The sequence below is a fragment of the Malaya genurostris genome, chromosome 2 (genome assembly GCF_030247185.1).
Source record: "Malaya genurostris strain Urasoe2022 chromosome 2, Malgen_1.1, whole genome shotgun sequence".
In the NCBI taxonomy this organism is placed as follows: Eukaryota; Metazoa; Arthropoda; class Insecta; order Diptera; family Culicidae; genus Malaya; species Malaya genurostris.
Window position 1 is genome coordinate 302,397,561 of NC_080571.1, and position 259,670 is coordinate 302,657,230.

A 259,670-nucleotide genomic window follows, 5' to 3' on the forward strand; every position below is an offset into this window, starting at 1 on the left:
AACAAAGAACAACAAGCATGCAACAGAACACAGCACGATTTAATGACAACTGTGATGTCCGCAAAATGACCAGAATTCGATGTGCTCCCGTACCACTTGGAATTTTTCCGTATGCATCAATTTCAATCCAGGTCAATGCAACTGCTATAAACTTCTAGACCAAGTCACTAACAACCGATGCAAATGCTTGTCTATTTGAATAAGTCCAGTAAATAAGTAACTGCCATCAGCAAGGACTACGAGGACGAGTCTCATTCCGTTTGATGATGGGTCAACAACGTGTGTCTTCGTTACTACAAGCTAACCATCGTGCATTGGTTACGAATTACTGTGGAACAAATTTACTGCAGTAGACGTCATTTGTGTACTATTCCGTGACAAGATGTATTTTGGTAACAAAGTTTCTCTGGAAATGTCTACCGCTAAACACTGTATTTTTGAATCCGTTTTGGTTGGCTCCGGTTAATATAAAAATGCATAAAAAAGCAGAATGGATAAGAAAAATAATATCATTTGATAATAAGCGGAGTTAGACATGAAAAACTTTCGTTTGCCCACTCATTCTGATTTTGTGTGAAATAATTAGTTTTGCTGGCACTTTTCACCGCATTGTCTGCAAAAAAAAAACTGTGGTTAAGAAACTGTTGGTTAATGTTCCTACAGATAAAGAACAATACTCTTTCTATGGAAGTTCTTCGCATAGCAAGCTCGGAATAATTTATATCCGTTGAAAATAATACGGTGGAAGTTTCATCTAGATGTGTGCAAAAGTTCTTTTCGGCCACTGCGAAGTTTTCGGATATTATTTTACGCTCCATACATGAGCTTGCATACTTAGGGGTAAAAACAATGCAGATCCTTGTTTGTGCTGGAAATAAAGCACATACATTTAATAAACCCCGAAAAGCGTTTCGTTTGCATAGAGTTTGTGAGACGTTCCCGAGTGATTATTCTATCTTTCTTCGCACTGAATTACTATCAGAACCCGTCATCCGGTGGGAATGCATTTGTGAGTTATTACCATAAAACCAGGGTGAGTTGTAAGAATGATATGGGTACGGTACCCGAGATATCATCTTTTCATTTGAACTGTTTCACAGCGCAAAAGAAAGGCAGCAGTTAGTTACGCTACAAGGGGAGAAATTGAGAAGAATAAAAACCCGCAATCCCAGGGTGAACTGAATCTTAACCGCAATAGTGTAATAACTAGATAGTAAGCAATGTGTGTTCGATCCGAAAACAGTTTAGTTCATAACAAAAAGTGCACAATCCCACAAAACCACAGCACTTACTGCCTAGCTTTAATTGTAAAATACTTGGGAAGTTCATTCTTCACCTGGAAACTTCGTAACCTTCTTCATCATTCATTATTTGAATAGAGTATTTTATTTTTGCAATAAATGGTATGCCATTTACTAACTAAATCGACAAGAAATGACTAGAGCATTGTGGGACTATTAAAGTGGTTAGACCTAGATTATATTTCTTACTATTTACTGACGAGCAGCCAAATATGACTGCAATCATTTAAATAGTCCAGGATCAATAAATATAAAAAAAACATTTTTACTACGACCTTCTTTCTAGAAGGAGCAGAAGTATACTCATTACTATTCAGCGGGGATCAGGGTGCAGTTGGTTGACGAATCTGCTATTTTGCTGTTGCTGTTTTCGATGTTCTTGGTTGTGTCGTTTTGAGACTTTTTTTTTGTTTCTGTGGTACACAAAAAAAAATATTTTGTGAATTTACATTTATTTTCATGCACATATTTGGAGCAGGTAATTGAATGGAAAGTTACATTACAAAACTAAGCGATTTGTAAATATACAGTCTTGTTCAATGAAAAAGTAAATGCATTTCAATGTAATTTTACATCAATCATGGTTTTAAATCAGATTTTCGTTTCAACTGATATCTGTTTAGTAGTACTATTGGTTTACATGTCGTGTAAGTTTCATCTTTTCGTTCTGTGTACTTTTTGGAATATGGAAATCAGTGGTGATTGTGGCGGGATTGTCTTGTTTTATAACGGTTCCAGTTGATACTTTACTTGATGAATAATGTTAATGTGCAGTGGTTACATTGTTACTAGTTATTATTATATGGCTTGATATTCAATGAAAACAAAGAAAACGGTTGCGATTGTGAACAGTCATTTACTTTAAAAAAAATCGTTTATTTTCTCTCATTTAAAAGCGCGTGGAGTATCGTCGTTGCCGAACTTATACAGAGGGGTCTCGTATAACGCGGTTTTGCCAACGAAAATTGATTCTATTATATCTTTACAATTTGTTGAGATGAGAGTTCGTGTTTTCGGAAAGAACGTTCCGGAGTTAAAAACAGATCAAGTAGTGTAAACAGTAGTTATAATTTCTCTAATTGGTAACCCTAGTATGCAATTCAGGGTTGGAAGTTACTGCAGCTTAAGATCATGTTGCCTTATAAAAATGATTTCTTCAAGAAGGTGTTTTAGGGTTTGATAACCATTAAATGAATGAGTTTTTATTATATCTATTCTGTAACTAAAAACCAGAATTGTTTACGAGAGTGATGTTATCAATAAGTTTTTCAAAAAATTGGTGAAGGATTGACAAATTCAAAACTGTTTTACAGGAGTATTAGGATGAATATCGACACCTGAAATCTAATGAAACTCATACATCCTATTGAAGTTTTGACTATTTCCGTAATTAGATATAATGTTAAGTACAGAAATCGTGACATGTAATGCTTATTTAATTTAATTTTATTTATATTTTTATTGAACTAGGAAAAGCCCAATGAAGCGAAAAATTTCATAGTCTCGCTCATCATCAGGCAACAAATCTTTTCATCTTTCATGTCAACGAATTATAATTTATTATGATAGCTCCTATAACTGAGCCTACCACTTAAAAAATAGGAAGGCAGTTAAAAAATAATTGGGAACAATGAATACGATACATTAAAAAAAACCGCAATCAGATAATGCTGATTGAATTTTCAAAAATGGATGATATTGAATATAACAAGAGTGATTGTCTTAAAAAATCAGGATAATCAGCTCGAGATTGCAACAAAATCGTCTACGCGAACGGCCTAGGAGACATTTAGGCGAACGGATAAAAATTGCAAAACAATAAATTTATAACGCTTCTGACTGCTGGAAAAATTGTAGGTATCCCACCAAAAGAGACTACAAAGAGTGAACCGGAGAAGTTTATTCTGAATGACTTCGACGCGTTGGACGTCGAGTTAAAAATATGGAACCCAAACTTCTCGAAAAATCATCTGAATGACTCAACATGAAATTAACCTTGAATTGCACACTAGCGCCACCAATTGGAGAATTCTCAGATATTGTTTACACTATTTGATCTGTTTTGAGCCCCGGAACATTATTTTCGAAAACACCAACCTTCTATATCATCAGGGTTTAGAGATATTACATAATAGATATTCCATCTTCAAATTGTGAATCAACTAGCGCCATTCGGTGAACAAGTTCTCAGCCATGGTTTTCATAATGTATACCCTGACATTCCTAACAACTTTCCAACAAACAAAACCGCTCTTTTTTTCGTTTTTTTGATATGAGCATAATTATGATAATTAAAATGTGTATTCAAGCACACTAATTACATCTGATGGAGTGATTCCGAGTTAAAACATTTGCTTTTTGACAAACATTGAATTCCGCGGCGTAGCAGTTCTCAACTTCTTGTCTGTCTAACTACACTAAATTGTTGGTCTAAGTATCTACAAAAAGTTTGCCGAAGATTAAGTGGCTGTATCTGTCGACCGAAGCGAGATAACCGTTCACAGCCCCAATCAGTCGAAATCCCATATGCTCTGGGTCCCGTTTATTGCAGTTATCGCGAATCCGGCAACAACGAATACCGGCAAAATCGAATCCGCGTTGTACGAGACCCCACTATAGTTAGATAGCTTAGAAACGGAAAGGCCGCTTGGAAAAATGAGATCCCGGCCAACCTTCTTAAAGTTGAAAACGAACGACCGTACTACGCTCTTCACCAAGTGATCGAAATAATCTAAGAAGGAGAGGAAATACCTTCGGATTGGCTGGGTGGTCTCATATGCCCTATGTAAAAAAGGGTCACCGACTTGATTGTAAAAACTATCGAGGCATAACACTCCTCAATATCGCCTACGAGGTACAATCTGTTCAGCAGACTGCGTCCGTTGGCAGAATCTTTTGTCGAAGAATACCAATGCGGTTTTCGAGAAGGACGTTCAACGACGGACCAGATTGCCACAAATTCTCGATAAGTTTCGAAAGTACCACTTGTGGACTCATCATCTGTTTGTAGTTTTCAAAGAATTGTGATAGATCATGTTAGAATATGGATTTCCGACAAAGCTGATTAGACTAATTCGAGCGACGCTCGATGGATCAAAATCGTAACATCACGAAGGCATCGGGTATCATACCAGCTATCTTGACGATAGATAGGATTGAAGCAGGGCGATACGCTCTCCAGTTTGTTATTCAATGCAGTATGCTTCAGAAAATGTTGAGGCTCTGACTAATAATACCTTACCGCTCAAGTCACTCAACCAAGTTTTACAAAATTTTGCTTCAGGTGTCAGTTATTGTTTACAAACAGATTGATATATTTGATTTTTTGAAAAATGTACGACAAGGATGACATCATTAGATTACTTCATGCCCAGAAGTCAGTTTCAGATATCATGGCTCTTGTAAAATGCTCAAGGGCGTGTCAAGGCGTCAGTTGGACTCCCAACAGTTCCAAGAAAACAGAGTTGATACAATCCATTAAGATGAAAGTAACTCGTAATCCCGTTCGGAGCATGAGAAAAATGGCAAATTCACTTTTCAGACCAAGCACCCAGCAGGAGTGATGGTGTTTGGATTCGTTGCTTTCCAAACTGAGAAATGGACCCCGTTTTTTATCAAAGAAGACCTGGAAGTGCACACAGATGTGTGATGTCATGTTTTGCATTGGATTACATCTACTTACGGGAAGAATGCAAATATTGTGTTCCAGCAAGACGGGGCCTCTGCCAATACGTCGAAGAAAACACAAATTTTGTTGAGGGACAACATGCCTCAATTCTGGCGCAAGGAGATGTGGCCACCTAGCTCATCTGATTTAAATCCTTTGGATTTCAGTGTATGGGCGAATATTGAGGCACATGTATGTGAACATCCTCACTCGAATTTGAACTCTCTACGGCCGTCCATAACAATTCATTGGAGAGAAATATCATCAGATTATATTGCCAAGGTCTGCAAAAGCTTCAGGCGTCGTCTAGAAGCGGTCATAAATGCAAATGCCGAACATATTGAGTGAAAAGAAAGCTTAATCATCTACGAACATTTTATGTTAACACAGGTTATGTTTAAAGGTAATAATAAAGATACTAAGTCCCAATAAAATTAAAAATGTTTAAGTCTCATTATTTTCTGACGCATACTGTATAGCGCTTGAATGTGCGATACGAAGATCCGACGTGCAGATAAACGGAACCCTCATGAATAAGTCTCTCATGCTCCTTGGTTATGCGGACCACATTGATGTTATTGGAGTGGATCGGTGAGCTGTGATAGAGGCTTTTGTGCCCTTCAAATAAGAAGCAATGAAACGTACAGAACAGAAGCTGCGAACGCACAAAACTTGCTTTATACAAGTCGTATATACTTCCTGTTACCCTATACAGCCACAAAGCACGGTCGTTGAAGGAAACAGATGGTCGAGCACTCGGCGTCTATGGGAGAAAAATTCTGTACTAAATACTCACCGCCGAGAATGGAGAAGGTAGAGAAGGCTTATAAAACATGACTACTACAGTGTGCTGAACATGTCGCAAGAATGCTGGAAGAGAGAATTGCCTAATGATTCTCAGCAGAGTATCAGGGAGAGGTCTTCGACAGCTGGGCAGACCTCGAACACTCTGAGTGATGCGGGCACAGCGGGAGTATAAAGCAACTGGAGAACGGTGGCTTAAGGTGAGTATCTTGGAAATCTACAATTAGTTCGGTCATGTTCCGGAGACGTACCATTAAAGTAATGTAAAGTAAAGTAAAGTAAAGTAAAGTAAAGTAAAGTAAAGTAAAGTAAAGTAAAGTAAAGTAAAGTAAAGTAAAGTAAAGTAAAGTAAAGTAAAGTAAAGTAAAGTAAAGTAAAGTAAAGTAAAGTAAAGTAAAGTAAAGTAAAGTAAAGTAAAGTAAAGTAAAGTAAAGTAAAGTAAAGTAAAGTAAAGTAAAGTAAAGTAAAGTAAAGTAAAGTAAAGTAAAGTAAAGTAAAGTAAAGTAAAGTAAAGTAAAGTAAAGTAAAGTAAAGTAAAGTAAAGTAAAGTAAAGTAAAGTAAAGTAAAGTAAAGTAAAGTAAAGTAAAGTAAAGTAAAGTAAAGTAAAGTAAAGTAAAGTAAAGTAAAGTAAAGTAAAGTAAAGTAAAGTAAAGTAAAGTAAAGTAAAGTAAAGTAAAGTAAAGTAAAGTAAAGTAAAGTAAAGTAAAGTAAAGTAAAGTAAAGTAAAGTAAAGTAAAGTAAAGTAAAGTAAAGTAAAGTAAAGTAAAGTAAAGTAAAGTAAAGTAAAGTAAAGTAAAGTAAAGTAAAGTAAAGTAAAGTAAAGTAAAGTAAAGTAAAGTAAAGTAAAGTAAAGTAAAGTAAAGTAAAGTAAAGTAAAGTAAAGTAAAGTAAAGTAAAGTAAAGTAAAGTAAAGTAAAGTAAAGTAAAGTAAAGTAAAGTAAAGTAAAGTAAAGTAAAGTAAAGTAAAGTAAAGTAAAGTAAAGTAAAGTAAAGTAAAGTAAAGTAAAGTAAAGTAAAGTAAAGTAAAGTAAAGTAAAGTAAAGTAAAGTAAAGTAAAGTAAAGTAAAGTAAAGTAAAGTAAAGTAAAGTAAAGTAAAGTAAAGTAAAGTAAAGTAAAGTAAAGTAAAGTAAAGTAAAGTAAAGTAAAGTAAAGTAAAGTAAAGTAAAGTAAAGTAAAGTAAAGTAAAGTAAAGTAAAGTAAAGTAAAGTAAAGTAAAGTAAAGTAAAGTAAAGTAAAGTAAAGTAAAGTAAAGTAAAGTAAAGTAAAGTAAAGTAAAGTAAAGTAAAGTAAAGTAAAGTAAAGTAAAGTAAAGTAAAGTAAAGTAAAGTAAAGTAAAGTAAAGTAAAGTAAAGTAAAGTAAAGTAAAGTAAAGTAAAGTAAAGTAAAGTAAAGTAAAGTAAAGTAAAGTAAAGTAAAGTAAAGTAAAGTAAAGTAAAGTAAAGTAAAGTAAAGTAAAGTAAAGTAAAGTAAAGTAAAGTAAAGTAAAGTAAAGTAAAGTAAAGTAAAGTAAAGTAAAGTAAAGTAAAGTAAAGTAAAGTAAAGTAAAGTAAAGTAAAGTAAAGTAAAGTAAAGTAAAGTAAAGTAAAGTAAAGTAAAGTAAAGTAAAGTAAAGTAAAGTAAAGTAAAGTAAAGTAAAGTAAAGTAAAGTAAAGTAAAGTAAAGTAAAGTAAAGTAAAGTAAAGTAAAGTAAAGTAAAGTAAGTAAACACTCACGATTGGTTGAAGGTTGTTGGTTAATCTTTGACTTAATAGAAATAACACACTATCTTAGAAACATACAAAATATTTTTTTTTTCAAAACAGTAGCTTTGTTCAAATGAAAGCATTTATGCAAAAGAATTCCTATTGTGCGCGAGCTAAAATTTTTAAAAAATCGAAGAGATTCGTTTTGATGACATGCTGAACGTTAGAAAATGAAAATAACGTAAATTAAACATAACAAAAAGATTGCGAAAAAGTTTAGGAAAAACTCTACTTTGTACTTTTAAGAAAACAATGATGAGTTTGCCAGAAAGATAATTCTTGTTAACCTCAACACAATCAGTCAACGTTAACTAGTAACCAAGGTGGTATACCGTTTTACAACCTAAAGACTTCTGAAAAGCGAGAAATTATTTGAAAACGCCTGGGCGGAATAGCATATATATGACGATTTTTAAAAAAAGGATTTTTCCGTATAAAGCCACATCCTACTACTATATGGACCACTGAAGTTTCTTTTCTAGACATTATACAGTGCTTGGCACAAAGGCTTAGTAGCAAGAATGTTCGAATTCCAATTTCCTAATGATTCAAAATAATTTAGCTGCAGTTACGGTTTGAGTATATGAAACTACTACTGGAGCCCTACAAGCGATATGATAAACCATCTCAGTTTAGACTTTAGAATCTTGAGCCGTGTCAAAACATTTATAAATAGAAAATATGGGATCAGTTTGAATGATGCGATGCAAATCAATGCAATTAAACATCACTTTAATCCGGTAGCTTTAGAAATTTCAAGTGATCTATTGAAACAATTTGAAAAATGAGTCATGAATCCTGTTTCGCAACTAGGCCAAAGTTTTGTCCCACTTGTAAGACGATTAAAAAACAATATATTCTTTTGAGCTGGTATCGATGTACTATCCGTAATGTGTGTTTGTGAGTCTGTGTGTATACAACCTATTCATGTGATTCAATTACACATGCAAATTACTTTAATCCCTAGCTCGGGATAACACCGATGACACATTTCGTCTACAGAGCAAATATTGTTCCTAGATTATCATTCCATGGATCCAAACATTACAACAAGACTTTCGCTCTTTTGCAGATGGCAAACTATCGACATGTAGCTAGTTTCATATTGAAATTAAAACGAGAATAACATTATTAAACACCACATTGTTTCAAATTTCGTTGTTACTTAAAAATCAATAAAAAAGTAGAGTTTCAGTTTTGAAAAGTTTCTATAAATTCAATACTTTGGTAAGTTATACGCAATAAATCAAATAATGAATATTATGTTGTTTTATTTCAACTCAGTTTCAACCCATTTGGTCATTGTTCTGGAGGAATAAAGCTAGTCATGTCTTTTACAAACATGGAAACAAATATTCCAACATGTAAACAGATCAACATCGTGATTCAATAAGCATTTACCTGATATTAGCAATTTTCAAAGTAACCTTTATCCTTTTTCTCTTTCAGCGATAAGTCTGCCTCTGAAAAGCCAATGTGGCTTTTTTGCACTAGTAGTATGGAAACTTTGGAATAAACATCAATATCACAACCCGAAATTGGTTTGGATCAATCCACGTCCGTGTATCAGGGATGTACTCTCCTTTGGTTCAGTTTCACCCAAAATGTAGAGAGGTATCCAAAAAGTTATAAGCTTCATCCTGTTTGAGAAGGCTATACATGAACGAGATGAAACTTTGAAGTATACAGTAGTGACTTTCCAGGAAGTTGGAACTTGTGGCAATATTAGATTAAACTGGTTGAGAGTATGACCATTTCAGAGTTTCAATAATCCCGTTTTCGAGAATCAGTGTTCCTTGCCTTGTTTCTCAAGTTTATCGAATCATTTTTGGAAAACCAATAAATTAACCGTCCATGAATTTTATTAAATCGGCAAACCAATTCAGTAAATAATCATCTCATTGAATTAAGAATTTTTCGAGCATATACTGAATTGGAACGGAAAACCGTTCTCCACGAAACTGCTGAAACTGTGATAACATCACGGGACGGAGCGCTATTATGTGATTCGAAATTTGCTCAATTCAATTTGCGCAGCTAATAAAATCATTCGACTGAGGTATTCGCCTAGCGGTTGCCCGCGGTACCTCGGTCGCATGATGTTGGGAAGGATGCACTTGCACGAAAGGTACAGTTACCCACTTTTCGATGCAGTTAACTGAAATTGGATTCACTCTTTGCTGAGGAGATTACTGCCGCACGCTCGATTGATTCTTGGGGGAAATGGTGCGAAGAAAATGGTCAGATATCGATTTTCTCCCCATATGGAGGTCACTTGTGGATTGTCAGATACGTTCCGATACGACGCGATGTGATTGCATTTCTGCAGTTTAATTTGAAGTTATCTAGGACTGATCATATTGTAGATAGAAGGTGTAACCTACTACAAGATGCCAGATATGCCACTTTCGGTATACAGAAAATGTGCTAATAGCCTTTCACAATAGTGGAATTTTATGTGGAACAAATTGTTTTCTCCTGTATAGAAATGCAATTTGAAAATTCGAAAAAGAAAGAATCGCGAACTGACATAACTTACAAATTGAATTAGTTAGAGCCCAATTTTGAAATTTTATTCTATAGGGTTTGGCATCGTCGCTCGAAATATCGGTTTGACGGTCCCCATATTGTTCCGGAACCAGATATCACCATCTCAGAAGAAAGGGAATACACTTACACATACAGATATTTTACATTATTTACGAATTGATTCGAATGGTATATGACTCTTGGCTTCCCGAGACTTGATTCAAAAGTTGGTTTTCACAGTGATTGATGAACTATTCTATATGAGAAATGCAAAAAAATCACAGGTTTTCATTGCTTAATGCAATTTTTATGCAAATGAGTGTTTAAGTTTCAGAACATGAAGAATAAGTGTATGAAAAAAAAACATGTACTGAAAAAAGTCTTGTGAGGTATTCCAGCAAACCTCGCAAAACTTTTCCAATGTAAGCCAAGTGTTATTTGTACCCAAACTATTAAAGATAACGCTTCATCTTAGAGGCGTACAGTATTATTTTTATTCACGTCCTAAGATTGATGTCTTCACACATCAGAACAAGTGCAAGTTCTAGTCGTTGCGGTCCTGCTAATTATTTTCCTGGTGGTTAACACTGACATAACAACAGTTTGTCCCTGGTTACTGCCGCCGTACCAAACCTTCAAGGATAAAGAAACTCTAAAATGATTTCTGATGGAACGTTTGGACGTGTCGGTGCATGCAAAACAACAGACTGCAGAGATGCATATTAGGGTTGTTGTCTAATGTAGAAACATTCAAAATGCATAGACATATACTTTTTTTTCTTTTGAAGCGATCTTTTCATCATGCATTTCATTTATAAATATGTTTATGTGTATAATTATTTATTCATTTGTCTATCTTTACCACACCATAATGCATATAAATTGTTTAGCAATAATCTCTTCTTTAAAGAACTGTTTTAATCCACCTAGTGATGTGATCATGCTGTCAATAGCGCCAAGTAAATCAGCGAGTCCCTCGTCATATAAACAACGTTAGCTCGATCCTTTCGGATGATTGGCAATAACAGTGAATAAGATAGCTATTGTTAGAATCATTTATTTATCTACGTGAAACTTATCTAAACCACAGAAAACAGATATACAGGCTCGCATAAGAACTGTGTGTAAAATTTGCTCAAGCACGTGGCGAACACTTGCAGATGTCACCACGATTAACACAAGGTGCAACCACGATTTGGGTGCCGCTTTCACATGAGCCACAGTTTTTTGGTGCAACATTCACTCACGTTAGATTTTTGTTTTGCTGTTGGTTAAAATGACAAGTTTATTTTTGTTTTATTTCGATCGAATTCTCGTGTGATTTATGCGCTATGGAAATTGGTTGTCTTTAACACTTAGGAAAATCGTGTGGTAAGTGTAAAAATGGTTGTAGTTGGAATATTTCTATAACAGCCAGGAGGATTTTGTTATCGTTCCGGAACGTAGTGGAACGTTTTGAAAGATCGCGGCGAACAGTCGAGTAGGTGGCAGTAGTGTTTCCAACATATAGCAAATTTGAAATTTACACAGGAATTTGAAAAGCCTGTATATCTGTTATCTGTTTCTAAACTAATTCATTGCATTGAAATTCGGCAAAGGTGAGCCTAGAACTAATTTGCAATTTAAAGTATAACCTTACATTATATAGATACGGATAAACAAGTGCGCATTAAAAGTACAAATTGAATTTATTTTATATCGAGGGTGAGTAGTAACTTGCTTCTACCTATAAAAAATATGTAAGCTAAAACATACTCAATACTATGGTCCGACTGATTTGCCCATACTTGCATATCAGTTCCATATGGAAAATCGGCATATCGAGAAAAAGACGATCAAAATTTTATTTCCAATTTTTTTGATTTATTGTGCTACCTAATGCTAAATCATGGTATTATTACATGTAATATCGGTAATACACTTTTGCTATTCCAATATTGCAACAAATGAAATTATTGGAATTTGCACTGAATGGGACTGACATGCGGGTACTTTGCATATGGGACAGACATGAGTTGATATTTTTTTACTTTTACTGAACAAACTCTCAACTTTTATTGCAATTTCTGAGAGTATATTGAGGATAGATTTCATTCCTCAAGCTAACCCCAAAATGGCGAAAATCGATATGGGACTGATATGCGAGTATGGGTAGTGAACAGTTCCCGAGCAAAGTCAAACATCAAAACGAGAGCAAATCGAAATCTTATTATGATAGCAACATCACATTGAAATCTTAATTTGATCTCAGCTCATCAATTTTTCAATTGATATCACATTATGTTATTATTTTGCTGTTACTTTTAGAAAAAAAACTTGGGAGGCAAATATTTTGGGAAACTCCAAAAATGATTATTCAAAAGCAACAACTTAATAACAGCATCAAAATAGGACTAATTCCATTAGGCGATACAAAAATGCAAAAATTAATTTTAATGGAACAATTATTCCTTTGATTCTATGTTGCATTTTTCAAAAATGCTTCGTGTGGCAGTTGTCCGGAACCTAACCATGATCAAGGAAAAGATTTTTCTCAACACTTTTGCAGCTTTTACACCAATAATCCTCTATATTTTTACTTGCGAGATTATTGTTTTAGCACCACATATCTGGAGGATATTGGTTAGGTTGACGATCATTGGTGCCACGTCTATCTGAAGCTAGTTCATTTCCTTTAGCGATCTCCTGGCATACTGGGCCTTCACCAGATCCGGCCAAAAGCCTTCATTCTTTTTCGAGAACGAATAGCGGCTTGGGCATTCTCATCTCGCTGATCGTCAGCCACAGAAAGACCTTCGTCAGGAACTTGATATGAAAAATACATTTGACGTCAACGATTTCCTTCTGGTGGGGTACGTTAAATATCAGATTCTCTAACAGTTTTCGCGTTTAGTTAATAAAAAAAGATGTTAAATGTTCTGACTATTATTTTCGGTTGATGTTTTGACCGTTATTGTCTGTGGTTCAGAACTCGAGTATCGGTATTGCCAAAGTGATTGTTTTTTCGTGCATCAACTAACAAGTTTTTTGAATAATACGCTCTTCTTTATATCATACTAGCTGAATTACCCGGCGTTGCTCGGAAATGTTTCGTAAATACAAGGCCGCAAAAACAATTTTAGGAATTGTTCTGACCATTGAAATACTCAGAGCGTAGTGAAACACAACCTATTTCCACGTAATCACATAGTTACTAGAAATATGCAGTACTAGTCAAGAAGTATAATTTTTTCATAAAATACGATCAATTCACTTTATACTTCCCATGTTTGGGGCACTTGCTACACTCCTTCCTTGAAATAACCCTTTAATCTATTTTGATGTGAAGGTAGTATCTGTATTAAACAAGAAGTATCGTTTCTCGTCCAATGAATTTTACATTAAACTCCTCTTTTGTTAGTGAACTTGCAACAGCTCTCTGCCCTCTGAGTAGTGTAAAAAGTATCTGTGCTCGTCAAAAAAAGAGAGGGGGGGGGGATGAAAATTGATTTTCCAGACTCTTTTCGCCTAGTCTATATCTTCCGGCTTCCCTCGTTTGTCGTCAAATAAGATAAATTTAACAATAAACCTCTTTTTAGAGGCACTTGCTACAAACTCCAACCTTTTATTCACCTGTGCAATGAATATCTGATCTCGACAAGAAAAAATAATTTTATTACCACCTCTGAATTGCAAAAAGTACCTCTGCCAAGTTTGGTGATAATTTACTGAGTTGTTATGGAATTATTCCGATATTTACAAACAATTGAACTGAGAGCTTCTTCAATACACACTTGTTATCTTTTCACGCGTATAAATATTCTTACGATCATCTCTTAGTTGTAATAAATATCTGTGTCTGTCGAGAAATTTCGTTTTCGTAAAACTCGAAACATTTTGACTCAAACTCCCTGTTAGCAAACACTTACTGCAACCACCACCTCTCCCACCCCCTTCCTCATTAAAATATCTCCTATAAGAACCTATGAAGAGCAAGAATTACATGTGCCAAGAAAGTTAATAATCTATTGAGTTGTTTTGGAGTTATGTTCGATCATATATACAATTTATCCTTTGCATGTTTGAGTTTAATCTCCTGTTAAAGACCCTAGCTAGGCCTCCTTCCCCATAAAAATACACTTATGACCATCTCTGAAGAGCAAGAAGTATCTGTGCTAAATTTGATAGCAATCCGTTCAGTAGTTTCGGAGTTATAACATTAAAAACATTACACCCCCCTTTTCGAAGGCACTTGCTGCATTCACCCCTCGTCAATTCTAAGGTATGCAAAATGTTTCTATGATCTTCAAAACGTGTCGATTCTCGTCAAGTTATGTGATTTTTTTCATAACCACACAAACCCCCCCATCCCTTCTTTTTGACTCAACCCTTCAAAAACATTTCTAAACAGTTTGAATATTTGATTGCATTTTAGCGCCACCAAATCAAAGAATTTTATTAACTCCAATCAACGACGTTATAAACCATCATGTTTCAGAGATATAGCGTAATATGTCTTCTATCAGAAACTTTCGAGCGCTGTAGGAGCGCTTGGCGAATAAATTCCTAACTAACATATTTTTCATAATGTAGACCTTGACATCCCGCACAACTTTCCTCAGAAAAAAAAGCTTTGAAGATTCCAGGTTCTGAGCTAGATCATATTTTAGCACACTAGCTCCATATAGTACAGCGATTTTGCATTAATATTTGAAAAACTTAGAAAACTAGTTTGAAAACCCTATTCTCTGAATAATTCGCTTAATGATCCCGAATTTAAGTCTACACAAGAATTAAAAATTTGCTAAATCAGTGTGATGCTGTCTGTGAGCAGAAGTGAGATACTCGTTAATTGTCCCAATTAGTTGAAATAAGTAAGATATTTTTTTGGAATCGAAATAACATATGATCTGAGATTGCTTATTGTCATATTCCTAATTCACGTTTCCAGTAAGCCTTTGCTGTAAAAGACTTCACTCTAAAGCGCTCGCTCTCCTGAGCCTAGAAATTCGTATTTCAAAGTAATTACATACTCGAGTAGAGTGAGATCAAATAAATAACTCAATTTGTTATTATGATGTTCACATGCTACAGTTTCTGGATACGAGAAAGACAAAGAGCACATTTTCATACCTATCAAATAGCCGCACTTCCATTCTCAACGGTTGCGGGACGGATGCGACGAAACGTGTGTGCGTCGGCTAAAACTACCTGTATACAGCTTTGTGAATCAACACTGCTTGTCATATGATCGAAAATTCTCCATCTACTCACAGCTTAACGTCACAGTCCATAGCATTCGCAGAGAGTTCGGAATCCAAAACACCTAGGTTCGAACCCAAGTTTTCTCTCTGTGGGGAGGTGTTGGTGCTTTTGACGCTTTTTTTATTGTTGCAAGTAATATCGCCTAAAGGTATACTATCCCGGGTCTTTTGCCCAATCTATTTTTAGCTTATGCTCGCGACTTGTTTGTTTTCAGTCCATCCTTCACTCCAATTATTTGCGATAATAATAACTAATAATAATAATAATAATCATTTTTGAATCTGCGCTAAAGAAATAACCGAAAAAAGCAGGAATGTTTCGCAATAATCGAAGGAGAAAGTAAACAAAGAGAATATCTCATTGTTACATTCGTCGTTTTGAACATTTTATACAGAAATGGTTATTATGTTTTACAAATGAATTCATAAACATTTACTCGCAGGTATTTTATAATCGTTCTCTCGTCCTCACGAAATAAAGGAGATTCATATAATTACATTTTTCCTTAGCTGTCACGCGACAAATGCCTCTCTCATATTACTCATATTTTATGAATATTATTGAAAGGATTGTTCAGAATCTTTTTTTTTTATCTTGAACTTATATAGCCAAGATAGATTCATTTGGCCAGCAATTAAAACAAACTGCAATTTGAACTAGTTTGAACAAGTCAGATTTGAAATATTTATTGCATCGTCGCTCTGAATGATAATATGAAATTCAAACACACTTCGCTCTGTAATTCTGGATCCGAATGGTATTGAACCGCAGTTTATGAGACAGTAAGACAGTAAGAATTGTGTGAACAAATGACCTAAGTTTTAGGAATCTCAGAGAAAATGAAGTGAGTTCGGTTCAAAAGTTTTTGACCACTATTTCTTATACTTCTGGAACCAGGAACTGAGAACGGGTTGTATCGGAAATCAATTTTGTTGGTCATGAACTCACAACACTCGCTGATATAAGAATTTTAATGTTTAGCTCGAAGGAGTTTTCTCGTTTTTACGTCGCCATTTACATTAAAATACTCGTGAAAATGAAATTACTTTATTGAATTTGTATCACCCTGTAATTGCGGAAACGGAAGTCGTATCAAGATAAATTCCAATAGCGTTTGTTGGAAGTGTAAGTCCTTTCGTTTGAATCTAAATTTATTAAAATCGATTCAGCCATCTCTGAGGTTGATTTCATATTTTTACACAAATCACCCAGTATTACCAAAAGTTAGATACGGATAAAATCCAACAGCGTCCTACCTTTCAAATGAATCTAATGGCGTTTTCGTTTTTAAATTGCTCTACACCGGTGCAGTGCTACACTGAGGCATGAATAAACGAACAAAAATGACGAAAACATAAACAGTAACCATTGACTACAATACATGATTCCATTGCACAGAGCTACACCAAACTTTTGATAAGTGCTACACCAGTGGTATCGGTGCAGAAAAAGTGTAGCACTGGCGTAGTGCAATTGGTAAAAACGAACGGTTTCAGTGCAGCTTTCGCTACACCAGTGTAGTGCAATTTAAAAACGAAAACGACATAAATTTGTACAAAATCGGTTCAATCGTTTCTGAGAGAATTAAATGTATATTTTTTACACACACACATGCACACATATTAAGGAGTGTATCGAAAATAGGCTATCCACATACATTCGTGTTGTACGCATTAATTTGTGATGTTTTTTATGCTCAGATCACAGCATGCTGTGCGTTTGGCTGTCAGCTTTCGTTTGTTTACTTGATTGTGCGGTTGAAAATTGGCATTTTCAAAATGTCACGTATTGAAAAGGAAGTGGAAATTAAGGTTCTGGACACATGGCTAAGTGAGAAAGGTATTACTATGCGAAAATTGGCGAAGCGGTTTGGAATTCATCATACTAGTGTTAAAACCATCATTAATAAATTTGGGGAACACTATTCTTTGGATGAGCTACCAGGAAGAGACAGAAAACCCGGTTCTTCCAACCCGAAACTTCACCAGAAAGTGATTTCTCTAATCATGAAGAACAAACCTCTTTTGCAGTGTCCAGATGCATGCGTTTTGATGGACGATGAGACTCATGAAAAGGAGCACTCAAAAACCCTTCCAGGTCCACAATACTTTACTGTAGTCGTTGGGGAGGATGTGAGCGATGCGGAAAGGTCGATTCAAGTGGAGAAATTCGATCGAAAGGTACTGATATGGCAAGCAATATGTACCTGTGGTTTGAAGTCAACCATTTTTTACACTACCGGAACTATAAATGAAGAAATCTATCGATCTGAGATCAGAATCAGAAGAGATTGCTGCCTTTATATAAGAAGCATAGTATACCTCCACTGTTTTGGCCGTATTTAGCGTCGGCTCACTATCCCAAAACCACTCTCAATTGGTTTACGGAAAAGGGTATAAATTTCGTTGAGAAAAATATCAATCAACCAAATTGCCCTCAGCTTCGACCCATCGAAAGTTACTGGGCAATCGTGAAGAGGGTCTTCAAGAAGACTGGTAAGGCAGCTGGGAACATGCAGGAGTTCAAAAAAATTTGGGCTCTAGCGTCCAAAAAATGCGATGCAACACTTGTCCGGAACTTGATGAAGAGCGTTCGATCAAAAGCTAGAAAACTCGTGAAGAAATAACTAAAATTTCATCCGGTTTTCATTATGCTCAAGTTTAAACTCGTACCATAAAGCATCAATTTTTAGTTTGAATAAAATATCGTTTTTTATCACAATTTGAAAGAAAAATTTGTGGATAGCTTATTTTCGATACACTCCTTAGTACCCAACCTTTCAATATTGCATTGGCTAAAAATGCTAATCGCATTGATACCAATTATAGGTTTTAAGCTTACATTTACCATTAAAAAGTTTTATTTAAGATACCATTTGATTTTATTTAATGTTCACGGATAGTTTTCTTACTCTCACAAAAAGTATCCAACTTTAGTTTCAGTGCAAATGATCAATCGATTTCCTAAGCCTACTTTCTCGACACCATTTTTGTACAACTTACAGTTTTCGCATTACAACGATTTGAAAAAAACGGTCACATAAAAATATATCCGCCTTTTTATAAATCGGCTGTGGATCGAATTGGTTTTTCTATTTACGCAAAACAAATGGTTTTTAATGCCTTTAAGACTTGCGCAAAGTTTCATCTGACTTGAAATAAGTGAAACCTGATGACTTGCTATCCTGGTACTTCTGGAATTGATATTTAGGTACACCATCTTCTCTTCTACTTACTCTTGGATGACAAGTATTTGAAATTAGATATTTTGTGCGACCTTTTCATGCAAATTTTGAAATTTATGTGATGTTTTTGCCAGTTTTCGATGTTATGTGTTTTTTCCTTTCTCATACAGAAAGGTTATGCAATCACTGTGAAAACCGACTTTTGAACCGAGTGTCATATACCATTCGATTAAGTTTGTCGAGTACGCAAAATGTCTGTGTGTGTGTATGTGTGTGTATGTGCGTATGTGCGTATGTGTGTATGTAACGTTTTTTTGCACTAGCTTTTCACGGAGACGGCTGAGCCGATTTTCACAAACTTAAATTCACATGAAAGGTCTTGTGGTTCCATACAAAATTCCTGAATATTATTTGGATCCGACTTCCGGTTCGGGAGTTATGGGGTAAAATGTGCAAAAAAAAAGAAAATATGTGTTCTAACTTTTCTCATAGATGGCGCCGATTTTCACAAACTTAGGTTCAAATGACAGGTCCTGTGGTCCCATACGGTATTCCTGAATTTCATGCGGATTCGACTTCCGGATCCGGAAATATAGGGTAAATTGGGTTAAAAATTGTATACCATCACTGAAAATGGGGCAAAACCTAAAAAAGTTTTCTAAATCGACCTCAAATCTTTTCAAATTGATTGTTTTTATCAGTAGACGGTCAAACAAACCGATTTCGGTTATTCTTTTAAGAATCAAAGAAAATTATTTTGAAGAATAAAACAGTATTATATATGATAGTATGACTGATGTGAGAAAGGCATCATTACACCACTAGGTGGATTAAAACAGGTTTTTCCTTTCTCATACAGAAAGGTTATGCAATCACTGTGAAATCAAATTTTTGATCCAAAGCACGGAGGGCCGAGTGTCATATACCATTCGACTCAGTTCGTTGAGTACGCAAAATATCTGTATATGTGTGTATGTATATAACATTTTTTTGCCTACACTTTTCTAGGACACGGCTGAACAGATTTTAATGAACTTAGATTTAAATGAAAAATTATGTAGTCCTATTCAAAGTTCCTGAATTTTATTCAAAACCGTTTTCTAGTTCCGGAATTACAGAAGAATATATGAAAAAAATTAAAATAAGTGCACTCTTATCTTATCTTTGTGACGGCTAAATCAATTTTGTACACACTTAGATTTCAATGAAAGGTATAATTGTTTCATAAAAAGCTTCCGATTTTTTTCTGGATCCGACTTTCGGTTCCAGAATTACAGGATGATTAGAGTAAAAATTCTAATTTCAATTCTTGGTTCCGGAGTTACAGGATGAAGAGTTTTGAAAATTTCAAACAGTTTTGCAGAACGGAGATGCAACTGGGCTCAAATCAATTCCAGTCGTTGGGTCCTATCAGTTGACGGCCAGGCGACTCGACCAGTTCCCGGCTTCCGGTAATATTCTTCACAAACTCTTAAATCGAACTCAACGATTTCTTGAATTAGATTCAATTTAAAGGTCTCATGATTCAGTACGAAATTCCCTAATTTTATCCTGATCCGACTTCCGGATTCGAAATTACAGGGTTATGAATTTGAAAAATTTAAATCCTTCATTTGAAGCGCTCCGTACTGACATGCCCTGGTACGGAAAAAGAAAACACAACACCGCCTATACGAACAAAGCACACAGCATGCTGTGTTCGACTTCGTACACGCGGTAAAGAAAACGATAAAAGACACCGAAACTCTGGGTTGAAAATACAAGCGAGAAACTGAGATTGAGACAAAACATAGCCACTTTACAGGAAGTTTGGCTGATGAGCAGCAGATTTTCGGATGCCCCATAATGGAGTAAAGTTTATTTTAAAAGCCATGTGTCGGGCTTCCATACTTCGTTAAATATAGGAAATTTTTGCAGTCGGTATAATTATAATAATAATAGTAATAATGAAAATCCAATCACAAAGTATTTTTTATGTTGCTCAAAATTATTACCCTATATAGTATGAATTTCATATGCAAAAGTAACATGAGTTTTTCGATCGTTTGATTTGTTTAAGAGAAATAGTGCATGAGATGTGAATCAATCAGACTTGAATTAAAACAAATTCGTTGTCTCTATAATCTGTCTTCAGAATGGAATATGTTTGCTTTTTTATAGAGAACAGCTATGTAATCACTTTGAAAATTCAACTAGAAAAATTGTCCCGCAGGGCCAAGTATCATATACCATTCGAATCTGTTTATCGAACTAAGCAATGTGTGTGTGTCAAATAATCTCACTACGTTTTCTCGGAGACGGTTGAACCGATTTCGGTAAACTTAGATTCATGTGAAAGGTTTTGTGGGAACATATGGAATTGCTGAACTTAGAAAGGTAAATTCACTTATTATTTTTAAAGTCCATATTTGAAATAAGAATATCAAATGCTTTCAGTATTCATCAATTTATTTAATCAACAGAATATCTTAAAAAGCATCAAAATGTCATCGAAAAGAATGAAGCAAGCTCATCGGCATTAAGTTTCATTTTTTCTATGCACAATATAAGCTCCAAAAACAATTAGCAAACCCAAAACTGAACTGCAATTAAAGTAATAATAACCTAATCATCGAATTTCGCAACACTATCGATAATAAATTAATCGAAGTTATTAATCAATATTCAATGCTAATCTTGAAATTTCTCAATCCTGGTTCGAACGTTCGCACGAAAATGTGTAAATCCACAAAATCATCAACAGCCGAAAGCAACATTTGGTCCCACCCTAAGGCATCTGCATAACACGTTTTCACTAATTGACGCGCTCGAAACACGTCTTGATACCAGCGTCAGCAAGGACGCCGCGTAAAATTAATTGAAAATTGCATTTTCAACAATTATTCTCGGAAATGATTTAATGGAACGAGCTCGTTGATGCGTTCACATTGCATCTTAATGGATGCTTTCGGGTGATTTAAGGGCCGAAAGAACGGTTTTATTATGATGGGTATTATAATTCTCGATGAGGACCATAAGCGGTACCGCGGTTTATTTCCGTGGCGACGCAGCGAATTTTGATGACCGTTTCTTAAGACTTGCCAAATTGAAAGGCGGAATACTTTCTCAAATGGATTGGTAGGAAATGAAAGTCTTACTTGTTGAAATGAGGAAAGGAAGCGAGGAAAACGTTTATTTTTTTTTGTTTACCAATATTTATTGCTTGTACATCCAAAGTTTGTAAGTCTTATCGGGAGCTTATTGTGTCGAAATCGGCTTAGGCGAAAAACCTTGTTCAACATAAATATTAACTTGTATTTTGTTGGACCACCCACTTACTGGCAGGTGTTTTAGACGTGTTATCGTTTTTTATTTCTTTTATATAGTTTGATACTTGTTACGGAGCGCACTTCTCGTCGTCACCACATGCTGCTTTATGTGTTGTTTTTTCAAGGGAAGAACATGCTTTCATCAAACTATACTAAATTATCAAGGGAAATATATTGCGGTAGTAATGTTCAAAAAGTCGTAAAATTATATCGATTCCATTCGCAGCAGTCCCTCAATGTGTTTAGAGCAGTAACTACTATAAGATAAGACTGATTTCATTTTTTTGCCATTAGAACATGCTTGGTATTGAGATATCTACAGAAAGCATTTTCACTGCTGCGGGTGCATGAAAAGAACGAAGAAATATTGATCTCCATATTTCATTAAAATATCAAATCTATTGAGAAGTACAATTATATAGCATCTTAGAAAATTACCAATTCCACACAGTATGAGTTTAAGTTTCCGACAAATACGTATAACGAATAGACTTTCTGTTCCCAGTAAACAAGTCTGGCAGTGGTACGTGACACCAACGGGATCGACCGCCTCCACCGGGAAAACAAATTAGCCGAGAGCAAATATTGAGCGCAACATATACGGATCGGTATTCCTGTGGGTGATTGGTGTCGGCGTGCGCTGTCTGGCGAACTGGCTCCATAAATAATATCGGTAATTATGGTATTTTTCCGCAGACAAAGCCCATACGGTGCGGGGAAAAAGTTTGACAGCTAAAGGTAATGTAATGCATACGTTACGACCGAATGCGATTCCGAGGGAGTAAGAAACGGTTTGCTCGAATATTTCAATCATAAAGAGCTGCGTTCAAATGTAGTTACTGTTATATTCTGACGGTGTCATTCGATTCATGGGCTAATTAGTTGGCCAGATTTATTAGCAGTAATCAAACATTTCGTTCAGTTAAAGCAAAACTTAAGATATAACCACAATAACTAATGATTCCATTATATGTGCAGGCATATAAACTTGTTTCTGTTTGTGTAGTAAACCACTTTCAACCGACATACAAACATTCTTGTTTGAACAATTTTGGATCTTTTTGATTTTGGAGCGGATGCACAATGCTCAAGTCTGAAAGGAGACATAATTTCAAGAAAAGTTATCAATTACATTAAATTTGATGCTTATTTACATTGACTTTACGTCATTGGATTTCGAGCAATCGAATCCTAAAACTTTGAGATTATTGAGAAAATGGTCAGTATTACACTTACATTGACCTCGGTTTCGAGTGCACCTTTTTTTTCGTGAATACGACTTACTTTACTATGGGGTGCCTTTTCAAAATTTACCCTCTGAGAGAGTGATAAGTTTTTGATCGTGAATATCTCTTGTTGTATCTAACGAATCAACATAATTTTTGCTATATGCCATCGGAAATATGATCACAATTTTATGATAAAATATTCAGTTGATTGACATAATCTCAAATAATTCAAAAGTAAACTTTTTTGAAATGTTTGGTATAAACGAGTATCAAAGAGGACTTCATAAGGCGCGTTTGCCATTCTCGTATTTTTAAAGTTCATAGCTCAGTGATCTGCGAAAGGATTTATATAACCTAACTACCAATAGAATTGAAATTTTTCAACTTAAACGTGTATAGAAAAAGCATTGAAGTATTTCAACAGTACACTATTGAAAAACCTATCTCATTTGACCCATGTCAACGCCAGCCAATCAGAACGCGTTCTGAGGAAGAGAACAAAATATCTGCTACTGTACAACAAATCGTTCGAGAAAATGTTCCGAACAGTGTTTATTATCGTAGTGAGTTCCACAATTTGTTCCTTCTGAAAGGCAGGAATGAATCCCGTACAGCATCCGGATAGTTTCTTTCAATGAAATGTAAATCCGAAATGAAATATCGAAATTAAAATTATATATGCTGCTATTTCTATAGCCATTAGGACCGCCCATTAGTGAAAAAGCTACAAACTAAATCAGGTAAAAACAAACCTCTCAGCAAAAATAGGATCAGTTTGGATTCTATCGCCACTGCGAGCAGATGTATTTCGTGTCGTTTTCAAAGCTAGTTTCGCTTCCGACAAGAGCGATTACGTTACAGATGCCAGTCATTTGCATTGGTGAAAAAGCAACGGTGGAGAGCATTACACAAAATCACTCGTTCTAATGACTCTAAAAGTTTTCTAAAGAACTAATAGGATATCTTGCTCGGAAATCGAAGGGAAATATCCTCAGCTTAGTGCAAATCTAGAACTGTTTGATTTGATTTTTGCACGTTTCGCTGTGTGAAATTTACAGTAATCTAGATCAAGTGAAGCCTTATTTTTTTTTTGCGAAAAAATGTGGAAAAGGGGAATGCTTGCATAATTCATACAATTGATCAACTAATTGATATTCGGAAGTGCTACGGAACATGTCAGTTGTTTTCGAATTCACGACATCCAGTTATGTCTCTGACATAACCCACCCGCCTTTTTTATTTGACTTGGGTTGACACTCTAAAGCTAACAGGAGCCAGCTCACCTTTTGCAAATTGTATAAGAGAAATCAAGGCACTATCCGGCAGATTAAGGAGAGAGTTGGTTAACTATTCCCGCCCTAGTTCATTGATTCGTTGTCGCATGTTGTTGTTGGAGTCAACAGATGTGCTTGGCTGTACACTGGATGTGGATGGTTCGTGCTCGTCGATGTGAATGTATTTTTTTGTTATTGTTAAGCTCTGTTTCGGAGATACTGGGATTGCTAGGGGTCGATGTAGAAGAAGTCCCGTTATTTTTGGGTGTGGATGATTTCGTTGTCCATTTCTCCCAAGAATTATTGTTATGAACAGGTATTTGACAATGTTGATGGACGTATGCGACAAACGAATAACATGGAGTTCTTGTGCCCTGGACAGAAATCACACAAGAAGGTCCTGTATTTTTCTACTGAATTATGTGCAAATTATCAAGTTAGTTTATATTACTGTTCTAGTAACTGTTTTGTTATGGAAATAGCACAATTTTGTTGTGTTGTGCAACATATCTTTAAGTGTTTCCATTAGTACGAATATTTATTCACAGCGATTGTGCTACTGATACAAAAACTCATGCGTTGTCCGTAATAAAATCAATGAAAAAACAATTGTGCAACTCGTGAAAACTACTACGTAATGTAAACAAGAAATGGAAAGACGTTTACACAAACATAACAAACTTAATGTTAATAAGTTTCTCATTTGATTCTCAATACAACTGCTCTTAACACAAACATGGATCTTGTAAAATAATCTGCACATGAAAAACGATAACGCTACATATTGTAGAATTGATCTTTTGTGTTTTTGTAAATGACAAATCGGCAACGAATTGCATTTTTATGATGAAACATGTACTCGTACACCCGAAATTTTCAAGCGGCTTTGATTTAACGTGTTTTGATGATTATACACCAATTTCTGTGATAATAACAGTTTATTATTTTTAATGAGAATCATCGGAATGGTGTTTGAAATACGTATATTGAAACATTCTTGAAATTTTCGGACGATTTTAATCAAACTAATGTTATATTGGACCTGAAAAATTTCGAAATAATTTTTTTCGTGAATATTTTCCAATATGACATCGATGGTAACAGTGAGTTGAATAGAAAATGGTTCACGCAACGTAATGACTTCTTTTAACTAAATAACTGAAAACTTTCAGATGTTAATATTTCGGAAAGACATGTTTCACGTTTTGTTTTTTTTTCAGTTTAAATCTTCTTTTTTCAGTTTAAATTGTGATACGCAAAGCAAAGCCTTGGTATTATATTCCTGTAAAGCTTGCTTCAGATAGAATTGTAATAAAGACAATTCCCTGTATTTCAGTTATTTATTATTGAATTCAAGATCTTTTTTATACAAATGTAGCGTTTTCTTCATACTTTTAAGAAAAAATACGTATAAAATTATTCGTCACGGTTTCGAAGGAATTCTCGAATTTTTCCTGTAACACGGCTCATTAGGTGGCGCACGCCTTCTTCGTCCATCGTTTTAGCTATCTTATTCCACCACGTCGTCATCTGATTGATGTCTTTGACAACCTTTCCCTTGAGTCTCCTCTTCACGATTGACCAGTATTTCTCAATAGGGCGGAACTGAGGGCAGTTGGGTGGGGTTTTCGAAAAAAAAAACTGGACCCCACACTGGACTGCATACCATTCTTGAACGACTTTGCTGTAATGACAGCTTGCCAAATCTAGCCAAAACATTAAGGGATGGTCGTGGGATCGAATGAACGGCAAAATTCGTTTTTGGAGACACTCTTTTTGGTATAGTTTCGATGTCATTGTCTTATTTGTAACGAAAACTTTCGTTTTTTTGCCATAGTTGCAAATGCTCTACCAAATCATAAATTTTCTTGCAAATTTGTCGGCAAAACAAATTTAAATTTGGCTGGAACATCCCCCCGAGCCGTTGTTAAGTAAAATTTTTGACCTGGGATTTGCCCGAAGTCAGCCTTGACATAGGTTTCATCGTCCATCAGAAGAAACCAGTCTAACTTGGTCAGCACTCGGTCATATAGTTTCCGAGTAAGAATTTTGACCTCATTATTCTGTTTCATAGCCTGTTCGCACTATACCGTTACGACCGGGACGAGACCATCCAGGACTAACCGGGACGTTTTTTTTTCTCATCGGCGATGACTGAGCTGCCGGCATGTGTATGTATTGGAATCCCAGATCCGGGATAAAATCCATTTGGTTGCCACCGATATTCCTCGTCATCGCCGATGAAGAAAAAAAAACGTCCCGGATAGTCCCGGATAGTCCCGGATGGTCCCGTCCCGGTATAATGCGAACAGGCTATTATGATTCGATTTGGCTGTTTGCTAGCTCGATACGACTTGATTCCTTCCCGGAGTCGAGTTCTCCTCGCGGTACTATGGGCAGCACCGAATTTTCTAGTCAAATCACGGTCCGACAGATTAGGATACCTCTTAATTGTCTTCAAAATCTTACCACGCAGTTTCCGGTCGACAGTTCCACTCCGACGATTGGCTTGAGGCTTCCGAATCGTCGTCAATGTTTCCTTATACCGTTTGATAACGCGCCATACGGTATTTCTGGGTAATTTCAGCTGTTTAGCTAGCCTAGATGCAGACCACAATGGATTTTCCAAATAACTGTGCACAATTTTTTCCCTTCTTTCGGCTTCCACGTTGATTGTTTACAAAGTACAGTCGATTTGCGGAATGTCAAAAATCATACGTGAAGCTGACAAAATTCACGAACTTCCAAATCCGTCCATCAGGAGCGCCACAATATGAGCAAAAGTTTGTTCCAATTCTAAATGAAGCAAGCTTCAGTGGAACTTGTCCTTCTGTTTCAACAGACTTCGCAGCCGATTCAAAGTGTACAGAACCATTGCATGGATGGTGCTACGATCCTACTGACATTACGAATCCTTCCAGGTTGGGGCTCGAACATACGACAACTGGTTTGTAAGACCAGTGCCCTATGCATTGAACCGCCAACCCGGGACCACTGTGATACGCACTGTAGGTATTATTTCGGTAAGCCCATGTGCTGTAGTTGCAAAAACATCTTCCTCAAGCGGTAATATAACATATAACTATGAGAGTAATTATGATTAACTTAACTTTTCGTTCAATATCTTTAAGAGGTGATGTCAGGTCTGCTCATTTTTTTTTTCAGGAGATGAAAACCGAATACAAATTATCTGATTGATTTTTGTTTTCATTGCGTATGTAATGCTGTATTTCTGCAAATTTTATGATAATATTCTCATGTCTGCAAGTTTTATGTTCATTAAACTGAAGAAAACTGCACACACTGACACAAAAAATCATGAGGCAGCCAAAATTAAGCGGACTCAGCAAAAAATATTTTTTACAGCAAGGTTCTCAATTCGGCTTATCATTTTTTGCCTTGCGGAGAGCATCATTTCGCTAATTTTTCTTCCACAAAAGATTTATAGCAATTTCGACGTATTCTGTCCGATACAATTGTGACAGCCGTTGGAAAATTTTTGATAAGTTGCACAATTGTTATAGGTACTCACGTTTTACATAACATATTGGAAATTTTTGCAGAACTTCTAAAACTGCTAGTGAAATATGAACAAGTTAGATGTACTTAAAGTTGTCCTACAGCGATTTTTTCGGTAGTATTGGAAAACTTAACAGTGATAAGTTGCAAGTTAAATTTGATTGGTTGATTTCGAACTTTTTAAAAAAACACAAACTCGTGTTACTTCGACAAGACCTCAGAACTTAATGACTGTCGTTCGTTTTATTTCGCATAATTGAACCTAACTTCTAGAATCTAACTGCTGACCAAGCTACTCGTGACCGGGTGTCGCTGATGTTGTAGTCGTCCGGTGTTGCTGATCGGGTTATTATCGACTGCGTTCAAAACCGCTTGCAAGGCAGATTCCGAATTGTACATGCATTTAGGTTGTGTTGAATTCCGTTCGGTTAACTTGCACAACGAATTTTAATATATTAAAAAATCTTTCTGAACATATCTAACATAAAAAACAATTCTAAAACAACATCTTGAAATTTCAATAAGCTACATTTGCTACTTGGGTAGCTTACCAAGCAACTAACATATAATGCTGGGGTGTCCTTTACTGTATCAAGCATACGTCTTGATTTAATATCTCAATGATCAAATATCGAACAATCGTAAGATCATGCACCCACACTTCAAAAACACTGTCCTCTACATGCACTGGTTTCTGTTGTTTGGATGAATGTAAGTAACACTATTGGTTATATTCAGTTGTAGTAAATGTACCTGCTCCGGATAGTGATAAATTTCTTCCTTAAATTTCTATTTTTCAAAAAATGTTTACTGTGGAACTGCACAACCCAATAGCTTCACCAATACAAAAACAGATAAACTACACTACGCTCATTATTTTTACGTTTCGTCTTTGACTCATCAGTGCAGAGCAGTTCAAATTGAACTGCATAGTGCTAAACTCGGCAGTTCAATTTGAACCGCTAAGCAGACGTAAAGTTTCTGCTACTTACAGAACACTTTTTGTTTTGCAACGAAGTGCAATGTCTTTTCTGACGTGCCGAACGAAAACGTGTTTTCGACTATTTCTGGCCGATGCAGGTATGGTCATTTAGGGGTTAGCCAAATTTTGTGCTAGGGCACATAACCGTTTTCATTATTTTTACGTTTCGTCTTTGACTCACACTACGCTACTTCTTTGAGTGTTAGATCTGCTGTTTGTTTTTCAAAATTCAATTGTATTTTGATCCTTGAACTTTGACCTACTAACGACTAGAAATGGCATTGCAAAAGTATGTTATATATTGATTTCTATTTTTTGATCAAATTATGCACTAATACTTATATCTTGTGAACAAACATTAACAGAGGCTCTCTCTCTATGAAAAAATCCGAAATAATGTGTAAAATAGTATAAAATTTGATGCTAACATTTGTGTGTATGATATAGCATACGGTGGAATAATTTCGTTTAGAAAAGATTTCTAACAGTGGTTTTGCGTTTCCCATAATCTTCAACACATAATATGATGGAACTGATGATATCAGTTCATTTGATTCAAATTTTAAAACCCCCGGATTATAATGGGTTAAGTTAGGTTTCGATTCAGTGTACTGAAGTTCGAAAACGAGCCCATTTGAAGTTCACATGGACGGTACTTTTTCGTGTTGGCAGAGGTTCTATCTGATCGTTAAATTTCGACCAGTTCTTCTATAGTCAAGCAATCCTAGAAATATTATTTATTAAATAACATTTAAGTTTACTTTATGGGAATGTCAAATGAATTTTGTAATGAATCGTATAATATGATCAGTATCTAACGGGGAAACAGATTGGAAAACCGACATGTGAACACAATGATGTAATGAAAACCGCGAAAATGTTACCGCAGAGACGGGACTCGAACCCGTAGCTAACTCCTAACCGGCAGATGGGTAGAGATAGACTCGTGATCATTGTATGTGTTTCTGTTGAATTTGTTTCCGTCGATACGGGACTGTAAGTGAATACCGTAGTGGCTAAGTAGAGCGAAGCATGCTTAGTTTCGTCCAATCAATTGGACTTTCTCTTCATGTGTTTTCATATGCAGGGTAGTTTAATTGGTAAAACAATTTCCCCGGTTAGGAGTTAGCTACGGGTTCGAGTCCCGTCTCTGCGGTAACATTTTCGCGGTTTTCATTACATCATTGTGTTCACATGTCGGTTTTCAAATCTGTTTCCCCGTTAGATACTGATCATATTAAAACTAGCTCAAGGCGGCTTTACGTCTTAACAAAGCCTAAAACAAAATCGTTGAATGAATCGTATGCTTAACAAATATTCGGATATTGGTAGTTAGCACAAACTGCAAAGAAATCACAGGAAAAAGTCCTTGACCAGCATAAATGCCATGTTTGAATGCTCGCAAAAATCGTTTGAATTTATTTAATCAAGCTCCATCTAATATACCAGGAACAGAGAGGTATCCATTATCTATCTATCTAACTAAACTATCCTGCTCCTCGAAAAATCAGTTTACAACAGAAAAATCGTGAACATTCCAATAGACTTTTTTCTCTTACTTCAATTCCAATTAATTTGTTAATTCTAATGTGTAGCAAAGTGGAAAAAAGTACTTGACTTCGTAGCATTCCAATAGCAGCGTGTATTAATGCTGCCTTTGATTGATATGATTTCCTTCCTACCGTAGGCTGCTGTGCTGCAAAACAGATATGATGTGAAAATGAACCGGGTGGTGTGTTATATCGCTTCTGCAAAACACATTGAACACAAAACGGTGTACCGGAAAACGACAGTGCAACGATACGAATTTATAACTGTAGTCAATGCTATGAACCACAGGATTGATTAACGATTCAATACCGGATTGAGTTACTGATTTTTAATTAACGTGTCGTGCGCCCCAGTTGGCCTCTCAGGTGTCGTTGTAGAGTTGTCCTCTGAGACCAGAAGGTGTACAGTACAAATAAAGACTGCCACCGTTACTAATTGTCTAACCCAACTGTTGGTGAGTTGGCATGGGTCTAAAGATGGGAAATTAACTACCGTTGAGAGTACTTCAATTTTTACGTCCATCACTTGGGAAATTATAATTATTTGCGTTGGTTTTTGGAGCGTTGTTTAATAGGAGAATGTCACTTCTTGTGTGGGATTTGGTTTCGATTACATGACATGTAGTATCTGTGTTTACGCGAGAAACGTCATGTTTGCGATTCAGCATGTCTCAATGAATAATTTAATTGGATGTTGTTATGGAAAAATGAGGTTCCCATGATGCTGCATGTGACTGTATCATGCGAAAGAGTACATTTGCTGAGTACAGGCATGAAAATTTTGTCGGTTAGATTAGATTCAGTTTAGCTGTAACAGAATCGACTTCCTTATGACAACGTAGTTTTACTATTATCAATATATCAGCTTTGTCACGCCGCACACATATACGGAAATTGCCAATGGTCGAGACTTATCCCGTTCCAGAATAATGGGTTATTTAAATTTGAAGACGGTGACGAAGAAATTATGTTAGATATGTTGAAATTATCCTCTTCAGTAGGTGACAAATCCGTGAGTTTTCAAAACACTTTTTGAAAGGTTGAAAGTCCTATTAAAACAGCAGTGTTCCTAGGTATTCAATATATCTGATATGATTCTCGAACAGAAAATTTTTGGGAAATGAAACCTACTGAGATTATTTGACACACACACACACACTTACACACACACACACTTACACACACACAAACACTAACACACACACTTACACACACTTACACACTTAAACACACACACACACACACACACACACACACACACACACACACACACACACACACACACACACACACACACACACACACACACACACACACACACACACACACACACACACACACACACACACAATTTAGAATAAAATGGAAGGATTAATTGTTCCAGAAATCAATTTTGAATTTTAACATAATCAAACTTCCGGTTCCGGTGTTATAACGTGACGAGGGCTAAACATGTCAAACTTTCATATAATAAGATAATAATAAGATCATGTAAAAAACATAAAAATTCACTAAACACTTCGGTGCCAATTGAAAAAGTGTTTTGCAAATAGCATTAACTTTACGTCTGCTTAGCGGTTCAAATTGAACTGTTTAAGTTTTCACTAAGCAGTTCAATTTGAGCTGCTCTGTACTGACGAGTCTAAGACGAAACGTAAAGAAAAGTAAAAACGGTTATGTGTCCAAAGCACAAACTTAGGATAACCCCTAAATGATACAAATTCTTCAAAATCTGTTCCATTTCACTTGTTTTGGGTTGCTGTTCTGAAAATCTTGTTAGTAGTAGTCAAAAATTGTAAAATCTCAATTGCTTCAATTAAAGAAAGGTACCATCAAATTTATTACAAAAATCGTGTGTGAATTTTATTAGAAGTTTAAACAAATTTGATTCATTTTATCATTTTGGAAATTGACTTTGATAGGTTACTAATTTTTTTTTCGATTACACGTTATTAAACACAGCTTGTGACTACCAGCCATACACACTCAGTAAAAATCGTGTAAACTCACATTTTCAAAGTTAAAATGACACATTTTTATCGCTGATTTTGCACATGTTTTATGTATTCTGTGATATTTTCATATGCTGAAAAATGAAATTATATGCGCTTTCGTGAAAGCCTGGATATGCTTGAGACATATTTAAGTCAATCTTGTGAAACATTGATTTCATATTCATTTAGCAAATATCGTTCAGCTCTAACTGTTGCAAAAAAATACCCTATTTTCGCAAATTCTTTTTAGAACTATCGTTCAACAAAATAAACTCAAATGTTTTGCATAATACAAAGCATCGTTCGAACAACTTTTCGTGATTGGTTCATGGAAAAATATTGAGAAATAAGTCGGTGCGAAGTATTGTTGAGAACGCTTCGTATCAATGTGATGTTTTGCCACATTGGCTTCTTATGTCGCTTGAGAAAACTGAAACTAACCCAGGGTAGTTTCATCAAACAAACACTTTTAACTTTTTTTCGCACTTAGCAACGGGGGCTTGAGCAAACCTGATATAAAAACCAGGTTCGAAACTGATTCGATTTTCAGTTCCACAACGTCAAAACTAAGTTCGAAACTGGCTTCAAACAAACGGTTTGACAGCAGTTGGAGTGGAAACTGGGTTAAGTTTGGCATCAAGTGAAAACGGCATAAGAAATCATGTTTTGCAGTGTCCACTGTATCTCAGCGCAAACTGATCAGAAGTCAACAAATCAAAGCAACACAGTTATAGTAGATGTTTCTCTAAACTCCAACTTTTTTGTTAAGTTTTTTAAATTTTTGGTGTCAAAACTACGATTTTTCACGAAAAAAAGGAATCAGGATGCCAACTAATTTACTCGTTACCGCCTCGAGTAACACCGGCTCACCACAAAGAAAGATTACGTTTTGCTGAAACGTGGTAAGTGGCTTCATTTTTGCAATGCGTTTCACTCTGTTTTTTTTTTCACAGTTTACAACATCTGTGTCAGCACAAAAAGGTTTCATTGGAAAATATTTGCTTTTACGCCGATGGGGTTGAACAGTTTTTTAATGGAGCCAAACATGCTGGAAAACTTTTGATCAAGCATGAAAAGAACAAGCAGTGCATCTTTTTGTTTCACTTTGAAGTGTTTACTCTATGGCTGCTCACTTCCAAACCAAACTATAGTACTATACTCTGTCCACTAGAAAGGCAAGCAGCCCGAGGACGAAATTGTGCTGGCTCCACTTGGCTATAGCACGGATCGTTTGCATTATAGGCACTGGTCTTAGTACACGGACAAACAGATTTTTTTTTGTCAGAATAGTTAAACTCTGAAACAAAAACAAAAAGCTTTTTACATTCATTGCTTTGAAAATTTTGCCAGATTGATGGCATTCTGAATGTATGAAACATAATTTCAATTCTTTCAGTCCTTTTATAACTCGATCATTTCTTAGTGTGAATGTTTAAATTTACAGCTGAATTTGGAAATGAAAATTGAATGAATAATTGCACTCTCCAGTTCTAACGAACAAAAAGATTTTTGTAACAATAACCCAATTACGCAATTTGAGGTTTCTGACGGCTGATTTTCTGGAGGCTGATTGGGTTGGGATAAGGGGTTTGCTTCTCTAATCCTTTAAAAGGACTTCTAAAATTCAGAGATTGGCTTTCTGTGTCATTGATTTTTTCTCAAACAGGTTGTTTGTTAATAACTGTCTTTTTGTCCGTACCTTTCAAGTCAGCGTCCAATTTAGGTCACAGATAGTATCCACTTCCAGGAAGAAAATGGTCAAGTTTGTGATTGTTTTTTTTCATCCAAAGGTTAAGAATTGCGTTTTAATCCTCTAACAGGATGAATAGGACAGCCAAATACTGTATAATTGGATCCTGTGCAGCGATCCATTTTCATACAGGTTTGCTTTTCCACTTCTTGATTGGTGTCACTTAAGGTGGCTTGGTTATTCTGTGACCTTCTGCTAAAAGGACAAATTCTATTTCCTTGTTAGAAAAAAAAAGCTCCTCGGTATTACTTCGTTGGTCTAGTGAACGTTCAATACATCGTCAGACGATTCGGGATTTAAATTCGCCGTCTATACCAAACTTTGGGGACCTACGCTACCCATTTTGAGACAAACAGATTTGATCCATTCAACGAATTCGAGAGACTGAACCTCCTTTGGACTACTTTTAAGGAAGGATTTAAAAGATTTCTATGTTTTTAAGTACATCCTGAATCATTGTGAGCTAATGAGCTTTCCGATACTTCTAATAGTTGAAATTTATAGATACACACAAATAACTGGAACACGACCAACACCAATGTCGTTATAAGTTTTTACTAAGGGGATATATTTGGGTAACGGACAACTCATTAAGTAATGTTAAGTTATTTTTTCAAAATTTTTCAAAGCAAAATGCATAAAATCTCTCTGCATTCTGATTCGAATTATACTCTTAGCATACATTCCCATGAGATGACTACACTGACTCAGCCACATTTGTTACTCTCCACATCACGTGACAAGCTCTCCACACACAAATTAAACCTCCGGTACCATGCTATATGGACCGCATGTCGGGAAAGCTCGGCCAGAGAAAAATCAGCAAACACCACAGAAGCTACTTAGACCGATTACGGGTTACAAAGAAGCGTAATATGAGTTTGATGCTATTTTTCACTGATAAAAGCACAGCTGTAAGCAGCTGTTGAAGAGAACATTTCTTTTTTTATGCTACCTCTATAATGGCATACTTTCTCGATTTTTCCAGCAACCGAAAAGCATGGGTACGTTATGTGTTCTTAGAAGCAGTTGTTCATATATGAGTAAGAAAGCAGTCTGGTAGAGTGAGTGAATAAAGGAGCCATGTGTTTCTTAGAAAGGAACAATCTGGGTCGACCTTCTTTAAGAAGCAACTCTTCTGGTTTAATCGGTTTCAAGATCTACGGGTTGTGGTTGCGAAATATTTCAATGACTCTCAAAAAGTAAATCCATTTTTTAATACGCATGAATACATTAACTAATGATAAACTCTATGACGTGAAGGATGCGTCCTAAGGTAGTCTTGGTCAGGCCTATGGCGTGTCCCAAAACGTAAAAAAAATGTGTCCTACCTCTGAGCGTATTCTTTCCAACATATCACCTTTCCTGTGAGCTTTTCATTCATTTGACTTTTTCAATATGTGTTTCCACTTAGTTATTGCAAAACTGAGTTTAAGTTTACTAGTCTAGTGCTTGCGAAGTACATCACGAACCGGAAGAACTAGGCTACATTGACCACTTGAACACAGGAACCGTGTCCAATATTAAATTACTGATCTTATACTATATTTTCTATACAACTAAATTTTATAACGTATATCTTTGCTAGTCAAATAATTTCTTTAGGTCTTAGTTACAGGAACTGTCATGGAAATTTTAAGGAAAGGTACTTCTGGATTTCTTTAATCATCAGTTTTCGAAAAAAATGGTTTAATCGTAAAACACCTCTCGAAATTTTTTCATCGGCAGTACTATCAAAGCTATTTGTTTAACAACTTCCAAATATATTGTTTTGCCTTTCCCGTATAGAAAGCTGTGTGTGTATGTGTTAAAAAATCTCACTAGACTGACTCGAAGATGGCTGAATCGATTTTGACCAACTTTGGTTCATAAAAAGGTCTTGTTCATATCTTATTCGGAATTCCTGCGTTTCATCCGGATTCGACTTTCGGGTCCGAAATAAAAAATTGCTAGAAAAAATTATACCGTTACTTACCCGCTTAACGATCAAAGAGTGTCTAAAACAAGGTTCAGAGTGGCGAAATGATAGCGCGTATGCACAGAATGCATAAGAACGTAGGTTCGAGTCCTGTCTCTGAGCGTATGTTTTTCCAATAAATCATTTTTTCTGTGAATTTTCTTTCATTTGCCTTCTCCAATATATGTTTCCGCTCAGTCATTGCAAAAATTGAACTTAGTTATGGCGGCTTTACGTCAAACCAACTAAAATTAATAAATCGATCATAAGGACGAAATATGTCAGTACAACACAATATTTTAGCTATTTTAGGTATAAAGTAAGATAATATCACCAGAAAAACATAGCAGGATGCATAAGTTTGCTATAATTTCATGGGAAATATATTTCCCTATGATCCTCAGAAATAAATAAACGAAGAGTTGGCTTTATTATACCGTAATTTAATTTATTCTTTAATTATCAGAATAGTAAAATAAATAGTTAGTTATTTTTTTTATTTAAAAGATATTTTTATTCAGGCCTATTTGCGTACAAGCTTTACGTGGCCGAATTAGCCGAATTTTCAAATAAAGAATTTTTTGAAGTGGATCTCGTTGTCACTCTTTTTATAGGAGGAGAAGAGCTTCCATTGCTCTCCTTCGAGGGTTGAGGGGCACTTTGTTCGTGGCTCGTCTCGTCCTCCATTGCCGCATCGGTGGTTTTGTTGTTGATTTCCGTCTTCTTTTCGTTTTCCTTGTTGTTCGCAGTCTTGAGCTCGTAGCTAGTTGCTGTAGAAGCGCCTTGTTGTACATTGGTTGGAGTTGTTGGTTGGTTTGATGGTAAAATAGGAGTACTACGCTCACTAGTTTTCGTTGTTGAACGGTTGACCTTGTCTTTGGTTGTAGATGTTCTATTCGCAGTTTCAGTGCAAGGTTTACCGTAGTGTGCAGGTTGTTAACAAAACTGACATGTAACCAGCTGATTTTCATAGGTAATCAGCGTTTTACGCGGATGTGTCCCACCTTGACCACAAATGATGTAATATGGAATTGCCTTACGTTGTTGCATACGTACCATTCGCACGCCATTCCGGATGCCGGGGAAAAAATTCCGTCATACTTCTCTTTCGATGGAGAGAACTTCACCGTACTGCGACATGATCTCCCGAACGGACTGATCGGTGGCCTGCGGCGGAAGGTCATGCACGCGTACTTGTATGGCATTGTCCACCATGTGCACAGGGATTTTGTATTTAATGTTGTCACACTCAACGCTGTGCACATCGTTGTTAACCGAAGCGAATGCAAGTGCATCGCTTTCACGTTTAAACATAATGTACACACAGTTAGACGCCTTGTTGAATTGAATCTCACTTACATTATTAGCGCCTAGATGCATTCGTTTTTTAAGTAAGATTTCAATTTCATTTGCTGCTGGTCTAACTTTGCAACGCTTAAAATCTATACAAATTGAATTCGGTCTTGCAGGCCAAGTTTCAGGCTTTGTTAAATCGTATTTGATCATTCCGTATACTCTATTGTTCACTGCACTGTATTGTCTTTGTTTCTTTTGCCTCGATCGCAAACGAATTTCGACTGTTTTGGGTGAGATGCGAGCACGAACTGAAATAGTTAGTTATGGTATTCTACGAAACGATTTCGTGTACTTGTTTAGCACAAGTGGTCGTTGCACATAACACATTTATTATGTGTTCTATTTTCTATACGTCGTTTTTCACTAACTTTTTTGGTGCAATAAAGATTGATAGTTCTATTTTTTATTCGTTAAGAAAGCCTTGGAAATAAGTTTTATTTCAATAATAATAAAAGAATCGATAACGATTTCTATAGAAGGGAAAAATATTTCCCCGTGAGCGTTAAGGGGTTAAAGCGTTTTTTGTATCGCCGTGAAAAAATTCTAACCTGGCCTCAAAACTACTTCAATTTATAGTCATTGTCAGTAGATGGCCAAACGAACCGGAGATTGTAGTCATATACTCAAAAACGGATCTCATTTACTTTTCTCAAAGATGGCAGAACCGTCATTCCCAATCTTTGGTTCAAATGAAAGCAGACCCGTACCCAGGATTTAATTTCGGGAGGGGCCCAAAAAATAATGTTACTGAAGATTGCTTATGTACCTAATTCTCGGTGTGCCTTTTACAGCTGTTTTTAACATACACATTAAACCTTTCAACTGGAACTGATATTGTATTACATTTCATTACGTTTACTCGCTTGTTATTTCTGTAACACATGCCTGAGACATTCTAAATAATTATATGTTTTTGATTTCGGGAGGGGCCAGGACTCCTCGCCCCCCCTCCTTCCTCTGGGTACGTGACTGAATGGAAGCTCTTAAGGTTCTATTAACAATAATTTACACTGTCATTTGAAGTACGATGCCAAAATTGTTCAAAATCTTCTGAGTTTGAATAAAAACTAATAAAGTTTGTACGTCATGTTAGTTGATGACCATACGAATCGACTACGATAATATCGATTCCCGGGTTCCAGTCCCGGAAGTACCTGCATTAGTGGAATACAATTCGTTTTTTCATGGATGTCCCAACCGATCTAAGAATCGCTTAAGTTAATTTACTCGAAAACTGCTTTGAATTTTTCAACTCTTTCGGAATCTTCTTGTGATTAAATGTGTAACAAAACAATCTTCTGGAGATATTTGTCATTGTAAAGTAAGTGTCCATTAATTGTCGCTTCTGTGGATTTTTCTTCCACAAGGCTGCCCAAATATTTAGCTTGAGAACGAATTAGTGTTTGCAAGACTATCTTGGAGTATATCTCTAACACATATCAAGATGAAAAAATGATGTTACGAAATTTACATGAGTTCTACATTTGATTAATTAACTGTTCTACCTTTGATCTAGGGTTAGTTGTTTTATGGTACCCTGTTATTTATACTTTTAATTACATTTCGTCTTCGACTCGTCAGTACATAACTTTGACTTAGACTTTTTGTATTTCTCATATAGAAAGGCTGAAATTTCACAAAAATGTAAATAGGGGAAAGTATGTTAGGGAATCTTGAACCATAAGTCTTATCTGTCATTATCCGACATCGTTCTATACAAAACATCTGTCAACGTATTATGTTAGCTTCTTCTCCTTTTACATTAGCCTTCGAGTCGTTTAGATGTATTTTGTGGTCTCTAAGATATTCAAGTGGTTTTTGAAAGTGTTTTTTTTTGTTTTTAAAACTACATTCCTTAAAATCAGTGTATGTTACATATTAGTTACACTTTGGAAAAATTGTTTTCGTGATGTTTGATTCTCTGACTCACAGGCGGATACTTTGTACAATATCGCTTGTGGAGAATGTCAAACCACTACGTACTGTTATGTTCTTCAAGGTAGTTATTAAAATTCCAAAATCATTTTCCATGCTCAATAATAATAAATGAACTTAACTTTCTTATATGTTTTGCTTAGTAATTTATAGCCAATATGCTGAGTTACGGAGCAAACCATGGTCATTTAGAAACTGCGGGGCGACTTTTTTCTAATTAAAATCTCATGTTTACCATTACGTGGTCATAAATGAACGTTTGAAATAAATGAGAATTTTTTAATTTCAAAGCAAAGTCTTGGCATTACATTCCTTTTATGAAATTTGGCTTTTCTGTTTCAATAGACTGCGCAGCCTATTCATAGCGTACAGAATCGTTGCATGGCTGGTACTACGATCCTACTGACACTAAGAATCCTTCCAGGTCGGAGCTGAACATACGACAACTGGTTTGTGAGGCCAGCACCGTATGCATTAAACCACCAACCCGGGCCGGTATTATTTAATTCCGAAAATCCTAAAACGTGGCATTTTACTTCTAGTTTAAACTTTATTTCTTCAATTTTGAAAAATTACGTATACCGGATGAGTTATTAATCTAAATCAAAATCGGAAATCCCCATTCTTTCCTACCATAAATGGTTACTCTAATTGAGTTGGTAAGTTCGGAAATGTTTCAGATCAATTTGTTTTATTTTTAGTCCAGTTGTTAGTCTAGGTAACGGGTTTTATAGAAGCTTTAAAAATTTTTAAAAAGAAACATTTAATATAGTTGTCATAAAACAGGTAGTAATTGAAAAATCAATTACAAAACTCCTATAAATTATATTCAAAACCATAAGGCATTCGAATTGTTACTTGGATTTTCTCGTACATACGACATAAAATATTTCTGAATCATCGCTATTTAAACAAACTTGTTTTAATCCACCTAGTGGTGTAATGATGCCTTTCTCATGTACATATAATATTGTGGTATTCTATTCAAAAATTCAAGAGATTGTTTGTGCATAACATTATATGCACTTCCGGCACCAGAACCCGAGAGCCGGTATAATCAATGTCGGTTCGTACGGCCACCAACTAACATGACATACAAACTCAACTAGTACGCACTTTAAATTACGATTAAAATGTTTGTTGCATTCGAAAATATGCATTTTCGAATGCAACAAATTTCTTGGTTTTTGTTTCTATGGTTTTTGTTCCGCCAGTTTAAGTGATGGTGTACAATATTGAACACACTTTACGCTATAACTCCGGAACCGGAAGTTGGATCCTTATCAAATTCAGGAATTCCGTATGGGACCGTGAGACCTTTCATTTCCGGAATCTAAGTTTGTGAAAATCGGTTCAGCCATCTCCGAGAAAAGTGAGTGCATATTTTTGTTACAACACACACACACACACACACACACACACACACACACACACACACACACACACACACACACACACACACACACACACTCACACACAGAGAGAGAGAGACATTTTCTCAGTTCGTCGAGCGGAGTCGAATGGTATATGACATTCGGCCCTCCGGGCCTCGGTTAAAAAGTCGGTTTTCACATTGATTGCATAACCTTTCAATATGAGAAAGGCAAAGAAGAGACAAAGAACGCGGACGAAGTGCGCTCACCACCACTATGACTTTCTGGCAGGCGCGTACCCAGAAAAAAATTCGGGATTGGTTTTCACAATATAGGGGAGACCGGGGCTAAATCGGACACCTTTAGAAATTGAAAAAAACATCCATTAAAATTGAGTTTTTATCCAAGTCATAATAATTTCTTGAGTTTCGGGGAGGGTTTGAACCCCTACACTACCTCCATGTGACATTTTGACCTAATCCAAGATTTAAAATTCGTAAAGTTGATGCATTTATTTCATCGGAAAATATGCGAGCATTTGTCATTTATGTAAAGAAGCAATCCCAGACAGTATTTTGCTTGAAGATAATACCTGAAACCGAAACACGGTCCTAGTGATGACAGGTTTATCACAAAAACAGATTTTGCAGCTCTGGTATTGTAACCCTTATAAAACTGCTCTATAATCTAGAAAATCGATCAGCAAGAGACACAGCTTTACTCAATGGCAAGCGGACGAAGTGAAGTTGACTTTATAAAGTCTGAACGGTGAATCATGTTCAGCGCTCCGAAGAGTGCACGAAACTTGCCGCGATGTCCACTGCCCAAGATACAATATTTTGCAACCTACAGAGGCTAACATTTTCTCTCTAAAATCAACGAATTGTGCTCATCCGAGCAGAAAAATGAAATAATCAAATTTCCCCAAATTCACTGTCCAAAATAAAAAAGGTACGTAAATAGAATATAGAACACTTGATCAACTTCCACTTTGTGCTCGATATTATTAGATTTGATACTAAATGGTACAAAACCATTTTTTCGTCGGTTGCTACACGAACTATAAAAGCTGAAATGAAAAGTTTTCAACAACAATGAAAGAAACTTTCAGACATCTTTTCAAATTGTCTTATTTCCATTTCATGAATGATACGTTTAATCCTTTCGATGGTAAGATCTCTGAGCGATTTTTTTTTCTATCACTAAGAAATGTAGACAGAAAAAGCAATCCCAGATTTATCAAGGATAAATTTTATGACCTCCTCCGCGCATCGGGAAGGAATGCGACATTTCGTCAGTGATACCGTATGTGTAACGATAGTATCGATAAAGTTTTCAAAGATAAAGCGTGTCTGTGTGTGCTCAAATGGAATGTTGATGACACTTTTGGCTTTGTTGCCACTGCCATAAGAGCCATTGCATTGTGGACGAACTTTCACAGTACTTACTTCCCTCGCAATAGAAGGAGAAGAGGAAAGGTGACAACCGTTTCCTCTATGGTGTTGCTAAGAGCAAGGAAAATTTGTCTCACTCCTGGCACCGTAAGAAGATTGACAGTTAAATGAAATGTTCGTTGAGTTGCAAGACGAGTTATCAAAGAGAAAGTTCACTGACTGACAGCGTGGAATATTTTTTTGGAATTATATTGAAGATATTTTGAGCATTTTCAATTGTTTGTCTGTCCGCTTCGTATTTGATCTAATTATAATAAATAATAAGATTATTTCATCTTGATAAACCCATTTCAATTTGACATTTCATAACATACTCAATTTTTTAAAAACATTTGCAAATCATGAGTTTCTGAAGTTACTTTAGCGGAAACACATTTCAAGAAAAAACGAAATTTATATTACAAGAAGCACAACAAATCAACCACAATTACTCCAAATTAAACAAATACTTGACGTTCCTTATCGCAGCAAGTAAAGCTTTCCCATCATCCCATCCCATGAAAATCAGCGAAGAATGTAAGCAGCGAATTTCTGCAAAACCAATCTCATTGGAAGTATAGCAATAAAGTCAGTCTTATCCAGCTCTCTTTTTCTACTCAATCTTCAACAGCTGTTGTAAAAGTATACTGCAAACAAGCGGAAAACCTTCATTAATTCGAAATATATTACGTGTTCTCTTTCCATTAAATCATTTTCGCAAATTATTGTTGAAAATAAAATATTCAATTATTTCCACATTAAATGTTTAGTACCGGACTCGGTAACAGTGGAACCACAGCCGGTTCAGTAAGTGTACTGTTTCATGCGCGAAACTGTGCAACAATTTAGTGAAACATTATGTGCATACCCCGAGGTTAAATAAATTAGTTGTTGTGCTTGGTATATCAATTCGCTCCATTCCACCATCGACACTTCCTTCCCGACCACGGCCACTAATCGTCGCAAGACGGAGCGGGATGTGTGGCCCACCTAGCTGTGCCGTTGCAGTTGGTGCGCATATGCAACGACCACGCTTGCACAGTCAATCAGTCTTGGATGCACCGGTCCCTCAAAAACTTCACTATTCTCCTCACTCGGCTGAGCGGACGCATCAACCGATCACCGACCGCAGGGACGGGTTTGTCTTCCTGTAGTACTTTTTCTTGCCATTCCTTCGTCGGTGCTGGTTTTATCACCACGAGATGCTGGCCGTCTGACAGAGTAACGTGAGCTCGCTTGCAGCTATTGATGAACCCTTGCTTTGATTAGATATTAATTTAATAATACCCCCGCGAGGCTGCTGGGGTCTAGAGTGTCACACATAAAACATGTTTCGAAAGATTTTCCTGTTGCCAGTTATTCCACTACTGTTCGATATCAATTTGGTAAAGTTTGGCAGGCTAAAGAGATACACAAAATATTTCACGTTGTGTCTTTGTGTAATTATTTGTCCAATTTGACCTGCACTTCACTAGACCATTGCTAGGCTTGACAAAAAGTAGTTCACATTTTTCTAAGCACTCTTAACCTCACAGTAAATCTAACGTTTTGCAGATAATAAAAATCATCCTTGAGTACGAAGCAAAGTCATGGTATTACATTTGTTTTGATGAAATTCAACTTTATTTTTCAATAGACTTCGCTGCCAATTTTTCGTTTTTTAGATGTCTTTTTTCACAATTGTGTACTTTTTTTTTAATAATACAATTTTTGTGGCACCGCTAAAGCTCTAAGATGTCGAGAGCATTTTCTAATTTCAATTCACTAATTACTTAAATCTAGGATCATTTCATAGACCTGGGGTAACGGTCATCTACTCCGGAAGATCATACCCCCAGGAGGTGGGCGGCAATGCAATGAATACCTGATCATCAAGCCCTAATAAGTTACTGTTTCAATAGCAAATGCTGATATAAGTCTGGTCTCGTTAGTAGGTAAAATATCAAAATTTTCTAGGATATATTGGCATCATATAGTAACTAGTGTAAGTGCTTATTGCTTCCCACGTCTTTCATCGTTTCCTTCCAAACGGCATATGAATGACAAAGGGGCTATTTTAGAACTATGAGCAAGATTTCTTTTGGTACTGAAGAAAAGTTGTAAATGAACGGAAATGACTACATTCAGTGAAACAAATTTCTTACTACCTTACAGAATCTGAGGAAGTCTATTAATGAATGATAGTTTTTCAGTTATTTTTCTTTTTTGTACCAAGAGGGCCGACTTTTGAATAACATTCGAATCAGTTCGCTCGTTCAGTTGAAGTAGTGAATTGTCTGTACGTGTACGTATGTCGATTGGCGGACATATTTAATTGAAATGTGCACTTAATTTTCTCGTAGATGGCTGAATCGAAATCCTTAAATTTAGATTAGAATAAAAATTTGCTGGAAAGAAGTGTATAAAATATCGATTCGATTAGCAAGTTTTTATGATTGATGATCAATCAATCGCCTATTAGTCACATTAGTTTGCGATATCCGCTGCCAGAAGCCCCGCAAGTAATGTTCAAACACCATCGAATTTGAACTTTTATTTCGGTTTGATTGTTTGATATCTACCTAGATTGGCTCACAGAAAAATGATTCGGGTCGGTTGCTTTAAACTCCACATTGCAAATTTCGAATCCCAACTCATGGTTCCGGATACGAAGTAATCAAAATACTACGAAATGAGACTATCATATATTTATCTGATATGGATAGATTGAACTTTTCAAATCGAAGTTGCGATAAATCGTTTTTTTCTGATTCATGAATGTAAAAATGCAATGATATAGATGACAACGGGAAAAATGCGATATCTGCAATTCGCAGATCTTATTAATTGATGACCTAAACAACTTATTTCAATGTTAATGGTTTTGAATCCAAAAATTGTGAAAGTGATTCGATATTACTTTAGTTTGCTTTAGGCCATGATATCACCACCAGTGAACATTTTGAACTCATGGAATTTTCCAATGCATTGGAGCTATGAACTGAGTTGATGTGTACATTAGAGATGGTCGGGTATAGAAATTCTTATACCCGAACCCGACCCGTACCCGAGTGATCAGCAAAAAAAATTACCCGTACCCGACCCGTACCCGATTAAAAATTTTTAATATTACCCGTACCCGACCCGTACCCGATCAATAATAAAAAAAATTACCCGTACCCGACCCGTACCCGATAAAAAATAAAAAATTTTACCCGTACCCGACCCGTACCCGATTAAAAATTACCTGTACCCGTACCCGACCCGAATGAGTAGTAAAAAATTTTACCGAAATTTAGGATGGAAAAAATAAAGTGTTTTAGATAGCGAGCCGTATCAGGCTCTAGTTTGTAAGTAAAATACATTAAAATGCTTGTTTACATTTAAACATATAAATACACTGTGAAGCATGAATAGATTTCCAATGTCTTTGGTACTTTATACTCATTTACAAATGTCAACAAAAGAGAGTAATATCTACTCAAGTTTTTCGAGAAGCATATTTATCCAAAATGTCGTAATACCCGTTGTATTCAATTTTGGGTAGGTATGGTTTTTACGAAACAGTGCGACTTTTGATTTTCTTGACACACAAATAAAAATCACATTAGAATCACTTGAAAAATCACGAACATCCCCTAAAATGAATAGAGTATCATCGGTTCGTTTACGTGAATTGACCAAACATTAAATAATGTACGTGTATTCCCGGTGTGAAAAATTCAATTTTGAAAATGGTGAACTGTGAGTCCTTCAAGTGTAAGTAGTTTGAACATTAGTGAGAAATTTTTTTTGGTTACATTTTTTTTTACTACAAAGCGAAATGAATTATGATTTTGATTTAAATTAATCTGTCAAATATGCCCGTTTTGTAAGCCTCACAAACCCACACCAACGATGTTAACGGGAGCTGGTGGTTTTTACAGCCATTAAACTTCTTTTCCACCTCCCTTGGAACCCTCAACGAGTGAACACGGTTAAAATTTGAGCATTTCGCGTGAAAAGATTTTCACTCGTACTTTTGCGACTGTCACGCATCGAGATTTTCAGTGAAAAGGAACGTAAAATACATCGACGTCAACATTTCAAAATTAGGCCCTTTTGAAATGTTGACGTCGAGTTAATTTACAATTGACAGATTTTCTTTGTTTACTTTCTTTTTCGACTATATCTGCGTTATTATACAAACGTTCGTTACATATTTGGTAATGTTGGAAACATGGGGATATTGTCTTTAATTCTACACGAATACTTTGTAGGTACACGTGAAATTTAAGGAGATATTCACAAAAGAGAAAGTAAACAAAGAGAAACTCTCATTGGTTTATGTGCCCTTATGAAATGTTGACATCGAACTGGCAATATAGTTCAACTTGCTGTGCCATCAATCGGTGTCATTTCAAGTGAGGTGACACCACCCAGAAGTGAAGAATAAGAAGAACTTCTATGCAGATTTTCTGAAATAAATGTTCATGTTTTTATGGTTAGAATAATAATGATTTATATGTCAATTTTGAAAATCTCCAACCAATATTTAAAATAACAGTTTTCTGGTATCTGAATGTGATATGAGTACTACACTACATTTTATATATTAATCAAATAATTTTAACTGGATTGTGCATTAAACAGCTTTAAAATGGCAGTCCATTAAACCTATGTGAAAAGTAGGGTCTGACCGCAACATCTTAGAGCTAAGGCAGTGTGTCTTATTAAATATGTTATAAAAAAGTAGGGTGTAAAATATTCACTTAACTTTTCACGTAACTATGATTGATCGTTTTTTTTAAATGATGCCAGTTTTCAGGTCTGGTCCTAGGCGCGAATGTCAAAACCCCTCGAATCAAATTGTTTATTTTTCGGAACAACTGTTTTGCAATAAAAAATTCTCGTCAACGTGTAAACATATTTATGTGAAGTACAAATGGTCGGGTAATCGATCAGAAAAAAAAATTTACCCGTACCCGACCCGTACCCGAGTAAGCAGTAAATTTTTTTACCCGACCCGACCCGTACCCGAGTAAGCAGTAAATTTTTTTTACCCGTACCCGACCCGTACCCGTTTGAAAATAAAAATTTTTACCCGTACCCGACCAAAAACCCGTCGGGTACGGGTACGGGTCGGGTTTCGGGTAAAATACCCGATACCCGACCATCTCTAGTGTACATGATACTTTTTATACGTGCTTGATCTACACAGTTCGAATAATTCTTGTGATTTTACATCTTATCTGATGCACATAAATGGATCGTCATATTTCACACACATTTATATTCAAGAACACGAAAAAAATTGTGTGATTTGAAAATTACATGGCTTTAAAACGAAAGGAATAAAAATCAAAAGATCGATATCAACAACGCGACTTGAACCGAAAAACATTAGATCACAAGCACACCAGCTAATCGACTGAGCCACAGAAGCACATATCTGCTTGGCTGGTAAATCGTGCATATAAATTCATACAGTCTTACTTGCTAGCCGACTGCAAATTACACTCGGAGCCATTAAATTTCTGTACAAATGGAATATTGTTTCATTTGAGAAGTTCAGTAGTTATGAATTGTATCGTTTGTACACACTTAAAAATTTTTACATCATATTAGATGCACATAAATGAAGCGTCGCAGCTAACGCAAATTCACGTGGAAGAACATTTAATATTGTGTCTAAAACTCCATACATGAAATTCATTGAAATAAAAAAAAATACTGAGAGCAACCGTCGCGACTTGAACCGAGAAACATTGGATCGCAAGTACGTCTGTTAATCGACCGAGCCACAGAAGCATGCATCTGCTTGGCTGGTAAAATGTGCATTTAAATTTATACAGTCGCACCTGCTAGCAGAACGCAAGTTACAGTCGAAACCAGTAAAATTCAAGCTCATCTAACATTAAGTCATTACAAATGAGATTTTCCGTCATTTGACAAATTAGGTCTTTAGGAATTACATCGTATGAGGGATTAGGTCACTTGTAAAATTAAAATTTTTTTGGTGTGTAGAATTATATCACCTGTAAAATTCATTTCTTTCTGTGTATGCTTAACACGCATAGAATAAATCGGGTGAATTTACATCTTCCAGTTTTTACAGTTTATTCAACACGTATTTTATTAGTTCTGACACATGTTTATATACTAAAACATATAAACCTCCTTCAAAGGCGGGGCATGTTTTATGCATATTAAAATCATTCTTGTAAAATTCCACCATTTTACGAATTACGTTCACATGAATTGTATCATATGTGGAATTGGGTCAACTGTAAATTGCATGGTATTCGTTGTGTAGTTGGTTCAGAGTGTGAGGCACTAAGGCAATAAGTTTCTTTCCATAGTCGTGCAATTTTCCAGTATACTGATGTCGCGATGGTCAAGATGCGCATCAGAACGAAAAAAATTGGAAAATTTTATTCCAATTATTTTTACTGTATTCAAAGCACTATTTTAGAGTTATAAATAAACAGCTGAAAGCTACAATAAAATATAATATTGCCGACAACCATCGAAGCTGCGTTTGCCAGGAATCTATCATTTGCCCATAGTTTCTAGTAGCGTAAGTGAGTAGGTTTGAACTTGTTGGTTATCTCAACTGCAGCATCAGGCTTATTTTCATGGCGATATTTTAAATACACTGCGCTTTTTTTTTACTCACATTGCAAACTAGCAACTCTGTTTAGTGTAATCAATTTTTGTTCCTTTCTTCGGCACTCGAAATCCTACCACCACAACACTGGCGCGCCGTAAGCCACACGAAATACGAACACAAAAATGTTATGAAAGTTTGTCGCCATAAGATTGAATAACAGCATTTTTGTAATGCATCTGTGGTACTTAACGCACTATAGCTTGGAGCTCATGTTATGCTGAGGTAAGTTTTGTTGCGCCTTATGTCGATCATTGGACGTCGTTCACAAATAGCAGGAAAATTTATGTAAATGAGATGGCGTTCTCTATTCGAACGCAGTCGATAGTGAACCTTAGTCCATAATTCAATAGATCAGTTTCAAAGTGTTGTTTCACCTTTCACGACTTGATCAACGGTTTGAATTAATACACTTCGCTCCAGACTTCGAGACCTTTTTTCATCCATGCTGTACATGATTTAATAGAAAATTACCGCTTATACGCATTGTTAATGAGAGATTGATGTTGTTTAATACACATCAATCAGACTTCCCAGCTTCGAGACATGCATCGTGTGTAGTTGATGGACGGGCGACCCGACTACCGTACGTAGGCCGTAGGCTGACTTCTGCTTAATAAATTGCCTAGTTGGATCCTATCAGCCTAGCCGAAGTTGTATACATGCAGGCATCTATCTTCCCATACGATCGGCACCGAGACTATCCGGCATCACCCCGGACCTGTTATCAGCCTCATTATGCTGCCTACAGCCGCACTGATGTTTGACTGTTTTGAAAGCAGAGCCCTGTGATATTAGCGTCACGTTATGTTCTGAGGCGCTTCGTATTTACGATCGACGCAATTGAATCGGATGGAAATGGTGCAATGAATTATGATGTTGGCAACTGGAGAGAAATGGAGAAAAACTAGTCGGACTTCGCCGGCACCCCGTTGATTGGCAGCACTATGGTGAATAGAGTGACAAGCCAACAACGGGATTGCGATGATTGGTTTTGGTACTTGAACTGCGAGTACCTTTTATGGTTGAGATGTTAACGCGGCTGGGTAATAGATTTGCTGAATGTACACGAATAACGGACTACAAATGAGTGTCATTTTTTGCCAGACAGCTCGATAAGATAGTTGATTGTTGTAGGTAAAACTTGATTGCTTCCTTTAATTATTTACTTATTTAAGAGCAAAACGAAGGGCAGTTGGAACTGAAATCTACGACATCTCTTTCCAGAAGACATATGTAATCCTTCTCATCTTGTCTATCAACAGATTACAATAATCCAACTGATACAGATCAACAGTTATCGTATGCTTAATACTAAGTATAAAATCAAGCTCTTTAGCTGAACCTAGCATTTAAGAACTGCTTTAAATTGAAGTTAGAAACAAATTTATAACAGGTAAAAATCGAATTCGTGGAAACATCGTCTGAATGGACGACACATACTGGAAAAAGGTTCATTATAGCTGTAATTAAAGTTAGCGTATTGTTTTGAATGCTGTCAAATTCCGGCAAAACAAAAATCGCAACCATTTATTTAGTTCAAACCACCTCGGTGGCAAGGATAGGGCGCTCCAGCAAGTGCTATCGTAGCGAACATTTGGGGCGTTTGGTGGGCAATCAGAGCGCTTAAAGTATGGTCAATAAACATTCAAGCATTTCAATTCGAGTAAAATCTTAGTTTCCGTATCGTAATGATGACATTCTGATCGATAATTTGTGGGGAAGTGCGGTAAAGGGTACTGAATAAACAAGTAGTTTGTAATATCAAATTTTTTGTTAGCCATTCTTCTTCATTGTTTTGGTTTTTGCAGAATGATGCTGGTCACAGTTTCATGACGTCATAGCAGGAGGCTGGTTTAAACAAAGATAAACTCAAGATGGAGTAGTGAGCGATTTCTTATGTACCATTTAAATAGGACCCCTCTATGAGCTCGGTTCACTGTCAGCTTCAGTCTTTTGAAGCAAAACAACAAGCGTCTGATCGCTAGATGCGTCGTAACTATGACAACGATTGTTTATGTTTGAAAAAAAATATCAAGAGTCAGTATGAACGATATTAATTAATTTATTTATTTATTAACTTGTCTTCGAGTTAAAAAATAATTTCGCACAGACTTAGACTTATACTAATTTAATCCTAATCTTATTCTTTGTTTGAAAGTCTCTTTTCTAATATTAAAATCAAATAAATTAAAAACGCTATTGAATTGTTGACAGCAAACGTGCAGTGGATTTTTTTGGCCGTACTGCGTTCTATGAACTGATGATCGGAAGAAATCCATTCGGCGTAGCAATCTGCTTGGAACGTTGATATCCAATTTAGCTAAAAGAGCATCACAGTCAATGTTGTTTGAGAGCAAGTCGAAAACGAATAGTTGCTGTAGGAAGATTCGCCTATCACGTAAAGTAGGCAAACTGATGAGAACGCAGCGATGTTCATAAGAAGGTAGTTGGAAACGATTTTGCCAAGGCAGTCGTCTAATAGCAAATCTCATAAAGCTCCTTTGAACACGTTCGATACGATCGATATGAATGGTACTACGGGGACCACACAATAACTCCGTACTCAAGGATGCTCCGAACCAGGGAAAAGTAAAGTGTCTTTAGACTATAAACGTCTGTGAAGTCTCGAGTTACACGTTTGATTAGTCCCAGTACTGCAAATGCCTTAGCAGTAACCGTTGAGTAGTGTTCCGTAAAACGAAGCTTGCAATCGAGAATGATACCTAGATCCTTAACAGATGATACTCGTACAACTGGGATGGTGTTCATAGCGTACTCAAACACAATAGGCGAGCGTATACGGACGAGCTTGAAAACGAAAAATCAAGTCGAACAGATGCACTACGATTTGTAAGGTATGAAAAAATCCAAGAGGTTAACCAGTTTGGGAAGCCATTTCGTTTCAATTTCTCAACAGCAAGTAGATGTGGTACGCAGTCAAAAGCTTTCGAAAAGTCATCATATATCGCGTCGATCTGTTGTCGTTTTTCCATTTTGCTAACAAGCGTCGACACATAACTCATCAGATTCGTTGTGGCCGATCGTTTTTTGATAAAACCGTGTTGGGCCGATGAGATTACGTTTTTAACTGCCGGATACAGAATTCCTAGTAGCATACTTTCAAAAACTTTGGGAACGCGGCTCAGGATTGAAATTCCTCTGTAGTCAGTGACATTATGAGATTTTGTGTAATGGTAAAATCAAAGCCTTCTTCCACTGCGTCGGAAAAGTATTCTCAGCAAGCGATCGATTGAAAAGTACGGACACAGGACGATGAACATTGTTTGACGCCGTCGAATCCATCCGGACCGGCTCCCTTTGTACTATCAAGAGTACAAAGATGTTCGTACACTTCACGTTCGGTGAAAGATATCCTAGGTATATTCATGTTGTATGTCGGCAAACTACTCAGGTACTGTTTCGACAAAGGTGGTGAGTTATTACTTAGCACACTTTGAAAGAAAGACGCGAATAGATTTGCTGACTCCTCGGCTGACGATGAGTATTGTCCCTGATAGTTGACACATTCCGGCAATTTTGCTTCATATCCTGTGATTCTTACTATGTTACTACTACTTATAACCATTGCCTAGAATTTATTTAGTTTGTTATTTCTTCATCCCATGATTAAAGTCAGTTGAGGCAAGAAATCATATGTTTGCTTCTTTCCTAACTTTAATGGTATTTTTTTTTGTTTCAATTATAGAGGCTTTAACATCTTAGGTCATTCGCCTCTTCGGACCAGAAAATCTTTCTGACCCTATGTGCGGGGTTGGGAATCGAACCCAGGCGTTAAAGCCGGGGTAAAATAAATGATATAAAAAAAATCTTTCCTAACTTGTACTATTTCCATGGCGTTTTGTCGAAACTAGTCGACGCTTATTAACTGAGGGTCAATAAAATTACTTTATTACTGAACCAACTGGTTATTACTGAACCAACTGGTTATTTATTACTGAACCAACTGGTTATTACATTACTGACCAAACATTTTTCAATTAATCGTATGAGATATTGTAATCTTGAGTTTATCTTTGGTTTAAATCTATTTGCGTTGCCTAAAAATGTCAATGAAAATGACATCGATAGTAATAGCGTTTATAAAAATTGTGTACAAAATTCAAGAATTCTATAACAAGTGTTCATCGATAAGCAATTTAGTGGTAAACTCAACTTTGCATAAGATGAAAAAGATTTGGTGCTAAATAAGCAAATGTTTACTGTTTTGGTGTTACGAAATTAAACAATGCATACAAATTAGTACTCCGCAATGAGATTCAAAAATTAATGAGATTGCAAATAACAAAAAGTGCTCAAAGAAATTACATGCCTTAAAAATTCAGATATAAGGTATATTTCATTATTCTCTTCAAATCCATGTCAATTATAAATCAGCATCTAATCTTCAAGGTATTTTATCTTCAGAGTGATTGGTTCAATGTTAAAAGATAATTGTCCATCTTAATTCGTAATTTGTCCAAATTATTAGTTGTTTTTTCTCGAAAAAAGAAAATCAATGCATCTACTCAATGCATTTAATCTATTAAGTGATGCTGTGACTCGGCCCCTGAGAAGACTAAATGTACAACTGCACTTTTTTGCTGCTCAGAATATTTCCTTTATTCCCTAATTTTGTTATTGACAAGGATATGACGAAAAGTATTTATTCACACTATCTATACGGTGCAATGATTGAGTGAAGATTTCTTAGCAACTTCACATCGAAAAACCTGTTTTAATCCACCTAGTGGTGTAATGATGCCTTTCTCATATCTCACATATTCTCATATATAAATGTGTAGTATTCTTCAAAATATTTCTTTCTGATTCTTAAAAAAACAAAAAGGTTTGTCCATAAACTAGTATAACCTATAGAGTGAAACAGTACTCAGGTCGATTAGGCCATCTCTGAAGAAACGAAAAAAGGTACTTCCGAAACCGGAATCTGGGAACCGGTATAATCAAAGTTGGTTTGAGAAAAGTGACTGAGATTTTGAGTCTATGGCTACAATCTTCGGTCGTTCATCAAAAACCCAAGAACAAGGAAAGCCAAATAAATGATTGGCCGTCTACTGACGATGACTACCAATTGGAAGAGTTTTAGGGCAAATTTAGAAATGAGTTAAGGCAAGTTAAAAAATATTTGGTGTTTTGTTTCGCCATTTCAAGTGACGGTATCCAATTTTAGACACACTTCACCATATAATTCCGGAACTGCAAGTCGGATCCGGATGAGATTTGCAAGTTTTGTATGGGACCATGATTTCTTTCATTTGAATCCAAGTTTGTGGAAATCGGTCACGCCACATCCTAGAAAAGTGAGGAAGTAATTAGAATTAAGAATTTTTTCACTAATCGCCCTGTAACTCAGGAACCGGAAGTCAGATTAAAATAAAATTCAGGAGCATTGTATAGGACAATTGTAGTTTGTGAGAATCGGTTAAGCCATCTCTGAGAAAAGTAAGTGCACTTATTTTCATTTTTTTGCACATATCACCCTGTAATTCCGGAACCAAAAGTCGGATTCGATTTAAATTCAAGAACTTTGTGTGGGGTTATAAGACCTTCCATTTAAATCTACTTTCATGGAAATCGGCTCAGCTATCGGAGTGCTGAAATTTTACATTTCTATATAAGAAACGATTTTCGATAGTTATAACATCGCTTGAACAACAACAACGCCGGAAGTTTCAACTTAAAAATATTTGTTGAAATGTAACAGATCGGCCACGAAAATTGCTCTGAAGATCTCGACGAATGCACAACAGATTGAGATCGGTAAGTTTACAGCGCTCGTGATAGCTTGTAATGTTGTGAAAATCAAGGAAGACTACGAAGGGAGAAGCTTCGATGCGTTGAAAGTCGAATTCATAAAAGAGAACCCCAACGACAAAATCATATTCAAGAATAGAATAAAGCGGTGCGCGATAACGTTCCTTTAGTCAATATATGTTTTGAAAGTCATCTGAAATGCGAAAAATAAAACCAAGTATCTTAGAAGCTTTTGAGATTTTGTAATCCTAAAAAATAAGTTTTGAATACAACATGTCACATCAATATGAGAGATATATTCAGCCGTTTTTTTTTAGAATTTGGAATCTTCTAGATCTTCCATGTGGAATTTTCTAGCGAATCCAAGTCTGTCTAGTTTGTCAATACTTATTTTGATTTCTTCCATGACTCATACCAGAATGCACGGAGACCCTGGATGATATCATCAGCGGTGCAGTAAATTTCAGACCCAGCACTTGAGGATTTTTTCAGTTTTGCAAATGTAGTTTTCACCATATCCATGGTTATAATAGGATGGGGGCCAACAGGGAGGTGTACAGAGACATTGTTGGCAACTTCGAAAATGTGATGACTTATTAGACTCGCTGCTGAAGTGTTTTTGTCGAATAGATCACTGATACCACGCGTGGTCGATGCTTACAGACTCTTGAAGGTTCTTCTTGTCTGTGGTTATTTTATTGTCACATCATTTATTTCTATTTTGGGATTTTTACAAAAAACGTTCTCAAAGATCGTATTAAAACTTTCAGAAATTTTCTCCGATTAGGACTCATAGCTGAAATGGTACTAAATAACGTTCTTGTTCTTTTTTTTTTTTTTTTATTCAAGAATATAATGTTTAAGGCACACTGCTTAAGCTCTAAGATGCCAAGGGCTTTTACTAATTTAAAATTTACGACTAACTTAAAACTAGGGTTGTATCATTAAGTAATGTCATATTTGGGTCGCAGTGGTTGACTTTGGCAGATCCAGCCTTCATGTGGTGATCGGCCGGTGATCTGAATATTTCATGAGAGTCTTCCATATGGCGTTGGTGAATATTCATGTTGGCCGCATTCTTCGGTCCGTGTGGGTCCGCGGGAAACACCCCCAGGTTACGAATACCCGGCGGGTGGCCCGCATGCTGTTGATAAGTTTCCGTGGGCGATGATGGTGTTGTTACAGAAGAAAATGAAAAAAACGTTCTTGTTCTTGTTTCTTGTCTAAATTTTTCGATAACGATTACTTCGAAAAATTACTTTTTCGAAAAATTCTAAAGAATCGAATAATTTCAAGTCCAAAATAGCTGGACATGTCCTTATTGAAGATCATGAACTTACGATGAATGACATAAAAATTATAAAACAAATTTCTAACCAATGTAAACTGGACGATCTGAAAGTTTAGAATACCGAATAATTCAAACTCTTTATTAAACCACGGCCAAGGAAATAAATTCTCTTGGCTTTTTAAGTTGCTTCTTAAATATACTGAAGTCTTTTTTATGCGATTTTACGTACCGCATAAAAAAACCGCACAAAAAAAGCATAACTCTGCAACTTCGCATAAAAAACCGCATAACTCTGAAAATTCGCATAAAAAAACGCATAGCTCTGAAATTTCGCATAAAAAAACGAATAACTCTGAAAATTCGCATAAAAAAAGTCGCGTAAAAAAACCGCATAAAAAAGATTGCATAAAAAAAGACCTCAGTGTATACCATTAAAGAAGGTGAAAAGCGATTATAAATACATTCTCCTACTCAGTGCTTGAGCGAAAAATAGGTATAAAGCGAGAAGACTAGTGTTTGATGGACAGGGAAGATGTTTGGATGTATGGTATCGGTCGGGTAACGACCAGTATGTAGACCGTGTTTGATGTACGTTCTATCATGTCTGACTGCGTTTTAGAGTATCTATAACAAGGTTCAGAGTGGCGAAATGGTAGCGCGTATGTACGGAATGCAAAAACTGAACTTAGTTATGGCGGCTTTACGTCAAACCAACTAAAACTAATAAATGGTTAAAATCAAATAAGAGTTATATATTTCTAGGAGACCCCACCAGATTACCCATAACTGCTTCTTGGGCACAATTTTGATAACATTCAAAGTTTTTGAGTTACAAAATTATGAAAGGTATGCGTTCATAAAACATACGATCATTCAAACAATCAGTCCTGAGTCGAATAAGTTTCATCGTATTAAACGTATTAAAAGTTTCATTCGAATCGAAATAATCGAAATCTAATGGCTTGTTCTTTATTTCTGGAATGCTTAATATGACGAAAACCTATTTCAATCAAAATTGTTAAATTTTCACCGTCAAGCATCGTCAAAACTAACCACAAAAATATCAGTTGTCGATTCTAAGTAACTCAGATTGCAAGGACGAAACCTGATTTGCTGGTTCCTAAAACTATATTTTGATGTATGTATTTTTGTATAAAACTATTTCGTGGCATTATAACTTGTGTATACGTTCTGAAAATGAATCATTACAGCACATCATTTTTATTCGTTTTTGCATTTCGAAGTATATTTGATGTCAATAAATGCTACGGTATAGGACATCATAATGGCGGCCATGAAATTTTCTTTAATGCAAATTACGCTTAACCCAAGCAAAGTCTTGGCATTATATTCCTTTTGTGGAATTTGGCCTTTCTGTTTCAACAGACTTCGCAGCCGATTCTTAGTGTACAGAATCATTGCATGGCTAGTACTATGGATCCTACTGACACTAAGAATCCTTCCAGGTCGGGGCTCGAACATACGACAACTGGCTTGTAAGACCAGCGTCCAATGCATTGAACCGCCAACCCGCTTAACCCAAGAAGCAATAAATCACACAGCCCACAACAAATGTGTCATAAATGTACTTTAGAACCCTCAAATTTGCTCTGAGTGAAACTGTCATCCAATGAACATGCACACACAAAAAACTATATTTATGAAAGAATTTAACTGACAATAATGTTTTAAAGAAAATGTTTGAAAGCAATATTAAGATTGTTTGTATGGTTTTATTCTAGTACAGATTGTTTTATTTTTAGTCCAGTTGTTAGTCTGGGTAAAAAGTGTTATAGAAGCATTAAAAACTATGATATTATTTGTCAAAAGAGACATTTATTATAGTCGTCATAAAACAGGTAGTGATTGAAAAATCAATTACAAAACTCCTATAAATTACAATCAAAACCATTAGGCATTCGAATTGTTACTTGGGTGTGCCGGACCAAACACCTTCTTGTCTGAATTCCACAAACTACAAACAACACAACGCTTCTACGGTATCAACAACAGTCCCATCAAATTGATAAAAAGGCAAACTGTTCGTTTGTCATCGAAAATGCGAAACATTTTATCATGATTACCACATGGAAGATTACCCTTCTAGACTGAGTTTATATGGTGCTGAAGGATGGCTACTTTTCAAAGCAAACACTTGATCGGCTTTCCATCTACTGAATCCGAAGCCGTCGGCAATTCAAGATTGACCGCAATTCAGTGTGGATTTATTTGATTCGCTCGAGATGGGACGAATGATATAGCCGGACTTCGAGGGAGGGATTTGTGATTCTGATAGGATAAGACATGTAATTTATAAGACGAATCGAACAACGAGACTGTCGATAATTTACGATTTTTAGAGAAAGCAGTGTCATACCCTTGTTGTATAGTATCAATTGCATCATGTGCAAATATCAATATTATCACCTATCGTCAAACGCATGTAACGATTAAGAACAATCCAAACATACTGGTTTGTATTGTCACTCTTACACGTACTCTATTTGAAGCATTTCAGGGAGTACCTCATGATATAAAAATGTCCTGTAATATTAAATGGAATTTAACAAAAGTTTCGAGATTTTCTTTGTTATGAATTACGCCGATTCATCATGCTACATACTGTTCTTGGATGTATGGCTTTGATTTTTTATGTGAAGAAACATAGCCTGTTGTTTAAATGACTATTTTTCATAAGAAACTTAAAGTTGGAAACATTCTAAAAATCATTGCAGCTATAACTTCTTGACAGTTAACAATTATCAGTTTCCGAGCTACAGTGATACGAAAAAAGTGCATACAAAAATCATTCACCCTTTTAAAAAAGTCACAGTTTTGAGTCGGATTGGTTTCTCCATTGATGAAAAATAAAAGGTTACTCCAAGTATATGAAGACTGATAACATTTCTGGAATTGCTTTTTAGAAACTGACACATGCTGAGGAGCCTAATTCAAAACTTTCAACTTGTGGTAATTAAACAAAGTCTAAAGTGCCATTTATTGAAGCTTCTTTACCACATAACGAAACTAAAATTAAATACCGAACACGAATGGCCATACTGAATACTGTTTGCCAAACAAATTCGCTCACCTTCTCGTTGAAAATACACTCTAATCTCGGTGCTTCATCATTTGCGGCACAACTCAAACAGTGCACCATGAATCAATCAACCATGCATGGGTCAACCATGACAATCGATTACTGATTGCTAAGTTCCTCGAATGATTTCAATCCCAAATTATATGATTCTAGCACTCGATTAACGGAAAATGATTTGACTTCTAAACAAGAGTGTAAATACAAATAGAATTGAATTTCGAAAGTGCACTGAAACGGTAATAATATAAAGCGGCGATTGTGCTGTGCATGTCCCGGTCACTGAATAGCGGTATTGTTATTTAGATATTGCATCAACACATTTCATGATCCACTAGCCAATACACCAACTACCGTCGACATACAATGTACAGGTTGAACTTTTCAATTATTGTGTTTTCAATAATGGGCTAGCTTACGAATGTATTGAAAATTGTAATAATTAAATCATAATTCAAATTGACAAATAATGATAATTATGCATCTGAAAATCAACATGATCGATGAATGATATATTCGAAACTGCGAGTCTGGAATTTGTAAGGAGAAAAGTTGAAAATAAGTTTGCTGAAATAATATGCAATACTTTTGACACTAGGAAAGCATTTTGAAACGAAAAATTACATTGCCATCCAACTTTGAATTTCAGCTGCAATATGAATCAACTTTACTGGATGATGTCACAAATGTGTCTGATTTGTAATAACTTCTCCCCGATTTGAAGGTGAAATGATGACAGAAACCTGGTGTATTCAAATGATTAGTGGATTATAATGTATGATAAAGCCAGGTTCGGTTGTAAAAATTATCAACATTTATGGGATTGGTGTCCTTTTAAAAGTACGGGTGTGTAATGTCAGAGACATAACTGGATGTCGTGAATACGAATATGACACGCTTTATTTATACTTCCGAATTCGAATTGGTAGTTGATCGATTGTTTGAATTGTGCAACTTCCCCCTCTTTCATTACTAGAATTTTAAACGATGCGCCTAGATTAGATTACAGATTAGTTACATTAATCATTCTGAAACGAAATTAAATATTATGAAATAAGCAGTATAGTTCTTTATAATAAAATAATCGATACGTTGACAACGACAGCCAAATTAGAAATGAATGGCTTCCGAGTCGGTGCTATGCATTTTATATAGCAAATCAAAAGGAAGTTCTACAAACTGCAACTAATTTAAAAATGGACTGTATAGAGTACAGAAAAGTAAAATTTCGCTTAATTCTTTGGGAGTATTATTATGGTTCTAAAAAGAACCGATTTGAAGAATTCTGAAATTAATAACTGGAACTGAGTTCAAGAATTAAATTTAGAACATAGAACAGACTCAGAACTCAATTGGATTTTAGTTCTAGAACTACAATCATTTTCCAGAATCCAATTCAGCACGCAGACTCTGAATTCTAAACTCATATTCCGGAACTAAGCTCTGAAATTTGAAGACGATTTTTCGCCATGAATAAAAAATGGGTTGTATAGAGGTACAGTAAAGTAAATTCCGCATAATCCTTTAGGAGTATTATTATGGTTTTAAGAAGAACCGAATAGAAGTCTGGAATAGAGAACTGGACCCTGAGTTCAAGACCTAAATTTAGATCCAATAACAGACTTAGAATCCAGTTTCAGTCGCTGCTGGTTCTCGCCTTGGTGGCCAGCAAGCGAATAAGAGATGCGACCTGAGCGTTTGAGGTTTTTACTAACCACGCAGAAGGTGCATTCTCCGTCGCTGCTGGTTAACTCTCGCTGCTGCTGCTGGTTAAGGTCCTCTCGTTTCGATGGCCAGCAAGCGAATGAGAGATGCGACCTGAGCGTTTGAGGTTTTTATTAACCACGCAGAAGGTGCATTCTCCGTCGCTGCTGGTTAACTCTCGCTGCTGCTGCTGGTTAAGGTCCTCTCGCCTCGATGGCCAGCAAGCGAATGAGAGATGCGACCTGAGCGTTTGAGGTTTTTATTAACCACGCAGAAGGTGCATTCTCTCTCGCTGCTGGTGGAAAGTTTAACTCCCGCTGCTGCTGCTGGCTGGTCCTCTCGCCTCGATGGCCAGCAAGCGAATGAGAGATGCGACCTGAGCGTTTGAGGTTTTTATTAACCACGCAGAAGGTGCATTCTCTCTCGCTGCTGGTGGAAAGTTTAACTCCCGCTGCTGCTGCTGGCTGGTCCTCTCGCCTCGATGGCCAGCAAGCGAATGAGAGATGCGACCTGAGCGTTTGAGGTTTTTATTAACCACGCAGAAGGTGCATTCTCTCTCGCTGCTGGTGGAAAGTTTAACTCCCGCTGCTGCTGCTGGCTGGTCCTCTCGCCTCGATGGCCAGCAAGCGAATGAGAGATGCGACCTGAGCGTTTGAGGTTTTTATTAACCACGCAGAAGGTGCATTCTCTCTCGCTGCTGGTGGAAAGTTTAACTCCCGCTGTTGCTGCTGGCTGGTCCTCTCGCCTCGATGGCCAGCAAGCGAATGAGAGATGCGACCTGAGCGTTTGAGGTTTTTATTAACCACGCAGAAGGTGCATTCTCTCTCGCTGCTGGTGGAAAGTTTAACTCCCGCTGCTGCTGCTGGCTGGTCCTCTCGCCTCGATGGCCAGCAAGCGAATGAGAGATGCGACCTGAGCGTTTGAGGTTTTTATTAACCACGCAGAAGGTGCATTCTCCGTCGCTGCTGGTTAACTCTCGCTGCTGCTGCTGGTTAAGGTCCTCTCGCCTCGATGGCCAGCAAGCGAATGAGAGATGCGACCTGAGCGTTTGAGGTTTTTATTAACCACGCAGAAGGTGCATTCTCTCTCGCTGCTGGTGGAAAGTTTAACTCCCGCTGCTGCTGCTGGCTGGTCCTCTCGCCTCGATGGCCAGCAAGCGAATGAGAGATGCGACCTGAGCGTTTGAGGTTTTTATTAACCACGCAGAAGGTGCATTCTCTCTCGCTGCTGGTGGAAAGTTTAACTCCCGCTGCTGCTGCTGGCTGGTCCTCTCGCCTCGATGGCCAGCAAGCGAATGAGAGATGCGACCTGAGCGTTTGAGGTTTTTATTAACCACGCAGAAGGTGCATTCTCTCTCGCTGCTGGTGGAAAGTTTAACTCCCGCTGTTGCTGCTGGCTGGTCCTCTCGCCTCGATGGCCAGCAAGCGAATGAGAGATGCGACCTGAGCGTTTGAGGTTTTTATTAACCACGCAGAAGGTGCATTCTCCGTCGCTGCTGGTTAACTCTCGCTGCTGCTGCTGGTTAAGGTCCTCTCGCCTCGATGGCCAGCAAGCGAATGAGAGATGCGACCTGAGCGTTTGAGGTTTTTATTAACCACGCAGAAGGTGCATTCTCTCTCGCTGCTGGTGGAAAGTTTAACTCCCGCTGCTGCTGCTGGCTGGTCCTCTCGCCTCGATGGCCAGCAAGCGAATGAGAGATGCGACCTGAGCGTTTGAGGTTTTTATTAACCACGCAGAAGGTGCATTCTCTCTCGCTGCTGGTGGAAAGTTTAACTCCCGCTGCTGCTGCTGGCTGGTCCTCTCGCCTCGATGGCCAGCAAGCGAATGAGAGATGCGACCTGAGCGTTTGAGGTTTTTATTAACCACGCAGAAGGTGCATTCTCTCTCGCTGCTGGTGGAAAGTTTAACTCCCGCTGCTGCTGCTGGCTGGTCCTCTCGCCTCGATGGCCAGCAAGCGAATGAGAGATGCGACCTGAGCGTTTGAGGTTTTTATTAACCACGCAGAAGGTGCATTCTCTCTCGCTGCTGGTGGAAAGTTTAACTCCCGCTGTTGCTGCTGGCTGGTCCTCTCGCCTCGATGGCCAGCAAGCGAATGAGAGATGCGACCTGAGCGTTTGAGGTTTTTATTAACCACGCAGAAGGTGCATTCTCTCTCGCTGCTGGTGGAAAGTTTAACTCCCGCTGCTGCTGCTGGCTGGTCCTCTCGCCTCGATGGCCAGCAAGCGAATGAGAGATGCGACCTGAGCGTTTGAGGTTTTTATTAACCACGCAGAAGGTGCATTCTCCGTCGCTGCTGGTTAACTCTCGCTGCTGCTGCTGGTTAAGGTCCTCTCGCCTCGATGGCCAGCAAGCGAATGAGAGATGCGACCTGAGCGTTTGAGGTTTTTATTAACCACGCAGAAGGTGCATTCTCTCTCGCTGCTGGTGGAAAGTTTAACTCCCGCTGCTGCTGCTGGCTGGTCCTCTCGCCTCGATGGCCAGCAAGCGAATGAGAGATGCGACCTGAGCGTTTGAGGTTTTTATTAACCACGCAGAAGGTGCATTCTCTCTCGCTGCTGGTGGAAAGTTTAACTCCCGCTGCTGCTGCTGGCTGGTCCTCTCGCCTCGATGGCCAGCAAGCGAATGAGAGATGCGACCTGAGCGTTTGAGGTTTTTATTAACCACGCAGAAGGTGCATTCTCTCTCGCTGCTGGTGGAAAGTTTAACTCCCGCTGTTGCTGCTGGCTGGTCCTCTCGCCTCGATGGCCAGCAAGCGAATGAGAGATGCGACCTGAGCGTTTGAGGTTTTTATTAACCACGCAGAAGGTGCATTCTCTCTCGCTGCTGGTGGAAAGTTTAACTCCCGCTGCTGCTGCTGGCTGGTCCTCTCGCCTCGATGGCCAGCAAGCGAATGAGAGATGCGACCTGAGCGTTTGAGGTTTTTATTAACCACGCAGAAGGTGCATTCTCCGTCGCTGCTGGTTAACTCTCGCTGCTGCTGCTGGTTAAGGTCCTCTCGCCTCGATGGCCAGCAAGCGAATGAGAGATGCGACCTGAGCGTTTGAGGTTTTTATTAACCACGCAGAAGGTGCATTCTCTCTCGCTGCTGGTGGAAAGTTTAACTCCCGCTGCTGCTGCTGGCTGGTCCTCTCGCCTCGATGGCCAGCAAGCGAATGAGAGATGCGACCTGAGCGTTTGAGGTTTTTATTAACCACGCAGAAGGTGCATTCTCTCTCGCTGCTGGTGGAAAGTTTAACTCCCGCTGCTGCTGCTGGCTGGTCCTCTCGCCTCGATGGCCAGCAAGCGAATGAGAGATGCGACCTGAGCGTTTGAGGTTTTTATTAACCACGCAGAAGGTGCATTCTCTCTCGCTGCTGGTGGAAAGTTTAACTCCCGCTGTTGCTGCTGGCTGGTCCTCTCGCCTCGATGGCCAGCAAGCGAATGAGAGATGCGACCTGAGCGTTTGAGGTTTTTATTAACCACGCAGAAGGTGCATTCTCTCTCGCTGCTGGTGGAAAGTTTAACTCCCGCTGCTGCTGCTGGCTGGTCCTCTCGCCTCGATGGCCAGCAAGCGAATGAGAGATGCGACCTGAGCGTTTGAGGTTTTTATTAACCACGCAGAAGGTGCATTCTCCGTCGCTGCTGGTTAACTCTCGCTGCTGCTGCTGGTTAAGGTCCTCTCGCCTCGATGGCCAGCAAGCGAATGAGAGATGCGACCTGAGCGTTTGAGGTTTTTATTAACCACGCAGAAGGTGCATTCTCTCTCGCTGCTGGTGGAAAGTTTAACTCCCGCTGCTGCTGCTGGCTGGTCCTCTCGCCTCGATGGCCAGCAAGCGAATGAGAGATGCGACCTGAGCGTTTGAGGTTTTTATTAACCACGCAGAAGGTGCATTCTCTCTCGCTGCTGGTGGAAAGTTTAACTCCCGCTGCTGCTGCTGGCTGGTCCTCTCGCCTCGATGGCCAGCAAGCGAATGAGAGATGCGACCTGAGCGTTTGAGGTTTTTATTAACCACGCAGAAGGTGCATTCTCTCTCGCTGCTGGTGGAAAGTTTAACTCCCGCTGCTGCTGCTGGCTGGTCCTCTCGTCTCGATGGCCAGCAAGCGAATGAGAGATGCGACCTGAGCGTTTGAGGTTTTTATTAACCACGCAGAAGGTGCATTCTCCGTCGCTGCTGGTTAACTCTCGCTGCTGCTGCTGGTTAAGGTCCTCTCGCCTCGATGGCCAGCAAGCGAATGAGAGATGCGACCTGAGCGTTTGAGGTTTTTATTAACCACGCAGAAGGTGCATTCTCTCTCGCTGCTGGTGGAAAGTTTAACTCCCGCTGTTGCTGCTGGCTGGTCCTCTCGCCTCGATGGCCAGCAAGCGAATGAGAGATGCGACCTGAGCGTTTGAGGTTTTTATTAACCACGCAGAAGGTGCATTCTCTCTCGCTGCTGGTGGAAAGTTTAACTCCCGCTGCTGCTGCTGGCTGGTCCTCTCGCCTCGATGGCCAGCAAGCGAATGAGAGATGCGACCTGAGCGTTTGAGGTTTTTATTAACCACGCAGAAGGTGCATTCTCCGTCGCTGCTGGTTAACTCTCGCTGCTGCTGCTGGTTAAGGTCCTCTCGCCTCGATGGCCAGCAAGCGAATGAGAGATGCGACCTGAGCGTTTGAGGTTTTTATTAACCACGCAGAAGGTGCATTCTCTCTCGCTGCTGGTGGAAAGTTTAACTCCCGCTGCTGCTGCTGGCTGGTCCTCTCGCCTCGATGGCCAGCAAGCGAATGAGAGATGCGACCTGAGCGTTTGAGGTTTTTATTAACCACGCAGAAGGTGCATTCTCCGTCGCTGCTGGTTAACTCTCGCTGCTGCTGCTGGTTAAGGTCCTCTCGCCTCGATGGCCAGCAAGCGAATGAGAGATGCGACCTGAGCGTTTGAGGTTTTTATTAACCACGCAGAAGGTGCATTCTCTCTCGCTGCTGGTGGAAAGTTTAACTCCCGCTGTTGCTGCTGGCTGGTCCTCTCGCCTCGATGGCCAGCAAGCGAATGAGAGATGCGACCTGAGCGTTTGAGGTTTTTATTAACCACGCAGAAGGTGCATTCTCTCTCGCTGCTGGTGGAAAGTTTAACTCCCGCTGCTGCTGCTGGCTGGTCCTCTCGCCTCGATGGCCAGCAAGCGAATGAGAGATGCGACCTGAGCGTTTGAGGTTTTTATTAACCACGCAGAAGGTGCATTCTCCGTCGCTGCTGGTTAACTCTCGCTGCTGCTGCTGGTTAAGGTCCTCTCGTCTCGATGGCCAGCAAGCGAATGAGAGATGCGACCTGAGCGTTTGAGGTTTTTATTAACCACGCAGAAGGTGCATTCTCCGTCGCTGCTGGTTAACTCTCGCTGCTGCTGCTGGTTAAGGTCCTCTCGCCTCGATGGCCAGCAAGCGAATGAGAGATGCGACCTGAGCGTTTGAGGTTTTTATTAACCACGCAGAAGGTGCATTCTCTCTCGCTGCTGGTGGAAAGTTTAACTCCCGCTGTTGCTGCTGGCTGGTCCTCTCGCCTCGATGGCCAGCAAGCGAATGAGAGATGCGACCTGAGCGTTTGAGGTTTTTATTAACCACGCAGAAGGTGCATTCTCTCTCGCTGCTGGTGGAAAGTTTAACTCCCGCTGCTGCTGCTGGCTGGTCCTCTCGCCTCGATGGCCAGCAAGCGAATGAGAGATGCGACCTGAGCGTTTGAGGTTTTTATTAACCACGCAGAAGGTGCATTCTCCGTCGCTGCTGGTTAACTCTCGCTGCTGCTGCTGGTTAAGGTCCTCTCGCCTCGATGGCCAGCAAGCGAATGAGAGATGCGACCTGAGCGTTTGAGGTTTTTATTAACCACGCAGAAGGTGCATTCTCTCTCGCTGCTGGTGGAAAGTTTAACTCCCGCTGCTGCTGCTGGCTGGTCCTCTCGCCTCGATGGCCAGCAAGCGAATGAGAGATGCGACCTGAGCGTTTGAGGTTTTTATTAACCACGCAGAAGGTGCATTCTCTCTCGCTGCTGGTGGAAAGTTTAACTCCCGCTGCTGCTGCTGGCTGGTCCTCTCGCCTCGATGGCCAGCAAGCGAATGAGAGATGCGACCTGAGCGTTTGAGGTTTTTATTAACCACGCAGAAGGTGCATTCTCCGTCGCTGCTGGTTAACTCTCGCTGCTGCTGGTTAAGGTCCTCTCGTCTCGATGGCCAGCAAGCGAATGAGAGATGCGACCTGAGCGTTTGAGGTTTTTATTAACCACGCAGAAGGTGCATTCTCCGTCGCTGCTGGTTAACTCTCGCTGCTGCTGCTGGTTAAGGTCCTCTCGCCTCGATGGCCAGCAAGCGAATGAGAGATGCGACCTGAGCGTTTGAGGTTTTTATTAACCACGCAGAAGGTGCATTCTCTCTCGCTGCTGGTGGAAAGTTTAACTCCCGCTGCTGCTGCTGGCTGGTCCTCTCGCCTCGATGGCCAGCAAGCGAATGAGAGATGCGACCTGAGCGTTTGAGGTTTTTATTAACCACGCAGAAGGTGCATTCTCTCTCGCTGCTGGTGGAAAGTTTAACTCCCGCTGCTGCTGCTGGCTGGTCCTCTCGCCTCGATGGCCAGCAAGCGAATGAGAGATGCGACCTGAGCGTTTGAGGTTTTTATTAACCACGCAGAAGGTGCATTCTCTCTCGCTGCTGGTGGAAAGTTTAACTCCCGCTGCTGCTGCTGGCTGGTCCTCTCGCCTCGATGGCCAGCAAGCGAATGAGAGATGCGACCTGAGCGTTTGAGGTTTTTATTAACCACGCAGAAGGTGCATTCTCCGTCGCTGCTGGTTAACTCTCGCTGCTGCTGCTGGTTAAGGTCCTCTCGCCTCGATGGCCAGCAAGCGAATGAGAGATGCGACCTGAGCGTTTGAGGTTTTTATTAACCACGCAGAAGGTGCATTCTCTCTCGCTGCTGGTGGAAAGTTTAACTCCCGCTGCTGCTGCTGGCTGGTCCTCTCGCCTCGATGGCCAGCAAGCGAATGAGAGATGCGACCTGAGCGTTTGAGGTTTTTATTAACCACGCAGAAGGTGCATTCTCTCTCGCTGCTGGTGGAAAGTTTAACTCCCGCTGCTGCTGCTGGCTGGTCCTCTCGCCTCGATGGCCAGCAAGCGAATGAGAGATGCGACCTGAGCGTTTGAGGTTTTTATTAACCACGCAGAAGGTGCATTCTCTCTCGCTGCTGGTGGAAAGTTTAACTCCCGCTGCTGCTGCTGGCTGGTCCTCTCGCCTCGATGGCCAGCAAGCGAATGAGAGATGCGACCTGAGCGTTTGAGGTTTTTATTAACCACGCAGAAGGTGCATTCTCCGTCGCTGCTGGTTAACTCTCGCTGCTGCTGCTGGTTAAGGTCCTCTCGCCTCGATGGCCAGCAAGCGAATGAGAGATGCGACCTGAGCGTTTGAGGTTTTTATTAACCACGCAGAAGGTGCATTCTCTCTCGCTGCTGGTGGAAAGTTTAACTCCCGCTGCTGCTGCTGGCTGGTCCTCTCGCCTCGATGGCCAGCAAGCGAATGAGAGATGCGACCTGAGCGTTTGAGGTTTTTATTAACCACGCAGAAGGTGCATTCTCTCTCGCTGCTGGTGGAAAGTTTAACTCCCGCTGCTGCTGCTGGCTGGTCCTCTCGCCTCGATGGCCAGCAAGCGAATGAGAGATGCGACCTGAGCGTTTGAGGTTTTTATTAACCACGCAGAAGGTGCATTCTCTCTCGCTGCTGGTGGAAAGTTTAACTCCCGCTGCTGCTGCTGGCTGGTCCTCTCGCCTCGATGGCCAGCAAGCGAATGAGAGATGCGACCTGAGCGTTTGAGGTTTTTATTAACCACGCAGAAGGTGCATTCTCCGTCGCTGCTGGTTAACTCTCGCTGCTGCTGCTGGTTAAGGTCCTCTCGCCTCGATGGCCAGCAAGCGAATGAGAGATGCGACCTGAGCGTTTGAGGTTTTTATTAACCACGCAGAAGGTGCATTCTCTGTCGCTGCTGGTTGATGATTCCACTCCCACGACGTCTGCTTCCATCGAACGCACGAAAAGAAATGATCGATTCTCGACCACGGTTCCCCTTTTATACGCATTCAGTTGAAGATATGTGCCTGACTACCTCAAAATCGTCGTCCTTGCGCGAAAAACCCAAGCGAAAGTAAGAAGTTTTCCGCGTTGTTTTCAAATTTTAAGAAAACTTAATTTTTGAGTTGTTTGTGGTTATCGCACACTGTTCAAAATATTATCCTGAATTCCTGATCATATTTTTGATGAAATGGTGAAAGAATTATGTTGCTACCATTAATACAAGTCGAGATATTCGCGATTAAGTTCTGCCCCTTCTTCCATATGGCTAATTTTGAAAAGGCGCCCCATAGTAAAGTAAGTCGTATTCACGACAAAAATGAACATAAAACTTTTGATAGAAAATTGATAACATTAGAATATGTTTTTCATTACGTGTACGGGTAGCAATTCAGATTTACAATTCTGATAGCTAACCTGAAGAGTACGATCAGATAAATAATTTTGAATCATTTTGATCAAATAAATAGGAAACTGTAATTAAGACATTTTTGCTATTAAACCTTTGTGCCAAACACTGTCGAATGCTTTTTCTATGTCTAGAAGAGCAACTCCAGTGGATAACCCAGAAGATTTATTTGATTTTATCATGTTCGTTACTCTTACAAGTTGATGAGTAGTTGAATGTTCATGACGAAATCCAAACTGCTCTGGTAGAAAAATTGAATTCTCATTTATATGAGACATCATTCTCAACAAGATATTTTTTTTCAAAAAGTTTACTGACAGAAGAAAGTGAGCTAATTGGTCGATAACTTGATGTTTCTGCTGGGTTATTATCAGGTTTGAGGATAGGAATTACTTTAGCGGTTTTCCAACTTTTTGTTAAGTAAGCTAATGAAAAACACTTGTTGAAAATTTTAACCAAGAGTCTCAAGGCAACATCGAGAAGATTTTTAATAAGAATATTAAAGATTCCATCATTACCAGATGCCTTCATGTTTTTAAGTTTTCTAATAATTGACTTAATTTCATCAAAATTCGTCTCAATAATGTCATTTTGTAATAACACTTGAGTTAAAATATGATCATATTTCAGTGAGACTTCTTTTTCAATAGGACTCACAACGTTCAAATCAAAATTGTGGACACTCTCAAGCAGCTGAGCAAGTTTTTGAGCTTTTTCGCCCTTTGTAAGAAGTATTTGATTTCCTTCCTTGAGAGCAGGAATTGGTTTCTGAGGATTCTTAAGAACCTTAGAAAGTTTCCAGAAAGGTTTAGAATATGTTTTTATTTTTTCAAGAAAAAAATTCCTAGAAAGCTATACGCGTACGGTGCGAACGACTGTTCAACGCCGACTGATGAGCAGAAACATGATTTCGGTTTATACTGGCCGATGAAAGTTTGGTCGTTTAGGAATTAGAATAATAGCCATAAACACCAAATCTAAATGCCCCCTATCTTGCGGGGCAAGGAGCTATATTTACATTGCATTGTTAGATCTGATCAGTTTAGTATTGAAGTACTGTTGCTCTTCTAGCTGATTTTCAATTTAATTTTCACTAGTTGGATGATGATAGAGCTTGTATTCAAACGTGATTGACATGTCTAAAATGTCTTATAGGTCTCAACGTGCCTTCCAGCTATGATAATATCGCACGTAATACAGAAACGAAATTATTCATCAAACAAGCATCCATAAAACTCTGAACCTCGAAGTTCACAAAGCGAAACTTAATGATGAATTTTCTCCCAAAGAAATATCGCTACGAGATAATCGAAAGAGAAAAGAGTCTCCGATGATACTTCGATGCTAAATTTCCACTACACTTCAGTCCGACACCAAAGTGATCCGTGCAAGATTAAATTATTATATTTTCATAAATGAAAAAATCTCTACTGAATAAATTTGCAACTGAACCGTAACTGAGAAATAATGACTGCAATATTTTCGGTGCACTTAGGGTGTTTAATATGAACAAACATCTTTTTGCCACATTCCTAATAGTGATCATAGCGACGAAAGACTGTTTGAATTCCAGCTGGCTAATTACACTGTATTATTAAGATGCTATTTAGCATGAAATTGATTCATAGATGTAAACGAAGTGCAGCATTGTCAGCAAGTCACGAACACACAGTGGACGCAGTGTTTAAATGGCGCGTTTGAATTGGCATAGCGGTAGCCTGTGCTCCTGTTACTTCTGCGTACGTTATTCAAACTAAATGGCATGGCTAATATTTTTGATTCAGCTGCATAACATGTTTTGTGATTGTTTTTATAAATATTTTCTTTATCATTACAACACAGCACTTGCTGCTTTCATTAATGATGTAGTGTCGAATAAATTTCAAATACATCACCACTATTGATCCATTAATCAACCACCCTACGCATACTGAACATTTTTAAAAAAGTTCAGTTTTTGTTCATCGGAGAATTTATTCATCGTGTATTCTGCAAAAGGCTTGAAATACAACGGCTATGAAAATTCATTTCCCAAAAATCTTCTGTTCGAGAATCATGTCAGATATATTGAATATGCGAACTTTTTTCTCGAATATCATAGAGCAGAATGTTCGCTAGTGAACTTTTCACAACTGTTTTTTTGCCATGCGAAATCATTTCCAGTGAGAACCGCGTTGACAAAAAATCAGTACTAAACTTTTTTGCAGCGAGTTTTCTGATCGATGATTTTTTTTGTTTGTATGTATTTTTTTAACAAAGCAAAGTTTTATTTGGTTTCATCGCACTATTCTGTTTTACACGCGTTTTCAAGTATTTTTATACGCGACTTTTTTGTACGGTTTTAGAGGAAGACCGCTAATCAGATCTCAAAAAGTTATAAAAGTTGTTTCGATCAAATCTGTGTTAATAAAATCCGTGGTTTTCGAGAATTTTATAACAACGCGGATTGAATGAAATTCGACTTTAGCCTGGAACAAGATCTGCAGCTGAATAAATCTGCTAATGCAATATACATACCTTCCGAAACGAGAAGCACAGTTAGCCAAATTCGCAAAGAAAAATAACAAATTTGTTGAGCCAAGTTCAACAGTAGCCAAGTAGAGTAAAAAACAAATACCAATGCCAAGTTTAACAAACCCACGTGTGTAGAAGACAATGCCATTGATGTGAACGACCTTCCCCAGATCGTTGAAGATAATTTTATTTGAAGGCACATAAACAGTACGATTTCATCTAGAGAGAAATGTGGATTTTTTTTTTCCTGGGCATACGTACTGGAATTCCAATATACGTATACGTTTGGGGAGGCCTATTCGTTCTTACTTGGATTTTGGAGAATGAAAAATCTCATCCAAATTGCTGATCACATAAGAAAATCTATGATCCACATGCCAATACAGCGAAAAACCTATTCACTTTAGTGAGCCAGGCGAGAAATCGGACAAAATAGCAGCTACACCCATGGACATTGATAATTTTTCTAAACAACAAAATACTTCATCAAATGCATTTTCTACGGCTAACAACGACACCGACAAACCCAAAAATAAAAAAGGCGAAACTTTACTATAAAAATTGAAACAATACAGCGACGACAAATCAATGGACAATGGCGCGATTGGTGAGCCAATAGCTCACAAGTCTCGCTATATGCTATAGAGACTACATATAGTTTAAGGAAAAGGGCATCGAAGAGACCCAGCACAATAAAAATATAGCAGCGAATTTATTTACACACTAACTTTAAAGGATGTAGATTCTGATTCACATGAATATGAATAATAAAATATCGTTTCGTGAGATTTCACTTTTCAGTCACGATTCAAGACTAGTTTCTTTCGAGAAATACAGCTTGCTAATTCCATTTAAGCTAACCGAAAAACAATTCCATAGAGAAAAGTGCAACTGTCAGCATTAAAAAGTAAGCAGCTGAAATCCAGAATTAAATCATCATGTAATAATAAAACTTAAAAAAAAGTAAAAACGCTTCACAAGTCTCAGTGCCGAACAAACGTGTTGAAGAGGAAAATCTGCCACCCATGAGTTCACACGACAAATCTTTCATCTCCAATTACAACCCGAACGAGCACGCAGCAGTGCAAACTCCCCTCCCGACTGCACACATTTCCGGTTCACTTCACTGCCCTGGATCTCGATTTCAGTTTAAACCAAGTCAGGATAATTAAATTAATTACGCTCGTATCGTACTCTTGGCGAGCGGTTTTCTCATCCATCTTTTACGACACGCGCATTCTTCAGTCAGTCCTGCCGGCACTGCGATTTGCTTCCACTGGCTGACGTTCGAGAGTGCCGCAGCGAATGTGGCAGAATACCGAGTTCTTTTGCTTGTCTACGACTGGCCAATGCGTTCATTTTTCTTGCCTCTTTCTGCCAGTGCAGCTGTGAAATGAACCGTGTCTTGTTGGCCGGGCCGAAGCCGGAGCAAAATGCGCAAAATAAACAAAATACTTCTAACGACCTGATTTTCATGCCGCTCCATCGTTCCATCGTATCACGTTCTAGCCGCGAGGAAAAAGTTTTACAGCTTTTTTCCTCTCAACAAATGGCACCGGTTGAAAATATCCTGTATAGCACAAACCGCGGAGCAAATGCCATCAACCGGTGACATGTAGCGGAAGAATTTCGTTTGGTGGGTTGTATCCAACACTAACAAAAAAAAAAAAACAAGCAACACGGCAAATCATTTTCAAGGTGATGATGGAAAACACCTGTTCCATGATGGATCGGTATCAAGCAGAAAAAAAGCGTGAATTGGGTGACAAATGGGGACAAGTGGATTCGGTCAACGAATAGAAAAAATGTTTCGATGGAATGTTTTGTTTTTGTTTTTAAACTCATAAACGCGTTCGGCCCAGTGTATGAGTTGTTATTCAAGCAAGTCCATGCTCTAATTTGAATCAGAGTTTCATGCGACTTCGAAATTCAATCATGACAATCAAATATCAGTCATTCAGAAAAACTTGCAAATGAATACATAAGGAAATACAATACAGCAGTCAGTAATCATCAGCAGTTCAATAATAAGGTGATTCATGTTAAACCGAGAGTTTATAAATTGGCATTCAGCAAAAACACTTTTGCTCAACATTCCACCTCTTTGCATTCAGCATAAGGAATTTTACCGACCTCTGCTCTATCTGATTGAATAAAAAGCTTAAAAACGAAACTGCATTGATACACAAAAAATAAAAAATTCTTTTGACTCAACGAACCGTGATGATGGGATATAGGAACCACTACGATGGGCTTGAACGCTATCGAAATTCCTTCCTGTTTCGTCGGTTTGCGCCAAGCCGCACCTATCGTTCGAGTTGAAAGAATTGCTAAGGAAAACAGCAACAACAATACAAAAAAATCTTCGAGATAAGCAGCACAGGCCCTGTTGGCATGGCATAACCACAGAATACTGAACTGAGAAGCCACGATTAACTGAAACGTTTCATCTCGGCGTTATTTTCTCCGGCACATCAAGCAATTGCAGCATTGTGGTATTTTCCCGCGCGGTTTCGTTCGGCGGGAAACGATGAAACGAGCGGGCGCGGATGGCATCATTATCTAACATTAAACAAGAAGTGCGATTTACATTCATGTTGGCCGATGTAATGAAAACAGAACCAGTTTGTGAGATGATTACCAGAGTTAATTATGATCTGCGAGATAAGACATGATAATAGCACTGGCTGGGGTGCGCCTTCGGTGGATTTAGATTGGCGGTGGTTTGATGGACGGGAAAAGATTTTCCACTGAGATTTGCAGTAAATGAGATCGGTGGGACGAACCGCCACGGCAGTATTAGGCTGTCTGCTGTTTTGAGTCATTTCGCTGCGGTAGGAACTCTTCAGTTTTGCTTAGGACAACGCACAGCAAAATTTATTACCGCTGATGCTGATTATATTTATGTTGTCGTCAAACGACGAGAGAGCGATGGTCAACAAACTCTCATTTCATGTTTCGGAAGCTAACTTGGAATGGAAATCCTCTTCCCGGCTACAGCAACTAAATGAAGCGGCTTGAATTTGCATAATGGAATAAGGTTAACTTTCAGTTGCAAATCATAACATTCATAGTTGCATGTTTGAAGGAAACAATCTGTATCTGTTTCACACTACCAAAGGGCAGTTTTACCGCTTATTAAACAAGTAGAACAGCAATTTTGAATTAGTATGGATTATTCAAACGGTTTTCATAACAAGATTTTCTTATCCGAAAACCATAAATGCCGCTCCCATAAATTATTCGCCTACTTTCGGATGATCTTTCTTGGATAGCAACGACTGCAAATAAACTAAATGGTTAAACATGTTTGAATAAAATATTAACGAATGTAGAGCGAAAGGTTCAACAATTTATAACTTCGCTGAATGAAGAAATAAACAACATTTTAAAACCATAGCTTCCATCGAAGCGTGCATAAATTTTAACAATCTATTCGCGAAAAACACGAGTTGTAAATTCTACTTCAATAGACCGTGTTCGATGATGACCTTGCACATATCCGTCATCAACACTCCTTAAAATTTCCCCCGAACAGATGGTTTTGTTTAGCAAAATTAATTTGCCCTATCTCCTTCAAATTAAGGAAGTTATATAAAAAACGACATTTTTTATGCGTGAAAATCAATTTCATGGCTCGATATTTATTAGAATCGTACCAAGCTTTTACAAAGAGACATAGCCAGTACCCTCCCAAGTAGCAAACATTCTTATTGTATTGTATTTCTTAATTATTCCCGCAACGATTGTGTGATTGGAAAGCGCACTTTGCTTGTATGATGTGCAACAAGTTTCTTGTTTGGTAAGTTTCACAGCAGTAATGTGTGTTAAGAGAGACTGGATATGAAATTGTGCAAATGAACATATTGTACAATCAGTTAATGAAACAGATCTGGTGTTCGAGTTAGTTTCACAAGCAGTAATATGAATGAATTCAACATTTGTTGCAAAAACACGTGAAATCACTTGTCTAACATATCCAACAAAAATAACCGTTCTTAAATTGTTAATTGTTAAACATGTAAATTTTAACAAGTTCTTATTGCTACTTGGGCTTTCGTGTCTCTACATTCGGTCGTAGTGCAGCTGCTCTCAGTTCTCCACTAGCAAGCCTTCAACTTTAACTTTTTTACTCTACGAAAAGAGTTCCCTTCACGATATTTTTTTTCCTTTGTGTATTCCCAGTTTCCAAAAAGGTAATAAACGTAATATTTCGTGTGCTTGCATTTCGAAATTGCATTGAACAATATTCTGTTAGTCAATTGAATTCTCCTCTTTGAGTTCCACTACACTTGTTTCACTTCTCGAAAGCAAGAAAAGAATAACTTGTCGCAGTATTCGTTTAACAGAAAGAAATTTTCGCACACAACAGATAGCCATCATCAGTGAGCTTATCTGTTGAAGGCAATCCGTCACTAAAATCTTTTAAGTTCAGCATATTCCCCAGCTATAATTTGAATTATGACAAACATGGGTTTTATCGGAAACGTTTGGTACCATCAAAGGAATACTCCGCTCAAAAGAGTAGTGGTTTTGTGAACCGTTTCGTTTCGGTTAAAATAGATTCTTCTATCTCGAAAGTGTTTTCAAATAACTTTCGAGATCCACAAGGCAGCAATCTTAATCCGTTGCTGTTTTAAACTTTCATTAACGTCGTTTCTTTGATATTACCCCAGAAATTCCAATTTTTGTGCAGAAAACAGTTATATTTTTTGAAACTATTAGGCGGTCTATATTAAGCTTTGATGTTTAGCAATTTTTTTTTGTACATTACAAAAATATTAAATCAAAGAATGGTTCTCTAATGGGCAAAACGACTATGAAACGTAGGCCTTTAATGCAAATGCTTTGACGAGAAACCAGTTGACCAAAACAGCCATCTTTGACCTAAAACAACATAAATTATTAAAGTAAGGTGATTGCGTTAACTAGTCACATCTCAGTTAGAACTATAACATCATAATCCACATTTGAAGCAGCATTAATCAGTTCGCCAGTTCGAATACGTAACCCTCTCACGTTCTGGTAGTACAATAGAATGTGAATTAGGGGCTGAAAGCAAAGAAGCATTTAATGTTTGAATGCACAAAGTGTTAATATACTTGCCGCCGGCCGCTAGCTGGAAGACCTCTTCGCCGCACTCGCACATTGGACCGGTACGACCAACGAACGCTGGCGGCAATGGAACGACTGTGGTGGAAGGATCAGAGGTTTCCATGATACCAGCTCCATTTCGACCCAGTGACCGATGGATTGTTGATATCGAACTGGAAACAGAAAACGATTCAGCACTTAAGAAACGGATGAATACTTGCCCAGGAGAGTAGTTCGAAAATTCCTTCCTCCACACCTACCCAGAGGACCGAAACGGTTGAAGAACGCTGGCGACTGGGGCAGGTGGATGGGAAGGAGGAGGGCGAGAAGTATAAAGGCACAGAGCATTCCAGTGCAATACTGGAATCGATCACTACTGAAATACTACTTCTTTCCTCATATCATTCATCAGAAACAGACATCAAAAAATGTCTGGGTTGCTTTTCATTTAGATTTAGCGAAAATATATTCCTTGAAGAATCCTAATCGATAGCTTGCAGTACAGGGTCAAAGCAAGCTCTGAAACACGCTGCTATCATCAGAACATTTAGCAACCAAATTAACTATTTCTAGGTTTAACTATTATCAGCTTTCAACTGAAAAACATATTTGGTTCAAGTGCTGTACCTGTGATAATTTTCATCTGGAGCTTCCGATTTCCATCTGGAGCTGAAAACCGGGTGGTGGTATCAATGAGATGAATTTATTCAGTCATCAGTTGAGAAGATTTGCAGCACAAAAGAAATTGTTCAACAAATTTTAAGGAACACGCTTTCCTTCACATGGACACTAATAAAAAACTTTCTTGAAGCTGAAACTTTCAATTTAATCGCCCTGTGAATCCGGAACAGAAAACCAATTCTGAAGAAATTTCAAAATTTTCCATCAGATCATAAGACTATTCACAATCCCACATTCATTCGAAAGGTCTTGTATCCAAAATAAATTTCATGAAATTTAAGTGAGTCTGACGATACAAAGTACTTAAAAACTCTTCTAAACTGACAAAAAACTATTTCAATATGTAGGTTAGATAAAGGCTAAATTAACCGGTTTTAGTCCGGTTTCCGGTTCCAAAAATATCGCAGGTAGTGACCGAAAACTTCAAAACGTCCAAAAGCTCACTTCGATTTCTTCCGAACAGCGAAACTTTAAGATGTTAAAGTTTTAATCCTTCATTGTAAATGACAATTTTGGGAATACAGGAAACTGTGATAATGATGTTTTGGTACACGCATGGGTACCGATTTGTGTTAAATGCACATTTTTATGTATTTTCTTATCGATTTATGACGCACCGTTAGATGGCGTTAGTAGTTCAACATAAACTGCAAATGCACTGATCAGTCGAAGACGAAACATAAAATTAAAAGTATTCAAACGTTTCTTCTACCATCTCGGATCAAGATTTTCATTTGGTATCTGATATTTGATTTTCAACTCCAGTCACAAAAAAATTCTCAAATTTCCAAAAAGACGATTTTGTGAAAAAAAAAATCTAAAACAGTAAATGCTAAAAGATTTAGCAACTCAAAAAAAGTCTTCACGCAAAATTTAAGTTCATTCGGGCATTGCTAAATGGTTTCTTCCAGTGGTCAAAGTTGGAAGAACCATTTCCCAGTAAAAATAAATTTCTATTTCGGAAATTTCATGTGGTGGTAATTCATAAAAATCATTTTTCAAACTATGAACAACAGGTGAAATCACTTACCAATATGCGATGTAGCTGCACAGGGATTTCTTTTGATTTGCAAAATCATTTTTGCTTAATTACTAATTAGAGATGACCATGTTTCTGGCACCCTAATGCTCATTCTCGCCACTGAACTATCGTTTTTAACCGTCTATAAAGTTAACCAATCGGTACCAGAAATGGGATTAGCTTTTGCATATCATTTGAGTGTGTAGTGTTGTACAACAACGAATTTCTCTAAGATGAATTAGAACAAATTTAGAAAAAAATAATGGATTTTTTTAAATCTCTTTAGTAAAAGTATCACTGTTCTAATCCACCTAGTGGTGTAACGATGCCTTTCTCATTTTCATTTTCTCCTGTATATTAAGCAGAAATTCACCGAAATACTACAATTTAAAAAGTTTAGAAAATAGTTTTGAAGACTTCTGTTGCATTGATATACTACATATGAGTTAAAGTTAGTTAAAATCTATAGAAGCTCCATTTTATCTCATTTGATTATTATTGGCGATACTACCGGAACCGAAAGCTGGATATCGGTATAGTGACATTCGGTTCATTCAACCATACACTAATATAACCTACAAATTTATTTACAATTCTCTATGAAGATATTATTTTGGAAAAAAAATTGGATAAAATTCTGTAGATAGATCATGGGATGGGTCTATGGTTTTGTTGGTTACAGACTCTCACAATCTGCAAGCTAGAGAAATTAACTAGCCAATATAAAGGGGAAGGTTATGAAAAAAATTCTTGAAACTAACATTCTTACACAAAGCACCCTACCTCTGGAAGCAGGCTTTAAACTGAATAAAAATTGGGATATTCTTCTGGTATCTTGAGAGGTTTCATTTGAATCTAAGTTTGTGAAAAACGGTTCAGACATTTCCGAGAAAAGTGAGTGACATTATTTTCACATATTTGCTGCATATCACCCTGTAATTCCGGAACCGGAGGTCGGATTCAAATGAAATTCAGGAACTTTGTATGGGACCATAGGGCCTTTCACTTGAATCTAGTTTTGAGAAAATCGGTTCCGCCATTTCCGAGAAAAGTGAATGACATTATTTTCACATTTCGGGTTCCTATCACCCTGTGATTCCGGAACCGATGGTTATTTGAATTTAAGTTTTTGAAAATCGGCTCAGTCATCTCCGAGAAAAGTGAGTGACACACAACTGATACTAAATCTCATGCATCGATCCCACTACAAATGCAGCAATTAAATAAGCGAAAAAACAATTGTGAAACTCATGGGAACTAATACGTAATGTAAACAAGAATTGAATTGATGTTTACAAAATTTCTAATGAATAAGTTTCACATTTGATTTTCTATACAACTGCCCATAACACAAACATGAACCTTTAAAAATAATCTGCACACAAATAAATGGTAATACTACATATTGTAAAATTGATCTTTTATGTTTTAGTAAATAGAAAATCGGCAACGAACTGCATTTTTATGGTGAAACATGTCTTCGTACGCCTGAAATTTTCGTGTTTTGATCATTGCACATCAATTTCTATGAAAATAACAATCTATTCTTTTCAATGAATATGATCGGGAGAGTGTTTTAAATATTTATAAGAAAGTTATCAAACATTCTTACACCTTTTCAGACGATTTTAATCATATTGATGTTTCAATTAATCTGCAAAATCTTGAAATGAATGTTTCTTCAATATTTTCCAATATGGTATCGAGGGTAACAGTGTGTTGAAAAGAAAATGGTTCATCCAACGTAATGATTTACTACTTTCCGACTTACCAGAGACTTGGGTGATTCGCATTGTTCAGATGCCTAAGCCCAACTCCTCTGGTAGAAGGTAAAAGTTAAGTTACTAGAAGATTTCTGCTTGCTTAAATGACCCTCTGTCACGTCTCACTTTTCCGTTCTATATTTTCACATCCTTGCTCTCCCTTGAGTACTATCATTCTATAATTTTCATTGTCTGTTTCTACAAAAAAAATGATCTCTGGTTAGAAGAATATCGCAAAAAGAAAAAAGAAATATTGACTACTAAACTTAGTCGTTAAAAAAGAAAAAGAGTAGTAATGATTTATTTTACCTAAATAAAAGGAAGTATAAACATGTTGATATTGGAAAGAGAAATTTTTGTTTTATTTTTATCAAAATAGTTGTTTTTATTTTTATCAAACTAGTTTACATAAACAACAATATAGTTTAGTCATTCATCTTACTGAACCCGACATTTGTGATACGCACTGTAGATATTATTTTGGTTTTGGTGCTTTAGTTGCAAGAACATGTTACTCAAGCGGTAATATATAACTATGAGTAATATATATTGAGTGCGATACAATTATGACAGCCATTTGGAAATTTTTTGATAAGTTGAACAATTGTTTTAGTTACTTCGTTTTTACATGACGATATGAAAATTTTGGCAGAACTTCTATAACTACTAGTGCAACGTGGGCAAGTTGGTGATTTGCTGCACAATTGGTTTAGATATACTTAAAATTGCTCTATAGTGATTTTTTTTCGGTATTGTCCTAAAACTTAACAGGTATAAGTTGCACAACCGATTTTAATATATTTAAAAAAAAATTTTGAACTTATCTAACATAAAAAACAATTCTAAGACAATTGTAGAGCCTCTAGAAATTTCAATAAGTTACATTTGCTACTTGGGTATAACCTTTCTACCTGAGAAAAGCAAAAACAACTACTATTTTTAGCGAGTTATTTTCTTTTGTAAAGTTAAGTGGAAGTATAAGCACCACAACATTGCCCAAGACGGAACATTTCCAAATCTATCTGCTTCCAGTAGAAAGTTGCACACGTCGTTAGAATCTTTTTTGGAAATTGAAAAAAACACCCATTACAACCCGGTTCTAACCCAAGTTATCTATACCGTTATGCAGCCTCCAGCTACAATTCCCAATATATGATTTGGAAAAAATATGCATTTGTGATCAACCAAAAATCCAAAATTTCAGAAACCGCGGAACCAAATTAAACACTTTGTTCGGTTGAAAAGTGACATACAAAAATACAAGTAAGAATACAATAGGACGCTGAATCTGTGGCACTCATGTGGATTACCGGATTTTTTTTTGCCGAAAAACCGCGTTGCAGATATTTCGACTGATAGCCTAACAGATCGGCTGAAAATTTCGTATCGTTTCTATGAGAGGGCGCCACTAGAATTAAATCCATACCATTTTCAGTTAGTACAAACCTTCAAAAGATACGTGTATCAATTTGACAGCTGTCTGATTATTAGTTTGTGAGATATTGCATTTTGAGTGAAGCTACTTTTGTTATTGTGAAAAAAATGGAAAAAAGGAATTTCGTGTGTTGATGAAACACTACATTTTGATGAAAAAAGTGCCGCCGATACCAAAAAATGGCTTGATGAGTGTTATCCAGACTCTGCACCGGGCGAAGCAACAATTCGTAAGTGGTTTGCAAAATTTCGTACTGGTCATATGAGCACCGAAGACGATGAACGCAGTGGACGTTCAAAAGAGGCTGTTACCGATGAAAACGTGAAAAAAATCCACAAAATGATTTTCAATGACCGTAAAGTGAAATTGATCGAGATAGCTGACACCCTCAAGATATCAAAGGAACGTGTTGTACATATTATTCACGAATATTGGGATATGAGAAGGCTTTGTGCAAAATGGGTGCCGCGTGAGCTCACAATCGATCGAAAACAACAACGAATTGATGATTCTGAGCAGTGTTTGGAGCTGTTATATCGAAATAAAACCGATTTTGTTCGTCGATATATAACAATGGACGAAACATGGCTCCATCACTTCACTCCGGAGTCCAATCGACAGCTGAGCGGACTGCACGCGATGAACCGAACCCAAAGCGTGGAAAGACTCAACAATCGGCCGGTAAGGTTATGGCGTCTGTATTTTGGGATTCGCATGGTATAATTTTCATCGACTACCTTGAAAAGGGAAAAACCATCAACAGTGACTATTATATAGCGTTATTAGAGCGTTTGAAGGACGAAATTTCAAAAAAACGGCCTCATTTGAAGAAGAAAAAAGTTTTGTTTCATCAAGACAATGCACCGTGTCACAAGTCGATGAAAACCATGCTGACATTGAACGAATTGGGCTTCGAATTGCTCCCTCATCCACCGTATTCTTCAGATTTGGCCCCCAGTGAATTTTTCCTGTTCTCAGACCTCAAGAGAATGCTCGCTGGTAAAAAATTTAGAAGCAATGAAGAGGTAATCGCTGAAACTGAGGCCTATTTTGAGGCAAAGGACAAATCGTACTACAAAAATGGTATCGAAAAGTTGGAAGATCGTTATAATCGCTGTGTCGCCTCTGATGGCAATTATGTTGAATAATAAAACGAACTTGGCAAAAAAAATGTGTGTTTCTATTAAACGATAGGAACTTTTCAGCCGAATTGTTACACAGGCTGAACGATTATCTCGTTTCAGTCAACAGATAGCACCATACAGTCTACAGCAAACTTGTAATAGTTACTTACATCCACAATTTAATAAACAAAAACGACACTAAATCAGTGAAATTCAAGACATAAATAAGAAACAAACCAAGTACTGAAACAAAGATGAAACATGTAACAATGGAACCACTTAAAATGTAAATTATACAGAGATGTAAAGAGTAAAGAAATTAAAGATGAATTTAACTGAACCCACAATTTAAAGCCATTTGAAATGCAATTTGTTGAAAACTGCTCTACCAGGAGCGCTTTGAAAAGAGCAAAGCATAATTTATATGATTACAATTGATGAAATAGCATTCGTACGAATGTGGACTTCAAACAAGTTTTTAAGTAACTCGAAGTTTGTCAAACGATGATTCACTCCATGAAATGGAATTTCCTATATGCTGCAAAATGAATGGTTCTCTATACCGAGAGCAAAGTTCAATTCACTCATCTAACTACACATTTCTGTAATAACTTCTCCCAATACTAAATTCTGACGAACAAACTGAGTCGAATAGAAGACCCGAAAAGATCCGGCACTATTCTGATTAATGAAAGGAGCTGTGGATGGCAATGTATTTTTTTAATTCTCACTTATAAATTCAGTATTCTTTCGATATATCAATAAAAGATTAGTACATAAAAAATGCACAAGGGCTTTTATGATGGCATAAAAAGCTACTTAATGGTCAATTTCTGGTGCCAATTAGATCGCTTTTCAATGGTGCAGTTTTTCCCCGAAAACATAATTCCACAGTTCTACAAATTAACTTTTGAGGCAATAGTAAATTGCTTTTATGTTCCTAATTCTATTAACCACCGCCGTAGCAGTTCACTCGATTGAAAACTCCCATAAGTTTTCCTTGCGCTGTTCGAGAGATAACACGAACCATTCCTCTCACCTCACTTGGTTACATTTCAAGCCTACACTTGCCACCATTCAAAAAGGGCTCTAGCGACAGACAAAAGGGGCATAACTAATGCCGGCAGTTATCATCAAAACGAGATTAAATTTACGGCGTAGTATCTGTAGAAGTGCTTAATTAAAGTGAGCCGGGATGTCAGACTGAATGGAAACTGCCAACAACACAGGAATATACATTCAACCTCTTGAATTGCGCTATGTTGGTATAGTACATACCGGGTCGTACCTGCCGGCATCAGGACAACCATGTGAAGGTGATTCTAGCTTGTTCTAACTATATCGGAGTATTTTTGCTGGCTTCCAGGGCTTTGGCAAGAGTGCTCCACTAACAACCATCTCACTTTGTAGAAACATTTCCGACAAGTCTCGTCCCGTAGGCTTTTAGATGATTGAAGAGCTACATAATGAAAACGAAAGCTTTCCATCAGTTGGCTCACCGTTTCGTCCCATTCGTTCTTCGTTAGGCACAAAGGTTATTCTAAGATGATTCAAGTTTCTAGATATTTTTGGATTCCTTGGCTTCATTAGTTGAATTAATCGTATAGGATTCCAGAATTGACTGAGGATTTTGCAGTATCAAACTGTGCCGTATAGGATATTTTTTCTACAAACTCGTAATACATTACAATTGCAACCAAAAATGCTACTGTTCAAGTTACCGAAAACGTACTAGAAAAAGTACTTCAATCAACACAAAATTGGCTGCACAAAAAGTTCGACCAAATCATCTTAACCTCCTTGCCGTGAAGAGCAACATGCACGGATCAAGCGGAAATGGTTGAATCACATACTGTGTAGTTTGTTTGCCGCATCATTCATCGGACTCAACAATCACTACCCATCAGGTACATATTTATATTCGTGCATGTTGTACTTGACGAATGATGCAACTCGGAACAAGCTTGATTATCCTTGCGTATGTGCATAAAAAGAGCAGAACTATTCTTCATATAAAGCAGACTGTAGTTGGTACTCGCATCACAGACATACATACGGTTTGGTTTTCGTGTTGCACTCAAAAACAGTATGCATTTGATAATTGGATTTGGGAACTGAAATCTGATTCAAGCAGAACGATATCGGTTTCTGATTGGTGAACTCCACATTTGAAGGATCTATTTCAATTAGGTTAATACTTATAGATGATGTAGCTGTCAAACCGAAACGCTCAATTACCATCCTTTTTTTTTCTTCTTAAAACCCCATTCTTTAAGCAGCATAAGTATTATTCATCGCTCATTTGTCGAACGGTTTGGTCTCTTTATCCCATCAGCCGAACCCTACTTATGAAGTTACTTCGACCTCAATAGAATCGATAGCTTCACTAGTTCTCGAAGACTACCCGGTAAAATCTGTGTCAAGAAGCATCGAGGGCACTGCACTGCACTTACTTTCTCTTGTGAGTCTCGGTTCTTTTTTTATATTTCTGCAACCAAAGTATTACAATTCGCCAACCGGAAAGTGTGTAATGTACATCTATCTATACATTAATCTGCATGTCTATTACCATATTCATAATTTGAAGCACACTCACCACCCCCGGCCGGTCCCAACTGAGAATAATGCGAAATATGCTAACGAATCTCCGACCACGCCACGAGTTGTAGCCGATGTACCCACATAAACCAGCTACTTCGCTCTGTTAGCTTGAAAGTCACACTCAGAAGAACTTCCCGCCACCTACAGTCCTACCTTCTATCCAAAATATTCACGCAAACCGGCATCTTAACGATGGAAATTTTTTATACTGTTATTAAATCGCTGTACCTTTTGTTCCTATGCACTCGAAGACGATTTGCGAGAAAAAGAAAAGAAAAAAAGAACAAGTCGAAATAACTGCTAAAATACTCTCCGATATTGATTCCATCGCGACTCGCCACCAAACCTTAAAACACAATCGACGTTTATGGCCCCCTCCGTATAAAAAGGACTTAATCCGAGAATCACGTTTTGCCGCTCAATCCGATAGATACACGCGGCAGTTTGCAACAGAGACGACCAAAATATGAACCCTGAGCAGATGAGCCGCAACATCGTGTGGGAATACAACCAGGCCACCAGCAGCTCGGAGAAACTGAAGCCGGTGAAATAAAATCTGCAACTAGAAATTTACTTCGCTGGCGCAGGATCGCAGTACGGCACGGAACAGTGTGCAGCAATGCAGTACGCGGTGGCAGCATGCTGTTGGAACCACTTATTGGATTATTTCTGCAGTAACAGCAAAAGCAGCACCATCACCAAGACTCGGACGGAAACCAGTTGCATTCAAATTAGGAAGCCAATCTTATTCGGAAGCAGAGCTACGCTTGCTCCGTGGACGTTAATAGCTGGATTGAATCAGATAACACGTTCTGGTAGCTTCTGTCCCTCGGTAGCCCACGGCACGGATAACGTACTCGACGGATCCGGACATTGTTTTAGCGAAGAGCCAAAACATGGTGCTGCAACGTTCTCTGAATGTTGGTTAGATGAAGTGAGGTAGATTACCAGCGGGAAATTTGTTCCGAATATTGACTAGATAGTAAATGATGTGGCTGGTGTTGTAAAATTTTATGCAGTTCCAATCAAGCTGCGTTTGCATATTTTTTTTGGCGAGCACATGAATAGCATTTTTTGAATCTGAAATGATAAGATTTGACAGTAAATAAAATTCGACATTGTCGGCTAAACATAAAAATGGTCAAGTTCAGTGAAACAGATCCTAGAATCATTTGCTTCAATAAAACTTTTGGTACTTCGCATGAGTTTTTGTGAATCATGTTTTTGAGCTGGTCTGAATCATGACTAGGACAAAAAATCGCAATTCCACTTAAGAGTTTTGCAGTCCAACGGCACACGAAAAAACAGATTGGAAAAAGACTGACGAATACGATGCTGAAATGAGATCTCGTTAGATACTGATAAGAACCTAAAACATCCTCCTAACGTCTCTACGTCTTGACAAAACTAAAACAAATCATTAAAACACACGAAAGTCAAAATAACAAAGTAATGAATTTTACTGGTGACGCAAATTCACATATGGAACAATTCTTATTAAAGAAATTCGTAAAATTCTGATGATTTATATTTTATCAAACATAGCCAACGTTCAACCCAACAGCATATGTTCCAACACTTAAATACTTGTGTTTGATCAACTGTAAAAATGATTTCAGTTTTTGCAATGACTGAGCGGAAACATATAACAGAACGCAGGTTCGAGTCCTGTTCTGAGCGTCTCTCGTATGTTTCTGCTCAGTCATTGCAAAAACTGAAATTAGTTATGGCGGCTTTACGTCAAACCAACTAAATAATTAATTATTCGTGTAAAAATTAGTCATTGTTGATGCTTAGAAGGCGTAAATTGACACGATTTTTTCTAGTTGTGAGGACAACATTTTCGTCTGCATTGGCAATACCACAGACACACAGGAGATTTCCTTCCACTTACTTTGGTACCACGCAGTACCCAAGCAACCAAAAGTTCTACAATTACTGAAAACATGTACTTTATTGCTGCCTTAAAGTACGCGCGGAGCTGTTGACAGTTTGAAAGTACAGAACATGTTCCGCTTAAATTTTCTCGTTGCATAGAAGCAGAACAATGTATTCTAGAAGCTGCTTAGAAGTTCTTTCGGTTGCATATCCATTGCCTTTCACGTGTTAAATTTAAGGTGCCTAATTTTCGGGATTACTTATAGAAGGTACACGATTCCATTACCGGTACCATGATAAAAATCATGAAATCATGAATCATGTCTATCATGAATAATAAGACATGATTTCATGAGCAAAATTATTGGTATCATGCACAGTAACACATCTTTCATGAAAATGGTCATGATATCAATCATTTTGCTTATGAAATTTCATGAGAAGGCATGGTTTACGATTTCATGATTAATAAATCATGGTACCGGTAATAGATTTTTATCCGTGTACGTAAATATTTATTTCGCAATAATTTGTTTTTACGCACACATTGTTGACATTACTCATATGCTTTCAAGGCGTCTTGCACCTCAAGACATGAGTACAGTGGGCCGTGGCCCTCGATTCCCTTTACATTTGTGTGTTTGGCAATCTTGTGGGGTTCTTCAGTCAGCAAAAAATACAATTCGAGCTAAAAAATCATTCTGATAATTTCACTGCACGGAACGACCGAAATTAGCTCTGCGCCTAATTCGTATTACTGTTTTTGAATTAGTTGATTTTAACAACAAAATTTCCAAAATAACTATGAAATTAGTTAAAATTCAGAATTTACTTTGCTAAAAAACTCTTATTTTTAGCGAATGTGTTTAGTTGGCGAATATCCTGGACAAAAAACCAGCAATATTTCAATCCAACACGAAATTTTCCTTGACAACTAAGAAAACAAACTAAGAAAATAACAAAGAAAACAAAAATGAAATTGTATTTTTAACAAGTTTATTAGCCAAAAACTCATGAGAAGTGTCAAAGCAAAACAATCCATTAAAAAGGTAAAAAGGACAGTCTTGTTGAAATGCTTACAAATTGTTTTGATGTTTTTCGCATGTGTTACGATATATCCATATATAAGTTTCTATACCGATATGTAAATTTGTGAATTTGTGCGCATTTGAAGCGATTGTGCGTAATAATGTTTCTACGCGGAACAGTGAAGTGAGTTTCGAATGTTGCACTCTAACATAATTGTACATGTCGAATGATGTTTATTGTATCTTCCAACCTTCCGGGCTACGCTGTTGGGTGTATTATTTGTATTCGGTTTTTGTGTGAGTGAGAGAGTCGATTTCGCGAAGTCGAGTGAAGAAAACAGCGTTTTAGAAGAAAAATTTGTAAAAAGAAGTTTATGTTTCGTTTATGTCTTTTTCCCCAATACAACATCGTATTCATACCTGCCAATATAGAAAAAACAACCGTGACTGAATAATTCTTTTCGTTAGTAGTGTGCCATCTAGTGGCTAGTAGTCATTACGGTGTGAACTTTTTTTCGGTGACAGTGTGCCATATAGCTGCAAAATGCAGGAGCCAATTCAACCATTCATGTTGGTTGAAAACAACGTTTTATTTCTCTAATTTAACTAAAAAATTAGTTGAATGGAAATGAAGTGTGCCTTAGCTAAGAAATAACAGCACGTTGAATTGGTAAATTCAACTAAAAAATAGCCATTTCAATTTATAATTGTTAACGATCAATTTATAATTGTTGCCATTCATTTATAACTGTTAAACGAATTAGAATTAAAAATCTAAATTAGCAAAAGTGAGATTTTTTTAGTTGTCTCAAAAAAAACTAAAATCAAGAAATCAACTATTCTCTTCGCCAAAATGATGACTTCGGTCTTTCCATGTGATTATTCCTAACTAAATTCAAAGACACCAGGTGGATTTTTCGATGATCATAACCGTTTCATAGAAAATTTGATTTGAATTGGGAAAATAATCTAAAAAAAGCTGCGTATTAAACATACTGTCCTCATCCCTCAAGAAAAATCGCGTAAACAGTGCTTCTTATCACCATTGAAAAACGGAAGGTAGGTTTGTTCTATCCATTAAAGCATCGACTTTAAATCGTGGTTATGCATTTATGTAGCTTGTATCGTTCGGAGATAACGGCAAGTCTTTTTTCGATAGTAAATTTCGCACTTTTATGGTTTTCCAGAGAGTAAAAAACAAGAAGGCAAATGAAGAAATTCAATAAAAGGCGAAACAGAAAGTAGAAACTCTAAAACAAAATAAAAACAGGACAGAAACGAAGGAAGTAGCAAGATCAACTATAAATGTACAATTATTCTACAACTGCTGTGTTTCTGAAGAATTAATGTATTGTACAAATGTATTCATTATGTAGCTTGATTCATTTAGGGAATGTCGGGATGTCAGAATAGACATTTCAAATTGTGTCACTCGGAAAGAGGTGTGCTTCACATCTGCCTACCGGTTCAAGTTGAACTGATAAGAAGCACTATCAGTTAAATTCGAAATACTTTACACTGACCAGTCGAAGACGGAACGTAACGATAAAATTGCAAATTACAAACATAAACTTAATTTGAAGTTCTCTAGATCCTGTCATTTTAATATTTTTATTGAATGTGTGTGTTGTGTGTGGTTTTGAATGCAATCAGTAAGAAAATCTTAGATTTTTATTACGATTTTTAGGCTTTTTCTGAATGTAAAAACTTCATGCGCTTTTATTTTTATCGTGAATGTAAAAATGGAAATAAGAATTATATTAACTAATCCTTGAAATGAATACGGTTTTTGCAAAAGTCTCCATGATTTATAAAAATTAGTTTTTGAGTCAATATCTTTGCGTTTCACCTTCGGCTCGTCAATGCTCAAAACAGTTCAAATGAAACTGTTTTTAACTCAGACGAGCCGAATGCGAAACGCGAAGAAATTGAAACAAAACATGTACTTTTTACACAAACCCCTAAATGTTAATTTTTGTGATTTATCTTAATATTTGTATAAGTTTGTTTCGTTGCGTCAAAACTTGAGCACACGTTCTGAAAATGAATCGTTAAAGTCCATCGTATTTTCTCGTTTTCGTATTCCGAAGTTTATTCGATGATAATAAATGCTACAGTATAGACCATAAAAACGGCTGTTTTCCTCCATGCAAATTACACTTGACCTAAGAAGTAATAAATGAAGAAGTTCTGAACACATGTGTCATAAATGTGCTTCAGAATCATCAAATTCGCTCTAAGTGAAACTACAATTCAATGAATAGATGTATGAAAGAATTGAACTGATAATAATGTTTTAGAGAAAATGTTTATAAGCAATATCTGAAGGCAATTTAAATTTTCTCACGATGTATGCAAAAATCAACTTTTTTAGCTCATTTCTAGGTGGCTGAATGACGGTTTTGTTTATATCTAAAGATGAGGACATTTACAAACAAAAATTGATGCGTATGATGCACAAATCTTGCTTCTGCTAGTTTCTAACTAAAGTAAATGTACCTTACTAAGGTGAATGTACTTAGCTGAGGTAAATGCATCTAATTTTTAGTAAAGCTTGATTCATTTAGAATTGGAACAAAATTTTGCTCATATTGTGGCGCTCCTGGTGGACGGATTTGGAAGTTCTTGGCGCCCACGTGTCGGGAATTTTGTCAGCTTCACGTATGATTTTTGACATTCCGCAAATCGACTGTACTTTGTAAACAATCAACATGAAAGCCGAAAGAAGGGAAAATATTGTGCACAGTTATTTGGAAAATCCAATACCGTATGGCGCGTTATCAAACGGTATAAGGAAACATTGACGACGATTCGGAAGCCTCAAGCCAATCGTCGGAGTGGAATTGCCGACCGGAAACTGCGTGGTAAGATTTTGAAGACGATTAAGAGGAATCCTAATCTGTCGGAACGTGATTTGGCCAGAAAATTCGGTGCTGCCCATAGTACCGCGAGGAGAACTCGACTCTGGGAAGGAATCAAGTCGTATCGAGCTAGCAAACAGTTAAATCGGACCATAAAACAGAATAATGTGGTCAAAATTCGTGGTCGGAAACTATATGACCAGGTGCTGACCAAGTTAGACGGGTGTCTTCTGATGGACGATGAAACCTATGTCAAGGCTGACTTCGGGCAAATCCCAGGTCAAAAGTTTTACTTGGCAACGGCCCGGGGGGATGTTCCAGCCAAATTTAAATTTGTTTTTCCCGTTTTGCAAGAAAATTTATGATTTGGCAGGGCATTTGCCGCTGTGGCAAAAAAAAACGAAAGTTTTCGTTACAAATAAGACAATGACATCGGAACTATACCAAAAAGAGTGTATCCAAAAACGAATTTTGCCGTTCATTCGATCCTACGACCATCCCGTAATGTTTTGGACAGATTTGACATGCTCTCATTACAGCAAAGTCGTTCAAGAATGGTATGCTGAGAAAGGGGTCCAGTTTGTTCCGAAAAACCTTAACCCATCCAACTGCCTCAACTCCGCCCTATTGAGAGATACTGGGAAATCATGAAGAGGAGACTCAAGGCAAAGGGAAAGGTTGTCAAAGACATCAATCAGATGACGACCTGGTGGAATAAGATAGCTAAAACGATGGACGAAGAAGGTGTGCGCCGCCCAATGAGCCGTGTTACAGGAAAAATTCTAGAATTCCTTCGAAACCGTGACTAATAATTTTTTCCGTATTTTTTCTTAAAAGTATGAAGAAAACTCTACATTTGTATAAAAAAGATTTTGAGTTCAATAGTACATAACTGAAATACAGGCAATTGTCTTTGTTCCAATTCTCTCTGAAGCAAGCTTTATACCCGACAAACAAAGCCTCTCGCAAGCAAATCTGTAATCCACCCGTTTCCCGTTGTACTCAAAGCTAGTAGCTTTGGCTTAGTTAAGTTGGAATCCCCGTTCGGTGCATTTATCTTACAAACATTTGACTCAGTTTGGTACATTCACCCTAATAAGGTACATTTGCATTAAATAGAACCCAGTGGAAGCAGCACACGTATCAAAGCAAACTGTGTAAGGTATATTTTTTCCTGCGTCCGGATAACGGAAAAGTATCGAAATATCTTTGTCATGTGATCAAGGCACACTTTCGGAAAAAATGAAAAATGCAACTTTGCGTCTGTTTTGATGTTAAATTTAGATATATAAGCTGTGAAATTAATGACAGGATACGTTATTGTATAGGATACGGCTGTAAATCTAAGTGAACTATCCTTTTATGTGCGTCTATAACATAAACCCAATCAGATTAACATAACAAAATCATAACATAAGTGTATCAACAGTTGATATGTATAACAATTTCTGTTATTTTGAGATATACAAATGAAAACAGTTGAAAGCTAAAACTTATGATAACAATTTAATAACAAAATCAGTTATGATGTATTATTTTCGTTGCAAGACTTACGATAACGTTCATTAATTGGAAAAATGAGTTCTTCTGTTGCTGTTGCTTTATATAATGATCAGAATTTCAAAAAACTAAAGCAAGAAACCAGATTACTAAATAAATTATTCATTCAATAAAAAAAATCATCAAAAATCATCATCGTTTTCGTTCCCGTTATTGTTATTTTGTTATTTTAACGGCTTACCAGCCAAAAATATTTCAAAATTTGTTACAAAAATATTTCTAAAATATATTACTCCAGTTGTTATAATTCTGTTATTACCATCTGATCGGGAATTTACAAGATATGTTCGTACCATGAGCACTATTGAAAAAACTTTCGTGCAACGTGGAGCGATAACAGAAAAACCTCCTAGCTTCTTGTGTAATGTGAACTGATTCAACAAAAATATATCACTTTCCTAGTTTATGTTAGCATAGTCTGGTCAGTTTTGACTGCATGAATCCACAAGTACTGCATGAACTCTAAGACCTACGCTCTTCGTAAGTTCAACGAGGGAAAAAGGAATTGACTGCCATGTAGTTAAAGCCTCTCGGAACGAACACCATTTCCAGGATCGGAAATCGATTTCCGACCGTTTCCATCCACAAGTGAGTGTAACTGGGTGGCACTGACAGGGCCACGTGTCATTCTGTAGGCATTCACATACAACACAAAGCTCCGTCACGGTTCGCTAGTAGGCTTCCAGGTAAGCTCCGATCTGGGAGCTGCCGGAATTATGTAGTGGACCCCAACCATCGTGTACCATTTTGATGTGGGTCCATTCGGATGAATGGGAACATAAATATGAGGCTGATTCAAGTGGGTAGAACGGCCGTGTCGAGGTGAGGTTGTGTAGATAAGCAGAAAGGTTCAATGAGTCTTCAATTATCATCATACTGAAATGAAAATAAAATTCAAACACGAAACCACAACAAAGTTAACGTTTTGTTTACTTACCTGCTACAGCGGCATTTAACAATGGGTTGGTGAAAATTCTCTCATGAATAGACATGTCTGGATAGCATTTACATTTGTTACTTAGCACATCAACTTGAACGAATAGAAAGCTTTACATGAGGGAAGTGGCCTACTCGTCAAGGGGGTTATGGTCCCCAAAATTCGTCAGACACAAAAGGCAATCCTGCCATGGGTTGCCTTTGATTAACGGCCAGGAAAATAATTTAAAGAGAAACTTTTAGGATAGAGATATATCTCTGCGATGATATAAATTGCGCTCAGCCATTTTCAGTTTGGCATAACAAAGAGGGCGAAAAACTTCATCAGAGTTCAGCTGTTTCTGCAGTCCAAAATTCTTCGCTGTTGAGTCTTGCGAGGAAAGAGAACTACAAAAACTTAGCACAGCCACAATTTATTCCGGCTTTAGAGTAGTAGAGGGTCCATGTTTACCTTTCATTGATTACTTCTGGACTATTAAAAACTTATTCCGCTCGACTACCGGTTTTCCACTACTCTGCTTACAGTAAGCCGTAAGGCAAATTACATCTCTGCACTCAAGATACGCCATAATATGTCTGATGTTGGTTGAGCCGAAAAATTTAATATGCAGTGGAGAAGCTCGTTCTCTCTGAAGATTCGTTTACTCTGGGACGGTCTGGCGACGAAACGATCAACTTACTGTGGATGTTGTTTGGAAAGGGTAGAAAGTAGACGCACAAACACTTTATGAAATAATTGTTGGAATTCTTCTAGATTGGCAAGCTTTTAGTGAAGCAAAATGTCTAACATTACAGCAAACGTACAAATAATCCTTATTATTAAGGAGAATCGTCAAGTATGACGAACGTTTTTTAAGCTGTTTTGGAAATTGTTTTGTTTTTGAAAATACGTTAGAACAAAATAATTCAACAAAACAATTTTGTATCATTTTAACACAATAATTTTTTTTCTTCAGATCGTTTATTTGATATGGCACATAGCTTTAGCTTAGAGGTGCCAAAGTCTCTATTGTTTTTTTTTTTTAATAATTATTTATTGGAATATGAGTTAAAATTAAATTATTAAGATTCAAATTGGGTGTTCAGCCACAAGTGGCGACTTTTCAGCCCTATTATATATATGATTTGGTTATTACCATGAGGACATTATTTGCTTCCGCAATTCTGAGATTTTTGTGTAGGGAAAATTCTAAACCTACTTGTATTGTGTAATGGGGAAAAGGAACTTATATACTAACTTACTAACTAATACAGAGAGCGAATCGATTCAATTGAAGATTGCATCGATTTTTGTCGGAATTTGCTTATAATATTATGTGACATTACATCTAATGGTTCTATATTTGTGAGTCTGTGTAACTCATTTGTACTAAACCAGGGAGGACGCTTCAAAATCATTTTCAGAATTTTATTCTGAATCCTTTGAAGCGTTTTCTTCCTGGTGGAACAACAGCTTGACCAAATTGGTACCGCATAAAGCATGGCTGGTCTGAAAATTTGTTTATAAATTAACAATTTGTTTTTTAGACAGAGCTTAGAATTTCTGTTTATAAGAGGATATAAACATTTAATATATTTATTACACTTTGCCTGGATTCCTTCAATGTGATCCTTGAAAGTGAGTTTTTTGTCATACGTTAAACCTAAGTATTTAGCTTGATCAGACCATGTCAATTGCAAGCCATTCAATTTTAGAATGTGATTATTGTTTGGTTTGAGAAATAAAGCTCTTGGCTTATGAGGAAAGATAATTAATTGCGTTTTTGCTGCATTTGGTTTAATTTTCCATTTTAACAGATAATCACTGAAAATATTTAAACTTCTTTGTAGGCGACTGCAGATCACTCTTAGATTTCTACCTGTGGCTAACAGACTTGTATCGTCACAGAATAGCGATTTCTGACAACCAACGGGTAGATTTGGAAGATCAGAAGTGAAAATATTATACAAGATTGGAGCTACACTCGAACCCTGCGGAACACCGGCTCGTACGGGTAGCAATTCAGATTTACAATTCTGATAGCTAACCTGAAGAGTACGATCAGTTAAATAATTTTGAATCATTTTGATCAAATAAATAGGAAACTGGAAATCAGACATTTTTGCTATTAAACCTTTGTGCCAAACACTGTCGAATGCTTTTTCTATGTCTAGAAGAGCAACTCCAGTGGATAATCCAGAAGATTTATTTGATTTTATCATGTTCGTTACTCTGACAAGTTGATGAGTAGTTGAATGTTCATGACGAAATCCAAACTGCTCTGGTAAAAAAATTGAATTCTCATTTATATGAGTCATCATTCTCAACAAGATAATTTTTTCAAAAAGTTTACTGATTGAAGAAAGTAAGCTAATTGGTCGATAACTTGATGTTTCTGCTGGGTTTTTATCAGGTTTCAGGATAGGAATTACTTTAGCGTTTTTCCATCTTTTTGGGAAGTAAGCTAATGAAAAACACTTGTTGAAAATTTTAACCAGGAGTCTCAAGGCAACATCGGGAAGATTTTTAATAAGAATATTAAAAATTCCATCATTACCAGGAGCCTTCATGTTTTTGAGTTTCCTAATAATTGATTTAATTTCATCAAAATTCGTCTCAATAATGTCATCGTGTGATAACACTTGGGTTGAAATATGATCATATTTCAGTGAGACTTCATTTTCAATAGGACTCATAACGTTCAAATTAAAATTGTGGACACTCTCGAACTGCTGAGCAAGTTTTTGAGCTTTTTCGCCATTTGTAAGAAGTATTTGATTTCCTTCCTTGAGAGCAGGAATTGGTTTCTGAGGTTTCTTAAGAACCTTAGAAAGTTTCCAGAAAGGTTTAGAATATGGTTTAATTTGTTCAACTTCTTTAGCGAAATTTTCATTTCGCAAAAGAGTAAATCTATGTTTAATTTCTTTTTGTAAATCCTTAACTATGTTTTTCATAGCAGGATCACGAGAACGTTGATATTGTCGGCGACGAACATTCTTCAACCGAATGAGCAGTTGAAGATTGTCATCGATGATAGGAGAATTTAATTTAGTTTGAGCTTTGGGAACTGAAAGATTTCTAGCTTCGATAATATAATGATTCAAATTATCAATTGCTGTGTCGATGTCCGCAGAATTTTCTAAAATAGTTGCATGATCCACATGATTTTCAATGTGAGATCTGTAATCCAACCAATTAGCTCTATGATAGTTGAAAATAGAACTAATTGGATTAATTATAGCTTCGTTGGAAAGTCTGAATGTAACTGGAAGATGATCTGAGTCAAAGTCAGCATGTGTAATCGGTTCACTACAAATGTGACTTTGATCTGTTAGAACCAGATCAATTGTAGACGGGTTTTTCACTGAAGAGAAACAAGTCGGATTACTGGGATGAAGAACTGTGAAGTAACCAGCTGAGAGTTGATTATGAAGTATTTTACCATTACTGTTATTTTGCCTACAATTCCACTGGACATGCTTAGCATTTAAGTCCCCTATTACGAAAAATTTCGATCGATATCTTGTAAGTTTTTGCAAATCGCCTTTAAAGAAATTTAATTGTTCGCCGGTGCATTGGAATGGCAAATATGCTCCAGCGATGAAATAAATTCCATGAATGGTTTCAACTTCGATTCCCAAGCTTTCAATAACTTTAGTATTGAAAGAAGGTAAAATTCGATGTTTAATTTGCCGTTGGACAAAAATGGCAACTCCACCACCCATTCCAGTAAACCTGTCAAATCGATGAACCACATAATGTGGATTACTTTTCAATTTGACATTTGGTTTAAGAAAAGTTTCTGTCACAATGGCAATATGGATTTTGTGAACTTCGAGAAAATTATAAAATTCATCTTCACTCGATTTCAAAGATCGAGCATTCCAATTTAAAATATTCAAATATTTATTTAACATCACTGTTAAATTTTAATTTCATTATAATATTATTTGCAAATTGCCATCCGATTTGAAATGCTTCAAAAAGAGATGAAGTCGAATTCATTTGGATGATCATTTGAAAAAGTTGATCTTGTAGGTAGATCATTTTATTTTCAGTTATATCGCCTAAATCGACTTCATTTAAAGAAGCGAATGGAATTGAAGGAATATTGGTAGGTAGACTGCCATTAGAAGAAGGTGATTTGGCCGGTCTACCTATTAATAAATTGTTTTCGTTAGAATTATTTACATTAGAAGAAATAGGTGGTAGTTTTCTACCTAATATATCAGCATAACTGACATTAGAAGAAGATGATGACGAGGTCGATCTACCTGTCAATAAATTGTTTTCGTTAGAAGACGAATTGGCAGGCGTACCTGTTTTTTGTTTTAAATTCGAAGAAATAGGTGCCTTAGAAAAATTAGGCGTGGCATTTGTAACGGCCTTTTGATTTTCAGGCATGTTCTGTAAATTTAAGGTCGTTGATTTGACTTGTTGTCTAAGCGAACGAGCGTTTAAAATTTTTTCCCTGACAGGACATTTCAAATAATTGGATTTATGATTTCCATTGCAATTAAGTCTGTATTGTATTTTTTCGTACAATATAATTACAATTATTATTTAACATATATACATACACATACAAGGTTGGTGGGAGAGTTAAAGAGTGGGGAATACAATTATGTTTAAACTATAGAAAATTTAAGGTTAGTGTTAAAAAAGGGAGCCGAATTACTGGCAGTTACTCCAGGTTAGTATGGAAAAAACAAATAGTTACATACACAAACAATATACAATAACACAAAACAGATAATAACAATGTAATAACTTCAAAGTCTTCGTGTAATCTTCGTTTCATTTTGGCATTGTGGTTACCAAAAACCAATCAGTACGTCACCATATGGCATTTTTGGGAAAGGTGAACTGTAAAGGATGTAAATAAAGAGAAGCAGTAACTAGATTGATAAACCAATAGTTTTCAGAAAAATGTAAATCGAGTACATATAAGTGCAGTCGCGACTTGCTAGTACATCTCGCACCAGCACATTTGGTGGCCTACCTCGGGCCCAAAGGGAGTCTCTTAACTGTAATCTTGCGAAACGATCTCGCACCGGCACATTTGGTGGCCTACCTCGGGCCCAAAGGGAGTCTCTTAACTGTAATCTTGCGAAACGATTCAGGGCACATGACCACACAATATGCTCGATGTCGCGCAGATACCATTCTCAGCGAGGCCAATTCGCTAGAGATGCGTACCCAACTCGGAGTGATTAGACATAAGTCGGGACATCACACGAATGAAATCGCGACCCACTTGCATCCCCTCAAACCAAGGTTTCGTCGATACTTTTGGTATAATAGAGTATAGCCAACGTCCTAGGTCTCCATTCTTCCATGAAGCTTGCCAACTTTCGAGTGTCTTCTGACGAGAAATGCTGAAAAATTCGTTGAAGCAGATTGGTCTTTCGTAAATATCACCTTCTAATGCGCCCACTTTAGCCAATGAGTCTGCTTTTTCATTGCCCAGAATAGAGCAATGCGAAGGGACCCAGACTAACGATATTGAATAAGACCGCTCAGATAAAGCTCTCAAATGTTCCCGTATTTTCCCCAGGTAATATGGGGGATACTTTCCTGGTTTCATCGCCCGGAGAGCTTCTATTGAGCTTAGACTGTCCGTGACGATGAAGTAATGGTCTTTGGGCAAGGTTTCAATGATCTCAAGGGTGTACTGAATAGCAGCTAATTCTGCGACGTAAACTGAAGCCGGATCACTGAGTTTGTAAGAAGCGGTGATGTTCTGATTGAAGATTCCAAAGCCAGTGGATCCATTGAGAAATGATCCGTCAGTGTAAAACATTTTTTCACAGTTGGCTGCTCTAAATTTATTGTGAAAAATATTGGGGATCACCTGAGGACGTATGTGATCCGGAATTCCACGAATCTCTTTCTTCATGGATTTGTCGAAAAACACAGTAGAATTAGAAGTATCCCAGAAATGAGCACGATTGGGAATATATGAAGAAGGATTGATATTTTGAGCCATGAAATCAAAGTACAAGGACATGAAACGGGCCTGAGAATTGAGCTCGATAAGCCTTTCGAAGTTTTCAATCACCATCGGATTCAAGATGTCGCATCGGATTAGCAATCGATATGAGAGATCCCAGAATCGATTTTTCAACGGCAAGACGCCCGCGAGCACTTCGAGACTCATCGTATGAGTCGACTGCATGCAACCTAAGGCAATACGCGAACAACGATACTGAATTCTTTCCAGTTTAATGAAATGGGTGTTCGCGGCAGATCGGAAGCAGAAGCATCCATATTCCATTACAGACAATATCGTTGTTTGGTACAACCTTTTTATACCTTATTATCACATTAATACCAGCTTTGGAAAATGGCTTCACTAGACAGAATATTTTGAAGGTACACCGAACAGCGGGAACAGATGTAAGGAAGGTACTGCTGCAACAATTCGGGCTATTCCGATACACTGGAACCTCTATAATCCTACTACGTCCGATGCTTTAGCGCCTGAGAACCCTCTGAGTATGTTCTGAGACTATAGAAATTCCTGTTCCAATATCCAGAAACTACTAGGAGTATTATCCTTAGGAACTACACAGTGTCACTGCGAGAAATATAGCGACTAATGGCCCTTATTACCATTCTCACTTCCACTTTCACATTCACTTCACTTAAATGTCACTTCACTTGATTTTACCTATTACCAGTATCACGCATAGTGAAGTGATCACTGTGGTGGAAAAAACTAATTTTTCAACAAAATTTTGGTGGCGTGGTGTTCATAATGACATTAACTTCATCCAAGTAATTACTTTTGTCTCTGAAGCGACTTCCGTAATAAGGACATACATTCACTTCTTTTGATTTCCACCGTGAAGTGATACCCATAATAAGGGTCACAGTCACTTCACTTGGTTTTCACCGTGTAGTGACACCGGTAATAAGGGCCAATGCCTTTTTTGTTTGTGGTTCATACTTTCAGAGCTAAACATTGCTTACTTGTCTATTTATAGCTGTTCCAAGAAGATTCCTAGTCATCTAAGAACTTCGGTGAAAACAGGTCTTAAGATCTACTCGAGCATTCAGCAGTAGTTGTATATATTGTGCATAGGACACAAAATCGATTTTTATACTTTATGTTTCGTCTTCGACTCGCCAGTACAAAACAGTTCATGTTGGATAACCCCTAAATGACCATTACCTGAATCGACAAGTTTAATTTGAAACTCGTTTACGTTTGGCACGATAGTAAAGACGTTGCACTTCGGTGCAAATAAAAAAGGTGTTCTGTAAGTACCAGAAACTTCAAGTCCGCCTAGCAGTTTATGTTGAACTGCCAGGCTACATAACAGTTGAAGTTCAAGTTTATTTCCAGCAAGAATCGTATTGTACAGCTTTTGAACCCTCGGCCTGATCGATGCTTCTTGTTTCGGATTACGTTTTGGTTGTTTCTGTATCTTATAGGTTCGAAGATTAAAACGTTCTTTAGCACAAAGAACGTTTGACTTCGAAGTGCCCACTTTTTTGGCCACATCCCGAACTGAAACCTCCTTTCTCCTTTCGCTCGAACGCCTTCAGTATACGTTTATCCAACTGTGGGTTAGCAGGACCTTTTTTCGACCCGTTTTCGATTTATCCTCAAAGGTGTTTGTGGTGAATAGGACGATACAAAAATGAATAAATAATAATCTAAAAAAAAACTGAACTGTTGAAATATTAAAATATTTTATAAATGTTTTGCAACAACTAAAGTGACTGTTTATGTTGATGAAACTGGTAACACTGATAATCAAACGGAGCGTAACCGTGGAAACTGATAAACAATTGCGCTTCGTTGATATGGTTACTAACATGTTGAGGATTTGTTGATACGATAAAAATAATAATTCTATTCATTCTACGAACGAAGCTTACTTCGAACAGACGTGTCTTCTCTGGATATTTAGGTTGGGTTACGACATGGCGCAGCTGTTAGGTAAGAATAAAATTGTAATCATCTTGTGACATGTAGCAGTGTAAGCTTGAAAAAAAAACATTGAAAGGATATCAAGAATATAACCTAAGTATTAAAGAAAAAACGATGTAGAGCGAGTAGGACTCTGCATAATACAATTAAAGAGGTTGTTGAGCGAGTAGGTATCTTCAACCTGCTGAAATATAGAGCGAGTAGGACTCTATACGACAAAAGATGTAGAGCGAGTAGGTCTCTACGTTTCACGTACATATATGATATACACATGAAGAAAATAGTTGCAAGACACAACGAAAGGATTGTGATTTTCAGCCAAACAGGAATACAGTAAGCGAGAAATATAAGAGAAGTTGCAACAAAATAGTTGAACCAAATAATATGGACAATTTTCCGCGGTTATCTACAAACGCTTCTCTAGATGACGTAGCCACTGTGTTGAAAGACAGTACGATCTTATTTGAGTAACTAATGCTTCAGGGAACACCGAATATTGATTATCCAATACTCCTGCAATCACTTTTATTCCCGATGACGAGTCTCGTATGCTCCGACAGCGAAAGATGATAAACGTCGTTGATAAAACGACCTCCAAAATGAAATGAAGGATTACTTTGATTTTTTCTTGTCGAGAGTTGTGACTTGTTTTATCGTTTATTGTGACGATTTTATCGTTTGTTCAATAATACCTAGATCAGCAAAATCAAAAAAAATGAACTCGAAAAAAATTGTGAGTAGTGATTAGTACTACTTGTTCTTGTGAACTACGATTAAACGAGGAAAATTATCGGAAACATTTATAACTGGGTTAGGTTGGTACTAATCGGCTAACATTTTTAAGTAGCAACCATTTTGATGTCCAAATATCGAGTAGTAGAATACATAACAAGTACAATATTTTGTTGATACAGTGCTCTTCTGTGGAACTTAGCATGCGACGGAATCGACGCAGAACAAATTTTTATTTAAGCTTGCATTATTAAGTATATAATGTCCGGGTTGGCGGTTCAATGCATAGGACGCTGGTCTTACAAGCCAACTGTCGTATGTTCGAGCCCCGACCTTGAAGGATTTTTAGTGTCAGTAGGATCCATAATACTAGACATGCAATGATCTGTACGCTAAGAATCGGCTGCGAAGTCTGTTGAAACAGAAAGGCAAAATTCTACGAAAGGAATGTAATGCAAAGACTTTGTTTTTAATAAGTATATAAACTACAAACTCTGTCTTTGGAACATTATTATGTAATTATGATGGAATTTAGTACAGTATATTCCTAGCCGTGCGAAATTGGAATATTTTGGCTTCGGTATGATGCTCGAATTCTTTAACCGATTCCCTTTGTTGTATTTGTTTCTATCAATCAATTTATCATGTAGAGAACCATGAAATATTAAACAAATCTGGTTTCCGTAAAAATATACGTTTGTTTTACCATGAATTCATTATTTTTAGCTATGTTTACAGTGATTCTATTCACAAATTTGCTTATAGTCAGTAATAAGTACAATAGTAGTTTACGACAAAACAAATTAAACTGACGAAACTGTCGAAAACATAAACAGTAGAGAAGAGGAAGGATGTGGTGAATAGGACGATACAAAAATGAATAAATAATAATCTAAAAAAAACTGAACTGTTGAAATATTAAAATATTTTATAAATGTTTTGCAACAACTAAAGTGACTGTTTATGTTGATGAAACTGGTAACACTGATAATCAAACGGAGCGTAACCGTGGAAACTGATAAACAATTGCGCTTCGTTGATATGGTTACTAATATGTTGAGGATTTGTTGATACGATGAAAATAATAATTCTATTCATTCTACGAACGAAGCTTACTTCGAACAGACGTGTCTTCTCTGGATATTTAGGTTGGGTTACGACAGTGTTATCCTCACCAAACTTCCTGATTGCATTTCGCACGGCTTTTCCACTTACTCCTTCCATTTTTGCTATCTTGCTCAGACGTTGTTCTGCTGAAAGTCCACGCTTTTCGAAACAAACTAATGAAAACGAATAAACAACTGCATAAGTGGTTAGAGAAGAGTGTAAACAACAGGATGCAGCCATAAAAATTGACAGATTCTGAACCATTGCGAAATGGCAGCGGTTTTTGGTTGCGTCCATACTTTCTGGGACAGTATTTATATACAATTTTTGCTTTCTAGATAATTTTTGGATGCCCACGATCTTATTCAGAATCTTTGAAACTAAACGATTCATTAATGTACATTTCACAATATTCAATTCCCTGAAACATGTTACAATTGTTCTTTATATGTATGGGGCATTCCACGCAAAATCTTTCATCAATTTTGTTTTTATCGAACTATTTTTTTTTCGGTAAAGAACTCGAAAATATTCGTCGCATTTTTTACCTTTCTCTATAGAAAGGTATTAAAATTGCTGGAAAACCCGACTCTTGAACGGAGCCTCGGAGGCCCATAGTGTTATATACCATTCGACTCAGTTCGAAGAGATCTGAAAATTTCTGTGTGTGTGTGTTTCAATTTTCTCAGAGATGGCTGAACCGATTTTAACAAACTTATGCTCGTTTGAAAGCTACTGTCGGGCCATTGATCAAGTTCGAAGATCAAATGGCTGTGACTTTTGGTTCCGGAGATATGATTGTATAAGTGACGTAACCGACAAAACACGTTGTTTTTCACCGCTCTAATTTATATAAGGGTGCCAATATTTTGGTATCACCTCTAATTTCGTAAAGCGCTATTGTTCAAAAGTTTAAGCACCTCAAAAAAAGTCCTCATGCAAAATTGGAGCTAAGTCGGACATGGGTAAGGGATGCTGCCCAGCGGTTAAAGTTTGAAAATTTTCGATCTTGAAAAAGCACCATAGGGGAGAGTACATGAAACGTCGAGATTTAGTGTTATCTAAAAAATATTCCAGAAAGTCTTTTCCTTAGCTTTCAAATAAGCAATTCCATAAAATCGCCGATATAGTTTATTTAATGACAAAAAGTTGAAAATTATTAAACAAATACAAAAATTTCAAACTTGGGCTTATTTTTTCGTCTTTTTTTAGTTTAAAAGAAAAGCCTTAGGGGTTTAACTCAATCTTGGCAAAGTTTCAGAGTGGAAAGATTAATACTTTCGAGGCAGTGAATTTTTCAATTACGACCCGCAACGCAACTCGCTCGGACACGGGCTTAGGTTGATGTCAGAGTGAGCGCAGAACGCGTAGTGAAGCGAAGCGATTCAATGCGATGTACTGTTTTCGCACCGCATTCACTCTGACAGGTTTGCTTTGATCGAATATAACTAGTTCGGACGCGCGTCCAGACGCTTCGCGTGACGCTTTCACTCTGACAGCAACCTTAGCCAGGGATACCAGGTTCACAAATTAATCTGTGTTTCACAGATTTTCAATTTTCTGCACAGATTTTCACAGATTTCTGATATCGATCACATATTCCTGAAATCGCACACAGATGAGCAACAACAAATTTCCATTTTGCTAAGGATAACTGATAACTATATTAATTATATTATATCCACGTATCATACTGAAATAAAAAAATGCGTGTCGAATATTTTCGAGTTCTTTACCAAAAAAAATAGTTAGATCAGAAAAATTTTTTGGGTGGCTGATTTTGCGTGGAATGCCCCATATATAAAACTCGTCTTGATCCACCGAGTGATGTGATAATGTCTTTGTCTTGTCATTCATACAATCTCGTTATTACATTCTTTTTTTATTTCTGACACTAATTTGGGCTGATTCTTGACGCAAGTTCACTCAGATTGAATCGGGTAGTTCACACAAGCAAAGCGTGCGGCAGCACTCACGTCACATATTCAGCCGTGTTCCAGAAATTTCACATTTTTACTTGAAAGTTGGATTGATCACTGAAACTCGACCCACATCCGTCGGTTTCGGGTATTTGACCATCTCTACCATGCAGGCCATAGTAAGAAGGGTAGGAATGTTACTTCAACATTTGTGCTACTGGTGAACGAGGAATTCTCTGTATCACCATTAGAGTCTCAGTAAAGGGATGCACTATAGGTAAAAGTCAAAATTCATCAATTTTGATAATATGAAAATCGCGCGCGCTGTTCGTTAGTTGGACATTCATGTGTAACCGAGCACAGCGAATAAATAAATATGTTGTGATCAGAATAGAGACTGTTTCAGAAAGTATGGATGCAGTCGAAATTCGCTACAATTTTGTAATAATTTATAATCTTTCAACTTTATAACAACTTCCTGTTGTTTGCATCTTTCTCTTACTACTTTTAACTTTTAACTCTAGTGCGGAGTTTGAATTTCTGTTTCGACCAACTTTACAACCGATTTTTAATGTATAGATCAAATGAATTCAAAGCTGGAGTTTGACCATTTTACGACTAACTCGTAATACCAGAATTTAGTACCCTGGGGCATCGATCTACGGCGTAATATGTATAAAGCAATTAATAATTGGTTCGTTCCCTAATTGAGGCAAAATATTCGCCTTCAAATAAAACAAAACTTTCGCAATCACAATGTAATGTTGTATTGCATTCGTCCTCAAAAACGTTTATCTTATTCCACAAAAAAGAACGCTTCCGAAAGTGTTACATGATCTAAATCGCCACATCCATTTCACCCACACCGACCAAGCTTCCGTGATACTGCAACGATTTGTAACTCGAAACAGCCGAACTGGAAACTAAGAGACCTTCAACATCACCGCTGCTATGTCTTTACACACTTTGATCCATTCATTTATTCATTCATTCATTCATTCACTAATTCATTCATCCATCCATTCAAGTGTTTTCGCAGAACGTAGATTTGGTACGTACGACGGTACACGTGACAGACTGAACCGATCTCTTAGGGAGTCTCGTCAGTGGAGCTCACTCTCTGTTTACATGTTGGCTTCGAAGTGTGTCGTCATCGTTTGGGGTGGTGGGAGACTACCGGTGAACTTTCTTCCAGCCACCGAGTGCTCTCGGTCGGTGAAAGCAGAGAAAGAGAGCACACTCATCGACCAGCAAGCATCGACAGCCCTGCGAGGAGAGTTTTGTTGCCTGCTGTGTTGTGTAGCATGCCAACAGTATTATTTCCACAGATCAGCAGACACGGTATACGGCCCCGGAAGGATTCATCTCGGATTCAGTTCTTTCGGAACCGTCGGTGAGATTGGATTGTCGGTATTGCCCGAGGTGCAAAGTGTGTAATATTCATATTATTTATCGTCCCAGAGAGAAGTGAGCTCGTTAATGCAGAGTTTTGCCCTTTTTGTTTGCCTGGTCGAGCAGAAATACTCATCAACTAAACCACCCACCGCGTGATAGTACACAATGGAAACTCATGCTTGGCGCCATTGAGCATCGGACATCTCTTGTTGGGGTTGGAAAACACCAAAGCGCCAGTTAGTGCCAGGACAGCGGCAGTGTCCTTGTGAGACGCGCTTTGAATTGTTCACATTTGTTCGGCTGAATAGTGCCAAGGAAGAGAAGAGTGCGCGTCCTAGGCCCAGTTTGGGCATATTTTGGTGGGTAATAAAATTCCGTTTGTGTGTCAGTCGGATGTTGACCAAGATCAGGTCGGTGCCGAAACGGTTTGTCTTGAGTTGATGGAAGTTGATTTAGTGGAAAAACGGACTGGAAACTTAATAGAATAATTGAATCACTTTGACAATCTCACTGATTGAAATTTAAGAAGTTCCATTCGTTCTACTTAATGACTGTTTGTTGTATCAACATTAGAAATTAATGGCCTATTATGAGAATCAAACAAGAAGGTTATTCAAATTGACTGCTGTAAACGTTTCAAGTTTCTAGTTATAGGTTATGACATGTGCTCTGGAAAATAAATGAAAACTAAATGTTTGAACAGTGTTTTCAAATCCAATCTTCGACACCTACGAGTGAGATGTTTGTGCACTTATCGAAGTCAAAGTAAAAAAACAATTTTCCGCCACACAGTCTTTGGTGCTACTGTTTACAAGCGTTTTCTGTTTGCGATTCATGAGTTGATTCGAACGTATTAATGCCGTGATTCGTATTCCTGTGGTTTGTCTTTTGAGTTTGGATACGCGTGTCTTACTCGAGAAATAGGAAAGTTGCCAAAAGCAAAACCACATAAGACCGAACCAGCGAGCGATGCTATAGAATATCGATGACGAAGAACACGGATGCAGATGCCGATGCCGCATGTACGAGGCCCGAAAATGTGCTGTAGTGATGTGCCTGTCGAACCGTCGACGCCTGAAGTTTCAATTTAAAATCTTGGGCTCCGAAGTCATTTGCACGCGATGGATCAAAGTGTTTTCATGCTAGTGAGGTTGGATAAATTGGTTAACCCAGTTTGGGTTTCGCTTGGCATGGAGTTGATGTGGCCTGGGGCTCGGAAACGAGGCATATGAAAATTGTGCGGTTTTCTTTGCTGAAACGGATGAATTGAAAATGCTTGAATTCGTGTATTGGTGGTGATTGTGTGATTTATGGTACAATTTCATTGCATTGACAGTGACGAGCTTTAAAACGTGACGTGTGCCGTCTCTTGATAGTGTGTTGAACATTGGAGCTGATGAGAGATGAAAATAACCGGAAACCTAAAAGTGAAATTTGAAAGGTTTGTGTCGTTTTGATATGTGTACTTTTAAACAGCAACTAAAACTAATAGGGAAATGAAGAGAAATCCTAGCTATGGAGAATTTCAAATCATTGATCATATCTCTCATTATCTGGCATCGATTTATACGAAACTTCAGCAATCGCATTATTTTGCCTTCACCTCATTTTTTAATTGGCAGTTGAACTGAGCTGACCTAATTACCAATTTCAATAATCAACTAATTTAAGAGACACTAAAAGCGTTTGTGTTTCAAAAATGAAATCTTTTTCGTAAAACAAAGCAAGTTAATATCCTTCAAATAGTTGTGTGTACACTTTCAGCAAATTTTTGCATTTGTGTTTTCATACTGCTTCACATATTTCTTACGCTACTGAATAATTTTTCATGCGAAATAACAATAAGTAGTTTACTTTCAATTTTTATTTACTACAAAAATATATGCAAGGGTTTTAAAACTTTTTTTTTGTTTGCTGATTTATCGCCTATGCAGCGTTAAGTTCAACCTGAACATGACTTGATCGATCGGAAACTATGCCAAAAATGGCATCGGTTTTGGATCTATATTTTTCATTAAAATATTATGATTTTTCGTTGAGAAGTTTAAAATGATTATATGAATAAATATTTGTTCGAATAGTTTCAATTTGCAAAGTGGTTAAAAATTTCCAACGATTTTCAAAATTTTCAAATCAAACCAAATAAATTTTTATAATTCTTGTAACTTTCAAATAAATTGGAATTTTTTAATTTTGAAACTCAAAAAACGTGGCACTCTGTTCCTAGATTAACCTTCGTTTCTCCAAATTTGGAAAATTACGATGTGTGGTTATATTCTTTTCTGGATTACTTTCGGAATTCCTATTCTTTTCTTTTTTTACTTTCGGAGTTCCATTCTCGTTCTTATGCACTTTAAAATATTCGGATTAATTTCTATATCCATACCAGTTGAGAAATAGATTGAAAAGTGTAGATGAATTATTTAACATAAAACTCGAGCATCCATGTTATCCAATCCATGGAACTGCTTTTCAATTGAGCCACTCTGGAAATTTGTATTTACCACATCGTTTCTTTGCTTCACATAGTGAGTAAATCTTGTATAAGTTTACAAATCTAATTGTTATAAAAATCTAAGAAAACATCAATTTATTCAAGATTCATTGATTCTACCGAATTCTGATTTTTTTTTGTTCATAAATACGTTTGTTTCTTAGAGCAAATTAAATAAGTTTTTTTCGCCATAGCGTCACTTTTACATAGAATTCTTATCCCAATATAGTCACAATGATTTGAATTTAATCAAAATATAAAAATAAAATATTGTTATTTTCCAAATATCACATTATTTGAACCAACCGATTAACTGCTATAAATTATAAAAGAAGCTGAATTTTGCATACGTTTTGTTGATAATTTCATTAACTATTTCAAGTTTGTTTGTATCAGCACATCATTTCTATTCAAATTTAGCTATTGGATGGACTTAATGCACGCAGTAGGAGTCAGAATTAAGTCTCAAAGTGGTCAATTATTAAATTGAAACTCCAATTGTCTTTATGAAATGATAAAGAAGTTTCATGTATGGAAGGTCACGACAAGCAAGATAATTCTAAGTCTTAGTATAACAAAAAAATTGTAGATTGTTTTGAAAATTCTGCGTTCATGCTCCATGCAAACAACCGAAACGATACTTCGGCTGCTATGAAAAAAAAATTTATAAAATTAAAGTTAAAAAAAATCCAAACAATCCACCTAGCAGTTCGATGATATATTTCACTTTGCAAATGATTTTTATTTCTTCTAATCTACACGCATTGATGTTGATCTTTTAAAATCTATAACTTCCGCTTCTAGACTCACAGGATAAAATGTGCCTTGTTCTAAATTTTATCAAAAACCTGATTTTGTTTTCACTTAGATTCAAATGAAAGGTTTTATGCTCTCGCAGTCTGCAAATGAGTCGTATCCTGTTCCGAATCCCAGTTCAGGTAATGCTTTCCGTTTGTCATTCAAACAGTTTCTTAAACGTTTTATTCGTTTAATCAGAAATCTAATTTTCCAGCAATTCTATATCCTTTTAATCTTTGTTGTAAAAAAATCTAGTGTATATATCTTCATGATAAAAATATTTTGGTGATTTTAATTTTTTTATGCACAAATTTAGAACACTAAGGTTCATGATTTTTTTTTTATTTTTCAATTCATGTTTTTATATAAAAAAATTATCGTTTAATTAATGAAAAATACTGAACTCATTTCAGTTGGATTTCCCATCGATGGTGTTAATAGAGTTAATGAAATAATAAAGAAGTTTCATATAAAAAAGGTCACGACAAGCAAGAATGACGCGAACTTGGACATTGGATAGTCCACCTTGAGTACGCAAGGAATTTATTAGTTGAGATCTGACATCACGATACTCGACGCATGTCCAAACGACATGATCAATATCACGATAACCTTCGCCACAAGCACAATGATTAGTCTCGGAAAGTTCAATTCGAAGGAGATGTGCATCTAACGTGTAGTGATTGGACGTGAGCCTGGACATCACACGAAAGAAGTCCCTACTCACATCCAGTCCCCTGAACCATGCCTTTGTCGATATTTTAGGAATAATTGAGTGCATCCACCGACCCAGATCATCTCTATCCCAAGAAGCTTGCCAGCTGGCAAGTGTTCTTTGGCGAGACGCGCTATAGAATTCGTTGAAAGCATTCGGTCTCTCACGAATTTCATCCTCAATAGCACCACGTTTGGCTAAAATATCGGCTCTTTCATTGCCTGGAATGGAGCATTGAGCCGGGACCCAAACTATTGTGATTTGATAATTATTATTCAAAATGACGTTTAGGTTTTTTATTTGCTCAAGAAAAACGGTTCGTTTTTGCCAGAAGCGTTTGATCGAATGGCTTCAATTGCACTCAGGCTATCTGTGAAGAGAAAATAATGGTTTGGAGATAATGTGACGATTACACTCAAACTATAATGAACAGCTGCTAACTCTGCTATGTGAACAGATGCAAGTTCTTGAAGCCTTAATGAAGCCGAAACATTATTGTTGAATATACCAAACCCAGTAGCCTCTTCAATTCGTGATCCGTCCGTGTAAATTTACATGTCTTGTAAATGTCAGTATTTTTAGCGTTCTTAATTAATGGTTAAACAAACTCACATCCCCAACGCAGATTCCTGCTGGGAAGCCCCTTTCAGTAGTGGTCAGGAAACTTCGAAATGAAAATGTTTCGTCCGAGACGTCAGTTTAGATATTACACTCAGGTGAAATAGCAAAAGTGTTTGGCAAATAGCATTAACTTTACGTCTGGCAAGCAGTTTATGTTGAGCCGTCAGGTCACGCTAGCAGTACGATATGAACTGCTATGCACTGATGAGTCAAAGATGAAACGTAACATCAAGTTCGAAATTAATCTCACGATCGACTCATCGATTTCTTAAAGATGACTTGATAAACTTTATTAAATCAAAATAAAATGTATTACTGTAACTGCGATTTTACTTCATCCGAAGCCGACTTCCGGCTTTAATTTAACACGTCGGTCAAAAAATCTCCGATCTGATATAGAAACAATACGATTTTTCATCAATGTAGTCTCCTTAATGAGCAATAAAAATTTTCCAGCATTCTTATACCACTTTTAAACAGCGATTTCTCCTTAGTATAATTCTAGTAAGCTTTTTTTTTAATCTGAGAACAAAAAATACTCGCCTAGGACTTAATCTGGCTAATATGGTGGATGCGAAAGCAATTCGAATATCAAATAATTGATTTTAGTCATCGTAATCATTACAGGCATTCTTTTTCAACTTCGAGAGCAACTTCCTGCAAAATTGTGAATACACTTTCTTTTGATACATTTACGATATAAACTTACACAATTGTTTCTAATTTTCCCAATGTAGCGTAACTGGAAGCACAAAAACTAACACACGATTTTTTTGTATTTTCAAACCGTCATGAAGGTGACTAAGTAAAAACAGAGTGATATTTACAAATGAAATTAAAATTCAAGATCTACACATCTTCTACGATTTATAAAAAATACAAAGGGTGACTTTTTGCTGGTATCTTTTTGGCAACACTGTTTTTGACAGATCACGTGTGAATCATGTCTTGTGTCATTGTCAAACTTGTTCAGTTTGGTGTATAATTTAATCATGAATCGTCGTTTGGTCCATGATTTAATCATTAATACGCGCTGACAAAGTTGAAGGAAGATGTACTTTTTTATCGAAAAATTGCGACGAAGCTCATTTCTGGTTGAATGGATACGTCACCAAGCAAAATTGCCGCATCTGGACTGCAGACCTGCCAGAAGCGTTGCAAGAGCTACCAATGCATCCCAAAAAAGTCACTGTGTGGTGTGGGCCGATGGCAGTATTTGTGAAATATCGGCCGACATGTTGAAGAGAGTGTGTCAAAATTGGACCTTGCGCATGGGCCATCTAAAGCAGACTCGCGGCAAACTTTTGCATGAAATAATCTTCAAACATTGAATAATATTGATCGTTCTATCGATTCCAATTATTATTATTATAAAAGTCTCATAAATTTTCTAGGTTTTTTTAAATCAAATACTATACATCTTAAAAAATCACCCTTTATAATTGCTATTGAATTTCATTCAAATCTGATTTCAAAATTACAAGGTAATAAATGTTAATAATTTTAAATCCTTCATATAAGTAAGAACACAAAAGTTTTGCGAAATTTTACCTAAAATATCTCGATCTTTAAATTTTAAAATGAACAATTTTGAATAATCCCAGAGCAATACATGAGTAGCTGAATAGGTTCAGAAAACCCATGTATATATTTTTTTGATTGTGAGTACAGTATTTTGCAATATTTTGCATAGCCAAAATCTTTTAAAAATATATCCATTGCAAGAACCACAAAAAGCCTTGAATGCGAAAACCGAATAAATATTTTTCAGGTTCTCGGCAACCAAGGTTTTCAATCGATTTTCGCATTGAAATGTTTTCGGACAACTGTAGCAGACAAGCAAACCTTGCTTTGTTCGCCACGACAGTCGGCCTAAAAACTCTGGATGCAAAAATTTTTCTTTCGAAACTATCTATCCCAGTTTTCTTCTGCTGCGGCGATATCATGAGAACTTTTTCCACCGACGAACAATCGAGCTTGATAAGCCCTTCCCGGGTTTTTTACTTATTTAAACTTGCTTGCTAATACAAACCAGTAAATTAATTGAAAATTCGCAAATTTATACAATACCACGAGCAATTCCTGAGATTTGTGACATTATAATATTTTGAGGTAAGGATTAATTCCCAACCGTCACCGAAGATAAAAATAAAATTGAAGTACAACCAAATAAATGCGAAATTTTCTTCCGAGTAGCGTACTAAACCATAACACAACACCTTAGGAAGGTCTTTAATCGATTCCAACAGGTACAGGAATCAGGCATCATTAAATTGCCTACTCGTTGGCGATGCTGGACTTCAAAGCAAAACCGCTAAGCCGGAAAGTAATAGCCTCGATCATTTGTATGATGATTTACTGGAAAATGGTACCAATCTAAATCGAAGTAAAGTAAAGTCAAAGTACTACATTCCGAAGCGAAACTTAGTCAGCTGTTTCTCCCTGAGATTCAAAATTGGATGGCTTCGTGTTACGGTTCAAATGACATTAAGAATTCTTCCGGGATCGGACTTGAGCACACGCCAAATGGTTTGCAGGGGTTTAAGTAATCTGTATCGAACATTGTAAGACGAGACTGAAGTTTTCGTGAAAGCTGGAAGCAACAAATTTCCTGGTAAAGTGGCTCACACGCACAATTCTTGTTTATTGTGTCTGCTTAATTGGTTTCAATTACAAACTACCATCGACCAGTTGATACACGTGGCATAAAACTGTAACAGAAAATACTTTAATCAGATCGTAATCACGCAAATTACACGTTCTTCAGCTTTTGGAAATTTGTGCTCTGCATGGGTAGGCTCAGTAGATGTACAATGACAAGCAATACTTGAAATTTGTCCTGGGAAGCTATTGAATAGAGCAAACATAAAAAAACCTTGAGCAAAAAGCGAATCAATTTTAAGATTGAAATGCAATGACTTTTAATAGTTGAAGTGGCGGGTGGGGTGTAACACTTTTAAAAATCATTTATTTTTTCTCTAAATTTTCTTATAGTACAATATTTTAAGAATATTTTGTCCAACTTTCAAGTCTATCAGAACAAAACTCTGGACGTTACGGACGTTTATCTTTTCTTGTCTCATATTGAGAAAAGGCAAGAGCTCGGCGTACAGGCCTTGAAGTTCTGCTTCTATTGACATGAAAATTTGACTAAACATTCTTGAAATGTTTTATTATAACATCATATATGTTAGACCCTACGCGCCCCCTTTTATCGAAAGCACGTTGAAAAGTCCGTGTTCATCGTCATTTAAAAGCTACCTCACAAATTATTTTGAAATTTTTCACATTTTCTAGCATAGCATAGCATTAGCATTAGCATTAGAGACCGCCCGTGTGTTGCTACTCCGTTATTGATCTGGACCAATTGAGATTGCAAAATGATTTTTTGAAGTAACATGTTTGGGAATAACACATTGTTTCACACTGTGCAAACTGTATTCAACCATGCATGCTGATCAATACCGACGCCGGCCACGTCCGAATGCAGATCTACTTGGGAGGGAAAGGATTGTTAGTTCGATGCATGTTGCTACTAAGAACCGAGGAATCCTCTGCATTCCCACATGCATCACAGGAGAGGATACTTTGTTAGTAAATGTGTTAATAATGTTATCATGTGTTTATTGCTCTGGGTAGCCGGCTACCAAGAATGTTTTAAAGTATTATCGTTTTATGTGTTACTTTGTGCTGGCAATATAATGCACGAAACAGTCAATCTCCGAAATTGACAAAACTCCGGACAGCTGGCTGTCGAGTATGCAGTCACTCGTTTATGCATCTACCTTTCGCGTTTTTTTTTTAGTCATGCAAAAAAAAACACATTCGGATTGATAAAAAAAAGGTATCATCTCACTGCTATGTGGATTAAGCACGTTTTTATAAATGAAACTACGTGATACAAAATAAACGAGCGAATAGGATTTAGACAAAAAAGTTGATTCATTGCAATATTCTAAACAGTTATTATAAAATCATTTTAAATCACCAAAAAAAGGTCAACAGATTTCACACGCGTCTTGATTTTTTATTATTTCCGCTTTATTATTTTAATTATTTATTAAAATTATTAATTGGTTATATTAGTTGATCTGGGCAGCCGGCTACCGAGAAAAATATTAATTTACTGTTTGAAATATTAATATCAAGTGTTTTTTACTATGTATTCAATATACCGATACATTTTTTTTTTTATATTCAATATTATAGTATAATTTTAAGGCACACTGCTTAAGCTCTAAGATGCCAAGGGTATTTACTAATCTTAATTACGACTAACTTAAAACTAGAAAAGTATCATTATGTAATGTAGCGGTAGCGGATTCTCGAGAAGCTATCGGTAGTGGCCGGTGAATTGAATATCGCATGAGGGTCTTCTATATGCCGTTGGCGAAGATCCATGTTGGCCGCATCCTTCGGTCCGCGTGGGTCCGCGGGAAACACCCCCAGGCTACGAAGGCCCGGCGGGTGGCCCGCATGCTGGTTTTCGACTGGGGCGGCCTTCCGTGGACGATGATGGTGATGTTACGGAAGAGAATGAAAAAAAAAGTAAATATTGTGGAAACGGGGTAAAAAGGGGATGTGGGAACAAAATGTTTGAAAACGATAAAGATCTAATTAGTTGCCATCGAGATGGTGAAGAGATAGGGAAGGGGTAACGAAAAAGTTAGTGACAAAAAAAGATCTTGTTAGTTCCAATGAAGATGGTGGACAGGGACGGGGATCGAGAGAATCGGGCGGATGTTAGTGTCGAACCTGTAGGTGGAGTTTATACTTTCTGAGCGAGGGATAACACATTACACTTGTATATCAATGTGTTTAAGGTACTGGTATATGAGAAGCATATATGAACTATCCCGACTCGCCAACACATCCCGAACCGGAACCTCAGGCGGTCTACCTCGGGCCCTAAGGGATTCCAGTAGCTTCGACCTGGCGTCACGATACTCTACGCACGACCACACGACATGCTCGATGTCCTGATAACCGTCGCCACAGGTGCAGAGACCGCTCTCCGCAAGCCCAACACGCCGGAGATGTGCGTTGAAGGTGTAGTGATTTGACATGAGCCGCGACATAACACGAATGAAATCGCGACTCACGTTCATCCCCCTGAACCAAGGTTTCGTCGATACCCTAGGGATAATGGAATGTAGCCATCGTCCCAGTTCGCCATTGCTCCATGAAGTTTGCCAACTTTCGAGAGTTTTCTGACGAGAGATACTGAAAAATTCATTGAAGCAGATTGGTCTTTCATAAATATCACCTTCTAATGCGCCCACCTTAGCCAATGAGTCTGCCTTTTCATTGCCTGGAATGGAACAATGCGAAGGGACCCAGACTAACGATATTAAATAAGACCGTTCAGATAAAGTTCGCAAGTGTTCCCGTATTTTCCCCAGGAAATATGGGGGATACTTTCCTGGCTTCATTGCCCGGAGAGCTTCTATTGAGCTTAGACTGTCCGTCACAATGAAGTAATGGTCTTTGGGCAAGGTTTCAATGATCTCAAGGGTGTACTGAATAGCAGCTAATTCTGCGACGTAGACTGAAGCCGGATCACTGAGTTTGTACGAAGCGGTGATGTTTTGATTGAAGATGCCGAAGCCTGTGGTCCTGTTGATGTTTGAACCGTCAGTGTAAAACACCTTTTCACAGTTGACTGTTCTAAATTTATTATAAAAAATATTTGGGGCCACTTGAGGGCGCACATGATCCGGGATTCCACGAATTTCTTCTCTCATGGATGTGTCGAAAAACACAGTAGAATCAGAAGTATCCAAGAAATGAGCACGATTGGAAACAAACGAAGAAGGATTAATATTCTGAGCCATGTAATCAAAATACAAGGACATAAAACGGGTTTGAGAATTGAGCTCGACAAGCCTTTCGAAATTTTCAATCACCATCGGATTCAGGATGTCGCATCGAATTAGCAATCGATATGAGAGATCCCAGAATCGATTTTTCAACGGTAAGACGCCCGCCAGTACTTCAAGACTCATCGTATGAGTCGACTGCATGCAACCTAAGGCAATACGCAAACAACGATACTGAATTCTTTCCAGCTTGATGAAATGAGTGTTCGCCGCGGATCGGAAGCAAAAGCATCCGTATTCCATCACGGACAATATCGTTGTTTGGTATAACCTGATCAGGTCTCCTGGGTGGGCACCCCACCATGATCCGGTTATTGTACGAAGAAAATTGATTCTCTGTTGGCATTTTTGTTTCAGATACCTAATGTGACATCCCCAGGTGCCTTTGGAGTCGAACCAGACCCCGAGATATTTAAATGTGAAGACCTGAGCTATGGTTTCACCCCCTAGTTGAAGCTGTAATTGTGCTGGTTCTCGCTTCCTTGAAAATACAACCAGCTCAGTTTTCTCCGTAGAGAACTCGATACCCATTTGAAGAGCCCATGTCGACAAGTTGTCGAGGGTATCTTGCAATGGTCCTTGGAGATCGGCAGCTTTGGGTCCTATAATAGACACAACGCTGTCGTCGGCAAGTTGTCTTAGCGTGCAAGATGTGTTGATACATTCATCAATGTTGTTCACGTAAAAGTTGTATAAAAGGGGGCTTAAGCATGAGCCCTGAGGAAGACCCATGTAACTGAATCGTATTGTCGACAAATCACCATGCGCGAAATACATGTATTTCTCGGACAACAGATTATACAAAAAGTTATTCAAAATTGGTGAAAGACCATGCTGATGCAACTTCTCAGATAGGATGTTTATGGAAACTGAATCAAAAGCCCCCTTGATGTCTAGGAAAACTGACGCCATTTGTTCTTTACGAGCAAATGCCATTTGAATTTCGGTTGAGAGCAACGCAAGACAATCGTTCGTTCCTTTACCCCTGCGGAAACCAAATTGTGTATCTGAAAGTAAGCCATTAGTCTCGACCCAATTGTCTAGACGAAACAGAATCATTTTTTCGAACAATTTCCGGATACAGGAAAGCATAGCAATCGGCCGATACGAATTGTGATCGGAGGCAGGTTTCCCTGGTTTTTGAATGGCGATAACTCTTACTTGTCTCCAGTCATGTGGGACAATATTATCCTCAAGAAGCCTATTGAATAAATTCAATAAGCGCCTTTTGGCAGAGTCAGGCAAATTTTTCAACAAGTTGAATTTGATTTTGTCTAACCCCGGAGATTTATTGTTACACGATAAAAGCGCAAGTGAGAACTCGACCATCGAAAAAGGTGTTTCGTTTCTGTTTGATGAAGCGACGCGCATGATTGTCTGTTCCGGAACAGAGTCAGGACATACTTTTTTAGCGAAATCGAATATCCAGCGGTTAGAATATTCCTCGCTTTCGTTTGTGGTGTTTTTGTTGCGCATTCGTCGGGCTGTGTTCCAAAGAGTGCTCATTGATGTTTCTCTCGATAATCCGTCTACGAATCGACGCCAATAACCGCTTTTCTTCGCTTTAATCAAGCTTTTCATTTTAGCGTCTAATGCCGCGTAGTTTCTGAAATTATCAGGTGTTCCGTTTTTCCTAAACTCGACAAATGATGCAGTTCTCTCCGCGTTTAATTCTGAGCACTCTTTGTCCCACCACGGGTTGGGGGGACGGATGTTAGTTTTCGCGCCGGGTACACGTTTCGTCTGAGCTTGAGTCGCGGTGTCGAGAATCAAGCCAGCCAAAAACGTGTACTCTTCCTCCGGAGGAAGTTCTTGTGTTGTTTCTAGATTCTCAGATATCAAATTTGCGTAGCATTTCCAATCAATGTTTCGTGTGAGGTCATACGAAACATTGATTGTTTCCGATGGTCTTAATCCGGTGGCGATTGAAATTACGATAGGCAGATGATCGCTACCGTGGGGATCAGGGATTACCTTCCACGTGCAACCCAACCGTAGCGATGTCGAGCAAAGGGATAAGTCTAGCGCACTTGGTCTTGCTGGTGGTGCAGGAATTCGTGTCATTTCTCCCGTATTCAAGATTGTCATATTGAAGTTGTCGCAGATATCATGGATCATAGTTGATCTGTTATCGTCGTGAAGACAGCCCCATCCCGTACCGTGTGAGTTAAAGTCTCCTAAAACCAACGTCGGTGCGGGAAGAAGCTCTATGATATCATTGAGCCGCCGGTGCCCAACCGAGGCTCTTGGAGGAATGTAGATGGAAGCAATGCAAAGGTCCTTGCCTTTGATTGTAACATGACATGCGACAACTTCAATACCTGATATCGAGGGGAGGTTAATGCGATAGAAAGAATAGCACTTTTTGATCCCCAAAAGTACTCCTCCATAGGAATCATCTCGATCCAGACGAATAATGTTAAAATCGTGGAAGTTTAAGGGTATTTCAGAACTTAGCCAAGTTTCGCACAATGCAAATGCGTCACATTTCAGATTATTTACTAGAAATTTGAAAGGATCTATTTTTGGGATGATACTTCTACAATTCCACTGTATAACAGTGATTGTATCCGTGACCTCGGTGGGTGTCTTAGCCATCGAAGGATACGATCGCTGAAAGAAGGGGCCATTTTGCAGTCAACTGCTTCAAGAATGTTTTAACTGTAGGAATAAAAGCCATTATCAGGCTTTTAAGAGGTTCAGAAATATTGAAAGTAGACATGATCCAGTCCACAATATCAGAGAATTTAACAAACCCAGTATTTGGTAAATTTTCTGACTGATCTTTAGGGACTTTCGGGGGTTTTGAAGTCCCAGGAAGTGATGGAAACTCTTGCTCGGAATTTAATTTTCCAAGGCCTGGAGCTTTTTTCTCTGGTTTTTTGCCATCACTACCAGTTGTTGTAATTTTTCGGAACCCATCAGAGGACATCTTCGAACCCTTACTAGGGAGCTTTTGAGAAGATTTATTTCTCCTCTTTCTAATTGATGAGCTATGAGAGACAGCCGAAGATGTACCTTCGAGGGGGTCATCATATTCGCTCTCGTCAGTTGACAAGTAAGCGTAAGGATTTTCGGTAGGTGGCGTAGCACATTTCAACATTTCTGCAAAAGAGCGTTTGGAATGTTGCTTAAGTGAACGCTTCATTTTATCCTTACGCAATTTGTACACGGGACAATCAGAGAGGTCATGCGGCCCCTCCTTACAGTAGAGACACTTTTCATTGTCTCCACTGCAGGAGTTATTCGCATGACTCCCTCCACACTTTATACACCGGGATTTATTGCAACAATGGGATGCTGTATGTCCCAATTGTTTGCAATTGGTGCAGTTCATGACCCGCGGCACAAAAAGACGAACAGGTAAACGGACTCGGTCCAGGAGGACGTAATTAGGCAAAGCCGAGCCAGCGAAAGTCACCCGATACGAGTCTGATGGGATATAGGACTTAGTCCCATCCTCAGCGGTCGATACTGAACGCAATTGCTTGCAGTCCAGTATCTTAACGTTCTTGAGTAGGGGGTTTTTAAAACCGCCTGCCCCATGCTTAAGAACGTCCTCGCAAGTCAGACTCGGATCGGTGATCACGCCGTCTATCTCGACTTCGCGAGCTGGTACGTATACGCGATACTCCCGCGTGAAATGCTCACTTCGAACGATCTCATTAGCCTGTTTTGCACTGGCTAACAAGACCCTAAGCTTGTCCGGGCGTACTTTCTCAATTTTTTGTACAGTATTGTATCGCGAGGACAGGTCATTAGAAAGTTTTAGAAGGTTCAATTTTTTACCATTCGCTTTGGTCCGGATGTAAACCGCATACGGTCCGGCCGAGAGTGCAAGCCCATCGGGATAGCTTCTAATGCGAGATTTATTGCCATCAGAAGCATCCATTTGATCATCGAGGGGAAGGTCAGGCAATTCTGTGCCTTTTGTCATGGCACGGAAATGTGTCCGTGCGGGTAAATATTAGGGGGCAATAAAAATCTAATGGTACTGAACAACAGGGAAAAAGAAAAAAAATACTTAGCTTTAGCTCTCGAAGGGTGATCGGCCGACAAGGCCCGGTCCTAGGCGACCGGTGAATACTCCAGTTCAATAAAGTGCAAAAAACCTCTTTGAGGAAAAAGCACTTTGTTTTTAGTCTCTCACTACACTGTCCAATGAAACCAATCTTTTTATCACTATATATATTTATCACTGTTTCTAATGTACAACGATATATACGCAGCGCCCAGCGCTGGCGCTGGCTAACGGTACCACACGCAGTGCTGCTTTACACAAGCTCACAGTCGGCCTTGAGAACGGATTAATTAGAACTATCACTCGACCGCACTGATGCACACAATAGAATACGGAATGACCTTGATAACGGAATAAAACAATTCACCACGCGATTGGAGAAAGCAGAATTTACGTCCGATCGATCCGATAGTCACGGCACGAATGAATATACCGATACATGTCATCTCTGTTATTAACTTTGTAATATAAACGGATTTGCGCAATGGTTGATTTTTATCATTCATTTTATAATCCTGAAAGACAATCAATAACATGGAAGAAGAAATCATTCCTAATAAAACTTTTCTACGAAGCTAGACGGAAATTGATAGGTTGAATAAAGAGATGATTTCGTAAAATAGAGTAATCAGAAGTAAAACATTGAAAATATCTGATAACTGAAAGGAAAAAGAAACTCCTGCAATTGTCGCCTTTTACGACATGGAAGCAGGAACCCAGTGGATCTATTCTTGGTTCATTTTTTTCCGCCGGATTCCACACGGCATCTAGGCTGGTACAGTCCGGAGAGAGCTAATAGGTACTATCAATCTCCTAGTGGACCCCAGCCCCTTTTGAAATTTTTCACATTTTCTACATATAAAATAAAATTATTTTTTTAACGATAGCTATAAAAAGTTCTCGAAAATTGAATTTTTTTAATTGATTATTGTTTGAACTACTGGATCAATTATATTTAATGAAATTGAGCAACGAAATAAGATATAGTAATTAATATTTATGCTAAACAGATATTATACTATCTCTTGATTGCTTCATATAAGCACAAAAACAAGACAAGATATGATGATAAAATTTGTTATTATTTTAATCTTTGTTTACTATTTACATCCATTCGGGTTACAATTAAAGAGGAAAACACATGACGCGCGTTTACGAAAGTGACGACATCTGACCCGCTGCTTCACTGGACGGCTGTAAAAGTTGAAGACTGCTTCGTAGTTCGAACGTTATGGTTAATTCGAAAGACATAAGAGAGCTTTAATATTTTGTCGCAATGCTGCTAATCCTAAAATGAATATACAACGAGCACCAAATGTGTGGTTATTAATGAATGATTTACCATTATATATTTTTAAAGAGGTTCAGAACATATGGTCATTCGCCTCTCCGGGACAGAATTTATTTTCAACCCGAATACAGGTAGAAATCAAATGCTATGTTGGCTCCAATTATTAGAATTGAGAAAAACTTTTTCAGTGAGTCTCAAGAAAAATCACACTTTCAACCTATTTTGGGCTATTCTGAAATTTTATTTCCAAAATTTCGCAATTTGAAGGAAACTGTTCTGATGATTAATAACCTTTAATTCTAGCTTTTCAATGTAGGGTTACAATCGAAATGCTTTTGCTTAAGCTCCTTATTTATGCGATGATAGTAATGAACTCTTTTTGCATTTTTCTTCTTGGATTCTTCCTTGTCAGTTTTATTCATGTAGATCCCTTCGTTATCTTTTTTTGAACTCAAGGGATGTACAACAACAGGAACCAAGTAAATTTTGAACAGCTAAGCAAAACTTAAGCGATCACTTCATTCATGATTCCCACAAAACTATATTCAATGACAAATAAATGCTGTAATGGAGATATACGATAGATATGTGCTCACTGGTTAGAATCTATTAGAATAATCGGGCTTCTGTAGAAAATAATTTGATTTCATAAATACAAAATAATCCCCGCATGGCGGTGCCATTTAATTCAACCGGTTGGAATTCCTTTGAAACTTATAACTTATTCACCCAACTAATTTCTATTTTAATACCATAACGAACTTTTCAAACAACCTGAAGTATGTTTAACAAATACTCAAGCTTACAAGAAGGAAAGAGTACAGAAGTCAAAAAGTGCAGTACTCTGTAGAGCTTATGAGCGTTGCACCCAGCGTTACACTAGAGTAGTAGTGAGTGCACTAGGAAACTCTTCTCGTGTTTAAACATCTGACATCTACTACTTGCATAGGCAGCAGTAAACATAACAGCCAGAAGGTTTAAAAAAAATTAAGCGCCAACAATGTAATGGAAAACGCTGTAATCTTCAATTGCGCTAACTATTTAAAAGAAGCCTGCCGGAGCAAAATGTCATAATTTCTTAAAGGGATTTTAATAGCTGAAATTTTTTTTTCTCTGATACCTCTTTTCCGGCTCTGATTTGTGTTGGCAATTTTTTCTAGCGCAGACACAGCCAGAGCTAAGGAAGAAATAAAACAGTTGCCGGTACTCTACAGCTGATCCGATATTCCGGTCATAACGATTCTGCGTACGCAATACTCTTCTAATCAACTACCGTGAGGCAACGGCGACGCAATAAAAGTGCTGTAAATTATCTCGAAAATTGCCATAACTGTCGGGAAAATCCATAAAATAACTTCATCGTCCGGGAGTCAGACGGATTTGTTTTTATTGTATTTTTAGAATCATGGCGAGCGCTTTATTTTTTAGTGGTTCACTCTCTCCTAGGACGCCTGAGCCCGCAAATAAAAATATCATTTATCTCAATCGCGGTTGATTTTCTATGCGGGTGCACATATTCACAACAAGCAGTTAATCGCATATCTGCTTTACTCTTTGGTCGATTGATAATTTTTCGCCTTCCAAGAAATCATGGTAAATTGCTGAAAACATGAAACAGAATACGATTTTGTTCTATTTTCAATAGTCGTAAAATTACAAATCATATAAGAATAATTCCAACAACATGATCAAACATATTCAAATTTTTTTCAGTAACACGATGCTGTATTTAAAGCTAAACAAAGCAGAAATTAACAATTTCGAATAAATTCAAAAATAGAAACGCAAACAGTGCAAATTTTTATCGTGCAAAATTTTCCCCGCAAGCTTCCAAAAATCATTACTGACATTGTTAGACATTTCTGGTCTTTTACAAAATCAAAGTCATGGGCAAGCTCCAAATGAGATAGATTCTCTACCTGTAAGACACTGTGCTGAATATGTGCTATCTCTTATCACTTCATTTCGATGGAACGTTTCACATAGATACAAATGATAATTGTTTCTTAAATATTCGAAACAAAAATGCAGTAATTTTGAATATAGTTATATAGTCGAACGTCAACAGCTTGAACAACCCAGTTAAAATCTTCATAGGATAACTATAATTAGAAGGTTTCAACGATCAACAATGAACAGAAGTCCTACTGGATCCTTGTTTCCTCGATGCACGATTCAGAAAACCCAGCAGCAGGAAAAAAGAACGCAAATGCATTAAAAACTATTTTTCAGAAATGAAAAACCCTATTTCATTAAACACTATTCTTTAATGAAAGCTTCATTTAGCAAATTGTTATTCAAATGGATTAATTTGTCCTAAAGTATCTTAAGATCCAACGAGACGAAAAAATGTTATCTGAATAAAGTCTGTTCTGGAGAGTTCTATATGGTCAAGCATTTTCCAGCATGTCGCGAACTTTTGATTTGTGCAATGGGGCATTGTTGTGCAACAAAACCATTTTTTTCTGACTGACTCTTTCTCATGGTCAGCTCGTGGACGTTACCATAATGCCTCCGGAACCAGAAGTAACAACCATTTGATTTTTGAATCTGATCCACATCCTAAAAGTAGCTTTCAAATGAACCTAAGTTTGTTGAAATCGGTTCAGCCATCTCTAAGAAAACGCATTTGAGAGAACAACTGTTCCACATATTCCATTATATCTCCGGAACAGAAAGTTGATCTTTAAACATGATTCTCCAATTGAAAGTGGTTTTTCAACGATTACGAGTTTGTTGCAATCGGTTAAGTAAATGATGAGAAATTTTAGAAGAAAAATACATGCGTTTTGTGGATTACGTCACTTCTGCCATTATATCACCGGAATTGAAAGTGAAAGTCAATTGATCTTCGAACTTGATTTACAACTCAAAAGAATTTCTCGAACAAGTGCGATCTTGATACCATCGGTTCAACCATCTCCGAGAAAACTGAACGAAGAGATAAGTAATCATTTTAACGATTATGTCACTTATATAATTGTATTGCCGGAATCAGAAGTAACAATCAATCGAATTTCGAATTCCATTCACAACCCAACAATAGTTTTCAAACGAACCTAAGTTTGTTAAAATCGTTGTTCAGCCATCTCCACGAAAAGGTGCACACGCACATACACATTTTTCGATTTCGTCGAGCTGTGTCAAATGGTATATAACACTAGCGGTCTCCGGAGTTCCGATTAAAAGTCGGGTTTCCAGCAATTCGATTTTACCTTCTGGTAGAGAAAGCAAAAATTAATTAAATATGATCAGTATCTTAGTGGGGAAACCAAATTGGAAAATTGACTTGCGAACGGAATCATGTAATGAAAACCGGGATAATGTTACCGCAGAGACGGGACTCGAACCCGTAGTTAACTCCTAACTGGGGAAATTGTTTGACCAACTAAACTACCCTGCATATGAAAACACATGAAGAGATAGCCCAATTGATTAGAAGAACAAAGCATGCTTCGCTGTATTTGATCACCGCTGTATTTGATTCAATTGCAGTCCTAATTCAACAGAACACAAACTGATCACAAGTCCATTTTTTCCCTTTCTACTTTGCCACCAACACTGATTCGAGATTTTGTTTTTGTCTATTTCGCTACCTATCGGAGTCCACATCAGCGTCATACATCTAACAATGACGATCTCAGCCAATATGTGATAGCAGTATAAACGATTGCAATCTCGAACTCAATATATTAAAGATGATCAAACCTTCGATTGACTTTCAACGATTTGTGTGTTTTAAGCTTTGTTAAGTATGCGACGGAGAATCTAATCAGTATCTAACGGAGAAAACTGGGAGGACTACAAGCGAAGCATGTTTGGTTCTTCTAATTAATTGAGCTATCTATTCATGTGTTTTCATAATCAGTAATTAGTTAGGAATTGGTAAAACAATTCCCCCGGTTAGGAGTTAGCTACGAGTTCGAATCCCGTCTCTGTACTGAGATTTTCGCGGTTTTACCTTTTTTTTATATATATGAAAAATAGGTATAGAATTCGCTCGAACTTTCGAAAATTTTTCCGAGGCCCGGAGGGCCGAATGACATATACCAATCGATTCAGCTCGACGAACTGAGCAAATGTCCGTGTGTGTGTGTGTGTATGTGTGTGTGTCTGTATGTGTGTTGTCAACTAAGAGGTCGAGAGCTCAGAGATGGCTGGACCGATTTTGATCAAACTAGTCGCAAATGAAACGTCTTCCCGTCACCCAAAACGCTATTAAATGGTTTTGAGATCGGATGTTTACTTTTTGAGTTATATGAAGTTTTATGTCAAAATTTTCAGTTTTTTGACAGTATCTGTCACAATTGACCTTGAAAACAGAATATGTTTTCAGACTTAGATTCCGCACGGTAATAGCTATCCAACAAGCCATAGATTGTTGAAATCCGTCCATTTTTAACGGAGATATCGAAATTTTGGTGTAAACTACTTTTCCCCCATATTCCAGCATTAGGAGTTTTTAAACGCTGTATGACAAAGAAATGCTTGGGAGCAACGGAAAACACGATTTTTTATATTGTTACATACAATTGTTTCTAAGTACCAAAAAGACTGTGTACAGCATCCTTTTTCATGACATTTAGCCTCGGACCGATTTTAGCACGGCTCGTTTTTGGCAACATAATTGTTCGAATATGCCATATGTAAACCAGATGATGGCAGAATTTTTTTTAAATTATATTGTTTTAAACTACTTACAGCAATAAATGCTGGAAGAACATAACATCCATATACCATTCGAATTAGTTCGTCGAGATCAGCAAATGCGTGTGTGACAAATAATTTCACTCAATTTTCTCGGAAAACTTCTTTTCTACAAATTAAGATTCATACGAAAAGTCGTATGCTCCCAAATAAAGTTCCTGAATTATGTTTGGTTCCAACCTCTGGTTCCGGAATATGATAAGTGAAACGAAATCAAAACTGTGTAACTCATTCTTCTCGTAGATGACTGAACCGATCTAAGATTCAAATGAAATATAAGAATCATCTAAGATTCAAATGAAAAGTTCCAAGATTCTATAAAACACCTTGCTCTTCAGTCAGATCCAACTTCCGGTTTCTGGGATACAGGGTTATTGGTATAAAAATGTCCATTCCACATAAATTAATCAGGTTTATCGGGTTAGCAAATTTGGATAGTCGATAAAAAAATTAACTTTTTTCAGTTTTAGTGATATTCAGTTGTCGATTCAGAAGGCACCTAAAAATTTAATTCGTGCTATGATTTCTCAAAGATGTGTTCACTGATTTTCAAATATTTTGAAACAAATGTTAACTATACAGCTACTCAGGTGAATTTATCTGACTTCGGCCATACCGATTTTTGAATTCCGGCTCCAGTATAAAATCGTTTCTCAAATCGTTTTCTCAAAAAAGCCTAATCAAATTTCAGAAACAAAAATTTAAATTAAAATAAACTTATATACAAAATAATTAATTTTATACATACATACAAAAATTAATTAATTTTATCCAATCATGACTTCCGGTTCTCGAATTACATGATGATGAACTTTTAAAATTCAAACCGATATAGAAGATGACAATCCCGAAAAGCTTCAAAGTTGGACTCAAAACTGTTGTAATTTATTCGTCATATGGCCATACGAATCGGTTTGGGTTATGCTGGTTCCTGAATACCGGCTCTGGAAGTACCTTAAATTACCCTAAACTCTAAAGTGGAAATTACTTCGACATATCATGGAATATTTAATCGATTGTTACACTTTTAGATTCAAATTAGATCCGATTTGCAGTTTCGAAATTACAGAGTAATGAGTGATTAAAATCTCAAATTGCCACTTAAAACGACGGACATTAGAATAATGTCATGAAAACTGAAACACCGAAGAATATTCATGCAAAAAAACACAAGGTATCATCTTACTGCTAGGTGGATTAAACACGTTTTCATTACATAATTGAATTCGCATGCCAGTTTTCCATTTTGTTTTCCCCGTTAGATACTGATCATATTTAAAACTAATTCAAGACGGCTCTACGTCTCAGCATAGACTAAAACACAAATCGAAGAATAAATTAGTTTCATATTTTACATTATCATTGCGATTCTGATATAGATGTGGAGTGGAACTTTTTCGCCACATGTCGCAATCAAAGTTCATCGGGTCCTAAGAAAGAAGTCTTGAAATAGATTGCTGCAATTCAAAATTCACAGTGTCATCGAATTGGAACTGCCAACGACCCAATTGTATTCATTTTGTATTTTTAATTTAATTTTTTAAGCACTTTTCATTACTAAAAAGAACAGTTTGCCTCATAAGTACACATTTTCTTAAGCTTTTTCAAAACCGCATATCTCAATAGCAATTAGCCAGTTTCATTTATTGACTTCAGCAATGTTATTAGTGATTATTATTACGACGGAAAAGTTCACCCTGTTAAAAAAAACTGTTGTGTTTTTATTGTATTTCGCAAACAAAATGATTATGTTTTGTCTCGCAATTTATATTGAACAGCTGGTTGGTATAACAGTTCAAAAAAGAAGTTCAGAGAAAAATAAAATAAATTTGGGTTTGTGCTCTAGCGCAAAAACAAGAGGAATTTTTAGTTTTCTGCATTATCGTTCACGATAGAAAAGAAACAAAATGTATTGGCCTTTTGAAAATATACAGATTCTTGGAAATTGTTTTCATTCATTTTCTAATGTAAAACGGTACAACATGATTCGTGTGGCCATCGAATTTATTTGTAAACTTATTTTTAGGTCTTTCTTTTAATCAACCGCAATCAGCCTCCTATCGAAACACGAAATAAAGTTCACCCAGAGATACAACTCATGACATAAATTTGAGTAAAGAAGGTTAAACGGGCTAGTACTGTCATTCTATTATGTGTACTTGGATCACTGAAGTTTTATACGTAATATGGACCAAAATTGATAGGTCATATTGGATCTGCTTGTAAATCTGATTTCAACATTATATTTCAGGGAAAATTGGGGTAAAACGATGCAGCACGAAGCATGCGATCATGGAAATTATCTGTTAACTATTTATTATTGCGGAAATTATTGCGAAATCTTGTTTAACCATAAATGGTCCAAACACCAATCAGTAGAACTTTTTTTTCTGTAAATTCATAGAAGAAGATGATTAAGGGTAAAACAGAATACAGTTATTTGCAGTCATTTTAAATAAAACCAATCCATTTATCGAACTTATGAACATGTCAAGAGTAGCTTCCGATTAATCAAATTCATTTTTTCAGAGTTTCACAGTAAGTCTTCGAAGTAGAGTAAAAAAAAAAGAGAAATTGGAGCAAAACGGGCATGATAGTGAATTTTACGGATCTTTCAGCTATAACCTTTTTATTCTACAGTAATTTTTGCATAAGAAATACTAGCTTTGAAAATATTCGCTTAGTTATTTATGAAATTATTAAGTAAAGTCGGGGTTTTTGATCGTTTTTCCCCACTGTGCGATGGAGCGAAAATGATTACTTTTTGCTGGAGCAAAAACGGTCACCAGACTTGGTCTTAATAGTGAATTTATTGTTGTTTTTTACAAAAATTTGTTGGATTTATAATCAACAGAATTTTCAACGAAATAGTCCAAAAATCCCCAAATCTCGGACATAATCGATAATCGCAAATACGATACTACCGACGACGTGTGAACGTTTCTAAAGCACATTCGGCATTGGCAGCACAAAAGTTTGCATTGAAGGCTCCCACGGAGCTAACTCGGATTATGTGCTCAAGCGTTAGCATTTTCACTTGCCCGAATTGCTTTCTTGAGCCAGATAGTGAATCAGATTATGAGTGCAATTCAAAAACAATTGCATTTTATTTCACATCAGCCGCCCCTAAGACGTTCCCCCTCTGTAAAAGCGGCCCTGCTTCACATATTTTTTCTCATCATTTTTCATTGACATTTTGAAGCGACGCAAACAGATTTCAACTAAAAAAGTTGTTGATTTTGCATTGCGATTATTGTTTTGCTTTCAACTGTCTCCGGCATTTGACAGCATTCAAAACAACATATTTTTCAACTACTTGAATATATGCAAATCAAAAACCATATTGATTGAATCAAAACGAAATTAGTTAAATCAACTATCGCAAAAATCAAAAACTGCGATATCGCAATTTTATGATCGAAGGTTTCTCCGTGAGGATCAGCCCCATGGGGTTGTTCGAGCCATTGATGTGAAACAAGGCAACCAAAATTTCTTATGATCTACAATCAAACGTCACACCTTTGAATCCGCAATTGCACGAGAATCTGCTTAGATTGATCTTGATTACTAACCAACATCGAATATTGTTTGTTTTATAACCGACGAAATTACACCAATATCCCAAATGTATGCAATTATATCTTTATATATATCTGCGATACGGATTTCAATATTTAAGCTTCTCTTCACCAAGCTTGTGTTCAAGTTTTATATGTAAGCAGTTATTTTTATAGCGTTAAGTTGCGCCACGATTCTGCGATTTCGGTTGAAGCGATAAACTTTTTCTCATTATCAATCGAGTTCATCTTATATAAATTAGAAATAAATCTTAAGCACTCAAAATATACCCTGAAGTAGTTGTCAATTTCTTAGACGAAACGACATAACATGGAATTTCATCCGAGTTTGCAGGACACAAGATCAGCGCATACCAATTAAAGCTTCAAACCGTTTCATAGCACTTTTTGTCTTGCTGTCTAGCAACAACCTACCTCTAGCATGCTACGCGTAGGACTGAAACGTTAGCTATAATTTCGCTTCTATTCGCGTGTTTCCAACAGCTTCGCTTTTGCATCGTCTATGGCAGGGAAATCCGGTATGCCGGAGATTTTCAGCAGACAAAATAGGATACTGCTAGCTACTAATCAAAATTTCAATCATATATAATTAGAAATACGTGGCTTGATACATTCAAATCGAAACTTAGAAATATTTCCAATCAATTGATGAAAAAATATCAATAATTGATACAAAATAGAATGAGCTGTAAGTGTTTAAAACCTGACCACAATACTACGTGTATTTTTCCTTTAGTTTCTGATTTGCACCCGTATATAGAAAATAAAGATGTGTTCCACATCAAAAACAGGTACATTTACTTCGAGTTCTCTCATCGCTTTAACAGTAATATTTCACAATTGTCGAAGTACTGCTGCAGCATTACTTCTTGGAAACGAAGAGAAAATATTGCATCCGGTTTCATCACAATTCGTTGATTGAAATTAGAGTAATCCGCAAAATAACGTAGCGAGGTCACTATTGGTACAACAACCCTACAGTCAGGTATTTTAAATGGTATGTATTTAAAACTAAAGCTATTTTATGATAAATTAATGGGACTACCCAAACATGGAAATGGGTACTCTAGTAACAAAATTAAAATATACGGTCATATTAATCTTATAAATCAGTTCTTTATGTATCTATAAACACATATACCGAGTAACCAAAATCACGGAAATACGCCAAAAGATTTATGGAAAAATCATTCCCGGGCGCAAAATGTCCGTACCAAACTCGACATGAGGAAACAAATCACCCCAAAACCATTTGCAATTGCGTTAATATTCATTTACCGCTCTGAAAGAGAAGGAAAATAAATTAAAGTGCGTTAAATTCAAAACATCTCCGCGATTACTCATAAAGCTTATTCGTGGCACTCGCTCGCGGTGTTAAATTTATTACCCCGACTGAGTAGTAGCAGTTTTTATGACGGGATAAATTTAGAGGTTTTCATCCGAACTCTAGCAGAGTGATGATCATCAAGGAGAATGTTATGCTTACATGAACCGACAGTCTAGTTTCATTTGATTCTTAATTCATCATTTCTCATACAGAAAATATCGAGCTAATTAGTCTAAAACATGACTGCTTAAATTGCCTCCGAATGTTTTATGTTTAAAGTGTAATTTTGGACAAGAAGAAAACACGTTGATAAACAGTGTGAACAATTTACCCACCACTGCACTACGCAAGGCATTCCAAATTGCATTCTCACTCACGACCGCCCGTAGTCGCCACCACCAACCGAATAAATATTGCATTCGCATGTGACACTGCCTGTCAGAGGTGCCTGATAGCCATGGATCGCCTCAATGATGATGCGGTAGGACTGCGCTTCTCCAACGGCGGATTTGTACTTTGATTGTCAACAGTTGACCGGAGCGATTCCAGCACGATTTGCATAAATTTTTCCGATTGACATCTGTACATTTCATTCGTCCTCAGTCAGGGCCCAATCGGGCACTCTTCGGACGTCGGAACGTTTGGAATTTGTTTGTTGTATTTCGCACATTCGGCGACACTCCCGCGCACGCCGTTTGGCCGCGACAAACTGAGTGTAAGAGAGAACCCAGCTTTGTATATATCTGCATATTCTAACCGTTTCCGAGCGTATCTCTGAAGCTGAACATTACACAAGAGGATTCGCTTCATCAATTATTGAAATATATTTTATGGCGATCGATAACTTTGATTGAAGCTCCTTTGCCGTTCGGTTGTACCTTTGCCTCTGGCTTGGTCACATCTGTCAGTCCGTGTGCAAACTGGGACCAATCGTTCGTTGTCTCGTTCAATATGATCTGATGGGCTCAATCTACCCGAAACGGCAGTATATTTCACCGCATGTCGTGCATTAAAATGTAAGATTTTATGGTCGGATTACAGGATATTTAAGGCACAAACCAATCGAAGTGACAGGGAATTAGTTTAATTAAGCTCTTGTGAAATTTGTCAGATTGGATTGTGTGGAAGTGGCACACGAATTACCGAATCGGAAACGCAAACGAGTAAATGCAGTTTGCCTTGTGATTTTTTATGTTGCGATTCGCTTGACTTCAGCATGCAGGCTGTTGAAAATAATTAAAAAAATGTATCGCTAGAAACACACTGATTCAAAGTTATCGAATTAAATTTCCATATTCTAATTCCCTTATAATAAGGTAGTAGTGCGGTATGCGATTATCAAAATTTCGAAAACATTCAGTTTCAGTTACGTGCTGAATACGTTATGTTGTGAGGTGTTGTCGCCGTCCAATTAACATAATCTCTCGACGCTAATCGTAATCTGGATCTTAATTGTTTTATCTCGAATTTTATTCGACAAGCGTTGAAATGTTTGCAGTATTTTTTTTCTGTCTGGTGAAACCGTAAATCGGTTTCTCATGAGTTGAGACCAGAAAAAGCTTTCGCTTTTCCCATGCTACTTTAAAAGATTGGATCGCGAATGAGTTTTTACGGAGAGGAAATAAAGTCAACAGCCACTTAATATTCTCAAAATGCGGAGAATGTTACCTGGAACCTTTGAAACCACAAAGCCTTTTACTTTTTTTTGCTTCAAAAGCTTTATAATTCGTTTAAATGGTTCGGAACCTCCAGCCTGGACTCTGATTCTTACAAAACAGCAAATATTTTTTAATTGTTCCACCTGCAGAGACAAATTTGATGTAGTGAAATTTCACTGCACTGAACGGTTTACTTCGGCCATTGAACGATCAATTCCTGTATTGATTCAGCATGACTGACGCTAAACAATGTTCGGAGGAAGTTCGCCGGTATGTGCCACATATTGACTTTTGCTTCGTTTTCGGAATAGCGTCAGCAGGTTTCGAGTATGTGACCGGTAATTTTTTTCGCTTTGCTTTTCCCTAGTAGCATGATTGGTTGAATATTTATAGTTGCTGTGGATGTTTACATAACTTCACTTCACCAAATTAATTGATTGAAATTATTCCGATAACACTCATTTCAGCAAATGCCATTATAACTTTGAACTGTGCAATTTTGTATTGTTTTAATAGACGTTTACTAGCTGACCCGATTCTAGTCATGGGTAAATGGTTCAGTAGGAAAAGGACTGGTATTTTCGTAAATAGAACCTTACTCTAAACATGCAATGTTGAAGTAGAAGGAGCAGTTCCGCTTTGGAGTATACTAGCAAAGTCTTGCATTGGGACAATTACAGAAATAGATGATAAGTGTGCGTATGTAAGTAATCAAAATATACACTCACTTTTCTCGGAGATGGTCGAACCGATTTTCACAAACTTCAAATGAAACGTCTCATGGTCCCATAGCTTGCTATGGAATTTCATTCCGATCCAATCTTCCGGTTCCGGAGATATAGGGCGATATGTACCAAAAAAATTAACAAAATATGCACACACTTTTATCAGAGATGGCTTAGCCGATTTTCACAAACTTAGAATTCAAAGGTATTATGATCTTATAGCCTGCTATTGAATTTCATTGGCATCCGACTTCCGGTTCTGGAGTTACAGAATAGTATGTGAAAATTAAAGAAAAAACTACGAGGATCAGCCCCATGAGATTGTTCGAGTCATTGCTGTGGAACAAGGCAACCAAAATTTCTAATGATCTACAATCAAACAGTTCAATCAATCGTCACACTTTTGAATCCGCAATTGCACGAGAGTCTGCTTAGATTGATCTTGATTAGAAACCAGCACCGAACATTGTTTGTTTTATAACCGACGAAATTACACCAACATTCCAAATGTATGCAATTACATCTTTGTACATACTTGCGATACGATTTTGATATTTAAGCTTCTCTTCGCCAAGCTTGTGTTCAAGTTTTGTATGCAAGCAGTTATTTTTATAGCGTTAATTTTCTCTACCATTCTGCGATTTCGGTTGAAGCGATAAACTTTTTCTCATTATTAATCGAGTTCATCTTATATAAATTAGAAATTAATCTTAAGCACTCAAAATTTACCCTGGGGTGGTTGACAATTTCTCAGGCGAAACGACATAACATGGAAATTGATCCGAAATTGCATGACACAAGATCAGAGCATACCAATTAAAGCTTCAAATCGTTTTATGGCACTTTTTGTCTTGCTGTCTAGCAACAACTTTCCTCTAGCATGCTACGCGTAGGGCTGAAACGTTAGCTATAATTTCGCTTCTATTTATACAGGGTCCGGCACTCGAAGTGTAACCAACTTCAGACCGCTCGCGCAGCTGACGCACGGGCATCAGCTCTCTAGAAATTTGCTAAATGGCAGTTCGGAGTTGTATTGTTTACAAGCGCAAGAAAGCATTTTGCCAAAAGTAAACGCGAAAAAAAAATCTTGACTTGAGGAGTTGCTTCGTTTGGCCGAAAGCGGTCAATTTCCGAACATTGTATTTTCTGACGAGAAAATTTTTCCAATTGAGCAATTCGTAAACTCTCAAAACGATAGGGTTTACTTGACCGACCGTTCATACGAGAATTTAAGTCATCGATTGGCCACCAGGAGGCAGCACCCGCAACAGATAATGGTTTGGGCCGCTGTAACCGCAGATGGGCGCTCTCCAATCGTTTTCATCGAGCCTGGCGTCAAGGTAAATGCGACATATTATCGGGAAAGTATTCTGGAGGTTGCTTTGAAGCCGTGGGCAGACAAACATTTCGGTGGCAGACCATGGACGTTTCAGCAGGACTCGGCACCGTCTCACAAAGCTCGAATGAACCAAGAATGGCTGAAAAACAACGTTCCGAACTTCATCACGTCCACACAATGGCTCTCGAATTCACCAGATGCGAATCCAATGGATTATTCTCTTTGGGCCATTTTGGAGAGCAAAGTCCGAACTAAAAGATACACCAGTCTCGAGGCGCTGAAAAAAGTTATTGTTCGCGAGTGGGCCTAAATACCTGCAAGTCACATTCGGCAACTTGCGATTCGTTTTTTGACCGTCTCAAGGCCATAGTCAAGGCAAAAGGTGGTCATATCGAGCAAAAGTGAATTGATTCTGAATTTTGTATTATTTTTACACATTTTGTACTTTGAATTAAGTAAAAGTAATTTTCCAAACTGAATTTATGGCCTTTTTAATTGGTTACACTTCGAGTGCCGGACCCTGTAGATTCGCGTGCTTCAACAGCTTCGCTTTTTCATCGATTGACCAATCAGAGCGATGCTTTCCCTTTGATATATCGTTTACCCCTTCAAAACCGTCGTCTATGGCAGGGAAATCCGGTATGCCGGAAATAATATTAATAATTAATACAAAATAGACTGAGATGTAAATGTTTAAAACCTGACCACATTTCTATGTGTATTTTTCCTTGAGTTTCTGATTTGCACCGTTATATAGAAAAAAAAGATGTGTTCCACATCAAAATGTGTACTCAGTTTTCTTGGAAACAACGTGCAAAAATACGTTCGTGGAAAAATACTAATGACTTATTATGCTTTGGTTCCAGAACCGAAAATCGGATCCAGATAAAATGTTTTAAAATTTTTTAGGAAACTATAAGACCTTTCATTTAAATCTTAGTTTGCCAAAATCGGTTGATCTGTTTCAGAGATAATTAAGTGCAAACTTTTTCTCAAGTTTTCACATATTACCATGAACTCCGAAACCGGAAGTCAGATCCAAATGAAATTCAATAACAGAATAGAAGACCTTTTATTTGAATCTTAGTTTGTGAAAACCGGTTGAGCCATTTCTGAGAAAAGTGAGTGCATATTTTTGTTACATACATACACACATACACACACAGACATTTGCTCAGTTCGTCGAGCTGAGTCGAATGGTATATGAATGGTATATGGGTCTAAAAAGTCGGGTTTCACAGTGATTGCATAGCCTTTCTATATGAGAAAGGCAAAAAGAAAGCAAACTGAAAATCTGTCATTTGCACATAAAACCTAATCTAACGTTAATCGAGAAATAATATAAATCCATCTTTAAATCACATAGAAGAATATAAAATAAACTGTAATTCTGAGCCTACTATGTAACTACAGCGTTTTCTGCAACTAGCTGCAAGTAGCAAGTAGTAGCTAAGGGCTTACACTGAGGGATAGTTCATTGTGTTTAACCACGTTTAATGAAAAAGAAATATCCATTTTTATCTTCATAATACAACTTTTACCTGAATTCATTTGCAAGCCACCGTTTCGCTCGTAAATTGAGATTCAGAAATCAATTCGTTTTAAAGTGTACAATATTGAAGTAATGCTTACGGATCAAGTTAAATGTGGCAAATTCAGTAACAAATCACCGAGATAGGAGCGTTTCAAATTAGGTCCGAAAAATCTATCGCCGATACTACCAAATTGATCTACTCGTTATCGAAGAGGGAAGAGCTGATTGGTATTCAATATACTCAAGCAAACACGGAGTGCAGCAGACGGAAAATGGCATCCACACACAGTACAAAAGCGAGTATCCCGCAAGTGAATGGATGTAACTCATTTTTGTCATCTACTCACTAGACAAGCTACCTGTTGCATTGGCTGGCTGTCACCTACTTAAGTTAAAATTGTAAAATGGCAGATATTTATAGACTCCTTTTTACACGTTGCAGAAAGAAGCGATATTTTTGCTTGCATGACGTAAATCCTCCCTATATCTATCGAATCAAAATTGCCACTAAACAAAAGGCGAGGTGTAAAGCCGTGCGAGAAAATCAAACGGATAACATCATGATGGCATGCTGTGTTTGTCTCGTAAAAACATAGGTCGATTCAAACCAATTTTTCAGTAGTATGCTATTGAAATACTTCAAAGACGGGAAAGGGATTTCCGAATTGATTGGTTGTTAAATCATATCAATTGGTCAACAAACAGTTCGTTTTCACATCTCATCCAAGTCAGTCGATAAAACAAAACCGCTTACGTTCGGGACAGAAGAAACCAAGTACAGTATTGTGTAGTGAACAATAGAAGGACCTCGAAATGAGTGAACCAAACGAACAAAAGCTACCTGCCGACACGAAAGAATACAATTGTTGTTGACTTCAAGCAGTGCAAAATTCGACCTTCGATACGAGAACTTGAAGGTTTGCTTAAGGAGCAAATGCATCTTGACATTAAACGTGTGCATTTACTTCAATGCAATAAGACAAATAATATTATTTACATCCAGTTTTATAAAGAGTTGGATGCAATTCAATTCGCAAAAGACAATAACAATGTGCACTTTGTGGAGCACGAGAACATTAAGTACAACATTCCAGTATATATGGAAGATAGTGCTATAGGAGTGCGTGTGCATGATCTTCCCTCAAGCGTCACCGATTCTTATATTCGCAAAACTATGTCCAAATACGGAGAGATTCTCTCTATCGAAAAAGAAGTGGAAGAAGTTTTTCCCCGGTATTCTAAATGGCGTACGTTTGTTACGCATGCGCTTGAAAAGGCCTATACCTTCTTATGTAACTTTCGGTCAGGATACAAGAATCCCGTGCAAATCACTTGTTACCTATGACAATCAGATGGTCACATGTCAATATTGCCAAAAAGCTGTTCACTACGGTAAGCCATGTGATAAACTGGACAAGGAGACAACTACGCCAAAGGACAACGGTGCTTTCTTCACACCAACACCAAGCAACCCCAGTACACCTGTGAGAGCCACCAACAACAATGAAGCATCTCCTTCAACGAATCCAGCATCATCCCCTATATAACAAAGTACACCAGCTGCAGTTAACAACTTACCCTCCAACCAACCAGCAATTGCAACCAATGTATAACAAGGTGTATTAACAGCAACTAGCAACGAAAAGAAGACGGATATCGACAACAATACCATCGATGCGGCAATGGATGACGAGACGAACCACGAACGAAGTGCCCCTCAATCCTCGCAGGAGGGAAATGGAAGCTCCTCTCCCCCTAGAAAAAGGGTGACAACTAGATCCAACTAAAAAAAAAATTATTTAAAAAATCGGCTCAATCGGCCACGTAAAGCTTGTACGCAAATAGGCCTGAATAAAAATATCTTTTTAAATTAAAAAAAAATTGGTCAACAAACGACTAAATTATTACCGTTCAAATGCACTGATGAGCCGAAGGCGAAACGCGAAGAATACACTACTTTTATACTTGTACTTATAACGAACGACCGTCTTTTATAGACAAAAACTGTGTTTAAATCTCCTACTCGAAAACATTTCTCATACTTCTCAATAGTGGATCATACAAGGTTTGGTTTCCAACTGAAGACGAAATCCGCATCCGACGTCGGTATCTGACGAAACACGTAGAAACGATTTTTCATGCTCACTCTCCGTTGCCAAGCTTATCAAATGAAACATTAAGCTACTTCACTATTCTGCAGCAGTGTTTATAACTTTTGCTGAGCATCTCAATGGTGCTTTCAACGGGCTCCCAATTCACCATTACGTGAAGTGACGTAGTCCGAAGGGAGGATTCTCGCTTTCCACTATTGCATTGTTCTATTCCATGCTGTTAGCTAGAATAACTTCTATCCAACCCAATCTTTGCGCTAGTGCTATTAACAGTAGTGGCTGGAGGATTATCATCATTGAGAAAATATATTTGTTCAATCAACATGACAAGATGCATTTTCTCCTGAATATGAGAAATATTTTCGAAAACTTTCACCAATATCGTTTATGGTGCTTTTGTTTTTATCAGACGAGCTAAATTCATCGCAGGTGCATACATTTTTCCATTCCGCTAATACGAAAAAATTTTCTGATTTTATTTACAAAGTGAATTGAAAGTCAGTGTATAGCACAACCCACCATACTTCTCCGAGTCATGGTTGGTGTCAATAAACGAATTCATGGTACATTCACCGAATCAAGCTGATTAGGACACGTAAAAATCCAATTCACCTGAGCAGTCACTCTGAATAAAGGAATACAAAATAGCTTTCTGTTAAGTGGAAGTTATATTTACCACCGGCTCAATTTACCGGTAAATAAGACAACAGTAAATCTTAATTGTTTTTGACGAGCGAAGATAGAGAACAACTTGGGGTTATTATTATACTTAGTAAAAGATTTCGACATAGCCAACAAAAATTTCGTGAGGTAAAAGCTTGAGAAGATGTCTCTGAAATATAAAAACTGATTCTTATTGATGGATGTTTTGAATAAGGTAAACAAGAAGCTCTACTACACGCAGAAAAAGATATTGTAAAAACAAATATCAGGTGTACAACTTTGCTTTCTCCGTTTTCCGATAGGTGGCTATACCGCCTGAGGCTGGTCAAAATACATAGATGATAATGCCTTTAAAGTGAGTGTGTACAGTGCCTAACGAATTGTCATCGCCGTTTCAGTGACAGTTGTTCTTGTTTTCGTATTATTCACGCTCGAAAGTGTCTGTTTATGTGTCCATTTGCGGGAAGTTTTACTTTTCAGTTACAATTCGAAAAATTGCTGCTCTGAGTAAAAGAACGTGTCGGTTTGGTGGTTTCAACATTTTAAAAGAAGTGATTTCGATGTCGAAGACAAACAAGGTGATGGAAGAGAAAAAAACTTCAAAGATGAACAACTAAAAGCATTGCTTGATGAAGATTCGTGCCAAACCCAAGAAGAGCTTGCCGAATCGTTGGGAGTGAGTCAGCAAGCAATTTCAAAACGTCTCAAGGCCCTGGGTATGATTCAGAAAGAAGGAAACTGGGTGCCGTACGAGTTGAAACCGAGGGACATCGAGCGCCATCTATTTGTATGTGAGCAACTGCTTCAAAGACAAAATCGTAAGGGGTTTTTACATCGAATCCTAACCGGTGTGAAAAGTGGGCTCGATACGATAATCCTAAACGCAGAAAAACATGGGGAAAGCCCGGGCATGCTACCTCGTCGGAGGCAAAACCGAATATTCACAGCGCCAAGGTTATGATTTGTATTTGGTGGGATCAGCTCGGTGTGATTTATTACGAGCTCTGAAAACCGGTTGAAACCATCACTGGAGATCGCTACCGAACGCAACTGATGCGCCTTAGTCGCGCGCTAAAAGAAAAGCGGCTATAATATCAAGACAACGGAAACGCTGAAATGGGAAGTCTTACCCATCCCGCCGTATTCCCCAGATGTCGCGTCTTCTGACTTCCACCTATTCCGTTCGATGGCACACGGCCTGGCAGATCAACATTTTCAATCCTTCGAAGAGTTGGAGAAATGGATTGCTTCATGGATACCGTCAAAAGAGGACTCCTTTTTTCGAGCCGGGATCCGAAAATTGCCGGAAAGATGGGAGAAAGTTGTTGCTAGCGACGGACAATACTTTGAATAATACATCTGTAAGGACTTTTTCGCAATAAAGCCTTTTATAGCCTTTTCGCACTACACCGGGACGACCGGGACGGGACCGTCCGGGACTATTCGGGACGTTATTTTTCCTCATCGGCGATGACTGAGCTGCCGGCGTGTGTATATATTGGAATCCCGGACCCGGGATAAAATCCCGGACTCGGGATTTGGTTGCCGCCGATATTCCTCGCCGAGTTTATTGCCGATATTCCTCGCCGAGTTCCGTCGGCGCTGGAAAAAACTCGGCGAGGAATATCGGTGGCAACCAAATGGATTTTATCCCGGGTCCGGGATTCCAATACATACACACACCGGCAGCTCAGTCATCGCCGATGAGGAAAAAAAACGTCCCGGATAGTCCCGGACGGTCCCGTCCCGGTCGTCCCGGTGTAGTGCGAACAGGCTATTATTCTGGAAAACAACGACGGAAGCAAAGTTGTACACCTGATATATTCCGGGTAATTTAAACTAAATTTTGATTCAACCAATGTTTTGTTGATATATACAACAACATTTGTTTGAAGTAACCGTATTCTAAATATTTATTTTGTTTGAATCTGCGATATCTCGGATTGTAACAACTGTTATTTTTTTTAATTTCACGGACAGCTAATCGGTTTGTTGTTTTAAACAACCGGGAATTTTATGCATGTATGAATAATGCATTTAAAAAACATTCTCATGCTTCTCATGCTTTGATGAACTCCTACAAAAGTCATGAAAATTTTTGGTGAGATTTGGTAGACTGCCACTATGTGACAATTATCCAAATGAGAGTCTCGACGAAAAAAATTCCGCGGAAGGTAATAAAAGATATACTATAGAACAACAAAATCTATATAAAGGTCGACAAACAACTTTTTCACTTCTACGAAAAATATTCAACAGTCTTTTTGGAATGACAAAGTTTTCTCTCTATCGAATGACAAAGTTTTCTCTCTATCGCTTCTCGGCCTAAAGGCTAAGAATAAAGTGAAAGTTTTCTCGGATTCATCTTGATTCAACATATATTAAGCATAATGAAAAGACTATTTCATCCCTTAAAAATTCTACCAAACATTTGATTGGAAAATGTGTCTTTCTTTAGTATGAGGTACCTTTGACAAGTTTGCGTTCTGCTTAAATGATAAGTTTTCATTCGTGAATACCTTCACAAATGACAGTTAAGTAGTACTAAGCGATATATCATTCCCTCAATTCAACTTGACTAATATAAAAAGAAAAGCATGATCAAGCATGAATCAGTGAATTCGGTGGAGTAGAACGTTGCGACCAGCAGATTTACACGATTAGTTACTAATCGTCGTTATAGTCGTAATAGTCACTCTTAAGATAAAACTTTCGAACGCCATGTGTAATCAAGACACAACAAAAAAGTTATCATCTAAGCAAAATTAATGAAAAACACATCTAGCGTAATTCAACTGGTCCTTCTCTTGAGACAGAAATGCGCTCCGAATCATTTCAATAACGTATTTGAATAATAGACCAATCAGCGCTCTGTCATTCATTTTCAGAGTTATTCAGCAGCAAAAGCTTCGCGTTCAATTAAATTCACTTAATCTTAATTCACATGGAAAACCTTTTACAATTCGGATCTACGCCAGTGACCAACAAATACACCCAAAGAAATATTTTATATATCCTCTCATTGAAAAAAGCGAATCAATAACTGAACAATCAATTAAAAATCCGTTTGTTACATTTTGGCTCTCGTTAGCCCCACCTTATTGGATGGTAACGTGAAATGTTGTGAGAGTCATTGGTTTTTTTCTTCGTCCGGAAATGCTCGTGCTTGCAGGAAAACCAAGTAGTTTTGAATGTTTTATAAATGACAGATCCGGATTTTCATTGCAACCGCAAATAATTGCTTTTCCCACTTGCTCTTCTTTCGGCGCCATCTTTTTTTTATTTTCTTTCCTTGCTATGAATACAACCATGGTGATATGATGCGTAGTTAATATCAATACAAACTGAAGCATTCAGAGATGACGAGTAAACAAAAGCTTCACAAATTTCTCAATATTTTAAAAAGGTAGACTTGATGTTCTTTAAGAAATAGTATTTATTATCATACTTTAAAACCAATATTTTTTCAGGAACATCTTTGGGTTGGGACAAAGGAGGTAAAGAGATTCCGATAAGTATTTCGCTTTGCGAACGGTGCTGTCAATAAGTCAACTTATTCGTCATCTTCCATAAGATGGAAATCCTATAGCTGATGATTTCCTAATTAATGATACTTGAATGAAAATGGTTTCTTCTTGGTTTTTGTTGGAGCATCCGGTAGAACGATAGGAAGCAAAGCCTTGGTATTACATTCCTGTAGTGGAATTTGACCATTTGTTTCAACAGACTTCGCAGCCGATTCAGAGTGCTACGATTCTTCTGACACTACGAATCCTTCCAGGTCAGGGCTCGAACATACGACAACTGGTTTGTAAGACCAGTGTCCTATGCATTGAACCGCCAACCCGGGACGAATAGGAATAGAGTGCAAATCCAGAAATGATCTAATTACCTGACTCACTTGCATCCTTCGAATAATAACTATTTGCTGAAACTAGTATGGTATGCGCTTCATCACTTGCAAATTTATTTTTGAAAGATTTCCCTATAAGATAGAAAATACTTTTATTGATGGCATCATCATTGACGTCATTATTTTTGTACGGCCAATAAACCCTAGGCAGACGAATTAGTGGAAATGTATTAAGAATAAAATTCAACATCTAATTAAAAGACTCCATTTAATTGAATGGCATTGCCGCATAATAATCTCTGAAACTGACGATGCAAATAAAAGAAGCTTTATTCCAGCTAGCTGAATTTATTTTATTTTTGATACAGTGTTGAAGAGAAAGGCACTTGGTCTAAAACCGTTGCTACGAACAAAGTGAAATTAATTTTTTTTCCTGTTAACACCACGAGTGCCTGGCCCAACCGGAAGGATAACAAGGTTTACGGAAAAGTGAGTAGTAGAAGTATGATATTCATTCAGCTTCACTCAGGTTCCTTCCTGTAAATAGAACCCCTGCTTCTCCCACACTGGCATCAGCTTTTAGGTCAATACCACTTTCCTCGCCTTGAGGTTCGAATTTAATCAACATTTTCTCAAGTAATATGAAACAGTACTGAAAAGGATTATTTAACTCGAATCGAATCCTCCGTGAAATTGAAAAAATTAAATTTCATTCAATTGAGCAACAGCTGAAAATAAGACTGTCAACTACGGATTCTTTTATAGTTCCAATAAATATAGTGACAAGATGTCCAGGATTCCGCAAAATTCACCTGAAAACTCACACCATCTGTCCGTACAGAGCAGAAAACTTCTGAATCTTAAAAAATCTTAAAGAACTACCGTAAAGGAAATATCATCTATCTTCAGTTCATGTTTTTAAGTCATGAGCAAAGCGAATTTTCAATTTTTCAGGCTTCAAAAGAAACAGTGAAAAACATTATCTGAACAAACTTTCATTTTGTTCGTCTGACATCCAAATTGCCTTCGCTCAAAAGCAACAAATGGCCTGTGTATTTTTAGACATTAAAGGAGCATTTGATTCAGTTTCCATTGATGTTTTTTCAGACAAGCTAGACCAACATGGACTCCCAGCGGTTATAAATAATTATTTGCACAACCTTTTGTCAGAGAAACGCATGCACTTTTCACATGGCGATTTGGCAACATTCAGAATTAGCTACATGGGTCTACCGCAAGGCTCATGCCTCAGTCCGCTCCTTTATCATTTTTACGTGAATGACATTGACAGCTGTGTAGTAATCCCATATACACTAAGACAATTGACAGATGATGGCGGGGTTTTCAGTTACTGGACCCAAAGCTATTGATCTGCAAAAACCATTGCAAGATACCTTAGATAACTTGTCCGTTTGTGCTGTTCATCTGGGTATCGAATTCTCTGCGGAGAAAACAGAGCTGGTCGTATTTTCAAGAAAGTATGATCCCGCGCAGGATCAGCTTCATATGATGCGAAGAATGATCCAACAGGTTTTGACTTTCAAATACCTCGGAGTGTGGTTTGATTCCAAATGCACGTGAGGAGGACACATTAGGTATCTGATAACAAAATGCCAACAAAGAGTAAATTTACTTCGATCAATAACAGGATCTTGGTAGGGTGCTTATCCGGAGGATCTAATAAAATTGTATCAGACAACGATACTTTCAGTGATGGAATATGGATGCGTTTGCTTTCGTTCCGCTGCAAACTCTCATATTATCAAACTGGAACGAATTTAGTATCGTTGTTTGCGAATTGCTTTAGGCTGCATGCATTCGACACATACAACGAGTCTTGAAGTTCTGGCGGGAGTTCTTCCATTGAAAGATCGTTTTTGGGAGCTTTCATCGCGACTGCTAATTATATGTCAGGTACTGAATCCCCTGGTTAATAATAACTTCGAAAGGCTAGTTGAGCTTCAATCTTAAACAAGATTCATGACAGTATATTTTAACCATATGCCACAGGAAATCAACCCTTCAAGATATATTCCTATCCGTGTCAGCCTCCTAAATGTCCTCGACTCAACTTTATTTTTCGACACATCCATGCAGCGCAAAGTGCGTGGAATCCCGGAACACCTACGCTCGTTGGAAATCCCAAAAATATTTACAAGTAAGTTCGGGCATATTGACTCTGAGAAAATATTTTACACGGACGGTTTGGGTCCCGGCTCATTGCTCCATTCCAGGCAATGAAAGAGCCGATATTTTAGCCAAACGTAGTGCTTTTGAGGGTAAAATTTATGAGAGACCGATTGCTTTCAACGAATTATATAGCGCGTCTCGCCCAAGAACACTTGCCAGCTGGCAAGCTTCTTGGGATAAAGATGATCTGGGTCGGTGGATGCACTCAATTATTCCTAAAATATCGACAAACGCATGGTTCAGGGGACTGGATGTGAGTAGAGATTTTATTCGTGTGATGTTCAGACTCATGTCCAATCACTACACGTTAGATGCACATCTCCTTCGAATAGAACTTTCCGAGACTAATCATTGTGCTTGTGGCGAAGGTTACCGCGATATTGACCATGTTGTTTGGACATGCGTGGAGTATCGTGATGTCAGATCTCAACTAATAAATTCCTTGCGTGCCCAAGGTAGACTATCCAATGTCCCAGTTCGCGACATTCTTGCTTGTCGTGACGTTCCTTACATGAAACTTCTTTATTATTTCATTAAGTCCATTGGAGTTCCAATTTAAATTTCATTTTATGTTAGACTGTTTTCTCTTCCATGAGTTCAACCAATAGCCAGCTATCTCATATTAAATAAAAGTGATGAACTGATACAAACAAACCTGAAATAGTTATAAGACCATGTACAAAATGTATTTCATTTGATGTAATTTATAATAGCAACTCGCTTGATAAAAACAGTTTTTAGATTAACTAATGAATACCAACATACTAATATTATATTATGATATTCGAAATTTATTAGGTTTAAAGTACTATGTATTGTGGATGCCATGGCGAAGAAAAACTTATGTAACATATTTTGCCTATGAAATAAACGTATTTATGAAAAAAAAACTTTCATTTTCAAAATGGATTGATGGATGTGTTGACACTCGGAAAATGTCAAAAAAACACAAAGCTTTCGAAAAGATCGCATATTGTTTGACTTTCTTTCCGACGGTTGGATACGCTTTCGAACGGATTGATATAGTATTTTGGGTCAATGCAGTTTGAAGAGTTTTTGTTAATTTCTTGGTTTTAATTGGAAAAATCCGAATCTGTCGTCCCTCTCGATTTTTCCAGAGATATACGTGGCTTCAATGTTTCGAGTCATTGTCCCTCTAAATCCTTGCTTTGAGATGCACTACCAAATGAAATCAGTCCTGTTTCCAATCGAGACACTATTCATTGGAACCCTCATCCCCATAGTTGATTCATTTAAGAAAATCGTTTTCAACCAATCCATCTTCGTCTAAGTATATTACAAATCAAACTCTGCCTCTAAAACATGTACATATACAATCTGCAGTGTACGTTTGCATTACGTAAATATTAAGCGTATCTTCCGGCTGACGAACCAACTAAAGGGAGCAATAAGCCTTACCATCTGATAAAATTTACGTGAAAAGTTCGGTAAATGCGATCAAGTTAGCGAACGCGATTAAATTGAATAGAAGCCCATTTGATGCACCTATTACCTGTTAATGGCATCATATACAGAAAACTTCTGTTCACTGCGAAACTTTTCCGGAAACCACAATAGTTTTCTTGGCAGCTTTTTGCTTCCACCGACGGCTATCTCAACATGGATGAGCCGCGATAACACTGCTCACTTATTCGCATATTTAATTTACATATATGTAAAGATAAACATCTTTCTCGTTCAAAGTTTATGTTTGGTTGGGTCGAATGTATTCCAAGTGAAAATGTAAATAAAAAGAAAACGCCCAACGATGCAACCGCAATCGGGAACAACGGAAGAAATGAGAGAAAAATTCAACATCTAATTAAAAGTTTCTTCCCACCCAATTACTAGCGAGAGCGCGGAGTAGATACGGGTAGTTAGCGGGTCGGGTGAAATGTGATTTGCCCAGTACAAAACAGGAAGGCAACGAAGTCCACTGACACTGCCAAGAAGAACGATGAATGGGTCTTGTCTTCCCAATTACGGCACAGAACTGGTCGCAGGAGCTGAAAAGTGCTGTGAAGGATTTTGGAGCCAAAACGAGGACATTTGAGGTGCTCTTGTTTGTGTCGACCTATTCACCGAAATTCGCACTGACAAACGATGAATGAATGATTCATTAAGAAACTTTGCAATTGGTGATCAACATAACTTCAGTGAGTCTAAAGAATGTTAGAAACCGCCAGTCACTCCATAATTTACAACAATAAAATTATCAACTTCCCTGAAGCGGTGAAGTTAATGAGAAAACTAAACAAATATTTGAGCTGCCATTTAAAGGTTGGTAGGTTCATTGACGTTTTAGTATAAAAAAATATCGTGATAAACCAGAATATGGAAAATCAGTTGAACTATTTATGTATTATTTTTAATGTCACATTCGCTTTCTGTATAGCCTAGATGAATGATGAATAGTAGTAGTGGTTCCCAAGAGGAAAATAATATCACTGCAGTAGACATGTCCCGGTGGAATCCTCTTTTTGCTACGTTTCGTTGAAAGTAACAGAAACAAAAGCTCCTAAGTCAATGTGTATGTTCGTATCGATGATTAAAAGTGCAGAAGCTGTTTTACAGTGAGTTTTGTCCTTCTGGTGCTAAGTGAAATTCTGACTCAGTGGATGTTTTGATTTTTCGCAATTTATAGAAGTTCAATTTTTGCTATGTAATGAGCTATTCATACCTTGGTAAAAACAAATATGTTTAGCGTTTTGTTTCACTGTTGAAAAATATGCACTGAAGAAAAAATGCAATGTGATTGAATATGGCAAATATGAATCTACCACAACTGTGATTCTATCTCAATTCCTGTAGCTTCTAAGGCTTAGGTTTATTTCCAAAAAAAAGGAATGGTGCACGACGAGATATTATTGAAAAGAGTTTTTTTTTCTATTTCTCATAAGACTGATATGACTGAACAAAATGCAAAAAGGATGATTGTGATTGTGATTTAGAGTACTTTCTTGCGGGACGATGCCATGGGGCTAGACTAAGACTGAACTCTGTTACGGCCGTAAAAAGTAAACTATGTCAAACAGGTTCTTTCCAATTAGGTTGTTTTCTGAGGTATGTTTCACATTCAGAATAACTTAAATGGCTATACGAATTTCCCGAATGATAAATCTGCGGGTTCAAGTGCCGTTTTTTGTGATATTTAAATCGTTTCTGGTATTTCATTTATCTGTCATTTTCTACAGTGGCCGGACTCCAACCCGCAAGTTTTTCTGGTACATGTGGTAACTTGATTGAGTAAACGCAAAATAGCGTGCTTGGTACTGGTCACGCGCTGTAGGGTAAAGTGTGACCCCTGTGGGAAAATATGATCCCAAATTGAGATATTACTAAATGTATTAATAAATTTGTTGATATTTTATTGCAATAAGGCTGAGGAACACAATTTTCAAGTGATCAGAAGTGAGAAGAATTTATTGATATAAACAAATTTTACAACAGACATAATGCCCCAGCAGCCGTAAAATATGTTCCACAACAAATCAGTGGTATTCAACAAGAGACATTATGTCCCACAACAATGATGCATTTCACTCCTTAAAAGGTCCGTAAAATGCCTATGTTGAGAAAATTTATATGTCAAAGAAATGATGAATAAAATTCTTACTCAGTCGAAACAAAGTCTTACAAAGCCAGTTTTTCCATATTTTCTAGCAAACGACAACTACCAAACTTGTCTAGTGGAAAGATACTACGAAAATATAATGTTAATGATAAAACTTTTGTCTAGAAAAGTCTTGAAGCCTTAAGCCATCCACGACCATAAGATGTGCATGACGAAATATGTCAGTACAAGACAATATTGTAGCTATTGGTGATGTGAACTAAGAGAATATCACCAGAAAAACATAGCAGGGCGCAAAAGTTTCCTATAATTTCCTGCTCGGCCATCCATGGAAGTTGTCCATCAATGTCAACTTCCCTTTCTAAACAGCCTAGATAGCCGTGTAGTGTCGGTAGCGGTTTCCCAACTGGCTAAGAATAACACTACGGTCCACCTGTACCGGTGGTATAAGTCCACCAAACAAGTAAGCCATGGGGCATCCGGCGGAATTATTTTCTACCAAGAATTGATCCACTGGTTTCCTGTTCCATGTCGTAAAAGGCCACAAAAATAGAAACTCCTAAGTCAAGGTGTATTTCCGTGCCGAGGACTGAATGGCTGCAGGAGGTTAAACAATGCAGTCGTGAACGGAATATCTTGAAACCTAGTCGCTGATGGTTTGTTAAGGAAACTTAATAACCTTGGATTTCCGACTTATGGTTTTGCCGACGATTATCATATATTGATGACCGGTATAAGCATTATTACTCTCTTTGATTTAATGCAGCAAGCCCTGCGATCTGTTCAACAATGGTGTTATCAGGTTAGATTATTTGTAAATCCGGGCAAAACACCAATGGTGCTTTTCACTTATCGTAGGATAATCACAGGATCTCGTCCGTTACAGTTCTTCGGTTCAGAGGTCACTGTGGTTGATCAAGTTGAATACGTCGGGGTTATGCTTGATTCAAAACTAAATTGGCTTGCTCACATTGACTTCAGGATTAAAAAAGCTTGCGAGGCTTTCGGCCAATGCAGACGAGCTTTTGGAAAGTCATGGAGACTCAAACCCAGATACATTCATTGGATCTACACAACTATCGTTAGACCAATTTTAGCATACGGATGTCTTGTATGGTGGCAGAAAGGAGAAGTTGCGACCGTTTAGTCAAATCTAAATCATCTCCAAAGGATGGTTCTAATAGCCATCTATGAGAAAAGTTAGAACACAGTCGGATCCAAATAATATTCAGTAATTTTGTATGGGACCATACGACCTTTCATTTTAATCTAAGTTTGTGAGAATCGGCTCAGCCATCACTGAGAAAAGTTAGTGCACTTATTTTTACAATTTTTTGCACATTTTACCCCATAATTCCGGAACCGGAAGTTGGATCCAAATAATATTCCGGAATTTTGTATGGGACCACAAGACCTTTCATTTGAATCTAAGTTTGTGAGAATCGGTTCAACCTTCTCCGAGAAAAGTTAGTGCAAAAAAAACGTTACATACTCACATACGCACATACACACACACAGACATTTTGCGTACTCGACGAACTGAGTCGAATGTATTTGAAACTCGGTCCAAACGTCGGTTTTCACAGTGATTGCATAACCTTTCTATATAAGAAAGGCAAAACTTGTTTTGTTCCACCTAGTGGTGTAATGATGCCTTTCTCATATTACTTATAACATCATAAATATTACTGTGGAATTCGCAGAAACAAACAAACAAACTCTACAAATCCTGTTTATCCTGCAGTTTCGGAACCGGAAGTAGTATCCACAACAAATTTAGGAATTCCATATGAAACTGTAAAACTTTTCCTTCGAACCTATAAGTTTGTGAAAATCGATTTTTCCATTTTGAAGCAAAGTGAGTGAGATCCTTTTTGCAGTTTTTAATCACCATTCCTCTTCTTCCGAAACCGGATTCAGATGACCGGAATAGCCGAAATTGGTTCGTTTGCCAGCAACAAATATGACCTCAAAATTGGAACAGTTTTCAACCTAGTTAAACTTAGACTTACTATCTCATGCTCTATTTCGTTCAAACCAATTAAACAAAATTTAAAAAACGAAACGAACTTGCGTATCTGTTACTTCTGCATATGTAAGTCAAGGTAAACAACATGAATCAGCAGCATAAAACATGTAGTAGGATTATTATTATTGCGATTATTATTGTTATTATTATTATTATCATTATTATTATGATTATTATTATTATTATTATTATTTTTATTGTTATTATTATTATTATGATTATTATTATTATTATTTTTGTTATTATTATTATTATTATTATTATAATTATTATTATTATTATTATTATTATTATTATTATTATTATTATTATTATTATTATTATTATTATTATTATTATTAATATTATTGTTGACATCACTACACCACCGGCACGGTGTTACTGGACTACCGGCTGTGAAAATTGCATATTTTTTCAAATAAACTTCATTTTATTGACATTCTTTTATGTTATTTTTCATATGATTTAATTTACCTCGGCCTTACATTCTTTTATTCTTTCGTTCGAACTTATCATAAAATAGCTAAAAATTTTATCAACCGCAGCACCGTCTTTTACCAATATCATACACTAGTAGCAGATATCCGTAACCGTTTCGTTTTCTTCATAGCGTGTACGAAATAGAATAGAAAATCTTCCACCGTACCCCCATGTACCGGTGTTGTACATATTGTCATTCTATATGACGATTTAAAAACTTTGACACTCATTGCCCTGTAATTGGGGAACCGGAAGTCGGATCCGAATGAAATTCCACAATAGCTTTAAAGATAATATGAGCTTTAATTCAAATTAAGATTTGTGAAAATCGGTTCAAGCATCGCAGACAAATCGCAGTGAATTCTATTTTTGGAGTTTTTCTTCACCATTTTCGGTGCTTCCGGAACAGGAAAAGGGGGGACCAGTAGTACCGAATTAAGTTTTTATGCCCACAAACTAACAAGTTCTGCAAACTAGAAAATTTTAGCAGGTAGTTCTATGGGATTCGTACCTTTTTTGACCATCGTTTGTGAAAAAATACGAATGAAATTGGTAATTTTTCACTTATCACGCTTTAGTTCTGTAACCGGAATTCGAATCCTAATAAAATTGTCTACATATTTTAAGGAAAAATATCAGACCTTTCATTTGAATTTTAGTTTGTGAAAATCGATTGAACCGTTTCAGAGAAAAATGTGGATTGCTTAACATTCTTCTAGGATGCTGGATAATATCGATTTTTTTTAAACTTTTAATTACTTCCGAGGAAGCGAATAGAAGTTCTCCCGTTCAATTAGGCTTGTGTTTCACATGCAGGGTAATTTAATTGGTTTTCCCGAAAGGGATAAATTTCGGATCAGGGTCATTTCGCCGAAAGACATTTCGCCGAAAGACGTTTCGCCGAAAGCCATTTCGCCGAAAGGGTTATTTCGCCGAATGCCATTTCGCCGAATGCCATTTCGCCGAATGCCATTTCGCCGAAAGCCATTTCGCCGAAAGGGTCATTTCGCCGAAAGGGTCATTTCGCCGAATCCTGAAAACGTCTTGAAATCGTAATTAGAATTGATTTAAATTAAAGACAAACGAAAGATGACAGCGTTAACGCCCGTTTTGTTGACCTACCATTGTACTTCTTGAATAATGATTGATTTTTGTACTCTTGAATAAAGATTGATTCACGAACCTCAGAAAATACTTCCCAAGAAAACTTGTTGACTGTTAGCTACTAAGCATCAAAGCAATTGTATAGGTGTATCTACCAGGCAAATGTAGGTGGTATTTTCCGTTTATTAAGAGAAAATGAAAAAATATCTAATGCGGCTACGCCACATCTTTTTCGTTCATGTGCTGTCCGACCTCGCTACCGCTCGTTCGGACCTAACTAAAGCAAAGAAACCTAGCTTTGAGTAGACCGGGTAAACGAGGCGGTTACAAGTTTGTATGCAAGAGGCCGCCGCTTCCGACGGCGGGTCGGCGGCCGACTCAGCTGGCGTCGGCTCGGCGGCTTTGTGCCGAAACGACTTTCGGCGAAATGGCATTCGGCGAAACGACTTTCGGCGAAATGGCTTTCGGCGATATGACCCGCTCCCATAAATTTCGGGTCTTTTCGCTAACGGTAACGAGTTCAAGTCCCGTTGCCACTAACTATCTATAAGGTTAAAGCCGGGGTAAAATAAATGATATAATAATAATAAATCTCCAGGTTAGCTCAAGATTACACAGAAAAATACAAATTTTACAGGTGACATAATTCTACAAACGGTACAACAAATCAAAGTTAACTTGTCAAATGATGCAAATTATTACGTAGAGAGCAGCAGGAATTCTCGAATCAGTTCAATACCTGGGTTTGATAAAAAATGACTGTTTTCTATTAATTCATATTTGAGAAAATGGAGTTTATATTGTCGTAACAAATATTGACTCCAATTGCATAGCAATTGGTATACAACGAGTACTACGCAAAATAATGTGATGACTCGATTCATAAGAATGCTATTGGTACAATGACTCTATTTGCAAATTCAATAACAAAATCTGCACATTCTTTCCATCTTTATAATACTGTATCCATTCCTAGGTTTGTCCTTATGGAACTTTTCTCCATACTCCATTCATACTCAAATATTCGGGAGCTTTTTCTCATCCCAGTTCCAAGAGCTTAGGTGAAGACTCAAGTGCGTGCAAAACACTTTCCAAACTTGGCAGAATACGACCGCGAATCTTCCTGTCGGAACTCGATAATTACTCCCAAGCTGTCTGTATTCCGACGGTTATATTCTGTGAGTGTCCCCGTTGCGAAAGATATTTAATTAGTTTTGTTCTACTTGAGAGCACGGCGAAGTGTTTGTTACGCAACGAAGAACAATCGCGGCGCGAAGGTCGGTGAAGAAAGTAATCAAATAAGCAATTCTCGCCGGAGTCGCAGGGTGCCTGCTAATTGCCGTGACGAAAAATTATATTACGTTGAATTGAACGTGCCTAATAATATAATATAAAATCGGCCCGGAAAATAAAGGTTGAGCAGATTTTGAACAAGTTGCCAAGGTTGGATAACTTACTTCTAAAGTTACCGTCATTCGTGACTGAAACGGAAGCACATCTGCTCTGTGCCATGCGATACTCTAGCAGAATGTTGCCGAGAACGAAACAGAATCCCTGTTAGTTCGTTAACTTTTGATCCCAATGTTACCAAGCTTTCTGGCTTGCCTTTTTTCCCGATACATACTCGCGTTTGGAATAATGGTTCCGATTTTTAATGACCATAGTGTGGGGAGCACGGTGGTCAATAAAAATCTCCTCACGCATGCAGTGGCAAACATTTTTTGCCGGAGAGAAAGGAAGGAAGGAAATGAATGTTAATTTTCAGTAATAGCCCAATTATCTTGGTGATTTACGGCTGATAAGGTACCGGCAGGTCACAAATTTGAAATAAAAACGGTTTTGAGAGACTATATTAATGTTTGGGCTTCAATTTATATGCTCATGATTAAAAAAATCATATTCAAAGTTGACAAAAACAAGTGGTAAAATGCGTTTTTTTTTAATGTACAACAAATATGTACACTATATATAAGAGAACTAACTTGCATGCAAACTGATAATGTCATAAATGGCATAAAAAAAATTACGAACAACACAAAAACAATGATTTGTTATAGTACAGTCTGTTATATAAGAGCGTGGTTACGATTACTCGCGATCGGTAAAGTGGAATGGTGTGATATTTTTTTAACGCAGAGGGCAGTAGTGTCGCTTGATGCAAGGCTAGAATAAATCAGCTGACTATTGTTTACAATTCGATTTCAGCATTTTTCCAAAATAAGTACCGCATACGGTACGCGCTTCGAAGCATTTTATGATGAGTCTTTTCGTTTTCTCACAACAGTAACAACGCTCTTATGTAACAGACTGTATATTATAATGCATTTGCGCTGCATTTGTTTTTTTTAATACGTGTCCAATACCAATAATAATTTTGTCTCAACATTAATAATTTCGATTCTAGTTCCACAGTAGTACATTTTAGATGGGCCATTTGATTCGTTTATTCACGAACAAGTATCAATAGAACATCACAAATGCTTCGCGATGCCCACGAAGACATTAATAGCACCCACTATCCTAGTTTTCATTTGATTGGATTCATTGAAAGAAAATCAGGTCAGAATTGGGAAATAGTTTGTCAGCTACATTGAGAATGCAGCAAAATTTTGGTTAGAAATTTTTGGAAAATTCAGTTGTCACATCAAAAGCTTATGTTTATAAGATTATGAAAAACCATCTCTCAAAAAGACCATATTCTCAATTTTTTTGATAGCCCAGTTGTTCAAAAATTGAATCCCTCATCACTTTTTAACTTCGGAACCGGAGTACGGATCCTGTAAAAATTCAGGAGTTTTTTGTGGGACCATACTACCTTCCATTCGAATCTAAGTTTATATAAATCGGCTCAACCATATCTGAGTATGCACCGTTTGAGGCCTACTTATTGGAATGGTTTTTAGCACAGTTCCAAGAAATCTTTACGATCTTTTCATAGTCATTTTGAATGAAGGTTTGAAATTTTTTCATTATTCACCTTATTCACCAAAAGTCGAAGTACAAGCATTTCAAGTATAGTAAAGCCTTCTATTTGAATCTAAGTTCCACGTAAACTTGCGCGAGCTACGACGCTCTATTTATGTGTATTTATTAGACGCTCCATTTATGTGTATTTATTTGTTTTTTTTTCGAAGTGTGTGCATAGAGCAATAATTGCTGGAAGAACATAACTCCTATACCATTCGCATATACCATTCGAATATACCATTCGAATCAGTTTAAAAAGTTCTATGCTCCCATACAAGTTTCTTGATTTTCATTCTTCTGGTTCTGAACTCATTTTTCTCGTAGATGGCTGAATCGATTTTATCCAAATGAAAGATCTTAAAATCCCATAAACACTTGTTGTTTTTTAATCAGATTCGTCTTCCGGTTCAGGAAATACAGGGTGATAAGCGTAAAAATGTCAATTTTACTTAAATTTATCGAGTTTATCGAGTTTACAGATTTTGAGAGTCGGTGACTAAATAGACTTATTTCAGGTTTACCTGTTTTCGAACCCTGGGAGATACCTAAAAATTCTACTTGGCACGCACTACGATTTCTCGAAGATGGTTACACGGATTTTCAAAAATTACGAGTCAAATGAAATGGTTTTCTGTTTTCAAAGTTGTAATATTACACGAACAGATGCATAATTTCCTATCAGAATCGTCAGTCAAACTGATGCAATCTACTCAATACGTTGTTTCGATGTAATAACGTGTGATTTATTTGCAATACTTCTCGAAAATAGAAAACTATTGCAGCCTTACAAAATAGAACTCACTTCGATTTCTCTGCGATGCTTCAACCGATTTTCACATATCTTAATTTGAATTGAAGCTCATATTATCTTCGAAGCTACTGTGAAATTTCATCCGGATTCGACTTCCGGTTCCGCAGTTACAGAGCGATGAGTGTCAAAAGTTTCAAATCGCCATATAGAACGACAAGACCGAAAGAAGAAGAAAACACAAAATGAACTATGCGTGCTTTGTTCTATTTCGTACACGCTGTGGAGGAAACGAAACGGTTACGGATGGCTGCTGCTAGTGTGTGATACTGGTAAAAGACGGTGCTGCGGTTGATAAAAATTATAGCTATTTTGTGATCAGTACGACCGAAAGAACGAAAGATACGACCGGTAGTGCAGTAATACCGTGCCATAATAAAAGTAATAATCATACTACACGTTTTATGCTGCTGATTCATGCTGTTTAGCTTGACTTACATATGCAGAAGTAACAGAAACGCAGGTTCGCTTCGTTTGTTAGAATTCGTTTGATTGCTTTAATTCAAATATAGCATGAGATAGTAAGTCTAGGGTTAACTAGGTTCAAAACTGTTCCAATTTTTAAGTCATATTTGTTGCTGGCAAAATCCAACTTCGGCTATACCAGTCATCTGAATCCGGTTTTGGAAGAATTGGAAATGCTGATTAAAAACTGCAAAAAGGATCTCACTCACTTTCCTTCAAGATGGCCAAATCGATTTTCACAAACTTATAGGTTCCAATGAAAAGCCTTACAGTTTCATACGGAAATCCTAAATTTGTTGTGGATACTACTCACGGTTCCGGAACTACAGGGTAAACAGGATTTGCAGGATCCGAACAAACTTTCCTATTTCTATTCAATGAACAGTTGTTTTTGCGAATTCCACACTAATATTTTTGATGTTATGAGTAATATGAGAAGGCATCATTACACCATTAGGTGGATTGAAACAGGTTTTTTTCAGTAATAGAGGCGTATTTTAAGAAAAGATGAATGTTGAAAAAGCAATTACAGATCCGTATTTTTCACAATTTTCTGCTTACAAAAACACTTATCTGATTTTCCTACGTTTGATTTCCACAGTTTTGCACAACCGTGAAACTTAAGTTAGATGCATATGCGGAATCAAAATTATTAACAAAAGATGCGTCTTACCGTCAACAATCTTATCTGACAATGATGATTCAACCCTTTTTGTGACTTCAAGCCGGTTTTTAGTTTTCACTTTTTATTGTTAAACAAAAACAAAACAAACAAAAAATCAAATCTGCGGTTTTAGAAATTATTACGTCAGATTTTCTACACATGTTTTTTGCACGGTTTCGGCAATTAAAACGGTTTTGTTTTACTCAATTTTTATTAACATGGCAAAAAAAATCTTGTATTGAGTTGAAAATCTCAAAACGTCAAACGAGTCATGTGAAAACCTGTTCGAACTCTGTCTTTCTGTCTGTAATTGTCTATAAACACTTTGAATCTGCAAAAATGCTCAAGTTGAACTGCTAAGTGCTAATAACATTGTTCTGCACTGATGAGTTGAAGACAACACGCGAATAAAAATGTGCGTTCTGCACGAAACGGTTACAATGTAACCAAAACCCCCAAATGTCCACGAATGTAGTTAACTTAACATCGCAATCAGCAATATATCCAAAAAAAAGCTGCTTGCCGCTCCAGAGGTCCAATCACGGTTGCTTCCCCATTGAGAGCACTCGTTAAATAACAAATGCAAACATTCAATGCCAGAACTGTTCACCCAATGAGCACATCTCTTTTTATTAAATTATTAAACTCTCATGTTCTCTCGTTGATGCTGTCGCATTAAGAAAAATTTATCCTGTCATAAATAATTTTACTCCCCGACACCACGATTTTCTCGTCGAATCACGAAACTTCAACATCTTCATGATTTCTTCTTTCCCAATTTGCAGGCAGCAATCAGCGGTCACTTTTGCGCGAAGAAAGGAAACAACAAACGAAACACGCGTTCGCGTGTGTATCGCCACAGCGTCACACAGCAAAGTGCAGACCCGACGAGGCCCAAGCGAGAAATTTATTCTTACCAGTATCCTCCTGGTCCGGCGAGGATGAAGCTGCGGCGAATGAGCGAAGAAATTCATAAATACGTGACTTTACGAGCAGCAGCCAGCACGAGGTGGAGTGATCTCGTTGAATGTCAGCGACGTCGACGTCGTTCGCGGTGTTCAGAACATGCAAGGCGGATGCCCAAAACGCCCCCCAGTTGAGAAGAGGACAATCCTTGTCACCGAAAGCGGGCGCGGAAAATATTCAAATTAAATGGGTGACGTCCAATGAATCGTTCGTCGTACGGGACATTCCATATACATCGGAATGCTACCATTCCGAGGGTGACAGTGTTGTGTCAGTAGGTGAGAATTGTGGTTTTAGAAACGCGAAACAATCGTTCTGTACGACCCCAGCTGTGATATAACTTAGTGACGCACAATGGTGGTGTTTAGTTAATGCCAACTCCCATCGTGGTAGGAACAACATCCTATTGCAAATAAATTTTCAAAGGACAACCGATCCCAGTGCACAATATCTAAAGTTGACATTTGTTACCAAATCTAGAGAAGCCAAACAACTAGATTGTAGCGATAGCAGTCGAAAGCGTTGACAAACATGTTTGGTCAGCCCTACACAAGCAATCTAAGCGGAAATCAGTGTATGTTCCGAAGCTATCCGTACCTACCCCAGAGTTCCTATCCACACACCCAACAACCAAACCAACAGCAATCATCCACCCTTCCATGACAGTACAATCAAAACCGACAGACCCCGAAAAACAATTGCTACTATTGCAATAATAACATCAATCTTACCTGCACCTGTTTGTCGTCGAGTGCCTTGAGATATTTTTACTCGGCCTCACAAACCCTTAACTCGGCACCATCGACACTGCCCCGACGGTCCCGTCCCTCCAACCATCACAATCTACCGACGTATCATCCTCAGGCCCTTATCCAGCCGCCATTTCCGTTCCAACAGCAACGTCAAACGGCCACCAAGTCGACGTCCACCTCGCCACCAGCTCGCTTCCAGCGCGACCAGCAAACCCAAGTCGACGAAGAGATGCTCGGCATTCGCAGTACATCCAACGAACCCGATTCGCCGGCCCTGTCCGCCTCACCACCACCCGCACCCGCCCCGAGGCCACCACCGATCCGAAATGGTTGCCAACGGTGTCGATTTTCAGCTTCGGTGGCCTCCGCGAACTCGACATTGAACCGATCCCACCAGCATCTCTCAGGAAGTGCCAACAACACACTAACGCGCAACAGCACCCACAACAGTAGCCTGCGAGATGGTGGCACCACTGGTGCTAGTAATCATATTGCTACCAGTACCGGACATCTGCACACTGCAGGGACGACGACAAGCCTTCAGGCGCACAATGGAACGTATCCGGGTAAGTACATCTCTCTTTAGGTGCACACTTGATGATACCGAATGATGTCAGTCAGCTCGTGTCATTTACATAGAAAACCTTTTTCCTTTTTCTTTTTGTTCTTAAAAAAACTATGTGTCATGCGTGACCGACCTAGCAATAGAGTAGATTATGTCGTTTGAGTTGAAGCGAGGAATGTTTTCTTTTTCTATGTACACTCTGATTGTTTTAATCATTAGTAAAATTATCAAGATTAAATCTACCTGAACTAATTTTAGAGTTTTGTGTAAATTCATCAGATTCTTTTATACAGCAAAACTGTGAACATGTAAAACAATAAAATGAAATCAAATTAAAAAGTGAAATGAAAGACGAAAACATTTATTCGTAACAATTTTGACTTTTTACTTGAACGGCAAAACAACTACGACAAGGCTGCAAAATTATACAAGTTTCATTGCTAGCAGTAATTAGTAGTAGTAGTAGTAGTAGTAGTAGTAGTAGTAGTAGTATTAATTATAACTGCATATGCACTAAAGGACCGAGGACGGATAGTAAATTAAATATGAATATAAATTTTAAAAAAACTAATTTTTGTAACTAAAACTTCAAAATAATCACAACAGGGACAAATCCAAAAACATTGTATGTCATTTTAAATAACTAGAAAAAATGATTTTTTTAAAGCTTCCGAAAGTATTAGTATTGAGAAGATATTAATTTGACGAATGAATATAAATCAGTTTCCGTAATGTCAGTTTTACCATGGTTCAGGATATACTTGATACATTTTATTTAATTTTCTGCTAAAGAAAAGAATGCGATCTTCGATCAAATATTTTGACGCGCGACAAGTTGTTTTGTGTAGAGTTTTGATATCCATGCATGATCCAAGTGATTCGCATTTCCGAACCGTATGCCTAGTATGAAAAGCATAAAATTTTCCTGGAGATGGAGCTAAATAAACGCATATAACTGATCAGCTAGGGTATGAATTAGAAGGATTTAAGGAATCAAACATAAAGTGATCAGATTTTAAATACTTTCAGCTCAGTCAATTTCATTCCGATTAGTAATTTTATTTCACCAAATGATTTAACATATTTCTACGCATCGATTTAAACGGCTTTTGCCAAGTACTTTCGATTATTCTATTACAAAATTTTAACTAATAGCTATCAATGTCATATTTCGCCTGTTAAAAACCTCAGACACTATGTTGGCTTTCCCTAACAGAGACATGATTTGTTTGGTCGTTTAGATCAAAAGCAAAACTGTAGGAGCGCATATCTTTAAAAATAGGTAAAATTATTGCTTTTGCTCACATGAGACACGTCACAGGTGACAGCAAGGTTCACGCGAAGCAATACAAAACGATTCAATGAGCTTTGATCAAATGTAATTAGCTAGAACTCGCTTGTTTTCGAATAGCTCGATCGTTCATTTTCATTAGTTTTAAAATTATGATCACTCGATCATAATTTTAAAACTAATCGGTTAAGTTTTAGTCGTTCGTTGGAATTTATTATCCAATTATTCGACTATTCTTTCGATTATTATTATTATTAAACTTTTAGAATTATTCGATTATTTCAATAATCCGCGCTTGTACATTGAATTTTATCTGGATCAGGTTCCGGAGTAACGAGGTAAAATGTGCAAAATGAATTAAAAAAGTGCACTCGATTTTCACAGAGTTGTTAAATGAAAAGTTTTATGTTTCCTTAAATTGATGTAGAATTTTATCCAGATTCTATTTCCGGTTCCGGAAATACAGGGTATTGTGTACAAAATTGCCACCTTTTGTATGCAGCGATAACGCAAAAATCGTAAAAATTCTTCTAACTTTGGTTGAAAATTGTATCAATTTATAGGTTATGCTAGTTACTGGTCAAAAGAACCGATTTTAACTATACTGATTCTATACAAAATATACAAAATACAGAAGTACTCACTTCATTTTCTCAGAGACAGCTGAGATGATTTTCACAAACTTAGACACAAATAAAAAGGTGTACGTACATAGAAATAGACTGCTTTTGCTTGGATTTGACTTCTGGTTTTGCACTTTACAGTTTAAAATTTTAAACCGTCATGTAGAGCGAAAATGCCAAAAATGTAGAATTCTTATAAACTTGGGTGAAAACTGTTAAAAACTGAAAAGGTTATGCTAGTGTATACTCGAAAACATTTTTCTTTATTTTATATAATAAAGGATTTAACCTTAAGGTCAGTCGTCTCTTCGGTTCAGAAAAACTTTCTGACCCTATGTGCGTGGTTGGGAATCAAAGCCAGATGAATTGCTTGAAGGACATCGACTAACCCATCACGCTATACCCGTCCCCAAAAAAAAATTGTTTTTATTCAAGATTCAAAGAAAAGTTTTTTGAAGAATACCTTAGTAATATTAATGAAAACACGAGCTACATGAGAAAGGCATCATTACACCACTAGGTGGATTGGAACAAGTTTTTTTAAATATCTAAAAACGCTTACTTTGTCGTAATTGAATATACCACAACTTAGTAGGTTTATAATATAGTTTTGCATCTTTGCGGAAAATCTCCCTAATAATCTGAATATATCACTATCTTTACGTTTTGTCTTAGACTCGTCAGTGCAGAGCAGTTCAAATGAACTGCTTACTGCGAACTTAAACAGTTCAATTTGAACCGCTAAGCAGACGTAAGGTTATTGCTGCTCTGCAATGACGAGTCTAAGACGAAACGTAAATATAGTGAAATTGGTTATGTGCCCTAGCACAAAATAAGGTTAATTACACATTGAGTTTTGTTTTAAAATTACAAGAAATTAAACGCAACAAACTACGTATTGCAAATAAACAGAAATATTTCAAAGCATTTCATATTACCAATATCTTTTTAGGATTTTTTTTTTCCATCTAATACAGAGCTCTCGGGTTTTGCCAGGAACATAAATATTTGTCCAGCCAGCGACTGGAACCATTAAAGAATGTGACAAGCGATTATAAATACACTCTCCTACTCAGTGCTTGAGCGAAAAAGGTATGGGTGTGTAATGTCACAGACATAACTGGATGTCGTGAATACGAATATAACTGAAACGCTTTCTCCATTCTTTCGAATATCAATTAGCTAATCACTTGTATTAATTGTACCAGCTTTCCCCTTCTTCACTACTAAAATTTGAAACGATGCACCTAAACTTAATTGGTGTTATGCATTTAGCATTAGCATTAGAGACCGCCCGTGTGTTGCTACTCCGTTATTGATCTGGACCAATTGAGATTGCAAAATGATTTTTTGAAGTAACATGTTTGGGAATAACACATTGTTTCACACTGTGCAAACTGTATTGAACCATGCATGCTGATCAATACCGACGCCGGCCACGTCCGAATGCAGATCTACTTGGGAGGGAAAGGATTGTTAGTTCGATGCATGTTGCTACTAAGAACCGAGGAATCCTCTGCATTCCCACATGCATCACAGGAGAGGATACTTTGTTAGTAAATGTTTTAATAATGTTATCATGTGTTTATTGCTCTGGGTAGCCGGCTACCAAGAATGTTTTAAAGTATTATGGTTTTATGTGTTACTTTGTGATGGCAATATAATGCACGAAACAGTCAATCTCCGAAATTGACAAAACTCCGGACAGCCGGCTGTCGAGTATGCAGTCACTCGTTTATGCATCTACCTTTCGCGTTTTTTTTAGTCATGCAAAAAAAAACACATGCGGATTGATAAAAAAAAGGTATCATCTCACTGCTAGGTGGATTAAGCACGTTTTTATAAATGAAACTACGTGATACAAAATAAACGAGCGAATAGGATTTAGACAAAAAAGTTGATTCATTGCATTGAAATATTCTAAACAGTTATTATAAAATCATTTTAAATCACCAAACAAAGGTCAACAGATTTCACACTCGTCTTGATTCTTTATTATTTCCGCTTTATTATTTTAATTATTTATTAAAATTATTAATTGGTTATATTAGTTGTTCTGGGCAGCCGGCTACCGAGAAAAATATTAATTTACTGTTTGAAATATTAATATCAAGTGTTTTTTACTATGTATTCAATATACCGATATATGTTATCTCTGTTATTAACTTTGTAATATAAACGGATTTGCGCAATGGTTGATTTTTACCATTCATTTTATAATCCTGAAAGACAATCAATAACATGGAAGAAGAAATCATTCCTAATAAAACTTTTCTCCGAAGCTAGACGGAAATTGATAGGTTGAATAAAGAGATGATTTAGTAAAATAGAGTAATCAGAAGTAAAACATTGAAAATATCCGATAACTGAAAGGAAAAAGAAACTCCTGCAATTGTCGCCTTTTACGACATGGAAGCAGGAACCCAGTGGATCTATTCTTGGTTCATTTTTTTCCGCCGGATTCCACACGGCATCTAGGCTGGTACAGTCCGGAGAGAGCTAATAGGTACTATCAATCTCCTAGTGGACCTCAGCCCCTAAACTTAATTGGTGTTATGCATTTTAGCAGAAAGTTCCTACAACTACAAACTCCAACTTGAAAAACCTATTTTAATCCACCTAGTGGTGTAATGATGCCTTTCTCATATCACTCATTACATCATAAATATAACCGTGAAATTCGCAAAAACAACTGCTTAGTGAATAGGAATAGGATAATTTGTTCGGATCTAATCTCACAAACTCTATAAATCCTGTTTAACCTGTAGTTCCGGAACCGAAAGTAGTATCCTCAACAAATTAAGGAATTCCGTATGAAACTGTAAGACTTTTCTTTTGAACCTATAAGTTTGTGAAAATCTATTCGGCCATCTCCAAGAAAAGTGGGTGAGATCCTTTTTGCAGTTTCTAATCACTATTTCCAGTTCTCCCGAAACCGGGTTCAGATGAACGGAATAGCCGAAGTTGGTTCGTTTGCTACCAACAAATATGATCTACAAATTGGAACAGTTTTGAACGTAGTTAAACTTATACTTACTATCTCATGCTCTATTTCGTTTAAACCAATTAAACTAAATCTAACGAAACGAACCTGCGTTTCTGTTACTACTGCGTGCTAAACAGCATGAATCAGCAGCATGAAACATGTAGTAGGATTGTTATTATTATTATTGACATCACTACACAACGTGTACGAAATAGAACAAAGCACGCCTTGTTCGTTTTGTGTTTTCTTCTTCTTTCAGTGTTGTACATATTGTCACTCTATATGGCGATTTGAAAACTTTGACACTCATCGCCCTGTAACTGCGGAACCGGAAGTCGAATCCGGATGAAATTTCACAGTAGGTTTAAAGACAGTATGAACTTTAATTCAATTCAAGATTTGTGAAAATCGGTTCAAGCATCGCAGAGAAATCGAAGTAAATTTAGTTTTAGGAGTTTTTCTTCTCCACTTTCGGTGCTCTTGGAACAGGAAAAGAGGGGACCAGTAGTGCCGAATTATGTTTTTATGCCCACAAAGTAACAAGCTCTGCAAACTAGAAGAATTTGTCAGACAGTTACAGAAATATTTCAAAGCATTTCATATTACCAATATCTTCTTAGGATTTTTTTCCATCTAATACAGAGCTCTCGGGTTTTGCCAGGAACTTAAATATTTGTCCAGCCAGCGACTGGAACCATTAAAGAATGTGACAAGCGATTATAAATACACTCTCCTACTCAGTGCTTGAGCGAAAAAGGTACGGGTGTGTAATGTCACAGACATAACTGGATGTCGTGAATACGAATATAACTGAAACGCTTTCTCCATTCTTTCGAATATCAATTAGTTAATCACTTGTATTAATTGTGCCAGCTTTCCCCTTCTTCACTACTAAAATTTGAAACGATGCACCTAAACTTAATCGGTGTTATGCATTTTAGCAGAAAGTTCCTACAACTACAAACTCCAACTTGAAAAAAGGACCGTAGTACAGTAAAGTACAATTTCGCATAGTTCTTCGGGAATATGTTATTTGTTCTAAAAAGAACTGATTCGAAGAGTTTTGAAACCAGTTCGATTCGATAAAGACAATAATAATGTGCATTATGTGGAGCATGCAAATATCAAGTACAACATTCCAGTATATATGGAAGATAGTGCTATAGAAGTGCGTGTGCATGATCTTCCCTCAAGCGTCATCGATCCTTATATTCGCAGAATTATGTCTCAATACGAAGAGATTCTCTCTATCGAAAAAGAAAAGTGGAAGAATTTTTCCCCCGGTATTCTAAATGGCTCACGTTTGTTACGCATGCGCTCGAGGAGGCCTATACCTACTTGCGGTCAGGATACAAGAATCCCGTGCAAATTACCTATGACAATCAGATGGCCACATGTCAATATTGCCAAAAAGCTGTTCACTACGGTAAGCCATGTGATAAACTGGACAAGGAGACCACCACACCAAAGGACAACGGTGCTTCCTTCACACCAACCCCAAACAACCCCAGTACACCTGTGACTGCCACCAACAACAATGAAGCATCCCCTTCAACGAATTCATCATCATCCCCTATAGAACAAAGTACACCAGCTGCAGTTAACAACTTACCATCCAACCAACCAGCAACTGCAAACAATGTACAACAAGACGCATCTACAGCAACTAGCAACAAAATCAACAACAATACCACCGATGCGGCGATGGATGACGAGACGAACCGCGAACAAACTGCTCCTCAATCCTCGCAGGAGGGAAATGGAAGCTTCTCTCCCCCTAGGAAAAGGGTGACAACGAGATCCAATACAAAAAAAATTATCTAAAAACTCAGCTCAATCGGCCACGGAAAGCTTGTACGCAAATAGGCCTGAATAAAATATCTTTTAAATAAAAAAAAATATTACTCCAGGGAGCCCGTAGGACCTAACACTTTCAAAAAATCATATTTTTTCTTTTATAATTTATCATAATGAAACATTTCCAGAATGTTTTGTCAAGTTTTGAATTCAATCGAAGTAGAAATCTATTGTCTGTGCGCCGAGCTCTTGCTTTTTTGCAGAATGAGATAGCCATAGATAAAGGTTCATAACTTCCAGAGTTTCATTCCAATAGGGTTGAAAATTTCACAGAATATTCTTAAATGTTTTGCTATAAGAAAATATAAAGAAAATAATAAATGATTTTTGAAAAGTGTTAGACCCTACCCGCCCCTTAAACAATTCTGAGGATAACATCAAATTGTATTATTTCTACATGACCGGTTTCGAGATTTCTCAAACGCCAGAACATGCGGTTTTATAACTTCTAGTAGTAAAATTATTTTGCCATTTACGATGCATATTATGATGATTGCGATTTTCAATTACTACTATTGCTACTTGAAATCAAGTTGACTGAACATCTGCGATTGAACTTTGTCCGGGAATGCACTAACTACTTCTCATCACGCAAAGTTAGTTCCGGGCCATGCTTGTCACACAATGCATACTCGGGTAAGTGAAATCCCGTTTCGAAATTGCGAGACCGAGTTAATAATTCAACTGACACCATGAATCTTTCCTAGTCGGAACTCAGTGATGACAGGTGTAGGAGAAACATTTTCGCTTAATCACGGCTACTGCACTCACTTCACCATAATGCGACTATGACCTAGCTGACCACCTACGCCACCCGGTTGTCATTCCAGCACATATTATATGACTGTCCATATATGCAAACAATTCCCGTAATAAAATATTTATCGTCTGCATCCATTTGTTCGTTCATTGCAGGTGGATACGACCGAGGACGTTTGTTGGAGGAAGAGGATTCCGCCTATCCGGCTCTGTTGGAACGAGAATTACACTCACTGCATCGGAATGTCCCAGCGTTGCGACGCGCCGGTGTTGACACCAATGCAATTAGACAGGTAAACTGATACTTGAAAACAATCTGCGTACACAATCAAAGCGTTAGTTCTATTTGAATGAAGCAGGTGATTGAAAATAAGCACGAGCTCGATACAAGTATTATGGAAATTTTTCTCGATTCTTAACATATGGCAATTATGGAAGAAAAACATAAAAAAGAATTTTTATATGGAAACACATCATACTGCAGTCACCGCCCAGAAGAACCAGAGCACCGGAGATTCCGCTTTAACTAACCATTTTTCCTACCATTTCTCACACAATTTTCCTTTGCTCGGCCGGACGTGCTACGGACGCGCTGCGATGATGAATTCCCGGGACAACGCTTTCTCGCCTGAAGCACTTCTATCCGGACGGTGGCTGGGGCTGGATTGTTTGTGGTGTTGCATTTCTTGCGCATGTTCTAACCACAGGATTCCAGTTAGCCTACGGTTTGCTGCTGCTGTACGCAATACGCCACCTAGGCAGCGAGGTGAATACCGAAGCAGGTTAGAATGCACTTATTTTCTGTTTTAATACGTTTGGGTGTTTGCAGCGGAGCGATTATTTGTGCACATTGTTTTCAATGCTCTCTAGCGATGCGCTCTGAATTCACACAGTCGGAAAAGAAAACACAACACATTTATCACTCGTGACGATTTTTATGGAAGCAACACATGCTAGGGGGTAGAAAATATGTTATGTTAGTAGCAAGGCTCGATAATTTGATTGCTTGATGTTGGGACTGGCGGTGATGTTTCTACTAATAAGATCAACACTTTCAAACAATACTTCGGTTTGGTTCTCTCCAATAAAATAGAGCGAATATAGTCAAGCCCTGAAGTGAATGATCACAAAATCAAGACATCTGAAAAAGAAATAGAATTAAAAACACGTCAGTTTTTTTAATTTATTACTCCATTACTTGAATTTTAATTTGAATACAGACTTTATATATTTGGCCATAGATAGAGCCGGTCGTTATGTACAGCTTACTGAATTTACCACACCTACTGATCACCTGGCACCCGAAATACTTCTTGGCAAATTATTCAACATTCTTCATTCGAAACTTCTCAAAACGTCCGGGTTTGAGGACTTGGTGACGAAAATCTAGGCGGCCGCTTTAATGTACGTCTCTTCGTACATTACGAAGCATTAAGACAGTTATACCCCTTCGTTTCCATAAAAATTCCGGCTCCCTTCATTGTCTGTTGGACGAACCTAACGGACGAATTAATCTTTTAGACCCGAATCAAAAGGTTCGGATTGTGCTTGAAGTAATTTCTCATTTTCCCTATGAATTTTTTAAGCAGTTCTTGCTCGGTATCCATCTCGATACACACTTGACAGATTGTAACGAAATTTTGATCAAGTGAACAATACACTCTAAGCTAACAGGTGTACAACTTTGCTTCCGCCGTTTTCCGATAGGTGGCTGTACCGGCTGAGGCTGGTCAAAATACATGATGATAGTGCCTTTAAAGTGAGTGTGTACAGTGCCTAACGATTTTTCATCGCCGTTTCAGTGACAGTTGTTCTTGTTTTCGTATTATACACACTTGAAAATGTCTGTTTATGTGCCCAATTCTCGCCATTTGCGGGAAATTTTACTTTTCTGTTATAATTCGAAAGAAAAATGCAGCTGAGGCGCATCGAATGCTCTCAGAAACTTTCGGTGATGCTGCTCTGAGTAAAAGAACGTGTCGGGAGTGGTCTCAACGTTTTAAAAATGCAGATTTCAATGTCGAAGACAAACATGGTGGTGGAGGGGAAAAAACCTTCAAAGATGAACAACTAGAAGCATTGCTTGATGAAGATTCGTGCCAAACCCAAGAAGAGCTTGTCGAATCGTTGGGAGTGAGTCAGCAAGCCATTTCAAAACGTCTCAAGGCCCTGAGCATGATTCAGAAAGAAGGAAACTGGGTGCCGTACGAGTTGAAACCGATGGACATCGAGCGCCGTCTATTTGTATGTGAGCAACTGCTTCAAAGACAAAATCGCAAGGGGTTTTTACACTGGAACGTAAGCGGTGATGAAAAGTGGGTTCGATACGATAATCCTGAACGCAGAAAATCATGAGGAAAGTCCGGGCATGCTACTTCGTCGAAGGCAAAACTGAATATTCACGGCGCCAAGGTTAGGATTTGTATTTGGTGGGATGTCTGGTGGGTGTGATTTACTACGAGCTTTTAAAAGCGGGTGAAACCATCACAGGAGATCGATATCGAACGCAACTGATGCGCCTTTGTCGCGCGCTAAAAGAAAAGCGGCCACAATATCAAGAGCGACATGACAAAGTCATCCTCCAACACGACAATGCTCGGCCTCACGTCGTAAAAGTAGTCAAAAAGTACCTGAAAACGCTGAAATGGGAAGTCTTGCCCCACCCGCCGTATTTCCCAGATGTCGCCCCTTCTGACTTCCACCTATTCCGATCGATGGCACGAGGCCTGGCAAATCAATAATTTTAATCCTTCGAAGAGTTGGAAAAATGGATTGCTTCATGGATAGCGTCAAAAGAGAATTCCTTTTTTCGAGCCGAAATCCGAAAATTGCCCGAGAGAGATGTCGCTATCGACGGACACTACTTTGAATAATATATCTGTAAGCACTTTTTCGCAATAAAGCTTTTAACTTTGGAAAAAATGGCGGAAGCAAAGTTTCATTTGTCCAGATTTATATCTTGAGGTTGTTCGTATCCAAAATTGATCTTTTAAGTAACTTTGAAATCATCATAATTGACTTTCATTTAAAGCATATTTTCCAAAAATTTTCAAATGTAAAAATTTGTTGAAGGCATCAAAATGGAGTAGAATCAATTGTTTTGAAAGAATTCAATTGTCATTTGTCGCCAAAAATGTAAACACTAAAAGTAGAGCAGGTTTGTAATTTGTGACTTTTAGTGCATCCACCATCATCTTTATTGTGGGTACCTAAGAATTATTTCATTTTTAATGTAATCGTGATCGGTCGTGTCTTGCATAAAACATGGATCAATAAGTCCCGAGACTAACAATGGAAATAACATTTTTTTTATTCATCAATTGTATCCCCTTTTAGGGTGATACAATGGTTCCAACGTTTTTCCAATTTTTCAATACCATGTTTATAACAAAATTTATCTTTCGCTTCAAAATAGGCTTCAGTTTCAGCGATGACCTCCTCATTTGAGCCAAATCTTTTTCCCTGGAGCATTTTTTTTAATATCAGCAAAGAGCCAGTAGTCACTGGGGGCTAAATCTGGCGAGTATGGGGTGTGGGGAAGCAGATCAAAGCCCAATTCACGGAGCTTCACTTTACGATCTTTCATTATAATTTTTGTCACTTCACTCACATTTTCCGGTGTAACGGCTTCCACAGGTCTACCCGAGCGTTCCGCGTCATTTGTGTCGGTACGACCACGTTTAAACTCGGCAAACCACCGACAAATCGTTGCTTTTGATGGACAAGAGTCCGGATAACATTTTTCAATCCACTTCAAATTTTGACCCGTTTCAAGCAAAGGTTAGTACTCTAGAAAGACGTGGTTACTGGTTTACTACGAGCGCCATCTCTGCTTTAGTCTCGGGACTTATTGATCCATGTGTTACAACCCTCTAATTTTTTTGAGGATACGTGAAGTCATTGGTGTATGTGCACAGATCGAAAAAAAAACCTTTCGATTTTACATCTTTTAAGATGGAACGTTGTATTTCACACAAATTTATATTCAAGAATATGTAAAATTTTGAGATTTGAAAATTAAATTGATTGGAATCGAATTAAATAAAAAACAAAAGATCGATAGCGACTTCAACCGAGAAACAGTTAATCGACTGAGCCACAGAAGCACACATCTGCCTAATGAATAATTGAAACATATAATTCCATGCAGCACTTGGTAATCGAGTGCAAACTACACTCGGAGTTTGTAAAATTCTGTAGGAATTTAGTATTTTGCGTCATTTGACAGGTTAAATTTCATTAATTTTATCGTTTGTAGAATTATGTCACCAGTCAAATTCATTTTTTTTGCGTGAATAAACCAGCAACAACTGATGTTTTGCAAAAAAATGAGCTCCAGAATGACCTTTGTGAAAAATAGTCGTGGAGCCCATATGCCCGAAATCATATTTAAATGTTAAATGCCAATGATTTATCTACCAAATAAAAATAAATGGCCGTTTCATAATATAAAATTTGTGTTTTATTACAATTTCAAATCAGCAAGCTCTTAAAAAACACCCTTCATAAAAAAAATAATGATTTTTTTTCGAACCGCATCTCTTCTTTTTTATTATTTTTATATTACACATATTACGACCTTAAACTAAAAGAGGCGCTTAAACTACTTAACAATAATAAAAACCTGATTTTTTTTATTAATAATAAAAAACCTGATAGTTTTCCTCAAAATTTCATCAATTTTTCCCCATCCAATGAAAAGTTCGACACAAAAGAAAGTGTTGCATTTTTTTTTGAGTGCAATCTTTATTGTATCATCTCTTCACATTTATTTACTTGCATTGTTTTCACGTTCTGTTCTGTTCAAATGGATTATCATAGAAGCCAATGAAATCGAACTTCATTATCTTCAGAAAAATGTTTTCAACCCAATACGCAAACTTTATTCAATTAATCTTAAAATCTTAAACTTAGGACTGGCACAATCGGAGTACTTTTTCCACGGAAAACTCGTTAAACGCACCATTCCCACAACGCAGATTGCGAAGCACAGTTGTGATGAAGCGGAAAATACTACCAATTTGTCTTACCCCTGCTACGAATGCAAATGTAGAAAGTCAATCAAAATGTAAATTTCATCATCAGTATTTCAGCTTCACCGGAGACTTTTCGGTCTGGCACCTGTTGTAAGAACATTCTGAAACACGCTCCCTATTTAAGCTTCGTCAGATCCGCAGGTGGTGCTGTTCCACATAATTCAGTTCTCCCAACCCCAGCCATTCGGGTGTGAAGTAAACAGTGTCACGTTCCGAATAATAATTTCGATGTTTCTGGAAACGAACCCGATTCGCTTTGATTTTGAACATCCCCCAACTCCCGAAAGGGTACAAGAAAGGTTGCAACATCAGCACAAAAACCAAATTCAATCAACCGTCATTCCAGTCACTTTCGGTGCCGGTGTCATGGGTTGGTAGCTGGGACTATCACGGTGGAGTGGACGCAGCTTCTTTATGTATGCGACTGCAAAATTTTTCTTTGATGAGCTTTAATATGCTGAGGTGGCAACCAACGAACTTCAGAAAAAGGTTAAGTGTTTGAGTTGCTGTACAATCAAGAGCAATTGGGGCTTACGACGATGTCGAAAGTCAGATTTACCATAAAATCGATTCGCTACCAAATAGGTTAGTAGAAACACTTAAACGGTGATTTTACCACTAGTCATCTCATTAGTCAAGGCACCATATTATTTGGCAAATCACTCAGATTAAAAATTTGCCAGACTTATAGTTAGTTATAGTGACTGACTGTACGAGTTTCAGGTTTTTAGCCTTGAAAAAGCATGTTTTGAAGTCGAAGCAACTCTAGGCATTTTATTTTGCATCACCGCCAACAACAAACAGAGCAAGAAGAAAAAAAGATGAATGAAACAGAGAAAAAATGTACAATTTGGAAAAAAGTTTCACTCACAGAATGGGTCCGAATCTGCAATCCTCTTCTTATTGCAGAGATGCTTTACCAACAAATATATTCTGCTACATATATAAACTCATTACATAAAGCAAATTTCCTACCCTCTGAACGATAGTTTTTAACAAATTTTCATTTCAATGATGGAATGTGAAAACTTGAGCTTTAGTGCCTTAACACAAACCCAAAAAAAAATCGTTAAAACTCTAGGTAGCTAAAAAACGTACTGCATCTAAAAGCTGTTCATATGCGGTGTGATCGATTGTTCAATACCGACTGATTTCTTTGTTTATTAATTTGTTTGCACTGCCAATAAATAATTTGAGCTCATATTTATCTATGCAGAAAGAATACATAATTGAGGAAAAACCACCCTTCGATCTAAGCCTCGGAGACCTGTTGGATCTGTTAGACAAGTGAATTCATGTGTTTTCGTAACAAATGTGAAAATCATTCATATTACTGCTTGTGAAACCAACTGAAAAACCTGAAAAAGAATTATGTTCTAAATAGGTTATATTAACTGACTGTACAATATATTCATTTGAATAGTTTCATATTCGGCTCATATTACCAAACAAGAAACTTGTAAAGTGCGATTTTTCAATCACACAATCGTTGCGAGAAGAGTGAAGAAATACAACAACAAAAATACAATGTTCTAACAGATCAAAGTCACATTTGTAGTGAACCGATTACACATGCAGACTTTGACTCAGATCATCTTCCTGTAACATTCAGACTTTCTAACGAATCTATAATTAATCCAATTAGTTCTATATCCAACTATCATAGAGCTAATTGGTTGGAGTACAGATCTCACATTGAAAATCATGTAGATCATGAAATTATTTTAAAAAATTCTGCGGACATCGACACAGCAATAGATAATTTGAATCATTACATTATCAAAGATAGAAATCTTTCAGTTCCCAAAGCTCAAACTAAATTAAATTCTCCTATCATCGATAACAATCTTCAACTGCTCATTCGGTCGAAGAGTGATTGTCGGCGACAATATCAAAGCTCTCGTGATCCTGTTATGAAAAACATAGTTAAGGATTTACAAAATTAAACATAAATTTACTCTTTTGCGAAATGAAAATTTCGCTAGAAAAGTTGAACAAATTAAACCATATTCTTAACCGTTCTGGAAACTTTCTAAGGTTCTTAAGAAACCTCAGAAACCAATTCCTGCTCTCAAGGAAGGAAATTAAACACTCAAAAACTTGCTCAGCAGTTCGAGAGTGTCCATCATTTTAATTTTAACGTTGTGAGTCCTATTGAAAATGAAGTCTCACTGAAATATGATCATATCTCAACTCAGGTGTTGTTACAAGATGACATTACTGAGACGAATTTTGATGAAATTAAGTCAATTATTAGGAAAATTAAAAACATGAAGGTTCCTGGTAATGATGGAATCTTTAATATTTTTATTAAAAATTATCCCGATGTTGCCTTGAGATTCTTGGTTAAAATTTTCAACAAGTGTTTGGCATTAGTTTTCCTTCCTAAGAGATATAAAAACGCTAAAGTAATTCCCATCCTCAAACCTGATGAAAACTTTGCAGAAACATCAAGTTATCGACCATTTAGTTTACTTTCTTCTATCAGTAAACTTTTTGAAAAAAATATCTTGTTGATATTGATGTCTCATATAAATGAAAATTCATTTTTTTTACCCGAGCAGTTTGGATTTCGTCATGAACATTCAACTACTCATCAACTTGTAAGAGTAACGAACATGATAAAAGCAAATAAATCTTCTGGGTTATCCAATGGAGTTGCTCTTCTAGACATAGAAAAAGCATTCGACAGTGTTTGGCACAAAGGTTTAATGGCAAAACTGTCTGATTTCCAGTTTCCTATTTATTTGATCAAAATGGTTCGAAATTATTTAACTCTTAGCTGTCAGAATTGTGACTCTGAATTGCTACCCGTACGAGCAGGTGTTCCGCATGGTGCGAGCGTAGCTCCAATCTTGTATAATATTTTCACTTCTGTTCTTCCAAATCTACCCGTTGGTTGTCAGAAATCGCTATTCTGTGACGACACAAGTCTGTTTGCCACAGGTAGAAATCTAAGAGTGATCTGCAGTCGCCTAAAACGAATATTTTCAGTGATTATCTGTCAAATGGAAAATTGAACCTAATGCAGCAAAAACGCAATTAATTATCTCGGTGAACGACCAGAATTAGGTTAAAACCGGGGATAAATAAACGATATTAATTATCTTTCCTCATAAGCCAAGAGCTTCTTTTCCCAAACCAATGAACCACATTATCAAATTGAATGACTTGGAATTGACATGGTCTGATCAACCAAAATATTTAGGTTTAACGTATGACAAAAAACTCACTTTCAAGGATCACATTGAAGGAATCCAGGCAAAGTGTAATAAATATATTAAATGTTTATATCCTCTTATAAACAGAAATTCTAAGCTTTGTTTAAAAAACACATTGTTAATTTATAAACAACTTCAGACCAGTCATGCTTTATGCAGTACCAGTTTGGTCAAGTTGTTGTTCCACCAGGAAGAAAACGCTTCAAAAGATTCAGAATAAAATTCTGAAAATGATTTTGAAGCGTCCTCTCTGGTTTAGTACAAATGAGTTACATAGACTCACAAAATGTTACATAATATCATAAGCAAATTCCAATAAAAATCGATGCAATCTTCAATTGAATCGATTCGCTCCTTGTATTAGTTAGTAAGTTAGTATATAAGTTCCTTTTTCCCATTACACAATACAAATAGGTTTAGAATTTTCCCTACACAAAAATCTCAGAATTGCGGAAGCGAATGGTGCCTTAATGGGAATGATCAAATCATGTATATAATAGGGCTGAAAAGTCACCACTTATGGCTGAACACCCAATACAAATCTTAATAATTTAAATTTAACTCATATTTTAATAAACATTAATTTAAAAAAAAACAATGTTTGCTACTTGGGATGTATTTACCCATGCTTTTTCTGTGCGCACATTTCTCTCGGAAGTGACGATTTTAACCGAATTTTGAACCCATTTGAAACCTACTGTTGAGTCGTTGAGCAATTTCAATGGTTAAAATAGGTGAAATTTTCTGGTTCCAGCGATATGATGCTATAAGTCACATAACCGATACATCCGCTCAATATTCTAGGAGATGACTAAGTTAAGTCGTTTCCAACAATCTCAATTAACCTTTTTTAATCTGATATATATTCGTATGAGTGACGTAACCGACAAACCACAGTCTTCGCTATTCACACATTTAAATCCTACAGGTCTTCGAAATAGAACCCAGTAAAAATGTGTTCTTTTGAATAGTTTGTAAGCAATGAACACCGAGCGTCAGCTTAGCATCCAATTGTACTTCAAAATCACAAACCTGATTCACTCGTGAGAACCAACAAAAAAACCTGTTTTAATCCACCTAGTTGTGTGATAATGCCTTTCTCATATCAATCATACTATCATATATAATACTGAAATAAAATTTTTTTTCTTCGGTTCTTAAAAGAATAACCGAAATCTCTTTGTTTGACCGTCTACTGATAAAAACTATCAAATTGGAAAAGATTTGAGGTCGATTTAGAAATTTTTTTAAGGTTTTTCCTCATTTTCAGTGATGGTATACAATTTTTAACCCAAATAATATTCAGGAATTTTTTATGGGACCTCAAGACCTTTCATTTGAATCTAAGTTTGTGAGAATCGGTTCAGCCATCTCTGAGAAAAGTTAGTGCACTTATTTTCACAATTTTTTGCACATTTTACCCCATAATTCCGGAACCGGAAGTCAGATCCAAATAATATTCAGGAATTTTGTGTGGGACCACAAGATCTTTCATTTGCATCTAAGTTTGTGAGAATCGGTTCAGCCATCTCCGAGAAAAATTAGTGCAAAAAAACGTTACATACACACATACGCACATACACACATACACACACACATACACACAGACATTTTGCGTACTCGACGAGCTGAGTCGAATGGTATATGACACTCGGCCCTCCGGGCCTCGGTTCAAAAGTCGGTTTTCACAGTGATTGCATAACCTTTCTATATGAGAAAGGCAAAAAAGGGTTCAAAAATTCCTCTGCCTTTGTGGCGAAGTAAGAATCGACCCTAATTTCGTCTTTTTCGTATAAATCACCGCGATATTGATTCAGGTTGTGTTTCGATTATACTGGCTCGTGAGTTAACGGCTGCAGGTAGTTAAAACTGCTGGTGCTAATCACAAAGGCGATATTCGGGGCATTTCCTAACTGGAATTCTAGCAACGAAGGCTATCCCGTTTATACGCACAGAGGTGTAGAAACACTGAGGTGCGAGCGCATAGAAGTGACGAGCCACCGCGATATTATTACAATACAGCTGATTTTGATAAAATGTTACTCATCCAATATTTTTCCAATTCATGTCTTATTGAATATCGATAGAAAGCAATATCTATAGCATTCACTGAAGACTTGTTAGTCATTAATAATTTTCAGTGAGGATACTAGGTGCCACTAGAAGAATCTTTCTCCGGATAGGGGAAGCCTAGAGGCCGGACTACGGCGGCAAAAACCTTAACCAACAATAGATATTGTAAAGGGTCACAATTGCAGGATTTTTTCATTGTTTCAAATTTGCTTTTTTTTCCTAAACTATTCCTTCTGTTGTCGGTTGAACAGTTATTTTTTTATTTTCATGATATTTCTCGTCTTTAAGGTGACCGTGGACAGAAGCCAAGTAAAATAAATTTTAAAGTATTGGTGAAACAATACTTTTTCATATAGTAATAGTATTTGTGAGTAGAGAGGAATGGAATAACAATATTTGTGTGCTGAAAGGAATACAGGTGCAAGAACAAAATGTAAACATTGAAACTATTCAAATCACCTAGCAGAACAGAGTAGACTTATCTCATCTTAATGCTCATTCTGGAGTTAACAAATTGCAATCATGCGACCAAAAGAATATAATGATTGTGCCGAAGAAGATAGTTTACTGTTTGCCTTCGCTTGGTTCTTGGCATTTTTCTTATATTACATAGTAAAAAGGAAGCTGTTAGAATATATTTTTTCCTCTGACATGTTACATATTCAAAAAATACAAACCAGGAAAGCAACCACACCCAAAGAACATTCAAGTGGCACTTGACGAGAGGGTTTGATGACAAATCGGCTATTTACTCTGAAAAGATTTATCATGCAAATTTGAAAATATAATTTCATATATTGACGAAAATATTTTAAAAACTTTACCTATTGATACCAAATTATTGGATCCAGTACAGTTTCTAAATTCCGTGGTATTGTTTTGAACCGGCACTTCTGGCAGTTCTTCCACTGTTTGAACTGATGAGTCCCGCACATACTCACTACCCAAAACACACTCTATCAACGTATTCCATCTATTTTTCTATTGATTTTCGCAAATGAGCGCTGCTTAGATGGACGAGGCATTTTGAAAAGATATTGCAATATTGAATTGTTTGTTTTTTTTTGCATTCCATAGCGACGGTAAATAAGACAACAGGGTTGCGGATAACTTGGAGGGGAAGCAATGTTTGAAACGGAAATAAGGGAAATGTTATCGTTTTTTATAAATATTGAAATTTTAGATGGTGACGTACGAAAGTAATTTTGATCCGTAATTCTAACTATATCAACGTGCGACTAATTGAAACTAATGCCATTTTTAGTGCATTGCAAGGTTTTTTTCTCTAATTATGAATGGCATCACTGCCAATATAAAAGGGTGGTATTGCCAATACTACTGCAGGCCGGCAAACTTTTTATCGTGGATTTTTGAATTTTCAAAACCAGAAATGTGAGTTATTCAAAAGTTTTATAATAAAATTTTTAGATCAGAGAATAAGTTTACCGGTGAAGAACAACTCAAAAGTGTTTCATAAAGCTTACTTATGTCACAGAGCTATAAACAGCAGTTGAAATCTTGAGGTGAGTGAAAAATAATAACATTCTAAGAAGAAACCTTCTAATGAAGGTCCGAAAAAGTTTTGCACAAATCATTCTTCAGAGTTGATAGTTTATCGTAAACATATATCAATACGATTAGTGATTATGTCACCAAATTACTGTAGCAATTCTACGCAACATGTTTACTCCTACGCGTAGAAAAAATGTGTTTTATGGTTTGTTTACATCAAGAGCAAGGCAAAATAGCGGAAGGTGGAGTGGGAGGGTAGGTGCTTTCTTGGTTGCCATTTGTGGCTCGCTTCCATGGTCACCTTAAAGACACTAATTTTAATGATAAAAATCATTTCTCGCGAACATTTATTAACAGTTCATTGTTCTTTGCAAAAGTGTGATTAATATTTAGTCACATCGTAATCAAGTAGTGACAGGATAAATGAAGATAATATCAATCGCATTTGCAATCAATGAGCGTCCTGGTGAGTGTAATATCAAGAGGATTTAAGTTCTGAAAGATCGGCTCTCGGACACTCAATATATGGTGATTTGTTTGAACCTGGTTGGCAGCAGTCCAGTTACATAAGCTTTCCAATCTTCATCGTGAAAAGTTGCTGGTTGCTAGTGACATATAGCAGCTCTGCTCAGAACACCTAAATTTGAATGATTTTTTCAAGGTGTGTAGGTTACATGTTACTATCTGAAAAAATTAGAGGGTTGTATTCAAGACACGACCGAGCACAATAACATTAAAAATGAAACGTTTCTAGGGTCTTCATAATAAATGCAAAAATAAAGATGATAATGATGATGATACACACTTCAAAGTTACTTGAAAACTCAATTTTAGATACAAACAACCTAAAGATTTCAACCTGAACAAATGAAACTATTTTATTTTATGATGATAATTTTCGAGATTAATATTATATTATATTAAATTATATCAAATATTAATTTGATTTGATTTATATCGTTTACTAGCTGACCCGTCGAACTTCGTCTCGCCCGTTTTTTTTTAATTTATGTTTTCGGACAGTAGAATTGTCAAACGTTATGCTGTTAATGTATTTTTCCATTATTTTACTGATTACTTGGCTGCGATGAATTCATAAAAAATTATCAATATGTTAAAAGCTTTTGTTACGCAAAAATAAAGGGAATGCACCGCGAATCATTTTTGAGTCAGTGCATCGAATAGCGATTGTTGATCTCTCTCAGACTATGGTTTCGACATATGGAATAAAAAGTGAAGCAAAAATAACTGAGATCACTACTTTAAATTGATTAGAACAAATTTACAAAAGCTTCCCTCGCGACTTGTTTTTCGTCACTTCTCGCTAGTCTGGTGATATTATTTAATCGTGTTTGATGAATGTTCGTAGCGTGACGATCACAGGAAAAAATTTCCATTAACAATTTAGCGATAAAACTTTATTTTTACTTTTAATGTATGACTTCAGGTCAGTCAGTAACTATTTAGTAAATTTTTAACATATCAGAGACTCGGATGTTTCGCATCGCTAAGTTCGACTCCTCTGGTAGACGGTAAAAGTTTAGATGCGAGAAACCTTTTTCTTACTTAAATGAACCTTGTTACGTCGAATTTTCCGCACTTTATCTTCAAATCCTTACTCCTCCTTGAGTACTATGGTTAGTTTGATATTGTTAAAAAATCGAATGATAAAATAAGTAATTTTTTGACATTCGAAAGTTCAAGTTACCATTCTTTTAAATATTGTATCCATTAACTTTTACATGAACACTGCATTCGTTTAATAGTTTTATCAATAGTCATCTCATTAGTCAACACCACATAATTTTGTTTAGTACCCCACCTACAATTAATGAATGGTGGAGTTCGGCACTGAGAATCTATATCAGAAAGTTTTATATGAAAATAATGTGCAGTTCTTCTGTTATAGAGGAGTGAAGATGAGGAGTGATTGTACCAGTATACAGCTTATCGTTCGACTCAATGCATAAAATCTCACAACTAATGGTTTTCAATCCACCAGAATTAACCCGACGCGAACGAACTTCAGCATGCTAAATTCAAAGCAAACCTCTATGATTGATCTCATTCTTTAAACAGCAGCATCTTATCATTGATTCGTACAAAAATCGTTCTATTTATAAGGTGATTTGTTCAACTCACGCCTACGATGGCCAACAATAAACAACTAACTGATTACATTGCACACAATGCATCTTCTGGTAAACAGTATCAGAACTTTTGATCATATTTACGGTATAGCTAGAACACTCATATGCGTTCCATCATTGAATCATTTGGCAATCAATAATGTTGATACCCAATTAAGCACGTGGCTCGAAATAACGAACCACATGAATTCACACAAAACAACTCGTTGCGCGCCAAAAGATTCTTTCAACGATCTAGTATTCCTTTCTTCGACGGCCAAACACTTATGCAACTCGTTATGCGCCAAACACCTATCGATCATCTAGCAATCATTGGCGACTTTTTCAGTGGAAAATTCCATTGTCCATACACAATAACTTTATTGGTTTTTCCCACTTTTCCGGTAAGTTTTCCAAATTTTTTTGATGTGCGAACCCGGTGATCAAACAAAAAAAAAAGCATCTCAATCCGTCCATCCGTTCTTACGTGATGCGATTACAAAGAATAATCTCTGCATTTTTATATATATAGATTTACCAGCTTTAACCTAATAATGGTCGTTCACTGGGTGGACTTATTAATTTTATAAACAGTTAATCGATCCAAGAGAACGTTGTACCAGTAATCTCAGTAATGGTGTAATTTTATTAATCCTTCAAAATCGTCGATAATCTTCGGAAAGTGTCGGTAAATAATATGGCAACAATACGAGGAAGAAAACGTGTGAAACAGTCCGCATAAAATATTTAGTTACTTACATTGATTTTCGCTTTGGCATATTAGGAATATACGGAATGGATACGCAACAAAATTCCGAAATTTGGTTCATATTGTAACTTGATGTTATTAACACATGAATGAACATTGTCATAGTTACAACGCGTGAACTGAAACTGGCCATTAACCAAATTCTACGAGAGTTCCTATTCAAACGATACATGTAAAATCGCAGGTAAACTTACCTTGAGATTATCTTTGATACTATATGATATTGCATCTAATTGTTCTGTTTATGTGAGCCTGTGGAACTCATTTATACTACTAAACCGAGGAGGCCGCTTTTAGAAAAGTTTCAGAACTTAATTTTGAATCTTTTGAAGCGTTTAATTACTGGTGGGACAACAACTTGTTCAGTCACATATAATGAAGAAGAAGTATCTATGATTATCATTATCACACAACTTTATACTGAATCCATTTGCGCGCCACCGTTTTGTTCGTATGGGAATGGAGATTTAAGTATGCGAACCGATCCGTTGACAAAACATTTTTAAGCTTACAATATTGAAGCTTTGGAATCATTTAAATTAGGAAAATCCATAAACAAATCATCGAGGAACAAGCGCTGCAAATTAGATCCGAAAAATCTATCGCCGATGATTCTAAATTGGCCTGAGAGTTACCAGAGAACCAAAATAAAATACTCAATTCAAACCAATTTTTCAATGGTATGCAAATGAAATATTCGAATGACGTAATCTCATAAGTTTAAGTTATATGTTTCCGAATCGATTGGTTGTTGAATTATATAAATCCATCAACAAATGACTGAGTTATAAGCGTTGAACGCAATGAATTATGACAGAAAAATGTTACGCGATTAGTTTTGCATGTTTTAAATTGACACCTAGCCTCAGCGAAGTGTAAAGCATTTTTAATGGCAAAATCGACCAAAAATTTGCTAAATACATGGGATATTTCAAAAGAATCGGTAACCTGATTCGGTTCTTCAATAGCTAGATGATATATAAGATACTCAAGCGAACACGGTGTTGCACAGACAACAGGAAATTTCACCAACACATAATGCAAAAGCGACAATCCAGCAAGTGAACGCATATACAATCCAGTCATCAGCTCACTGGACGAGCTACTTGTTTCATTCACAGTCAAACATCAACTAGGCAAAGAAATATGCAGAATGTGCAGCCTATATTAATAGATTTCTCTTCATACTACGCAGAACGATGCGGTGTTTTTTATGCATGACGCAAAGCCTCCTATGCCGAACAAGAAGTTGACGTCATTTTGTACGACAGGGATTGGTGGATAAAAACAGGTCGATTCCAACCATTTTTTCAATAGTATGCTATTGAAATACTGAAATGACGTCGTCATACATGTTTAAGTTAAAAGTTTCCGAATCAATTGGTTGTTAAATTATAACAATCCATCAACAAATGACCGAGTTATTAACGTTCAAAATTATGACACAAAAAGGTTACGCGACTATTTTTGAAACTTTTAATTGACACCCGGCCCCATATTGTGAAGAGTAAGGCATTTTTAATGCCAAAAAAATTAAAAGAAAAACCTATCTATGTATTGGTATCGGGCAGTCCTTTTGAAAGTGGAAAAATTGACAAAAGATTGATATGTCAAATCTGTCAGAAGTTTAACGAATTTCGGAAATTTTATCGTCTCGTGCACCGTACTTCCTGTTGAGATCGTATTATCTACCAATCCTGTATAATTCATCTTATACTCAGTGATACTCATGAAGATGCAGTAGCAACCGCAGTTTCTATAAAAAACCAATATCGGACTAACATTCCGTTCCATCCTCAGTAGCATATCCTGTAGTCGTGACCGGTGTAGTTATTGGCCACTTAATGACAAGTTCTGAGTTTCTTTTCTCTCAAACATAATTTTCTAGGTTCATTGAGCATTTTCACTCATTCGATCAATAACGAAGTGTGATTATGAGCGGTCTACTCCTCAGCTCAGCTCTGCTCACCAATGTTCCAGTACTCGATTGAAATTCTAATTGCATTTGGGACTACGAGATCATGTCGAAGCATGTGACTGTGTAAAACGTAGGAAGCTTACTTTTAGACTCAATATCTTTCTTGTAACAGTATTCTTTCAATCGATGTCAAATACTTTGGTTGGGCCATGATTATTGTTACTGAAAAATTGCACGAAAAACTAAGCAACAATGAGGGATTCTATTTGTTTGTTGAGTTGTTTGATATTTTTAACATAATTTTCCCTTCTCGAACTAATCTACACAAGTTTCTATACAGCGAATCGTAAAATAACGTTTAAAATATATATTCGCAAAAGCAATTTTACAGTTCCGTTTCTTTATTTTCGACGTCTCACGGCTTTTAGTTAGACGTTCGCATAGCATAACAGAAGAGTTCTATAGAGCAGCCTATCCTTCTTCCTGACATTTTTCGACACGTTCTGCTATGACATAGACTCATGCACCTGGTCACGTCCTTACAAGGGTTTTTATTTAATGATAGTCCTTACATCTACTCAAGGCAGTGCTCGACATTGAAGCACCCAGCATGAAATAGAAAGGAATCGTAAATGCAACGGGTGAATGAAAATAATTCAAAACAGGAAAGAAAAGATGGATGTTGTCATGATTATTATGAAAGAGTTTATTAACCAAAATGTGACATCATTTCCAATTCTCTACTATTGGAATATGTGCCAGCAAAACATTCCAATTTTTCTTCAAAACGCAACACTAATCCGAGATGTTGCCAACATTTAAGAATTTGAATGACAAAACAAAACCTAGTTCTAATATTTCGAAATTGAAATTCAGATTACATTCCGAATTTTAAATTAATTCCGAGTCAAATGCTACAACTGATTCCGACAAAATTGGTATCGCAAGTGGTTGTTGTGTTTTATTTGTAAATCATTGTGAAATCCTGATCATTTCCGCGTATGGACTAACAACTGTGTTGGCCAATCGTGCGCCAAAACAATTCAGTTGCGTCAAAATTTTTTTCTTCTAATGAATATAATTTACAATGCTACAATCTACTATCATCTCTGATCAATCCATTGGCTGAAAACCCATTCCAGTGCGTTTCATTTTTTACTCTACTGACACGCGTGCAAAGCAAGACTTCTACAATCCCATCGACATCCGATGTGATAGCAGTTACATTTTTTCACTGCGATTTTCGCTAATATAGATTTTCGATGGCCGAAGCAAATATATTGTCACCGATAACGGCGCAATTCGGCGATTGCAGATCGAGTAGTGAATGAAATAGTTTGGCATGTCGTCTATTAGAAAAAAAATCAACAATGTCATGGAATTAAACATCGGCTGCATTGCTACACGAATCAAAAGACCATACAATACCGTAGAGATAAAACCCGGTATCAATTTAAGGATTTAGTTTTTATGTTTTAGATTTGAAAAGCGTAGACCGAATTTTGCATAGCGCGAAAGTGCTTCTAGTTAGATTTTTTTTGTGCAAGCCAGTCAGTGCACGTAAACCACTGACAATTTACAGCCATCGCTAAAAAAGTAACCTGCAAGCTGTTTGGCTGGATACAAGCGTTTATGCTGTAACAAACTAGTAAAGTTTTGCTTTTGAAGTTCGCGCAATAAATAGTGTTTCGAAATTCTTTCAATGGGGATTCAAATTTCAAAGCAATTTTGCCGCTTTGATGTGTGCAATAGAAAGCTGAAAGCACAATTGCAGCCGGAATCCTTTCAATAGAGCTACAGTACTGCTTTTTCACCGCACAGTTGGTTTATTCTTTTCAACTAGGATTTAACATCGTTCTGATAAGACGTTTAAAGGAAGCGAATGAGTTTTGTTTTCATGCACGAAATAAGCTTGATAACTGCATTTATATTATAGTTAACAACAGAACTATAACCCTCTTTATCTGCCAGCAGGTCTTTTGTCTAACCTAGCAGAGAAGTGAAACAGTATTGTGTGGGCACTTACTTCCTGTTTCGAAGCCGTTATAGGGGTGTTTGGTTGTAAATTACATTATAATAGTTATTTATACTCATTCATCGTTCTCATGTTCAACTAACCCATTGAAACAGTATCCTAGAAGCAATAAACTGAAGTTGATTTCTGCTGTGGTTGCACCGGAAGCATACTTAGACGCCAATACCGAGAGTGGTGCAAATCTACTCACATCCAACCGCCCACTCAGTGGATGTGGTAATTGTACCACATATGAAAAGCTGGAGGTGTTATTCTCCCAACGAGAAAATTGCTGCCTCTGTTCTTGGTAACACTGTGCGAAAGCAGACACATTCCGTAGGATGCTACAGGCGTTACGTGCTATGCACAAACAATGTACAATACCGGATACATCGTCTCTTTACGCTCCTGTAGACTTTGTGTGGAGAAAATTCGTACGAGGAACTGAGCTTCACTTTTGTCATAAAATAAGATTAAAGTGTAAACTCGATGTTTACTGTTTCGAATGCTGACAAAACTCCAGTGTCAAGTAGTTTGATTGCACTTGCATTTTCTAATGTGTAGATTCAAAACTTTATGAGCACGCTAAAAAGGAAACCGTTTTCAAGTTAATCTCCCATATTTCAAAACTTTAAAAATGGTTTTAATAGTTGCTCAAAGTCATGATGGAATACCAAGAATAGATACAAGTGATGATTGTTTCTAGTGTATCAACATTAGGAATGCATTGATTTAAAAATGTTATAAAGCTTTTCTGCAGGCAGCTTTACCACCCTTTTTCTTTGATATTTTCATTCATTGATACATTGTTACTAATGTAGCTTTAATCATAAGTGTCGGATACGTCATTGTAAAGGATTGATTGCAGTTGACGTTCGATGGTGACAGTGTTTTGTTTTTTTTTTTTACATTCGTGTTATTAGTATCAATGGTTCCAGAGGTACTATGGCACTATTTTCCACGTAAACTAAAATTTTATATAGAACATTTCTATGCTCACGATTATGTAAATCATTATAATCGACCGCGTATACTACATTGTTTGTTTTGTTCAGTTAAATCTCCTGCACCTTCTTTACGTCAGATTGCAGTTCCTTGTTAACAAAACTCGAGGAGTCTGTATGTGCTTGTATGTTTGTGTGTCTACCTTCCAACGCATTTTCTATTTTCATTTTCTATGGACAAATTTTAACAAGCTTGGGCTCGTACATAGTTACAGTGTGGTAACAGATCACGTTCAAATGGATAATAAAGCTCACTCAACACACACACACACACACACACACACACACACACACACACACACACACACACACACACACACACACACACACACACACACACACACACACACACACACACACACACCGGTGATAATCGTATAACTGACGTAACAAACTTGAGCTTGTTTGAAAGCTCATAGAACTCATTCAAATAAGAAAAAGTTATTCGAATGATAAAAGAAAGTCATTATCACACCACTAGGTCGATTTAGTAGCGATTTTTTTCATATTTTTTTCGATTGTAGAAGTTCAAACCTGATCCTATGTCTATGCGGAGTTGGAAATTGCACACAGATAGGTTTCGTAAAACCCTATTGTCTTACTCATCAAGTCCATAATTTCAATATCGGATGAATAAGGCAGCACTTGTAAAGAAGACAACAAATTATTGAAAACATCATTAAAAAAAAACTTTTTCTTAATCCACCTAGTGGTGTAACAATGCCTTTCTCTTTAATCGAAACAGTCTCATTGAAAAAAAATACTTATTTTTATTAAGATAATTTCTTACACCAATTTTGGCTCATGTTTGGCACCAGTTTATTCAGATAGATTCGAGTAGTCCACAAAAGCATGGTTCAGAATTTATGTCACATATTCGGAAATTTTTGTCAAACCACGCGTATCAGTAATAATACATTTGAACGTGGGCAATTATGCGAACAGAAAAAAAAATTGACGATTACTTCACTTGTACGATTATATCTCCGGAACTTGATGTGTCAGTCATATGATCTTTGAAATCGACTGACAGTCCAATTTTAGTCTCGAACGAGCCTAAAATTATTGATATCGTTTAATCCATTTTCGAAAAAGTTGAACGATAATGGCTTATGACGTTTACGTCATTTGTTCCGTCATATCATTTGAACCGTCAATGATAACCAGTTAAACTTCAAACCTGTTTAATGAACTAATAGTAGCATTAAAACGAGCCTAAGTGTGTTGAAATCAGTTCAGCCACTACTGAAAAAATAGGACGGTGGAAAAACAACGCGTTATATCGGTTACTTCATTTATACCATTATATCAATCCGGAATAAAAAGTGACAGCCATTTGATCTTCAATTTAACCAAAGACCTAATAATAGCTTTCAAACAAGTCTCAGTTTGTTGAAATTATTTCAGCCATCTCTGAGAAAATTGCGCGGAAGAAAAACAACGCGTTTTGTCAGTTACGTCACTTATACGATCATATCTCCGAAACCAGAAATCACAGCCATTTAATATTCAAACTTGATCAATGATCCAATAGTAACTTTTCAACTTGCCTGCGTCTGTTATAATTGATTCAGTCATCTTTGAGAAAATTGAGCGGTAAAACAAATCTCTGAAAGGTGCACGCATATTTTCCGATCTCGTCAAACTGAGTCGAATGGTTTATAACACTATGGGTCTTCGGGTCACCGTTAGAAATCGCTTTTCCAGCAATTCTGTTGTCTTTTTATAGAGAAAGGCAATAACAGGTTGGTAAGAAAAAATACGTTTGGCCCGGTCAGTTCGAATATGCCCGTCTCGAACAACGTTGAACTATTCACTGCACGAAATAGGGAAGGGTGAAAATGAATAAGCAATAATCGTAGAGAACCCGAATATACTAATACATTCATCGCTGCTGGTAAACATCGTGCATGTTCGTTTTACACATTCATTTGTCATTCGTTCATTTACTTTACTCTTCGAATTGGTTCGAATAGCGTCACTGCGATGATCATTGGATTCCATTATTCGCGAAGCATTCTTCATCTAATAAATTCATCATATCTCGTGAGGTAACAGAAGGTTCATCACACACACATAAACTATGGTACTAATGCAAGGGGAGACGTTTTATTTTAAATAACTATTTATTGGAATATGAGTTAAAATTATATTATTAAGATTTAAATTGGGTGTTCAGCCACAAGTGATGGCTTCTCAGCCCTACTATATACATGATTTGGTCATTACCATTAAGGCATCATTCGCTTCAGCAATTCTGTGATTTTTGTGTAGGGAAAATTGTAAACCTACTTGTATTGTGTAATGGGAAAAAGGAACTTATATACTAACTTACTAACTAATACAAGAAGCGAATCGATTCAATTGAAGATTGCATCGATTTTTGTCAGAATTTGCTAATAATATTATGTAACATTTTGTGAGTCTATGTAACTCATTTGTACTAAACCAGGGAGGACGCTTCAAAATCATTTTCAGAATTTTATTCTGAATCCTTTGAAGCGTTTTCTTCCTGGTGGAACAACAACTTGACCAAATTGGTACTGCATAAAGCATGACTGGTCTGAAAATTTGTTTATAAATTTATAATTTGTTCTTTAGACAGAGCTTAGAATTTCTGTTTATAAGAGGATATAAACATTTAATAAATTTATTACACTTTGCCTGAATTCCGTCAATGTGATCCTTGAAAGTGAGTTTTTTGTCTTACGTTAAACCTGAGTATTTAGCTTGATCAGACCATGTCAATTCCAAGCCATTGAATTTGAGAATGTGATTATTGTTAGGATTAAGAAAAGAAGCTCTTGGCTTATGAGAAAAGATAATTAATTGCGTTTTTGCTGCATTTGGCTTAATTTTCCATTTTGACAGATAATTACTGAAAATATTTAAACTTCTTTGTAGACGACTGCAGATCACTCTTAGATTTCTACCTGTGGCTAACAGACTTGTGTCGTCACAGAATAACGATTTCTGACAACCAACGGGTAGATTTGGAAGATCAGAAGTGAAAATATTATACAAAATTGGAGCTCGAAACCTGCGGAACACAGGCTCGTACGGGTAGCAATTCAGATTTACAATTCTGATAGCTAACCTGAAGAGTGCGATCAATTAAATAATTTTGAATCATTTTGATCGAATGAATAGGAAACTGGAAATCAGACATTTTTGTTGTTAAACCTTTGTGCCAAACACTGTCGAATGCTTTTTCTATGTCTAGAAGAGCAACTCCAGTGGATAACCCAGAAGATTTATTTGCGTTTATCATGCTTGTAACTCTTACAAGTTGATGAGTAGTTGAATGTTCATGACGAAATCCAAACTGCTCTGGTAAAAAAAATTGAATTAAAGTTTACTGAAAGATGAAAGTAAGCTAATTGGACGATAACTTGATGTTTCTGCTGGGTGTTTATCAGGTTTGAGGAATTACTTTAGCGTTTTTCCATCTTTTTGGGAAGTAAGCTAATGGAAAACACTTGTTGAAAATTTTAACCAGGAGTCTCAAGGCAACATCGGGAAGATTTTTAATAAGAATAATAAAGATTCCATCATTACTAGGAGCCTTCATGTTTTTAAGTTTCCTGATAATTGATTTAATTTCATCAAAATTCGTCTCAATAATGTCATCTTGTGATAACACTTGGGTTGAAATATGATCATATCTCAGTGAGACTTCATTTTCAATAGGACTCACAACGTTCAAATTAAAATTGTGGACACTCTCGAACTGCTGAGCAAATTTTTGAGCTTTTTCGCCATTTGTGAGAAGTATTTGATTACCTTCCTTGAGGGGAGATGTCTTAATTTACTTGTTTCAAAGACAGCACGAACGATCATCGCGAGTTAGGTTTTGACGATGATCACTGCATGAATATTCGTTTCATATTCGCGTTAAGGGCTGAGGCCACTAGGTCGCGTAAAACCACGTGGCTCGCTGTGCGTATTCCATTTCTCTCCATGCTCTCTCGCAAATGTGTAAAATGACTCTCTATGTGGCCGGGTGGCCAAGAAAGTTTTGATATTTTCGGTTACAAGTTTGACTACATCACATAAAATCCAAAAAAGCTGCCGCATGTTTGGCAGCCTTTTTGAGCCGATTTTATTTCTCTCTCATGTTTCGTCACGTTACCGGGGAACTAAAATGGCGCCGCCATAGAAATCGACTTACCTTTACAAAAATAACTTTCCTTTCGCTTTTATCGCGACAACATATATGTTTTTATGCACTAATCGCTTCTAAATTAAATTATGTAGACATTGTCAGAATAGATTTTTGATCCATGCTTTAGAAGGCGAGATATTCAATAAATAAGTTGAAAGTTTCCGTTTTCAACTATGCAATTCTTCCTTCAGAAAAAATACTATCCCGACAGCTAAAGTCAAACAATCGTTCTGAAATTTTCACAGACTAATAAAAACTAATTTTCTATGAGATTGTCAGTTGGGTTTTTTGATATTCGTTACCGTTTCTGAGAAAATCAGATTTGAAGCGTGAAAATAGCCTTTTAAAACGCCCTAAAACACACTGGCCTCAGCCCTTAAGTCATTCGAGGGTGTGTTTAATGCGAATAACAACTGCAAGGAATAGATATTGGTGCGAGCAACGAAGCAGCGTCAGCTTCGATCGCACCCGCATATACGGATAAGTCCGAATATCAAAGCGATTATTGAACGAAGACAAACGATGATCATTGGCGTTCGTTGCATTTTTGATATTCGAGTAACATTGATATTGTGTCATCACCGAAAAAATTACGGCATGCTTGAGTTTACATTTTTTCTAAGAGTTAAGTTTGATATTGGATCATTGACTTGAAACCTGATAAACTTAATAAACTTAAGACCTGATACACCGGCGAAGAATGTAAAAAAACTTTCGAAATGCGTATCTGTAACATAATGTGACTTTTGTTATACATGACTAAAATGTTGTGAGATATATAATTCGTGTGTGATACGTGATATATAGTGAAATTCGATGGTGATAAAATATTATTCTAGCTAATTTATTCTACTAAACACTCATGTGACAAATCAGTGATATTGATTTTCTGTTTACTGATCCGGAATTGGTGTTTAGAATTACACAGCAATGAGTGTTGAAAGTGTTCTAACTATCGTATGAGTATCTACGCAAAATGAGGCATATAAATATGCCGTTTTGCTCTTTTCGGTTGATTCTCGCCAGTGTTTGCATCTACACAGGCATTCATATGCACCTGACAGTCAATTCAAAATACTGCGCCTTCCAACATTCTAATCCAAAAAGGTTGGGACTTGAATATATTTGTCTGATTTCCACTTATCTTTGATTGACTGTCAACAGCACAGATCAATGAAATAAATTTAGAAATTTTCGTTTTTGACTTCTCAATTAATACAAACATTTAAAAAGTGATCTAATGACCCACAACTCCTAAACAGAAACTCATATCCAATTATTAATCTACTGTAATCTATTTGTTTTCGACAATTTGAATCTAAGTTTACTGAAACATATTCAGTATTTTTTAGTTGAAGCCTCGAAAGATTCATTCAACTAATGTTGGACAGCAATTGATTAGTGGTTATGGTGATGTCCGTGTATCAACATATATTTACATTCGCTACTACTAAACAGTTAGATTTCAGCAGTAGTAATTACGATAAAAAGGTATTACATGGCTGAGCAAGGTGTACAATAGTTAGTCAGAATGAACATTTATTAATAAGATTTATAACTCTGAATTGAAATATACAATAAAGTTTCGAGTAGGGAGAAAACGAGGGAATAATTATATTTAATTTGATTGGGCTCAGATGGTGATAGAGCCATAATTTAACCCATATTGTTAATGCTGAATCGAAAAATTTTAACACAAGAAACGGTGATTTTCGCTGGGCGATAATTAGACGTAATCCAAAATAACAGTCTATTCAAAGTTGCAGACATAATTATAGAACAGTAAGTAAATTCCTCGGACACGTTCTCCAGAGAAATCGAAAAACTTTTTGCGTAATAAACTCCGTCAGCGTAAATAAAATGTGACATAAAATCCATCAAAATCTCCGACATCACGTCTCGTGTTTCTGCAACAAAAAAAATGCGAGCAAAAGTTCTCCGATCTGTCGGAATTAGCCAGATAGCGTCCAAAGTGAAAACAACAAGCGATACATTCTTTCAAAGAGAAAACTTGTCTAGTAGCAAGCAAGTGAAAACAAATCTATGGGGAAATGCCACATAAAGTGTTTATTTTCTCGGTATTTCTACTTTCCCATAACATTTTTCCTAGCTGATTTATAGCGTTCCGTAAAATCCAGGTCAAGCAAGTAATGCTAGCAAGTGGTCCAACCCGGGCAAGATGAAGTCGTGGTTTGAAGAAAGAAAACATGTCTCAAAAGCAAAACTGCGGTTAAATTTTCCTGGTAATGATGGTTTTACTTGGCTCATGACTTACCGTCGGTTTCGAAAAATGTCATCTTGGTGTGAAATCGGCGTGGGAACGATTTTTCAGTCAACAAATGATTAATTCTGGTCGCATTTACAGCAGATTAAGACTTTCAGCTTACCGAATTACCGATTTGGGGCAGCTGGGCGGAAAAGAACAACATTAAACATTCAGACGATGAATTTTTTTCATCGCTGGAAGAAAATCTTTTTTTATCTCCCTGAAATGATGAAACTTCCTTCCAACCAAGGCAAAATGAAAATGAAAGTTTGCTAATGACATACTTAACACGATTAAATACCCCTCGTAGTCCGTTATCCGCTGGGATGATTTACTTGGCAACGGACGGAAAATTGTTGCATAGAACACCAACCCACTTCCGTCTCACTGAACAAGCTATTACCACAATCCGACACGGGAGAAAATTTACACCCCACCACCCAAGGGTCGCCAGCAAATGGTAATCCAAGAACAAGTAAATAAGTTATTCAAAAATTTATCCCGGAGATTGTCTCGTTAAGAATTAATGAAATGCAACGCACGCTCATTACTACAATTCCGTTTTTTCCCACTCACTTAAGTCATGAAATTATTATATCGAAATTTTACTGCGAAACTTATTTCATTACCCCCAATGAAAAATTTAAATGCTGCAACGAACATATTTTCCTCTCGAAGCACTAAACTCCATCTGCATAGCATTACAACTGATCACTGCCTCCACGCCAGCACACACTCACAGAAACACGCAAAATTTACCTCGCTTGCTGAGCTTTTTATTATGCTTTTTTTTTTTGTCCTGAATTTTCCCTCAATGAGCTGTTGCCTTTTCTCCTCCACTCCAAACAGGATGGCTGGGAGCTGCCAGCTGGTCGGTGTCTCTGTTCGCGGCTGTTATCGTAGTGGCCCTTTGCCGTCGAAAATCAACCCGGCTGACTGCGGTCCTCGGTGGCCTGGTGCTAGCACTGGGGATCCTGTTTACGTCCTTCGCAACCCAGCTGCACCAGGTAGCGTTCAGTTATGGTAAGTACCTACAACACTGGAGGGGACTTCGTTCAACGAGCAGCATTTTTTGACAGCTGATATAAAAATCTCCATTTAAATATTTACCCACAGCAGGCCGATGCTTATGTTAGATAATGATGCCGTTCTTTTCATTGAGCTGGAAACGGCAATCACTCCTCGGTTTTATTCCACTGACGAAAAAATCCCCGTTCTAGCCTATCAAAGAAACCAACTTCATGAAACCCGGCTTTTTTTCATTTGAAATTCCTATTGTTCCATAATCACCCGGTTATTGTGAATAGAAGTGCGCCTTCCGACCGGCCTTAATGGAAGTAAATCAAATCATTGAATTCCGGATGTTTGATATTGCTCTTGGAAATTCAAAATGAAACAGTTTTAATTTCGAGCATCGGAGAAATTGGACCAAAGGGAAGCACTGGCGTTCCGCTCAGATAGACAATAAGATACAATGAAGCATGTCTACCAGTGCTGTAATGTAGAAGTACAGATCAAAAACCGGCATAAACAGTCTACACGCATATTAGAAGAAAAATTTTTAAATTTCATGGCTCTTAGAAAGCAATTTTTATTATTAATCTGGGCGGAACACTAGTATTACCCTTCAGTATATTTGTTCCCTTGTTATACTCTCAATCGCTTAGAATGATATTTCCAGCAACTTATCAGAGTGAATGGATATTGTTTGAGTTTGAGAAGATTGAGTAAACTTTGGGACTCTCATAAGTTCTTGAAAAAATAATCAAAAATACATAGGGTAAAGGTACCCTCTTTCATCTCAGCTACAGTAGTCATCTCATATACGAAAACCATTTGTTAGAGTGAGATCTGCTTGGATGGACTTTAAGAGTAAGATGAAATTTGGTGCATTCGCTTTAAGTTTTCGCGACGCTATATAAGCAGTATTGCTTAATTTTCGAGCTATTTTATAGCCGAAGAGAAAATATTGTATCTAATTTTATCACAATTCGTTGGTCGAAAGTCGATTAATTGTCAAAATAGTAGGGTAATTCTACTAATGAGATGACTATTGTTACATTAGCCCTAATAAAATCGTACGACTAATGTTTGTACAGACTGAACCATCTACATCTACATGTTTGAAGAATGAAAAAAAAACTCAAAACAAAGGGCTCTATTTTGTAGATTAGGGCAAGAAAAATAAAACGACCGAGTCAGTTTCAAAATTACACAGTTTATCATAGATTTTCAAGTCCAAATACTGCTTGCAGGAGCGTATCTAAATATTTGAAAATTAAATGCAACGGAATCATAATGCTGACTTCAACATTGCTTCAGAAATTTGTATTTGACATAATTTTCCCTTGAACGTAACACAAATTTCCGAAAATTAATTCACATATAAATAATAAACTGGTTTTGAATCAAATTTCAAAGCAGCTTTAACTTCAACTTTGAAATATACAACTAAACATTTTTCTGTCTATCACCTTCATTTTATGCCACAACTGATTGAAATTTACATGTTTAGCACGTAATTTTCACTTGCTGCCTTCACACGACTAACTAGTACAGCTGTGGTAATTTATAACTACTATTTGCCTGACCAACAGATATGTGCTTTTTAGTTCAATGGTCGCGGTTGCTGTTTGGAATCCAATGATTCTTGGTTCAATCCCAGTCATTATCAGTTTTTTGTTTATTATTTCATTGATTTTTTTAGTCTCGTAATTTTCAAATCACACGTAGAATGTCGTTATTTCTTGTGAATGCCTGTTGTAACAGCCAATTTTTTCATTTCAAGTGGCGCAAACAGATTTTTGAAAAAAAGATATATCCTGGTATCCCAGCGGTTGATGCGTCACGAAGTTATTTACTATGGATAACTACACTCCACTTTAACGCTAACATCTTTTCCTCTATATGAGGTATAATTTTTTACACAAAAATCCGTAAACTTTTCCCAATTTCTCTGGAAATTTATGAGTTGAGCCTTGAGTTTTTAAATCTTTTGTCAGAACTGAAGCATATACCGGCCAGAGCAATCTGCATCGTGATAATAGAGTGGCACCGGCTCTGTACAGTAATACAGGTGAAGCAAGCTTTTCAATGCACTATTATCCGAATCGGTGTTCAGTGTTCAGTGTTCAACTTCATTTCAATCGAATATTATTAGACGAAAATAAAATTTATGGCCGTTGACCGTCAGCACATTCCTTCTCATTCATTTTACTTTTGTTGCCGAAGCTCCCAGAATTCATCGTAAATTGAATAACCGTACCTAGTCACTAGAAGTTTTGCTTGCTCAGCTTGTAATGCCAAGTATTCTACCTGTTTCATTGTCTACCTTGTCTTCTCTGTGGATAGTGAGCAAATGCGAATGAATAGGCATAAACATCAACTCGATAACACAAAACTCTCTCCTACCATAATAATAAATAGAGGATGGTGGTTCTCATTTGAGTTTTCAATTATTACTAGCAAGTTCAAATCGATAATTTCAACTATTTGAAATGTATTGTGATTTGTTTCGAAATATTAAAAATGAAAACTGAAAGGGAAAACAACTAATTTATGTTTATTTTGTAATTGATATTTCAGTTATCATGACTGGTTTACCTTTCATCAATTATCTTGAACCAATTTGAATGTTTACATGAACCTCACTTGAAGGTCGCTCCCTCATTCAATTGTAAGAGATTGTTTCTTACTTCAAGAGATAAACTGACGGTGATAAAACTGAGCTTCGATAGAAAGAGAAACGAATGAAGGACGGTATAATGCCCATTTGGTGCGACAGCGAAGATTGTGTGTTAGAATGTGAAGTTTACTGCAGTAGAGTGATCATCAATGTATACACACATTTAATTTCAATTGAATTGAATGAAGTTTTACAGCACTGATCCGAACACTTTTCGACTGGAGCGTTGGCCGAGCGTTGCTGTGACGAAAAATGGCGGAGAAAGGAGGAAGCCCGGAAAATCGAAGATTCTGAATTTTTTTTTCTCATTCTTCATAACAAAAGAAAAAATCAAAAATCGAAACAAATTTCCCTTGCGAATTATTTTTTTGAAATAATGCACGGAACGACCGAAATTAGCTCTGCGCCTAATTCGTATTACTGTTTTTGAATTAGTTGATTTTAACAACAAAATTTCCAAAATAACTATAAAATTAGTTAAAATTGAGAATTTACTTTGCTGAAAAAACTCTTATTTTTAGAGAATGTGTTTAGTTGGTGAATATCCTGGACACAAACCAGCAATATTTCAATCCAACACGAAATTCTCATTGACAACTAATTTTGTTATTGAATAAAAAAAAAAAAAAAAAAAAAAAACTAATTTTGTTATGAAAATCAGAAAATTTGTTTCTATTTATCTATCACCATTATTACTGAAGGACAGCACAAAGAAACCAAAACTGAAATGGGTATTATTAACAAGTTTATTAGCCAAAAACTCATGAGAAGTGTCAAAGCAAAACAATCCATTAAAAAGCTAAAAAGGACAGTCTTATTGAAACTGCTTGAAAATTGTTTTGATGTTTTTCGCATGTGTTCGATATATCTTTATTTAAATTTCTAAACCGATATGTAAAAATGTCGTAAACTGTAAAAATGTCGTAAAGTGGAAATCGTATTTATTCAGAATTTGTGCGCACTTGAAGCGATTGTGCGTAATAATATTTTTACGCGGAACAGTGAGTGAATTTCGAATGTTTCACTCTAATTGTGATGAAGTTTTTTTGTATCTTCAAACCTTCCGAGCTGCGTCGTCCGGTGTACTATTTGTATTCGGTTTTTGTTTTCCGAGTGCTCAAAGTGTTCAGTGAGAATGAAGAAAACAGTGATTAAGAAGAAAAAAATTCAAAACGATGTTTACGTTTCGTTTATGTCTTTTTCTCCAATACAACATCGTATTTATACCTGCCAATATAGAAAAGACAACCGAGTCTGAAATTTTTTCGGCAGTAGTGTGCCATCTAGTGGCTAGTAGTCATTACGGTGTTACCGTTTCGGTGACAGGGCGCCATATAGCTGCAGATTGCAGAAGCCAATTCAACCATTCATATTGGTTGAAAACAACATTATATTTCTTTAATTCAACTAAAAAATTAGTTGAATGGAAATGAAATGTGCCTTAGCTAAGAAATGACAGCACGTTTAATTTGTGAATTCAACTAAAAAAAATAGTCATTTCAACAAATATTTTATTATTATTAAGGGAATGAGAATAAAAAATCTAAATCAGCAAAAGTAAGATTTTTTTAGTTGTCTCAAAAAATAACTAACTAAAATCAGCAAATCAACTAAATTTTTCGCGAAAATGCTGATTTCGGTCGTTCCGTGTGTATTCCCATACTTTAGGGATTCGTAATATTGCAGTCCCCCCGGGCCCGATTTTCTCTAGGCAGCCCTGAATCTACACAAGAACAATCAAGTAATAAAAATTCCGGATCCTCTCGATCAAACTCCCTAATGTGATTTTTGAAATAAGAATTTCAGAAAAAATACTGCAATGACCGTATTACTTTACACATGAGAAACCGAAAATTAGCTCCGAGGTTTATTTTGGTGAATACCTAATTCGGTCAAAAGTTGTCGCTTGGCATGTGGTTCACGAAGCATTTTAAATGATGTTCTGATAACGTTTGAAATTTTTTCCGGGTAAAATTTTGATCTCCAAATCGGAGCAGTTGAAACTCCGAATTTCTGACAGCTTAACTGGAAGTGAGTTGTTTAGTCCCTAAGTTTAGCTCACACAGATCAATATGTGCATTAGTTCAGTTTCTATGATAAACTTTTTGAATACACTGTTACACTTAGCAGTTCATTATGCAGACACAATTTATATGGTTTTTCTACAGACACGATAAGGTTACGGTTTTAACGACCAAATAAATAAATTTATAGGTACTTCGCTTTCATGTAATTACTAGAGTATTAAAAAAAAATAAATCCAAACTAAAGAGTCAACTCTTCTTAGCAAAAAATAACATTAATCCGAAATCTACTCTTGCTCTACTACTCTCCTTGTCATATTTCCACCATCTCTATCACATCGCCAACGAGCATTCTACACGGAACGACTGAAATCAGCATTTTCGCGAAAAATTTAGTTGATTTGCTGATTTTAGTTAGTTATTTTTTGAGACAACTAAAAAAATCTTACTTTTGCTAATTTAGATTTTTTATTCTCATTCCCTTAATAATAATAAAATATTTGTTGGAATGACTATTTTTTTTAGTTGAATTCACAAATTAAACGTGCTGTCGTTTCTTAGCTAAGGCACATTTTATTTCCATTCAATTAATTTTTTAGTTGAATTAAAGAAATAAAATGTTATTTTCAACCAATATGAATGGTTGAATTGGCTTCTGCAATCTGCAGCTATATGGCGCCCTGTCACCGAAACGGTAACACCGTAATGACTACTAGCCACTAGATGCCACACTACTGCCGACAAAATTTCAGACGCGGTTGTCTTTTCTATATTGGCAGGTATAAATACGATGTTGTATTGGAGAAAAAGACATAAACGAAACATAAACATCTTTTTGAATTTTTTTTCTTCTAAATCACTGTTTTTTTTTCATTCTCACTGAAAACTTTGAGCACTCGGAAAACAAAAACCGAATATAAGTAGTACACCGGACGGCGCAGCTCGGAAGGTTTGAAGATACAAAAAAACTTCATCACTATTAAATGAAACATTCGAAATTCACTTCACTGTTCCGCGTAGAAACATTATTACGCACAATCGCTTCAAGTGCGCACAAATTCTGAATAAATACGATTTCCACTAACAGTTTACGACATTTTTACATATCGGTTTAGAAATTTAAATAAAAATATATCGAACACATGCGAAAAACATCAAAACAATTTTCAAGCAGTTTCAATAAGACTGTCCTTTTTAGCTTTTTAATGGATTGTTTTGCTTTGACACTTCTCATGGGTTTTTGGCTAATAAACTTGTTAATTAAACCAATTTCATTTTTGTGTTCTTTGTGCTGTCCTTCAGTAATGATGGTGGTAGATAAATAGAAACAAAGTTTCTGATTTTAATAACGAAATTAGTTGTCAATGAGAATTTCGTGTTGGATTGAAATATTGCTGGTTTGTGTCCAGAATATTCGCCAACTAAACACTTTCTCTAAAAATAAGAATTTTTTTCAGCACAGTAAATTCTAAATTTTAACTAATTTTATAGTTATTTTGGAAATTTTGTTGTTAAAATCAACTAATTCAAAAACAGTAATACGAATTAGGCGCAGAGCTAATTTCGGGCGTTCCGTGTACCAATAACTAACAAGATCCTCTATTTTCATACCCTATCCGCTGTAGGAGTGATAGTTGGCGTCGGTGCATCCATGGTTCGTGAGTCGGCTGCCGTAATGCTGGGACATTATTTCAAACGGCGGAGACAATTTGTCGAAATGATTACGATGTCGGGCGAAGGTGTCGGTGTGGCACTGTTCTCTGTGATACTGAAGGAGGGAGTGGGGTAAGTATTGCGATTTTCTTCTTCGCCTGAAGCATATATATTTTGTTGCTATATTTTATCTCGCTTCCGGTTTCTATGTTTCCTTACATCCGGTATTGCTTTGGTTTTGTAACCGATTTTTGGTCCCAAAATAGTTCCGCGATTTGGTTCGACATGTTTATGTCCAGCTTGTGTAGGTGACGCCTAGACTGAGGCATAAATTAAACAGAAATATTGGAACGACATCAATTCCAGTGTGCGGTCACTGTGAAGAATGGCTTCGTACAGTCAAGGGGGAGAAACTTTTCTTCGTTTTGCTGTATCCCGTTCCGGTAGTGCATAGCTTGTGAAACTTTTCCCTCCCCCTAGTGATCGAGGGCGGTATCCGTGCTATTTGCGTTAATGCATACTCCTTTTTTATGACACTACAGTATTATCGGTTCACTAACTTTCCGACCGTTCCTACATTTCAACAGCAAAATGGGCTGGCGCCTGGGCCTGCAAGCCGTCACCGGGCTGGTTTCGCTCAGTTTCTTCATGGGACTACTGTACCGGCCAGCCTCTCTGTACCATCCCCAGCGGAGAGCGATACTGCATCTGAAAAACCAAAGGAAGAAGGTAATTAAGGTTGACAATAATTCAGCCATACAGTGTAGAATTTACGGTTCAGTGAAGGAGAAAAGGGGCACGAAGGCGAACTTGCGATATTCAGGATTATGTGGATTCTGTCCCTCGAAACCGGATAATTTATTCGAGTTACTAATGTCTTCGTGGAAGAATGCTCGAAGCCCAATTTCATGACCTGCCGCAAAAACTCGTTGTTGTAAATAATTATAGTACAAACAAATTGTTTCCTTGGTCCTTCGGTACGGCCTTTCCCTAATCCTTGAAGTACGTAAATAATGGTTTCTGCCCATAAAAGCCGAATCCGAACAGCTTGATCAATGAATATTCTCAACCAAGCAGATATCTAAAGTTATATTTTTGCGATGTGTTTGTGCATAAACATAGATAAATCTTTCCATTTCCACAACAATGAAAACAATAAAGCAGAATCGAAAAGGGAATAAAATGAAACCATTATTTATATCTATTGTGCTTTCCCATCAAGGTCCACGGTTGTTGATTCCCGCTTCTTGATTTCTTTGTTTCTAACTAATGGCGCTATTAATTTTTATACACTTGTAAATGAACTCCCAACTTCACATGAAAATATACAGTATATTTTCCACTTTATCAATACAAGAAGGTAAAACTAGTGAGGCCGGACTCAAAACGCATCATTTCTCAGTTCAGAGAAATCGCTCTGCCAATTGAGCTATTCTGAACATGATGCAACATAAGACCAGTAAGACCGGAGAAGCGAGACTGGGAATAGAAATACATCGGTCGTGTTTGTTTATGGAACATCACTATAGTGATATTGAACGGTATGAGATTTGTTCCATACTCTCTTCAAGTGATCATAATTATCGTTGATTTAGATAATAATAATAATAATGATGGATAGTAAATCACGAAACTTTGCAAAAGTCGCTTTGAATTATATCCAACAACTAGTAGAAGAAGCAGCAATTCGAAAAAAAATGACAGAGCAAGGTACCATGGTTCAAGCCACATCAAAGATGGAATAACAATCATAAGAGCTAAAAGTAGATGCCTTCGTATGGTAATCACCATCACATTCCAGTCACCAGGTATCAGAATAAATTGGCTCATAACGGCACGTTCCCCATATTTTCGGGGATTTGTGCCTTGCCGTGACCTGGATGATGGTGGGAAATAGAAGAGGATGGAAAATAAAGGAACGGGTGAATACGGAATGAAACACGCACACAACATAAATGTGTACAGAAACCAGTCGCAACTTACGAGACGTAGAAACCGCTTGCGAGAGTAATTAGAGCTCTTTTCCACATTGGGTTAAAAACCCAAGAATATCTCTGAGTTTCAGTTGCTTGAACATAGGTTCTTCAATGTAAAAACAACCAAAAACCCGATACCGTAGTTGAGATACTGCAGGGCAGTTACATATTAGGTGATATGAAGTCCCGTAATCGGATTCACAGAGATCACATGAAAATGATTCAGCAAGCTTGTATGGTAGCCACGTGATAATTAAGTTTACAGTGGTCAGTCAGAGCCCTCACCAGAACACCACAATGGCGCTTCGAGAAATGTAAAAGATTCTTCGAAACTCCAGGGCATGGATTTTCCAAGAATATTTTTGTTTGACGACAAGTCTCAGAACTTCGCCAGTAGTTTGCATGCTCAGACGAAACCCAAGACAGACTTTTTTTGTTTTATCCAGCGTTTGGAAATTGGTAGAGCTGGTTCAGGACCTACAAGGTCGTTTTCTGCTCCCACTCTGGCCAGTTCATCCGTCTATTCATTTCTAATTATGTTGGAATGACCAGGTACCCAGACTAGATTTACAGCATTGAAAATGCTAAGTTTTTTTTTTTATTCAATAATATAAATTTTTTAAGGCACACTGCTTAAGCTCTAAGGTGCCAAGGGGAAAATGCTAAGTTCTTCGATCTGAGTACGGCAATCGATCACAAGTTTTGAACGTGAGTCGCCCGAGCTAAGCGCTTCAATTGCAGCCTGACTGTCGGAGCAAACATCTATTATTTTACCAGATATGCCTTGCCGGAGGGTACACTGTACTCCACGCATGATTGCAAAGATCTCAGCCTGGAAAACGGTGCAGTATCTACCAAGTGAGCACGATTGCTCCAACCCCAATTCACGTCAGTAAACACCCGCACCAGCTCTTGCTGTAGTGTTTCCATAAATCCAGACAGCCACTCCTGTCTAGATGGAATTTTTATTTGAAAAGTTCTATACGGGAAACTACACGTGAGTGTTAAATCGCTTGGGGCCAAGAAAAACAACATCCCATGCAACCAATTGGGACCACAGACGTGTATGACCTATTTCTGAATTTATTGATTTATCCTTCCATAGACCGGTAGCTTGAAGTCTATAGGCACAAGCGAGTGCTTCTTGCTTTAGATGCACATGAAGTGGTCTTATATTGAGAAGAGCTTCCAGAGCAGCGGTACCATGGTTCAAGCCACATCAAAGATGGAGTAACAATCATAAGAGCTAAAATTAGATGCCTTCGTATGGTAATCACCATCACATTACAGACATAGTACCTTGATCAAAAAGTTCCCGGAAATCACTGTGTGGCGCTCTCAGCCATCCGATTAGATTTTTATTTATTTTTTGGTTGCCACATCTGTCATTGATATTCTATCAAATTTTCAGCTTGATACCTGGACATTTGCAAAAGTTACGGTGTATTGAGTACACCCAAACCTCCGTTTACGAACACTTTTTATACGTTACCTCTTTTTACGTAACTCTTTTTACGAACCAAATCCCAAATAACGGAAACTTTTTTTACGAACCTACTTCGTAAAAAGAGGTTTTGGCATACATCGAAAGCGATTTCCGGCTCATTCATATTCCATGGAAACTTCTACAATATGGGTATTTTTGGAACGGGTTTAAAGAGTATATTCCGAAAGATGATGTTTAAGGTGATTCTGAAATTCAAGATGGCGACTTCCGGTTACTTGATATTCCTAGCTATGCCTTACAATATAGCAGTGGAGTACCTAGGAAATTTGGCGCCCGGGGCGAAAAAAGAGATTCGCCGCCCCCATCGTTGGTTTAGTGAGCAAAAAAAAACAAAGCTGAACTCCATATTCGAAAAGCTGACTTGGGCAAGCAAACAAAATGTATTTCGGAAAGAATTAGATTTAAAAACGATCACAAACATCTTTTTTTGGTACCTACACACCAAATCTGTTCTGAAAATATCCATATTGTGAGTATTTTCAAAGAATATCAATAGATCGGTAGTGATCATCTTGGATTCGGAACGATCACAAACATCGTTTTTATGGCACACTGTAAGGAATTTCAAGGAATGTAGATGATACGGAAGTCGCCATCTTGGACCCTAAACATTGTTTTCCGGCACATTTTTTCAGTTCTCTAGAAAATACCCCTATTATAAGGGTTTTCAAGAAACATCAAGAAACCGGAAGTCGCAATCTTGAATTTCAGAACCACCTCAAACATGGTTTTCCGACAAATACCCATCAATCTCGTTCCGAAAATACCCACATTGTAAGGGCTTTCAAGGAATATCAAGAAACCGGAAGTCACCATATTGAATATCAGAACCACCTCAAACATAGTTTTTCGACATCTACTTATCAATCTCGTTCCAAAAATACCCATATTATAGGGGTTTTCAAAAAATATTAATAAACCGGAAGTCGCCATCTTGGAATTCAGAACCACCTCAAACATTGTTTTCCGACATCTACTCATCAATCCCGTTCCGAAAATACCCATATTGTTAGGAGTTTTAAGCAATATCAATCAACCGGAAACTGCCATCTTGTATTTTGAAACGAGCCCAAACTTCATTTTCTTGCACTTACTCTTCACATCCGTTTCGAAAATAGCCATATGATGGGCGGTTTCCACATTCATTACGCAAAACTTTTTTTATGAAGTAAATTCCAAATCACGTAAACTTTTTTTACGAACCAAATCCCAAATAACGTGAACTATTTTTAAGAACTACATCTTTTTACGAACCCCCGTTAGGTCGTAAATGGAGGTTTCGGTGTACATCTTAGGCGGTTGTGCGTGTCTTCGATTTTGTACGATTTTAAAAAATTGAATTTGCAACAACGAGTTTGCATTAAATTTTTCGTTAAACACGGTTTCAATGGTACGACAACGACGATACTCTGAAGAAAACAGTCGTTTATCAGTGGCACGAACGATTCAGAAGTGGTCGTGAGTGTGTGAATGATGATGAGAGAAGCGATAGACCATCGACATCGAAACCCGAGGAAAACATCAACAAAATCAAAAAATGGATGATCGTAGACCGCAAATTGACTATTACAGAGATGGTAGAGGAACTAAAAGACGTTTTCGTGAAAAAATTCGCCGAAAAAGACCAGATTTGTGTGCAAACCACTCGTGGATTTTGCACCACGATAACGCACCGTCACACAATGCCATCGTTATCCGTGAATATTTGGTTAAAAACAAAACGAATACCATTCATGAACCACCGAATTCACCTGATTTGGCTCCCTGCAACTTTTTCCTATTCGGGCGACTCAAGAAACCGCTCCGTGGAACGCGTTCCAGCACCCGAGATGCGATTATAGAAAAATCGAAGAGCTATCTGCCTTACCAAAAACTGAATATAAAAATTGTTGCGAGGATTGGTTCAAGCGTTGGCATAAGTGTGTTGCAGTCGATGGGAAGTACTTTGAAGGAGACAATATCGATTTCAATGAATAATCTTGTATTTTTAATTCTATGAATAAATTCCGGGAATTTTTTAATCAAGGTAGTACAACTGCTTTACACTGAAAACCATTTATAATTTTTTTTTTCTTGTGTCTCCTTATAAGTTGTGTTGTTGATGATAAAGAAGAATTCGATTGAAAATTGTTGTATTCAATAACATAACATCAATATATTGTCATTTGTACATAGTAGGCGCCTAGTAGCTACTTAGTTGCCGAAAATGGTGTTTTACCGAGGGGGACGCGGATCTGGTTTTTTTCAAATAAAATACAAAAAGTCAATGGAAAGCGAATAAAACTACATCTATCCAAACATCTAGATCGATCCGTTTGAAAGCGTCTCTAACCGAGTAAAAGAAAGTCAAAGAACATGTGATCTTCTAAAAAGTTTCTGTTACTGGACATTCACTGATACCGTTTTCGTTTTTGAACCTAGACACGGGCGACTCGGACTCCGAGTAAAATGAACACGTGGTACGCGCCCTAAACAACAACTCATGAAAAAAAGAAAAAATAAACAAACTCGCATGGATGCTTGGTGCGACCCGAGAAAATTTTCAGAGCGAAACTACGGGATTGGAGTCCGATCTAGAGCGACCTCAGGTTGCTAAAACAAACATATCAAACGTTGTTTGGGCTGCTCTGGGTCAGCTTTCGGGCTGCTCTGATCAATAAACGAAAACGGTATGAATGTTAACATGGATTCGTCAGCTGATTGGTAAAATGAAATTAGGGTTAAACAACATTGAAAATTTGGTTTCTTAGTAGTTGGGAGCATGAAGATGGAATATATTTCAATTTATTGTAGCCCTTTGAAGGTTTACCCGAAGATATCTCTGTCTGTGATATTAAACTGGTTTTATATTTTGTCAGATGCTAAGACTTACCATTTTTATGTTTAAAAACGTTTTTCAATAATACTTAAGCAAAACCCGAATAAAGCTGTTTTTATTAAATATGTTATTGAAAATCTTATAGAAATGATAACAATTCATTTTTAATATGATTACATATTACCAGCAAACTATACATTTCACATAACGAAATTATTGAAGAAAATTACTATATAGTAGGATTATTTTTCACCTATTATGCTATTTCATGAACAATTTTCACATAAAAAACTTCCTTTTTTGTGTATAGGATAGTAATTCATCGAATAATTATATTTAGACGAAACAGTAATCATACAATAAAATCTATATAAAGTTTTCTTGAAGTTTTCGATGTACGCTACATTTTTTCCGTGTAGTATAAAATATCATCGGAGTCTATTATTGCTTTCTCCATATGAGAAACATAACAACTTATGTTCAATGATCAGCTCTAAAACGTTTTGTTTGAATATTGTTCAACCTAGATTCGAATCCTTGAATTGTAAAATTTACAATCGTTGATTCGGTCGAAGTGAAAGAGCGAGCATCTCTAAAAATCGCTTCCCATGTTTGACTGTTCCTGAAAACTAATGATTTAGAAAATATCATCATTTTATTTAAATTTAATACCATTGTTCCTTGAAAAATAAAAAAAACTTGGTGTTTGAATTGTGGTAAATCGCATTCGAAAGACGATTGTCCAACGAATGAAACCGCTGATAAATTTTCATGTTCAAATTGCAATGGAAATCATAAATCCAATTATTTGAAATGTCCTGTCAGGGAAAAAATTTTAAACGCTCGTTCGCTTCGACAACAAGTCAAATCAACGACCTTAAATTTACAGAACATACCTGAAAATCAGAAAACCGTTACAAATGCCACGCCTAATTCGGCACTGATTTCTTCGAAACAAAAAACAGGTACGCCTGCCAATTCGTCTTCTAACGAAAACAATTTATTGACAGGTAGATCGACCTCGTCATCATCTTCTTCTAATGTCAGTTATGCTGGTATATTAGGTAGAAATCTATCACCTATTTCTTCTAATGTAAATAATCAAAACACAGGACCGCCTTGCAGTTCTTCTTCTAACGAAAACAATTTATTAATAGGTAGACCGGCCAAATCATCTTCTTCTAATGGCAGTCTACCTACAAATATTCCTTCAATGCCATTCGCTTCTTTAAATGAAGTCGATTTAGGCGATATAACTGAAAATAAAATGATCTACCTACAAGATCAACTTTTTCAAATGATCATCCAAATGAATTCAACTTCATCACTTTTTGAAGCATTTCAAATCGGATGGAAATTTGCAAATAATATTATAATGAATTGATGTTAAATAATTATTTGAATATTTTAAATTGGAATGCTCGATCTTTGAAATCGAGTGAAGATGAATTTTATAATTTTCTCAAAGTTCACAAAATTCATATTGCCATTGTGACAGAAACTTTTCTTAAACCAAATGTAAAATTGAAAAGTAATCCACATTATGTGGTTCATCGATTTGACAGGTTTACTGGAATGGGTGGTGGAGTTGCCATTTTTGTCCAACGGCAAATTAAACATCGAATTTTACCTTCTTTCAATACTAAAGTTATTGAAAGCTTGGGAATCGAAGTTGAAACCATTCATGGAATTTATTTCATCGCTGGAGCATATTTGCCATTCCAATGCACTGGCGAACAATTAAATTTCTTTAAAGGCGATTTGCAAAAACTTACAAGATATCGATCGAAATTTTTCGTAATAGGGGACTTAAATGCTAAGCATGTCCAGTGGAATTGTAGGCAAAATAACAGTAATGGTAAAATACTTCATAATCAACTCTCAGCTGGTTACTTCACAGTTCTTCATCCCAGTAATCCTACTTGTTTCTCTTCCGTGAAAAACCCGTCTACAATTGATCTGGTTCTAACAGATCAAAGTCACATTTGTAGTGAACCGATTACTCATGCTGACTTTGACTCAGATCATCTTCCAGTAACATTCAGACTTTCCAACGAAGCTATAATTAATCCAATTAGTTCTATTTTCAACTATCATAGAGCTAATTGGTTGGATTACAGATCTCACATTGAAAATCATGTGGATCATGAAACTATTTCAGAAAATTCTGCGGACATCGACACAGCAATTGACAATTTGAATCATTATATTATCGAAGCTAGAAATCTTTCAGTTCCCAAAGCTCAAACTAAATTAAATTCTCCTATCATCGATGACAATCTTCAACTGCTCATTCGGTTGAAGAATGTTCGTCGACGACAATATCAACGTTCTCGTGATCCTGCTATGAAAAACATAGTTAAGGATTTACAAAAAGAAATTAAACATAGATTCACTCTTTTGCGAAATGAAAATTTCGCTAAAGAAGTTGAACAAATTAAACCATATTCTAAACCTTTCTGGAAACTTTCTAAGGTTCTTAAGAAACCTCAGAAACCAATTCCTGCTCTCAAGGAAGGAAATCAAATACTTCTTACAAATGGTGAAAAAGCTCAAAAACTTGCTCAGCAGTTCGAGAGTGTTCACAATTTTAATTTAAACGATGTAAGTCCTATTGAAAATGAAGTCTCACTGAAATATGATCATATTTCAACCCAAGTGTTATCACACGATGACATTATTGAGACGAATTTTGATGAAATTAAATCAATTATTAGGAAACTCAAAAACATGAAGGCTCCTGGTAATGATGGAATTTTTAATATTCTTATTAAAAATCTTCCCGATGTTGCCTTGAGACTCCTGGTTAAAATTTTCAACAAGTGTTTTTCATTAGCTTACTTCCCAAAAAGATGGAAAAACGCTAAAGTAATTCCTATCCTAAAACCTGATAAAAACCCAGCAGAAACATCAAGTTATCGCCCAATTAGCTTACTTTCTTCTATCAGTAAACTTTTTGAAAAAATTATCTTGTTGAGAATGATGACTCATATAAATGAGAATTCAATTTTTTTACCAGAGCAGTTTGGATTTCGTCATGAACATTCAACTACTCATCAACTTGTCAGAGTAACGAACATGCTAAAATCAAATAAATCTTCTGGATTATCCACTGGAGTTGCTCTTCTAGACATAGAAAAAGCATTCGACAGTGTTTGGCACAAAGGTTTAATAGCAAAAATGTCCGATTTCCAGTTTCCTATTTATTTGATCAAAATGATTCAAAATTATTTAACTGATCGTACTCTTCAGGTTAGCTATCAGAACTGTAAATCTGAATTGCTACCCGTACTAGCCGGTGTTCCGCAGGGTTCGAGCGTAGCTCCAATCTTGTATAATATTTTCACTTCTGATCTTCCAAATCTACCCGTTGGTTGTCAGAAATCGCTATTCTGTGACGACACAAGTCTGTTAGCCACAGGTAGAAATCTAAGAGTGATCTGCAGTCGCCTACAAAGAAGTTTAAATATTTTCAGTGATTATCTGTCAAAATGGAAAATTAAACCAAATGCAGCAAAAACGCAATTAATTAGCTTTCCTCACAAGCCAAGAGCTTCTTTTCTTAAACCAAACAATAATCACATTCTTAAATTGAATGGCTTGGAATTGACATGGTCTGATCAAGCTAAATACTTAGGTTTAACGTATGACCAAAAACTCACTTTTAAGGATCACATTGAAGGAATCCAGGCAAAGTGTAATAAATATATTAAATGTTTATATCCTCTTATAAACAGAAATTCTAAGCTCTGTCTAAAAAACAAACTGTTAATTTATAAACAAATTTTCAGACCAGCCATGCTTTATGCGGTACCAATTTGGTCAAGTTGTTGTTCCACCAGGAAGAAAACGCTTCAAAGGATTCAGAATAAAATTCTGAAAATGATTTTGAAGCGTCCTCCCTGGTTTAGCACAAATGAGTTACACAGACTCACAAATATAGAACCATTAGATGTAATGTCACATAATATTATAAGCAAATTCCGACAAAAATCGATGCAATCTTCAATTGAATCGATTCGCTCTCTGTATTAGTTAGTAAGTTAGTATATAAGTTCCTTTTTCCCATTACACAAGGTAGGTTTAGAATTTTCCCTACACAAAAATCTCAGAATTGCGGAAGCAAATAATGTCTTCATGGTAATAACCAAATCATATATATATATATATATATATATATATATATATATATATATATATATATATATATATATATATATATATATAACAGGGCTGAAAAGTCACCACTTGTGGCTGAACACCCAATTTAAATCTTAATAATTTAATTTTAACTCATATTCCAATGAATAGTTATTTAAAAAAAAATAAAAAAATAAAAAAAAAAAAAAAACTTCAGTCTTTGAAATTATATTTTTCTTCATGTGACATTTGCAACTTTCAGGTTACGTTGTTCATTACGATACATCATATCTCCATGGTTTTGTTTTTAACCAGCAAAAACCCAAGAAAAGACGATCGATCCATATTCAACCGTTACTATGTGTATCAAAGAGAAGGAAAGTGTGCATACGCTGCATACGATCCAGCGTAAAAAAGAAAGAATCACTGACTTCAAGTGACATCCGTCGTACATCGGTCCATTTCTTCCAACAATTTTTTTTTGCAAAAATTTGGAAAATGCTACTCATTTTCAAAAACTATACCTACTCAACAATTAAATAGTTGTATAACGAAAAAGTTGACCGATGTGCGACGGATGTCTCTGGAAGTCAGTGACATTTAATATCAATCAGTTTGATGAGGTTCTACCCAATTTTTGGTAAAACACCATTTTGTGCAACTCTGTAGCCACAAATAAGCTTGTATAACATCATCACTAATGCAGAAATCAGCTCACAGTTGAATATTTCCTCTTTTGTGGTTTTATTTCATCATTACAGAAGCCTGTAATGTAGGACTATATAATGGTAATTGTAAATATGTGTGAAGCAAATATTTGCATCACGTTGAAGCTTATAGGTTTCTTGGTATGTGCACAAATACACGAAGTTATATCACATGCATTATTTTGATTCTAACTTTCATAGAACTGTTGATTGATGACTACATTCAAATACGAGTGATAGTAGATGATACGAAATGTCAGAATTAATTTTGGACACTGTACCAGTCAAAATATGATAATTAAGGACTGATGTCATCGACACAAAGCATTATATGAAAATGTGAAAAATGAAGTTGAAATCGATAATTTAGTCATATTTTCCTTGATCCTTTCCGACCAGAGCTCAGACATTCCAAGCAAACCGCAAGTGAATCTGCGAAAGAAAACCTCTTAACACTGAACAGTATTTCGAACAACTCAATCTTACTATTCTCCGCCGAAATATTTTTACTTCCACTTCCATGTCTATTGTATTTCAGGTGAAAGAAAAGAAAACCCACGTTCGCACGCCGAAGCCACCCTTTTTGGACTTCACTCCACTGAAACTACCTTCGGTACGGATGCTCTCGATTTCGGCAGCAGTGGCAGCATTTGGTATCTACTCTCCAATCTTCTTTCTGGTGAGTACAAATTTTTCAGTCGCACGCCCCCCCATGCCATGTACGAATGGGTTGGCCTAGTTTTTTTTTGTGCCCTGTGAGCTTATCTGAACAACAACAAGAGTACAGCATGACTTCGGAAATTGTTCCCCCAACGGCAGCAAGTCTTTCGTCTCAAACAGACACGCAGCCAGTCTCGGGTAAAGGCCAGGAAATTCTGTGCGTGCTCTGGTGGTAATGAGACAACTGGGTTGTGGTGTCGAAGAAAGCATCCCGAGTAAAATGTGAGGTCAAAAAGAAAACTCAATTTGATGTTGTGCTGTTCGTATATATCGATTACTTAATTTGCTATCGTTTTGGTCGTTTTAACGGTTAAAAGATCAAAATCGAAACCAAAAAAAATACTTTGTGACATCAAACTGAAAACTAGTTTTGCTCTCAGTGAAAGCACATTGAAAACTTAATATGATGTAGATTTTCTCGAAATGACACGTCACGAGCATAAGCTAAAAATAGAACAGCCAAAACAGGTCCGGGAAAGTATACATTTAGGCGATATTACTACTAATTTTGTGCAATTTCCATATTAGTCGCAAGTGAGGAAAAAGATTTTATGCAATTTCCACATTACCGCGGAGAGAATCGGTTTTGAACTTAGGTGATTTGGAATGCGAACTTTTTGCTATTGCTATGGACTGTAAGTGCTTGCTATAAGAGGATGGGAAATGTTCGCTTATATGACAAGCAGTGTTGGTTCACAAAGTTGTATTCAGGTAGTTTCTATCAATGCACACTCGTTGCGTCGCTTCCATCCCGCATCCACCGTGAATAGCAGTGTGGGTATTTGAGCACAGTATGAAAATGTTCTCTTTGTCCTTCTCATATCCAAAGCTGTAGCATTCAAACATTATAACATTAAATTGAGTTAACTACTTGATCTCACACCACTCACACATGTAATCACTTTGAAATGCGAATATAAAGGCTCTGAAGACCGAATTAGTCCTGTAACTCAAAATTTTGAAGATTTAGTAGGACGGTTTCTTTAGAAAAGTGTATCAAAGTTCCAAGATCTATTAGATGATTGATAAAATACTTCTATTAGATTATTGATAAAATACTTCTTCGACACAGTTTGTGGACTACTTAGGAATATACAAATTAAACATATATTTTCTTGGTGGCTCCTCTAAGCCACTACAGTATTATTAATAATTAGCTCTAGGCAGGCCCGTGCGCAGGAATCATCCATGGGGGGGGTTTCAAGGGGAGAGGGGGGTGTCCAAAAGGCGAAAAGGCGCCTCATCCACTATATTGACAATGTAAAACGAATTCTGAAATCATTAAAGGGGGGGGGGGTTTAAATTATGTCAGTTTATAAATTGATAAAACATTGACAAAAAATATGAATTGTCGAGTTATTTGCACTTTAATATAATAAGTACTCCATTGTTTATGAAACTTGATTTTAAAAAAATTCTTCATGGGGGGGATTAAAACCCCCAAATCCCCCCCCCCCCCTCTGCGCACGGGCCTGGCTCTAGGTTCTGAAATCTGAGACATTCAATGTTCGATGTTAGAACCTCGTAAACAATAAATTTTTCCAAACTGTTTGATATAAAGTTATGGGTATTTTCAGAACGGGGTTGGCGAGTACATTATTTTCGCCTTCCAGGTCCCCGATTTCTGGATGCACTGAAAATAATGGTTTAAAAACATTGGAATGAACTTCGCGACGTCATATGATTACAAATATCGAAACTTAACGTATCTAGAAGGAAATCGATGACGTCAAATATGTATATTTCTCATATACAATTCTGAAATAAGCTCCTTCTACGGCAGATGATCAGCGAGATAGGAATGCCAAAGCCACTATTCAGATTGACCAGCTTCAAACAAACGTGGTACCGATGATAGCCAATTTATCGAATGCCTCCCAGACGTGTGGTTTGACACCAATATTCCCGTGATTAAAAAGAAGGAGCATTATTTGCGTAAAAGGTGAAAAATTGTTGAAAAAATTGTTTCTTCGCGGTTATGGTTGTGGTCAACTGCAGGATCTCGGCAGGATGTCAAAGAATTTCTGTAAAAGGCAACATAGGATTGAAGAAATAATTCTGCCATTGAAACTTAGCTTTGTATTTTTGTGTTGCCATTTGAAATTTGCTCAAATTCAATGAATTCACTAAGTTGTTGATTTTAATATTTTCATACTTTGAGTTTCACAAAACTTTTGCCTTTAAACAGCAAAATGATAACATAATGTGATATAATTTGCAAATTTGATGAGTCGATATCATATTAAGATTTCAATCTGATGTTGCTATCATAATCAGATTTCAATTTGTTTTCATTTTGATGTTAAACTTTACTCGGGATTCTTGTTTGATGGGATTTTCCTGCTTTTCTGTGCTGTCGAATCTGTTGACATATATAAGGGTACTCCTGAGTAAAATGCGTCGAAGGATGAAATGAAATTTGGTGACTAGGCTCAAATGTGTGGATGGAAGAACGTTAAAGATAAACATCAACAATCCTAGGTACGGTTGAGAAAAGAAATTACGGATTATAATCAAATTTTTCAATTAGACAGATTTTGATAAATGTTTGAACAAGGCACAATCTTTATGAAGGCGACATATGTTTCCTTCTGTTCCGGAAACAAGCGTTAATGATGCCAAATGCAATCAATCCAATAAGTCTTATAATTTAGGCTCACAGAAAACATTTATTTTGAAGCAAATAAAAACCAGCATACACATATAAATCATTTTAATTACCCCACGCAAAGCAAACGCATTTTTTTTATTTTAATCGTACCAAACATCTGCACGAAATTCACTGCCTGAAATTGCCAAATTCAGAGATTCCATGTCGTTAGGTTGACCAATACCGTTAGTCGTCAGTCGCCAATAAATTATGTTGAGTGGATTTACAATTACCAGCATAATACATTAGGTAATTTATAGAAGAGCCAACAAAGAACGAAATAATTTATGTTTAGTAGTCTTAAATTTCATCTGAACAATATATACAATCTTACTTCTTCTCGCCCATGACCAGTCTTTACACGGATTTACGGAAGGATACGATATGCAGGATCTGGTGCTACTACAAACCTTCCTAGGTCTGTCGATTGCACTGGGGATTGTATTTAGCGGGTCATCAGTCAACAAAACACTGCAAATTTCCTTCAAAAAAGTTCGAATATCTCGTCAATATGTTTGTCAGGTAAGTTGTCTGGTCGGCACGTTTTACAACCAACAATTCAATTTCCCATTCATTCCCACAGGGCTGTGTTACATTGATGTCTCTATCACTGTTAGTACTGTCGGCAGTAACTGACTATCGGGGCTTATGTTTTTCCACGTGGGCATACGGTTTGGGGCTTGGCGGCTACCGGTACACGCTGAAAATGCTTGCCATAGAACGAGTTCGAGGAAAATATTTCTCCAAAGCCTGGGGCTTCATCAAAAGCGCCGAATCAATACCAGTCCTGTTTGGAGTGCCACTGTGCGCCTTCCTGAATGATTCTTCACACCGGTATGGAAGAGCCGGCTACTACGTTTGTGCGGCTAGTGCGGCCATTTCCGCCATCATCCTTTTCTTCGTGGGTCACCCCGAAGGGAAAAACATGAAATATTCTGCCAACGGGTAAATGTTTCCTTATTTGCATGCAATATCTTACGACCAACGCTGACCGATGCTTTCAAACAAATTACGGAAGTCAACTAGCATGATGTCCCTTCCCGATTCTCCTCAGATCCATAACGTCGCGTTGCACAGCACCCACTTCGTCCAGCGATTGTCAACACATGCTAAACCGTAGCTTCTCGTCACAGCGTTTCAACAATCAGTGGTATCCAAACACTCTGAGCACCAATCTATCCAGTGGCTGCAATCCGAATGTGAGCAAATACGGCCGACAGCAACATCAGCAGCGATGTCTTTCGAACCAATTCATGAATGGAAGTCTGCCGCTTGGTTCCGCAAGTCTCGAAGGAGGACCGCCCAATGTGACCAGTTATAGCTACCACAGTCCGTACTGTCAAAGTGTCGGTCAGCCCCATCACGGTCGGCTTCACAAGAGTCTTTCATTTGCGTTCCAAACTCCAGTCATGACAAACGATGAACGATTCCAGCCCACCAACCGTCAGTCAGCCGGTGGGTGCCATGCCAGTCAACATGCTGCCGATTATCCCCCCAGCCGGTGCTACTCGAGGTAAGATTTTGTGATGATTGTGGTGATGGTGGTGGTTTTGTCAGCTTTCGGATGTAGTATTGCTGGTAATGCGTTCGAACTTATCTGCAGTCAATCAATGTGACATTGTTGTTCGACACAATGCAATTATTGATTCAGAACATAGTTTCGTGATTGATCTTACGATCTTGGTTTATATCAAGTGCTCACCTAGCGGACCGAAACAATTTGAAACAGATCGATAGTATGAAAGTATCAAATTCATGTTACAGTTATAGCCAGGAATGATTTCAGCAAAAGTCTTTCAACCGAAAGCCGCTTCGTCGAATTGAAATTTTGTAAACTCAGAGATCACATCGATTTCTCATCTAAACAGTAATTAGAAGGCATGATTACACCACTCGGTAGACTAATTCATGGTTTACCTTATGATAAAAAAAGAACCGGAATTTTCTTTTTAAAATTCCCGCGCTTGTCCAATCGGTAAACTTTTATTCTCTCAACGTTGGCAACACTTTTATACACATTCTGTCAAATTTTGACGCATATCGTACGATTAGTTTTTGTTTGGCGTATATACAAAGAAAATGAAAAATTTTCGTGTGGCGATTTTTATAATGGATGAAAATTTAGAACAACGTGCGTGCATCAAATTTTGTGTTGCAAATGGATTTAAATGTTCCGAAACGTTGAAAATGTTAGAAAAGGCCTTTGGTGAATCGTGTCAAGGAAAAACACAGGCATACGAGTGGTATAAACGCCTCAAAGGTGATCGTACAAGCTTGGATCATGATGAGATCCCTGGCCGCCCAACAACATCTGTTACTGAAGAAAACATTGAATCGGCGAAGCAAATCGTGTTGCAAAATCGTTCTGTACCGATTAGAGAGATTGCTGTGTTGTTGGGCATCTCTCATGGATCAGCCGAACACATTTTAACTGATGTTTTGGGTTTGAAACGCGTCGCTTCTCGGCTGGTGTCAAAAAAGCTGAACTTTATTTAAAAACAGCGTCGTGTTGATGTGGCCAAAGAGATGATTTCCAACGCAGATAGTGACCCCACATTCATCGAATGCATCATAACTGGTGATGAGGTATGGATCTATGAATATGACGTCGAAACCGCACAACAATCTACCGAATGGCGAGCCGTTGTTCTAAACTTTCATCCATTATAAAAATCGCCACACGAAAATTTTTCAACTTCTTTGTATAGACGCCAAACAAAAACTAATCGTACGATATACGTCAAAATTTGACAGAATGTGTATAAAAGTGTTGCCAACGTTGAGATAATAAAAGTTTACCGATTGGACAAGCGCGGGAATTTTAAAATGAAAATTCCGGTTCTTTTTTTATCATAAGGTATATGGTATCCCGGTGAAAATCTTTATGTTTACGTCAAAATTATTGCACATATTTAACATTGCTAACAGTTGCTAAGAGAAATTTAATATCAAATGTTTTCAAATAAAAACAATGGAGCTACTCCTTAAAAAACAGCAAAATAAGGAACAAAAACAGGATCGACTTGCTCGACTTCAGAATGATAAAATATTTTTTAGCTATTATAATTTTTTTAAGTTTTAAAAAAATCCAATAAAATGTAGAAATACCTTGTCTGTGGAGTTTATTATATCCAGTTCTACTGATCGGATAAATTCCACTTTATTTACTTTTCCTTGTAACAAGAGCTTACTTAACAGCTATTATGTTAATTTTTATTTTGTTAATTAACATAATAATTTTAATGTTTGAACAATATTTTACCAACATTTTCACCAAACAAAAATTACAGTTGTAGTTTCTTGATACAAAACAGTTACCCAATTACAAGAATATGATTTTACAGATAAAAATCAGTATACTAACTCAAAGCCCTGTTTTTTTATAAAAGTAGCTGTACTCGGGATTTTTAAGAATGAAACTCAACTCTGATTTTTACTAAAAGATGCCGTTCCTCTTTAAATCGTTGTAAATGGTACGAAAATAATGTAGAAGAAGTTTAATAGGAAACCGATAAATTAATTTCACCTCGGTTTTTCGCCGAGAGCAAATGTCTAATTGCTGCCATGTAATACAAACGTGCACTGATAAAAATAGGCACGCTCGATTCAATTTAATGTGCTTTTCCATTTCAATCTAAAAATAATGCTGTTTCATGATTTCATGTACAAATTTACCAAAATGCAAGTTTAGTTTCTTTTTTACTTTCCCTAGAAGTGTTTTTCCTTTGGATGTTCCTAGTGGAAAAGAGTACGGCACGAATGTACGTGAAAAACACCTGAATTGGTCAATCTTGTTTCAACTGAAAATTACATGGAAAACAATGTGACGTGCATGTGAAATTCACGCATAATCTTGTGGAAACGATATATATTATCGTTTTGATGTAAATTTCAAATAAATGTAGCACGATTTCAACTAAAAAAAATTAGAGGGTTGTATTCAAGACACGACCGAGCACAATAACATTAAAAATGAAATGTTTCTAGGGTTCCCATAATAAATATGATAATGATGATGATACACTAAACTAAAAACTTATTCAATTGACTAATTACAAACTTGGTCTAGTTTAAGCGCTTAGATTGTTTGCGAATGATTAATTTGACAATTAGATTCTCCCTTGATAATTGATTCTATTCAATTCTGATCCCTTTCCACAAATTTTTACATTGTTAAGTTTTTGAATAACGTCCTTTAACTAGAAGTCAATTATGATGAATTCAAAGTTACTTGAAAGCTCAATTTTAGATACAAACAACCTAAAGATTTGAACCTGAACAAATGAAACTATTTTATTTTATGATAATAATTTTCGAGAAACGCACAAACTTATTAATTTTATAAACGGTTAATCGATCTAAGAGAAGATTTAATTTATTTTAAGGGAAATTGAAAACGCAGTAATAGTGTAATTTTATTAATCCTTCTTCAAAATCGTCGATAATCTTCGGAAAGTGTCGGTAAATAATATGGCAACAATACGAGGAAGAAAACATGTTAAACAATCCGCATAAAATATTAAGTTACTTACATTGATTTTCGCTTTAGCATATTAGGAATATACGGAATGGATACGCAAACAATTTTGTTCATATTGTAACTTGATGTTATTAACACATGAATGGACATTGTCATAGTTACAACGCATTTAACCATCAGACGCTAATTGTTTTGAAGCAAATAATAATTAAACTGAAGCTGGCGGTTAACCAAATTCTACGAAGGTTCCTATTCAAACGATACATGTAAAATCGCAGGTAAACTTACCTTGAGTTTATCTTTGATACTATATGATATTGCATGTAATTGTACTGTGTATGTGAGCATATGCAACTTATTTATACTACTAAACCGAAGAGGCTGCTTTAAGATAAATTTCAGAATTTAATTTTGAATCATTTGAAGCGTTTAATTCCTGGTAGAACAACTTGTTCAGTCACATTGTCACGTTTTGTTCGTATGGGAATTGAGATTTAAGTACGCAAACCGATCCGTTGGCAAATTAAAACATTTTTAAGTTTACAATATTGAAGCTTTGGAATCATTTAAATTAGGAAAATTCATTAACAAATCATCGAGGAACAAGCGCTGCAAATTAGATACGAAAAATCAATCGCCGATAATTCTAAATTGGCCTGATAGTTACCAGAGAACCAAAATAAAATACTCAATTCAAACCAATTTTTCAATGGTATGCAATTGAAATATTCAAATGACGTTGTCTCATAAGTTTAAGTTAAATGTTTCCGAATCGATTGGTTGTTGAATTATACAGATCCATCAACAAATGACTGAGTTATAAGCGTTCAAAATTATGACAGAAAAATGTTACGCGATTAGTTTTGCATGTTTTAAATTGACACCCAGCCTCGGGAAGCAAAGTGTAAGGCATTTTTAATGGCAAAATCGACCAAAAATTTGCTACATACAAGGGATATTTCAAAAGAATCGGTAACCATGCTGATTCGGTTCATCAATAGCTATAGATGATATATAAGATACTCAAGCGAACACGGAGTTGCGCAGACAACAGGAAATTTCACCAACACATAATGCCAAAGCGACAATCCTGCAAGTGAACGCATATATAATCCAGTCATCAGCTCACTGGATGAGCTACTTGTTTCATTCACAGTCAAACATCAACTAGTCAAAGAAATATTGTGCAGCCTATATTTATAGATTTCTCTTCATACTACGCAGAACGATGCGGTGTTTTTTATGCATGACGCAAAGCCTCCTATGCCGAACAAGAAGTTGACGTCATTCTGTACAACAGGGATTGGTGGATGAAAACATATGCTATTGAAATACTGAAACGACGTCGTCATACATGTTTAAGTTAAAACTATCCGAATCGATTGGTTGGTAAATTATAACAATCCATCAACAAATGACCGAGTTATTAACGTTCAAAATTATGACACAAAAAGGTTACGCGACTATTTTTGAAACTTTTAATTGACACCCGGCCCCATATAGTGAAGAGTAAGGCATTTTTAATGCCAAAAAATAAACAGCTTTTACACTCATGAGTTTACTGGAATTTTCATAATTTTCACGTGTGTTTGCATGTAGCGATAGTTTAAATGCTTTGCACATGATGCTCACGTGAGAATGCGGAGTATGTGAAGTCGTGCTTCCCACTACTGAATTACTCATGTGCACCATGCAGTTATGCAGTTAAATGCAAGCACACCAGAAATAGTCACTTCAAAAGGAAATCGACTAATCTATGATGTCAAAATTTAGAAAGAAATGAAAATCATTTGATGTCTGCACTCTACGTTTCGTTCCATTGAACGTGCCTTCCCTCTCAGCAGGCCGTTCTATTTTGTTGGTCGTTGAGCGCTTGTTGAACGACCTACTGCGCGAAATATTCGTTCAGTTTGTTGGAACGGTTTGTTGTTGTTTTTTCTCTTGCGAAAACAGTGTGAAAATTAGTTATTACCTTCATATAGAAAGAAGATTTGTTGTTATTCTACGTGAAGTAGAAGTATTGTATAGGTATGTAGTGTTAGTTTAAAAAAATAAGTGGAAAAAACATCGGAAATTGTCCAGTAAAACTAGTCCAACGGGGCTCCAACTCCTCATATTAAAATTGGCTCAACAATAGATCTCTGTCTGCCGGGTTTGTTGAACGAAAAAAATGGCATTCGGTTCAACGGTCTGTTTCAAAATCGGCAAACGAAGGTCCCGTGTCGGCCTCCCGTTGAACGATTGATTGGACTTTCATTGGACCAATGATCCAACGTATTGGACCAATGACGGACCACCGTTGAACGTTTTTCTCTAAGAGGGTTGTTAGTATTTTTGCATAAAAATTACACAAGTCCATAAATATGTCGATTAGTTCTCAGATGTTCTGTTCATTCAAAAAATGTCAAATCCAACGTGTGCCAAATTTCGCAGCATGATCTTAACATTATAGTATTTTTATACGAAGCTATCAACTCTAACGTATAATATATGTGCCATGACAACAACCCAAAGATCCGAAAGAAAAAAGTGCGAATCAGGAATGAAACCTTCTTACGACGAGAGAGAGCCAATACATATTAGTTTCCAGTCATCATGACGATCAAATGAAAGCGGGTTAAACGATATAATATTTCCCCGCCAGAAGCCATAGGTCTTCATGTACCGCCACGATTGTTTGTATAACTTTAGGCGTTATCACATATATTTCTGATCGAGTCATTGTTTTCGCAACTTTATTCTTTTTAGCTAGAGAAACCGAAAAAAAATTGTTTTCTGTTGATATCACTGTTGTTCTATTCTCGTTCTGAATGATACAGCTTTTCTGAAACAATATATTCCACCTTCTCTCATCATCCACACAGATGCGAAATTCACAACCCGAATCCCACTCATCACAGTACATTTCAACGTGCTCCGTCGGTGAGTGGAATTTTCGCCATGCCAACGGTAAGTCATTTCTGCACCAACGGACTGCAAAACAACCCGTCGCGTAGCCGGAGTGTTCCGGAAGGTCTAGCCAACAACCACGGGGCAGTCGCAAACGACTGCCACTTGAATCACTGCCACTGGACCAACGCAAACGGAACTAACTTCTGCCGACCGACGCGCCCCATTCAGGTGGTGGAACAAATAACCACTTCCGTTTGACTAAAGTTTAAAATTGTGCGATTTTTCCTATGTATATCGGTACACCTACTGGAGGGGTTGTTTTCATAGATGTAGCCCGTACTTATTAGTGATTTGTTTTCCACTGCTTCAAGATAACTTTTTTCATCTTGTCGAACAGCGGAACTCATCTCCTGTCGGTGTGTTAAATAAATCATTAAATTATAGGTAGAAATTTGAAAATCAAACAATGCGTAAAATATTCATAATCGTAAACAGTATAGCAACAAAACGAACGAAATTTCAATTTTAATCATATACAGTGCATAATGAATGTGTTCAATACACCAAATAATCAACCGTCGAGGCGAAAGCTCGCAAGATGGACAGTTTTAAGCGATTTTCAATGAGCTCACCATAATAAATGAGAAAATTATCGATTTTACATCACGCGTGGGAGATTTTTTGGGCAACCTTCGAGTTTGAAGCCAAGAAACAAGCAGTAGCGAATTAAAAGCAACCAGAGAAGTGATGCATTATAATTCGAATAAAATTTAAACAATTATTTTACAAAGAATGGGCTAGTTTTAATTTGATGTCGAACGAATAACGAACTCATTTATCACTGTCGGAAATTTCGAGATAGCTAGCTGGACTTCTCCGCTCATCTTATTGGTAGCGATGCTGTAATTGATTAGATTGATTAATTAGACGTAATAGGTACTAATGGCAGAAGAATGATGCGATTGTTTTAAGTTGTTTCGTTGAACCTGTTAACAGAACGAAATTCGGTGTGATAAGTAAGAAAGTAAGCCAAAAAATATTAATGGCTACTACTCGTGATGATATCTTGTTATGTTAACTCTATTTTTGTCGTAAGAAGGAAGACATTGGTCATATTTTGAATTATGCGTGAAGAAAAGTAGAAGAGAGTATTTTGTTTAGTAAAATTATTTAGAAACTATTCGAAACAATTACTTTATGCTATGAAAAACTATCCGAAAGATCCAAACGATATTCTTCATCAGAAAAAAATGATAATGATTATATTATTGCACATTTCACATCAACATCAACGATAACAAAACCAGAACGGATTTTAATCAACTGTGGTGAAAAAATAAACCAAAGGTTCTCCCACAAAATATCCTTCGGCAATAATTATTTCCGATTTCAATTTCCAACCACGGTGCAACAAAAGGGACACCGATCGTTGGGCGACCACAGCTTAAATTTCATCCGGCTCAGGTGAAGATTCGAATTGTGCTGTAGAGAGGTTTTTACCGGCAAATGAAATTTGTTCTGCTCAATTCAAACTTCATTTTATTACCCCATTTGAAAAGACGAAAGAGTTTCGCACCGACAGGGATAAAACTTAATAGATAAGGCAAAGCCTATCCATACATGAACGCTAAATTGGACCATGAAAGGGTTTGAGTCTAAAAAAAGGTTAGCACGGACAATATCCCCAGCGCCGAGCGACAGAAACATTTACCCAAACCCGAGCAACATATCATAACATAATGATATTTAAACTGTATCTCTTTTTGATACTTGGTCGAAAATTTTGTCTAGACTTATATCAGTATTTGTTATAAAAATTGCTTTATGTATTGAATTTGTTACTTCTGTATTTTATGTTTCGTCTTCGATTGTTACTGCTTGCTGATCGGGAAGACATGATCAAATTCATTGTGAGTATGATAAAATATGGATGAGTGCTAAAAATGAAATAATATTAGATTTTGAAAGTTCAATTTGTTTAATCAGCAATCAGCAAGAGCCAAAGATTCAGTTTAGAAAATTTTATGCCGTGTCGTGAATCTATGAATTTTTATTGATTTTAGCTAAACAAATGCTCGATTATATAGTTATCAATTTCATAATCGGATGCCGGAATTGCCGTGAATAATTGAACAATTGTGTAGATATATTGATTTGATTTAGATTTCTAATTAAGATAAAACTTTCTTCTAGTCCCTAGTTCGACTTGGGTTTTACTTCGGATCATTGCAACTCAACACTGATTATAGAAACAAGTTGAATAATTTTTGCAAGCACTTTCTTCAAATCGTTGTAACTGAAGAAGTTCCAAAAATCGATTTAAAAACATGTGTGTGTAAATGGAAATAATATCAATCCTGAAACCTGTTAGGCATTAACTCAACTGAATTCAGACGACCCGTTTCGTATACAGAGCAAATTGTCATGTCCCATCGACCAGCCCCGCTTCAAAGCAACGTTTGCATCAGTTGGATCCAAACATTACAGATCTCTTGCGAATGGCAAGCATTCGTGTTTAGTTCACATTTTTAGTTTTATAACATTTATTTTTATCAATACTCCAGTTTGTATCCTATGTCCTATTCCTTACCAATCGTCTCAAAATCTTCAGTCTTCACAATCAGCCTATTACAACTTCTGAACAAATTATGGTATTGCATATATTAGAACAGTCATATATAAAAAGCTACTAGTGAGAACTGAAAGAGTATTAACCAGGTTTTTGTTTTCAGAAATGAGATAAAAAATACTTATCGGAATATCATAGGAGATACCATGAATAATATAAGAAATTTTCTAGACAGTTCTTATTACGACAAATCAACAAGTTGGCGAATAGACTAGGTAAACTTGAACCTTCTTAAAACAATATTAAAATCGTGTTGAATACACATCAGTAAAACGACTGCAATCCGAACTGCTAAACCTATTTGATGAACTTTTAAAAAATTTCGAAATTTCTTCTAGACCATAACATACAAATTAATTTGCACCTTCTCATTCTGCTACTAACGCAGAAGGCGGTGGCATTCAGTCAACCAAATGACATCATAGACTCACGGTAAGGCATGAAATAAGAACATGTGAGCATGCCTTTTGATAACCTGAACCTCCAAAAAAGTGTATAGCTTGTCCAATTCTAGACGTCAATGCGATTGGTGTCTTCTGAAAAATGAAAAAGCTACCACTAAAATGATTCAGTCCAATGCAAAAATAGTTCATTAAACACTAGAATATGAATATAATATGAACCTTTTTTGTTGACATAGTCGTTCTCAAAAAAATTTGGACGGAATCTTAGGACATCTAGAAACATGGTTCTTGTTTGGGATGTATTTTATATTAAACTCTAGTTCTATTTTAATTCAAAAATTTTGAAAAAAACATGAAATTTTTACGTTGCATGCATTTTTAGAACATCTTGCATGGAAACAATATTCCTGATTTCCCCAAAATCGAACTTATATCTTGGGAACCCTAGTGCATTAGGTTTTTGTCACTAATGACACAGTGTACGATAATGAAACATCTCCTTGTAGATTAAATTAAAGAAGTTCGTGTCGTCAGGAGTTATCCATATAATTCGCATACAAAAATTTGGCCCACGCAAACCCATCACCTTCGTACATTTTCGTAGGCTTCATCAAACACCAAACTACGAACTCTGACTAGAGGTTCTTTTGAAATTTTAGAAGTGAATATGGATTTAGAATAAAACAAGCGAATGAGTAATGCCACAGACATAACCGGTTATATGTGATTGTGATTAAAATAAGCACGCTTCATTAACCTTTCCCAAATTTGATAATTTTATTGGTATATTGATTGCGCCAGTTTATTTGTTTTCATTTCTATGCTTTCCAGAATTTAAAACAAATAAAGGACGACATCAATTATTACAACACACAACGATAAAATAAGAAATAATACAGAAAAAGTACCCTGGAGAGGAAAAAATTGGCACAATGCTTCATCCTGAGGATCTATTCTTGTATTGGCTTTGGCGTTTAATATGACTGTACTCGACAAAAAATGCAAAGGACAAAAATAATCACAAAAAATTTAGTTTAAGTTAGATATGTTTGTTTACAAAGTTTATTCATTCAACCTCCTCTCCTCTTCTCCGCTGACGAAAAATTTAATTTTTCAATAATTTTTAGAAAATTATTATGGTTATTCTAATGATAAATAGTATCAAAATATCAACATTTGAACAAAAATAATATAGTCACTATTCCTGGACAATTTTATGGAATCAGACACACATATTTTTTTTTGTCGAACTGGTATCTACATTTGTGCAAAACAAAAACTGAGGAGGTGTAGAAATTTTCAATCAAAATAGAGCAATTCAATCCTGATATTGTCATCTTTTCTGTTTGTTCATTGGAAGAATTGCTCAGCTATATTATCTTTAGTAAGAATTTCTCAGCTACAAATGCTTCATATATAGCTATATTATCCTGCAGAAAATTAATTCTATATTTGCCCTTAAAAGCATTTATAATATATCTAAACCCTTTCGGGATACTAAATATTTCTAAAATTCCTATTTGTTTCCGTCCCTTTTCTTTTTATCATTCATTTTCCATCAGAAAAGTGATACGAAGCCATGGTAATACATAAATTTCCAAATTCCGAGAGGAACGTATCAATTAAGCCAATTTGTTGTGATTCAAGATAGATCATTTAATTCATTTAGTTGTTTATTTTTTTAATTCTACTGCGAAATTCAAGGTAGAGCACGAAAATTTGACTTTGAATTTGTATATCGAGGGCTTGCTTCCCCCTGTACACCATAGCATAATTTCATCTAAATTTTGTTAGGAACTTTTTCGTCGCTGCAGGTGACAAAGCATTATTTACAATATTATTAGATGTCCCAAAATCCGACAGCAAATTGATTCGAGTTCCTTTCATTCAGATGCGCCAAATACGATGGCTTACCGAATGACAAACAAATTCTCATAAAACTTCCACCATTAAAACGAAAATTGACTTTTACCTCCCAATAGGTAACAATTGCGGCGTAATCAATCAAACTGTACGGCACTGCGAAGGAAAACTTTTTCTTCTCCAACAAGAAGGCGGAATCCACATCCGAAATGATCGATCGCCGTTGCCGACCGAGTTTGTGTTTCATTTTCCTTTTTTTTTGCTTTGGAGCCTAATCCAATTTGGCGGTAGCTGCCCTTCCCATCAGCAGTTCAGCACCTTACAACAAGTGAACCTAACGCAGATTAACATCTTTATTCCATAAGATTTTTTGCAGGGCAAAGAAAATCTTGTCCGTGTGGTGTAGGACAAAACTTTACAAGAAGCTATAGTTGTGAACTTGATTTACATAAATACTTACCTACTTTAAACGTTGTTCTTTCATATTCTGTTAGCTTCACAGGACTAGTTAGCTTTTCCACATTTTTTGAAGGGACTGTGCAGACGATCTGTCAAATGTGAAAAGTTTCAAAGAAGCGTATATCTTTTCGGTTTGGAGATCAACGTTCAGCTTAACCGCTGGGAGCAATTCAATGAGGTAAAACTATGAAAAAAAACACGCACAGGTGTAATCAATGGTAATGCTGTACCGTCGTCTAGAATGTCGGAGCAGTATGAAAACGTTCAGATACTGTTGCAAACTGGTCAGACTAAGATTTCCCACGCGCGAGGGATCTCAGAAAAACCTTACTTATTTCATTATTCATCGACAGAGCTGAAGCAGCCGTCATTTTCTTTCCAGCTGGCTTTTGCTGAGGCTTCTGAGCCTTTTTTGTTTGAATAGGCTTTTGAACAACGGATGGATCAATCAAGGTATGCCGTAGCATGAGGGCAGTTAACGGCTTAGAGTTCTTCTTGGAAACGAAGAGCACACGAAATTATGTATTATCATGGCTTGACAAAAAAAACTATATGTTTGTGAGGGTAAAACCACCAGTTGGATGTAAGTTCGTTGTAGTAACTACTTTGTTATTCTTATAACATCTCTGAATAATACATTTTTAACATTTCCGTGTTCCATCACAAGTATTCAAGCGAGCATTCACTGTTTATTAATAAGTAACTACTATAGTTTTGATATCCTGTAGAAGTTTTTCTGCTGTTTGTTATGAGGTGAAACTATCCTCAGCTTAGCTTTACTCAACGAAAAACGGATTCGGGAACGGTAGACAATTGATATATCAAAAGTAAAAATTGGAGAAGCATAGGGGAAAGTCTTAAAAAGCGCCTCCTGCTAGCCAAAATGCCCTCCTTCCTTTCTTAAGCATTCAAGACTTTTCTAAACCAAAATTTTATCACTAACACTATCTTTTCGTAGGATCTTTATGCTATGAAAGTTTGGTAGTTGTCATTTGCTGGAAAGTATGAAAAAACTGAAAATTTCATTCGGCAGCTTTTCGATGTAAGATTTTGCTTCGACTAAATAAGCGTTTTATCCGCCATTTTTTTGACATACTGATTATCTCACAACAGTTACTTTATGGACATTTCAAGAAGCATAATCCATCATTGTTGAGGGGTAAAATATCTTTCGTTGTGTGTCATGCCGTTGATTTGTTGTGAGACATATTTTACGGCTGCTGAGGCATTATGTCTGAGGCAGGCGAAAAAACTAAGAATGTGTTCATTTTGAAAAATGTGTTTATATCAATCAATTCTCATCTTTTCTATTTGAGTCATTGAAAAATATGTTCCTAAGCCGCATTGCAATGAAATACTCACATTCTCGAGTAAAATATATTAATACACTTGGAAATATCTTAATAATTTCTTAAGGGGGGCATATTATAACACTTTACCCTACATCATGTTTTGTGTGTTGAACCTATCCAAACCCCACTAACTGGCAGCCGGTTTACAGGAAAAAGATGTTTTCATGTGTTTTTTTTATACATGTAAATAACTATAGTCCAGAACTCAGAGAGATGTATCTGTGTCTGTTTCTATCTCTTGACATTAGTGATACACTAGTAAAGATTTTATAGTGGAATTAATTTTATTTTCATTGGATTTCTTTGAAGGGTTTAATTTACGAACCAATTCGCACCCTCTCATTCTGCTACTAATGCAGAAGGCAATAGCACCCAATCGACGCCGTTCTATTGATCAAATGTCATCATAGGCACACGGGGAGGTATGAGATAGGAACTTGTGCGCACTTAGTTCTCTCAGCTTTTGACGACCAAATTGGCGAAAAATACATCATTGAGCCTAAACTCGAACATGCAAACTTCCGGCTTGTTCATTAGAAACATTCTTCGAAAAAACATATTCTGTTTCCTATCGTTCATCCGGTGGAGACGATTGAGAATTTTTGTTTCAGTTTTCGGCTTGTGTGTCTTGAATAAATGAGAATATATGGTAACGTTTCAAGATAAAGAAATTTTCATAACTTGTAAAAGAAATTGCACTAAATTTGTGTGCACGTGGTTTGTGAATGTTCCCATAGATTGCTTTTTACATACTATTCACACAAAACATTTTTTAAAGGTAAAGGAAACCAAACAATAGTTTTGATATGTTATTATGAGGCTAGTGCTACTTCAGATTGAACATTGAAATTGGGGTTTCGAGGGTTTCGTGGTGACCAAAACTTCACTGCCGATGAAGCCCGCAGCGGTAGGCCCTGCGATGTGCTTACGAAGGGCAATGTCAAAACTATCTGAAACAGATACCACAATGATTAGTACTAAGTGCACATACCATAGTTTGAGTAAGATTCTTCGCATGTTTACCTGACTGATGCGGTTGGACATTTGGTATCGATTGGTAACTGTTGACGAAACAATCCATTATTACACGCCAGAGAACAAAATGATTATCCGACAATGTATTGAAGCGAGTGCTCCGAAGCGGCCTAGGGAAGCTACATTCTTAGAAAAAAAAAATGATATTTACGCTTGATATGAATTCAAGCATGCCGTAATTTCTTCGATGATGACACAATATTACATCTAATAACATGTTAAAGTGAATTATGCGTCTGTATCGATGTAAGATTCAGCTAAATTAACTAGGAAGTTAAATGTATGACTTATATTTACATGTTTCAAAATGTGCATCTATTAAGATGTAAATTTTTCTAAGCTTTACATGAAATTTCTTGAAAAACAAGGATCCCAATTCACCATATTCGCCCAATTTGTCTTCCTCGAACTATCACGATCTCATCATGCTTTTTTTTCCCAAATCTCAAGACATCTCTAAAAAATCGATGTAAGTTTCATTTTAGAGTTTTTGATTGCTACTTCCAAAACATGAAATCGAGTATCGCCGAAGTAAGTTTATATAGCTTATGATATGACGTTTATATTATGACATGATATGACTTACAGATTGGAGTAGTTTTGAGGAACGTTAAGAAGACGAGTTGAAACAAGAGTCCAATCACGGACCACCCATTTTCATGCTATTCAGTCAGATTTAGATGAAATTTTTGAAACCAAGTGAATTCATTCTTATGAAAATCGCCCTAATCCTCTCTGAGAAATCTACGTGAGTTTTGCAGAAAACTAAAAAAATACTTCTGCATCGCCACTTCTAGTGACGATGTGGAACATTCACGTCATTTGAATATAACTTCGAAAGAATCGGATCAACTGAATTTGATAAACAGATGTGAGTTATATTTCGAAATTGTTGACCGCTCTTTCTGATGCTCCCGGAATCGATGTTTCCACATTAGAATTTACTGAATAGTTTCAAAGTATTTGCTCCTTTCTACATTGTCACATATAGAAACACACTCATCAAATTGAAGGCTTATACACTCAATACTCTATAATTTCTATATAAAATCGCCACACGAAAATTTTTTTAACTTCTTTGTATAGACGCCAAACAAAAACTAATCGTACGATATGCGTCAAAATTTGACAGAATGTGTATGAAAGTGTTGCCAACGTTGAGAGAATAAAAGTTTACCGATTGGACAAGCGCGGGAATTTTAAAATGAAAATTCCGGTTCTTTTTTGATCATAAGGTATATGATTATTTACTGAAGTTGCTAATTATTCTCAATGCGAATTCAGAAATGTATTATAATTTATTATTTATTTTTGAATCTGCACTCACACTGCTAAAAATATGAGATACTAAAGGCAGGAAATTAGATACACAAAGAAATTAGATGTTTTATTTTTGATCATGGCCCCTCCAGAAACGAAATCCACGAATATTGTTAGGCCTGCTGCCTCTCAATATTCGTGGTGAAAGACGTAGTGTCTCCTGTTTAGAGCCTCTTCTTCGCATGTATTTAATTTTGACGCCGATTCGCCTAGCTTCGGGTTCCAGTCCGATGTATGTTTCCAGTCATCAGCATCGTCAGCGGGGCCAAAAAGCTGTACAGACTTTCGGCAGGCCGTACCACTCGTGTCGGTCACCTTACCGTAGCCCTCTCCGAGATTCGAAAAAAAACTCAATATCGCCCCAGATACTTTTATATACTCTATATTCATCGTTGCTTTGACCAATCGCGTTTTTTATCCGGTAAACCGTATTCTTACATAATCTTCTAGATCGATTGTGTCGCATGTCGCCTTGAAGTCAACAAATAGGTGATGCGCGGTTCATTGTATTCGCGACACTTCTAGAGTACTTGTCCTTAGCAATTGATAATAGACGACGACACAAGATTTAGGAGCACAGATAAAAATATTTTGTGAGTTTACATCAATTTTCATGCACATATTTGGAGCAGGCAATTGAATGGAAAGTTACTATACAGTTCTAAGCGTTTTTTGAAATATACAGTTTTGTTCATTAAAAAATCTAAGCAATTGAATTTAATTTTACATCGATCATGGTTTTAAATCAAATTTTCGATTCAACTTATGTCTATTTCATCATACTATTGATTTACATGTCGTGTAAATTTAATTATTTTTTTCTGTGAGAGATCCTTTTCTCATGTCTTTCTAGATTATTAGTAATCAGTGTTTCTTGTTCGGCCCAATTCGGCTTTCCTGGAATTTTTGTGTTTCTCCCCCAATATATAACTGACTTCTGCGACAAGTATTTAGTTCACTTTCTCATTCTCCTACTACCGCGGAAGGCGATAGCACCCAGTCGACTTTGGTCATAATAAGGCACATGCGGCCGCATTTTGGTTGTCGACTGGAGCAGATTTCCGTACGCGATGATGATGATGTTACCGAAGAGATAAGAAATACATAGAGAAGTAGGTTTTATATTTATAATGAGGTTTATGAAGGAAGTAATTTCTTTTTAATGAAAAAATAGCGACTAAAATAAACAGTGAAAATGAGAACCGTAATTAGCGTGATGGGAAAGACGCTTTCACGTAGACTCCTTGACTTCGATTCTCAATCTCAAACAGAATTTGGAGGTTTCACTGACCCGAAAGTTTTGATGCAGTGTGTCTAATAAAAATCGTCAAATAAAACTGTAGATAAAAGGTCTATGTAGTCCTCAGTCAGAAATTATTGTACAACTTCTTAGTAATTTTACTCTAAATCGTTTGTATTGGTACTTTTTTAACACATTGGCATAAGTTTGCAAGAAAATTGTACTTTCAAAAAAATAATATAAGAAAATTGCTATGTCATCCGAACCATCAAACGATAAGTTTTGACGGACTTTTTAACAGATAGACTCTTGAGAACAATAAAAAAACGTATGTTATGGAATGTAGATTTGATTTATTTGATGCTAAGCATCAGCACCTCACATAAAAGAATAATACATTATCTGATCAACTTATCTCCGTAACATCGCCGGTAGAGAATATCTTTTCTGGTAGCGCTACTATTTTTAAGAACTGCTATAACTCGCTACTCCTTGTAAACGACAGCAAAGTTCAGTAGACAATCAATGGATTCAGACTGGCCACATTGCTATTATGAATTTCGAACACTCATTTTGGATTGAACCTTAATATTCTTGCTACAACAAGGAAAGTAATCAAGAACTTATTATTTCAACAGCTTGGAACATTTCTGATCCAATTTCAACAAACACCGAATGTGTTGTGAACCGATTGATTTCAGAGGTTTGCTGGGAGAAATGGTTCATTTATGCAGTTGTATCATTGAGTGCTATATGGAGTAAGATAAACTGGTGCTTTCTCGCATGTTTGCGGAATACACAGAGCCAACTGCTTTAGATAGCACACATTTCGAAATAATCGGTTTTATGAAGAACCACAGTGTCAACAGCACTCCATCCTATCATACTTCACTGCGTTTATCGTTTAAAATGCCAATAGTCAATGAATAAATGAATAAATAAATCAACCCGGCTCGAAACGGAGAGCGGGGGCAATGACGAATTTGGTCTGGAGCGACCCACATCTGTTTGGCTCTATGCTGGTTGCAGAAAGCATGTGCTGCTGGTCGACCCAGCAGTAGATGAAATATGATACCGTTTTAATCTTCACAAGTGTGTACATCTGCACCTAAATGGATTATGAATGTAATATCCTGGAAATGTGATCGGTCTAATCGAAATTCTGATTCTGTGACATTAGTTCCGATAATACTCGCTCTTGAATATGTATTACGCTAAAGCAATGCTGACATGTGTTTGGAACATTTTGGAAATGTTATGAATAAATATGAAAAATTACAAAAAGTAACATATTACTCAACTTGTATTTTCGTAAAATCCCCATCGCGAATAAAAAAAATATACCGAAAATCTACTGTGAAATCGATAATATATAGGATATAACTGTGATATGAAACGATTCGAAATAAACTTCCTGTTTTCTACTCTGATGGTTTTAGCAAATAAGAAAACAGCTCCGATACGAAGGACAAGCAGAGTAATGCGGGATACAGTTTTCACTCACTTGGCATGGATGGTATTTTCTTCAGAGCAATTAATACCGAGCTTTAGAATCCATTTTGTAAACCTTATCCGCACTGATCTTAGTGGATAACGATTAAATTCTACCGCTTCTCCCATCAGCAACTAATTGGGATAATCTACTGAATCGTCCGATTAACTTTGATGAAGTTTCATCTTTTGTAACAGTTAAACAGCGCAACTTTGTGGACCTTTCTTCAGTCGAAACGTTGTGTTTCGAAATACTAAAGACTGTCCAAGAAAGTATGGACGCACTTTAATTTCGCTGTAAATAATTCACAAGTGTTAGATATTCAAATTTTATTCGATATACTGATAATATTAGACTACAACAACAGAATATTATTCTCAACATTTGCTACTTAGCCATTGTAGACTAGCTGGGGCACCTTCTTGCGAACTTTCCTTATAAAATTCCGTACAGACTTCTTGGCGACAAGTTTTGACACTTTTTTCCAATCTTTTCCGAACTGTTGAATGGTTTCGGCTGCCTTAGGAGACATGTCTCCTAAGATGTGCCTTCGTTAATGCCCAAAATTCCTCAATTGGTCGAAGTTGTGGGCAATTTGGTGGATCTTTTGGGACGAAAGAGACATTTTTGGTAGTATACCAATCTACCGTTGATTTCGAGTAGTGGTAAGAAGCAAGATCTGGCCAGAAAACAACAGGATCCTTGTGGCTTCGAATCATGGGTAGAAGTCGTTTTTGTAAACATTTCTTGATGTATATTTCGCTGTTCATTGAAGCAGTGGTGACGAAGGGTTACAAAATCTTACCGCAGCTACAAATTGCTTGCCAGACCATAGCTTTCTTACCAAATTTTTCGACTTCAATCGATGTCTCGAACTGGTTTAACACTGACTCCTCGCACCGTATAATATTGTGGTCCCAGCAAAAAGTTGTAATCGAGTTTCACCAAGGTTTCGTCGTCGTTTCGAATCGTATTGTGCAACTTTCAAACCCTCGGCCTGATCGATGCTTCTTGTTTCGGACTACGTTTTGGTTGTTTCTGCTTCTTATAGGTTCGAAGATTCAAACGTTCTTTAGCACGAAGAACATTTGACTTCGAAGTGCCCACTTTTTTGGCCACATCCCGAACTGTAACCTCCTTCTTTTGCTCGAACTCCTTCAGTATACGTTTGTCCAACTGAGGGTTAGCAAAACCTTTTTTTCGACCCGTTTTCGGTTTATCCTCACCGAACTTCCTGATTGCATTTCGCATGGCTTTTTCACTTACTTCTTCCATTTTTGCTATCTTTCTCAGTGACATTCCGCGTTCTGTGCACCATTTGTACACAATTGTTGTTCTGCAGAAAGTCCACGCATTTCGAAACAAACTAATGAAAACGAATAAACAACTGCACAAGTGGTTATAGAAGGGCGTAAACAACAGGACGCAGCCGTAAAAATTGACAGATTTTGAACTATTGCGAAATGGCAGCGGTTTTTGGTTGTGTCCTTACTTTTTGGGACAGTCTTTGTATTCCTCCCGTCGGACAAGTTTCTGCATTACCAGAAGCCAAACAACCCCTCTATCCATTTATATTTAAAAACCTGTTGTAATCCACCTAGTGGTGTAATGATGCCTTTCTCATATCTTACATATTCTCATATATAAACGTGACGTATTCTACAGAATAATTTTCTTTGATTCTGTTTTTAAAGAAGGTTGTCCATAAACTAAATATAACCTACAGAGTGTATCAGTACTCAAATCGGTTGGGCAATATGTGAGAAAACGAATTGCAGGTACTTCCGATACCGGAGTCCGGGAACCGGTATAATCAAAGTCGGCTCTAGAAAAAAGACTGGCATTCATTTTTGAGTCTATGGCTACGATTTTCGGTCTTCAAACGAAAACCGGGAACCAGGAAGGCCCAAATGTATATGTTTGGCCGTCTACTGACAATGACTACCGAATAGTTTTGAGGCGAGTTTAGAATGAATATTTTAACAATCTTCACCCTGTAATTCCGGAACCGGAAGTCGGCTCCGGACGAAATTCAGTAATTCAATATGGGACTATAAGATCTTTCATTTCTACCTGAGTTTATGCAAATCGGTCAAGCCATCGCACAGAAAAGTGAGTGAGATCCATTTTGGAATATATGACCACTATTTCTGGTGCTTCCAAAACCAGTCACCTTCAACCATCAACACTGCTTCCAGTAAACCCGGTGGCATACATTCGACAAGATTTTTGAGATATTTCGGATGTTCCAAGGCTGTATTCCGAGATGTTTGAGAGCTTCGAATTAGCTAAATTCATTGGTACTGATGTTAACTTTATCGTTCAGAAAACCTCATAAGCTTTCACTCGAATTCAAATCAGAGGATCGCGGAGGACATTAGAACGCTTTGGTTTGGTTTAACTTGAAGGACGCAGTTTTATTTGCGATGTGATTTGAATCATTGTTCTTTTGAAAGCTGTAGTTTGTTTCCAGGCCAGAAACAAATTTTCGTTGAGTAAGTCTATGTATTTATCCGCTGTCATGATCCCTTTGATAAGCACCAATCTTCCTGCTTTCCTATTTTCATCTCCATGTAGCTTCTGGATTTATCGATCCTTATGTGCTTCATCAGAAACTGTCCAAACCCTCAAAGCAAAGCCTTAGTATTTACATTCCTTTTGGGGAATTTGACCTTTTGTTCCAACAGATTTCAACAGACCATTGCATAGCTAGTGCGACGATCCTACTGACACTAAGAATCTTTTCAGGCCGAGGATCGAATACACTGGACCCTCAATATACGCGCAAAGTCGGGGATGCGTAAATTGAGTAAAACATCGTGTTATTCCATCCGTTCGGTTTTAGTGTAAATAGCACAAAAAATCTAACTACGTTCATACGCAAAAGCATCTAGGACCATTTGAGTATATTCTGAGACAACGGAAATTCGTAAGAGATATTCCAAGATCCAAGAATTACTTGGAATATGCTCCTTAGAGACTATATTGTTCCACAACACGAACTAAAACGGTAGTATCTATTTTTTGTTTGCTGTTCATATTTTTAGATCTACACATTGCATACTTGTATATTTAAAGCTGATCCAGGAATGTTCTCAGTAGTCCTAGAACTTCAATGAAAACAGGTCTTAAGATCCACATTAACAATCAGCAACTTATGTTTAATTTTTCAAGGGTTTTCTTAGTCGTGGAGCTAAATAGTGCCTACTTGTTTATTTGATCTGAGGAATGTTCACAGTCACCCAAGAACCGCAGCTTTTGTATAGGTTTTCAATGCTGCTCATAGTCATGGAGGTGCATATTGCTTACTTGTCTATTCTGATATGTTTAAGGAATTTTTTTTCAGTCATCTCAGGGCATCAGTGAATCACGAGCATGGAGTGTGAAAATTAGTTTTTTAATGAACTTTGTTATTTTGGTAGATTTTACGGTCTGAACTGTAGATAGGTTTTGGATGGTGTAATTCATTCACAATAGGCTTACTAATTGCATGTGGTATCACGAGTATGAGCCGAGGACAAACAGTTCATTGACGCAGTTCTTTGTGCTGGCAAATCTTAAGGCCTGAACTCCAGATAGTTTTTGAATGACCTAGAATATTCATAATAAGCAAATGATTTGGTATCACGAACATGAATCGTGTATAAGGATCGTGATAGTTCTCTTGGTTACGCTGGTTGATCTTAAGGCATATACTCCAAATAGTTTTTGGATGAACAAGCACTACCTCATAACTCATCACAACGATCCAATCAATTGAATGTGATACCACGAGTATAGAACACAAAAAGTAAACTCACTAATGTCATCGGTTCCGTTGATAGACCTCAAGGCCCATATTCCAAGGAGGTTGGACAAGAACTTCTATAGACATTACCACAGTGTGTCAATTTGCTGAATATAGTACTACGAGAACATACCGCACTCAAAAGTTATGCAAAAGTCACCAGTCACGCGTTCATATAGGGGAGAGTGTTCGGTTACCGGCACACTTTTATTTTAAGCTTATAACATCCGTCTAAGTGCACATTATGCGGACATATATAAATCAATTGAAAGCTAAAGTTCCCAGCTAACAACTGATTGAGTAACTAAGTTGATTTATTTAACTGGGAAAGCTTTATTATCGAAGTATTAGTGAAGTGATAAATTTTGGCTATTTCAAAAAAGGTGTTCGGTTACCGGTACCCCAAGAAATTTAACTAAAAATGGTAAAATTAAAGTAAAGACTGCAGCTATTCAAAGAAACAACAGAATTTTTTCTTTTTGTAAGTGTTTTGGACAAATGTCTTCATTGTCTGATGGTGACTTCGCCTTGGCTCTCTTGGTCGATGATCCAGGCGTCTTTGGTGTTGATTCTTTCACGTTTGGCTAGATGTTTGGCCAAAACTTTGACTTGCTTTGTCTCGACAGCAGCCTGCATATCACTGACAATTTTTCACTATTTGTCGAAAAAATGGGGTGCCGGTAACCGAAATCGGTAGACATTTTGAAACAGACAAAACAAATCTTTGGTTGCGAAAATTTTGATAGCATCCGGTATTAAATCACGAAATAGATCGATTTCACCTCTTAAATATTCAATCCACTCACGTTTCCGATTGATGCTCTTCGATTTATGATACTATAAAAAAAAAGTCAGAAAAATCTTTTGTGTTGATATTCGCCAATTTAAAATTTGTTTTGAACGCAGCAAAAAGTACAAGCGTATGTTTGCTTCGGTATTCGGCACAAAAAGAACATGCTGCTATTACACACACATGACATTTGTCAGAATGACGCTATCTGCTTTCTGTTAAAAGTTACGGTGGGGTGCCAGCAACCGAACACTTTCCCCTACTGATTTCTTTTTTACAGAAAACTCTAGGATGCCCCAGGTCTTCAATAGATTGTATGAAACCATACAAATCCGCAATGTACATTTTATATAATTCAATTCACTGGAGTATGTTAAATTGTTTTGTATAAGTATAAATAAAAATGTTCTTCATCATGTAAAAACTTTTTTACGCGATCATCGCGTAAATTAAATAAATACGTGCTTAATCCACCTAGCAGTGAGATGATGTCCTTTTTTATCAATCCGCATGTGTTTTCTGCATGAATATTCTTCTATTCACTCATTACCCTGTAATGTAGAAACTGCAAATCAGATCGAATTTGAATCGAAACGTGTGATAATCGATTGAACATTCCATGATATGTCGAAGTAAGTTCCACTTTAGAGTTTACGGTTATTTACGGTACATCCAGAGCCGGTATTTAGGAACCAGCATAACCCGGAACGATTTGTATGGCCTTAAATTAATATGACGAATAAATAGTTTTGAGTCCAACTGTCATCTTCTATATAGGTTTGAATTTTAAAAACTCATCACCCTGTAATTCCACAATCGGAAGTCAGAGTTGGATAATCTTCATTAATTTTGTATGGGACCATAAATTCTTTAATTTGAATTTTTGTTTTTAAAATTCGATTTAACCTTTTTTGAGAAAACGATTGAGCTTTGAGAAACGATTCGATACTGGAACCGGAATTCGAAAATCGGTGTAGCCGAAGTCAGATAAATTCACCTCAGGAGCTGTATAGTTTACATTTGTTTCAAAATGTTTGAAAATCAGTGTGGATCTTTGAGAAACCGTAATGCGAATTAAATCCGGAGCGAAAACTGAATACCACTAAAACTGAAATAAGTTTATTTAATTATCGACTATAAAAATCTGCAAACCCGATAAACCTGTTTGATTTATGTAAAATAGACATTTTACGAAATCGGAAGTTGGATTTGACTGAGAAGCAAGATGTTTTATAGAATCTTAAGACTTTTCATTTGAATCTTAGATAATTCTTAGACTTCATTTGAATCTTAGATCGGTTAAGCCATCTACGAGAAAAATGAGTTACACAATTTTAATTTCGTTTCACATGTCATCCTGTAGCTCCGGAACCAGAGGTCGGAATAAAACGTAATTCAGGAACCTTGTTTGGGAGTGTACGACTATTCATATGAATCTGATTTTGTAGAAAACGGTTGAATCATCCCCGAGAAAATTGAGTGAAATTATTTGTCACACACGCATTTGCTGATCTCGACAAACTGCTTCGAATGGTATATGGGAGTTATGTTCTTCCAGCATTTATTGCTGGAAGTAGTTTAAATCAATATAATTATAGAATTGCTTTCAACTCTAAAATGCTGCCATCATCTGGTTTACATATGTCATGTTCGAACGATTATGTTGCTAAAAACGATCCGTGCTAAAATCGGTCCGAGTCAAAATGTCATGAAAAAGGATGCTGTACACAGTCTCTTTGGTACTTAGAAACAATTGTATGTAACAATATAAAAAATCATGTTTCACGTTGCTCCCAAGCATTGCTTTGTCATACAATGCACAAAACTCCTACTGCTGGAATAGGGGGAAAAGACGCTTACATAAGAATGTCGATATCTCCGTTAAAAATGGACGGATTTTAACAATCTATGGCTTGTTGGATAGCTATTACCGTGCCGAATCTAAGTCTGGAAACATATCCTGTTTTCAAGGTCAAGTGTGAGAGATATTGTCAAAAAACATAAAACTGACATAAAACTTTGTATAACTCAAAAAGTAAACATCCCCATCCTCAAAACCATTCAATAGCGTTCTGGGTGACGGGGAGACCTTTCATTTTCGACTAGTTTGATCAAAATCGGTCCAGCCATCTCTGAGATCTCGACCTCTTTGTTGACGACACACACACACACACACACACGCTTGGAATTATCAAACAAATGTATATTACATGTTCGAAATATTCCAAGTGTTTTCATAAAAAATGCTTCAAACTTCAAACCAAACAGTGTTTGATCCAAATCAACATAAATTATATTCTACTAGCCCTGACACTGCAATTTACTAATTCTTATCTGATTCGACATAATTTCGAATCAAAAAGTTTCGTGATGCGATCTCCCCCTGCACAGCGGGAAAAATCTAAAATAAGTTATTTTCCATAACGCGAACTCAGCATCTTGCAAGTGGAAATATATATTACTGTTCCCTATCTCGGCGAACATTAGTCCCTTTCGTAAATGACGCGACCCACAAAGTAAAAATGCCTTTTCCATCGTCAATAGCGAAAACGGAATGACGAAAAGGATAGACAGAAAAGGGCTTCAAGCTAAAGCTCATTGTGAGTTCCTCATTATCTATAGTGGTGGCATGGAACAATCTTACCAGTATCGAGGATGTCGCAGATTAGGCAATAAATTTCGGCTTGTCTGACGTAGATTTTTGTTTGGTGAAGTTTTACATATTAAGGGTTAACTTAAAACGACAAAGTTTCTTTAGTTTTTATTAAATATTACCCTAAAAAGAACAATAAAAAAGTTTCAACTCGGAAAATAATGACTTCATCTAGGTAATTTCAACCCTGCAATGATATCATAAGTCCTGGAAAGCCACAAACATATTAACAGTTGATGGAGCATTTCTATTTTTTCGTGATGCTCCGCAAACATCATCTGACAATGGTTACAAGCGTCTATAAGCTACAACCACAACGCTGTAGGTACAATGCTTCATTGCCTGATGATTCGAGCCCGGCAAAAGACAAAAAACTCCATTAAAAGAACGTATAATAATAGCTTCCCGCGAAATACAAAAACGAAAAGGCGAGGATGACGAGTACGCTTACAAGAAAAGCAAGCGAAACGTAAAATTTTAAAGACTGGTTTCTGATTAAGATTTTACGAGCCCTTCTCTCTTTTTGGATCTCAGCATGATTATCAACGACCGGTATTCCTACCATACGCAACCTGCTACCGGAAGGCTACGACGGAGCGAGTGCCTTGTTCTGATCAGGACGCAAGCAATGGTACAACGATACGATGACAGTCGTGACATGGTAGGAAAACGACTCACCTCCTGCGCCAGAAAGTGGAAATACTTGTAAGAGCTGCTTATCGGACGAAATGTACGTGGCACGCTGCGTTTGTGTGTATTTAATCAAACAATAAATAAAAGTATACCTATGGGGAATAAATTTAGCGGAAGCAGCATGTATGAATGATTCAAGAAAAAACAACTGATGGAAGGCAATCAGCATGCGTCTTCTGGTGTGGAGAGGATTATCTGCGTTTGTTTGACTTTCAATTAGCAAGCGTCATCAGCAGGAATATTAGTCAATCAGGCATCCCGAATGAGTTTTCCTCGCTTTTCCTCGTATGCATCAACCAGTGAGAAACAATTGTTGGTTGCTTATCAGTGCAGTCATGCTGTTGCCAAGCGCTACTGAGATGCTCTCGTTTTTCTGTTAAGTTCAAATAATGTTAATAATGAATGCAAACTGAATAAGTATTTTGCTTACTGCTGGTCACGACTCACAATTGCATAACTATTTAAGGCTTTGGCTCGAGAAAAGGATGTAAATCATTTAAATGGTTTATTTAAATTTAATGCAAACAATTTTTTTAAAACTAATCGATAGTTCGTTCTTCGTGTCACTATTACGCTCAAATTTGAAAAAAAGCGTTATAATGTACGAAAATCAAATATAAAAAGGTTTATTAATACATTTGTTAAGACACACTGCCCTAGCTCTAAGATGCCGGGGGCAGAAACCAAAAATTCATGGAAGTTTCACATGCCAGTCAAATTCGTCATTAGATTACTGTTAATTCCATTTATTATTGTTGTAGTGAATTTTCGAATCACAAAAATAACCGTTGCAGTAAATACAAAGACCGCTGATCATTGGAATGGTCGTAAAAGTGTAGTAAGTAAACAATATAGTAATACATAACAGATATATAAATTTTTCAGTTGTCGTATACGTTCCTACATCTTATTTTTTGCGTATCATCACGACAGTTACCACTACATTGAGGTCTCTTTTTACGCGGGGGATACGTACCGCGCAAAAAAAAACCGCGTAACTTCGGAAATCCGCGTAAAAAAAAAACTTAAAAATAAAGAAAAAAAATTTTAATGCCAAATATCTCAGAAATGCATGAAACATCCAGATCTGGTGTAACAGCAAAAAAAAATTTTTGTGAAAATCGACTTTGGGACATTTTGACGAAAAAATTTTGAGACTTCCAAAATCGAAAATTTATGTTTGATGCCGAAAAAAACCGTGTAACTTCGAAAATCCGCGTAACTACGGAAATCCGCGTAAATAGTAACCGCATTAAAAAACACCGCGTAAAAAGAAACTCCAGTGTATCTTGCAAATCAACAGCCTGGCACGTGGCGAAGCTTCCAGCATGATACACGGTAGTAGACGACGCTCCCAGCTTACATGCGACATCTCCGGCGGAAAGGTTAAAGTTTCGCTTGAAGCCACTGGTCATTTTTTGACGTTTTGTGATTACCGGCTTTCGTTTCTCCGGATTTAGTCTTCCTGGTCATCGACAAACGTTCTCCGACTTCTTTTCTTCCGTTGATGACAGTTGATTTGGTCACATTAAAAAAATTCGCCACCTTGGTGTGCGAGTAGTTTGGGTTTTCACGATGCGTGAGCAAAATTTGGACACGTTGCTCCACTAGCTCCTAATGTCAAAATCATACAGTAGAAATGGGGCTAAACGTACACATATTAAAAACGAACGCCTAGCGAAGTTGACCGATTTTTGATCAAAACACCGTTTAACTTGCAACCTACAATTGATATGCCTTCACAGACAAACTTGAACATAATATTGAGCACGAAATAAAAAAAGAGTAGTGTATACAAAAATACATGAAAATACAAGTTCATCAACACAAACATATTTATGCTAATCTATGACGCTAATAATCATTTCCTTCATATAATGAGAAACGAAGTCAATAGAAATGATTCGAACAATTCTTAACAAGCTAAGTCGTTTCAGAGCACGACTGTTTTGCACGGAGAACCCTTCGATCATAAAATTGCGATATCGCAGTTTTTGATTTTTGCGATAGTTGATTTAACTAATTTCGCTTTGATTCAACCAATATGGTTTTTGATTTGGATATATTCAAGTAGTTGAAAAATATGTTGTTTTGAATGCTGTCAAATGCCGGAGACAGTTGAAACCAAAAAAAATCTGTTCGCGTCGCGTCAATATGTCAATGAAAACAACATCGATGATTAAAGCGTTTGGTGAAATTGTGTCCATTCGATTTGAGAAATTTATGATTCCGTAACAAGTGTTTATCTAACAGCGGTGTTGTGATAAAGTTAACCTTGTTTAAGATGAAAAAGATTTGGTGACAAATTAGAAAATGTTAATGAATGATCATCTCATAATTTTTCAGGTATGCGCAAAAATTTTATGCTTCAAATTCGATCATTGATTTACTTCCAGCTGACTGTTTTACTTCCAGCTGTTTGATACTGACGATGATGTTCATGCATTAGCAATAAAACGCTTTTTGAAATGAATTCAATTTATAAAAGTAACAGGAGCGAAGGGTTTCAAACACACAGAACGCGCTGCGATTGAATGGCGCGTTTGAATTGCCGTCGCAAAATTTCACGATGCAACCAAGCTCATATAAATTGACTAAAACTATCAGTGCATAACTTTAGTTCAACCGTTTGAAGGCATCATCTTTCAATACTCATTTTAGGCAAATTTAATAATTTCGCTAATTTACTCGCCCCTCCGGGCACTTTGCTGATTAAAAATGTTTTTCTACATCAATCATTTCCGATCGAATCAGAAGTTTTTTTTTTGAATTTAGATCTTTACTGATCTCGACTTGACATGATCATGATCATACAAAAATCAAAATCACTTAGAGATCAGATCAATTCTGATTTCGTAATGATAATTTATATACTGTTTATATTTTAACAACGATATTTATTTCATGGATCTCAACATACCGAACTTATTTCAAATAGATCATGACGTGTATCAGTAAGTATATTTTGATTATTTTCGCGAATCAATAACATTGTTCGAGTTGATAAAACTATTTGCAATGTCTAAAACAAATAAAACCGATTTATTTTTCAACAAACAGAATTTTGTTTCAATAACAACACCAGTTATTTCAACTAAAATATTTGTTGAAATTGAAAGGTATGTGTCCTCACTAATTGACAGCATTTTTTTTTCAAACAGTTAAATTAGTTGTTTCAACCATCGTTTCTGCTAATCGAAAAACAAAAATGACAGTTTAGTTAAAACAACAATCGATTAGTTGTACCAAGTTTTAACCAATCGAATTCAGAAAATCAACTAATACTCTGGTTGAAATGGGATCGCGGGTGGTTCCGTGTGGTTTCATAATGTCAAAACTTCTCGATAATCAAATACATCTTAGAACAAACTCGAACGCAATTCGATAATCGAGTTCGAATCGAGAAGCATAATGCGAAACATGGTTGGTTCGATAAAACATTGATCGACTTCAACCAGAAGGTCAGAGGAGGTCCGAGCAACTGGTGAAACGGTGGATATTGTAGCTTAACAAACTAGAAAATACTACTGAAAGACAACTGAAAATGGCCGTCCCAACAGTGACCGAAAAAACTCAAACAACGGATCTTCTTAAAAAAAATGTATGACCAATAATTCTTTTCGCGAAGGCCTCGAAATAGCTGGAAAGCATGCCGATATCCACCTTTTCATCGGCCGGTTTATTGGTTAAAATTTGTTATAACAAAACGATTGTTAGCTCATTTTTAATTTATCATGCTGAAAGCTTAGCAATGATAAACACACCAATCGACCAATGACACGAACCACCAAATGGGTAACGTCACAAAGCACAAATTTCCAACAGAAAACTAAACATTACAATCGAAGAATGACACACACCAATCGCGAGCTTGTTTCATCAAATCAAAGCAAACATGTCACAGTGAACGCGATGCGATAGCAGTGCACCGCATCAAAACACACTTCACTTTGACAGCAACCTCAGATTGCTGTCAGAGAGAACGCGATCTGCGAATCGGTGAGAGGCGTTTTGATGCGAGTCATTTTTACTGCATCGCGCTCAGTTTAATTTCTTTGATGAAATGTAACTAGCTCGCACGTGCGTCTTGACGCTTCGCGTGACGCTTGTACTTTAACAGCTGCCTAACATCTATAATCGAAACAACAATAAAAAACCTGTTTTAATCCACCTAGTGGTGTAATTATGCCTTTCTCATATCAATCATACTATCATATAAAATACTGTGGTATTCTTCAAAATTATTTTTCTTCTATTCTTAAAAGAATAACCGAAATAGATTTGTTTGGCCGTCTACTGATAAAAACTATCAATTGGAAAAGATTTGAGGTCGATTTAGAAAACTTTTTACGGTTTTTCGCTCTTTTCAGTGATGGTATAAAATTTTTAACACACTTTACCCTATATTTCCGGATCCGGAAGTCGGATCCGGATAAAATTCAGGAATAACACATGGGACCACAGGATCTTTCATTTGAACCTAAGTTTGTGAAAATCGGTCGTGCCATCTATGAGAAAAGTTAGAACACATATTTTCTTTTTTTTTTTTGCACATTTGACCCCATAACTCCGGAACCGGAAGTCGGATCCAAATAATATTCAGGAATTTTTTATGGAACCTCAAGACCATTCATTTGAATCTAAGTTTGTGAAAATCGATTCAGCCATCTCTGAGAAAAGTTAGTGCACTTATTTTCACAATTTTTTGCACATTTTAACCCATAATTCCGGAACCGGAAGTCGGATCCAAATAATATTCAGGAATTTTGTATGGGACCACAAGACCTTTCATTTGAATCTAAGTTTGCGAAAATCGGTTCATCCATCTCCGAGAAAAGTTAGTGCAAAAAAACGTTACATACACACCTACGCACATACACACACACAGACATTTTGCGTACTCGACGAACTGAGTCGAATGGTATATGACACTCGGCCCTCCGGGCCTCGGTTCAAAAGTCGGTTTTCACAGTGTTTGCATAACCTTTCTATATGAGAAATGCAAAAAGTGATAATTAATATTGTACTTCTACGATCACGAACTTTTCCGTGTATAGTAAAAATAGGAGTACACTGAGGTCTTTTTTACGCGGAGGATATTTTAAAAAAACGCATAGCCTCGTAACTCTGCGTAACTTCGGAGGTCCGCGTAAAAAACCGAAAAACTATAGAATTTTTTTGTTGCCAAATGTCTTCAAAAATTTATGAAACAAGGAACCGGTGTTATATCGTCAAAAATTTATTTGAAAAAATCGACTTTGGGACGCATAACTTAAAAAATTCGCATAACAAAATCGCGTAACTTTAGAAATCCATGTAAAAAAAACACGTAACTTCTTAAAGCTCTTAAAAAACCGCGTTAAAAAGACCTCAGAGAAGTCGTTTTCAAGATATTTGAAGATGAAATTCAAAAATTCAGGTTTTTGTTATTGTTAAGTAGTTGGTTTAAAGTCCTAATATGTGTAAAATGAAAATATTAATAAAAAAACAGAGATGCGGTTCGAAAAAAAACCATCAATTTTTTATGAAGGGTGTTTTTTAAGAGCTTGCTGATTTGAAATTGTAATAAAACACATGCTAAATTATGAAAATTATGAAACGACCATTTATTTTTATTTGGTAGATAATTCCTTGGCATTTAACATTTAAATATGATTTCGGGTATATGGCCGCCACGACTACTTTTCACAAAAGTCATTCTGGAGGTCAACTTTTTTGCAAAACATCAGTCGTTCCTGTTTTATCCACGCAAAAAATTAATTTGACTGGTGACATAATTCTACAAACGATACAATTAATAAAATTCAACCTGTCAAATGACGCAAAATACTAAATTCCTACAGAATTTTACAGACTGCGAGTGTAATTTGCACTCGACTACCAAGTGCAGCTGCATGGAATTATATGTTTCAATTATTCATTAGGCAGATGTGTGCTTCTGTGGCTTAGTCGATTAACTGTTTCTCGGTTCAAGTCGCGCTGTTGCTATCGATCTTTTGTTTTTTGTTTAATTCGATTTCAATCCATACAATTTTCAAATCACAGAATTTCACATATTCTTGTATATAAATTTGTGTGAAATACAAGGTTCCATCTTAAAAAATGTAAAATCAAAAGGGTTTTTCGATTTGTGCACATAAACCAATGACTTCACGTATCCCAAAAAAATCGAATGGCGTCAAATCACACGAACGCCAATGTCCAATGATGCAGTCAATTTCTCGAAATAATATTGCCATTGGAATGTTATTTTAATAAATCCATTGTTTCGGCCGCAGTATGGCAATTGGCACCATCCTGATGAAACCATTTTTCGGTAATTCTTGAACGGCGGATGGATTATCTTTGTTCCAAATAGGGCAATTTTGCTAGCTGACGTATCCATTCAAACAAAATTGCGTCTCATCAATAAAGAGAATTTTGCGCTAAAAACAGTTTTAATTGAACACTGATTTGGAAAATAAATTTCCACGATTAAGAAGCGTTGTTCTGGAGTTTGCCCATTCGTGATGATTTGTCCAACAATACCGAATAGAGACGTCACTTCACACTGTAAACACAATAGAGACAATAGAGTAATCCCACACCTCATAAAGACTGTCCCAGAAAGTATGGACGCACTTTGATTTCGCTGTAAATAATTCACATGTGTTAGATATTCAAATTATATTCGATATACTGATAATATTAGACTACAACAACAGAATATTATTCTCAACATTTGCTACTTAGCCATTGTAGACTAACTGGCGCACCTTCTTGCGAACGTTCCTCATTAAATTCCGTACAGACTTCTTGGCGACAAGTTTTGACACTTTTTTCCAATCTTTTTCGAACTGTTGAATGGTTTCGGCTGCCATGTTTCCCAAGATGTGCCTTCGTTAATGCTCAAAATTCCTCAATTGGTCGAAGTTGTGGACAATTTGGTGGATTCATGTCTTTTAGGACGAAAGTGACATTTTCGGTAGTATACCATTCTACCGTTGATTTCGAGTTGTGGCAAGAAGCAAGATCTGGCCAGATGACAACAGGATCCTTGTGGCTTCGAATCATGGGTAGAAGTCGTTTTTGTAAACATTTCTTGATGTATATTTCGCTGTTCATTGAAGCAGTGATGATGATGATGGGTTTCGAAATCTTACCGCAGCTACAAATTGCTTGCCAGACCATAGCTTTCTTACCAAATTTTTCGACTTCAATCGATGTCTCAGACTGGTTTAATACTTGCCCTTCTCGCACCGTATAATATTGTGGTCCCGGCGAGGATTTCTAATCGAGTTTCACGTAGGTTTCGTCGTCCATGATTATACAGTTCAAATTTCCAGCAAGAATCGTATTGTACAGCTTTTGAACCCTCGGCCTGATCGATGCTTCTTGTTTCGGACTACGTTTTGTTTGTTTCTGCTTCTTATAGGTTAGAAGATTCGAACGTTCTTTAGCACGAAGAACATTTGACTTCGAAGTGCCCACTTTTTTGGCCACATCCCGAACTGAAACCTTCTTCTTTTGCTCGAACGCGTTCAGTATACGTTTATCCAACTGAAGGTTAGCAGGACCTTTTTTTCGACCCGTTTTCGGTTTATCCTCAAAGGTGTTATCCTCACCGAACTTCCTGATTGCATTTCGCACGGCTTTTTCACTTACTCCTTCCATTTTTGTTATCTTTCTCAGTGACAGTCCGCGTTCTGTGCACCATTTGTAGACCATTTGTCGACGTTGTTCTGCTCAAAGTCCACGTATTTCGAAACAAACTAATGAAAACGAATAAACAACTGCACAAGTGGTTAGAGAAGAGTGTAAACAACATTACGCAGCCATAAAAATTGACAGATTTTGAACCATTACGAAATGGCAGCGGTTTTTGGTTGCGTCCGTATTTTTGAGACAGTCTTTAAAAACCACCCGTTACTTGAATAATTCTTTAGAATATTCAATCTATTGCCAATTACTTTTCCTTGCATATCATGTTTGTACAACTAACAGTTTCCGATTTACTCCAACTTCAAGAGAGTGTCTGCTGAAACACATCCCCACTTATTAAAAATCAGCCTTCAATCGAGTTGGTTTCTCTATCCATGCAAAATCATTGGTTTATCATTATAAAGACACGTAAAAAATTCGTCTAACGATTTGTTACCCATTTCTGAAACTGCACTTTCGATATGTTTACGAAGACTCTAGTACTAGTATTGCACTTCAAAGAAAAAGTATTATTATTTCACTTCAACAGACATTATTATAACATTGTTTTGAATTGTCCCTGAATATCACTCTTAATATCTTGTTCTGTAAGAATACCCATGGAAGTGAGTTTTACTTAACCACATCGAGAGTTTACCAATCGTCTAATGGTCGATGCTACTTTCGGCTCTTACAAAGCACTGGAAAATCGCACCAATCCACCATCATACCAAACATAATTCGATACGATTCTCTTGCCGGTCCGTTGTGTTCACAGTAAAAGCAAACAAATATGAATCAGAATCGACCCAATCCTATTACCATGGAGCACATATTTCCTCCTCAACTCGGTCCAGTGACAACAATATTGCTGTGAATCAGCGAAGGCACAGCTAGTGACTTGTGAAATTGAATAAAACCGACATGTTTACGAGTAATCGCACCGTAAGTCCCAGCCAGCTCATCTATGCAGATGGATAAATCCACGCGAACTGATGCTTCCAGATTACGGAGGTACTATGCTAGTAGGAAGATGATTATTCTTCCCAGGCATGTGGATGCTGCCAGACCGACTCGGTTGACTGTCACTCTGGTGGAAGCCAGTTTCAAACCATAAACGCCCGATAATCAATCTTGACTAACCCTCATTTCACGAGTGATGGTAAATCAGTTACGATAAGCATGGTCACACCGTTCCGAAGAAACAACATGTTATTGTAGCTTTCGTGAAACGATGCGACGTTTCCACCTTCGATTCGAGAACAACAATATTTTCAAATCGTTACGAAACATAACTTGTATAGTTTAAAAAAGCGGTATTTCCTATAACAGTTTCTTGGGCAAAAATCATTCCGTCTAGCCATTTCGCAAACCATTGTTGATTGTTTTTGTTTCTGCAATATAAACTGAACTCGAAAGCAACGCTTGCGCCTTGACTTGTATTTGAACGAATGGGAATGATCATTGAGGATTATTGTCGCAGACTACCCGGTCCGTACGCACGGCACATAACACGCATCCGAGGATAGAACTAGCTCAACACCCTCATTATGCAAATCGCCAGCCATCAGCAGGCATAGGCAGCATCATCAATTCCAATTTGCTAATGATAGTCCAGTGCTAGGAATGCTTCTTTACGTACTACGTAAGTAGTAATAGCCATCATGCAAGAGAAGTGTACCAAGTGCCAATTGGAAATACAATGAATAGAAATTTAAGTTACGTTATAAAAACCGAACTCATTTTAGACACTGGAAGCACTGGAACGGTTGTGCTTGTCTAAGGTATCAGTCGTTTCTACATTCTAAAATTCAACCTTCTTTCTTAATCTGGTAGCACTGCTAAAACAATGTTCGAACACGGCAACTGATGCGAACTTTAATCTTAAGCTTTGTAACATAAATCGAATTACTGTCGTCGGGTGCACTCAATAAAGATACTGAGCGTCTCCCATTGAACAGCAAGTCAATCTATTGCCCTGAATCCAACAGCTACGCTATCAAAACACCGATAATCCTATCTAATGACACCGATAACCATTATTTCTCCTCCCCGGACCCCTCCCGTACTCCAAAGTCCTACCGCAAATACTCGCGTCAATTGTCCTTTCGTTGAGCAGCACATTTTAACCATGCTGACGCTTTTGAAGCATAAGTTTTTCTACGGTAGTGTCCAGCTAGTCTAGACCATCAAAAAAACAATCTAAACAATTTTAATTGTTTGTTGCATCCACGGGTCGAGTTTTCTCCCTATCTTTGTTTCGCTATAGCTTGAATCGAAATCCTCGTTTTGTTACCCGCAGTCATTGCGGGCTAGCTTCCACCGGACCATCTTCAGCTTCGCAATTTTTTCCTTCTGCTTTTGTCTCGTAATAATTGCTCTTAGCTTCTCAACACTTCACCACAAGTCTCCGGCAGCGCCGCTTTGTTTTAGGGTATTTGAAGAATTCTCGTAAAAGCACTCATTTCGAGGTCACATATCCGCCACGCAGTTCGCTCGTTAGACGAAGCAATGCAATACAAATGGCCGTAAATAACGATTTGCGCCACTAAGTTTTCTCATTACACCAACATAACTGTCACAAGCTTGGAATCGGTGTGCAACGGGGAAAAAAAGCGTAGATGCATGGTCCCGGAGATGATTGATGGACGTTAACGGTTAGAACGATTGGAAAGCGTCGAAAGTAAAACTACTTGTCTTTTAAGGAACGGTCATTTGTTGACCCAGCTAAATGGATATCGACGGCAGCCTCTTGTTGCTTCGTGTAATAGCTGACTTCTTCTGGAAATGATTAGTAAAAGAACATACTCATGAAGAAAGTAAGTTTTTATGCCATAAAAGGCATAAGGGTTTGCTTGTGATAAGAGTATGAAATAATAAGCAACAGCATTTTTAATTATTTTACTTATTACTCACCATTAAATATAATGAATATAAAATTGAGCTGCTAGTGTATTCCAATAGCTCAATTTGAACTCGATAAATTATAAGGAGAGAGAAAATACTTGTGTTTTACCAACTTGCATGTATGCCACGGAGCATAAGGTATCACTCTTATTAAGCAACATGGCCATTGTATCATATTTAATCTCAAACGATTAGTGTTTTGCATTGACCGTAAGTAATCAAAGTCTTTGTATACCAAAATACTTACTTGGATATTTATCTACGATTTCGTGTATTTCTCTAAAGATTCCAACATTTTTGTAAAGCGCGGCTTCCATTTTTGGATATGAAGAAAAGTACGTTCGTTTCCGGAAACTTATGAAAATAAGTAGATTAGCGTATTCGACATGGTCGTAAAAGCCGGGACGCTTTCAGAATGTCGAAATTGTTTACTTGGTCCGGTTTTAAACTTGAGCATAATGCACACCGGGTGAAATTTAAGTTATTCCTTCACGAATTTTCGAACGCTCTTCATCAAGTTCCGGACAAGTGTTGTATGGCATTTTTTGGACGCTTGAGCCCAAATTTTTATGAACTCCTGCATGTTCTCAGTTGCCTTACCAGTCTTCTTGAAGACCCTCTTCACGATTGCCCAGTAACGTTCGATGGGTCGAAGCTGAGGGCAATTTGGTGGATTGATATTTTTCTCAATGAAATTTATACCCTTTTCCGCAAGCCAATTGGCATAGTGAGCCGACGCTAAATCCGGCCAAAACAACGGAGGTGTACTATGTTTCTTATATAAAGGCAGCAATCACTTCTGTAGACACTTAGATCGATAGATTTCTGCATTTATAGTTCCGGTAGTGTAAAAAATGGTTGACTTCAAACCACAGGAACATATTGCTTGCCATACCAGTACCTTTCGACCGAATTTCTTCACTTGAATCGACCTGTCCGCATCGCTCACATCCTCCCCAACGAAGACCTGGACCTATTGTGGACCTAGAAGGGTTTTCAAGTCCTCCTTTACATAAGTCTCATCGTCCATCAAAACGAATGCATCCGAACACTGCAAAAGACGCGAATACAATTTCCGGGCCCTTGTTGCTGTTCGCTTCTTCTGTTCTACACTTTGTTTCGAGATTTTCTGTTTCTTGTAGGTCTTCAGGTGATTTCGCCTCTTGATACGCTAGATCGTTCCGACACTCGTTCCTGCTTTTTTGGCCAAATCACGTATTGACATTGATTTGTTCTTCATGGTCCAGTTTCGGGTTGAAAGAACCGGGTTTTCAGCCTCTTCCTGGTAGCTCATCCAAAGAATAGTGTTCCCCAAACTTATTAATGATGATTTTAACACTGGCATGATGAATTCCAACCCGTTTCGCCAATGTTCGCATAGTAATACCCTTCTTACTTGGCCATGTGTCCAGAACCTTGATTTTCACTTCCTTTTCAAAACGCGACATTTTGAAAACGCAGAATTTCAACCGCACAAACAAGTGAACAAACGAAAGCTGACAGCCAAACGCACAGCATGCTGTGGTCTGAGCATAGAAAACCATCACAAATATATGCGTACAACACAAATGTATGTGGATAGCTTATTTTCGATGCACTCCTTATAACGTACATAACCGTTGCATGACCAGTCTACGATTCTGCTGACACTAATAAACAAATGTTACAATGGACCTAATTTTGCATATGACTAGATTTTAGAAGAATGACTTCAATCTATGGCATAATTTCATTCGTAATGATTTTATGTTGCATTTCAATTATTTTTTTTACTTTCAACAGCAATTTGCACTCGGCTAGCAAGTTTACGATTTAGGGGAAGAGAGAGTAAAACGCATCCTCTAAGGAAAAATGTCTACATCTTAACTAAAGAAAATAAAACCTGAAAGTTTTAGGCTTGACTGCCTCCAAACACTATTATTTTTCTTAATTACTAACAAATACACGTTGAGTGATTATTCACCGCACGGAAAAACATGAAACCATATGTTGATGGTATATGAACAGGAATTTAATGTGAAAAATACAACAAATGTCTACAGTTCTGCTAACCTCCTCCCACCATATTTCTTATCCCTGTTGGTGCCTTTTGGGACAGGTGGATTAATCCGAATTATTAGAAGATGAATTATGAGGATTATAGAGAAATAGTGTGATATTGAAGAATATCTCTACCAAATTTAAAATATTTATTCCAGTTGTCAAGATATCGGGGCATAGCATGGCATGGCTTCTCTTTTTCCATTGTTGGTGTCTTGTACCCCAGGCCTGTACCCACGGTTTTGTTTCGGGACGGACCCTCAAATAAAAAATTATGTTGCTGAAAATTGCTTATGTACATATGTTTTCAAACAGACACTGGAACTACCATTATCAGGTATTTAAATTAAATTTGTAACTGTGACCAAGAGAAGGTTATTGTGCTACATTTCTAAACGTTTACTGTCATGCTATTTCAGTCGCACATGCCTAATACTGTCTAAATGTCCATTTCTAAAGCACAAAAATATACAAGACTTGTGATAGATTTTGAGAAGTGGTCCGAGATAGCTCCTTTACTTCGATTTATGGAGAACGGAAAACATCTTCTTAATTTGTATATCATATTAGTTGATGGCCATACAAACTTACTCTAGCTATACAGGTCTTGGTATCAGGTCCCGGAAGTAGAGCAGTCTAAAATTCAAAAACGAAACTCACATCGATTTCTCGAAGATGACTTGTGGTTTGGGAACAGAGGCCAAATCAGGTGAAGAAGGTGGATAAGCAAGTATCTGGAACCCCAAACCGTTGATTCTAACCACAGTAGCGGTGCTCATGTACTTCACGTGAAGCCCTTTCACAGCGATTTCGGTCTTTAATCGCTCCATTAATGCACGCTAATACTTGCATTTTCTCTGTTTTGAGTTAGTATACTATGACAATCCCAGAAAACCAGCATCATAATCTTTTCGACCCATGGAGCCTCCCTTTCAAGCACTCTTGCCAATTTGAAGCATGACTTTAGCTCGATTGTCGAGTTATCATTTTGTTCTCTAGCGTATAATAATGAATCCAGCCAAACATGTACTCGAAGTGCACTTGCGTTCATCTTTTTATTCCTAAATAAGTATGTACAGGATTCAGCGGCAAGATAACTTTCTCATATGCAGAATCTTGCCCAACTACACGGAACGACCTCTGCGCCTAATTCTTATTACCTCTGCGCCAAATTCTTATTAGTGTTATTGAATTAGTTGATTTTAACAACAAAATTTCCAAAATAACTATGAAATTAGTTAAAATTGAGAATTTAATTTGCTGAAAAAACTCTTATCTTTAGAGAATATGTTTAGTTGGCGAATATCCTGAACACAAACCAGCAATATTTCAATCCAACACGAAATTCTCATTGACAACTAAATTTGTTATTAAAATCAGAAAATTTGTTTCTATTTATCTATCACCATCATTGCTGAAGGACAGTACAAAGAAAACAAAAATGAATTGGTTTTATTAACAAGTTTATTAGCCAAAAACTCATGAGAAGTGTCAAAGCAAAACAATCCATTAAAAAGCTAAAAGGGATAGCCTTGTTGAAGTGAGTGAGTTTCGAATGTTGCACTCTAATTGTATATGTCAAATGATGTTTTTTGTATCTTCTAACGCTGTCCGGTATACTACTTGTATTCGGTTTTTTGTTTTCCGAGTGCTCAAAGTTTTCAGTGAGAGAGACGATTTCGCGAAGTGGAATGAAAAAAACAGCGATTTAGAAGAAAAATTTTCAAAAAGAAGTTTATGTCTTTTTCTCCAATACAACATCGTATTTATACCTGGCAATATAGAAAAGACAATCGCGACGGATTTTTTTTTTCGGTAGTAGTGTGCCATCTAGTGACTAGTAGTCATTACGGTGTTAACGTTTTTTCGGTGATAGTGCGCCATATAGCTGCCAATATTCAACCATTTATGTTGGCTGAAAACAACGTTTTATAACTCTAATTCAACCAAAAAATTAGTTGAATAGAAATGGAGTGTGCCTTAGCTAAGAAATGACAGCACGTTTAATTGGTTAATTCAACTAAAAAAATATCCATTTCAACAAATATTTTATTATTATAAAGGAAATGAGAATTAAAAAATCTAAATTAGAAAAAGTAAGATTTTTTTAGTTGTCTCAAAAAATAACTAACTAAAATCAGAAAATAAACTAATTTTTTCGCCAAAATGCTGATTTCATCCTGCTGGGTACGTCCTTCGGATGAAATCCACAATAGAAATTATCGGCTAAGCAATTTTTTAAACCCGTACCCGATCGCAATTCGCACTGAGCAATTCATTTGATATTTAAACTTCTGATTGTCACCAATAGAATCTAAATATATGAGGTTACTGAAAATTTACATTTTTTTACTTTTAAAAAGATCTTTTTTCTTCATCTGACCTTTTTCTGACCAGGAGAGACGAATGCTCATAAAGTTAAAACTGGTGAATGACCATAACGTAAGCCGAGCGACAGCTAACGAGACTATGTATTAAAAAAAAACCGATACGCCTAGCTTCGGCTTTCAGTCCGATGTATGTTTCCATCATCTTCTCAAAGTTACGGGTCACAATATCAATGTCGTCAACAAAGCCGAAAAACTGTACGGACTTTCGGAAGATCGTACCACTAGTGTCGATCATCGCTCTTCGAATTACATATTTTAAATCAATATTTAACAAGAAGCAAGAACAATCACGTCAGTTTCTCCGGAAAACCTTATTCGTGGATAATCTGCCATAGCTGTTCTCGATCAATTGTGTCGTATGCCACATAGAAGTAAATAACTAGGTGATGCGTGCACAGAAAGAAATAATGAAATTTACACGACATGTAAATCATTAGTAACATGTAATAGACATGTGTTGAATCGAGATTTTGATTGAAATCCTTCATCGATGCAAAACTAAATTGGATTGCGTTGAATTTTCAATGAATATAACTGTATCTTTCAATGAACGCTTAGTTAGCGATTAAATTCTATTGAAACCTACAGAATTGTACAGTAACTTTATGTTTAATTACCTGCTCTAAATATGTGCATGAAAATAGATGTAAATTCACAAAATATTTTTGTCTGTGTGGGTACGTTGTATTCACGACATTTTTGGAGTACTTGTCTTATCGCGAATAAGTGATCCGTAGTGGCGCGGGTTCCAGTAAATCGCGCTTGGTACGGCCCTACGACTTCCTTTGCTATTGGTGATAGACGACGGTAAAGGATTTGGAAGAGTTCCTTGTAGGCGGCGTTCAGCAATGTGATTGCGCGGTAGCTGTTGCAGTACAGTTTATCGCCTTTTTTTGAAGATGGGACATATCACTCCTTCCATCCATTACTGCGGTATGTGATTTTTAAATAACGTGCTATACTACAAACAGTGATTGAACCTTCTTCATTCGTCATTTACCGTATAGGTATATTTGAAACTTATTAAGTTGCTTTTGCGCTTGAGCATTAAGCTAAAACACTCTCGTTTTTGTTTCCTGTTTATCAACGCAAATTATAGAACTAGAAGAAATTAAGGACTAGCCGATAAAACGTGCGTAGCTTTTTTCATATCTAGTTAAAATCAATTGAATTTATCGTTAGAATGTACTGTTTACATCTGCTCCGTTAGGTAATTATCAATGAAATGCCGATAGAGATGTAGAAAAAAAGTGTCAAAACTTCTGCGAAAGGATTCTATTCTCCCACATGCAAAACCGCATAATCACTTAAGAGAATTGAAGAATTTACATCATTCGTTTCCACAAATTCACAAAATAGTGTTTCAAAAAGTTTCGCCAGAGGGTCCATAAACGATCCAAAGTATACAAAGTCAGGGCTTTCAAACTCAGAGCGAAATTTTGAGCAAGCTGCCACTGCTACTTGTCACAATCGCTGCTGAATTTGCGCTCGGGAGAACCGTGCAACGATTTGAAGTGCTTT

General features: G+C 37.0%; 1 protein-coding gene across 2 annotated transcripts; it reads left to right on the forward strand.

The window, feature by feature from the left end:
• Nucleotides 1-106,632: 106,632 nt before the first annotated feature.
• On the forward strand, nucleotides 106,633-224,595 carry LOC131430851 (uncharacterized). Of its 2 annotated transcripts, XM_058596080.1 has the most exons (13): nucleotides 106,645-106,734; nucleotides 107,311-108,103; nucleotides 159,043-160,541; nucleotides 168,213-168,349; nucleotides 168,691-168,838; nucleotides 195,013-195,186; nucleotides 201,498-201,657; nucleotides 202,113-202,254; nucleotides 213,212-213,352; nucleotides 216,398-216,565; nucleotides 216,627-216,988; nucleotides 217,098-217,556; nucleotides 223,388-224,595. In XM_058596080.1, exons 3-13 carry the CDS (start codon nucleotides 160,205-160,207, stop codon nucleotides 223,671-223,673), a joined length of 2,514 nt encoding a protein of 837 aa, XP_058452063.1. In that variant the 5' UTR covers nucleotides 106,645-106,734; nucleotides 107,311-108,103; nucleotides 159,043-160,204; the 3' UTR covers nucleotides 223,674-224,595. The 2 variants fall into 2 exon arrangements, with proteins under 2 accessions (XP_058452064.1, XP_058452063.1); XM_058596081.1 differs by lacking the exon at nucleotides 195,013-195,186 and having other exon boundaries at nucleotides 106,633-108,103.
• The last annotated feature ends 35,075 nt before the right edge of the window (nucleotides 224,596-259,670 follow it).

What these genes read in the sequence shown, in the direction of transcription:
- LOC131430851 (XM_058596080.1), top strand. Translation starts at nt 160,205, where the DNA reads ATGCTCGGCATTCGCAGTACATCCAACGAACCCGATTCGCCGGCCCTG. An exon ending in GCACAATGGAACGTATCCGG is followed by an intron (nt 160,542 to 168,212) that starts GTAAGTACATCT and finishes CGTTCATTGCAG; the next exon opens with GTGGATACGACCGAGGACGT. An exon ending in CGAGGTGAATACCGAAGCAG is followed by an intron (nt 168,839 to 195,012) that starts GTTAGAATGCAC and finishes CACTCCAAACAG; the next exon opens with GATGGCTGGGAGCTGCCAGC.